Source organism: Trifolium pratense, linkage group LG1 (assembly GCF_020283565.1).
Source record: "Trifolium pratense cultivar HEN17-A07 linkage group LG1, ARS_RC_1.1, whole genome shotgun sequence".
Taxonomy (NCBI): domain Eukaryota; kingdom Viridiplantae; phylum Streptophyta; class Magnoliopsida; order Fabales; family Fabaceae; genus Trifolium; species Trifolium pratense.
Window position 1 is genome coordinate 38915599 of NC_060059.1, and position 285257 is coordinate 39200855.

The 285257-nt window shown below is 33.0% G+C and overlaps 35 protein-coding genes, 1 long non-coding RNA gene, 2 other non-coding genes and 1 pseudogene across 55 annotated transcripts in view; 20 read left to right on the forward strand and 19 right to left on the reverse strand.

Moving 5' to 3' along the window:
* Positions 1–1714: 1714 nt before the first annotated feature.
* On the reverse strand, positions 1715–3806 carry LOC123916020 (CBL-interacting serine/threonine-protein kinase 25-like). The gene has a single exon (XM_045967344.1). The coding sequence runs from the start codon at positions 3408–3410 to the stop codon at positions 2139–2141; it is 1272 nt and encodes a 423-aa protein (XP_045823300.1). The 5' UTR covers positions 3411–3806; the 3' UTR covers positions 1715–2138.
* A 1439-nt stretch (positions 3807–5245) lies between these two features.
* On the forward strand, positions 5246–5794 carry LOC123916030. The gene is made up of 2 exons (XR_006812034.1): positions 5246–5387; positions 5525–5794. It is a non-coding gene; the product is annotated as an uncharacterized LOC123916030 (long non-coding RNA).
* A 16626-nt stretch (positions 5795–22420) lies between these two features.
* Positions 22421–26011, reverse strand: LOC123916056 (ER membrane protein complex subunit 4). Its single transcript, XM_045967389.1, has 5 exons — positions 25682–26011; positions 25413–25566; positions 24646–24743; positions 24201–24266; positions 22421–22676 (listed from the first exon to the last, which is right to left on the reverse strand). Exons 1-5 carry the CDS (start codon positions 25859–25861, stop codon positions 22638–22640), a joined length of 537 nt encoding a protein of 178 aa, XP_045823345.1. The 5' UTR covers positions 25862–26011; the 3' UTR covers positions 22421–22637.
* Positions 26012–26578: 567 nt separating this feature from the next.
* LOC123893927 lies at positions 26579–26914 on the forward strand. The gene has a single exon (XM_045943769.1). The coding sequence runs from the start codon at positions 26579–26581 to the stop codon at positions 26912–26914; it is 336 nt and encodes a 111-aa protein (XP_045799725.1).
* A 418-nt stretch (positions 26915–27332) lies between these two features.
* On the reverse strand, positions 27333–33916 carry LOC123916063 (probable monogalactosyldiacylglycerol synthase, chloroplastic). The gene is made up of 8 exons (XM_045967405.1): positions 33166–33916; positions 31951–32123; positions 30790–30951; positions 30560–30701; positions 29349–29567; positions 28680–28742; positions 28524–28598; positions 27333–27733 (listed from the first exon to the last, which is right to left on the reverse strand). Exons 1-8 carry the CDS (start codon positions 33712–33714, stop codon positions 27497–27499), a joined length of 1620 nt encoding a protein of 539 aa, XP_045823361.1. The 5' UTR covers positions 33715–33916; the 3' UTR covers positions 27333–27496.
* A 3859-nt stretch (positions 33917–37775) lies between these two features.
* On the reverse strand, positions 37776–41969 carry LOC123916070 (spindle and kinetochore-associated protein 2). Its single transcript, XM_045967416.1, has 5 exons — positions 41761–41969; positions 41593–41688; positions 40730–40852; positions 39207–39246; positions 37776–38301 (listed from the first exon to the last, which is right to left on the reverse strand). Exons 1-5 carry the CDS (start codon positions 41881–41883, stop codon positions 38228–38230), a joined length of 456 nt encoding a protein of 151 aa, XP_045823372.1. The 5' UTR covers positions 41884–41969; the 3' UTR covers positions 37776–38227.
* Positions 41970–45379: 3410 nt separating this feature from the next.
* LOC123916079 (protein ENHANCED DISEASE RESISTANCE 2-like) lies at positions 45380–46536 on the reverse strand. The gene has a single exon (XM_045967428.1). The coding sequence runs from the start codon at positions 46390–46392 to the stop codon at positions 45496–45498; it is 897 nt and encodes a 298-aa protein (XP_045823384.1). The 5' UTR covers positions 46393–46536; the 3' UTR covers positions 45380–45495.
* Positions 46537–50263: 3727 nt separating this feature from the next.
* On the reverse strand, positions 50264–51251 carry LOC123893937 (protein MAIN-LIKE 2-like). Its single transcript, XM_045943780.1, has 2 exons — positions 50567–51251; positions 50264–50476 (listed from the first exon to the last, which is right to left on the reverse strand). Exons 1-2 carry the CDS (start codon positions 50987–50989, stop codon positions 50264–50266), a joined length of 636 nt encoding a protein of 211 aa, XP_045799736.1. The 5' UTR covers positions 50990–51251.
* A 35-nt stretch (positions 51252–51286) lies between these two features.
* On the reverse strand, positions 51287–52353 carry LOC123916129. Its single transcript, XM_045967511.1, has 2 exons — positions 52259–52353; positions 51287–51876 (listed from the first exon to the last, which is right to left on the reverse strand). The coding sequence occupies exon 2, from the start codon at positions 51872–51874 to the stop codon at positions 51341–51343; it is 534 nt and encodes a 177-aa protein (XP_045823467.1). The 5' UTR covers positions 51875–51876; positions 52259–52353; the 3' UTR covers positions 51287–51340.
* A 441-nt stretch (positions 52354–52794) lies between these two features.
* Positions 52795–62790, forward strand: LOC123916087 (F-box/FBD/LRR-repeat protein At1g13570-like). 8 transcript variants are annotated; one of them, XM_045967473.1, is made up of 7 exons: positions 52796–53029; positions 53144–53196; positions 53801–54673; positions 54752–54907; positions 55241–57149; positions 57302–57458; positions 58029–58104. In XM_045967473.1, the coding sequence occupies exons 2-5, from the start codon at positions 53194–53196 to the stop codon at positions 55556–55558; spliced, it is 1350 nt and encodes a 449-aa protein (XP_045823429.1). In that variant the 5' UTR covers positions 52796–53029; positions 53144–53193; the 3' UTR covers positions 55559–57149; positions 57302–57458; positions 58029–58104. The 8 variants fall into 8 exon arrangements, with proteins under 8 accessions (XP_045823398.1, XP_045823429.1, XP_045823440.1 ...); XM_045967484.1 differs by having other exon boundaries at positions 53148–53196; XM_045967457.1 differs by having other exon boundaries at positions 53144–54673.
* Positions 62791–64013: 1223 nt separating this feature from the next.
* LOC123893946 (ervatamin-B-like) lies at positions 64014–66982 on the forward strand. The gene is made up of 2 exons (XM_045943790.1): positions 64014–64227; positions 66343–66982. Exons 1-2 carry the CDS (start codon positions 64014–64016, stop codon positions 66930–66932), a joined length of 804 nt encoding a protein of 267 aa, XP_045799746.1. The 3' UTR covers positions 66933–66982.
* A 668-nt stretch (positions 66983–67650) lies between these two features.
* Positions 67651–70837, forward strand: LOC123916165 (F-box/FBD/LRR-repeat protein At1g13570-like). 3 transcript variants are annotated; one of them, XM_045967561.1, is made up of 4 exons: positions 67651–67817; positions 68695–69503; positions 69697–69852; positions 70401–70837. In XM_045967561.1, exons 2-4 carry the CDS (start codon positions 68697–68699, stop codon positions 70692–70694), a joined length of 1257 nt encoding a protein of 418 aa, XP_045823517.1. In that variant the 5' UTR covers positions 67651–67817; positions 68695–68696; the 3' UTR covers positions 70695–70837. The 3 variants fall into 3 exon arrangements, with proteins under 3 accessions (XP_045823517.1, XP_045823510.1, XP_045823518.1); XM_045967554.1 differs by having other exon boundaries at positions 67658–67817; positions 68655–69503; XM_045967562.1 differs by having other exon boundaries at positions 67680–67817; positions 68655–69386.
* Positions 70838–71780: 943 nt separating this feature from the next.
* Positions 71781–74972, forward strand: LOC123916138 (F-box/FBD/LRR-repeat protein At1g13570-like). Its single transcript, XM_045967520.1, has 4 exons — positions 71781–72477; positions 72678–73517; positions 73650–73808; positions 74111–74972. The coding sequence occupies exons 1-4, from the start codon at positions 72382–72384 to the stop codon at positions 74402–74404; spliced, it is 1389 nt and encodes a 462-aa protein (XP_045823476.1). The 5' UTR covers positions 71781–72381; the 3' UTR covers positions 74405–74972.
* Positions 74973–75694: 722 nt separating this feature from the next.
* Positions 75695–78481, forward strand: LOC123916148 (annotated as a pseudogene).
* A 3515-nt stretch (positions 78482–81996) lies between these two features.
* Positions 81997–84682, forward strand: LOC123916156 (F-box/FBD/LRR-repeat protein At1g13570-like). Its single transcript, XM_045967541.1, has 4 exons — positions 81997–82091; positions 82819–83695; positions 83809–83964; positions 84336–84682. The coding sequence occupies exons 2-4, from the start codon at positions 82862–82864 to the stop codon at positions 84627–84629; spliced, it is 1284 nt and encodes a 427-aa protein (XP_045823497.1). The 5' UTR covers positions 81997–82091; positions 82819–82861; the 3' UTR covers positions 84630–84682.
* A 2308-nt stretch (positions 84683–86990) lies between these two features.
* LOC123916184 lies at positions 86991–87823 on the reverse strand. The gene is made up of 2 exons (XM_045967574.1): positions 87549–87823; positions 86991–87438 (listed from the first exon to the last, which is right to left on the reverse strand). Exons 1-2 carry the CDS (start codon positions 87813–87815, stop codon positions 87334–87336), a joined length of 372 nt encoding a protein of 123 aa, XP_045823530.1. The 5' UTR covers positions 87816–87823; the 3' UTR covers positions 86991–87333.
* Positions 87824–89923: 2100 nt separating this feature from the next.
* LOC123903354 lies at positions 89924–90025 on the reverse strand. The gene has a single exon (XR_006807932.1). It is a non-coding gene; the product is annotated as a small nucleolar RNA R30/Z108 (small nucleolar RNA).
* A 51-nt stretch (positions 90026–90076) lies between these two features.
* Positions 90077–90182, reverse strand: LOC123903415. The gene has a single exon (XR_006807990.1). It is a non-coding gene; the product is annotated as a small nucleolar RNA Z107/R87 (small nucleolar RNA).
* A 5441-nt stretch (positions 90183–95623) lies between these two features.
* LOC123893955 (putative F-box/LRR-repeat protein 23) lies at positions 95624–96458 on the forward strand (the record flags this gene model as incomplete). Its single annotated transcript, XM_045943799.1, has 2 exons — positions 95624–95661; positions 95873–96458. Coding segments are annotated over 2 exons (624 nt in total), but the record flags the coding sequence as incomplete, so codon positions are not given.
* Positions 96459–117485: 21027 nt separating this feature from the next.
* Positions 117486–118439, forward strand: LOC123893962 (putative F-box/LRR-repeat protein 23). Its single transcript, XM_045943812.1, has 2 exons — positions 117486–117662; positions 117993–118439. The coding sequence occupies exons 1-2, from the start codon at positions 117486–117488 to the stop codon at positions 118437–118439; spliced, it is 624 nt and encodes a 207-aa protein (XP_045799768.1).
* A 1308-nt stretch (positions 118440–119747) lies between these two features.
* LOC123893973 (probable WRKY transcription factor protein 1) lies at positions 119748–120734 on the forward strand. Its single transcript, XM_045943824.1, has 2 exons — positions 119748–120059; positions 120333–120734. The coding sequence occupies exons 1-2, from the start codon at positions 119748–119750 to the stop codon at positions 120732–120734; spliced, it is 714 nt and encodes a 237-aa protein (XP_045799780.1).
* Positions 120735–125400: 4666 nt separating this feature from the next.
* On the reverse strand, positions 125401–128424 carry LOC123893978. The gene is made up of 2 exons (XM_045943837.1): positions 127590–128424; positions 125401–127511 (listed from the first exon to the last, which is right to left on the reverse strand). Exons 1-2 carry the CDS (start codon positions 128422–128424, stop codon positions 125401–125403), a joined length of 2946 nt encoding a protein of 981 aa, XP_045799793.1.
* Positions 128425–136570: 8146 nt separating this feature from the next.
* Positions 136571–141193, forward strand: LOC123916192 (probable protein phosphatase 2C 59). 2 transcript variants are annotated; one of them, XM_045967592.1, is made up of 9 exons: positions 136571–136783; positions 137208–137251; positions 138139–138266; positions 139187–139285; positions 139387–139545; positions 139911–139997; positions 140087–140178; positions 140319–140393; positions 140599–141193. In XM_045967592.1, the coding sequence occupies exons 1-9, from the start codon at positions 136766–136768 to the stop codon at positions 140758–140760; spliced, it is 864 nt and encodes a 287-aa protein (XP_045823548.1). In that variant the 5' UTR covers positions 136571–136765; the 3' UTR covers positions 140761–141193. The 2 variants fall into 2 exon arrangements, with proteins under 2 accessions (XP_045823548.1, XP_045823539.1); XM_045967583.1 differs by having other exon boundaries at positions 136611–136783; positions 136978–137251.
* A 4206-nt stretch (positions 141194–145399) lies between these two features.
* On the reverse strand, positions 145400–146769 carry LOC123916205 (zinc finger protein CONSTANS-LIKE 4-like). The gene is made up of 2 exons (XM_045967605.1): positions 146117–146769; positions 145400–146008 (listed from the first exon to the last, which is right to left on the reverse strand). The coding sequence occupies exons 1-2, from the start codon at positions 146750–146752 to the stop codon at positions 145709–145711; spliced, it is 936 nt and encodes a 311-aa protein (XP_045823561.1). The 5' UTR covers positions 146753–146769; the 3' UTR covers positions 145400–145708.
* LOC123916221 lies at positions 145919–149320 on the forward strand. Of its 3 annotated transcripts, none has more exons than XM_045967628.1 (3): positions 145919–146052; positions 147309–147732; positions 149003–149320. In XM_045967628.1, exons 2-3 carry the CDS (start codon positions 147376–147378, stop codon positions 149030–149032), a joined length of 387 nt encoding a protein of 128 aa, XP_045823584.1. In that variant the 5' UTR covers positions 145919–146052; positions 147309–147375; the 3' UTR covers positions 149033–149320. The 3 variants fall into 3 exon arrangements, with proteins under 3 accessions (XP_045823584.1, XP_045823592.1, XP_045823601.1); XM_045967636.1 differs by lacking the exon at positions 145919–146052 and adding an exon at positions 147046–147229; XM_045967645.1 differs by lacking the exon at positions 145919–146052 and adding an exon at positions 147046–147212.
* Positions 149321–149534: 214 nt separating this feature from the next.
* Positions 149535–150671, reverse strand: LOC123916214 (protein GLUTAMINE DUMPER 5-like). Its single transcript, XM_045967616.1, has one exon. The coding sequence runs from the start codon at positions 150540–150542 to the stop codon at positions 150111–150113; it is 432 nt and encodes a 143-aa protein (XP_045823572.1). The 5' UTR covers positions 150543–150671; the 3' UTR covers positions 149535–150110.
* Positions 150672–157818: 7147 nt separating this feature from the next.
* Positions 157819–158592, reverse strand: LOC123916239 (protein GLUTAMINE DUMPER 5-like). The gene has a single exon (XM_045967655.1). The coding sequence runs from the start codon at positions 158472–158474 to the stop codon at positions 158058–158060; it is 417 nt and encodes a 138-aa protein (XP_045823611.1). The 5' UTR covers positions 158475–158592; the 3' UTR covers positions 157819–158057.
* A 9142-nt stretch (positions 158593–167734) lies between these two features.
* Positions 167735–173849, reverse strand: LOC123916249 (histidine kinase 5-like). The gene is made up of 13 exons (XM_045967667.1): positions 173503–173849; positions 172391–173251; positions 172043–172099; positions 171733–171960; positions 171544–171637; positions 171230–171436; positions 170570–170700; positions 170298–170347; positions 169841–170208; positions 169614–169717; positions 168599–169366; positions 168329–168493; positions 167735–168138 (listed from the first exon to the last, which is right to left on the reverse strand). Exons 2-13 carry the CDS (start codon positions 173120–173122, stop codon positions 168016–168018), a joined length of 3027 nt encoding a protein of 1008 aa, XP_045823623.1. The 5' UTR covers positions 173123–173251; positions 173503–173849; the 3' UTR covers positions 167735–168015.
* Positions 173850–182708: 8859 nt separating this feature from the next.
* Positions 182709–187758, reverse strand: LOC123916259 (histidine kinase 5-like). Its single transcript, XM_045967677.1, has 9 exons — positions 186281–187758; positions 185970–186026; positions 185587–185814; positions 185152–185245; positions 184849–185055; positions 183907–184087; positions 183635–183816; positions 183424–183509; positions 182709–183196 (listed from the first exon to the last, which is right to left on the reverse strand). The coding sequence occupies exons 1-9, from the start codon at positions 186896–186898 to the stop codon at positions 182966–182968; spliced, it is 1884 nt and encodes a 627-aa protein (XP_045823633.1). The 5' UTR covers positions 186899–187758; the 3' UTR covers positions 182709–182965.
* Positions 187759–190889: 3131 nt separating this feature from the next.
* Positions 190890–196349, forward strand: LOC123916267 (ubiquitin carboxyl-terminal hydrolase 18-like). Of its 2 annotated transcripts, XM_045967697.1 has the most exons (12): positions 190940–191399; positions 191615–191813; positions 192360–192448; positions 192545–192630; positions 192724–192886; positions 192992–193115; positions 193708–193865; positions 194079–194163; positions 194507–194719; positions 194829–194890; positions 195270–195345; positions 195511–196349. In XM_045967697.1, the coding sequence occupies exons 1-12, from the start codon at positions 191119–191121 to the stop codon at positions 196174–196176; spliced, it is 2202 nt and encodes a 733-aa protein (XP_045823653.1). In that variant the 5' UTR covers positions 190940–191118; the 3' UTR covers positions 196177–196349. The 2 variants fall into 2 exon arrangements, with proteins under 2 accessions (XP_045823646.1, XP_045823653.1); XM_045967690.1 differs by having other exon boundaries at positions 190890–191399; positions 195270–196349.
* A 2240-nt stretch (positions 196350–198589) lies between these two features.
* Positions 198590–202171, forward strand: LOC123916282 (tocopherol O-methyltransferase, chloroplastic). Its single transcript, XM_045967704.1, has 6 exons — positions 198590–199089; positions 200316–200485; positions 200957–201061; positions 201173–201376; positions 201654–201756; positions 201902–202171. The coding sequence occupies exons 1-6, from the start codon at positions 198681–198683 to the stop codon at positions 202021–202023; spliced, it is 1113 nt and encodes a 370-aa protein (XP_045823660.1). The 5' UTR covers positions 198590–198680; the 3' UTR covers positions 202024–202171.
* Positions 202172–205569: 3398 nt separating this feature from the next.
* LOC123916288 (F-box only protein 13) lies at positions 205570–207816 on the forward strand. The gene is made up of 2 exons (XM_045967717.1): positions 205570–205818; positions 206335–207816. The coding sequence occupies exon 2, from the start codon at positions 206358–206360 to the stop codon at positions 207576–207578; it is 1221 nt and encodes a 406-aa protein (XP_045823673.1). The 5' UTR covers positions 205570–205818; positions 206335–206357; the 3' UTR covers positions 207579–207816.
* Positions 207817–209229: 1413 nt separating this feature from the next.
* On the forward strand, positions 209230–212391 carry LOC123916294 (E3 ubiquitin-protein ligase AIP2). The gene is made up of 5 exons (XM_045967728.1): positions 209230–209514; positions 210655–210880; positions 211162–211364; positions 211629–211844; positions 211987–212391. The coding sequence occupies exons 1-5, from the start codon at positions 209368–209370 to the stop codon at positions 212134–212136; spliced, it is 942 nt and encodes a 313-aa protein (XP_045823684.1). The 5' UTR covers positions 209230–209367; the 3' UTR covers positions 212137–212391.
* Positions 212392–216589: 4198 nt separating this feature from the next.
* On the reverse strand, positions 216590–220764 carry LOC123916303 (RNA demethylase ALKBH9B-like). Its single transcript, XM_045967741.1, has 6 exons — positions 220446–220764; positions 219813–220319; positions 218389–218474; positions 217995–218305; positions 217758–217829; positions 216590–217529 (listed from the first exon to the last, which is right to left on the reverse strand). The coding sequence occupies exons 1-6, from the start codon at positions 220618–220620 to the stop codon at positions 217073–217075; spliced, it is 1608 nt and encodes a 535-aa protein (XP_045823697.1). The 5' UTR covers positions 220621–220764; the 3' UTR covers positions 216590–217072.
* Positions 220765–227102: 6338 nt separating this feature from the next.
* LOC123916313 lies at positions 227103–231744 on the forward strand. Its single transcript, XM_045967751.1, has 9 exons — positions 227103–227581; positions 227693–227896; positions 228452–228509; positions 228708–228770; positions 229499–229574; positions 230367–230482; positions 230932–231021; positions 231121–231252; positions 231353–231744. Exons 1-9 carry the CDS (start codon positions 227253–227255, stop codon positions 231485–231487), a joined length of 1203 nt encoding a protein of 400 aa, XP_045823707.1. The 5' UTR covers positions 227103–227252; the 3' UTR covers positions 231488–231744.
* Positions 231745–233467: 1723 nt separating this feature from the next.
* On the reverse strand, positions 233468–237318 carry LOC123916323. Of its 5 annotated transcripts, none has more exons than XR_006812109.1 (5): positions 236719–237231; positions 236117–236347; positions 235452–236000; positions 234667–234790; positions 233468–234551 (listed from the first exon to the last, which is right to left on the reverse strand). XR_006812109.1 is itself a non-coding variant. In XM_045967785.1 (5 exons), exons 2-4 carry the CDS (start codon positions 236320–236322, stop codon positions 234783–234785), a joined length of 714 nt encoding a protein of 237 aa, XP_045823741.1. In that variant the 5' UTR covers positions 236323–236347; positions 236719–237236; the 3' UTR covers positions 233468–234551; positions 234667–234782. The 5 variants fall into 5 exon arrangements, 4 of the variants coding, with proteins under 4 accessions (XP_045823741.1, XP_045823733.1, XP_045823725.1 ...); XM_045967785.1 differs by having other exon boundaries at positions 235452–235561; positions 235727–236347; positions 236719–237236; XM_045967777.1 differs by having other exon boundaries at positions 235452–236347; positions 236719–237318.
* An 11774-nt stretch (positions 237319–249092) lies between these two features.
* On the forward strand, positions 249093–250202 carry LOC123893989. Its single transcript, XM_045943846.1, has one exon. It carries the CDS (start codon positions 249093–249095, stop codon positions 250200–250202), a length of 1110 nt encoding a protein of 369 aa, XP_045799802.1.
* A 27188-nt stretch (positions 250203–277390) lies between these two features.
* Positions 277391–278128, forward strand: LOC123894005 (ethylene-responsive transcription factor ERF018-like). The gene has a single exon (XM_045943864.1). It carries the CDS (start codon positions 277391–277393, stop codon positions 278126–278128), a length of 738 nt encoding a protein of 245 aa, XP_045799820.1.
* A 6943-nt stretch (positions 278129–285071) lies between these two features.
* Positions 285072–285257, reverse strand: part of LOC123916353 (polyadenylate-binding protein-interacting protein 7) — a 5633-nt gene continuing 5447 nt past the window's right edge. The window contains exon 6 of the mRNA XM_045967799.1: positions 285072–285257. This exon is cut by the window's right edge and continues 571 nt beyond it. The gene's annotated coding sequence lies outside the window, so the exon portion shown is untranslated.

The window sequence follows — 285257 nt, forward strand, 5'->3', positions numbered from 1 at the left end:
CTCTTGATCGAGAATTCAATTTTAAACTTAATATAAAATTGAGAATTTTATGTTTAAGTTGGAAATTTAAATGTTACAATTTAAGAAATAATAATGAAAACATGTACAAAAAAAAATACCATAACATTTAGTTTTTAAAAAATATTAGATAAATAATAAACAATTTATTTTCGCTCATTTTCATATGGTAAATATGATTCCTGAAGTCATACATATCAATCAACCAAGAACACCACAATCAATTACGTACATGACACCACCAACCAATTATGAAGTTTAAATTATAAAATTAAAATTTTAATAATAATAAATCATACACAATTCTCTCATTCTCATGTATTAAATATGACTTTTTGATTCATGCACATCAATCACAAAAAACACTCACAACCAATTATTACATGACCATCAATATATTATAATTCACTTTCCTTAATTTTACGTGTATACATGCATAATTATTTCTTTGATCTATTTTTTTTTTCTTCATATTTTCTTTTGTATTATTCTCTTTTCTTTCTCTTTTTTTTTGTATACATTCGTAAAAATAAAAGATAATGTGAAAACTTATGGAGTACATTGCTATTACAAAAAAAAAAATTATATTCTTCCAATATTAGTAGTGGGAATGGATTGAACACGTACTTGAACCCCAGAGTACGTGGTTCGATTCCCACGGAAGGCAAAAACTCCACTAGAGAGGGGGGTGGAGAAGATAATGAGGTGACAGTGTCGGGACCATCTAAGGTGGTGGGGCCTGGGCTGTTACATTTTGCACGGTGGCTCTGTTGTTGTATCGCCTTGATCTCTGATACTTCCAGATCTGTTGAGATCTACAGTTTTCTTATCGTTGGTGCCGTTTCATTGTCATCGTCTCAAGACCTTGTTGTAGTCGCAGTTGTTTGTTCTGTTTGGTTCAGTTCTAGCAGTTTGCAGTGGTTTGATTTTTGGCTCGAAATGGTCGTTTATGCCTGTTGTGTTTTGTCATAGGGGTTCTGGTACGTGAATTTGTCCGCGTTGTCGGTCGGTTCATTCGCTGTTTCATACCTCAACTAATGCTCACACATCATTTTTTTGATATTTGGTTTCGTGCCCGTACGTGGGTTCGCTGGGTAGTGCTCGATGTGTTTGTTTTTGTTGTAGTTTTTACCCTTTAGGATTGGTTCTAAAACCACTTATAGTTGAAATTAATTGTAATATCTTTAATTACTACATTTTTGTGTGGTTAACTGGGTCAGGTTGATGTCCCCCTAATTTGTTCTACTATCTTTTATTTTTGTTTAATCTATTTGGGATAGGGTAGAGGGTTTCCTCTACTCTCCTTTTGCTTAAAAAAAATAATCAATTTTTTAACAACTTATGGAACAACTAAAATATAAAACAATATGAATGTTAATACGAAAAACAAAGCAAATGAATACTTCCTCCGTCCTAAAATATAAGACCTCATTGACTTTTGCACGTACATCAATACATAAGTTTGATTACGAATATCTTTAATTGTGTATTAGTAAAAATTATAAAAATTTATTATTTTGAAAATACTCATCCTAACAAATCAAACAATATCTTATATGATAATATTTACATTTATACACTTTTAGAAAAATATTGTCAAAACAAGATATATAAATCATGCATTTGGTGAAAGTGGATTTTATAAAATGGGACGGAGAGAGTAATTATTAAAAAAAAAAACTAAAAAGACTTAATATAAAGAGTTATCAATAGTTGTCGAAATATTATTTCTCATAAAGAAAATGAAACTAAAACACCAAAATTTAGTAATTCTCAAATCTTGCCAAATACTACCTAATTTTTACAATTGGGGGCTTGTAGGGTGGAGTATTTACAGTCTCACCAAAATCAGACTAGTACTATCTAGTATCTACATCTACCTAACATTCAAACTACTAATAAAACAAAATAAAAACTCCAAAATCAAGATGCAACAAAACAAAATTTGTTAGAACTTATAAAGAAGCACCCAATTCTAGCATATATATTATACACCACATTAATATTATATATACACAAATTTAATATATGATTCATATTCATATATTATACACCCAAAATTCAATTCAGGGAATATTAGGCATGCTATTGATTGGGCCATGTAATCATTACACGTGGCATCATTCCCCTTGCCATGACCAAACAATGTCTTTGAGAGCAGGCCTAACATCTTCTTCAAACACCTTAACATATTCAAAAGTATCACCGGAACTCTTGGAAAACTCAACCACCGCAAGCTCCGGCGCCACCTCGTATATCTCCGCCGACACGGTTAACTTTCCTTTTCTCCCTTCAAAAGACCCTTGTAGCTTCAGTTTAAAATCTTTAACCTTCTTAACCTTAAACTTTAAATTTTTCGCAGCACTTTCGATTTTTGTCACAATCTCCGAAACCGAACACTTTGAAGTAAAAACCGAATCCCTTTTTTTCTTTTCCTCGAACAAACCCGAAAGATCAAACCCCGAAGACATCGAAGAAATAAAATCGAACGCATTGAAAAATTGTGGTGGAGAAGAATCAATTACCTTTGATTCAAATTCTACTTCATCATTTGAAGTAGTAATTGTTGATAGTGACGATAAACCTTTTCGAAACCATGGAACATTCATGATTGAAGGAATTGTGATTCTTCTTTCTGGATCAGCTACTAAAATCTTCGAGATTAATCTCTTTGATTCAGGCGAAAACCAAGGTGGAAATTGATACTCTTCTTTGAAAACTTTATTATACATGGACATTAAATTTTCATGTTGAAAAGGTAAAAATCCAGCAAGTAAAGCATAAAGAATAACACCACATGACCAAGTATCGGCTTTAAAGCCGTTATAACCTCTTTTTCTAACTACCTCGGGTGCCACGTAAGCAGGAGTTCCACATTGAGTATGTAAAAGTCCGTCCTGACGAAGTTGTTCAGGCAAAGCAGAGAGTCCGAAATCAGACACCTTAAGATCACCGTTTTCATCAAGTAACAAATTTTCCGGTTTCAAATCGCGGTGTGAAACGCCTCTACTATGACAATAATCAACCGCGCTTATAAGTTGTTGAAAATACTTCCTAGCAAGTTCTTCTTTAAATTTACCTTTCGCAACTTTATCGAATAATTCACCGCCACGTGCATATTCCATGACGAACAAGATTTTTGTCTTTGTTGCCATGACTTCTTTAAGGTTGACAATGTTTGGATGTTTTACTAACCTCATCACTGAAATTTCCCGTTTGATTTGTTCCATCATGCCTTCTTTTCTCACTTTGTCTTTGTCTATAACTTTAATTGCTACACCTTCACCCGTAGCAATTTCTTTGGCATAGTACACTTTTGCAAATGTTCCTTTACCTAGTATTCTTCCCATCTCGTACTTGCCAAATAACATGATTGCCTTCACCTCCTCCATTGGATTTTTTTTTTTTCAAATAAAATAAAAGTTGTAGTAGCACAAATTAAGCTAGGACTAATAAGGAATAATACATGATTAGTATAGTTGGTTTAAGGACATTTTTTTTGTGATTTATTTTTTGAAGGGTGTTGATGAGTTAGGTTACAAGTAAGGGAAGGTTGGAGGAATTTTGGTTGAGTGGTTTGAGTTTGGTTGAGATTTGATAGTTAAAAGGGAGAGACAAAAGAAAGGGAGATATGGTTTGGCTGGTAACAATTGGAACACCTGTTGTTTATTCAAGAGCACACTGAATTGAAATTTGATTAAGCTATATAGTAGTATTAGGGGGGATGGAGAAAGTGAAGGCCACGTTAAGGTTGGGGGGAGCCTTGTAGGGTCATTTCATTTTGTTTGTTAATCATCATATTTTTAGAATTTCTTTTATTTATATTTTATATACTATACTTTTTTTTAGTCAAAAGAAAAAATAAAATAAATTAAAAGAGAAAAATATAAAGATTGGGAGGACATTAAATCTGACTCAGGTACAACCCAAAGAGAATACATCGATATAAGACATACCTAGAGGAACAACCCCAAACTACCATAACAAAAATCCACTAATCACGGGCGCAACCCAGCAAACCCGCGTATGGGCAGAAACCAAGTTATAAAAAAAGATGAAACGTAATCACCAATAACAGTTAGAGTTTAAGAACGGTGAATGGATCAACCGTCAACACGATAACTAAATCCAAGTGTCAACAGCTCCCTGAACAACTTAGCAAGCAAAAAGCTCTGTCGAGCGACAAATTGTCTAAAATATGTGTTAGTTTTACATATAAACTCTTATAATATTATTAATAGACAAAATTATGTTTTAAGTCTTTTAAGTTTATTTTAGGTAACAATTTAGTCTTTTATTTTTTTATTTAACGTTATTTTTATTCTTTTTAGTCTTTTATTCATGTTTGAGGAAAAAAAATTCATTATGAAAATTAATTATCATCAATAACGATGAAAACTTTATATTATGATAACCAAAACAGAGAGATATTATTTTTTAAGAAGAACGGAGAGATAATTTTATACATATAGAGAAAGAGACAATATTTTTGGCATAATATAGAGGCTCTTTGAGAAGTTAAATGGATATTTTTAAACATCCAAGAGCCTTTAGAGCTCACTAAGAGAGTCTCCAAAATCTAAAAACCCAAATTTTAATATTGCGATTAAAGAATAATAGAAGTACTAGTATAATGATAATGAGATTAAAGAATAATAAAAGTAATAATGATGGTGATAATATTAATATTAATAATAGAGGTGAGAAGGTTTTACCGACTTGGCTTCGTGACTCCTTTTCATTGGAACACTTATTTGGTTTGATTTTCTTGCCCCACAAGCCCATAGAAAAAGATCTAAATCTCAATTATTTGTGGCCTCTTTGTCCTCTTTATCCCACTGTCTTCCCAAATAAATAAAAACTGTGTTCTTATTTTTTTAATTTATTTATCTTTTATCTTTTACTAGTAAAAGGAAGGTTGAGTTGCTCATAAGCAAGCATTGTGATGATGTGGCACTCTAAAAAATAGTTCCTAATCTCTATTAAAATCTTAATATTGTCTCTTTTAATTTATTAAATTAAATTTTTTTAAAAAAAACTAATGCATTATTTAGCATCATCATAATTGTATGCATCCTTTAACATTCCTCCAAATATAACTTACAAAGTAGAAAAGTTTAGTGACTTTCACTCTCTCTCACACTCTTTATAACCACCACCTCACATTCATTTTCTACTCATTCCTAAATCTTAACATTTGACAATTTCACTCAATCTTTGAGTTTATTTCTACATGGTGCTATATATACTAATGTTTAGTTTTTGTTATCCTACAATATTCATATGTACTAATGTTTAGTTTTTGTTCTTCATTTGTAGCTTGGAAGAAATAATTTTTCACTGCAGATAGAATGCTAATGGATGAAAAGGTCGGTATTCTCAATTACTCTTATCAAATTATTGTCATTTAAATCTTTAATTTTTTTTTATCATAACAATGGTTGTAAGTAAACAATCTTATTTTTCTCATTTATTTACTGATATTGGTTGTTCTTTTGTTATCAAGAACATAGAACCAATGATAATTTTTAAGAGGCTTCATTTCATGTAAGATGACAAAATATATTCCTTTCTCAAATTGTATCTAATAAAGAGTCAACTAATATTATGGAGCAAGAAAGTTGTGGAAGATTTAGAGGATTGAGATATATGATGTTTGAAGAATTTTCCAATAGTTAGATAATAAATTTATAGCATCAATATGTTTGGTGCAAGTGATTCATTTTTTTTTATAATTTTCATCTATGTTTTGAAGGAATTCACTTTCAATTCTAAATTTTAGTTCATTTAAAAAAAAGAAAAGAATGTTATAACCACTATTATAACATGGGTCCATAGTCTTTATAACTAAATGTGAGTATATGTTTATACTCACGTTTTTCCTCTACATTCATAGACGGTTAGATAAATTATGCAAGCATTGTGGTGAAGTTCAAATCTTCTAATTTCAGGGATACTTTAAACTTATATATTCAGACTAAATTATGTAAGCATTGTGTGAATTGTGATAATGATAATGACTTTGACATGATATTTAGCTTGCATTACTTATGACAATGTGACACTTCTAAAAAAAAATCCTAATACTCATTTGTAAATTGTAACTTCTCCCCTTTCTTATTCTATTTAATTAATGATGATTAAAAGTAATGAATATTGAAAGGTTTAGTTTTTATTCATGGGACCTTTCATTTTCATATTGAGTTTTAATTGCATGTCATATACAATTAGTTTACGTATTTAATTGTAAATTACAATTCTATCATGCATGCATTTACTTGAAAAAAAATTATACCTACAACAAAATAATAATAATTTAGAATTTTAAAATTTTGCATATAATAAAAATATTATAATTTCACACCACTAATAATATTAACTTAGGACAACTTTCAAGTTACAAAAACTATCATCTATTTTTAATTTTGTTAAAATAGATAGTCATAATTATTTAACAATTGCTTATAATAAACGAAAAATATGATTGAAACATATATGTAGGACTTTGAGAATATGATTTAAGAGTATTTACGGCCCAAAATAAATATAGAGAGATATTTATAAGAATAATATAACATTTTTAAGCAAATACTAAGATGAGATGTTAAATTCTTCTAAAATAAACTTTCTTTTTCGGGTGTCGGGTCTCGAACCAAGTTCTTCTAGGTTGAAGATTAACTCCTCAACCAAGTGACCTCTCGGGAGACATGCAAAATAAACTTTCTTTACCTGAGCCAAATAACTGAACCTAAATTCAAATATATGAAATCATCATCCAAACTTATATATTGGCAACAAAAAGTATTTAAGGTTTATATATAGGCTAAATTGCAGTTTTGGCCCCCCACGTTTCATAATTGTGCGATTTTGGCCTCCCAAGTTTCAAATGAGCGATTTTGGCCCCTCACGTTTGCCCCCTTTTGCATTTCTTGGTCCCCCTTGACTATTTTGACCAAAAACCTGCTGACATGAAATATTTTTGACATGTGTCTTAATTGTATTGGCCAACCAAAATTATAAGAAAATTTAAGGAAAGGTCACGTGACTCTTTTTATGTTGGGATTAATTTTTTTTTTTTTTTTTACAAATTGTAAAAAACAACAATTAAAAGTCTTAATTTAACAATCAGATGTTAGTGCCTCTGTTGGTAGTCTTAAATCGCAATTTTGGTTAGAAAACTCTAACATCAATTGGCTAAAAACATTATGAAAATTTTTGACCAATAAAATATGGGATATAAATATTCTACCAAGTGAATGTTTGAGAAGAAACTTCAATAGAAACAATTTATTATCAGAACAAGAATCGTCTTTTTTATAAATCTGAGAGACCTTAAATTGTGTGAAGGGGTAGAGTAAATAGTTATAATTTTTCAAGATTAAGATGAAAAATCATCAACTATATAAATTGTTGATGCTCATACGTCAAAATAAATTTTAGAAATTATTGAAACTGTAGATATTAAAACATAATTACATGCAAAATAATAAGGTGATTTAGATAATCTTATTCTTTACATATAGTGTGTGCATGTGATCTGAAATTCACTAAAAATTCCAAAATTATTGATTTGATTTAAATAATAATGCAAATATTTAAATAAAATAAGTACATATTCTATAAAGTGTTAAAAAAAATGTTTAAGTTACTGCTCAAAATAAAATAGTGAGATGTTGGTAAGAAAAATATAACATTTTTTTAAGCAAATAATAAGATGACATGTGAAATTCATATATATAAAATCATCATCCAAACTTATATATTGGCAACAAAAGATATTCACATTTATAACAAAAATAAACTAAGATCTTATAAAGAAAATCAACATCCAAACTAAGATCTTAATTATTGAAAAAAAAGTACATCAAAAATAAAAAGCAAAGTGGTACATGTGACTATACAGTTGCAATCATCTAAAGAAAACTAAGATCTTATATAATTACACTATTAAAATAAAATATGATTCTAAAATATTATAAGAGATCTATTACATTAAATTATAAACAAAACTACGATATAAATTAATGAAAAATCTCATATTTCTAAACAACTTGTTTTTTTTTTTAATTTATACTTATATACTAATATTAAATATAATCATATTTTAAATTAATGTCTATCTTTTAACTATATATGATTATACTTATCACAATTATTATTTTTTATTTATAAAAATATTATAATTATATATTTTAATTGAACCCGTGCAACGCACGGGTTTACCCCTAGTTTTTATAATAGCAATAATAATATTGTTCTTCTTTCTCTTTTCATTTTTTATTTATGAAAATTTAATAGTTTTGTCTTTAATCATTATTTTTATTTAATGATAATATCTTTACTTTTTTAGTCGAGAAAGAAATATTATCTTTCAAAGCTTTTTTTTTTTTCTTTTTCAAAGGAGACATAATAAGGTATGCCCAACTCATAGGAAAAATTATAATTTCAAAGTAGACATAACATAAGGTATGCCCAACTCATAGAAAATTATAAAAATGGAAATGGGTGAGTTGATTTCCTATTTTATGGTCTAACAAATACTAAAATTATTCACAATACGAAATCACGTATATTTTTTTTTAGGCTTAATTAATAAAATGGTCCCTTAAAGATATTTTTGATTTCAGATTGGTCCTTAAAGAAAAAAAGGTCCAAATAGGTCCCTTAAAGAAAAAAAGGTCTGAATAGGTCCCTTAAAGACATCTCCATTAATCAGTTTGGTCCCTAAAAAGAGGTCTGAATAGGACCAAACTGATTAACGAATATGTCTTTAAGGGACCTATTCGGATCTTTTTTTTCTTTAAGGGACCTATTCAGACCTTTTTTCTTTAAGGGACCAATGTAAAACCAAAAATATTTTTAAGGGACCATTTTACTAATTAAGCTTTTTTTTTTTTTGCAGTGAAAATTTCTTTCTTCGTAAATATTTTTTTTCGTTTTTTAGCTTCCTTAAAAAAAAAAAACTGAATATTGGTATCTAACCAAACTTATGGTAGCAATAATTTTTCATTATAATGATGATGGTTAGTTAGTACTAGTGCATCACCTCTGGTCTTGTTGCACTGTGTTTTGTTCGGCTGGGACAATCGTTGATTACTTATTGGTCAAGTTGATCACCTAATGATATTTTTATATGTCAATATAGAAATTCTGCACATAATTTTCTTCCTAACTAACATTATTTTAAAAAATAAAATTATTAATTAAATATATGAGAAGTGTGCTTCAATGTTCTCATATGGCGGAAATTGAATTGTTTTTTCAGAACAAAAAGCAGGTGTTTATATAATTTTATTCTATTTTTATGTACCAAAATTAAAAATTATCCTTTTTATTTTGAGAACTCGCATTTTTATTTTATTTTGATCAAATAGTCTAATTAATGACTATAATGTCAGTTTTAAAGAGAATAAATAAAAGTATAATGTTTTTGGACCAAAAAAAAAAAAAAATAAAAGTATAATGTTCAAACTCTAGTCATATAATATATATGTGTCTCATATATATTACATACAATATTTCAATCAACTAATTATGTTAACGGAACAACTCGCATTTTTATTTCAATATCACTATAATAAAATTAGTTTAATTTATTTCTAAATAAGAATAAGACTAAGAATAAGAATAAAAATATAATTATTTAGATGATTAACATTCTTATCTAAATAATTATGCGTGTTGAAAAAATTCAGTTCCTTAAATACTCCATAAATTTTTTAGCGAAGATAAATTATTACCAACGATAGTGAAAATTTCGTCACAATAACATATGATTGTAACATACAAAAAAAAAATCTTATATTATATTGATTACTACTCCTTCTCATCAAGAAGTGCATTGATTATATACATCAATCTTTTAATATATTTAAAAATTGATTATCACATAATACAGACAAGATAATTATACAATGTTTTACAAGCAAGATAATTAAATAAATTACTTGGGCCAATTCTAACATGAAAGAGTTAATGAAGTGGTGCATGGTGCATAAGTTCCAAATAATACTATAACGAATACAAGTTTTATAAAATTCGTCGTTGGATTGAGACTCATCAAAATTAACGGTTAATTTTGATGAGCCTCAATAACATATCAAATGAATTTCTAACATGAAATGATTGACGGTTAATTTTGATAAGTCTCAATAACATATCAAATGATTTTCAATTTTTCTAAAAAAAATTTATGAATGATCTATATGATATAATCTTTCAATCCAACGATATATTTTGTAAAATTCGTATTCATTATAGTTTTATTCGAAACTCACTCTTTCACGTTAAAAAAAAGTCAATTACTTGATGTTCATGCATCAAAATTGGCCATTGTTTAAAGGAACAATAATGCCTACTTCTGACGCTACTTTTCTTGTTGGTGACTACCCAAACTTTGACACGGTATGCCCCAAATGTTATTATGCTACTTGTCACAAACAAACATTGAACATTAAGTCGGTAATGTTGACAAGGAATACTGTTAATCACAGTTATTGCTTATTGCTACTGAAAGTCTCAATGGACCCTTTCAACATTCTACAGCCGCAACATCTCCATCTAGTGAAGTAGAAATAGGTGTTTCTGGATGGACTAATAATTCTACAACACACTACAATCCACTTCATACGTGGTCCACATTGTGTGGAATGTGGATCTAAGTGATAATGAGTTTTGGCATTTACTTTTTTATTTTTATTTTAAAAACTCTACATAATTTTTCAACTTTTTCTTTGTAATTCTTCTTTTTTATGATAACTGTTGGTGTATATAATTTAAATTATACTTCAGACATGTTTAAATTGTTAGAATTAGAGATAGAAAAAGAGAAAAACGGCTAGAGTTTCAATAAAATATTATTGCATTAGCTTAATAAAATAGAGTTACGAGAGATTATATAGCAAAACCTAGAAAATTATAAACCTAATGAGCCCAATAGCTTAAGCCCAACAACTTATTATCTAACATAAATAAATAGCTTATAGCACAAGCGTGTATTATGATAAATAATTATTTATAAACTTATATAAATTATTTTTATAATAAAAAAAAATATAAATAAGTTATTTTTATTTATAGTATGAGTTATTTTCATAAGTTATATTAAAATAAGATGAAAAAAACTTATAAAAATTATCATAAATTTGTTTTCATAAATTCCTTCAAATAGTTTCACAAAATTTATATCGATAGATAAACTCAAATAAATAAATTTAAACATAAATCATGATAACTCAGATTTTTATTTATTATTTTTTCATAAATTTGAGTTGGTTGACTGATTAATAAAACCTAAAGGGTGTAAGTATCACATTCCTTTCTTTTCACCTTTAATTAAGTTGTTTTTCGATGGTAAAAAAGGGCTTCCTCCCAAAAGCCCATGCAACTAACATACCTAAAATATTGTCCTAAAAATGATTTTTGCTGATCACACCTCCGTTCTCTAAAATTGATCCGAATTTCTTTCATACCATCTATATATCAATCGAAAAATATCTTTCGGCAGTATAAATTTTATCCGAAGATATTATCTGATAGTATATGTCTCAGTAGTGTGTTTTCTAGTATCAACAATCTAAGAGGAATGAAGAACAACCATTTCTCTTTAATGTGCAAACTCTAGATTCAATGGCTTGAGTCGCCTAAAAAGACCACCTAAGCCAGATGCTAATAGTCCATCATTTACTCCAAAGAATATAACATAACTCTTATGAACTTGGACTAAAGTTAGTCTAAATTTATGCATTGATTTGCGTAATTTTATTTTCTCCCACTTTCTTTTCATAGAACCAAACGGATCCTTAAAGTAAAAGTTGCAAAGTGCTAACAATTTCAGTGAAGGAAAGCTTGTCAAGCACCAAATTTTGCAACTATACCAATGAAGTAATTATCAAGACTAACTGAACACAAGTTCAGGAAAAGTAACTCTTGGAAGATCAACATCCTGGCTAAAGCTTTATACAAGTTAATTACTTGAAGTTATTCCAATATAACTTATCAAGATGGAAAAATGTTGTAATTAACATATTTCTTGAAGTTAATTACTTCCAAACAACATAAAAACTTTATACAAGTTTAATGGTGGAACCCTCGGATTTGTGTCAATATATATCATCAATCAACATCACCTTAGCAAAACACACAAAACTTGAATTCATTCTTTCATTTCAAAATCTTTAAAAAGAAAACATTCATGAAGGTAAATGAATATTGGAACATATTATTTAAGCCAAAGAACTAGTAGTGTGAATCTGAATAACTCTTGCTGCAATCATCCAAACTATATAAATGATGATAACCAAAAGAAACGTGAAAAATAATTGCTCATACATTATAGAGACAAAAGAAGCAATAAAAAGAAGTGTCGTAGATAATCATTATTATATTATGACAAAAGTCCAAACTCATATACTAGGTTGAAAAATAGGGAAAATACTTAGATGGTCATAAATATTTAGACACATTATTTGGTAACACTCATTTTTTCTTCTTCCGTGGAGCTGAGGATCAAATCCAAAACTTCTAACATACTACAAAAATCTCTCACCACTAGACCAAACCTAATAGTTTGGTAACCCTTATATTTTTAAAATAACTATAGAATATATATTTTTACGTGAGTGTGACCAAATAAAGTGATCATTTGGTTGTAACCATATAAGTATTTTTCATGACCAAATCCTTGTGTCAACACAAAACTTCCTCAAAAAATAGATCAACAATATATACTACTACTAATTAATAAAAATTAATTGAGATACAGAATTACTTTAGATGCTCACACACACACACATATCGTTCAAAATTGTGGTAACGGTTGTTGTAAGCAAGTACCTATATACGCATAGATATGAGAATTAATACCTATATACTACGTACCATAGTTTAAGTAGGATTATGCAATCTGAATCTAAAATAGGTGTTTTACCGAGCAATGATTTTGTTAACCTATCTTTTCAACAACTTGCTTGCAAGTTGATGCTTCCTGCCTGATAGAGACATAAAAAATTAGGGGCTATCTTAATCAAGTGCAGATTTTTGCATTTTATAAGCAATATATGTTTTAATTAAACAAGCTAATTAATATATTTTAAATATGGAAAAAGGGGTCTAAAAAATCAAATAGCTCTTATATATATATATTTGAACACCTCTAACTTACCAGCACTCATTCAACATCTCATTTTTCTCTCTATCTCTCTCTTCATAAGAACCAAAACGGAAAGAAGATAGAGATAGAGTCCAAGACTGAATTGATCATGAGAACCACTCTGCACTCGAGGTCGAGGCTAACAAACCTATTACTCCATGAAGTAAGCCTACTCTGGATAATGTTAATTTCGAGTTCCCAGGTTCGTTGGCCCCATCGGCAACCCAAGGTACTTGAATGGGGGGAGACTCTAATTTGCAGTGTAAACGTTCCGCCACCCCTACACAAAAATTACCGACAATGGCACCCGTCAATCAACTCTTACAGTGTGTTTGGTTGTGAAGAGAAAGTGAGAAATAGATGAGAAAGAGTATGAGAAGAGAGAAATATGCGAGAAATAAAGTAGATTTGTTGTATTGTTTGGTACAAGAGAGAATAAAGAAATGTTGATTATTTTGGAAAGTACAAATATACCCCCAAGTTAAAAAATACTCATCAACTTTTTTTTAAATATAAAATATTTATTTTTAACTAATACAAAATTAACTTTTTCTTAGATAATTAATCATATTAATTTAATATAATTATTTTGATTATTTAATTTAATTATATATTAATTACATCAAATCTTATGCCCACTTTCTCAAACAAAAAGAAAAAACCACTCCCTACACAAAAATCAAACTCCCGGTTATCTTTTCCAATTGATCAGATTCAGATCTATGATACTGCCATTAGATTGTTTTTCGATCTATCATTCAAAATATTAGCAATGACACCCTAAGCAACATGTAAAATTTGATATAAACCAAAGGACATAATTGGAATAACAAAAAAATGACACACTCTCTCACCTTTCTTCGCAATTTGTGCGGGTCCTACACTAATTTAATCACTCTCTTCTATTTCTCTCCTAACTAAACCAAACAACAGAAGTTTGGATCTTCTTCTCAACTTCTCTCTTAGCAAATTCTCTCTCTCTCTCTCTCTCTCTTAGTTGAAAAATATATAGATCAATATTATCACAAGAATACATATTAATAAAAATTATAATTATGTAACCCAAAAAAAATTATAATTTCAGATCCAGAATCACTATAGATGCTGCACACACACATATATATATATATATATATATATATATATATATATATATATATATATATATATATATATATATATATATATATATATATATATATGAGTCAGGATCCGTTGACACCAACTAGTTTGACACCAAATGTTACACCTCTCAATAACGTTTTAACCGATATAAATTTTATAAAATCCACCGTTGGATTGAAAGTTTACATCATATAGATCATTTGTGTAAAATTTCAAATAAATCCAAAATCATTTGATATGTTATTGAGATACATCAAAATTAACGGTTTTTGTATTTTTTTAAATGCCGTTAATCTTTATGTGTCTCAATAGCATATCGTTGAATATTGTGGTAAGGGTTGTCAGTAGGAAGTAAAAATATACATGTACATATGAGAATTACTAGCTATGTGCTAAGACTAGCAATATATATACTGCATATATACTTTAAGTAGTTATAGGATTATGCAAATTGAGTCTAAAATAAGTACACATATGCAATGAACATGGTGCTTAATTGTTTTACTAAGTAATGATTTTGTTAAACTATAGTATACTTACCGTATGGCGCAATCTTTTCACTAACTTGCAAGTTGATTCTTCTTGCTTGATAGAGTACAGGAGCAACTATATCAAGTAAAGATTTTACATTTTATTAGAAATTTGTTGTTGTTTTTTTTAAAAAAAACTAGTATATTTTAGATATGGAAAAAGGGTATAAAAGTCAAATACCTAATATATCACATGAGTGTATTTGCATTTCAGCACAAAGTTTCTATTTATAGAACCACTTAAGTGCATCTTACCTTACCAAGTTTCTCTAATTCACATCGGTGCTTCGGAAGAGCATACCTCCAAATAATAATGAGTCTTACAATAGTGATTTGATTGGATGCATATATTATAAAGTTTTATAATATGATTTTGTATAGAAAATTACAAATTAAAACCTCAACACAAACATATTGTAAATATATGACATTTAAATAATATATATGGAAGAGGACAAATCAAAGTAAATATATATATATACTAGTACAAGATCAAAGTAAAACATAATAAGGGGAGACTAAAAGTAACTTATAAAAGAGATGCTCTTATGTGGTCACGTGACCAAATAATTTGGATTTGATCACACTCACAAAACTATATAAAATCATTTAATAATTTTTTAAAAAAATATTATTTAATTATTTTTTAAATAATTATTTCATTTTTATGAGTGTGACCAAATCCAAATTATTTGGTCACGTGACCATACAAGAACATCTCCTTATAAAAATAAAAATACATATAGACTGAGCAACAAAAAGCATTATTACCACAATTTGTGGGAGGACCATCCTATATTTTATCCTATATACTAGTACACTACATAAGAAATGGAAAAATTAAAGTTGCCCCTTAATTAAGATCAGCACAGTAATCAAGACAACTTGAACTACTTTAATTAAATGTACTATTTATATTGTTTTGACCGTATTTTTTTAAAAGCATATAAATGTAAATATTATATCATATAATATCTTGTTTGATTTGTTTCGATGAATATTTTTAAAATATCAAATTTTTATTAATAAACAATTAAAGATATTCATAATTAAAAATTATATATTGACACACGTGCAATGATTAATAAATTCTTATATTTTGGGACGGAAAGAGTAACTGCTATCAAAAGTCATATATCTGTTGGGTAATGCTATTATAAAATTAATCATTAATATAATTAATGACTAATCTAAGATCAAAACCACAATTCACAAAATTTTGTTTTCACCGTTGGATTAAAACATGCAATATAGGGCAGCCTGCAATATAGTATATTTAGTGATGATATATACTCAATGAGAGATGATAGTTTGGTTTAGTTTGGGACACATAAGCATAGAAATTTCCTTTCCAGCATTCTGGAAAATGATAGAAGAGACCAAGCACACAAAAGAAATAGCATAGATATTATATACCAAATGCTTCTGTGTGCTCGCTCTCTTCTGTCAATTTCTATATACAGTATATGCATGCATATGTCCCGAATAACAAAACTATTTACACCAAAAGAAGTACTCATACAATAAGAACAAAAAAACACTCCAAATATAGAAGCTTCAAATAAAAACAAGAACCTTTCATAAATCTTAAGGGAAAAAAAATCATAAGTGAATCAGATCTGAGGAGAAGAGACATACCTGTTATTAATGGAATAAAAGTAGCCATAAAGAGAGAAGAAAAAATTGTTTGAGGAAAATGAGAAGTGAGTAAAGTTTGAAAAGAAAAATAGAAAGACAAAACAGAAACACACACTCTCTTGAAAGAGTTGTGTGAGTAAATACTGTGTTGTTCACTCAAACTCAACATAGAGAGTGAGAGAGACATGCAACACGACACGTAGGTAGTCAGATCTCGTTAGACACTGATAAGTGATGATGATAAGGTTAAGCTGCTTTTGGAGATTGCAGTGAAAAAAGCCTGAAAGGGTATGGCCGTATGGAGCAAGAAGATACTATTGAGAATTTGACCCAACAAGGGTCAAGTGGGAGAATGGAGCAGCCTTTTGTTTTGTTTTGTGTTGTGTTGTGTGTGTGGCGTGTGTGAGAGGTCAAGAAAGAGACACTACTTAGGTCATGTTCTTTTGCTTTTTACCACTTCTACAACCAAATTTATAAATGACTAGAGGCACCATTATAGTAATTAGAGAAATGTTAAGGTATTTAAATATAAAATAATTATATTTAATAATATAAAATTAATTTTTAAAATGTTAAATACATCAATTTTAATAGAATATATTTTTACATTTTTTACAGTATTTTAGAACACATATTAACATGTATTTTTAGAACATATATTAGTAGGTCAGGTCTAGTTTACCTCTCGAAAACAAGTCACATACTCCTTCCGTCTCAAAATATAAGCAAAATTGAGTCAAAGAAACTTGATGTATTTGGTTAAAGATTGGAACTAAATATATTCATTTTTGTTGACCAACTTTTGCTTATATTTTGGGACGGAGGGAGTAAGTAGATTTGCATGTCGTATCTTCAATTAATTAATTTGTAATCAATTTTTATTTCACATGTATATAGCTTGTTTTTATTGGTTGATGGATAAATGCTCCCAAACTTATCGAGAGTAAATTAAAAAAAAATAAAAAATTTATTTTATTGGTATTGTCCTTATCATTATCATGAATTAACATACCCCACCTTCCATCTTTTTAAGAAGACAAAATAAAGGAGGTTTTAAATGGGCACCTTTTAATTAGGGTTGCAAAGTTGGTTAGATATAGTTATATGTTACTCCTCTGGCTTTATGGTGAATGTGTTTTGGAAAAAACTATAATGAAAGAGAAAAATCAAACCAAACTTGAATTGAATTGAAGAAAATTGAATTGGATTGGTTTTGGAATCTCAATTTTGAAACTTTTATATATGGAGTTTTTTTTTTTCTTTCTTATTGTATGTACTAGTTTTAGTAAAGTTTTATGATCTTCAAACCATGATTCTAAAGGATTTTATTCGGTTAGAAGATTAGTTGAGGAGATTTAAATATTGGCAAAGATTTGGAAGTCTTGGCACCCTTAGAGGTCATTGTCTTCTCTCCTGGCTACTTCTAAGTGATAGAGTTTTCACTCACCTAGACAAAGGGGGATTGTGGATCCTAGTGGTACCTCCTATTTTTTGTGGTCCTTTTCAGTGCGGTGGTTTGTCATTTATTTGTTGCTTGTGACCTAGTTATTCCGGATTGATATAGTATCTTTAGGTGCATGGGGTGGGAGTTAGGGTTTGTTTGGTTTTATGGAAAGAAAGTGGGAGAAAAAAAAATTACGCAAATCAATGCATGAATTTGGACTAAAATTAGTCTAATTTTTTTTTCCTTCCACTTTCTTTCCATAGAACCGAACGAACTAAAGTTAGTGTCGCCTTTGGATTTGTTTGGACTTTTCAATATCTCGTAGGGGCTAGGGGTCGAACAGAAGGTTAGTTATGTTTGACTTTAGTTTCACATATTATTGTATGGTTGATTTAGAAGTTTTGAATTGATCTTATTTTCTTAAGGAAGATAACCTATAGGGAGCAACATGGTACTAGATTCTTATTCTTATTAAAATAAGCTCATGATATTAAATTTGTGTCTTTGAAGATTATGAATCTTCTCCATTTGCTATTGTTTTAATTTTTCCATTATTAATTTTTTTTAAATATTTTAGATGTATAAAAAAAATCACACTTTTGCATTTATATTTTCAAAATATATATAATAGAGAAAATGAAAATAATACAAAATGAAAAAGATCTTAACTCGTCTTTGAAGGTACAAGATTCTTTTTTCTTATTCAGATTTGCAATTATTAAATTGGAGGAATACTTGAATGGTCACAAGAATTTAGTCTCTCTATTTGGTCACACACACATATTATTTTTGGGTTATATCATGTACGAAGTTTCTACCGTCGTTAGTGATCACTAATATTCGTCAGAGAACCTGTGTGGTACATAAGGTGGTTTCTCCTGTCCAACCGAATTTTTTCCGTATGCATGAGTCATAAATCGAACCCCTAACCACATGTTTAAAAGATCAAAACTCTTTTCACTTGGATCAATTCATTGTTGGTTGGTCACACACATACTATTTATAAAAGGTAGAAAGAGAAAATTATTAAATAATATGTATTTTAAAAATAATTAAATGATATATATTTTTATGTTAGTGTGATCAAATTGAATTACTAAATTATTGTGACCATATAAGTTCTATTTTTCAGATTATGATTCGGTAAGTCAAAAATTATTAATTGCAGTACGGTCAATGACATGTAGACCATATGATAAAGATCAGACAAACCCAAATTTTAAGACCTGATTAAGATCAAATTTTATGATTAAACAGCCCAAAACCGTATTAAAATCTGATCTTAAAATCTAAATTATTTGAACGGTCTAAATTTACTAATGCATGGAGTGACAAAATCTAAATCCCTATTTTTCATCAAGTTGTATCATGTATGTAGCAAGCAAGCCCGGAAGTATAAATTGGAGTAGAAAATGTGACAAAGACACGACATCTGCAGTTTCATTAAATGCTTATAATTGTGTGAAGATTTTGAGGGAAATAATTGCATGCATTTTTCAAAACGTACTGATTTGTCTTGCAGAAATGGTACAACCAAATTTAATTTTGAAGAGTTGAGATCTCTACCGTATCTGTAACGAAGTGACACTGTTTGATGATGCTAAATTATTTTTGCAATAGTGTGTCTTACATGTGCAAAATTCAAGACGTACAACAATTGACATCTTTTATATTATAAGCTTGTATACACAAGCAAATTCTAAACCCTAATTTATTTTCTCTGTTTTCCCTCCATTTTATCTTGTAATTTTTATTAAAAAATAATACAATTTTGTCTTGAATAGGATTCGAACCCGCAACCCTTTAGTGTAAGGCAATATTTCCAACCACTATGGCAAATATATCAATTGTGATTAAAATTATGTGCAATAATTGATAAGCACCATCAATTTTAAAAGTATATCATATCAAAATTATTGTTGACTATATTATTCATCACGAAATATTTTTATGTCTTTCCTGATCAATGATTTTTTTCTACCAGATCATAAATTTAGAGAATAATTATCATGTGAGATTTAGAAAGTTATTATCACGTGTAATTTGGAAAGTTATTATCAAACTCAATTTTGCAAAATCAATTTTTTTTGCAATACAACCAAACACAACCATAGTCATGTCACTAATCACATTCATTATTTTGATTTTAACATTGCAGATTTAATATTAACTGATGATCAATTGATACAATATGCACTAGCAGACCAATTGTGATTTAAACTATGTCCACAAAGTGTTAAGCTCCATCAACTTTCATAGGAAAGATTTCATATGACAATTAAGCACCATCAATTTTCATTGCACAATTTAAACAATTAAAAACCGATAATCTCATATATTATAAGCTTGCTAACATAAGCTAACCCTAAACCAAATTTTTTCCCCTCTCATTTTCTCTTTTTTTTTTATTGCAGCTTTATATTAACAAAATACAGATTTGTCATTGAACCTGCATCCCTTACTTACAATAAAATTTCAACCGCTAAAACATGTGCTTCAATTATGAAAGAATTTAGGAATCCTAATATGTTAACCCTGTTTTCAATAAATTTGAACGGCGGAATTAATCACAATTTTTATTTATTTATGGATGTCTACTTAAGTTTATGTTCTTGATTATGTCTTTAATTTTTTTTTAACCTTTAATTATCATCAATTTTTTAACCTTTTTATATCAGTAATTTTTTTTTTAATAAGTAAACAAAACGATGGGGTTCCAAAATTATTTAAAAAATATATAAAATATAAAATAAGCACATAAACAAATATAGAATAATTAGTCCATGAAATTTTCTATACTACTCTTATTGAAAATGCTCTTAGAATTTTTGTATTTTATTTTTTATTGTTACATATTACACCCAATTAGACCCATGCACCGCGGTCAAAGTTCTAGTTGTTGTACAATTGACAATTAAATTAATAGCTAAATGACTTATTTATTATTTCAGTTTTTTATTTTCTAGTAGATAAAATAATAAATACTAAAGAAATTCACATAAGTAAATATAAGATTCCGTATTTAAATTTTAAATACTATAAACATCCGGTCTAATAATTTTAATATTTTTTTATTTATAATATAACTTGATTATTCTTAATTCTATTAACTTACTTACTTTTAATATGTTCTCTCATAATAAATAAGAACACGGCTAAAATCAAACATCTAATACATTTAAAAATTGGTCAAAATTTCTTATAAAAAATACTAAAAATATTATCACTTTTATTTCCTATAAAAAAAGACTGGAATACTAAATATTGTTCTATCCTAGTCAAGGCTATGTTTGTGTAATAGCAATGTTATCTTTTGTTAGTTATTTTTTTCCTGCACTATACTTAGTCAAGGCTATGTTTGTTTAATGTTGTTTGTTCAGACAATTATTTCGTCTATTCACACCACTTATTTAATTCAAATGATTTTTTCTATAGGCGATAATTCAAATGATTGAATTCGATTTTATTTTTTTTAAAAGGCAAAAAAGTAACCAATAGCTCATTGTGAAAGGAGTACAAACAAGCCAACAAGCATGCACTAGAACAAAACAGTTTGAGGTATACAAGGACTCCTCACAGGAAGGAGAAGAATCTGAATTAAAGGTTAAAATGAACCATTTTTATTAGATTTTATTTCCCTCGGACAAACTTCGTATTACTAGAACTCTTCCCATAAGTCTCATAAGTGTAGCTCAAATGGTAGCTACCAGGAACATTATTGGAGTGGTCGGAGTTCGAACCCCGGATTCCACACTTCTCCATGTTTAAATATATGAAACTCTAGTCACTAGGCTACTTAACAAAAAAAAAAACTTTTCCCATAAAATTAGAAGGTTAACATTGGAAAAAAAAAACTACTTATGTTAACAATATGGTATCTTATTTAATTCCAATTTAAAAACTTTCTTTTCTTAAAACTAGTCCTATATATAAGAGAAAGCTTACTTTTTAGATTCATTAAAAATTTAATGTATTTAGCCCATAATATGCTCCAGATACATTAGATGCTTAATGAATCTAAAAAGTAAACTCTCTTTTATATATAGAATCGGAGGGAGTATTCATTTAATTACATTTTTGACCCCTATCTTTATCTATCTATTTACGGAATTGGTTCACTCATCTTAAAAGCGCATAGTTTTGGTTCTTTTCTTAAATTCTTGGACTCAACAATGGTGATGCAACATTTTAAATATCATAACATATGTAAAGTCATCCTAATAAATCAATTAATTACATGTCATATCATTTAAAACATGTCAAGTCATCACTTTTTTTAGTCTAGAAATCTCTAGAAGAGACCAAAACCGTAATTAAATCAACATAAGCATTTGAAATAAGGATGCAGAAAGAGTATAGTCTATGATTTGGTCCTTGGTGCTATCAAACTCTTCCTCCCCCTCTATAAAGAAATGCATTTAAAAGAAATCAATAGTTTAGTAGATTCTAGTATGCCATTTTCCTTTACATCAGATTTGCGGTAAAGAGATATATAATGTGCAAATACTATAATCCTAAATACAAATAGAAATGTTGTTCTTAATTATAGCACTTTTAGTCTTACTACAAACCCTGTCTAATATTGGTGACTACACGAATTGGTAACATTTATCATAAAATAAGAAACAAGTCATGTCTCGTGAGGTCCTTTGAGACCATTACAACATTGCTAACCATCCCAAATTCTTAATTTTCACCAAGTGAAGCCACCAAAAATGAAAAAACTAGAGCATCAACTAAAATTTAGACCCCCGCCTGAGTACTCCACCTCCTGAAGATACGAAAAAAAGTAAAGATCATGAGAACATAAAGCAAAGAAACCAAAGGCATTGAAGCTCATGAAAATCACAAAAGTGGCCATGTGTTTATAGAGTAAACACAAAGCAAATGTTTGTGTTTTGACTTATAATTATAATCTAAGAGCATGTGCTTTTATACACCGAATGGCACTGGTTCGTCTATAATTACTCTGATTTCAACACCACAGAAATTACTTGTAACCATTACTTCGCGATTAATGTTACGAATTTATATCAATAAGGAAAAACCGATTAAATATATCAATAGGCATGCAATTACTGCCTCTGGTTTTTTCTGGGTCTACCAGTATTGTTGCCCAAACTTTTTAATAACATTCAATGCCTTGGGTGTAGACTCTGCAAATATGGTCACTACTACTCACTATGTTCCCCCAAACACCTGTAATCAGCTCATTCCATTGCAGAAGCTTTTACTTGGCGATGTTTTGCTAACATGACATCAACATTTCTATTGGACGTCATAGGGACCCCACCTTCTTGAGACATTTTTGGCAGAATCTTTATAGGCTGAAAGACACTATGTTGCTTACTGCAGATGAGCATGACCTGTCATCCTCAGAGGGATGGCCAGACAAAATTTCTAAGCTGTACCCTGGAGGAAACTTGCCTATGTTACTTCATTGAAGAACAACCAACGACCTGATATGAGGTTCTACAATTGGGGGAAAATACCAGTTACAAGAGTGCAGCAAACTGCTCCCTTGTTGAGGTGGCAATGGATGCCCCCTGCCATCACTATTCATACCAGGGGTAATATTAGTAAATGCAATGACCCAGGATTTGATGGATAGAGATGAAGCCCCAAGGCAGCCAAGTTACCTCTTGATAGAGCTCAATCTCATAAGACCCACTAGGCTAATGCTCACGTGAAACCCTCTGTTTCACAACAAGATTGGGCCTACATTAAAATAAGGCCCCGTAGACAAGAACCTACACCTACTCGTTTGTGATCAAAATTAGCTGCCTGTTATTATCATATCCCTATTTTATGTTAAGCTTCAGAAACAAAATAAGGTTAGGGAGGTGTATACATAGTGAACACTAAAACATGTGGGATTATAGTTAACACAACGTCTTGCAGCGGTGGTTAGTTAGGAGCAGGAGTCACCAAAAATAGAGATTGTTGGGATAGTAGTCAGTTAACTAAAATCATATCCTTATATATCATCGAAAGAGAGCTAATGAACCCCTTCTCCTTATTAATCTTCCACTATTAATTTTACAAAATGAGATAGTGATAAGATGACAAATATTTCTCAAATTGAATTCAGACTATGTAGCCGCAACTCAATAGAGTAAAGCAACAAAGTGTTGAATTAATTCATTTAATCAATAAGAGGAAGTTCTAGAAAATGCTTCATGGTTTTGTCATAGGGACTTTGAAGCCAGCAAGATAATATGTCAATTTATTTTTAAAAAAAATAAAAAATTATCATTCACTTAATACATTTATAAAAATAAAAATAAATTCCAACCTGAGCAGGTGCTAAGGATGACACCCAATCTGATGTGTGAGTTGGAAGCAGTCCCAATGAATTGAGCTGCAGAAGAGAACAGTCACATGAATAAGGAGGAAAAATAACAAGTACATAGCCCCAAAAATTGTCAAACTTGAGAATAGATAAACTCATGACAACATTAAATTAAGTTCCTAAACCAAAAATATATTGTAGAACATAAGCAATTTAACCCAACTATCCAACAAAATGAACCAAAACTGTGTAAATTGAGGTAAACAAAACCGTGTATATACATAGGCTGGTAAATTCGCTACTAGAATCAAGAGTTTACCAATTATTTAAGAGTTAACTTGAACTTATACAAGCAATTTAACTCACAAAGACTTAAAAAAGAACAGAGAGTTTACAAAGCAATTTAACTCAATTTTCTGTCAAGGCACGACATGACTATATATATTACCTTCCAAACACCTAGTGCCATGCCTCCCAAATTAAGGGCAATGAATAACAACTTAGGCCCAAGAAGCTCCACTTTAGCGTCCTTGTAAGGTTCAAACACTGCAAAATAAAAAATAATAATAAGCATGCATGAATGAATGAATAATGATCACAGAACAAATTGAAACAAGTAGAATGAAGAATAGCATGTTATGTTTGGCAAAGCTATTTTATAGATGGATAACTGTTTAATTTTTCTCTTCAAAAGCACTTAGGGTCTCGGAAGCTTTTGATCAAGGTTAGAGTCCCAGTCCCCATCCGCGATTCCAGTTGTGAAGGCTCACAAAATAAGTTCATCGAAGCACACAACTACATATATCATCAAATCAACTCCTTAATGAGTTGCAACAAACCAAAAGAGAACTGAGATTATCTAAGATCAATGATTTTATTCAACAAATACATACTAAGGCCCTATTTGAATTGACTTATTTGAGTTTATCTACTATCAGAATCAATTGCGAGACTGTCTAGTCTACCGAGTGCTTGTGGAAAAACCTTATGACATGTCCATAAATTGTTATCCATGATAGCTTATGAAGACAACTTATAACTTTAATGAAAACAGTTTAACTTTATTTTACCTTTTGTCACAAAACTAATTTATACATAAGCAGCGCTTAATTAAGTTGTTTATCCAAAAATAACTTAATTTTGATCCATAACATAACCAATTATCTATAATCATTAATCAATGAAAGGAACTGGTTAGAGAAAGAGAAAGCATACTTTTTCCAACACTTTGCAAGGCACTGATGGGTTGCCAAAGAGCTGAGAAAGTAATACCAATGCTAAACAAGTGAACAGTATTACCAGCCATCCACATCATAAACCCCATCATTAACAAATTCTTAAATGGAGCTTGTGCAACTTCCCAAGCTTTCTGTTTCCAATAATAATAATAATAGTAATCATACAATTAATCAATAATTAATCCTAAATTACAGAATATGAAGAATAATAAACCCTAAATTGAAGAAGAAAAAGTGAGTGTGAACCTGAGATTTCCAATTGGATTCAGCATCCTTCTTTTGGCGACTAAGAGTTGAATCGTCTTGATCGAGGGAAGCGCGTGAGAAACCGGGAGGATCGAGAATATCGCGAGAAGTTGAATTGTCGGAGAAATCAACGGCCCATCTTCGTCCGGTTGATCCAATCGCACCTTTTCCTTTCTCCATTGGATTGAATCGAATGAATGAATCTCTGATTTGATTATCTCACTCTGCAGTGAAGGAAAGGGTTTATTGTTCAGATCGTGAAATTCACATTCACATGAATAATTTGGACGATAACTATAATATAACGTAATTCAGAAAGGGCAAAGTATTTTTCTTTTATTTTTATTTTTTTTTTATATAATAAAGTGTTTAGCTTCTTCTTTTTACTATCTTTTGAAGGGACAAAATTATTTTTTTTTTTTTTTAAAAGTTTAATAGATATATTATTTCGGTGTAAATTAATTTTATACGCTGATATTTAATTGAAATTAAATATTAAATTATCTTTTATTTGTGTAACAGAAAAAATTACATTTTTGACATATTTTATATTCTCTTTTTACGTAAAAATGCTTGCTTTCGTAAAACAAACGAAGAAATGAAGAATTATCTGTCTTTAATATAAAAACTAGATGGATGAGTATAAAAGAAATTAGAAATTTAAGTTGTGTTTTTCTTCTTGAGGATACTCAATCATTTCTCTTTTTACTTTAATTCTCAAATCTCATGCAAGAAACAGCTTTTGATGAAATAATTCAATTTTTGATGAAGACTTTCGTAAACCTGAAAACCCTATTCATGTGATCCTCAAGATGGCGAAAGATATTGACAAGTATGAGCACGACCACCTTACTAGACGTCAAAAAACATGCCGAAATGTGGGGTATGTACGTAGGAATGGAGTCAGTGGAAAGACAAGGAGTCACTCAACTCATTGTAGAAAGTGATTCCAAGGTACTCATTGATATGGTTACAAAGAAATGCAATCTCAATGGGGTGACATCCATTTTGATTCGTCGTATTCAGGATCTCATTAGCAGGAATTGGCAAATTCAATTCAAGCACACACGACGGAAAGGAAACAAAAGCGCAGATTGGTTACGTAATCATAGTTTTACTCATAATTCTTTTGATCTAATGATGTTGGAGACTCCTCCTAGAGAGCTCCAAAGCATCATCTTTGATGACATTTATGGGACTTACATGCCTAGAATTGTGCGCATAGCGCCGTAGGGTTTCGTTTTCTTTTTTTAGATTTTGCCCTCTTTATGTACAAAAAAAAAAATAAAGTTTTTTTTTACAACCAGTCAACCAGTTAAAGATGTGTCAATACAACTAAAATTACATAACGTTGAAAGAAAATATTTTCAATATGGATAGTTGTCAGCCAAAAGAATATTTTTGCAAATGTTCTTGATACGTCCAAAGAGTTTTTGAGAGAAATTTGATGAGCTATATCAAGCAAAGGGAATCTTAAATCGGTTGATTGATCATCCAAGTACTTTGAAGAAGTTGTTTGCAAAATCGTTTCTAAAGAAAGAAGATAAAAAGTGAGGACAAACTTATCAAACTGAGTGTAGGTAGCTATAGAGGTGGAGCTTATGTCAATAATAACAATGGAATAATTCTAGGATGTTGGAAATGTAGACAATAGCCAAAAATTATTATTTTTATTAATTTCAAATGAGTAGTAACTAAACATTAATATCAAATTGGTGGGAAAACATATACTCATTTTTACTAGTGATACACCACCTATGCTGCCTTTTACAATTTTCACAAAATAATCGTTTGAAAAAATAGCCTCAACATGGATTACGCTGTACAAGAATACTCTGATAATAAGCTTCTTTGTTTTACTAGCTCGTGCATGTCATGGACAATCTTGAACACAGAGTCCGGTCTTGCTAGCTTTAATGCATTTTGCGACATTGTTTTTAGTTCGTCGGCTTTGGGACCAAACCAGTCTGCAACAATTTTTGCTATCGCCTTAGGAGATTTAGAATACTTTCCACATCCATTTTCAACAACATAGGGAACATTGCCAGCTTCCTGAAATCAAAGGAAATGCTGTTAAGTTCACAACCATATTCAATCACTTGGGTGTACATACAGACTGAGACTGAACTATAAGGACTATTTATGGGGACAGAAAAATTCCAAATCAAGCTTCTGTTTATGGCAAATAAGGACTATTTTGTGTGTCAAAGCTCAGCCTAAAATTTAATTAGTGTTGTTCAATAGAGGCTATAGGACTATGGCATAGCGGAATAACGGAATTTGAACAAACTGCTATTGTTATGTGATACACTATTTAGTAAAAATAATTGTGAAATAGCGTATATAACAGCACTATAGCACTGTTGTGCAACGGAATTTGAACAGACAGCTATTTTCCTCAATCCGCAATTGAGTAATTGACAACTCTGAAATTAGTTTCATCAATTAACCTCAATTGAGAAAGCCAAGTCCCCATTTACTTTTTGTGTCAAAAAAAAAAAATCCCCATTTACTTTGTGAAAACATTTTCTATTTTCATTTCCTAAAATGTGTTCATACTTCATAAACTTGCTATTAAGTAGTTAAGTCTCTTGAAGTGAACAATTACGATGGAGAGAAGATGAAATGCTAGCCAAGGATGATGCATTATGGAGATATTAAAAACAATTTTTTGGCATTTTCGTTGTTTCCAAAAAATCCACAGTTGTTAACTTGAAGAGTCTTGCATCTTCTTAATTGCAAGTTAAACTGAACACATATTTAGAAAATGAATATAGAAAACACTTTCGTAAAGTAAACGGGACCTAACTTTTTCCGAAATAAAAAATGAGAACCACATTACCTGCCCAGCAATGTAATCATTTAAAATAATAGGTAGGCCTCGAATCATGGCCTCTGCAATTGTCCCTGGGCCAGCCTACAAAAGCCAAGAAACGTTTTCCATCAACAGCTGTCATAACGAGTTAAGAAATAAGTAGTCGCAACAGCGAGATCGAACCTTTGTTATAACGCAATCACAAGCTCCCATGCATTCCTCCATTTTGGTAACAAATCCCTTGACCTAAAACATGAGTATAAGCAAAATAATTTAGGGGTCCCAATATCTACATATTATGTCCCCCACCCCAGAGCAAGAAATTTAGTATGGAAATTTAACGCTAGTGACTAGACATCTTCTACCTTGACTCGTAAGAAAGAAAACTATCAGTTCACATAAATTAGATCAAAGTGGTGAACTTAAGTGAGTCTAAAATATTATAATTTAGTTATTCACCGCAGAAGTTTGCTAGCAGCAATTAATCACTTTAGAACAAATCTCGTCGCTAATCAATTATAATTTTATAACTACAACTCTCATTATCACATCTTTAATTTTGTTGGGATCCCACTTGTCTATTCCATTTTCTTACTTAAATCCTCTCTCTTAATTGGGACAGTGTGGGATACATGCACATAATTCACAAAGTCTTATTTTTTTTCCTTATATTCGATAGTACCATGAGTAACACTTTTTTGCTCACAAATATGCTTTGTTAGTTCAAATATTTGATATCATATGAGAAATTTAATCTAAGACTAGATTAAAGTTCATAGTGTAATAAAAGTATAGAACATGCATATACTAGTACTAGTTTAAGTAAAATCACAACAGCCCAAACAATTTTACCTTCACAGGAATCTTCCAATTGATAGCACTGAGTTTGTTAGCAAGCTTCTTATTGCGTCCACAGATCACAAGGATCTGACCCGTGGGAACCCCCTCATCGTTTAATAAATCTCCAAGTGCCCGAGCCGTAGCCTCTATCGGACCCATACCTTCACCCCCTCCGATCAATAATACAGCAGGAAGATCCTCATCCATCCCCAACTCTCTCCTCAGTTCATCCTATTAGAGAAGCTCAACAATGTCAACATTACAATAGCTCGTTGCAGCCCTTAGTTCAAGAATCTAAACCCATAATAAATATCAAAGCAATTGATTGTAGTAGTATTGAACCATTCAAAAATTGATCATAGAAAATTTGATCATTTGCTATCATTCACTTTTCCATATGCTAACAAGAGAGAAATTAAGTGTAAAATAAGGTAAATTCTACATTAGTCCACCATGAACCATCATGTTAACACTAACAACAATTATTAAATCATGTCTCACTAGGTGGAGTGAGCTGAGATTAACATTAGATGTAGAATTAGTTTGTTGAACGGGTCAGATTAAAAAAATAAAATCCAAGCAGACCCTGCCCCCAATATCTCCCGCAGCCCCCTACCTTCTACTCCCCCCTCCTTCCATCAATGCCATCAGTCCCTGATCATTTGCCAGAAACAATGTACACAAGAATAAAAGCATTCCACCTAAAGGAACACAATAGAATAAGCTTTCTAGAATACCAGCCCCAACTATCTCATAAATATTCACCCAAAATGTAAGAAAGGAATATATTAGGAGTTGATCTCAACAAGGGACCAGGAAAAAGGTGATGCACGAAAGAGTGACAATTTGTAATTTCTGAAAAATAAATCCCCCCCCGAAAGGTCCGATTAATAATTAAATCACAAATTGAGATTGGATCATGGTGGAGATGGTCTATGCTAGAATTTTTGGTAAAATCATGGCCAAGATTGCAGTCAACAAAACATGCCTACCCTTAGCCTATTGTGTGATGGTGACATAAATGGCTATCATTTACGAGAACTAATTCAAAAACAATTTGAACTATTAAACAACTAACAGATACTTGATAATTCCTCTTATCCTATCTCACAATATAAAACAATCCAGCAAAGGTCACTCGGGAATGATAAATATACAACCACTGCATATTGTATTCCAACTCCAGAATTGTAGGATAACTACTAGTTAAGAACATGACATACCTTCGGCCGAACAGGCTTAATAAAGGAAGGTCTAACAGGTAGGCCATAAATCTTTATTTGTGTTTGCTTTAGTCCAGCTTTCATTGCCCTTTTTGCAACATCTGTTGTGGGACAATAACATCTAGTTACAAGCTTGTGAAACCTAAAAAATACGAGAAATAAAATGTCAATATCAGATTATTGGTAATATTTTGGAAAAGAAAATACTAAAAAATCAAAACTAAACTAACCATGTTGGATGGCACGTGCTCATATCTGTAACAACTGTGGTAAAAACAATCTTATCTAAAAGACCCCTTGACCTCAAAATGCGAAGTGGAACGTGTTGCATCAATGGATGCACACTGATTATTATATCCGGCTGATACTTCATTAACCCTTTAGCAACCTCACTGTAAAAACATATAGAATATACTTAACCTCAGACATGCGATATTATACTTTATACGAGAAGAGCTAGTGTATATAAATTTAGTTTCTAGAACAAACAGTATCTGCATCACCGCCAGCAAATTTCAATAACCTCTGCCGATTATTAATTACTGTGAACATAATGTACTATAAACACGGTCTTAGAATTTGGTTTCGGCCTAATTCAACCCTACAAAACCGCCTTATATGATTCCTACTTGTAAAGTTATTTTCAGGACATTTCTCATCAAATACGGAACTCTTGATGCACTTCACACTCAGGATTGGAGTGTGGCCCGGTAGCGGGAGATCCGATATCTGGTGGCCCAATAGATCTTGGATAGGATCTGATACTATCTTAGAATTTGGGTTTGGCCTAACTAAACTCTACAAAACTAGCTTCTAAGGTAATGGGATGTCATCCACTTACAAAGTCATTTGCAGGCCTAATCTCATCTAATATGGGAGCACATTGCAACTGGAGACAATTAGAGGGCGACTGTTTGAGAATGTCATGGACTTTATATTGGTAGTAGTCGAATATCAAATCAGAACCGTGCTGAAACATTACACAATTACCATGTATCATTTTTATTGTAATCATGAACCATGTACTGTATTATGATGGTTGAAACCCAAAATCTATGTATATTGCACATGAACAAAAATGCATGTATGATCTATCAGATAAAAGAAAATATTTGATCTCCACCCCTATAAATCCAGTTCATAACAACAATGAAACTATTCTGATAGAACATTTTATATTGTTTGAATGATTTTAAGGTAACTAACAAATTAAATAACAGGGTGAATACTAGACAAGTTAATGCCCTGAATTACATGTATATCTGTCAGTCATAAACATACCAGTTATCTGCCACGGAAGATATGAAGTAATTTATTTTTATTTCCTCATTTAAGTTATCAAACAGTACCAACTGGCAACTGGTATGTGAAAAGGAGAAACAAAATCTCACCGAGCTATGAATGTTGAAGTTGCGGCGAAATTGGACTGATGAACTAGACGTGGGGCAGTTCCATAGTAGGCCATCTTCCATAATGGGCCATGTTTAACCAAAAAACTATAGCTCTTGGGAATTTGATTGAACGGCCAAGGCGTGTGCTCAGACCACAAATCAGTAATAAACACCTGCAGAGAATGAACTCCAAACTATAAACAAAACCCAACAAAAAAATGCACACAAGTTCATTCTCACACAGTTTTTTCCTTCACATAACTAAGTCCAAAAATTACCATTCACTTGCAAATTATTCCAGAATTTATTACCATGCATGAACTAATCATCAAATTTACAAAACTAAAAACTTAGTACTAAGTTAGTCCCTTTTGTATACTGGTTTTACAAATAATAGAATTAACTAAAATATCAAATAGTAACCAAAACTAATTTGCCTACACATGGTATATGTATAATATATCAATATATTGTTTTCAGATTCTTTTGATAATCTATTTTAGATTCCTTATTTTCATATTCTATTACCTTAGGCCGAGTTTACCACCTTAGCTTGTAGAAGCATCTAATATAGCATAAAGTACTTTTGTAAGTGTGCATTTAGAAGCAGCTTATTGAACAAGATTGTTTGGAAGAGCATATGAAAATATCTTCTTTTTTTGGGTTCCTAAAGGAGAAAGTGTGTAACCCACATGGCTTGGCCTGGTGGTAAAGGTCTGAGACTTTCGAGTGTGCTCCTCTCAAGGTGTTTAAAACCTCTCAGTGCCATTTTCTGTGTTGAGCCAATCTATAGTCTATACAGAACAAAACTCTGGCTTTAAATGGGGCACCCGCTAGTGGACAGTGGGATTGGTGTCCCTCGGATTAGTCGGTTCTTGGACCAGATACCGAGTCTTCAAACAAAAAACAAAAAAAAAAAAACAAAGGAGAGAGTGCATTTACTATACTCACTTTTAACAAGTCAAAAAGCTATTTTTAGCTTATTCTAATAAACTCTCCAAAATAACTTACCAAAACAGCTTAGAACACAGATAGAAACAGTTTAAGCACATTACTCAATACATAAACACTTATATCATAAACAGTTCATTTAAGCACACACCCTAAGATGTTTACCTAAAAATCTCCTTCCTCTTAAACAAAAAGTACTATCATATTTAATTCTTAATTAAACGGAAATCAATCAATTAATTAAGTATAATTAAATAAAAGAACCTGATAATTATCGCCATATTCTTCATAAAAAGCAGCTTTAATAGCTTCAGCAGAAGCTCGATGACCACCACCAGTATCACTCATCAAAATCAAAACTTTCTTAGGTTTAACACAATCAGAACCGTTCAATTTCAATCCATCATCTTCCACAACAGTACCATTCCCATTCCCATTTCCACCAACACCTTCACCGTTACCATTACCATTATTACCGTCACCGTTACCGTCACCCAATCTTAACGAAGCAAACCCAAGCGGAATCCTATCACAATGAAACCTAATAGCTCTATTAAAATCATGAAGAAAATTCCGAAACCTATAACCACCACCACCACCACCGAGCTTTAAACTCAACGAAACGGTGCGTTTTGGTGCAGAACGCGCTGCAACGTTGTTGAAGTAGAGAGAATTAGAGAGAAACGATGGAGAACAAGCTTCGGAACTCAAGTTTAGAAACGACGACGTATCGATTGTGAAACGCCCAATTTGTGAACCTAAATCGAGAACCGCACTGGGTTCATTGATAACACGCGTGGTTGGGTTAAACATAATAATAATAATGATCTAATTTTATTAATTAATGTAAATCAAATATATAAATAATGATTAGTTTGTTAATTAGTGTAATGATAATGAAGTTGATGAGGTTAAGGTTTTAGGTTGTGAAAGTTAAGGTTGAGATGAGAGTGAAGTGAGTTCATCGGAGAAAAAGATGATGTTGTGTTTGTTTTTTTTTTTTTGTTTCAGAGATTTATAATGTTTGAAGAAATTTGCAGAGAGGATTTTGTGAGTTTTTTTTTTTTTCAAAAATAGTAAAAATAAAAGGAAAATACTAAACGGTGCTCCTGGGCATTGGTTAAGCATTTAAAAATAGAAATTCTATCTCGAAATACTTGCATTCAATACCTCAAAATTATAAAAAAATTATTTTTTTAATATTTATTTTATTTTTAATTTCATTTTTTTGTATGTTTAACGAGTGCCCGGGGCCCTGTTTGGCATGACCCAAAATAAAATAATGATGACTAACTTGACTTTATTCGTGTGATACCGGCCAAGGGGTTGGGTCCCGCTAGTGTTGTGGGTTCATATTGGGTTAACCAATGAATTGTAGCCATGTCATGTGTGTGAAAATGGTTAAAATTTAGTTGATTATCAACTTTGAAGATTGAATTCTTTCTTCAACAAGGTGTACGAGGTTTGTAGTTGGTGAAGCATATTTTTTATTTTTTTTGGCAAACATTTTTCGGACGACAGCATGGAACAAATTAGATCTACATGAAATCAGACTATTTAAATTTTAGGTCTAGTTATTCGTTATAAACTATCGATTTGACATTGACTTTATGTTCACGGAGACATATGTTTGTGACTTCATCGTTGTTTAATTTTTTTTTCACAACCAGTGTCTATCCTATTTGACCGTTTAATATAGTTTGAGAGTCAGTTCTGTATCATCAATAGATTACAGCCTCCCTTGATCACAAGACAAGTACAATACACAAAACCAACACATTCAGACACATCACAAAGAAAGAAAAATAAACTAAAACGTAAACACATTCCACCAACATCAATTACCCCTTGAAAACCCCCTAAAATCACCAATATGAGAGCAACAAAAAACCATCCTAGAACAAAGACAATACACACTTGTAAACCCCTCAAGCTATACTACATTGTGAGGTATATTGTCTACTTTGGATACAAGTTGTTTACAGTTTTGTCGCTTATAAAAGGTGTATCGTGGGATTGAGGAGTGTGGGTGTTGTATATAAATTAATGCAATTGATCTCGATTTTCAAACAATGTGAAATTTTAAAGTGTGACAGAACACAATTTACCTCCAAATTAAGGCTAAGGGAGAGCTTGTGGGTACTCTCCTCAATGAAGTCATCGATGTTTCATTCCACCCTCAAGTACTAGTAATCCACATCATATTTTGAGTAATTGTTCGCTTTGAGTTTGTCCTTTATAAAACATGTCTTCTTCTTTTTTACAATATTAAAAAAAATTGTTAAATTAAGGAGGACTTATACTATATATAAACTATAGTTGACTTTATCTCCAAGTAAAGTAGAACCCTAATATGTATCGAAACAATTACCAAATATTTTTTCTGTTATATTATATATAACTATATAAGTTATCCAGTACAAGAGTATCCACAATGGACCATCGGAGATGGTCTAAAGCAGTAGTTTAAACTTCATTTTTTTATTTTACAAAAGTAATTGTTTGAAATTGACAAATAGCTATATACTATATACTCATGACTTTATCATGTAAGTCTATATTTGTTTTAAAATTTTAAAACTATTGAGAAAGGGAAATCTCCAATCTCCAATATGATATAAAGTTAATTAGCTAGTATTTGTCTTATTAGATTTACGAAGTCCACGGTACCTAAATATGAATGTTTATAAATTAAGTTCCCAAAAGCAATATGCTTGTTATAGAACAATATAATCATATTTTGTCAAAAATATAAATACTCTATAATTATACAAAAGAAAAAATTTGTATTTATTTATTCACTATAAGGATTTGACTATCTTATATTCTTGGAGGATTGGTTATCTTTTTCCATGTTCCGTCCAACTAAACGCATTCAAAATACACTTTCTATTTATTCTATATAGAAACAAGAAGCTTTTTGTACCCAAAAAAAGAAATAAACAAAGAAGCTTAATTTGCGAGTCACCTCCATGTGATTTGCATGTTCTATATTTTGACTGGGTAATTGCATGTTCTAGCACCGGGGAATATAATCATAGTACATAATTCATAATTACATTTATAATTGCATACAGTATATAACTAAGACATTGAACTCAAATGATTAATGAGCTCTTTTTAGAATGAATCGTTCAAAAAACCCGAGTTCAATTCTTAGTGGGAACAATTCTTGTTTAGGAGTTACTTATCTTTCAATCAAACTCCGAATTACCAGGAACCTTCCCATGAAAACCAAAAAACTAACGCAAAAATAAAAGTATTCATTTTATCTTATATATAGGCAAGTTTTCAAAATGCGTTTCTGAATATAAAATTATTATTTTACTTTCAATTGTTTATTCTAATTAAAATGAAGGAAAATGTTAAACTGTACTTTTGGGGTACTAGTTAAGTTTATTAGTAAGAAAATTATGTTTTCAAATTTGTATATTTAATACATTAAAAATATAAAAAATTATTTTACAAATATCAGTATTATCTATTTTTTTTTTTATATGCTTAACAAGAGTCCGAAATCACAAAGTGAATAGAGTAGAATACTCATGCCTTGTGATCAAATAGCCGGCCAAAAAAGAACCTCATTTTCTTGACCCAAAGAAAAAGAAAAAAGAACCTCATTTCATGTTGGAATTTTAAGTTGAAATGGTCCACCCAATTATGCAAGTCCACACGTTGTCATTGTCACTCACCACAACCTAAAAATGTGAATTTCATGCATTTAATTTTTTTTTTTTTTTTTTTTTTTTTGGTCAGGTTTTCATGCATTTAATTTACCTTTAGGATAAATAATATAGAGCATATAAGGATATTCTCAAACCTCTGCAAAAAAATAAAGAGGATATTCTCAAGTTGTGTTGTGGCTTCTTGATTTGTAGCACTTGCAACACTGTCCACTATGCAAAACATTTTTCAAAATTGTAGCTTCAGTTACCGTCCAATTTAATAATGGTCATTCTTAAAATATTATTAAAAAATTCTGCCAAAAAAAATATTATTAAAAAATATTCATTATAAATATAACATTAATTTATTAAATTTAAAAGCAAATAATAATGATAGTCCATGATGACATATGAGAATTTTAACCAATGATGCACTAGTACTTCATTTGAGGGATAGTACCATTACCGGGTACATATCCGTATCTTAATTTATGTCCGCCTCATACATATACATTAATTTTCTAAAAATGTCGTATCTCGTATTGGTACCGGTACCCCGTACCCACACCTAGGCAACTTAGATCCAAACTATGAGTACACGAACAAACACTACCATACCCAAACCCAATAATCTATGTTTACATCATCATATCAATTTGAGATTTTTGTGCTTCAATTTTTTTTCATTATCCAGGAATTGTTGGGTTTTCTGATTGTAAAAGAACGTGTTTTCATACAAAGTAATTGGAAGAAGAACCTTCAATATCAAAGTAGAATGTCTATAGCATGGATCCGGATAAGTTTTGAAAATCCACACATTTTCTAAGAAACCACAAATAATTTTGGAAGTGTACTTTCGAAGGACATAATTAATCGAAAAGTATACTTTTAGTCTTAAGACAACATAAAATTTACAAAAAATATCATCAAATATGTACATCCAAAATTGTCCCGGAAGTACAACTGAGTAGCTGTAAGAACGTTGATATACAAAAAGCTATGTTCGAATCCGAGATTCATCATTTTTTCACACTAGAGTTGTGTAAGCCTACCACTAGGCTACTTGGTATTTAAAGTTTTCATTCAGGATATTATTTTCTTTCAACATTCAAATGTGTAGCCAGGATAAACCAATTAGCACATATAGTTCTGAAATTAAGTATGAATGTCATGTTTATATCATAATTCATAACATTCAACTTTCCTGAATTAACTTTCCAACCAGTTCTTTTGTTTGAAAAATAAAATCCCAACTTAACAGATTGTGGATGTTCTGTCTCGCTCACTACGATGGTTGACAATATTTTCGCTCCTACCATATAGTTTTTGTACACACAATTCCATGTCTTTACATTAGAGTAAAATCAAATTTGTTTTCTGCTATCCCTTCTATAGTAGAAGCAAAAAGTGTTTGGAATGACATCCAGATGTTTTTCACCGTGAAAGCTACAACATGTAGCTTCATACAAGATTCTGCTTCACTAGTATTGTGCGTTTGTTTATTTTTCCAACGCAGATCCAAACACTCGCTACATCTTATAAGAAGAATAACAAATAGGAGGTAAACTGCATTACAAGTCTACATTATATATTTATGAAAACCCTGGAAACTAGACTTACACTGCAACATACATGAATCTTGGGGTGTCTGGGAAAACAGTTCAATTACTTTGAACTATAGCTGAGAAGAGCAGTTTGTTGAGATCTCCAGAATCAGAATCGTGGGTTTCATTTCCTGCATCAAAACAGATATACAGTTACTTGCTGCATTTCTGAACTATAGCAATGCTATACATGGTAATTATCTAAGATCGGATTCTGATAAGTCAGATTGGTAGCTAGTCGCTCCTCAATCGTCGTTCTACGAAAACCCTACCCTTCGATACAAATGCAGCAGCCATAGAAGGGAAAAAGATGAGAGACACCATGCTGGGACATGACTAAGACAGCATGGTTAATATCATTACCTAGCTTTAATCTAGTAGTGGTGTTGTTAACTGTGGGTAGCAGAACATAATGGTTTATTAAAATTCTGTTACACTAGGGCACTATAGGTGCTATTTGACAACATTTTGTACTAAATAGCTTATCGTGGAAAAATAGTGATTCGTTCAGCTTTTGTTGTGCTATAGCACACCGCCACTAAATAAACATGACATGCATACTTAATTTTGCCTCGTATTCTGTCATTGCATTCTTCACAACAAATGTCTATCTACAGAAATCAACCCCTTCCTAAGCACTTTTAAAGACCTACCAACTAACATAATGTGCCTCATAATGGTTAACTAGTATATGTGCCTCATAATGTTAACCTCCTGCTGCTACTATGAAATTAAAATTCATGAAAGTGAAGCAAAGAAGTAAAAAAAGATGAGAAAAGATCTAAAAAGACCACCAACTAGAGTAATAAATAACAAAAATATTCCCACTTCTAAGATAGTTAAGAAAATTGATCCAAACTAAATCTCTTAGTATCTCTTATTAGCACAAACTACACATTCCAAACCTTTGAATAGCCAGTAAATTTTGCTAATCCAAGAATGATGATTTACAGCTAGTATCAATTAAATAAGGTTGTCAAATGTACTGCATGTGAACGGAAAATTGGCAAAACAAAAAGTCCTTGAAACTGCTCACCTGTTTTTGATCTTATTTGATCTGTCCATTCATCAATCACCTGCACATCAGTTAAAATTGTGTCAAATCCATTGCAATTACTTGGTTGACTATGTGAAAAGTTGATAGATACAAAAATTGTGATGAAAATCACTTAGCTGCTTGGTATAACAGAATCATTAGAATATGAAAAACAAAATATATTCTTTTCGACTTTGAGCCATTACTTCAGTTGATAATGTTTTAATGCATCAATTGTATTCTACCTTCTCCCTTCCCACTTTCTGGCAACTAAAAACCAACCAGACCTCTTAAAATTTGGGTAAGACTTAATTCAACCCTACAAAACCGACAATTTGTAAGGCTACCTCCCAATTATAAACATGCTTTTAGGCCATATGTCATCCAATGAGGAACTCTCAACACACCTGATAGCAAGTTGCCCAACGGATCTTGGATAGACTCTAATACTATCTTAAAACTTGAGTTGGGTTTAACTCAACCCTACAAACCGGCTTGTAGGGTGAGGGATGTCTCCCATTTATAAACATATTTTCAGGTTATATCTCATATAAAGTAGGATTCTGAGATTCTCAACAAGTCCCACTTCCCTATGTAGGCAAAGCAATGTGATAGGTACCCAAGGACATTCTTACTTGGCTAAATACTTGTACACAACGCCCCATATTTTGATTTATATTGGTTGTTTGCTGGCAAAAGGTGTAAAGACTTGAAACACCACATGGAAAATGACAACCTTTGAGAATAGCAAAAGATTCATGCAAAAATTACCATTAGTCTTCACTTTGTTATTCTCCATAATGGAAGAGAATGCATTTTGATTTTGAATGTTAAATTTTTTCTTCTCTTATGAAACCAAAATATAGCACATTACTTAGGAGGCATTTGGAAGAGCTTATTAAAATTTAACTTATGACATAAATAATTGCAGAACTGTTTATAATAACTAACAAGATGCAAATAAGTCAGTTTCAACTTTCTTTTTTATAAGCAAAACTTTATAATAGAGTACAAAGGGTACTCCAACCTTTTACACCAAAGCTCACCAAATACAATAGTTATCGCAATTACAAAGAAAGCAAACATCTATTGGATGGGACCACTGATCAGAAAATAAACAACCTTGTGTCCTTCCTTCTCTACCGATAAACCACAAAGACCGAACAATAGCTGACCATATGACATGTTTCACCTTTTTGCAATGTTTGCATTTTCAACTTATTCTCATAAGCTCCCCAAATAACTTAGAAATTACACAACTTATAAAGATCTTATATAGTCCACTCAGATTATTCGTTCTATCATAGAAATAACTTATATATAGATTCTCGAGAGGAGTTTTATTTGTTTAAAGTATTAAAAGAATATTTTTGTACAATGAACACAAATCATAATGCAGACATGAATGAACAAAGGCACAAAAAATGCCACGCAAATCAAACATCATGAAAGAGCACACATTCAGCTATAGGGAATTATCATTCAATTTCTTTAAAGAAAGCCAAACAAACACACACAATAACCTGATTGAAGTTAGTGAATGCATCATCATCTTCACCAGTAAACGGGATGCCAACAGATGATTGCATACGCTGCACTAAATTTCTATTCTCAACAAGAACTGTCTGAGCTTTATCAATCAAATCCTGCACAAATCAACAACCAAACACTATTTCATAACCTACCTCTTATCCCCATCTCTCACACACACACATCCATAGTATTACCAAAAAAATAAATTGTAGCTATGAACCACAACAATAAAATTAGTCTCAGACTTTGTAGAACGTTCTCAAATAGGTCCCTGAGATTATAAATATTTCAAAAATTCCTCGACTCTATTAAATTGTCAAGTTGGTCTCTATATCTAGCTAATTATCAATTAGGTCCTAATATTTTAACCACTTATTATCAATTTGGTCCCTATATTTAACCACTTACTATCAATTTAGCCTCTAAAGTTACTATCTGAATTTGTCTCTGACTTTCACAAGGACTAATATAGTCAAGAACATTTTGTGAAATATTTTCATAATCTCAAAGACCTATTTCAAAGTGTCATACAAAGTCAGGGCGAATTTGGTGGTTTACTCAAAAGTGATATGTCGGACACCCGATGAAGCACGGACACTCATCGAATTAGACGTGTCCCGGTATCAGAAACTCGTTGGTGTCCGACACCTACACTTATGATTATATTGAATTATATCATTTTCTCAAATTATTATCGGTGTCAGCTTGTCAGTATCCCTGTTTGTGTCCGTGCTTCATAGCAGACACCAAACGCGTCTTCAATCTAAAGTGTTGAGTGTTATATTAGCAATTAAAATCCAATTCTACATAAAAACCCACTAAAATGCATTGAATTAGAATAACAAATAATCACCTGCTTAGCAGCAAGAAGCTCATGACACTGTCCTTTCAAAATTGAAATTTCTTCTTGTACCTTTTTTATCCTAGAAACAAGCTTCATAGGGTTTGCCTGAAGAAAAGCAATTTGATTTTTAAGCATAAAAAAGTGTATGAAAAATGTGATAGGGTTTTTTCTACTTACGTTGTCTGGGTAAAGTTGTTGAAACTCGGTTTGAAGACGGTGATGAACAATATCAAGATCGTGATCTGCTTTTCTGAATAGTTTCACAAGTCCATCGGTTGCTTCATGGTACTCATTCCCCATTTTCTTCTCTCGCTTCAAACTTCAAATTGCAAGATCAAATTACTGGTTTACTACTACCACTTTAATTATATAGGAGCCAAGAAAGATTCAAATTTCCCCAAAATGAACGTATTTTTGGAGGTATATTTATTTATTTTAAATTAAAAAATAATAATCATTAAAGAATCATATTTTTCTCATTAAAAAATACTCCTATTTGTCCACAATGTTGAGAAAATTAAATATTTATGTATTCTTTGTTAATATTTAGTAACAAATAGAATGATATAATTTTACTAATCTAGTTATAATATTACTAACAAGTGTTTTACTGATGAGGAGAATGAAAAATGTATTTAGATAAGATTTCTTATTGCTTGTTCAAGTATTCGCTTACATGAATTAAAAAGGTGGTATTTATACTACAAAAGTTAGGCAAAAATAATTTACACTTCCTATTGCAATGTTGACATTAACATAGATAATATTTACATGTTACTACTATTTTGAGTTGAAATTTAGATAGATATTTCAACACTAATAATGACACATCTCTTTCAAAATGCTAATTGATAGGATAATTTTGTGGTTTTCCCATATTATTATAACAGTCCCCCTTTGAAATATCTATCATGGTGCTTGAAGTTTAGTCGAGGAGAATGTGATGGGAACATATGTTGCTTCGTTAAAAACCTTATCAGGAAAAACCCATTGGGATAAAAACCTTAATAAGGGAAAAAGAGTACAACATTATGCTCTCCCTCAATCAAGCATAGGTAGTTCTTCTTCAAAGATCTCGAAAGTGACACATTTTAATACTTCATACGTGTTTCTTGAAAACTGATGTAGGAAGTGCCTTTGTAAAGAGATTCGCCACATTTTCACTCGAACGAATATATTGAATATCGACCTCTTTGTTTCTTTCTAGCTCTTGCGTGAATGAGAAGAATTTTGGAGGGATGTGTTTGGTTCTATCACTTTTGATGTAACCTTCTTTCATCTCGGTAACACATGCAACATTGCCTTCATATAAAATTGTTGGATTATTATATCAGTTGGTAAACCAGACGTTTCTTGGATATGTCGAGTTATAGATCTTAGCCATCTACACTCTTTGCTTGCTTCATGGAGGGCAATTACTTCATCATGATTTGAAGAAGTTGCTACAAGTGTTTGCTTTTGAGATCTCCATGATATTGCGGTGTCACCATATGTAAAGACATAGTCTATGATTTAGCATTATGTGGATCTGACAAATATCATGCATCTGCATGACCAAGTAAAACTAGTTTTGTATTGTTAGAATAAAACAAACCAAGATCGACAGTACCTCAGAGATATCGAAATATATGTTTTATTCCTTTCCAATGTCTCTTTGTAGTACATGAACTGAATCTTGCTAGTAAATTCACCGCAAAGGCTATATCAAGTATATTGTACAGTTGGCAATACATGAGTGCCCCAATGACACTGAGGTATGGTACTTTAGAGCCAAGATCCGCTTCATTTTCTTCCTTAGGTCTAAATGGATCTTTTCAACATTTAGTGTTCTACCCATCATCGGGGTACTCAAAGGATTGACTTTGTTCATGTTGAATCTTTTCAATATCATTTATGTATAGTTTGATTGATGTACCAATATACCATTTTTAGTATATTCAATTTACAAACCAAGACAGAATTTGGTTTTCATTATCAGGAAAAAATCCGAACCCAATAGATTTGTAGCAAGTGGTCTTACTATAAATTCAATTTTGTTGGGTTTTTCGTATATTTCTGCACCGAAAATCATTTTTTTCGGGGCTTAGACATCTTTCGGTCAGAATTCAAACATTAATTTGTTACATTCGTGGAAGTATAATTCTTTCCGCTAGATTCATTCTATTGTTTATTTTATTTTAGTGCAATGCTTATTTTAGTGCAATGCTATAATCCTGAAAGTGTTTGAAAATTGAATTATTTGTCCCACATAATACACATTATTATTTATGTTTATGTTGATTATGAAAATGTTCCATCAACTTTATCTATTTTGTGACGAAAAACAACCAGAACTTGGTTGTAATTCATTCAGCCAATGATAATTAAGATCGAGAAGAGAAGTTTACAAAATAAAAAATAGCAACTGATCATCGTTTAGCTTTATTAATAATCTTCATTTAGCAGTAGCAATCTTAGCTTTTCTTTGACACTTGACAGGGTAGTCTTAGCAATACACCAAAAGAAGTGTTATCAATATATCTGGCAACATTATTTATTTCTTCTTAACTAATAATCCAGCTTAGCCAGTTTGGAATCAAGCACACACTGATTTTTTTTTAAAACCAAAAAAGGAAAATATATGATTAATAAGACAGTGACTTGTATTGTCCTCATAATTGTTGGGTCACGAGGGATAGTCATCGATCATCCACATTGAGCTCAGAACAACTATACAAATGAGTTGAACCCCATATTTTTATCCAAAAACTTTAGATTTATGAGTCCTCTTACATATAAAATGTTCAAGCTCAAACTCCACTTTTCTAGCGTGAGATTTAACTCGTCTCATACTCGTCACAACAATAACGATATCAACTTTGCATCGACCCCTCAAAAATAACGTCCAACTAGACAAGTACAAACCCAAATTCTTTATTCACTAACTGCACGCACACAGTTAAGAGATTCGTGATCATCTCTTAATTATATGAATGTGTGCTAACAATGACGACATGAAATCCAAGTTCTATAACTACAAACTACAATCGTCGTGATTGAAGAATCTCTCTGACAAAAAAGTATGTTCGGTTTATTGCTTGATCACAGTTAAATACTAATTTAAAAATAATCAAACTTTAGTTATGCATGAATAGTCATGATTATATAATTCACAAAATGCCACTCTGGAAGAATCAAAACACTACATTTGCACTGGCATTGATTCCTAACACTTACAAACCACTACTTGTTGTAACATTCGCGTGCACAAGATTCCTTGTTTAGGATTGTGATTCAAATTTCCCAGGCAAGGCATAAGATACCCAAACTTCACTTTACAGTTATCCTTCTCTTCCCTTACCAGTAACATAAAAAATGCTCTAAATTAACTCTAACGTCAAGTAAATCACTTAGCTTATATAATACAGACCAAAACAAATAATCACTTAGCTTAATCACACTGAATTGCTATTTTAATGGTAAATGTGGAAACTAAGATCTTATTACACTATGTTTGGTTTAGCGTTTGCGTTGATTTTCTCGAGGCCGGATGCAAAATCAACTGTGATATTTAGAAGCTACTATTTGGAGCTTCATGGCTAACATGCGGTCACATTGTGGAATTCGCATTTTCCAACCTCATGCTTAGACTAATTGAGCTACTATGTTTCGTTTAATCACAAAAATAAACCACTAAATTGATCCATGTCTCTGTAAGCTCTCAATGTACAACGGACATACTGTCGTTTACTCCTCAATGACACTAATACATTGAGTAACACGTTCTTTTAAATAAATTATACTACTATTAACAATGTGAAAAACAGTAAGTAAATCATTCTTGAAGGAGATTTTTCAGCTCAATAATAACCATATCCAATCATATTTAAGAAATGTGAAACAAAAATTTAAATAAAATACTAATATTAACAACTAATTGAATTCGACGTCCTCCTCTGACTTGTGGTGATTAACCTTAGCCAAGCCAATTCCACAAGGCATCGACACCGGCGCATGCAGCGAATCTACGACCGTTGCCGACGACATCTCCATTTGACAAACCCTAACAGCACCGATCAAACGCTCCGGCAACTCCTCCTCCATCGCCGCTTCAACAACAAACCCCATATCAATCGTAACAGAATTCACAAAACTCAAAGCAAGGTGAAGAATCGCGTTTGCGATTGCACTGCTTCCAATATCAACATCAATTTCAAAATAATTCGATCCTCTATAATAATTGCACGTTAAAGCTTTCCCTAACAAACACGCACTGTGATTTCCAACCGCTTTTTTCACGATCCACGGTCCTTTCACGATCCGGTTCACTAATTTAAACCGTTGATTTCTGAACGAATCATCGCCGTTTATGAATCGGTAAAGAAGTGAACCGGTTTGAATCGGTTCGTTTGTTGCGAAGTAGAATACTGCGCTATGATGTGATGCTCCTTTTCCGCCGGGAATCTGAAGGTTTACAGCGAAGATGAAACTCTTACGCGATTTGTTTTGAGCTTGTGATTTTCTTAACACGTGTGATATACGGTTATCGGCACGTGCGAGTACGTTGTCGAGTTTTGTGGTGGATTTAAGCCAGTCCATTCCGGCCGGTAAGAGGAGATACTCGCCGGCGGGAGTTTTTTGTCGTTTTGTGAAGTAGTTGTTAGAGCGAAGAGAGAAGAGGTTTCCTGGCGGTGAGGACCAGCCGTTAGTTCCGGTGTTAAGGTCGACGTGGCGTAGAGAACCGCCATTTACTGCCTCGGTGATCCAATCGGGTTTGATGACGTTGGCATTTTTGCCGGAGCTGCGGCGAGTGGTCGGTGGCGGGTGCATTCTTTGTTTATGAGAACTGTTCAGAACTGAACTCCGTTTAACGTGGAGCTTGGAGGGGTGTGTTAGTAAAAAAGGGAGGTGCAGAAAATGAAAAAGAATGGTTTTAAGATGTATACACTGTGTTTTGAGAAACTATAGCTAGTAGAGTCTTTTATACCGGTGAAGCCAGCTAATGCTCGACTATACATAAAGCAATAGGATAATGTTAGTAAACACATTTATTTAACAAAAATACAATAAATATACATTTGTTTTTTAAATATTTTTTGCATTCCTCGCTTTACGTGCTTTGTAAGTGAAAAGAGAGATGTGTCAATTTTGTGTCTCAAATTTGTGTTTGAATAACACACCTCAAAGCAATATTTCTCTTCAGTATCGTTTTTAAAAGGCAAAATTATAATTTATCGGTGTAAAATTATTGTATACATAGTCTAATAATATACCAACACATCATGTATAATATTTAAAAATTTATGATATGTCATGTTCATTAAATGTTATGGCAATACATTATTGAATGTATGTGTAAAAAATCTTCACACTTGCATACAAATTAAACTTTTATTATTAGTTAGTCATTTATCTTTATGTATCTATTACTAATATATTAAAATCGATTACCACTAAAATTACTAACTTATCCTTATTACTTTTAACCACGTTGCAAATTTTAATTTTTTTTAGAAAAATAGAAAGAATATAAAATAAATACAAAAAAATAAAATGAATCTTCGCATAAAAATAGGAACAAAAATAATTATAAGAATGAAATAAAAATAAATAAAAAAGAAAAGCCAAAAAAGGTGTAACCTGTATTTGCAGGTCAAAACTAAAGACCACCGGTGGACCTTTTATTTTGGGGACCATATTAGGGGCACCCATATATATATATATATGGGGTTTAGATCGGTTTTGAAAAATCAATCCAAAATTTGATCCAATCTAGCAGTTTTTACAAAACAACATCCAAATACATCCAAAATTATTCGGTTTTTTGCGATTTGCAGTTTTTTTGATCGGTTTGCAGTTTTTATTTGGATTGGTTTGGATATTAGCAGCCCTAATCTCAAGACACAATCTCAAAACTTGTTGCAGTTGATTTCCTATTTGTTTCCTTGGAAAGTGAAAACAGAAGATCTTCCTCTCCTCTATTTTGTTCTTCATCGTCATCATCTTCTTTTCTTTCTAATATCTCAATTTATTTTCTTTGTGTTTTTGTTGTTTTATTGTTTAAGTTTTGTTTTGTATTATTGGTAGATGTCTTGACTCTTGATAATATAGATCTAAACCTTATTTTTCTTCCGTTAATGTAAACAAAATTTGTTTATGTTAGATAATGAGTTTTATGTTAGAAGTCTAGTCATTAGGTATTATTACATATCTTGTCTTGTAATCCTTTTGAGTGGTTAGACTATCGTAGTGTTATGAAACACTAGCCTCCCTTTGCCTTCTTATTTTGTATCTTTGTTGTTTACATGGTATCAGGGTCGGATTAAGTACTGCAATGTGAGCATTTGACTTAGGCTCACGCTAGGCATGAGGGTGAACATTGAGATCAAAGAGCTGCCTTTTGGGGTTGAAATCCAAATATATTTAACAATTTGGTTCAAAACCGAATTAACCGACCCGTCAAATTGCCAATCCAAACAAACTGAATCTGTAAAAGTGGATCGGATTGAGCCTCATTATTACAACCACATATTGGATCAAATGACACCAACCAGTTTGACACCAAATGTTACACCTCTTAATAATGTTTTAACCAATATAAATTTTATAAAATCCATGTAATCAAAAAAAAAATATTATGCTATTACGACACATAAAGATTAACAGCATATAAAAAAAACGTAAACCGTTAATTATTATTAACCGGTCTATGCACAAGATGAACTTAGGCCGGGAAAAATAGAACTATATTAGTTGTTTACCTGGTCACGTAATAGACCAGATTCTGTCACACTTGCCAATTAAGGAAGCAGTGAGAACAAGTATTTTATCGAGCAAATGGAGTAACAAATGGTACACCTTACCGAATCTTGTGTTTGATACAGATTGTGTCTCACCTGCAACTTCAACTTCCCAAGACCCTTCAGTTATCAATAACATGTTTTTGAGAATTGTTGATCATGTATTTTTACTACATTATGGATCAATCGACAAGTTCGAGATTTGGGACTACAATCGTAAGCTCGTTGGCTTGAATCCTGCTATTGATATTCATCGGTGGATTCTTCATCTAATTAGAAGGTCCGTTAAGGAACTTGCCCTCAGTATTTTTATAAGGCAATGCTATCAGATACCTTGGTGTTTATTCTCTTGTCAAAGCTTACATCATTTAGAATTAAATTTTTGTCTGCTTAAACCTCCAACAACCTTTGAAGGTTTCAGGAACTTGAAAAGTCTTCGTCTAAATAACGTTACAATGACTCAAGATGCTTTTGAAAACTTGATATCCAACAGTCCTTTGCTTGGAAAATTGTTAGTGTATAACCTTGATGGTTTCAAACCTATCTAGCATGTGTACTCCTAAAATGGTGAAGTACCCGTACCGGGTACGTATCAGTACAAGATACTCCATGGTACTCGTATGGTACGCACCGATTCCGTACCCATTTTTATTTGGTTGATTTAAGATGATGAATACGGAAAAAACATATTGGATGTTGAAAAATATCTTAAAATATTATAATTTTTTATTATATTTCAATTATCTCTCATTTTTTATGAAAATAGTTGAGACGATAGACAAAAAAAATTAAATATCCAAAACATGATGATAATAATTCACTTAAAAATAATTTTTCTAATATTTTATACTAACGTACCCGTACCTTAAATTTTCTAAAAATTTCGTGATTACACATTTATAATATTTTCTAATAATTCACGAGAATAATTTACATGATTTTTATCAATTTTTTATAATATTTTTACACTTTTTAATTATTTAAACAAACCAACTATAAATTTTAAATAAATATCCATATTATCCATCAATTTTAAAATGAGTTCCACTAATTTTACGATATACTCCAAGTTTATAAAAAAAGCAGTCATAAGTTTATGAAATGCAATTGTCATGACTCACTTTGTAATCAAGTCTTTAACTTTATGAATATTTTAAAAAGATACATTCTGTCAAATTTTATTCATATTTCTAAAAATAAAGATATGTTATTGACTCTACCAAAAAAAAATGTTATTGACTAAATTAATAAATGGATAAAGTTAAGACAAATATTAACCAAGTCACCAATTTTAAGTGGTTAACGAGCTTCACCAAAAAATGAGATAAATTGAATTTGATTTTTGAGTGGAGTAATTTTTTGACCAAATTTTACTTACATCGCGGTCAAACTTCAAATTACTAAGGTCTTTATGCTAGGACCCGGATGGTTAATAAAAAAAAAGTTAAGACCAATATTATAACTACATCCATATAATTAGTGGTATTATAATTATGGGAGCGCGGTCGCCCGAAATGACATTATAACAATATTGTCTCTCTTATATCTATGATGAAGTTTTCTCTCCCGACCCCCCCCATTTCTTTTATACCCCCCGAAAATCCCATTTTGCCCTTTGCGGTATAAAAAAATTTTGTCAAGAGACTTCGGTTTTTACGAACCGCAGGCCATGGACTTCGGTTTTTACGAACCGCAGGTCATGGACTTCGGTTTATATAAACCACTCGCTGAATTACTTCGGTTAACGTTAACCGAAGTGTTTCTATATATAAATACTCTGCTGTCAGTTCTTATTATTCACAAAACGAGAATTTGAAAAGCTTACGGAAAGAAGATCAACTTTTGACGCATTTGAGGCTTGAAATCGAGATTGAAGCATCATCTAATGGATTCAACACGCATCATGAATTTATCAAAGGGCGGACGTGTCGGTGATCATCATATGGACTGAATACGCAGTCGTACGTCTGAATATTATCCAAACTGTTTCTATAGCTACTTGGTTCCCTATGTCCAGCTCCGGGAACAAACTTTGCATTTCGAGGCATGCCCTCAGAATAGATAGGATCCTGCGCCCACACGCTAAGTCCCGGAAAATGAGAAATTATCCAGCCCTGAAAGCATGACAAACAAGTTTCATTATATTGACGGACATTACATATCATACATGTTGAATAATTTTCGTAAGCGCACGTTTATGTTACCTGAAGCAAAGACATGTACCCAGCCATCTGATTCACTGTCACCAAACACGCATCATCCAGATAATGTTGCAAATGAACCAGAGCAGCAGCACCCCAATTCCATTCACGGACAGCCGACAAATCCTGAAAATACTGCAGGTATACTACGTCCACGTAGTAACTGCTTTTGTTGCTAAATATGGTACAACAGACCAAAAATAGCAAGAAAGCCCGTATGGACCTGTCCCTATACAGCTTAATCTCATGCGCCGACTTACCTTCAGCAACAGCTTTATCAGCTAATCCGTGGTTAACACTATAGATATCCTCCACGTCAGAATGCTTCAGATGGAGCCCGTTCATTTTGGCAAAATGACCCATAACAACATTCCGATCAACTCCTAGAAATGAATTAACCATGTCAGCCGCTTCATCCCTTGACATTTTGCCATGGTTCAGAAACTTTCCCTCGATCGGAATATGCAACAGACACTGGACATCGTCCAATGTGATGGCCAGCTCACCCAATGGAATGTGGAATGAACTCGTCTCCGTATGCCATCTTTCAACAAATGCCCAGAGGAGCCCGTAGTCAAGCACGCTAAAATTAGTCCGGGTAAGCGGCTCCAAACCCGATGCTTCAACCACATCCCAAAACCATCTGTCCGTGCGGCGGGACGGTTTTTGTATATTAATAACTTTTTTTCCGCTGGCGATGCAACGTAAATTTACAGCTAAAATCTGAAAAATTCAAATAACACAAAAAATTATCGAGCTAACGTAATCACAACATTTTTAATAAAATAATCGTCGTATTTTAAATTGGTTTACCTCTTTGTCATTTGGGTCTGCATACCATATCGGAATAGCCATATGCTTATCGTACTCCGTTAACAAGGACAAATCCGTCGGTCCTCCTCCAAAACCTACTTCATCATCATTACGTGAACACTTTGGTGGTTTTCGGCGTACTGGTTTGCGCCGTTGTTGTCGAGGTGGTTGTTGCGGTGGGTCTTGCGGTTCATCTTGCGGTGAGTGTTGCGGTGAGACTTGTGGTGAGACTTGTGGTGATCCAAGATCATCATAATCAAAACACGCATTTAAAAATTGGTCGGCATCAAATTCATCTTGCACCACCAATGATTGTCCTAGACGTGTCCGTCCACGTGTATGCGACCCACCCGCCTCGGCATCATGTGTACCTTGCCCCGGAGTTGGTCCTTTGCGACGACCTCGTTTGGACGGATGATTTGCAGCAAGCTCTCTACGAGCGGAAGCATGTGCATTGATTGCCTTTCCATGCCTACCCCTAGGTAGATTTTCTTCCATATCTATACATAGATAAATAAATTCACAGTCAATACAATACTTATAATTCAATCGAACACATGATTCTTGCAACAATAGAAACATAATTCAAATGGAAACATGCATTCATATTCACTCGTACATTTTGACAAACACTTAGAGTACACTATAACTCAATTAGCTTCATATTCACATTTAACTCAATTAGCAACATTCATTCATGCTAGTATGTAACCAATCTAACAACTAACCAATAATCAACGATTCAAACAACATAATCAACAATTTAACTCAATAATCAGATATTGAAATTTTGGAATTTTTATACGGAAGAACAAAAAATGAATTTGAAATGTCATGGTGATGAGGAATGCATAGAATGACAAATAAAGGAAAGAAACTTACTTGATGAAATGTGATTTGAAGTTGGATGTTGAAGTTGGCCGCAAATGTGTAGAAGAAAGGAAGAGAGGAGTTTTGTGGTTTGTTTTTCAAAATAAAACGAACTCACTGAAATTGTTCATATGTATGACAACTTCGGTTAATATCAACCGAATCAACCCTTCGGTTAATATCCACCGAAGCAACCCTACATTCGGTTCGTGGATACCGAACGATGTCAACACCACGTTCGGTTCGCAGTTACCGAAATGTTTCAAGATGTCAAAAGACTTCGGTTTTTATAAACCGCAGTACCCCCCAAGGGTAAAAACGGAAATTCAGGGGGTATAAAAGAAATGAGGGGGGTCGGGAGAGAAAACTTCATCTATGATATGAATGTAGCTTTCAAAAGAATTGATTTTGTCAAAAAGGATTAGTGGTGCATCTTGTTCCTTTTTGCCTTTCACTCTCATGTAATTAATTTTGATATAAAATAATAATAAAGAAATAAAGAAATCTAGCAAATATTTAATGATAAGAATTAATCCCAACCCTTAAAATAATTAATCCCAACTCTTATGTCTATGAACGATGAATTAAGTGATTTTACTCTTGAAATTTGAAAGTGTCGTACAAAGTTTGAGCCAACTTGGTAACCGAATTGAATCCTATCATCGTCACCACTCTCACCATGAATTGAAATATTGAATCCTTCGTGTGAAGGATGAACCCTAACCCCTTTTCATCTCAATTATTTTGAATCTCAAATTGGGACCAACACCCTTTGTTTTTTGGGTAAGAAGATCTTTGGTTATTCATTTCTTCATCACATTGCAATGCTATTTTTCTTATCTTGTTTATTATTATTTTTTTTCTCAAATCAATTATTGATGTTTTTGTTTGTTGTAGATAGAAATCACATTCCAAAGATTATTGGGTACTTTTCCTCGAACGCAACAATGGTAATTTCTCAAACTCTTCTATCCTGAAAATACAATATGCCTTACATCATTGAATTCAATATATTTATACTTAAAACTATATTTTTTTTAATGGGAAATGTTAATCGGTGACCCGAGGCAATGGTTAAAGAAATAAAAGTAGTAATATATAATCTTGAAAACAGTGCTTTCAATGCCTTAAAATTTTAATAAAGAATTTTTTCTACTTAAAACTTTTGTTTTTGTTTCCATTCTTGTTTCCTTAACCATTCCCCGGGCACCGTTTAGCATGACCTTCTAATTTAACGAAGTTACATTAGTTTGAGTTTCAAGATTCTCTATGTTAAGAAATCTCATGTCGGTTGTGAGTGTCTGTGTCTGGTTATGTGAGTGTCTGGATAAAGTAGAGGCAATTCTCACCTTACAAGTCGGTTTTGTAAGGATGAGTAACTCATATCCAGGCACTCTCACAATCGATGTGAGACTTCTTAACACTCTCAATGGACCTACCTAGCTATGATTCTTGTAAACATACATAGATACATATATACACTAACTAACATAGTTTGTTTTGATAATTCGTGTATGTACTCTCTATTTGAATATGAATATATCTTATCTAAAGGGAAGAAAACAAACAAAGTCTACTCGCCGAAAACTGACTGGCGCGTGCACGGAGCCAGATAGAATTAGTTGCTTACCAGGTCACATAATAGACAGGATTCTGTCACATTTGCCAATTAAGGAAGCAGTGAGAACAAGTGTATTATCCAGCAAATGGATGAACAAATGGTACACAATACCAAATCTCGTGTTTGATAGAAAATGTATCTCTGCCATAGCTTCTGAAGACCCTTTAGTTTTTGAGAGCAAGTATTTGAAAATTGTTGATCATGTACTTTTACTTCATACTGGGCCAATCAACATGTTCAAGTTCTCTGATTGCGGTCGTGATTTCATTAGTGAGAGTGTTGTGACTGATATTGCTCGGTGGATTCGTCATCTAATCGGAAGGTCTATTAAAGAGCTTGTGTTGGAAGTTGTTATAGAGGAACGCTATAAGTTTAAGTTACCTCGGTGCTTATTCTCTTGTCAAAGTTTACAACGTATAAAATTATATTCTGGTTGGCTTAAACCTCCAACAACGTTTAAAGGCTTTAGGAACCTAAAAATTCTTGAGCTATATCACATTACAATAACTCAAAATGCTTTGGAAAACTTGATATCAAGCTGCCCTATACTTGAACATTTGACATTGATAGGTCTTGACGATCTAACTGAAATTAAAATTCATGCACCAAATCTGAAGATTCTTGGCATCCTCGGTGAATTTGTGGATTTTAGCTTTGAGAACACTTTTCAATTAACCGAGTTAAGTTTGTTGTTTCACTCTCAAAGAAATCAAAGTAGATTGAGTGGATGCTCAAGCAATTTGCTCAAATTTTCTGCTCATCTACCTCACATACAACACCTTGACATTAGTAGCGGTTTTTTGAAGGTAAAATGTTCAAGCATTTCAACGTTGAATTTCAATGAACTGCAATCTGATTTGGAGTCATTCTTTTGTTTTGTTCAGTATTTGGCTGCAGGTGTTGTGCCAGTAATGCTTCCTACACCATGTATCAATTTAAGATTTCTTTTCATGTGCATAAGGTTCAATGACATGAATGAAGTTTTGGCTGCTCTTTGTTTGCTTAGAAGCTCGCCTAATCTTCAAAAATTAGAAATAATTGTAAGTACTCATATTGTTTGGTCTGATTTTTCTTTTCTTTCTAATTTGTGGTTGGACTTGCACATCTTGTTTTTGTTTTTATGGTCTCTAGAATTTGCAAACCATTTGCTTGTCATGTCTTGAAACTTGGAAGTTTGTCTCTAAGACTCATAGATGTGAGTTATGATGATTGCTAAGAGAAGTTATGAATCACGATTCAAAAAGAAGTTACGAATCATTTACAGTTTAGATAGAGTTAGTTTCATTTACAGTTTGTCTCTTCTTTTGTCTTTATTAATCTATACGATATCTTTAGAGTTTTAAAATGCTCTATGTAACTCTTATTGCATGTAGGCAGAGCATGGGAAGCAAACTATCCTGCCAACACCCGACTCCTATTGTTGGGAAGAAATCTTTTCGGGGCCAGCCGTTCCCATCTCCGTTCGACATGTGAATATAGAGGGTATCTCTGGCATCAAATTCGAATTAGATTTTATCAGATTTCTACTTATGTATTCTTCTGTGCTAGAAAAAATGATTGTGAAGCCTGGTTTAAACGTCAGACCTGAGTTGATGACAGAACTAATCCGGTTCAAGAGAGCATCGGGACAAGCTGAAGTTATTTACAATGGGGAAGACTCTGTTAATTACGGTGGGGAAGACTTTCCGTAATGTTTTATATCCTCCTCAAATATTTCTTTTTGTTTATCTAGTACAAGTGTTAGATTTTAATTATATTCCTCTTATACATTGTGATAGGCATTATCTAGGTCATGATCCTTAAGGATTCTACAGTCAACCAAAACTTTTCATCAGATATACTTCATTATATATATCTGTAATGCTTAAAGGGGATTAGCATAGATTAGCATTCTAACATGCCTCTTTAACATTCTGCTGTCAACGTGATCATCTTTAACATGCTTCTCATCATTGGTAACCTTAGTGACAGTACTATGGTTTCATCATGCATGATTGGAGATTGCCAGATGACCTATTTTAAAAACTTTTTTAATTTTAAAATAACACATCATCAAACTTAATGTTTGGATATTTTAAAATAAACTGAGCGAAGCAAAATGGAATGGAGTGGATTTCATTCCGTTGTTTGGATACTCTATGTTTAAATAGAATATTATTTCTATTCTATTTTTTGAAAACTGGGCGGAGCAGAATAGGTTATAAATTTTATCTTTTCGAAAAAATACTATTATTATGTAAAATATATTAATCGCGTTCTATTCTATTTTCTCTTTGGGTGTTATGAATAAAAATTGCATGGTTGGGCCTCTTGAGTTCTAAAAGGATGACCTTCTAGTGGTAATCACTTCATTTTGCTTTCCTTATAACAATCATCTTGTTATTGCTATTGTTGATTAGCAAATTTAATCCAATATATTAAAGCACACATGTTTATTAATACATGGAATAACATATAGTTATAATTTCATAAAATTTGAAAAAATGAGAAAACAAAAATAAATTGAAACATAAGGAATATAGTTAAAGAGACGGTGAAAATTAGGAGGAGGAAGTGATTGAGAGGATGCTTCTGATGAAAACCGTCAAGCAGACAAAATGCTGAAATAAAAGTTAAACAAATTAGTAGGAACAATAAAATAACATTAAAGTAATCAATAAAAAATATCTATAGTTTAGAGTTTTAAAATTTGAATTTTTTTTTATAAGATATAAGAACATAACACGTACCAAAGATTATGATTATGCAAAAGCAAAAAAAACCCTTTGGTATGGAGTTGTTGAAGAAATCAGCAACGGGACGGACGAAAACAACAACGGAAACAACAACAATGGTGACAAGTAAGTGAAAGATGATGGTAGAGTAAACTTTCCGAATGAAGGATAATCTCTCCACGTCCACGTCTCCTTCTACAGCCATTTTCACTATGCAACTGCAACTTCAATGCTGCTGCAGAGGACGAAGGTTTGTAAGAGAATATCTTGTTGAATTCAAAGATATTGGTTATGGTTATATAAATGCCTCAATATATTTTTTTCTTAACAAAATCCACTAAGGATTCAAATTTCTAATCAAATCTTTTAAGGGTTATTATGTATCAAGTTTGTTAAAATCATTGGTAAATTTGAGGGTATTAGCTTTGACAACACTCCTCAATTGGCTAAGCTAGTTGTTGATCAAACTAGTCAAAGTAAATCGCATGGATGCTCTAGCAATTTGGTCAAGTTTTTCGATCAGCTACCCAACATTGAGATGCTACTGATTATTTCCTATTTTATAAAGGTATAATGCTCAAGCATATGAATGTTGAAAGTAACTCAAACATTGGTGTTTAAGCTTTCCCCACGCCCACCCCCCTACAATTTTATGATGAACCAAAATCATGTGCATGCAACGCCTGATATGTTTAAAGTGACTCTTCTGTTTTGCTTCAGTATTTGTTTGCAGATGCTGTGCCAGTAAAGCTTCCTACACCCTGTATCAATCTAACAACTCTTTTGCATAAGCATAAACTTTAACGACTTGAAGGAAATTTTGGCCATTCTTTGCTTGCTCAATAGCTCGCCTAATCTTCAAAGATTCGGAATCTATGTGAGTACCCCTTTAGCTTGTGTTGACTTTGCTTTCCTTTCTTTTTTCTGGTTGCACTCGCACATCCTGTTTTAGTTTTATGTAAAGTTATTAAGCTCTACAATTTGCGTATCTTTTTTGCTTTAAGCATTTGTCTAGTCTCTAGTCTTACTAGTCTTATAAGACTATAGACTAGTGTGTGAGTTACAATTGCTAAACCATTCAAAATTGTGTATGTGATCCATTGGAGAATAGATTATAGGAAGGTGGTGGCTGCAGATTTTATGATAGTTACTATGCATTTCTTATGCTTAATCTCTGCAAAGGTATTTAAGTTTACTCTATCAATGTATTTTTTGAGTTTTCACTTAGCATTTCTTATGCTTGGTTTATTATTATTAATGTCACATTTTGCTTCATTAAAAATTTAAAATCAATTGCAACTTAGATATTTAGTTGCAGAATTATTAGATTAGTGTCTATAAATTAGAGACTTGTGTACCTCGTTTTAGAGTTTTAATATGCTCTAAGCTATCTTATGTGTATAACATTTTCCATTTTGATCCATGAATTTGTAAAAATTGCGTGTAGGCACGACTCGAAGAGCTCGCTGACCATTTATCGCCTGTCTCAAATTGCAACTTGTAAAGATACAAGACATATCAGGTACCAAATCTGAATTAGATTTTATCATATTTATACTTCTTTATTCACCCTTGCTCAAAAAAATGATTGTGAAGCCTGTTATAAACGTCACGTCGGAGTTGATGACAGAAGTAATCCGATTCAGGAGAGTGTCGGACAAGCGGAAGTTATTTACCTTATGAAAGACTCTTCATAATGTTTTTTATTCTCCTCAAATCATCTTGTGTATTATGATGACTTATGACAATATATTAAGGCCAAATACATGGGTCTTTTTTTGCGTTCGTTGGAATTGCCTTGAAAATGAATGCAGGAAAACAGAGTATGGGGACTGCCCTGCGCTAGTCGCAGACCCCCTTGCGCCAGGCGCAATACGAAATGGAAATTTTTTTGGTGTTTTCTGCTGTGAGCTGCGATACTAGGGTGGGGCTGAGGGTGGCCACGGCCCTCCCCCACCCCAAAAAAATAATTTTTTATAGGTATATTATTAATTCAAATATATTATTGATGATTTTAAGAAATTCTATACACGTATTTGTACAAATATTAATGTAAATATTTGTTTAGAGTTTATTTTTAATGACTATAAGAAACTCAACATATATATTAGTTCAAAGTATTAGTGCAAATATTAGTTTATATTCTATTATTGATGATTTTCACTCTGTATATATAGGTAGAGTATTATTTTTAAGTTATATAGTTTAATTTTATAATAATGAAGTTTGATTTTGTTCGTCCAAAAATAACGCATATCTAATTGAATTTATAATATTGAGTAAAATTAACTGAACCAACCTATATAAATAAGTTCTGGGTTCGATCCCCAGCTCATTTTAAACCAAAAAAAAAGAGTATATAAATATGAACATAACATCTTATTTGCTTAAAAAAAGTCTTATTTGAACACAAATTTGACCAACATATATTTTTATATATAATATTATTTTGGTATTTAATTTGTATATTAAAAAAAATTGTGGCCCCCCCCAAATTATTTTTTTCCGGTTCCGCCACTGGGCGCAGCCTTGCTGCTATAAATGCTATTTTGTTTTTCTGCTGCATTTTTTGAGAGAGAAGGAGGCGAAAATTAGGGTTTTTGATCCAATATCAAGTCTAGAAGCAAGAGGGTTTATCTTGGGTTATTTCTAGTGTTTGAATCTCTTGTCACGGGAGGAGATTCGGGAAAAGGGTAGAATTTAGGAAAACTCTAAATTCTTGCAACTCTTGCATTCAATCTTTGTAATCAAGCTTTCATTGATAGTGAAACGGAGTCTCTCTTCCCCAGACTAGGTTGTTATAACCGAACTGGGTAAACAATTTATTCATGGCTTTTATCGCTTTTGGTAGTGTTAGCTTTTGTTGATTTATTCCTTATTCTCATTCATTGTTGATTTGTTTGTTTCAATTCATTTGTCCCACACACTAAGTATTATTGGTGTGATTTTTTGGTTCGAATTCACTACAGCGTTTGTAACCGTCATGCCTTTTAAGTTTTTTTTGTAAGAGTTGGATTTTTAAGTAACAAATAACTGTTTTATGTTTGTAACTTGTTGCACGATTACCCTTCTGATTAACTTCCGTTAGCTTGTTGCACTATTATGGTTAACGTTAACTTCCACCATGGTAGGTATTTTGATGAAAAAGTCACATATGTTGGAGGAGATTAACTGAAAAGGTAACCGTGCAACAAGTTTTTTTAACGGAAGATAACTGAAAGGGTAACGGTGCAACAAGTTTGAAACTTAAAGACCAGTTATTACCTAAAACACTTAAAAGACCATTAAACCATTCTTTTATAGTAATCACAGTATTTATAACAAAGTTTGAATTTGGAAGAGTAGATAGTTGTGCTATTTTTTACTAACTGAAGTTACATTTGTTTGAGTTTCAATGTTCTATCTACGTGGACTTAACTATGATTCTTGTATACATACATAATGTACACTAACCTAGTTTGCTTTCTTTTTTTTCTTGTATGTACCCTTTGTTTCAATACGAATATATCTATCTAAAGGAAGAAAACCATCAAAGCTTAGCCGCCTAAAAATGACAGACATGGAGTCAGATAGAATTAGTTGCTTACCGGATGATGTGATAGATCAGATCCTCTCACTTTTGCCAATTAAGGACGCAGGGAGAACAAGTGTTTTATCTAGCGAATGGAGGAAGAAGTGGTTAACACTATCAAATCTTGTGTTTGATAGTCAATGTGTATCTTCTGCATCTTCGGAAGACCCTTCGGTTAGCAAGATTAAATTTTTGAAAATTATTGACAATGTACTTTTACTTCATTCTGGGCCAATCAACAAGGTCAAAATCTCCGCCGGTTATGATCTCATTGATATGAACTCCGTGGCTGATATTGATCGGTGGATTCTTCATCTAACCAAAAGGTCTATCAAAAAGCTTGTCCTGGACTTTTGGTTAGATGAACCCTATAAGATACCTTGGTGTTTATTCTCTTGTCAAAGTTTACATTGTTTAAAACTATATTGGTGTTCACTTAAACCTCCAATGAAGTTTGAAGGCTTTAGGAACTTGAAAAGTCTTTATCTAGAACAGGTAACAATGACTCAAGATACTTTTGAAAAATTGATATCTGGCTCCCCTCTGCTTGAAAAATTGATATTGTGGGATCATAATGGCTTCACCCAAATTAATATTCACGCACCAAATATCAAGTTTGTTCAAATCATGGGGAAATTTGAGGATACTAGCTTTGACAACACTCTTCGATTGGCTAAGCCAGTTGTTGATCAAACTAGTCAAAGTAAATCGCATGGATGCTCTAGCAATTTGGTCAAGTTTTTCGATCATCTACCCAACATCGAGATGCTAGTGATTATTTCCTATTTTATAAAGGTATAATGATCAAACATATTGAATGTTGAATTTGACTGTAGGAGTAACACAAACATTGCTGATTTAAAGTGACTCTTCTGTTTTGCTTCAGTATTTGTTTGCAGATATTGTGCCAGTAAAGCTTCCTACACCTTGTATCAATCTAACATTTTTTTCCATATGCATAAACTTCAATGACTTGAAGGAAATTTCGGCTGTTCGTTGCTTGCTCAATAGCTCACCTAATCTTCAAGCATTCACAATCTCTGTGAGTACTCCTTTAGCTTGTCTTGACTTTGCTTTCCTTTCTGATTTCTTGTTGCACTTGCACATCCTGTTTTAGTTTTATGTAAAGTTATAAAGCTCTAGAATTTGTATATCTTTTTTGCTTTAAGCATTTGTCTAGTCTCTAGTCTTACTAGTCTTATAAGACTAGAGGCTAGTATGTGTGAGTTACAATTGGTAATAGAATTTATGAATATTCAAAAATTGTGTGGCTTAGACTTGGTTACATTCGAAATTGAGTTACTTCAAATTATCAATAGCACAGTTGATGATAAATCCACTATCATGACTTTTCATCTGCTGTCATCTACTAGCATGGATGTATCGTGTAGGCTTTGTTAGAATATTATGATAGTATGTTAATCTCTGTGAAGGTATTTAAGTTTACTCTATCAAAGTATGTTTTGAGTTTTGATTCTTTGTTTTGCCTTAGCATTTCTTATGCTTCGGTTTATTATTAATGTTCCATTTTGCCCCATTAAAAAGTTAGAATCAATTGCAATTTAGATAGTTAATTACAGAATTATTGCATTAGTGCTCTATAAATTAGAGACTCGTGCACCTCATTTTAGGTTTTAATATGCTCTATAGCTATCTGATGCATATAACATTTCCCATTTTGATCCATGAATTTGTAAAAATTGCGTGTAGGCACGACTTGAAGAGCACGCTGACCATTTAACGCCTGTCTCCTATTGTTGGGAAGATATCTTTTTGGAGCCAATCATCCCCCTCAAATTGCAAAGAGTAAAGATACTAGACATATCCGGTACCAAATCTGAATTAGATTTTATCAGATTTATACTTCTCTATTCACCCGTGCTCGAAAAAATGACTGTGAAGCCTGTTTTAAACGTTACATCAGAGTTGATGACAAAACTAATCCAATTCAGGAGAGTGTCGGGAAAAGCTGAAGTTATTTACCTTGCGAAAGACTCTTCATAATGTTTTTTATTCTCCTCAAAATGCAAATTGACTTTGTCTTGCATTGATGTTCTTCACATATCATGATAGTTTTATATATTTTGGCTTCAACGTTAATTGGATTTAACTATGAATTCGATAGTTTAGTTTGTTTTAATTTCTCTTCTTCTTTTATATGTATTCGGCAGTTAACAAACACTTAACTTCTTTTCAAATCAAGGGAAGGCTATTAGTTGTACAGAAACATTCAAAACACTCAAGTTAACTACTTCAATGCAGCAGTTATATCATGTCTCTTTCAAAAGGGTAAAAAAATGAGAGATAGATATAGTGGAAATGTAGAACTGATTGGATCCATCTTCATTTTGGATGCGCTACCATGTTTCTCTCTCTCGCCCCACGAATCCACTTAATGCTAGAACTGACTCCGAAATAGATTAAGTGGCCTAGTGTGCCGGATACTTGTGGTGAGAAAAAGAAAAAAAAAAAATCTCTTTCGTGTAGCATATATGAAGAAAGAAAGAATATATAATTTCAAAGGCTTGATTTGCCAATTACCGAAGGCTTGATTTTACTATACATAAGGATTTAGCGGTGTAGCTTATTACATGTTATATTGGATTAATATAAAAAAATAATAATCTTATTCCACTTATTTTGATGAATTAATTATCAATAGCATTCTAAATTTCTATTGTCTTTTTTCTTTTCTTTTGATATAAAGCATTGAAATAGGTTATATTTTTTTTTTCCGGGGAATTGAAATGGCTTTTAGGTTTAAGTACAACGCGGCACATGACTGGCCAACCATTTAAATCAAATTTAATTAATAAGTCTTTAGGGTATGGTGGAACCACACATGTCACATGGGAAATAAGTCCAAATTCAACCAGCCACATGATTGCTATTTCCTTACAAAATTTGACCTATATTATTACGAAAATGCTAAACAATGCCCCCGGAACACTGATTAAGGATATCAAAATGGAAATTTTATCTTGAAAATTGTGAATTCAATACCTTAAAGATGTAAAAAGTTATTATCTCTCATCATTAATTTTGTTCTTTCTTTCTTTTTTTAGTATGCTTAACTAGTGCCCCGGTGACACCGTTTAGCATGACCCATATTATTATAAGGGAAATGTAATTTTGGTCTTTCAAGTTTTTCAAGTTTTACAGTTGTGCGGTGTTAATTCTCTAAATTTTAAATGTTCGATTTTAATTTTTAAGTTATAAATTTGTTCGATTTCAGTCTCCTAAATTTAAATTGCTCGATTTTTCCCTCCAAATTCATCCCATTTGGAATTTGTTAGTCCTCGTTAACTTTTTATAATTGTTCGATTTTCCCCTCCAAATTTATCCCATTTTGTATTTGTTAGTCCTCATTGACTTTTTATCATCGCTCGATTTTTCCCTCCAAATTCATCCCATTTTGTATTTGTTAGTCCTCATTGACTTTTTATCTAAAAATCATATATATATATAGTGATAATAGAATTAAAATTAACTAAAAGGAGAGAAATAAATCATTTTTCACTTTCTATCCCTATATACTTCCTCAATATAAGTTGCGTCAATTGTTCCTTTAATTCACATCTCCTTTTCCAAAATCAATTAACATCGTGATCATCCTCTTATGTACATTTTTCTACTAAAAAGAATATGAATTTTTGCATCATCATAATAATCTCGTTGGCATGTGCTGCATGCCCTGCAGCCGTGTCTCTTACGTTCTTCTCTGAATCATCAATTGATAAAATTCATCATCAATGGATGATTAAATATGGTCGCATATATGCAAATACTTCTGAGATGGAAAAAAGAAGGATAATATTTAAGGAGAATTTAAAATTTATTAAAAAGAGGAATAAGATGAACATGGCTGCAGGCAAGAATTATACATTAGGCCTTAACGATTTTTCCGATTTAACCACTGAAGAATTAATTTCATGTTCCGGCATAAAGAATATTCCAAGCGAACTTGCTTCCTCTAAAACAGTATTTTTCAACATGAGTGTCGATAATATTCCAATGACCGTTGATTGGAGAAAACGAGGAGCTGTCACCTCCGTTAAGAATCAAGGCACTTGTGGTAACTATATTATGGTACTTCTACTCAATTTTTTTTATTAAAAATGTTTTTTTTTATCAACGCCTAACTATGGAGTTGGGATCCTCTCTACATTTCATATTCTTTTCATTTCTTCCCTTATCAAAGTTTTTAAATATTTTGAGGTGTATGAAAAATATTTGAACCTACTTGTGTTTGTTTGGGTAGATTTACAAAAGAGAGAAATAAGATAGCAAAGAAATTAGCTATTTCTATGGTTTGGATGATGAGAGAAATAAGGAAAGAGAGAAATATAATGGTTAATAACTGCCAAAAATAAATCTCTCCATATTAGGAGAGATTTGTGTGACAAGAAATGAAATAAACAATTTTACAACAATACCCTCATTCAACTAATTTATTTTTTTGTAGAAAAGGGTAAATTTATTATTTTCTCATTTTTATTAATTTCTCTCTTCTCATTTTTCTATTCATCCAAACCATATAAAATTTCTATCCAATTTCTCTTCTATCTCTCTTCTCTCTTATTTCTCTCTTCACTATTTCTCTCTTCCCTATCTCTTTGACATCCAAACATAGTATAATGTTACACTTTTGCATTTATTCCAGAACTATATAATAACGAAGGAAATAGAAATAATAGAAAATGAAGAGGATTCTAACTCCTAACCATAGTGGCTTTTTTTTTAATATGTTTGTTTCTACGTTGTTTTATATTCTTTTTGTCCTAAATTATAAGGCAAAAAATCACATTTGTTAAGAAAAAAAGTTTGTCTAACACAATATTTCACATATTACACATGTTAAAACAACGTAGTAAAAATAATAACTTTTTATCGAAAAATAACAATTATTTATTAAAAAGTTATGCATATAATATAAAATGCACAAATTACGATATAAACTTACTAATTCGAATTTTTTAATATGTGCAAATTTGCACATGATAATAGAAAAACCCTAAAAAAATTGTTTTTTTCCTTATAAATATAAATTGGAAAGTATGCATTTATATACTGTTTGGCATCACAAGTGCTTTTTTTTTTAATATATTTGTTCTTTTCAGCATAGCTGGTTTCCAAATTTATTAAAGTCTTGTTTTGGCATTTTAATGACCAATTTTTTTAACATAAACAGTTTAATAATCAAGTTAGTGTTTGTTCTTTACTGCTACAGTGCTACTCAACACCAAAGCATCATTCATTCAATGTCATATTTTGATTTTCACCGTTTTTTCGATTTTATTTATGTGTTTTTTTGGCTATTTTTTCGATTTTCATTTTCATCGTGTTCCTGGATTTATCAAGGAAGCTATTTTTTCTATTTTGTTAACGAAACAACTTTCTACAGTAATTTTGATTTTTTTTTCTCACTCAATACATGTTAGATTTTGATGGACACCGATGTTTTGATGTTTTAACTTTTAACACACCTTCATAAACAAGTCTTAATGGTGACAACCACAGGCATCTTTTCCGCAAGTGCGACATGTGTGACGGCATAAAACCTTATAAAAATAGGGGCCTTTAAAAAAATATAGGGTAGTACGTTGTATTGGTAAATGAGAGGTATAAAACTAGAGATTACAAGTTTCCAAATGAGAGATTGTAAAGTTCAAATACCTGAGATTCTTGCTGATAAAAAAAATTACCCGAGATTCTCTTTATTCTAAAATGATGAATTTATTAGTTACAAAATGTTCCTAAAAGAGAATTTTTATACTGTGAATAAATTTATAGCTAATTGTTATACTATAGTTTTATCAAATAGAGAGATGTGTAATAGAGATTGTCTTGTTTATCAATTTTTTTTTATATTTGTGAAAAAATGATTGTTTTTTTAGGGTAGATATTATTTGTAATTTAAATCGTTGACATTTTTTTTTTGATTTTTTTGTATTTTTTTCTTTTATTAAAGCCAATTTATAGTTATTTTTAATAATTGCACAAGGTCTCCAAAAAGTTAGAGACGCCCCTGATGACAACTGACAAGTAGTTGAATGCACATACAGATATTTAAAATACATAGAAAGATAATAATTAAATAGTATATTTTTAGTCAAAAAAAATATGTTATATATTTCTATTATTATTATTATTAATAATAATATTATTTGGGTGAATCAATGTGTTGCAGGAGGTTGTTGGGCTTTTGCAACTGTAGGAGCTATAGAAAGTTCTTGGAAAATAAAAACAGGTAATTTGATCTCATTGTCAGCCCAACATCTGATTGATTGTGATTCGCAGAGTAAAGGGTGTCGTGGTGGTTATCTTGATACTGCCTTTGAGTTTGAAGCAACATTTGCTGATGGTATTCCTAGCGAAGATGATTATCCATTCAAAGGAATTCAACAAGCCTGCCGTGATGATTTTAAGCCCTCAGCGGGAATCAATGATTTTCACTTTGTACCTGGTGGAAGTGAACAACAACTACTACAAGCTGTGGCACAACGACCAGTAGCAGCTCGAATCGCCTCTGGTCCTGAAATTCATGCTTACAAGGGTGGAATTTATTCAGGATCATGCGGACCATTTTTGAACCATGCGATTGTTATAGTTGGTTATGGGATAAGTGTTTATGGGCAAAATTATTGGATAATCAAGAATTCATGGGGCAACGTTTGGGGTGAATCAGGCTACATGAAATTAACAAGAGGAACCGGATCTCCAGAAGGTCATTGTAGCATTGCTGCTGGATATTCTATTTATCCCACTCTCATGTCTTGAGATTTCCTCTACTATCTCACCATAAAGTACTTTTATATTAATGGTTTAAAGCAAATAAAATTAAGTTTTCTATTATGTACTAAGGCTTATTAATTGTATTTATATTAAAATTCACCCTATTCAATTAAAGGAAATTAAGGATTATTATATGTTATATTACTCCCTCCGTCCCACAATGAGTGAATCAGTTGATTGTGTCACGCATGACATTGCATAACTTTGACAATTAATATTTTTAATTGTATAATAGTAAAAATTATAAAAATATGATATTTTGAAAATACTCATCGAAATGAATTCAACAACATCGTATATGCTAATATTTATTTTTATTTTTTAGTAGAAAAATAAGATCAAAGTAAGATATGTGAACAGTGTATATAGTCAAAATGACTCACTCATTTTGGGACGGAGGGAGTATATGTTATATGTTATACAAATGATTAATTTCTTTGTAGTGGTAATAGTGTATAGATTTATTTTTAATTTTGTTTTTTGTAATAATTCAAAATAAATACATACTCATTTCATTTTGATTTAAATTATTACTTTACATAAAAACAAATATTTACAAAATTATGTTTTTTTAATCAAACTTTGAAGCTAACATAAAACTTGAAGTGCTAAAAGTACATTTGAACCAAACTTTTTTCTTGTGTTTTTGTTTTTCTATCAAGGGCAATTTTGGTCAAAAACAAAAACCAACAAGGGCACTTATGACATTTGATTATTTGGTCATTTCTTCACTCGAGTTGAAAAGTGAAAACCCTTCTCTCTTCAACTTGACAATTTTAACACTCTTCTTCGGCAGTGCCGAATTCAACCCTTGCTCTCAACTTATTCATGCATTCAAGTTCTGAATTCAACTGATTCAGTTTTACTTTGGTTAGTTCTTCTTTTTCCACTTCAATTTTTGGATTACACTGTTGCAATCATTTCATAGATTATGTACTTTCATGGAATTATTTTGTGCTATAATATGCATTTCATTTTTATCAATAAATTGTTTATATCCATCGCTTGAAACTCAGCTTAAAAGTTTTAGATTATAGTGTTGTAAAATATTTCAATCACAAAACATTATACTGTATTCATGCAAACTTATATTAAGGCAAAATACATCCAGAGGTTTTAAGTTTTGCGTTTATAACAGTTATGTCTTTTTTTATGTAGAGATATGTCTTTTAAGTTTTTTATGTAACAAATAGGTCATTTGTGTTTCTAACTCGTTGCAAGGTTACCTGACAACTTCTGTTACCTTATTGCACTGTGACCGTTAACGTCAACTTCCACCATGGTATTTTGACGAAAAAGGCACATATGTTGGAGAAGATCAATCGAACGGGTAACAGTGCAACAACTTTTTGTAACAGGGGATACCTGAAAGGGTAACGGTGCAACAAGATAGAAACTTAAAAGAACCTATTTGTTACCTAAAAACACTTAAAGACTTAGCGGTTACAAATTTGAAACTTAAAGGATCTTCTGATGAATTTAGCCATATATTAAACCATTCTTTTATAGTAATCACAGTATTTATAACTAACTTCGAATTCGGAAGAGTAAATAGTTGTTCTATTTTTTACTTACTGAAGTTACATTTGTTTGAGTTTCAAGGTTCTTGTGTACTTACTACATACATAGATACATAAATGTACACTAACCTAGTTTGCTTTCTTTCTGATTCTTTGTTTCAATATGAATATATATATATTTCTAAAGGGAAGAAAACCATCAAAGCTTAGCCGCCTAAAAATGACAGACATGGAGTCAGATAGAATTAGTTGCTTACCGGATCATATAATAGATCAGATCCTCTCACACTTGCCAATTAAAGAAGCAGGGAGAACAAGTGTTTTATCCCACATATGGAGAAACAAATGGTCCACACAACCAGATCTTGTGTTTGATAGACAATGTGTACCTGCTGCAACTTCCAAAGACCCTTCGGTTAGCAAGATTAAATTTTTGAGAATTATTGACGATGTACTTTTACTTCATTCTGGGCCAATCAACAAGGTCAAAATCTCCGCCGGTTATGATCTCATTGATATGAACTCTGTGGCTGATATTGATCGGTGGATTCTTCATCTAACCAAAAGGTCTTTCAAAAAGCTTGTCCTGGACTTTTGGTTAGATGAACCCTATAAGATACCTTGCTATTTGTTCTCTTGTCAAAGTTTACATCGTTTAGAACTATATTGGTGTTCGCTTAAACCTCCAACGACGTTTGAAGGCTTTAGGAACTTGAAAAGTCTTCATCTAGAACAGGTAACAATGACTCAAGATGCTTTTGAAAAATTGATATCTGGCTCCCCTCTGCTTGAAAAATTGAAGGTGGCATATCTTTATGGCTTCACCCAAATTAATATCCATGCACCAAATATCAAGTGTGTTCAAATCATTGGAAAATTTGAGGGTATTAGCTTTGACAACACTCCTCAATTGGCTAAGGTACTTGTTGAACAAACTAGTCAAAGTAGATTGCATGGATGCTCTAGCAATTTGGTCAATTTTTTTGATCATCTACCCAACATTCAGGTCCTACTAATACATTCATATTTTATAAAGGTATAATACTCAAGCATATGAATGTTGAATTTGACTGTAGGGGTAACTCAAACATTGCTGTTTAAGCTTCCCCTGCGCCCAACCCCCTACAATTTTATGATGGACCAAAATCATGTGTATACAACACCTGATCTGTAAGTATTAGAAACATTATTATATTCTGATTTAAAGTGACTCTTGTGTTTTGCTTCAGTATTTGTTTGCAGATGTTGTGCCAGTAAAGCTTCCTACACCCTGTATCAATCTAACAACTCTTCAAATAAGCATAAACTTCAACAACTTGAAGGAAATTTCGGCCGTTCTTTGCTTGCTCAATAGCTCGCCTAATCTTCAAAGATTCGGAATCTATGTGAGTACCCCTTTAGCTTGTCTTGACTTTGCTTTCTTTCTTTTTTCTGGTTGCACTCGCACATCCTGTTTTAGTTTTATGTAAAGTTATTAAGCATTTGTCTAGTCTCTAGTCTTACTAGTCTTACAAAACTAGAGACTAGTATTTGTGAGTTACAATTGGTAATAGAATTTATGAATATTCAAAAATTGTGTGGCTTAGACTTGGTTACATTCAAAATTGTGGATGTAATCCATTGGAGAATAGATTATAGGAAGGTGGTGGCTGCAGAATAAATTGTTATGATAGTATGTTAATCTTTGCAAAGGTATTTAAGTTTACTCTATCAAAGTATGTTTTGAGTTTACTCTATTAATGTCACATTTTGCTTCATTAAAAAATACTAAAATCAATTGCAATTTAGATATTTAGTTACAGAATTATTGCATTAGTGTCCTATAAATTAGAGACTTGTGTACCTCATTTTAGAGTTTTAATATGCTCTATAGCTATCTTATGCGTATAAAATTTCCCATTTTGATCCATGAATTTGTAAAAATTGCGTGTAGGCACGACTCGAAGAGCACGCTGACCATTTATCGCCTGTCTCCTATTGTTGGGAAGATATCTTTTCGGAGCCGGTCATGCCCTTTAAATTGCAACGTGTAAAGATAGAAGACATATCCGGTACCAAATGTGAATTAGATTTTATCAGATTTATCCTTCTCTATTCACCCGTGCTCGAAAAAATGACTGTGAAACCTGTTTTAAACGTTACATCGAAGTTGATGACAGAACTTATCCGATTCCGGAGAGTGTCGGGACAAGTTGAAGTTATTTACCATGTGAAAGACTCTTCATAATTTTTTTATGATGATTTTTATGGTGGTTATGGCTAAAGTTAAACTTAATGATGTGGCAAATTATGAAAGGGTGTCTTGTATTTGGACCTTTGAATTGAAGTATATGAATGTATGAAAGGGTGTTATTGATTCGTCTTCTTATCTCCATTTTGAAGTTTGGTCTACTCATGTGAACAAATTTGGATTTGATAATAAGCAAATTCAGTATAGATTAGCATTTTGCAGTCAACATGATCATCTCTAACATGCCTCTCATCATTGAAGATTCCCAGATGACCTCTTTAATATTGATTTAGTCCATTTTTTCTTTAAAAAAAAAACTTTGTTTTTAAAACTTTTTAAATTTTTTTAAAAATAACATATCAGCAAACTTAAGAGTTAAAATCAAGCAGGGGCTTCAACCCCCACCCCCACCACCACACACACACATGCATATAGTTGCTAATGACAACTCTTAATTTACCCACTCTTGTTTTAGGTGTTTATAAATAAATTATTGTGATTTTATTTAATAATTTTGAGTTAAATATATTTTTAGTCTTTATAAAATTATGAGTTTTTAAGTTTTGTCCTTCAAAAAATTTATTTTTAGTCCATATTTATATTTTATAGGAACTATTTTGAGGATTAAAAGTATCAATTGTTTGTAAGAATATTTTAAAATGGAGATTATTCTTACCGAACTGCAATATTTTAAAGGATATTTTCAGTTAAAATTTAATAGGACTAAACATAAAAACTCGTTATTTTATAAGGATAAAAAATATATTTAACTCTGTTATTTATTATTGTTAAGAAAGAAATTCGACTCACCGTATGATTGATTTCTAGATCCGCCCCTGAGACTTTCCACTGTTTGAAAACTGGTAGGAGTGGAACAAGTAATAAATTTTTTATTCCATTTTATCCCTTATTTTAAAAATACTATTATTATGTAAATTATCGTTTGATTAAAAGGTAAAAGCGTTGGCTGAGTGACTAAAAAATGCGAAAAAAATACTTTAAGAACTAAAAATGAAATTTTGTAAAACTATAGAAATCAAAAATATTTTTGATTCTTTATTATATAAGGTATTTAATAATTTGATTTCAACTAAAAGAAATAAAAATATTGCTTCAACAAATTCTTGTAACCGTTTGCCAAAAAACCTCAGTGTACTCTGCTTTTGCTGCCACTAAATCAAACTCCAAGATTCAACAAACACTATCAATCACAGCAAACAAAGAACGAAAGAGTAAGAATCAAATTAAAGGCTTAGATGATGCCACATCATTTGGGAAAAATTCGTGATCCGTTTTTACGCTTCAAAGTAGCATTTACCAAATCTAAAAGTTCCTAAATCTGGACATAATCTTCAACTAATTCAGTTTTAAATAGGGATCAAAAGTGTATTAGCACTCTTCGGAAGTGCCAAATTCAACTACTTCACTCATTCAAGTTCTGAATTCAACTAATTCAGTTTTACTTTGGTTAGTTCTTCTTTTCCACTTCACTTTTTGGATTACTTTGGTTAGTTCTTTAAGTTTCGTGTTTGTAACAATTATGTTTTAAGTGTTTTATATGTAGAGATGCCCTTTTAAGTTTTTTAGTTAACAAATAGGTCATTTGTGTTTCTAACTTGTTGCAAAGTCAGGTGGTAACTTCTGTTACTTTATTATACCGTGACCGTTAACGTCGACTTCCACCATGGTGGGTATTTTGACGAAAATGGCACATATGTTGGAAAAGATTAACCGAACGGGTAACAATGCAACAAGTTTTTGTAACGGGGATAACTTAAAGGTAACGGTGCAACAAGTTAGAATTTTTATAGAACTTACTTTGCTGGCTAAAAAAAACTTAAAACCTAACAGTTACATATGTGAAAATTAAAGGATCTACTTGTATACTATACATAAATGTACACTAATCTAGTTTTCTTTCTTTCTGATTCTTGTATGTACGCTGTGTTTCAATATGAATATGAATATATCTATCTAAAGGGAAGAAAACCATCAAAGCTAGACATGGAGTCAGATAGAATTAGTTGCTTACCGGATCATATAATAGATCAGATCCTCTCACACTTGCCAATTAAGGACGCAGGGAGAACAAGTGTTTTATCCAGCATATGGAGAAACAAATGGTCCACACAACCAGATCTTGTGTTTGATAAACAATGTGCACCTGTTGCAACTTCCGGACTCCCTTCGGTTATCAAGATTAAATTTTTGAGAATGATTGATCATGTACTTTTACTTCATTCTGGGCCGATCAACAAGGTCAAGATCTCCGACTCTGGTCGTCATATCATTGATATGAACTCTGTGGCTGATATTGATCGGTGGATTCTTCATCTAACCAAAAGGTCTATCAAAAAGCTTGTCCTGCACTTTTGTTTTCAGTTTCAGCAACGCTATAAGATACCTTGGTGTTTATTTTCTTGTCAAAGTTTACAAGGTTTAAAATTATACTACTGTTGGCTTAAACCTCCAACAACGTTTGAAGGCTTTAGGAACTTGAAAAGTCTTAAATTAAAACAGGTTACAATGGCTCAAGATGCTTTTGAAAATTTGATATCTGGCTCCCCTCTGCTTGAAAAACTGATATTGTCGGATTGTATTGGCTTCACCCAAATTAATATCCACGCACCAAATATGTGGTTTGTTGAAATCGTGGGGAAATTTGAGGGTATTAGCTTTGACAACACTCCTCAATTGGCTAACGTCTTTGTTAATCAAACTACTCAAAGTAGATTGCATCGATGCTCTAGCAATTTGGTCAATTTTTTCGATCATCTACCCAACATTGCGGTCCTAGTAATACATTCATATTTTATAAAGGTATAATACTCAAGCATATGAATGTTGAATTTTGACTGCAAGAGTAACTCAATCATTTGTATGCAACGTATGATCTATAAGTATTAGAAACATTATATTCTGACTTGAAGTGTGTCTTCTGTTTTGCTTCAGATTTTGCTTGCAGATGTTGTGGTGCCAGTAAAACTTCCTACACCTTGTATCAATCTAACATCTCTTTCCGTATGCATAAACTTCAATGACTTGAAGGAAATTTCGGCTGGTCTTTGCTTGCTCAAAAGTTCACCTAATCTGCAAGTATTAGGAATCTTTGTGAGTACTCCTTTAAGCTTGTCTTGCCTTTGATTTCCTTTATGATTGATTTCTGGTTGCACTTTCACATCCTGTTTTAGTTTTATGTAAAGTATAAAGCTCTAGAATTTGTATATCTTTTTTGCTTTAAGCATTTGTATAGTGTCTAGTCTTAATTGCAATTTACATATTTAGTTACAGAATTATTGCGTAAGTGTCCTATAAATTAGAGACTTGTGCACCTCATTTTAGAGCTTTAATAGCTCTGTTATGCCTACAACATTTCCCCTTTTGATCCATGAATTTGTAACAATTGCATGTAGGCACGACATGAAAAGCATGCTGACCTTTTAACACCTGTCTCCTATTGTTGGGAAGATATATTTTCAGAGCCAATTATGTCCTTCAAATTGGAACGTGTAATGGTAGGAGACATATCCGGTACCAAATCTGAATTAGATTTTATCAGATTTATCCTTCTCTATTCACCCGTGCTCGAAAAGATGACCGTGGAGCCTGTTGTAAACTTCACATCGGAGTTGATGACAGAATTAATCCGATTCAGGAGAGTATCGGGACAAGCTGAAATTGTTTACCTTGCGAAAGACTCTTCGTAATGTTTTTTATTCTCCTCAAATCATCTTGTGTATTATGATGACTTTTATGGTGGTTATGACTAAAGTTAAACTTTTTAATGACATGGCAAATTATAAACTCCTTTATATTGCATACGCTCCAAATTAGGAGAATGAAAAATTGAATGATGTTAGATGGAATGAGTAACATTGTGTTCTATTTCACTCCATTCATTTTTTACAAATCCAAACAATTAAATCTAATGATTTACCATGATGTGGTTTAGAATGTGGACCAAAGTTTGGGTGTTCATCATGTTATATTTGAGAGTGACTCAAAAACTCTTGTTGATGCTATCCTTGCAAATAAGGGAGGTGTAGGTGAATTTGGTTCTATTGTTTCTAATATTAGAGGCATGATTGTTAGTAATTCCAATTTTGTAGTTAAGTTTGTTCGTGGTAAAGAGAATATGGTTGCTTATATCCTTTTTAGGGCGGCCATTTCTTATGTTGGTCACCGTACTTTTGATTCTTTATCATCTTGTATTAAGCATCTTTTGATTAATTAAATGAATTGAGTTTTCTTTTGTCAAAAAGATATAAAAAAAAATCTAATGATTCACCACTTCATTTCATTCCACTTAATTACTAGGGTTGAGCACGAACTCGTGACCCAACTCGAAACTGATATAACTGACAACACATTGAAGCATCCAGTCGAGTGTGGGTCGGGTCTTGGGTCAACTGTTGCAAAAAATCGGGCATGAACGGTTGTATACAGGCGGGTGCGACCTCTAAAATTTTATCTCTTCGTAACTAAAATTGACCGAACAACCATGAAGATCTAAATTTTTTTTCCCCTTCTCTACCCCCTCTCTCTCAATCTAGTATACTCTTTGTGATTTTCGGCCCGAATCCAATTTTGTTTCTACGTGGATCCAAATTAAGTGGTTGCGGTTTTTATCGAATTTGTGGTTTTTATAAAAATGATAAATTTGAGAAAGGAAAAAAAAAACCTATCGTAAAAAATGTAAGATTTCACACCGTCTGCTATTTAAATAGCAAACCGGGTTCGCTATCTCGCTACTTAAGAATCGAAAGGGGTATTTTTATAATTTTAGAAGACACGGAAGAAAACTCAAGAAGATTTCTAAAAGAAGGTCTAAAAGGTGCATTTGGGAAAAAAAAATTATTTTTTTGTTTTTTTGTTTTTTCCAACAAGGGCATTTAAAAAACAAAATGGGCACTTATGCCATTTGACTAATCGGTGATTTTTACACTCTTTTGAATAAAACTAAAGTTGGAAATATGTCAGACCGGTCTACGGGGCCTACTAGGCAAGGAAAGAGGCTAACAAGCTATATGGAACTTTTAAAAGGCTAAACTCAGGACTTAAATCAGGCTCAGACCTTCAATTTTTTACCGGACAGACTTAGGTTTGTTAAAGGTTGACTCTGCCTATCCTATTCCAAACCCTAAATAAAACCTTCTCTCATCAACTTGACAATTTTGACACTCTTCTTCGGCAGTGCCGAATTCAACCCTTGCTCTCAACTTGTTCACGCATTCAATTTCTGAATTCAACTAATTCAGTTTAACGTTGGTTAGTTGTTCTCTTTTCCACTTCAATTTTTGGATTACATTGTTGCAATCATTTCATAGATTATGTACGTTTCATGGAACTATATATTTTGCACAATATTTATTTCCATTTTTATGAATAAATTGCTTATTTTCATCGTTTGAAACTCAGCTAACTTTAAAAGGAAGTTTCTTTTGACTTTGCACAATGTTTCTATCTAGTATTGTTAGTTATCACAAAAGTTTGTACTGTGCTCATGCAAAATTATGACAATATATTAAAATTAACCATTCTTGTATTGTAATCACAACATTCATGATTTTGAAGTCGTAGGAGTAAATAGTTGTGCTATTGAAGTTAAACTTGGTTGAGTTCTAAGGTTCTCTCTAATGGGAAGAAAACCATGGAAGCTTAGCCGCCTAAAAATGACAGACACGGAGTCAGATAGAATTAGTTGCTTACCGGATCATATAATAGATCAGATCCTCTCACGTTTGCCAATTAATGAAGCTGGGTGAACAAGTGTTTTATCTAGCGAATGGAGGACGAAGTGGTCAACACAATCAAATCTTGTGTTTGATAGACAATGTGTATCTGCTGCATCTTCAGAAGACCCTTCAGTTATCCAGATCAAATTTTTAAGAATTATTGATCATGTACTTTTATTTCATTTTGGGCCGATCAACAAGGTCAATATCTCCGACTCTGGTTGTAATCTCATTGATATAAACTATGTGGCTGATATTGATCGTTGGATTCTTCATCTAACCAAAAGGTCGATTAAAAAGTTTGTCTTGGACTTTTGGTTAGAGCAACGCTATAAGATACCGTGGTGTTTATTCTCTTGTCAAAGTTTACATTGTTTAAAACTATATTGGTGTTTGCTTAAACCTCCAACGACGTTTGAAGGCTTTAGGAACTTGAAAAGTCTTCATCTACAACGGGTTACAATGACTCAAGATGCTTTTGAAATTTTGATATCCGGCTCCCCTCTGCTCGAAAAATTGAGGTTGGCATTATTTGATGGCTTCAACCAAATTAATATTCAGGCACCAAATATCAAGTTTGTTCTAATCATTGGTGAATTTGAGGGTATTAGCTTTGACAACACTCCTCGATTGGCTAAGCTAGTTGTTGATCAAACTAATCAAAGTAAATCGCATGGATGCTCTAGCAATTTGGTCAAGTTTTTCAATCATCTACCCAACATCAAGATGCTACTGATTAGTTCCTATTTTATAAAGGTATAATGCTCAAGCATATGAATGTTGAATTTGACTGTAGGAGTAACTTAAACATTGCTGTTTAAGCTTCCCCCACGCCCACCCCCTACAATTTTATAATGGACGCAAATCATGTGTATGCAACGCCTGATCTGTAAGAATTAGAAACATTCTATTTTGATTTAAAGTGACTCTTCTGTTTTGCTTCAGTATTTGTTTGCAGATGTTGTGCCAGTAAAGCTTCCTACACCTTGTATCAATCTAAGATGTCTTTCCATATGCATAAACTTCAGCGACTTGAAGGAAATTTTGGCTGTTCTTTGCTTTCTCAATAGCTCACCTAATCTTCAATCATTCACAATCTCTGTGAGTACTCCTTTAGCTTTTATTGACTTTGCTTTCCTTTCTTTTTTCTGGTTGCACTTGCACATCCTGTTTTAGTTTTATGTGAATTTACAAAGCTCTAGAATTTTTATATCTTTTTTGCTTTAAGCATTTGTCTAGGAATTTGTATATCTTTCCTTTGTGGATGTAATCCATTGGAGAATAGATTATAGGAAAGTGGTGGCTACAAATTTTATGATAGTATGTTAATCTCTGCAAAGGTATTTAAGTTTACTCTACAAAGTATGTTTTGAGTTTTCACTCTTTGTTTTGCCTTAGCATTTCTTATGCTAGGGTTTATTGCATAAGTGTCCTATAAACCAAGAGACTCGTGTACCTCATTTTAGAGTTTTAATGTGCTCTATAGCTCTCTTATGCGTACAACATTACCCCTTTTGATCCATGAATTTGTAACAATTGCATGTAGGCACGACTTGAAGAGCAAGCTGGCCTTTCAACACCTGTCTCCTATTGTTGGGAAGATATATTTTCGGAGCCGGTCATGCCCCTCACATTGCAACGTGTAAAGATAGAAGACATATCCGATACCAAATCTGAATTAGATTTTATCATATTTATACTTCTCTATTCACCCGTGCTCGAAAAGATGATTGTGGAGCCTGTTGTAAACATTGCATCAGAGTTGATGGCAGAATTAATCCGATCCAGCATAGTATCGGAACAAGCTAAAATTATTTACCTTGCGAAAGACTCTTCATAATGTTTTTTATTCTCCTCAAATCATCTTGTGTATTATGATGACTTTTATGGCGGTTACGACTCACGTTAAACTTTTTAATGACGTGACAAATTATGAACGGTTGTCATTGTATTTTTTAATATCGATAGTACATTTTAATTAAAGTGTATGGACTTGATATAGCTACAGATGTTGCTTGTGCATTGAATTACCTGTACAGTGATAGCTAAATTTCTGTCATGCCAAAATTGAAGATTTTAGACCAGATATGTTACTGATTCAAAGATAAACTAATACTTCCATTACTACTTTTAAAGTGCATGTAGATGTTTTATTTAGCAGAAACACATATATGTGTAGCAGGTTTATTCCCTCCGTTTCAAATTGAGTGTCACTTTAGCAAAAAGAAGATTGTTTCGAAATGAATGTCACTCACACTTTGCAAGGTAGAATTATTATTTTACTTCTAATTGTACCCTCTAATTAATTAAGGGTACACTACTTTTAAAGCATTGCACCAATAGTAAATAAGGCTAGTTCGGTAAAATTCTCATTTTTTTAACATCATTGCATTTCTTAATTTGTGTGGAAAAATTTGAAACAGCATTCATTTTAAAACGAAAAGAGTATAAGGCTAAACAAAAGCTATACACGGAGGAGTATTTGGAGCACAATACCTTTGTTATATCTTTGTTACCGTTGGAAATTTGGGACCGGCTAATACTATTCTTGATTAGACAAACCCTTAGTTTGAGGCCTACTACAGCATCCCCTCCTCATTTACGCGAGTTCTAGGTATCTCAATTGTTCGATCCTGTTTTAAACAAATGACACCAATCTATAACGAGGAATTTATTCAATAACAGTGACTGCATATCCCGCTGCACTCTCGGCCTGACATGGTCAACGTTATATGTGGAATAAAACAATTGACAACCACCAGTCTGTAAAATCTGCATATCAGTTGTGCATGGCTTAGGCTGCTGCTAATGATGATCATACATCTGTTTCTCGTAACTGGAAGTCCTTATGGTCTGTTAAGGTTCCCTCCAAAGTAAAAGTCGTTCTATTGAATTGCCTGTTGGCGAGCAATCAGAAATTGTATTCCAATGAGCGAACCTTCAGAATCATGGTGTCCTTTGCTCGAATCTGTGTTATATGTGAACAGAACCTTGAGCATTCTTTACACTTATTTTTCATACGTACTCATTCTATTTGTGGGAAATTAGTGTGTGAGACTCTTGATAATTTGTTGAGACAGAGAGCTACGAACTTTGAGGATCTATAGTGTTCAAGGCTCTTAAATCATTCACAGCTAAGCAAAGTAAAATTTATTTGTTATGCATCTTTGGAGCATCTAGAAATGCCGGAACAATCGCAAACTCAACAATCCTTGGACCACAAAATTCTGCAGCAGACCTGCAAGAACGCTGAGGTAAATATGGATTTTGCTTTCTTCTCGACAACCTGAGGTAAATATGTGGTCTTGGCGTCTGTTTCCGCAACTCATCTGGTAATGCACACTATAAGCTAGCTTTTGTTCTTAGGCAAACCAAATATATATGGTAGCTCATAACTAATGTAGTAACGTGACATGAACTCAATTGCAAGTTGCAGAATCAAACAACACCCACTTCCACTAGATCCTAGTTAAAACACTCGTAACAAGGATTGAGATACTAGTTAAAACACTAAAAAAAACCGATTTGATACTTAAAAACTAGGCTTAATTAGTAAAATGATCTCTTAAAAATATTTTTTGTTTCAGATTGGTTCCTTAAAGAAAAAAAAGTCTGAATAGGTCCCTTAAAAAAAAAAGGTCTGAATAGGTCCCTTAAATATATCTTTTCCTCATCAAAATAGACGGAGTAAACGAAGCAGAGTGCAATTTGATTGACGTTCTACAATTTCGAAGAGGTAATTGCCTATTTCCAAATTTTATGGGAGCATTTGACGAATTTTGAAATTTCATGGGAGTATTTGACATTTCACTCCATTTTGTTTCTTCAAATTTCAGCCCTCGATCTTAACTTTCAAGCATTTCACCCTATATACATAACAAATCAATTTTGACCATGTCAACGCTATGTGAAAAGTCACGTGAGTGACTCAGCTGCCAATTCAGCTTTTTTTTTTGTTATCTTATAATTAAAAAAATAAATAGAGGAAGATGTCACTTAAAAAAAAAAAAAAACCCAAATTGCAAAACCTTCTCTCTTCTCAATCGCACAAAAACTTTTCTTCACAATTGCAAAACTCAAACAAATTCTATTGTTCGATTTCGACTGTGCTGCAAGGTTTTTCTTTTAAAATCGACTCCCCCAGGTAAACTTCCGTAGAAACTGCTAGCAAGGAAATGAAAAGTACTTTGATATGCATCTATCATCCGTGAAGCAATTTGTTCTCTGTACAATATTTTATAACCGGTCCTATGTTTTTGTTTAGCAGTTAATTGTGTATTGGCTATCTAAACAGACTAATGCCTGCATTTTCTTTTTGTTTTGTTTTTCACTGTGAGTTGTATTTGATGCAATAATACTGTTATAATTTTGAGTAGTAGTGTTGTTAGCTGCTTGCATATGTTTTTATGGTTCCACTTAGTGGCTGATTGTTTGTTTTTCAAGTCCGTAGAGTTTGAGGTGTGTTTATAGGTGTTTGTTTTTCCGTGTGGTTTTAGATGATTGTTTTTGTTGTGGAGCTATTGGCCTTTGGCTTTAGTGTGTTTAGATGCTAACTGCCCCTGTTAAGAGTCTCACATCGGTTAAGAGATTGTCTGACTAAGTGTTTATATATTAGAGGTAATTCTCACATTACAAGTCAGTTTTGTAAGGTTGAGTTAGGCCCAATATTCAATTTCAAAGATGGTGTCAGAGCCTCTCCACGATCCGTTGGGCCACATGTTATCAGGTTTTCGCTATCGAGCCACCTACCATTTATATCCACGCATCAAGCCCAATAATGCTGGGCGTGAGGGGGTGTGTTAAGAGTCTCACTAAGTGTTTATATACTGGAGGCAATCATCACCTTATAAGCCGGTTTTGTAAGGTTGAGTTAGGCCCAATACTCGATTTCTAAGAGTCTCTCTCTACTATATCATGTGCTCTGTTTCTTATGTTATATTATGAACAATTTAATTTTTGCTTCGATTTATTAGATGGTAAAATAGTCTTAGATGTCAGTTAGCTTCATTAAAGCAGTGTCACTGCATTCGGTTCCTTGTCCTCTTCTCGTTTTCAACCTTGTTAGTTGTTAGTTTATAAGCGTAACGCAATTTGCGATTGAGAAGAGAGAAGGTTTTGGAATTTGGGTGTTCTATTTTTTTTTCACTTGCAATTTTTCTCTCTGTTTTTTTTAATTATAAGATGATAAAAAAAGCTGATGTGGCAACTGAGTCACTCTAGTAACTTGTCACATCAGCGTTGACTTGATCAAAATTGACATTTGCAAAAGGGAGTAAACATAGGGGGTCAAAACTGCTATTTTGAAATATAGGGGCCAAAATCGTAACTTTTTGAAAACTTAGAGGGCCAAAAAACTAAAATTACTATAAAAAAAAAAGGTTTTAGTAATTTTAAAAGAACATACATAGCCAAAATCAAACAATTGTATTTGGACCAAACTTTATCTTTATTTATTCTTTTGTTTTTCTAACAAGGGCAGTTTTGTGAAAAATAAAAACAAAAACCAAGAAGGGTAGTTATGACATTTGATAATTTCTTCCCTCGAGTTGAAAACCCTTTCGAATATAAAACCCTTCTCTCTTCAACTTCACAAGTTTGATACTCTTCTTCGTCAGTGCCGCATTCAAGTTCTGAATTCAACTAATTCAGTTTAACGTTGGTTAGTTCTTCTTTTTCCACTTCAATTTTTGGATTACATTGTTGCAATAATATCATACAATAGATTATGTACGTTTCACGGAATTATTTTGTACTATAACATGCATTCCATTTTTATGAATAATACATTCAGGGTCCTTTTTCGCTTTTGTTTAAGTTTTTTTTTTTTGGTAAGAGTTAAGTTTTTCAAGTTACAAATAAGTGCTTTATACTTTTAACTTGTTGCACAGTTATCCTTCCGGTTAACTTCCGTTACCTTGTTACACTGTGATCGTTAATGTTGACTTCAACTGTTTACTAAAACTGTTCCCCAAGACCTGACAAACTGAGGGCCAAAGGACCGAACAAAAACTAAAACTTTTGTCCCTCACTAAACTACAACACAATTTTTTGTTCGCAACATAAGTTGTCTAAGATACTAAAATAATTTTGTCCACCAAACATATAATTTGTTCGGGGTCAGCTATCATGTTATAGGGCACATGTTATGTTATGTTAGCTTTTCTCTTTTTTCAATACCTTACATTTGCAAATCAAACAGACCATTTATAACTTTGAATTCATAAGAGTAAAACTAACCGTACTGTTTTTTATTTATTTAATAAAGTTGACACACAGTAGTTTGAAATTCAAGGTTCTCTCTCTTTGGACCTAGCTATGATTCTTGTATACTCACATAGTTTGTTTTCTGATTCTTTTATGTACCATTTGTTTCAATATGAATATAGCTATCTAATCAGAAGAAAACCATCGAGGTCTAACCGCCTAACAATGACAGACGCGGATTCGGATAGAATTAGTTGCTTACCAGATCTTATAATAAACCAAATTCTCTCACACTTGTCAATTAAGGAAGCAGTGAGAACAAGTGTTTTATCCAGCATGTGGAGAAACAAATGGTCCACACAACTAGATCTTGTGTTTGATAGGCGATGTGTATCTGGTGCAACTTCTCAAGACCCTTCAGTTATCGAAAATAAGTTTTTGAGAATTGTTGATCATGTACTATTACTCCATTCTGGGCCGATCAACAAGTTTGAGGTCTCCGACTCCGGTTGTGATCTCATTGGTGTGAACTCTATGGCTGATATTGACCGGTGGATTCGTCATCTTATTGGAAGGTCAATTAAAGAGCTTGTGTTGGACATTTGGTTTGAGCAACGCTATAAGATACCTTGGTGCTTATTCTCTTGTCAAAGTTTATGCCGTTTAAACTTATATTGCTGTTGGCTTAAACCTCCAACCACATTTGAAGGTTTCAGAAACTTGAAAAGTCTTGAGCTGGAACGGGTCACAGTGGCTCAAGATGCTTTTGAACACTTGATATCTAGCAGCCCTCTACTTGAAAAATTGATATTGACAGACTTTCATGGTTTCACACATATTAATATTCATGCACCAAATCTCAAGTACATTCAAATCACTGGTAAATTTGAGGATATTAGCTTTGACAACACTTCTCAATTAGCTACCGTATACTTCGATCTAAAGTTTTATTCTGAAAACAATCAAAGTAGATTGCATGGATGTTCTAGCAATTTGCTCAAATTTTTAGATCATCTACCTCACATAAAGAGATTACTAATTATTACCTATTTTTTGAAGGTATAATCTTCAAGCATATTGATATTGAATTCCTGTAAGGAGTGACTGGCCTAACGTTATTAGTACTATAACATTATGGGTCTGATTATAGCCATTTTTCTGTTTTGTTTTAGTATTTGGCTGCAGGAGATGTGCCAGTAGAGCTTCCTAGACCTTGCATCGATTTAAGATCTCTTTGCTTGTTCATAAACTTCAATGATCTGAAGCAAATTTCAGTTGCTCTTTGTTTGCTCAAAAGCTCACCTAAACTCCGAAAATTTGGAATGTTTGTGAGTATTCATTTAGTTTTGTTTGGATTTGCTTTCATTTCTAATCGTGGTTTCACTTGCACATCTTGTTTTAGTTTTTATGTGAAGTTATTCAACTCTAGAATTTGCAAACATTTTTTACTTTAAGCATTATGTTTAGTCTTTCAAGTTTGTTTCTAAGACTTGTACATGTGAGTTATGATCTTGTACATATGAGTTATGATGGCTGATAAAAGTGTTATGAATTAATTGCAGTTTAGATAGAGTTAGTTACATAGTGCAGCAGACTTTATAAATTAGAGACTCGTGTACCTCATTTTCCTTCTTTTCTCAATCAATACATTGTTGCGTTTTCCCCATTTGATCGAGGATTTTGTAACAATTGCATGTAGGTACCACTTGAGGAGCAGACTTCCCTTTTAACACCTGCCTCCTATTGTTGGGAAGAACTCTTTTCGGAGCCAGACACACCCCTCTTAGTGCGACATCTGGCGATAGAAGACATCTCTGGTACCAAATCTGAATTAGATTTTATAAGATTTCTACTTTTATATTCTCCCGTATTAGAAAAGCTGATTGTGAAGCCTATTGTAAATGTCAAACCGAAGTTGATGATAGAACTAATCCGGTTCAGGAGAGCTTCGGCACAAGCTGAAGTTATTTACCGTGTAAATGACTCTTCATAGTGGTTTTTATTGTCCTCAAAACATCTTATGTATTATGACTTTTAAGAAGGTTACGAGCGTAAAGTTAAATTTTTCAATGATGTAGCAAATTGTGAGTGACTGACGTTATAATTGTTTTATATTGATAGTACATATAAACTAAATATTGTTAAATTTTCACCAAAGTAAAATCAACAAGATGCATCAGCTCAAATAAAAGGTACTACAATTACAAATGTAGAGCATGGCCTGAGCCCAAATGAAGAAATGAATGAGAGAGGATCAGGTGAAGGTGCAAGAAAACTCGAGTAAAGGGAGTTTGAATTGTGTTTTGTCAATCTTGACAAATTTCAAAGCTTTTTCAAACCTTTCGTCCTTTGACTTCTGATTTGGTGATATGCCTCTATTTTGTGTTGTATGTGAGTTTGGATCAGTGCTGCAGTTTCACATTTGTTGTGTTCAAGTGTTGCAATTGGAACGGCTAGAAATAGGTAGAATGTGGCTTCTTGATGGTTAAGTACTTGATTGTTGTCTCTTCTAAGTGGTTAAGTCTTGAATGTGACTTTTGTTTGATGGTAAGCTTTTAAACTTTTGTCTTATGACTTCGTTTTAATGACAAAATTATAACTTTCTCCACATTTTGTTTCTTCAAATTTCAGCACTCAATGAATTTTTGAAAAATAAAAGAACTATCTTAACTTACAAGCATTTCACCCTTGTATACCAAATCAACGGACCGATAGATTTGTTACCAACAAGTTACATTATGTAATTTACATCCATTATATATCAGCAATCCATAAACTTATTCGACTCCTCATAAATCATGATACAATAAGTCAAACAAATAGTCAATATATTGAAAATTATCTTGGTACATCTTAAAGACTCACATTACTTGAAAGTCAAGAACAAGAATAGTTTATATACAATACTCAAACTCCTCAGCTCAACGAAGCACCTTTTACAAAAGAAAAATTAATGAGGGCTCACATAACGCCCAAAGAGGACAATATCCTAGAAAACGCAGTGTTGCATGATAGTTTATTTGTGTGGATATCGTTACAATATTAGTAACTGGTAAACGCACTTCAAGGTTCAATAACATAGATTGAAGACTACCTGATGTCCATGCCTGAAAAATGCACCACCAACCACAATAACATAGATTGAAAACTTAAGTAAGAACACTATATTGTGAGATTTTTTACGAAGCAAAATCCCAAGATAACAGGCCTGGATCTAAGTTTTGTAGGATGCTTTATTACAAAAATCCAATAATTTAACTTAATGCCTGAATTTTAAGGCAAATTAAATTACACAATAACAACTAACTGTTTAGACCAAGTTGAATAACAGAACAGAACCATTTTATAGCTCAATTTCACAGCTCTAAGTCTCTAACACAATCTTGTTACTTATTACTTAAGCAAAAATGAGGAAGCTACCTGCGATACCCCAGAGATGTATGCCAATGCCAACATGTAAATTTATAAACTTCAAACATTTTTTCCTATAAAACAAAAAACTTCTGGGCAAATTTAGTAAATTTTTTATCTCAATGATACATCTGGTATTGGACTGTTTCTACAAATGTGTTTCTGAACTTAGTTACATACTTAAAGCATAACCAATGTAGTGATATGAACTCAATTGCAGGTTAGAGCTTAACTACATTCCACGTAGATTATTTGATTTTGTCACAATACAAAACATAATCTTGAAGAAATTGTGCAGAATCAAACAACACTAGTCCACTACCTCTTGAACCCAATTAAAAAAATTCAAAAACCAATTCTAAAAATCAGGCAGCACAAATATACAAGTGTTAGCATATCACCATATCTATTTCAACTTTAAATAAACGAAATGATAAGAGAATAGAAAACCAATAAGGAGAATTTCAAAAGGAATAAAAGAATCCTTCAAAAACAGACAGAATTCTTACCATTTTAATCTCTCTTCAATACAATTCCAATAGTTCTTCAATACTTGTTTTGATAAAAGAAGGAAAGCTCTATGAAAATTGAAAACCACAATTTCTAAATACGACCTTTCCAAAGACTCGGTTTATGACAAACTCAACAAAATCATTTGTTTCCTATTCTAATCGCACCTAAAAAGAAAAATCTTTGATTGTTATTGTTGCTATGACAAAACCAAATATTCTATTGCAAAATCATAATCAACAAATACTATATGATCTAAATTTCCACCCTCCCTACAATCCAATAGCTCCTTACAGGTCTCAGCAATATCATTAAATCACACATTCCAAACTTGTCTTTTATATGATCTAAATTTACACCCTCCCTACAATCCAAGCATATAGCATTTAACATAATTGCAGGCAATTTCACTTGTGACTAATTTAACAGCTTCTTAATATAACCTCAATTTAACAACTTGAAATTCTCGCACAACATTACATTCTCAGTCAAAATCCAATACTACAACAAGGCATATTCGGTGTTGTCAATCGCAGATAGCAGAAAATAGCATTTTGTTCAAATTCTGCTACACAACACCGTTATAGGCTTATATAGCGCCACTATAGCTACTATTTAACAACATTAGCAATTTGTTCAAATTCTACGAAGCTATTGCGCTATAGATATACTATTTGACAACATCAAATTAAGCAAATTTCACACATTTTTTCCTTTAAAAACAAGAATTATATGAGAAAATTTTAAAAAGTTTACACAAATTGAAATCATTCTGTTCAGTGAGCTTTTCTCCTCAGTTCCTGTTGTTGTAGCTGCTGCTGTTGCTGTAGTAGCTGCTGTTGTTGCTTACTATCAGTGGACAATCTGTAAATCCAATACACCTGAAATAGATCAAGAACATGACTTTAATTTTGATTTTGATTGCACATTTCAAAATTTAGGTTAACGAATTGGGAAAAAAATGAGGAAAGTGTGAATTAGGGTTTGTTACCAAAGCGAAGACATGAAATGCGATGAGAATAAAGACTAATAACGGCACTGCATAGAGGAACCATGGACGATCTAGCGTTTGAGAGTTCGCCATTGAAAGAGTTCGATTCGAAACGGTGGAGAAGCTCTGCAGTGATACGGTGTCGTTTTGGGTCAAATGTGAATCATGCGATTGCGTTTCGTTGCGTGGTTCGTTTTTCACATAACGAAGATCTCTCTCTGTTGCCGGAACGGTGGAGTTTTCTGTCATCTTATGTCTCCTTTGCATTTAATAAGTAAAGTGGAGAAAAAATATATTTTTGTTTTAGTAGGAAAATTACTTCTAGTTAAAATGAGATTAAGGATTTTTTTACTATTTTTTTTTCCAGTTTTTGACACTATTTTTAGGAGAAGGGAAATGAAATTAGTTAGAATGAAATACTAGTAAACAAAAAAATATATTTTTACTATTTTTATTTGGTCTTTAACACACTTTTTCTAGTTAAAATGAAATTACTTCAAAACATTTTTGTCTCCTTTACATTTCTAGTGGGTTTAGTCCATACTCCATTATATCAAATTCATAACTCATTTTTGTTTATATTCTATGATTGATGGTTTTTTTTACGTAAACCAAATTTCAAGCCTTCAAGGATTCAAATGGCGGTAAATTCTTCGTGCCTAGAACCTTGGCTAAGATATAAGTGACTACTGCAATCTCATTTAAACATTATTAGATAATTCGTCCTCCTATTTTAGAATTAGTTTTGGTAAATTTCTCAATTTTTTGAAATACAAAAAGGGAAGGGATATATCATATCAAAATTGAAGTTTTTAGGATTTCTTATAATTTTCTCACATCATGGAGTTATATGTCACATCATTTAAAATAGGCTTAATTGTATTTTTGACACCCTTCAAATCCCTAATATCGAGTAATCAGTCAATTTAGTCCCTAAATTATTACTCTCTCACCAACTTAGTCCCTAAACTATTAAAAATAACTAAAAGGTCCATAATCTATTTTCCATCCGTCAATTTAGTCCCTAAACTATCAATCTCTCACCAACTTAGTCCCTAAACTATTAAAAACAACTAAAAGATCCATAATCTATTTTTCATCCGTCAATTTAGTCCCTAAACTATCTCTCTCTCACCAACTTAATCCCTAAACTATTAAAAACAACTAAAAGGTCCCTAATCTATTTTCCATCCGTCAATTTAGTCATCGGTTAACTTGTCTATAAAACCCTAAAATATTATCACCCTTTCTTCTTCCACGTGCTTCGACGAAAACAACCTCTAGTCGCCGAACTCAATTCATTCTTTCAGAATAATCATTTAGAACCAAAGAGATCTTTAGTATGAAAAAAGTGTGGCAATTGTCGGTTTTTTTTTTTTTTAACACAGAATATTTTTTTTATTCAACTTTTTGAATGAAAGATTACAAAAAAAATGATATGATTCAACCGTTTTTGGTTTTATAGCTTGTTGTTTTGTCTGGTTTAATAATACTGCTTATCCTAGTGAGTTTTATGGTCCCACTGGACCGGAAGCTTCTCAAGCTCAAGCATTTACTTTTCTTGTTAGAGACTTCCCTAAAATCAGGTCTGTTTTTTTTCTCTCACTTTTGTAAATTTGTAAGGGTTTGTGATTTTGTTTTATCCATTTGAAGTTTATGATGTGATCTCTTGTTTCTTGTGGGTCTGAGAGTTTTTTTATCCTTCTATTCTTTCTCTTCTGTTATTGTAAGGAATGTTTTGGGGTGTGTTAGTGTGTATAATGATGACATAAAGAGTACAAAAGTGCCATTATATGTAGTATGCTAACAAAATCTTATTAAATTCCAAGCATTTGTATGGTGAATTATCTTTGCAGGCTGATTGTGTTATTGGTAATACTAGTAGGAGCTAGCTTTTTTCATCCATGCCAGTGTGTTAAGAAATGACTTGGAAATATTATAATAGGTTTGTTAGGAATCATAAAATGATGTTTATGAGAGACTAAATTGAAGGATGTGAATATAGTTTAGGGGCTTTTTAGTTGTTTTTAATAAATTAGGGACTAAGTTAGTAAGAGAGTGATAGTTTAAGGACTAAATTCACTTATTACTCCCCTAATATCTATCACTTATTGTCACACTATTTTGGTTGTAAAAAGACAATTTTGATCAAGTTAATATTGACGTGGCAAGTCACTTAAATGATTTAGCCACATCAACTTCTTTTACCACCGAATGATTAACAAAAAAAAATAACAAGAAATCAGAAAATGGAAGAAGTCACTATAGTTAGACCTAACATGGAGCTTTTGCCATTGATGAGAGAAAATGATTACAGATTCTCATCAATGACATGAGATAATCAAGATGATTAAGGTCTTAATTTTAACAATATTTCACTCAGTGATGGCTAGATTTATTTAGGTTCGATTCTGCCAGCAATTTTCCTCAACTTAATATATCAGAAGAGGGAGCTTTGTAACCTCATCGTGAAAACAAATATTTATCATAAAAACAAAACAAGAACAAATAAAAAATTGAAATTGAGAGATCACTCAGTTCAGCGGGTTTATCGACACGCAAAGCAATCTCGAAAGAGAAAGCCCTGACTTACGGTCTGTTGAGCTTGAATTTTATGGAGTCATCACTGTGATCTCATCTCATTCTATCAATACCACAAAAATCATAACTTAAATTCAAAATTAGAATCAACAAATTAAAAACAAAATTAGATGGATAAATAAATTATACAATTGCAACAAAAATAAACAAACTAGGTTGAAAAAGTAGTAATTGAGGTTTTATTTCGTAGTTCGCAGGTTCTTCTGAATTTATAGGAAATGTATTAGGGTTTCTTATTGTTACATGCCGTCGTTTTATCCCTGGGTCGGATCTCGTTGGTTGAAAACTAAGGCCCATTCTATTAGGCCCATTTTATTACCAACCCTTTTTTTTGCAACATTAAGAATTTTTTTTTTCTACCCCTACATTTATCTCTTTACCCCAACATATTTTAAAATATTCCTATTTTACCCTTATCTTACTCTAGTAAATTTTACCGGAACACTTTTTTCCGATACGTTAATTTGACCTGAACACTATTCAAAAAAGTGTTCCAGTTTTTTTTTTCATTGTTCACTTTCCATAAAAACAGTTACCGAAACACTTATACCAAGTATTCTGGTTTATTAACTTTGTTTGCAAGTTGCAACTTTTGTTGCTGTCATAGTTTTCCATTCTTACGTCACTACATTTCATCTTCTCAAATGAAACAACATCTTATACTTCTACTTCCTCCTCCTATGTTTTGTCCTCTGTTTTTTCTTCTTTAGTATCATGTCCAATATTTTAATTTTCATCTATGATACCATCATTAATGTCACCACCATCTTCTTCTTGTTCTTCTTCCGGGTCAAATTTTTTAGTAGTTTGATTTGTCAAAAAACATAGGTGAAGATTGTCATGGCTTTTATGAGCTTGATGTGTTTTGAGAGATATTTGAAAGCATCAAGGAAGTTCCAAGTTTCCAACCACCATTGTTGGGCTTGTTTTGAAAAGTTTTTGTTTTGTTGATGTTTTCTTCATGATGATTGGCTTTAATGTTTGAATGACGGAAATCAGATTCGAAGGCTAAGGAATGTATTTCGCAAACAAGAGATGTTGGAAGATAGTTATGTGGCGAGCTTCGTCGCGAATGCTTTCGTCACCGGACGGCAATGCTTGGAGGAAGATGGTGGTGGTGGAGTGGTGGAGTGGTGGGAGAAGACGGTCTTGTTGTTGTTATGAGTGAAGGATCGAGGCGGATGGAATTGGGGGAAGAGAGAATAAGTGGTGTTGATGGAGAGGTGAAAATTAAAATGGTTGCACATGTTGTGAAACAGAGATGTTGTTGAAGAAACACTCAAGGAAACCAACAAACCGGAACATTTAGCTAAAGTTGTCCGGTAAATATAAACAACCCAGAAAAGTTGCATACCGGAACGGTTGGTTTGGAGTGTTCCGGTATGCAAATTAATTTAAAAACTAAAAAACGTACCGGCACACTTTCATATGAGTGTTCCGGTTTGAAATTGTTACCGGCACACTTTTGTATGAGTTTTCCGGTAACTTTAAACCGGAACACTCATATGAAAATGTGCTGGTATGCATTTTGACACTAACTTTTTTTTTTTTTCCTTTTCTCACACCGGCACACTTTTTCTAAAATGGGTAGATTATTATTTTTTTTTTATAGTTTTATCTTCTATATGAAGACATATTCGTCCTTTCAATTTTAAATATTGGGGTATAAAAATAAATGTTGGAGTAGGAAAAAGAAAATTCCAGAAACTGAAGTGTTTGTTTTCTTGACCCAAACAGATGCAGGGTCCAAATTCTTGCAAGAAGACTGTACCCACGGGGGAGATTTTCTTCTACAATGAGATTGTGTCGTGTCCTCTCTCTCTCTCCCATGGATATGGTTACTATGACCCATGTTTGTACTTCAACAACAAATAAACTTCTATGTGCCCATGAATCCGTTATATCATTATACTAGGCAAATACTTAAATGATACTGTAGGTTGGAGCGAGTTGCTCTATTAGTGGTTGTAATCCGTTGTGAATGAGGGGGTGATACATGTACAATTTTGACGATCAAGTTATTATGCGTTAAAAGGGAAAACACATTTAGGATTAGATAAGACATACATGACCCAACTAATAAGGTATGTTTATAGGCCAATGCTAGGGTGGGAGACCATGACATGTCTCTCACCGGTGCACCATATGATATGTGGATTGGATTGAATGTGTATATGATATTATGGTGTACTGTCAGTATTATATTATTTATTAATTTTTTTGAAAAAAAAAGTTTTCAATTTTTCCGGATAAAATTTTTCTATTTTTTTTTGGAAAAAAAATTTCGGTTTTTTTTTTCGAAAAAAAAGTTCCAAATTTTTAAGGAAAAAAGTTTCGATTTTAGAAAAAAACAATTCCAGAGTCGTTGCTGAACAAAAAAGTTTTCGTTTTTTTTTCAAAAAAAAAAGTTTCGGATATTTTCCGAAAATAAAGTTTCCGATTTTTTTTCTGAAAAAGATCCAATATTTTATTCGGAAAAAAAGTTTCAAATATTTTCTATTTTTTTACTCTTTTTTGTATCGACAATAATTTTTAGGTGAACATTTCGAAACTATTTTTCCCAAAAAATCGGAAACTTTTTTTGGGAAAAATCTGAACTTTTTCCATAAAAAAACAAAAACTTTTTTTTTTTGAAAAATATCCGAAACTTTTTTCCCGAAAAAAGAACGGAAAATTTTTTTCCCAGAAAAACTCTGGAATTGCTTTTATGTGAAATCGAAATTTTTTCCCCCAAAAATCAGGAACTTTTTTTCCAAAAGAAAAAATCGAAAATTTTGTGCCCGAAAAAAAGATAGAAAACTTTTTCCCAGAAAAATTTAAAACTTTTTTTTTTCAAAAAAATATAAATAATATAATACTGACAGTACACCATAATATCATGTACACATTCAATCCAATCCACATATCATATGGTGCACCGGTGAGAGACATGTCATGGTCTCCCACCCTAGCATTGGCCATGTTTATATAGGGGGAGAGTTAAAATTTTATATGCGACATAAGACCTTCTCTTGGCCACATTTTTTGTGGATATGTGTTAACCGGTGGTTAGACGGTAGAATCTGATAATCCACGTGTTCTAACAGGTGGTAATTCCATGTGTTTTAAGGTTGTCCATCGTATGGTTTGCCCAGCTAAATATGGTTTAGTTGACATGATCTAGCTCGCACATTAGCATTGACTCGGTCCATTACACTACTCTCCCTAGAAAATGAAGTCTTTCAAGATTACTGTTTCGGACTGGACAAAAGCTCACAATGCTTAGAGATCCAATACATCTTGAGGTCCAATACGACTCATCTGTATCCAATTAAAGGGGCACAACATTCATTATGCTATATACTCCAAGATAATGACCCCTGCATTGAATGTACTATCTTCAATTCAACTCATGTAACGAGGCCTACAAGATTGTTATGCATATCCTCACGCTCCGCCACGCCTACATATACGAATATGCACTCTCTCTCTCTCTCTCTCTCTCTCTCTCTCAATATACACACATTTCACCCAATTCATACACACTCATCTTGAATAACATTCTAAATTCTCCGCCATACATAAATTTGATTAGTTCGGATAAAATATCTGACTTTAATAGAAGAGCAAGTAGAGATTCTAGTTTCGACATTAATTTCAAACCTTACTTACCAATCACAAGATTAAAACATGTTAGATTTTTAAAATTCTCATATCATTCCCATTCTTATGCATAGATGATTTATCCTAAGATACCTAACGAACACCTCTATCACTAAAAACCATTCACCAAAAAGAATTTAGTATATTTTATATTTAGTCACTAAGTAAAGAAAGGATGAGAAAGATAGTCATAAACTCATAATGTAAGGGTTCCAAAAATTGAGAGTATGAAATATTGATAATTGTAAAAAAAAAAAATTGACTCGTTGATAATTGTAAATTGATTATTGAATTAAAAGTAAAATTATGATAGATGAGAACCCAATTAGAATTGATGTTCTTAGTACAAAAGAAACATTAAGGAAAAGATAGAAGAAAATTAAGTCTAAGACTTAACTATTATTCCACTAGAGAGTATCAAAGGGACAAAGAGGAGAAACTTCATCAATTTTCTTCATACCCACTATTAAACCTCCTTTCACTATTTATGCACAACCTATGGTTTATTGATGTCAGAACCACTAGCCATAATGCCATATGTCTATTTACCTCAACCAATTATATTATGCAAAATGTATTTTCTTACGTACTATTTTGAATCATAACAGTTACTCCCTCCGGCCTCATTTGTAAGCAAATATTCCATTTTGCACAATTATTAAGAAATTGTTTTTTTGTCATAATTTTGTGTGTTATTTCAATTAGAATTCCTAAAATGACCGTTGCAAAACATTAAATTTGCATTGAGACTATGCAATCATGTCAAAAAGTAGAACAATTAATGAGGGTACTTTTGGAAAAATAGCATTAAATAAAGTTACTTTTGGTAACTTTTGCTTATATTTGAGACCAAATTTTTTAGTTGACTTTTACTTACAAATGAGACCGGAGGGAGTAGCATACATGGCATAACTTGCAACATAGATTTCATAAAGATTTCCCTTGCCTGCTTTGAAAAGGCATTTTTGTTCCTACTCCATGAATTGATTCTCCACCATACTTTGTACCCTTGATAGAGTTAAAAGTTAACCACCGCATCACCTAATGCGGCCGCAATCCGCAATATTGCGGATGCGGTAGGCACTGCAACCGCATCGGACCGCAATTGCGGTGTGAACTCAAATCACACGTGATGCCGCAACGCAACAGCATTTCACCGCAACACAACGGAGTTTTGACTGCAACGGCCGCAACGGTTCAATCCAATATTCCTTTTCGTAAAAATTCAGAGAATCTCACCTTTATTTTTTCCTTTATGTCCTTTCATTTTAGAGTTTCTGTCTTCTTATGTCTCGATGACTTAAAAATGAATTAAAATTTATATAGAATTATAAGTAAAAGATATATAAGGAATTACAATAATTATAGTATTTTTTCTGTGTTTGTGCGGATAAAAAATTATTTCACGTCGCAACGGCCGCAATTGCATCGCAGTGTCCGCATTAGCCGCAATCGCAATACCTGCAACCGCAACCGCATCCACGATCGCAACCGCACTTTAAAACCTTGCTCATGCTTATACCAATCATTGGAGAATATATCATATGCAAAAATTAGGTAAGAAATAACATAAACATTTCTCCATATTTCGACTTCATAAATGTCATATATTGTCTTTGCTTGCTTGATCAAAGTTGAAAGACCTTTTGCACAAATAATGAATAAGTCCAGTGAAAGTGGACTTCCTTGTCAAAGATATATCGGAGATTTATAAGGCCACATTTTTGTTTTTGTTTTTGTTTTTGATTTACAATTGGAATAGATAATTGAACCTACAATCTCTAACATACTACATAGTCTATTCACCAGTAGAAACTTAACGGCTTCACATTTTTGTTACTGATGAACTAATCAAACTCTTAGCTGACAGGTAATATAATACTCTTATCTTATTTTTGTTTTTATTTAATTGATTTGTTATATTTTTTCTAGTTTTTTTTTTTGTTGATTGTTGTACATTTTAACATATTTTTCTTCCAATTTTTTTTTAATTGTGTATGCAAAAAAATAATATTCATGTGTTATGTAACTTACAGTAAAATACAATCGCCTCCCCTCAATTTATCTTTCAAATTGTGCAGAACTAGGAATCTGCGGCGCATTCGCATCTCAAAATGCCCAAAAATTACAGATGAAGTATTTAGTGAAGCTGTAAAAAAGTTTTCACTATTAGAGGAGCTCGAACTTTCATTCAACGACGAATTAACCAAGGATTCTCTTGAAGCAATCGGCCAAAACTGTCCTCTTTTAAAGACACTGAAATTCAACCAACCATACAAAGGCATTAATTGTAGGTCATACAAAGGTTACAAAAGCAACAAAGAAGCACTCGCTATTGCAAAAACAATGCCCGGACTACGACAGCTTGAGCTTTGGGGAAATAAGCTTACCAATGATGGCTTAGTTGCTATTCTTGATGGTTGTCCTTACCTTGAATCTCTTGATATTCGTATGTGTTACAATCTAGTTTTGAACGAAAATTTGGCGAAAAGGTGTTATGAGAATATTAAAAATTTTAGGTATCCTAATGAATATATAGACGAACATGATGATGACGACGACGATGATGATTTTACTTATGAGTTTTATTGTGAATGTATTTTCAGAGGAAGCAAAGGAATGAAGGGGAGGAAGATCAAATATGTGGATTTTTATAAGTTTCATTAAATGATATCTTTATGTTTCTCTTAAGTTAAGTGATTTTCTGAAAAGTATGGATCATTTGAGGAGTTGTTTTGTTGATGATGTTTCGAAGCAATTTTGTTAGAGACATGTAAGAGTCTTTTTATTTTGTTTGTTTACAATGTAATAAAAATGAACTTTGGCTTATTGTTTGTTGGTTTTATTACTTAAACATTTTGGTTTGGAGAATTTTTGGTTTGGTTTTATTACTTAAGCGTCTGTCTTGGCATCATATATTTAAAAATACAAATAGAAGATTTACAAATTTGGACTTTAAGCCCTTCAACATGATTATAAGAAAGAAGAAATTGGTCAAACTATGCCATTGGCAAGATAATGAACACTGCAAATGTATATCCATCAAAGAGTAAGAGCTAGCTAGTCTTGAGGAGTTTGTTTGCCATCTGATGAACACTGCATAATTTCAGTAAACATATTGTACATTTGTACCCTCTTAACACATAATACGATTTGGCATATTGTACATTTTTTTTAGGGGAATGTTAACATGTGCCTACATGTTAAGAAGACAAATATAGAAATTTGAAATAAATGCTTTATATCATTAATTGTGTATTTAAGTTTTTGAACATTAAAATAACTTTTTGTGATGTAGGTTTTAAATTGCGGTCCGCATCCGCAATTGCGGCCGCAATATTGCTGATACGGTAGCCACCGCAACCGCATCGCACTGCAATTGCGGTGTGATCTTAATTCACGTGTACGGCCGCATCGTAACCGCATCACAACTGCATCGGAAGCCGCATCAGTTGTTTTCGGCGATGTTCCTTCAAATTTTCTCACCAAAAAGTAAAATTTATGAACTTCAAATCCTAATTTGTGTCAAATTAATGAAAAATCTTACTTTTAACAATCTCTCGACCGTGTATTTTAAATACATTCAAATTATTGTTTATAGAATAAATTAAGACTATCCAATGGTGGATAAATAGTGTAGTTACATAGTAGTTTGATTTTATATAGCTTGTGAAATTTCAAAATGATTTCACGCCGCAACAACCGCATTGCGCGTGCAGCAACCGCAATGACGGCATTCGCAACAACTGCAACCGCAACCGCAATTTAAAACCTTGGATGTACTTTCTTGGTTTGTGTAGTTTTTTTAAAGTGTTCCTTATAAAAAGGATTCGTTGGAGTATCATTTATTTAATTAACCTAAAAATTTGAATGTTTGTTATAAAAAAGCTAGAGGAAGTAGTAACGACATTTCTTTTTCCTTTCAAGAAACAATATATTGAAAACAGAGCAACTTTTATATTATATATTATTGGAAACAGAACAACTTTTGTCTTTCAAAACGTTTAGGTGCCCCTAGTAAGGATTACGCGTGAAAATAAAAGTTACACTAATTCATTTTTAAAATTAAAACGTTTAGTATTCACTGTCAGTGTTTATAAAAGGCTACTATATTTCTTGGAACAATTCATATATAGAAACCTTTTGTTTGCATATTACAATGGCATCTAGTTCAATTTCAGCAAAGGAACCAGAAACTGAGATCACAAATGTGCCAAACTGGCTTGAACTTCCAATAGACATCACAGTGAACATTCTTCAGAGGCTTGATACCATTGACATTGTCACAAACGTATGTCATGTGTGTCCTTTATGGTGGAACATTTTCAAGGATCCTCTCATGTGGCGTGTCATTCGAATGATCGATATTCTCAGCAACGTTCCTAACGAATACCATCTTGTCAAAAGTGCATACCGTGGTATGAATTTGCTAAAGGTTTTCTATTATGCTGTTAAACGAAGTTGCGGTAATTTGGAAGTCATTGATATCGACTATTTTGGCACCGATCGTCTCCTTCGATGCATAGCTAAGAAGTAGTTATTTTACCAAAATATATATTTTCTTGCATTATTCAGTTTTTTTTTACTTCAGATTATTTGTTGCATAATAATGGTTTTATATGTATGGTTTGTTTTGTAGTGCCAGAAACCTACGATGCTTGCGGATTGTACGTTGCTGGAGAATTTCAGATGGAGGATTCAGAGATAATGTGACTAAGCTTCAATTTTTAGAAGAGTTGAACATTTCACTTGTGTTCGCATCGCATGATTCGCTTATTGATCTTGCCTGGTCCTGCCCACTTTTAAAATCATTAACTTTTGATTTTTTGGAGACGATGCATCAAGTAGGTGATTTTGATTATAGAGAGGATGATCTTTCCGAAGATGGGTGGCTTGCAATTCTTGATAGATGCCATCTTCTCGAATCTCTCGACATTCATGATTCTTTGAATCTCCGTTTGAGTGAAAGTTTGATGAAAAGATTTCAAGAGCAGATTAAATATGTACGATTGCCGTACACTTATTGGAAAATGTTCCGGACTGGGCCAAGAGCTGGCCCAATCACTCATGCCCGACATTTGGGGCATGGCCCAATAAGGGGATACTTCCCCGACACGTCAGCCAATGACGTGTCCTGCTCGACATAACAGATTAGCTCCACGCTAATCACGTGCTCGGCTATCCGTGCACAACGACCCATTCAGCCTTAGCTTAACGGCTAAGCAGCACGTTTAGCACGTGCTCCTTTATCCAACCACAGCTGTCATGGAGCCTATCCCTTACCCGCGAATAGCGGAACGGCTCCAACCAAGATAGAGGCAAATAACGGCCTTCCCCTACGATACAGGGACTATCTTGGCAGTTGAGTCTATTGGGCCGGTTATCCCGGCCCAATAGACCAACCTTTGGCCCAGCGCTGGGGGCACTATATAAGCTCTCCTAGACAGGAGAGCCAGGTATTCTGATTCATTCTCACTATACTTTCTCTCTCTTCTTTGTATCTCTCTTGTTCACCTTGCTGACTTAGGCATCGGAGCACCTGCAGGTACAAACCCCCCCTTCGGTGTGGAAGCTTGAACAACGGACCGGCCATCAATCTATTCTGATCACCAGGTACGATCAGTGGCGCCGTCTGTGGGGACTGAGTTCTTCCCCATTCTTTAACCTTTCCTCAAAGAAACAAAGATAAAAAACCAAACCTCTCAAAAACTTCATCATGGCCAGTTCTTCGCAGCCACTCAACACCGATACCGGCGACGATAACGTGCTCAACGTTCCATCCTCTCCGCCGCCGCAGCATAACACCGTGCTATCCCCAGTGCGTGACAATACCACCGCGTCTCACGGTCCGGAAACCGACTCCCGCGACGGACGGGAAACCTCACTCTCTTCCGATGAAGAAGACGTTGAGAACCTAACCGATCGTCGTATGGGCAAACGCCCGCAATTGAAACAAGAAGCTCCGGCAAACAACGCCGAACAGCCCGCCGTCTTGGCCAACTCTGAGATCGCAGCCTTGATCGCTGCCCTCAAACAAACAACGGAGGCCATGCAGGCTCAAAATCGTCGACTGGACGAGCAGAGCGAAAGGATTGCCGCGCTGGAGAAAAGCCGGCCACCTAGAAAGACCCACTCTCCCCCGCGGAGACGCCAAGCTGATCCTTCCCCCCCCCGACCGGCGGCCGTCAAACATCGACGCCCCGACCTAGAGAGGGTAGAAGTTACTCCTCGGAAGAAGGACCGCACTCCACCTCATCGCGAGGGTAGGTCCCCTCCGGGCAAGAAAGGGAAGCACGAAGCCCCTCGCCGCCATTCACCGCAAGGGTTGGCACTGATGTCCAAACAGGGCATGTCGAGCAGCTATCGTCCCCGCGGCTACAAGTCTCGTAGTCCAACACCGATGCCCGGTGATTCTCCCCGGTCTTCCGAGGACCATTCTCCTAACGGGAGCGACGAAGGTGATCCCCGATGCCCCCTTTCCAAAGACATCTTGAGGAAGCATGTCCCAAAGGGCTTCGAGAGACCTCCTACGCTCCCCGCGTACGATGGTTTGACCGACCCCGACGATCACATTGCCAATGTTAACGCGAACCTGGATTTCAGGAACATAAGCGGTGCTATTAGGTGCAGACTGTTCCCAACCACGCTCAGGAAGGGAGCAATGGCATGGTACCAAAGCCTGCCCCCTCAATCCATCCATTCATGGAGGGATCTGACTGAACAGTTTTGCAGACACTTCACTGCTTCCCGCAAGCACCCAAAAACTGTGCATGCCTTGGAGGCCATATACCAAGCTGAAGACGAAACTCTCCGCAACTTCGTCGAGAGATTCAACAAAGAGGCTGTGCAGGTCGAAACGACCGACGACATGAAAAAGTACTTGCTGCAGAGGGGCCTTCGCCCGGGCAGCGATTTTGCTAAAGCTGTGGGCATAGAAAAACCACCCACCTGGGACGACCTCCTCCTAAAAGCTCAAAAGTACATCGACTACGAGGAGGTCCAGGCAGCTGATGTCGCTCGCCTTGCTCGACCTGGAAGCAGCCACCCTGCCCGCGAATCCTCCCACAGGAACGATGACAGGGGAAGCGACCGGGGACATGATAGAGGCGGCGATCGGGGCGGCGAGCGAGGCGGCGAGAGGGGCAGAGACAGAAGGAGGGGCGACAGGCGTGAATCTCGTGGCCCTCCAAGCACATTCGCCACATACACCCCCCTCGTCAAATCACGGGGAGAAATATTTGCTGAAGTTCACATCTCTGAGTTTAACAGAGCGAATGTAAAACAGCCTAAGCCGACTCCCCTGAAGCCCGGCCAAGACAAGAATAGGTATTGCAGATACCACAAGAGTTACGGTCACAGGACCGACGATTGCATCCAGCTGAAGGATGCTATCGAAATACTAATAAGAAACGGACAGTTACGAGAGTTCGTGAAGAGAAACAATGACCCTCGACCAGAGCCCGCGGAGACTCGCGCCGTCGAGGAGGTAGTTCCCCCACCAGCCGGGCAGAGTGGCACCAAGCAGATTGCCATGAGCGTCTCCCGGCCAGAAGACTTTGCTATCCCCAGCGGTTTTGGGGATACCCATACTAGTCCTACGCTTACCACGGGGGACTACTTCACAGACTCACTCGTCATATCCGGCGGTCACATGGACAAGCACACCGTCGGATCAATAAAAAGAAAATTCGAGGATCTCATCAACATGTCCTCGAATATGAACGCAACGCTGGACAAGGCGAAGGGGCGATCAATGCCTTTAGCCTTCTATCGAGAAGAGCTGCCCGGTGGGACAGCCAATTTCCAAATTCCCCTCCTCGTCCGGGCAGACATGGCCAACATGGACGTTCGTCGGGTCCTCATCGATCCGGGGAGCTCTTGCGACATCATGTATGCCAGTTTGTTCAGGACCTTACAGCTGGACGAGACACACCTCACCCCATACATGGGCTCAGACCTCACAGGATTCAATGGAGCAACTACCAGGCCTTGGGGTTATGTCGACCTAATCGTCACCTTTGGCTCCGAAGAGACTGCTAAGTCGATCAGGGTGAAATTCTTGGTCGTGGACTGCCCCTGCCTCTACCAGTGCATCATCGGCAGGACGGCCATAGCAGACCTGATGGCTGTCCCCTCCACCGCCCACCTGAAGATGAAATATTACACTCATAAGGGGCAGGTTGCTACTTTGCACGGGGACATCGAAGCCGCGAGGAGGTGCTTTGACGCAGCATCCAAAGGCAACAACTTCATTGGCAAAGCTCCTGAAGCAAAGAAGCCAAAGCCTTCCTCGGAAAAACCACCAAAGCCATCCCCGGAAGCACCACCAAGTCTGCCCGGTCCAAGTGTGAGCTCTGTTGATCTTGACAGCCGCACCTCCAAGAAAGAGCATAAGGAGGAGAAAAAGCTGAGGAAGGAGGAGAAGGAGGACGACGAGGCGAGCAAAGAGCATTATCGCCCTATTCCAGATGGAGACTTCGAGATAGTCCAGTTTGGCGAGGATCCAGAAAAAGGAGTCAAGATTGGGACAGGGCTCCCCGAATTGGCGAGGAAGCAGCTGAAAGCCTGCCTTAGAGAAAATGCTGATTTATTCGCATGGCACGCTGCCGACATGCCCGGGCTGGATCCAAACATCGCTTGTCATCAACTTACTGTCGACCCACTTGCTAGTGCTGTAGTGCAACGTAGGCGTAGGCAGTCTCCCGAAAAAGCGGAGGCTGCTGAAAAAGCTGTAAAAGACCTCCTAGAGGCAAATTTTATTTCTGAAGCCAGATACACTACCTGGTTGTCAAACGTTGTACTAGTTAAAAAATCTAATGGAAAATGGCGCATGTGTGTTGACTACACCGATCTCAATAGGGCTTGCCCTAAAGATTCCTATCCTTTACCTTGCATTGATAAATTAGTCGATAATTCTTCTGGCTTTAAATTATTGTCTTTTATGGATGCATATTCAGGATACAATCAAATCCCAATGGCTGTGGCCGACAGGGGAAAAACAGCTTTCATGACCGAGTCGGGCAACTATTACTACAACGTAATGCCCTTCGGTCTAAAAAACGCTGGTGCTACATACCAGCGGATGATGAACAAAGTATTCCGGGCAGAAATAGGCGACATGCTCGAAGTCTACATGGACGACATGATCGTAAAATCCCATGAGGAAATCGACCATACCGCCCACTTACGTAAGGTCTTCGAGCAGGCCAGAAAACACAACATGCGATTCAACCCAGAAAAGTGCACCTTCGGGGTACGAGCAGGAAAGTTCCTCGGATTCTACCTAACAGAACGAGGAATCGAAGCCAACCCCGACAAATGTCGTGCCTTTACGGAGCTCCCAACTCCGAGCAACAAAAAATCCATACAAACCCTGAACGGAATGCTGACCTCATTGTCTCGCTTCGTAGCAAAATCTGCTCAACACGCATTACCACTTTTCAAATTACTAAGGAAAGAAGCTGTGTTCGAATGGACGGACGAGTGCGAGCAGGCCCTCCAACATCTTAAGAAGGCCCTGTCCGAACCCCCGGTCCTCTCGCGCCCGGATGTCGAGGAAGTGTTATACATCTACCTCTCCGTCGCATCTGAGGCCGTCAGCGCAGCCCTTGTCCGCGAAACAACGCAAGGACAAAAACCAGTGTACTTTACAAGCAAGGCTCTCCAAGGGCCCGAACTCAGATATACTCAAATCGAGAAGGTGGCCCTTGCCTTGATCAACGCAGCAAGAAGACTACGCCACTACTTCCTAGCACACACAATCATAGTACGAACCGACCAACCCATCAAATCATTGCTTGGTCGACCAGACATGGCGGGCAGGATGCTCAAATGGTCCCTCGAGCTTTCCGAATTCGACATTCGTTACGAAAGCAGGAAAGCGCTAAAATCACAAGTCCTAGCAGACTTTGTGGCCGAAATGACGAGTCCAGCCTCCTCGACAAGCGAGGCAGACAAATGGACAATATTCGTCGACGGAGCGTCAAGCTCCACGGGAGCAGGAGCAGGAATTATCCTGGAAAACGAAAATGGGATCATCATCGAAGTGTCCCTAGCACTATCCTTCCCGACATCAAATAACCAAGCAGAATACGAAGCCTTCCTAGCAGGGCTACGGTTGGCCGAGGACATGGAGGCAAAAGAAGTAAAAATTTTCACAGACTCACAACTTGTCGCCTCACAAGTATTGGGAGAATATCAAGCCAAAAATGATAATCTCTCTGAATATCTAGCATTAGTGAAGGAAAAAATCACTAAGTTCGAATCCGTGGAGGTGCAACACGTTCCACGCGAACACAACAAACGGGCAGATATCCTGTCTAAACTGGCGAGCACAAAAAAGAAAGGCGGAAACAAATCCGTCATTCAGGAAGTACTCCCCCGACCAAGCATCGAGAAGGCGAGCAACGTCCTCGACATAAATGTCATTGGCGACCAAAATTGCTGGATGACCCCCGTGTACAACTTCCTCGCGAATGGAACCCTCCCTGACGATCAGAAAGAGGCAGCAATAATTAGACGTCGAGCATGCGCATATGTCGTCCTCGACGGAAAGTTATATAGAAGAGGATTCTCAATCCCACTCCTTAAATGTGTCGACGAGGAAACGGTCGACTATATCTTGCGCGAGGTACACGAGGGAATCAACGCCCAGCATCTGGGAGGAAGATCGCTGGCCAGGAAAGCTCTTCGAGCAGGATACTACTGGCCCACCATGCAGCAAGACGCAAAGGACCATGTGAAAAAATGCGACAAATGTCAACGACATGGGGACATGCACCTTGCTCCTCCCCACGAGCTCAAATCTATGTCGTCGCCATGGCCCTTCGCTTGGTGGGGCATGGATATACTTGGCCCTTTCACAAAGGGACTCCACCAAAATAAATTCCTAATAGTCGCCGTGGACTACTTCACCAAGTGGGTAGAGGCAGAACCCCTCTCCGACATAACGTCGTTCAGAATACTCCGTTTCTTCAAACGCGACGTACTCTGCCGATTTGGGATACCACAAGCCGTCGTCACGGACAACGGGACTCAATTCACGGACAAAGGATTCCAAGACTTCCTCGCTGCCCTGGGGACCAAGCAACATTTCACTTCCGTGGAACATCCCCAAACAAACGGGCAAGCCGAGGCCGCCAACAGAGTAATCCTGCGCGGCCTACGTCGAAGATTGGACCAGAACAAAAAGAAATGGGTCGAGGAGCTCGAAAGCGTCCTTTGGGCCTATCGCACAACACCACACTCCACAACCGGGGAGACTCCATTTAGAATGGTATATGGAACAGAAGCAGTCATCCCCGTGGAGGTGGGCGAGCCATCTCGCCGAACCGAGCAACCGCTCGAAGAAGAAATGAACGACGAAGCTCTCCGCGAAGAGCTTGATCTCGTCGAAGAGATCCGCACGGGGGCATCCCTTCGGGAAGCCACCCTTAAACAAAAAATAGCTGCCCGACATGACGTCAAAGTCATCAAAAGAGAATTTGAAGTGGGCAGCCTCGTCTTAAGACGAAATGCTAAGGACTCCCAGGATGGTAAATTGGCGGCCAACTGGGAAGGACCGTATCGCGTCATTGACAAAACAGAAAATGGCGCATATTATCTCGAGGATCTTCGAGGAAAGAAACTTCCTCGACCTTGGAACGCCCAAAAATTAAAACAATATTATAGCTAAGTTATTACCGAACTAAAAAACATACCCTCAAAAGAGGCTGCTCGGATCCTCAAGCAACGAGCCCGACAGCAAGACAACGGAGAGCACGCGGGCACACGTGCTCGATCCAATTATTGAAAAGGAGATACTTTGGCTCAGGAAGGGCATAGCATCTCCCCGACAAGGATGACCTTTTAGACAAGCTCCTCGTCTTTCGTGCCAAGGCTTAACGCCCAGCTCGCGATGGGAAGTTCAAGCCGCGGGGACGGGCACAACAACGTGTCGGCCTCCGTATTAGCCTCAGAAAACAACTCTAGGCGCTTAGTTAGTTCCCTAAACTTTCTAAGTTAAATCCGAGGACGACCTCCTCGACGAAACGCGCTCACAACAAAAAACTTGCAAATATAATAAAGGTTTTGTCGAGCAGGCATACAACAATGTCGAGCAAATATACGAATACCAAAACCAAAAATTTGTTAAGTTAAAAACGAGCAAGCATAAAGACATGCACATCACGAACAGGCATAACTTAGCAAAAACAAAGAGCAATAATTTAAACATACAAACGAGGCGCACAAAATGGACGAGCAGGATGAATAAAACGGGCATCATTGTTATAAATTACCGGGCATAAAAACCCATTTGTCAAATGTTACAAAAACCGGGCACGCAGGCCCCCAAAAATAAATTGTCAGAAAAGCAAATAAATTACAAGTCATTGGCGCGCAGGCCCAAATAAAAAACCGGGGAGATCAGGAGCTTTCATCATGACCCTCTGGGTTGCCCTCTGGTGCCCTCTCCTCCCCGACAACCTCCTCTTCGACTTCCTCATCCTCCTCGTCCTCATCATCAACCGCTTCCTCATCCAGCTTCTCTTCCTCGAGCTCCATTTCCCTGTACTCGTCGGGGATGATGATCTGCCCGTTCTCAACCCGTTTGAGCTTATGAATACCTTCAGTGGTCAAGCCACGCTCGGCATTCACAACCCTGAGTTGGGCGATAGCATTTTTCCACCCATGAACCATGCTCGCCAACATCAGGCCACGCTGCCTCTTGATCTCCTTGACTAGGTCGGCCCGACTTACCATCTTGGAAATCTCAGCACCCTCATCGGCAACAGGAGCCAGCTTGGACTGTAGGTCAGCTATCACCTCTTCCATCTGTTTCTTCTCCTCGGCACCCCGGGTCTCCACATCCTCGAGCTTTTTCTTTGTCTCTTTCAGCTCATCCCGGGTCAACCGAACATCCTCCAGCAAATTTCCATAGTTCTCCTGCTTGCCACGGAGATCAATCAACTCCCCTTCCATCTGCACAATCTTCCCTTCCAGCTTGGCATTCCGAGCAGCCAACCTCTCCGCCTCGTGAGTTGGTCCCCCTTCATTTAGCACCAAGGCTGTCTCCGCCAGACGGATGACAGCAGCAACATCCTCGTTGAGCTGCTTCTGTCGGGCAGATGCAGAAACGCCCAGTATATAATTCTTCTCCGAAGCGGGCACCTGGAGGGGATTCTTGTCGAAGTATTTCTGGTCGCTCAAGCATGCGGGGAGAACGAAGCCACCGTCCCCCTCTGACAAGTCGACGATGGGCGTCATCTGCTCCTCCCGATGCCTCTTCGAACGACCACCCGGAGTCCCAGCTGAACTTCCTACCGGGGAAGATTGGGAGACGCTCCCCGAAGCACCCTGATCGCCCATCAAAATGGTTGGCTTAGCCCTCCTCGCCTTTTTCCTAGCCTTCTCTCCTTTCTGTTCAGCAGCTATCCTGACAAGCTCACTAGCAAGATCTGCCATCCTACCTGCAAAGTTAAAAACGTGGTCAGAATCACGGGGAGAAATCAAACATAAAATACTGAAATTTATTACAAGTAAAAGACGGGCATGCAGAAAAACAGATACCCAGCAGAGTGTCCTCGGCCAAAACAGTCTTGCACGACAACAATAGCTTGGTATTAACAAAACGAGGCTCGATCCTCGGTTTACCATGCTTGTCCAAAGCGACCTCCCCTAAGCTGGTCATGACCTTGCAAGGCTTAAAACCATCCACATATGTTTGGAGCTTTTGAAAGCCCGCCATTTCGGCCGGGGTAAGATCCTCGGCAGCAGTTAGATACTCGTCGGTCCGCAAATCAAAATGCTCCGACGACCATGATAATGGAAACCGGAGAACCCACTCCGTTACCTGTCCCCCTTCCTCGTCTAACTGAGGAGTCCCGTCCTCGTTGAATACAGGCTTCTCCATGTGGAGGGAATCTTCGGCAAACTCCGTCAACGGCCTCACCACATAATATCTCTCCTTGAAGCCCCGAGCAGACTCAACGAACATCCTAAATATCTTGCTCGACTGATGCTTCAAGGAAATCCAACCCTGCCGATCCCCGACTTTCTGACGTTGGATTTGAAAGATATAGAAAAATAAGGCAACGGTAGCCTCTACCTCCAGATACCGACATAGGATCTGGTATGCCCGGATGAATGCCAATGAATTCGGGTGAAGCTGGGAAGGAGCCACTCTTAGCCGACCAAAAATTCCGGCTTCGAGATCGTTGAAGGGCAGCCGAAACCCCAACTCCTTGAACGCCATCTCGTACATGGTGAAGCTGCACCCCGTGTACGACGAGCAAACCCGCTCCCCCTCAGCAGGCGTGCGAACCTCCCAGTTCTCCGAACCAGCCTCCTCGACGACAGTAAAAAGCCGCGGATCCTGCGCGGTAATCGTCGAAGCAATCCCCCGGGGCTCGGGCGCAACCCAAGCCAGCTCTGGGTCAGTAATAGTGTCGACCAGCTTGTGTTTCGACGTGGCTTGGCTCCCCGTTACTTCCTCCACGTCGGACATTTTGAGTACCTGAAAAGCAGCGAAAACAAAGTGAATTCGACAGTAATCAAATCCACCCTTTCACCGCAAATCAAGTGAAAGGGCGTAAATTAGGACGAGGACGCTGTCCCCGACCAAAAGCCCTTATCAAAATGGCAAACAAAACAGAGAAACCGGGGAAAACCACTTAACAAAGCCTAAAAACGGGGAGAAGGTCCCCGACACAAGACATGGCTCGACACTTGAAACCAAACTCTAGTTTGGATAAAATCCCAAGTTAAAAACGGGGAGAAGGTCCCCGACACAGAGTTTTTACAAACTCATTTATCCACAAATTTCCCAGCGAAATAACGGGGAGAAGGTCCCCGACAGTTAAAACATTCGCGAAAGCGAAAACGGGGAGAAGGTCCCCGACACAGAGTTTTTACAAACTCATTTTCCAGCTAAATTCTTATGTTAAAAACGGGGAGAAGCTCCCCGACATCCATAATGTTCCAAAGGACACTCAAAATATTCGCGAAGACGAAAAACGGGGAGAAGCTCCCCGACATAAGGGCCAACTAACCTAGCTTTTGCTACAATAAACGGGGAGAGGAAACAACACTCTCCTCCCCGACACAAAACGCATGGAATTCCCAGAAATTCATCAAACTATTCATCGTCTCCATCACACCCAACATATGTTCATAGCTTTTTCCAGAAACCCATCACATTCATCACATATTCATAAATTGTTATACCAAATTCCCAGAAAAGGGAAAAAACACCAAATCTTACTAGAGGCAATGATCAAAATCACCAAACACACAAGCAAATAGGGGTCACGAATAACCCAAAAACATGCTTCAAACAAAACCCAAAATAAACAAAATGGGTATAAAAGTAAAGCATCAGAATCTACTCTAATCCAAACATACTCAAGGGGCTAAAGCGCACAAAAATGCAAACACAAACAGGTTGAAACAAGCCAAAGCAAAGACAGTTGAAGAAATTACCTTAAATCAAGCAAGGATTGAAGCTTTAAGTGAAGGAAAGGAGCGCAAAAAGCTTGAAGTTTCCTGAACTTTCAATCGAGAAATGCAGTAGCAGCAACAGCGAAGGAAAGGAGGAGAGAAAAGTTCCAAATGAATCCTCTCTTCTCTATTTATAGCCCCTTCAGGATCCTGCACCTCTATTGCGAACCAATGCGCCTTGGCGCCTAATCACCATCGATTAAATCCAACGGTTACGGTTAAAGACCATCAAATGGTTAAAATTTAATCTCCCAAAGAAACGAAAGGACGCGATGGATCCAACGATCGAAAAGCCTCCTCGTAAAACGAGGCCATTAGCGCATACTCCCAAGGTAATTATTGCGCCTTTTCATCAACTCGCACACGTGTCAAGATCAGACGAAACGTCTGTCTTTTCACATCCCATCGAACAGACCACGCGTCTCTCGAGGGGCTCATCGTTATCACCAACGTAATTCTCTCCCCGACCTAGCGGACAAGCGCGAATTACGGGCAAGCAAAACAAACGTAAATAAACGTGCCCGCCAAAACAGGCAGCATCAACTTGATACAATATAAGCAATATCTCCTCGACAATCACTCGAGGAACTAAAAAGCCAATGACTTTCAAAGACAAAATCTCTTCCCCGTAAGTTCCTCCTCGAACATCGTGGCATGCGCCACGGGCAAAGGGAAACTTCCCCCTTTGAAAAATCCTCCTCGCCATGCCACTGAGGAATTTACGAGCAACAACAAAAATGCTCCCCTCGCATCATAATTAGTGAATTACGAAATCCTCCTAGGATTGACGGGGACAACAACTCCTCGATATACGGGCCTGGACCTTAAGTCATTACTCCTATGACTAGGAGCAACGACTTGGGGGGCTCCTGTTCCGGACTGGGCCAAGAGCTGGCCCAATCACTCATGCCCGACATTTGGGGCATGGCCCAATAAGGGGATACTTCCCCGACACGTCAGCCAATGACGTGTCCTGCTCGACATAACAGATTAGCTCCACGCTAATCACGTGCTCGGCTATCCGTGCACAACGACCCATTCAGCCTTAGCTTAACGGCTAAGCAGCACGTTTAGCACGTGCTCCTTTATCCAACCACAGCTGTCATGGAGCCTATCCCTTACCCGCGAATAGCGGAACGGCTCCAACCAAGATAGAGGCAAATAACGGCCTTCCCCTACGATACAGGGACTATCTTGGCAGTTGAGTCTATTGGGCCGGTTATCCCGGCCCAATAGACCAACCTTTGGCCCAGCGCTGGGGGCACTATATAAGCTCTCATAGACAGGAGAGCCAGGTATTCTGATTCATTCTCACTATACTTTCTCTCTCTTCTTTGTATCTCTCTTGTTCACCTTGCTGACTTAGGCATCGGAGCACCTGCAGGTACAAACCCCCCCTTCGGTGTGGAAGCTTGAACAACGGACCGGCCATCAATCTATTCTGATCACCAGGTACGATCAGAAAATATGTGATGGTCAACTTATTTATATTGAATGATATATAACTCTATTAGATGATGATTGTTAATTTGTTATGATTGATTCTGAATGTAGTGATGTTAAAAAATGGGGCTATTATTTTTGAAGAGTTTCTGAAGCTAATGATTTTATTTTGAAAAAGAAATGTGGTTGAAGGCATTGCAAGCCAGGATATTTTATTGTAAAGTTTTGGGCTTTTGGCTGTATGTTTGATTATTTCAATATCGTGCATGTTGTATTTTCATTGTGTCGATTTTTCTTCCATTTCGATCTCTCTCCTTTTCTTCCATGCTGTATATATTTTCATTGTGTTCAAACTAAAGTTAAAATTTTGTCGAAAAATAATCAATATTAATTCCTTTTACCCAACATATATCGAATCAAGATACAATTCCACCGAATCTTACACCTTCTCAAAGACAAACTTTTTAATCTTGTAAGTAACTTTGTGGCTTATCATAAGAAAGATGTAACATTACTAAAAAAAAAATATATAAATTAGCAACATTTTGTATTTAAATTCAAACATAAGTCAATTTCTTTGAACAATTTTTTTCTTTCTTTTCGTTTAACTAAATTTCTTGAAAATCAATATCATTACCACTGTAACATTTGAAATAAGTTTTCAATCATTTGAAAATAAATAAATTAATCTCATTTGTGGTGGTCGAACCCTAGTAATGGAATCCCTTATCCAAAAGTCATTTTTCTACTAGTGCCTTTTGTTTGTATGGACATCGATTAATTTCTTGGCTTTTGTGTGTCGATGCTGTTTGTAAACTCTTGATATCCCCACTGGCACACCTTGTGCTGGTAAGGACGATCAACTCGGAGCCATCCTATTTCGATGTTTGACTATTATTTGGACGATCTTGTTCATCAACAAAATTGTGTTAGACAGAGATAATAAGACCAACCTAAAACTATTGGTTGGGTTAAGCACCCCTAGTTATAGTGCATATTTTCTACAATATGTAATTAATACTCTAAATTAGGGCCGGCCTTGAGGGAGTGCAAGGTGCCCTAGCGCGCCGAGCCTCCAAATTTTAAGGGCCTCAAAAAATTATATTATGTGGTAGTAGGTCTTTTAAAAAAATATGATTCAAAAAATATTAAAAAAAAAAACATTTTAATATTTTTTTAATCTATTTTTATTGTCTAAATTTAAATATTTAGGTGTATGTTTTAGAAAAATAAAATAAAATGATAAAAAAAAAAGGTTTGTCTTGTTTTAAATATAAACAAAAATTCGTGTATCTTCTCTTTCTTCCTCCCACTAATTAGAATATAAATATATTATATGTTTATTACAAAAATGACTTTTTTATATTATTGATGTTATTTGTAATTTAAAAGAGTACTATTTTTTTAAAAAAATTGTGTTTTTTTAATTAAATGACTCATTTTTAATTTTCGGTGCAGGGCCTCCAAATTGTTGTGGAAACGGGACTAACTTTTATTCTTCTCCCCCGAGCGTTTCACTTTTCAAAACATCTAGGTAGTGCTTATTAAAATTACTCTTTGTGCTTGGTTGTCGTGAATTCGTGATAACTAGTAGTACTAATTATTTTTCCAACGTTTATTGGAAACTAGTAGTTTTTTTTCTTTCTTTTTCCAACGTTCTATTTGAAATTATTCCGATTGTGGTTTATGTTTCAAGTCAGAAGTCTTTATTTCTATTGTTGTCTATCAAACTTTTATTTAAAGAGAATGTTAACTTGTGCCCTTAAGGGCACATGTTAAGAAGATAAATGTGGAAAAAATTTATTGAACTTGTGGTGTATTTAATTATCTAAACATTAAATTCTTTGTATCATTAAATGCTATATTTCTATTTTTAGGTAGCTTAACATGACCCTTTATTTAATTATATATCTTAATTGTTTTATACTCCCTCCGTTCCAATTCGGATGATGATTCTAATTTAGACTCCGAAGATGACTATGATCTTGATGATTCTGAATGTGGTACTATAAGCGATGATGACAAACGAGGTTATTTTTATCGTATTCTTGGCTTGCTTTCTCAATAGAAAATTCTGATGAAAGTGATCATTCTGACAATGATCCTTGAAAACATTAAGTTATTCGATTATTGATTCTGAATGTTTTATTTTGATGTTGATTAAGTTATTTGATTATATATGTTATTTGTGTTTGCCGTATGATTGCAATTGTGTTTCTTCTTTGATAATGATCAATGCTACTACATGCCAGTTATGCAGCATATGAAAAAGAATTAGACTATTACTTGATTGAAAGTTATATCGACAATCAGAATAACTTAACAAATGAGTATGCGATGACGATCACTGTGTCTGATGCAATGAAACAACCATACCTGCTAATACATTGAGTACAAGAAACAACATCGCACAGAATAGTTACTATAGTTGAAGGAATTTTATACATGATAGTCATCTACTCAACTACGACTGTAAAACACAAGGACCAACCCCTGAGCATAATTATATCACAGCATAGAATAGATAACATCACACATTCACAGCAGGCCCTGCAGAATACCAGCAACTATTCGGATATAATCAAATTAGCGAAATCTTTCCCCTTCCAATTCCATCAAATTTGTGGGAACACATTTTGCTCGATTTGGTCACCGGCCTACCTAATTCCAATGGATACTCTGTTATTCTTTTAGTGGTTAATCGATTTTCAAAGGGTATACATCTTGGCCCGTGCTCTTCCCTCCCACTTTAACCCTTACTGTCCTAGAATTATTTGTCAACATGGATTGAAAGCTACATGGGATACTTAAGAAAGAGTATTGTCTCAGATCGTGACCCTAAGAGTAGTCATTTATTTCATCAACAATGTTGTTAGTTACATATAGGGGAAAATACCAGAATGTTATACAATTCCACTGTGCAATAGTGCTATAACATCACTTTAACCGCTATTTGATAATATTTTGTACTAATTTTTTTATACAAGGATGTTTAGTGTATCACAAAACAATTGCGGTATTACAAATTTTGTTGCGCTATAGCGATTTAGTGCCACTATAGTTGCTATTTAATAACACAGTTCATCAGTTGTGTTGATATTGGCGTAGATGGAACTTGGAAGCTTGGATGACCACACAACACAAGGCATATCAAATTCTCTAACACTTGGCATGAGGGAAAATACATTCTAAGGCATTAAATTTACATTTTTTTTTGGCATTATTACTTTGGTTCAATGATACCAAATGAAAATGTTACAATAAAATGAAAATTAATTAGACTAAAAACCTTAAATATTGATTTCAAGAAATGTTTTTTAAATGAGTAACATAATGTTATATTAGTTTTAACGATATTGGTATCAATGATTTTGTACTCACACAACTCATAACATTTATATTCTCTATGATTAGGTGGATAACCTACGAATACACATGTAACTTATTTCAAGAGGTTGGGGGAATTAGAGAATAGCACATACATACGAAAACTCGAAGATGAGAATAGGAAGGATTTCTTTGGCAGAGTATCTTAGTGGGTGAGTGGAGTGCGAGCTTTTTGTTGGTTGGTAAGGATGTTATGTAAATATATTGCAAGGTATGGTGCCAAAAGGATGGCGTGATAGAGGCATGAGCTAGAAGGGTGCGGATGATGTTATTTATAGTATTAATTTTTCTTTTGGCTGTTCTATTTTGAGGAGGAAGTGGGAACATGGAAATCTGGAAGAAATGTCATTGAGTTCACAATTTTTTTAGAAAGAGCATTGTCATATTTTTACATTATCACATTGAAAACATTTAATTTCTTGATCAAATTAGGTTTTAATGTGAGCATGAAATTGAAGAAACATAGAATTAACTTGAAAACATTTAATTTCTCGTTAAAATTAGGTTTTTAATTCAATGGATACTACAAAAAAGAAAGTGTGAAATTTTTACATAATCAATAACAAATAAAAAAAGGCAAATGCTAAACAGTGTCCCGACACTGTTTAAGGAGGAATAAATTCTGATGGGTCCCTCATGTTTTACATAGATGTAAGGAAAACTAGTTTAAGTAATTAAAAAAAGAAAAAGTAAGAAAGAGAAATTTAAATGCTCAACCGTATACACTACACGCGCTAAGTCTCTACACATTCCTCTTTCTTCACATATTTGTACTGTACCACTTTTATAGAAAGTGTTATGAAGGTGTATTTTGTTTCTTTTCTCATATACTGTACTCTTTTCTTTCTCATGCTTAACTTTTCCCGCAGCAACTCATATCTATAAGTTACTAATATTCAAGCTTAAATTTTCTTCTTTTTTCCCATTAGTGATTTTTTTTTTCTTTCTGATGCATACTTGGTTATTGTTAGATGGAAGTTCTTATTAGATAAGCTTAATTAAACTGTTATTTTTTTTTTTTGATAGAAGCTTAAACTGTTATTTTATTCAAGCTTAATTTTTTTTGTTCCGTGTGAATATATTTTGGAGGTTATTGTTAGATAGAAGTTCTTATTAGATAAGCTTAAACTGTTTTATTTATTCAAGCTTAATTTTTTTTTGTTCTGTGTGAATTTTTTTTTGTTTCGTGTGAATATATTTTGGAGGTTATTGTTAGATGAAAGTTCTTATTAGATAAGCTTAATTTTTTTTTTCCGCCTTGTGTTTGTGAATATTTTTTATGTTTGGAATGCATACTAGGTAGAGCTGTCAAAATGGGCTAGCCCGAATGGGCCAGCCCGCCAAGCCCGATTTTTTTTCCGGGCTCGGGCCTTGAAAATCCTAGCCCGAATTATTTCCGGGCTTTTTAGCCCGGCCCGACAAAGCCGATTAAAATATGGGCTAGCCCGAATGGGCCGCAAGCGGCCCGCAAGCCCGAAAAAATTAAAATTAAAAATAAAATATAAATATAAATATAAATAATTTATTTCGGATGATTTGAAATTAGTTTGTAATATAAATTATAAAATACCGTCCGCTACTTAAGTAGCAGGAGTAAAAATAGGGCACCCAAGAAACTCGTAGGTAGCGAAAGAGTAAAAATAGGACGCGCGAGAAACTCGTACGTAGGGGATGAATAAAAATAGGGCGCGCGAGAAACTCGTACGTAGCGGATGAGTAAAAATAGGGCACGCGAGAAAGTCGTAGGTAGCGGATGAGTAAAAATATGACGCGCGAGAAACTCGTAAGTAGCGGATGCGTAAAAATAGGGCGCGAGAAACTCGTAGGTAGTGGATGAGTAAAAATAGGGCGCGCGAGAAACTCGTACATAGTGGATGAATAAAAATAGGGCGCGCGAGAAATTCGTAGTAGCGGATGAGTAAAAATAGGGTGCGCAAGAAAGTCCTAGGTAGCAGATGAGTAAAAATATGACGCGCGAGAAACTCGTAAGTAGCGGATGCGTAAAAATAGGGCGCAAGAAACTCGTAGGTAGTGGATGAGTAAAAATAGGGCGCGCGAGAAACTCGTAGATAGGAGATGAGTAAAAATACGGCGCGCGCGAATTATATAATATTTATAGTGGATGAGTAAAAAATAGGACGCGCGAGAATTACTAATGCTATTTATATAGTTGAGTTTGAGCACTAAAAGTAAAATAAAAAAAGATAAACCGGGCCGCCCGAAAAGCCCGACTACCCGTACCGGGCCGGGCTTGGACACTAATTTTGGTAGCCCGTTTTTTTATCCGGGCTTTCTAACCCGGCCCGACGAAGCCCGAAGCCCGACCGGCCCGGCCCGAAATTGGCCGGACCGCCCGTTTTGACAGCTCTAATACTAGGTTGTCCTACTAATAATTCAAGATAATTTTTTCCACAAGGAAAATGAATGGCCGCGCGTGTCTACTACTCACATAATTGAAAGTGTAATCTACAGTGTGAAAGTACTACTATCTATGCTATAATAATTGACATACTGAAATTTAAATTTACTGCTACCAAGGTATAATAATGGGACCCACTGAAATTTATTCTTTCTTAAACAGTGCCCTAGCAGCACCCATAAAAAAAATATTTTTTACATCTTCCAATGAAACTTATTTCAAGGAAAACACAAAAAGTCATACTTCAAATTATCACATTTTACTTTTTTTAATAAGTTACATGTCTTTTATTTTTGTTATATTATGGGACGGAGGGAGTACATTAATTATTGAGTGAATTTAAAAAGATGAAATGTCTTTTATAAAAAGAATCGAAATACTAATTAAAAAACTATTTAATGTTGAGAGATATACTCCTTCCGGTCTCAAATGAAATATAAGTAACAAAACAAAAAAAATTAAAAGTCTGAAATATAAGTAAAAGTCTACTTCAATCATTATGTTTTATGTCATTATTCTAATTTTACCCTTAAATTAAATATTAATTCAACCAATAAATGCAATGTTCTACACTTTTCAAGAAAGCTATAATTGAAAATAAAATATTTTTTCTCTATAATCAATGCACTTAACTTACTGTACTTTGTTAAAGGGTGTGTTTTTTTTTTTTTTAACTTTTGTTTATATACTAGTATAAGACTAGAGAGGGAGTAGTCTCTATCTAAAGTTTTTATCGGAAACAGAGCAACTTTTAATCTTCTCCCCCAACATATCACTTTTCAAAACGTTTAGTTAGTGTCTTAAATAAAGGTTGTATTGTTTATCGTGTTAATTAATAATTCTGTTTTTCCAATGTTTAATTTATTGGAAATATGTTTCACTTTCAAAACTCTTAGTCTTCACTTATTGGTATATTATACACTACTCCATGAGTCAAATTACCATAGTGTTTGATTTGCACGATGTCAATGAATTCTTTTCCAGTAAAGGAATTGGAAGGAGAGAGTCCAAATTGGCTCGAACTTCCTACAGATATCACAACAAACATTCTTCAAAGGCTTAACTCCATTGACATTCTCACAAGTGCATGTCAAGTATCTCCTTTATGGTGGAACATTTCTAAAGATCCTCTCATGTGGCGTACCGTTGACATGACACGCTGGTCACGCTTCATTCCGTATAAGAATTTGGTAAAAATTTGTCGCATTGCAGTTGATCGAAGTTGTGGTCAGTTAGAAAATATTTATATTCAGAATTTTGGAACTGATGATCTCCTTGCATACATTGCTGATTGGTATTTACAATTACTTAGCTTTTGAATTTCTTTTTTTTTTTTGCTTTCAAGTGTTACTTTTTTTAAGATGTCTTGTTGCTTAGTGATTGGTAAGTTTCTTATTTCTATTTCGAAGCATTCATTATTAATAGAATTTTTACTTAATTGATGTAGTTCTGGTAGTTACTTACGAAGGTTGCAGCTTAAAAATTGTGAAGAAGTCTCTGATAAAGGATTTATCGAATGTGTAATGAAACTTCCTCTATTAGAGGAGCTTAACATTACATACAATGAACAACTCTCCAAAGATTCAATTGAAGTTGTTGCCCGAAGTTGCCCTCTTTTGAAATCACTTGAATATGGCAGGAGTGTTGATGATGAGTACGTAGAAGACTATAATAATGAGGCATATGCTATTGCTGAAACAATGCCTGGATTACATAATCTTAAAATTTCTGGAATTAATTTTATCGATAATGATGGGGTTCGTGCTATTCTTGATGGATGTCCTCTCCTCGAATCTTTCGACCTTTCATATTGTTTTAATTTGTATTTGACTAGAAGTTTACAGATAAGGTGTCTTGAGCAAATTAAGAATGTTAAGCTTCCATTTATTTGTTCTTCAGATGATTGGGACTCTGATAATTGATATATTATCTTCCGTTCTTAGACGATAATCCAATTGGTCAAAAAAATATTTCTTGATATTGGTTGGTAATCTTGTTGAAGACGTCCGATGTCTAGCGAAATTGGTTAAGTTATAAAGTTTATTATTCTTTTTCTTTTTTTGGTTTTTTACCATCAATTGTTTCAATGAGCCACCCAATTGGTTTGAAGGTCAGTTTTGATAACAAGTGGTTTCAGTTTTCTTCCTATTGTAGAGAGATTGAACCGTGATTATTTTTATCAAATTCAGCGATAATTATAGTGGTCAAGAGACTCAATTCAATAAGCTTTCCCAAGGTAGTGATAATTCAATACCAACACTAGTGTTCGTTGCCAATAGAATTTGCCATAATCCCTAGTTTTATGTTGGCTATAAAACCTTATTTTTCTATGCACAAAACTGTCCATATATATAGAAAAATAAAAACCTTAAAATTAGGAACCAATTTTCTCAAGAAATTTGCACGCCTGCATCCGTGCATACTTACTATGCACCGGTTCAAGTTACTTTTGGATTCGGCCACATCCGTCTTGTATCTTTACAAACCCTCCTTCTAACGGTACAAGAAACTCTAGGGCTTCTTCACCTCATGCCATGCATCGGTGCATCTTGAACTGGTGCATGACTGGTGTCATGCACCAGTTCACCAGTTTCACTCTTTCCTGGGTTGCTTGCACTAGTGCATATCTGATATGCACTGATTCGTCTTGAACTTAAACAAAGTTGACTTTTCCTGATTTTAAATTAATCCTCACAATATCAGTTACTATCTTTGAATCAATAATTTAATATGAATATTCAAAGTTTTTTTTTATATATCAAACTCTCAAGCTTATTTTTATTTTTATTTTTGAGATTCATCTTCAACTCTGATGTAGGAGAGTTTATTTAGATTTGTTATTTTTATTATTCTAGATTTGCTATATTTTTTCTAAAAAAAAACAAAAAAAAAAAGATTTGTTATATTTTTTTATTTCCCTTACTATTTAAACCAAACTATTGTAGCCTTGAGGGGCAGTTTTTTATTCAATAAAATATTCGAGTTTTATCTCAATCTTCGGTGGACTCCGAAACCCTATTTTGACAAGTTTGTGCTTGCGGCTTGTTTTATCAATTAGGTTTAGTGTTTTGCTAACCTAGCGCTTCCGTACTGCGTCAGTCGGCATCAGAGCAGGTTTTCCCTGTTCTTTTATGAATTGAACAGCCATGGGAGATCAACCAATAACCACGGTATAGCTCAAGGGTACCGCTGCTTTTACCACGACCGTAACTGCTTTGAATGTACAAATAATGGCGTTAGCAAAGTTGAACAACAACGCCGACAACAACACCAACATCAACAACAGAAATGATAACAACAATGACAACAGAAACGACGACAACAACCACAACAAAAGGGGAGGGGGACCAATTACAGTTATTAGGGTTCGTAATAACAACAACTCTACTACTGATGACTCAAGTTGCGAGGATGAGGAAGTCATGACCGAAGAAGAATCTGATGAGAGAGTGAATTTTGTGCTTCAGCAGATGTTACTAGCATCCAAAGAGGAAGGCCAGCGCAAAAATTTGTTGAAGACTCATTGTTTTGTCAATAACAAAGTATGTGACGTGATAGTAGATAATGGGAGCACGGAGAACTTGGTGTCAAAAAAAATTGGTAGATTATTTCAAGTTGTCCACAGAGCCTCATGAGAAACCATACTCTCTTGGCTGGGTCAGCAATGAATCTCAGGTACGAGTAACGATGTCCTGCAAAGTTGTCATATCCATCGGCAAACATTATAGAGAATAGGTACTTTGTGATGCAATGTCAATGATATTACTTATCGGGGACGTGATAATGTGATTCTATTTACTCGGGGAACCCATAAGATTGCTATGGCACATGTTTTACAATTTAATAAGAAACCGAAAGAAACTGAAGTAGTTGCCAAACAAGATGCTTCGGTTAAAGTTGACGAATCCAAAGGTGAGAATAAAGAGATCGATGAACAGGATAATTCAGAGAAAGGTGATGCAAATGAAGGTGGAGAAGAAAAGTTGAATATAGAATCAAAGGTTCAAACGGGGGTGAAGTCTAAAACGGTAGAAACTACATTTATTGAGGAAGGAGTGTTCAATCTAGAATTGGAAGGTAGTTTCAACGTGAACAACAATGACATGGACTGCGACATTCAAACAGAGGCGACACCAGAAATTGGTGAAGAAACAAAGGAGATAGAAGTGTGTGTAACAAATTTATTGTCATTAGTAACGCAATATGATATGACTTGAAGGACAACACAAACAGAGGAACATACGAACATAATAGGAGGAAAGCATCGAGGAAAAGAGACTCCAACTAGGATAAAAAAATTAGTCTTGTGCAAGTCTGGCGAACCACATCTAGATGTCGGCCTACATGTGACAACTTTGTCTAAGCCATATGTATTTGTGCGAAATACGTCATCAATCTCACCTCTACCAGAACCTCCAGACAACAAGATGCAGGCAGCGACTTCCATATCAGCAAAACCGTCGCATCACAGTCGTCACATTGAACTCAAGGAATTACATGTAGATTGGGTTTAGTTCAGGTTTTACCATAAATCTTATGATAAAATTCTAATTCTGTGTGCCATCTTTGAGCAATGGGACCTGTTTACACTGATTTTTAGTAAACAACCGCTAGTTTAAATTAGTTACTTGAGAGATCAACTAGTAAATCTCGGGACAATTGTTCATGCATTTCGTTAAGGGAAATTTGGAAGTTTATCTTTACAGGTATCCTTATTTTACAAAAGAACAACATGTTTAATTTCTGAAACATATGTTAAATATAATTAAAGCAAGTTCACTCGAACGAGGGAACTAATGAAAAGCAGAATTTGTAAATGCTTTAAGAAAATAAAGACTTATGAAAAGTAAATTTGCATTTAGAATGTAAAAGTTACAAAGAAATTGAAAAGGTTCACCGATTCATACATCTTTCTCGAGTAACTCGTTTCTCGCCTTAACATGGATACTTTGAGTGTTTGAGATTTTGTGTAAATGAATTGTGACCACTATTTCGACTATACATACTTCTATTTATAGAAAACTAAGTAACGTCTACCTTAACGTTAAACTCCTAAACTTCAGCCACGTGTCCTTTTGCATTTGAAATGAACCAAGGCCTTTAAACCGTTGTAACCGTCGAAGTCGAATCACACTTTGAATGATGAAAAATACTCTAAGTCCATAATCCTTGACTACTTCGATTCATTGGCTTCCATCGAAACACCCTTTAATCTCGAGCTATGAAGTTTCTCATTAGAATTCTCTTGTTCTTACAGACATTACCCTTAACCTTCATTCAAACGATAAGAGAAATAATAATCTCTCTTGTTCTTGAAGACATTAAAGACTAAGGATACTTAAAGCCATTTTAACAAGTTTCTATAGCCATAAATGTCTTTGGAACTGAAGATTATAACATATTTTACCTTGAGCTAAAATATGGGATAACAAATTGCCCCCAAAAATGCCTATTTCGATTTGAATGACTCGAATGAAATAAGAGATTGGCATTTTTCAAAGTGCCTCTTTCCAAACTAAATTCCCCACTTCAAAGGTTTTTGATTTAACCTTCTTATTATAGGCCTTTGCTACTCTTTCTTTTTGTCTACTTAAAGTATCAAGTGCTCTTAGCCTTTCTTCGTCTAAATCAACCAATTCATCAAACATCATACTCCAATAGTGATCAGTTGGTATCTCCATTTGCCTTTGAATTCTGATAGATTGCAAATAAATTTCTACTGGTAACACAGCATCATGACCATATGTTAATCGAAATGGAGTAGAATTTGTTGATTCTTTAGGGGAATTTCTACATGCCCACAAGACCTGATTTAAAGTCTTGTTCCAATTTCTTGGCTTTTGAGCAATATGTTTTCTAATTAATCCAATAATAATTTTATTGGCAGCTTCTACTTGACCATTTGCTTGTGCATAATAAGGTGTCGAAGTCAAAAGTTTAAACCCTGTTTGCCTGGCGAATTCTTGCATCTTTCGACCAGTAAACACTGAACCTTGATCAGTTGTGATGGTTTCAGGGATTCCAAACCTATAAATAATGTGGTTTTGGATAAAACTTATAACTTCTTCTTGATCAACATTGGGCAGGGGTATAGCTTCGATCCATTTGGTAAAATAATCAACACCAACTATTATGTATTTTTGATTTTTTGATGATGCTGGTTTTATTTCACCAATTAAATCCAATGCCCAACCTCTAAATGGCCAAGGTTTTATTATCGAATGTAATTCACTTGCAGGTACATGTTGGATTCCTGCATGTTTTTGACATTCTTGACAACCTTTAGCAAAATCTATGCAATCTTTTAACATAGATGGCCAGTACATGCCTTGTCGAACTAAAAACCATTTCATCTTATGGCCTGATTGGTGAGAACCACAAGCCCCACTATGAACATCAGATATTGCTATGTAGGCCTCATTCTCACTAAGGCATTTCAACAGTACTCCTTCGAGGGTCTTTTTAAACAATTCATTACCAATGATCACATAATTTGATGCCCTATATTTGATCTTTCGAGGAGCACTCCCGATTGGATTTTCCAAATATTCTACAATTGGTTTTCTCCAATCACCATCTATTAAATTGTCAATGACCAAAATTTGGAATTCATCATAATTCATTTCTTTATCAGAATTATTTATGTCATTTGGTGACATCTCTGCCCCCTCAAGTTTTGGCATTGACAATTCCAATTGCATTGGCTCATTAGAAATCAATTTTTCTTTGATTTCTATTAATTGTTCTAGCTTTTCTTTGGACACTTTATATCCTGAAGCAATCTGGGCTAAGTCATTTGCTTCTTGATTTTCTATTCGAGGAACATGTTCTATGTCAATCGAATCAAAACGTTTTAGTAACGCATTTGCTATGACAAAATAACGAATCAAATGCTCTTTGATACATTTGTACTCTTTTGTCAATTGCTTCAACACTAATTCTGAATCACCTTTTATTTTAATGTCTTTTGCCCCCAGGTTCAACAATATTTCTAATCCTGCTATCAAAGCCTCATATTCAGCTTCATTGTTCGAACAAATACCATTAATCCTGTATTTGAACTTAGTAGGAATTTTTTGTGGGGAAATTATCAAAATACCTATTCCAGTACCATGTTGATGTCTAGACCCATCAAAATACAAAGTCCATGGTTCTAGAGCAATGTAATTTTGAGGTGATTCGATTGCTGAATGATCAACAATAAAGTCAGCCACTATTTGGCCTTTAATTGCTTTCAAAGGCTTGTATGAAAGTGAATATTCAGAAAGAGCTAAGGCCCATCTCCCAATTCGACTATGTAAAATTGGTTTTAGCAACATATGTTTAATAACATCATAATGAGAATAAACATAAACATCAATAGGCTTTATATAATGCTTCAATTTCATACAAGAAAAGTACAAACAAAGACAAAGCTTTTCAATACTACTATATCTAGTTTCAACATCATTAAGGACTCTACTTAGATAATAAATGGCCTTTTCTTCGCCATTTTCGTCCTCTTGGGCTAACATACTACCTAATGTGGTATCAGATGCTGAAATATACAACTTCATAAACTTATTTCTAATTGGTGGCATCAGAGTTGGAGGATTAGACAAGTATCTTTTGATTGCATCGAATGCTTCTTGCTGATCCTGCCCCCAAGTAAAAACATCCTCTTTCTTGAGTCGAAGCAATGGTGAAAAAGCTTGAGCTTTACCACTTAGATTCGAAATGAATCTTCTCAGAAAGTTGATTTTTCCCAACAAGGATTGAAGTTGCTTTTTGTTTGTTGGAGGGTTAGTCTCCAAAATCGCTTTTGTCTTGTTTTGGTTTATCTCAATGCCTTTTTTATGCACCACAAACCCAAGGAAATCTCCTGCATGTACACAAAAAGCACATTTTAATGGATTCATTTTCAATCCATATTTTCTCATTCTTTCGAATGACTTTTTCAAGCAAACCAAATGATCATTTTGTGATGATGATTTAACAATAATATCATCAATATATACTTGCATAAAAGTATCTATAAAATCATGGAAAATTGAGTTCATTGCTCTTTGGTATGTGGCTCCAGCATTTTTCAATCCAAACGGCATTACGACCCATTCATAGGTACCCAAAGCCCCTGGGCATCGAAAAGCTGTTTTTGCCACATCTTCCTCGGCGATAAAAATTTGGTTATATCCAGAATACCCATCTAACATGCTAAGATATTCGAAACCTGCTGCTGAATCTATTAACATTTCTGCTACAGGCATCGAATATTCATCTTTAGGGGTAGCATTATTTAAGTCCCTAAAATCTATACATATTCTAAGAGAACCATTTTTCTTAATGACAGGAACTATATTTGCTAACCATTCGACATACCTGGCAGTCCGGATGAACTTGCTTCTCAGCAGCCTTTCAATTTCCTCCTTGATCTTAGATAGGATTTCTGGTGCGAATCTTCTTGGTGATTGTTTAACTGGTTTCTTGTCTGGTCGAATGGGTAATCTATGTTCGACCAAATTTCTGTCTAAACCTGGCATTTCATTGTAATCCCAAGCAAAACAATCTTTGAACTCTTTAAGGAGTTCGACCAGTTTATCACGCAAGTCCTTTGGGATATTGGCACTTATGTACGTTGGCCTTTTGATAGAGCCATCTCCAATATCTATTTCTTCCAAAGGATCTTGGGCCTGCATCTTTTGACTGGAACTGGAAGGATCTTTCTCAAATCCTAATGGTTCTTCATCATAGATGCAGTCCATTTTTTGAGTCATTGGCAATAATTTGCCATTTTCACAGTTGTTGGCTTCGACAGCCATATTTTCCTGCAGCATTGTGGCTTCTAAAGCCATCTTTATCTTGTTTTCGGCCATATAAGCCGAAATCTTGGCCCAAGCATTGGGCTTAGTCATCGTAGTATTCTTCAAGGTCCCACCCAGTTGGGCGGACTTTGCCTTCATCCACATGTGGACCTTCATCTATCTCCTCTCTCTCCCAAATGAATCCATGAGTTGGATCCAATTTGACAGAATGGTAGACATTATCAGCAGGGGCATAGGCATATCCCTGTTCAGTGCATGGCGATATGTTCGCCAATTTCTTATCAAATGAATGCTTGGTTATGTGGTGTGTTTCAGCCCTAAAATAACTTTGATCGGCTTCGATGTTTTCTACCACACCATCATCTCTCCAAATACTCACTCTCTGATGGAGAGTCGAAGGCACTGCTCCAACACCATGTATCCACTCCCTTCCTAGAAGCAGATTATAATTGGCCTTCGATGCTACAACCAAAAACAAAGTTGGCCTAACAGTGCTGCCAACTGCCACATCGACTTGAATTGCCCCCAGCGAGAAACCAGTCTCACCTTCGTAATTCGAAAGAACGATGTTGTGAGGGTGCAAGTCAGTAGAAAATTTACCAATCTTGGTAATCATGAATTCTGGCATCAGGTTTACTGCTGCTCCTCCATCAATCAACACTTTGTTGACCCCCACGTTATTTACTTTGGCCTGAATAAAGAGGGGTTTCAAATGATTCTTCATTCCCTCAGTTGGCCTCTCAAAATTGGCCATCTGTTCCTCTAAACAGCCATTATTCATTACATAATAACACATTGGCTTATGTAAAGCCAATTCAGACTCATCGAATTCATCCTCCCCTTCAGTCACTTCTGACCACACATCGTATTCAGCAGGAAGGATCGAAACCACGTTCACCAGCACATCGAACTCGGGATCTGAATCGAGGAGATCCTCATCTTCCATGTTCTCTCCTCCAAACTCATTCTCAACCTTTTGATCATCCTCTGGTTGAATCAATCTTTCTTTCAGAGGCCTTCTGGTCACTTCGACAACCTGTTTTCCTTTGTTGTCTTCAGTCTTTTGAGCCTCTTGAAGGGAGAGTCTTTGTTGGCGCTGATGCCTACGCCATTGTGTGCGGGTCATGGGATTCTTTCCCTTGTAATTGTTTCTGTAAGCATACTTCTTCGAATCAACAGAATGACTCGAACTTCCTTTGTCAACAGAATTTCTGACAAAGTTTGATGCATGACCATGAACCCATTTGTTCATTGGTGAGTTGTTGGATGGCACAAAAGTATTTGGATTGCCCAACCTTTGATGTATTGGTTTAGCATGCGCCATGTTCTGTCTTTTCATTGGCCTTGACCTTGGCCAATTCTCTTTGTTTCTTCTGAATGGTATGAACTTGTTAAGGCTCTCAGTAGCCTTTTTGTCGAATACGGCACTGCACCTTGGACAAAGCATAACTTCAGACTTGTTAAGCTTACACCTTTGCAGAAAATCAACCAGTTCCTCTTCAGCCCCAGGATACACTACTTTCATCTTCTCGTAGTATTCATTCTCTGGAATAGAAACTAATTGAGTGCCTCCTGATAAGTCCATGGCATCGATCATCAAGCATTCGACCGGTTCCACATAGGAAGCATCCGATATTTGTAGTGGATCTTCGTCAATTTTCATCTTTTGTCCGGATTTCTCTCCAAACTTCAACCTTCCATCTTTCAAAGCCCTTTGAACCAGATCCCTGAAAAGAACACATTGTGAGGTTTTATGACCCAAAAAATTATGAAATTTGCAGAAACCTCTTTTCTTTTGTTGTTCAAGGGGAGGCACTTTCAATCCCTTTGGAACAACAATTTGGCCATCAGTAACCAACAAATCAAATATTTCATCACATTTAGTTATATCAAACGAATAAGTCTTAGCAACAAATTTATCATTCTTGGTTTCGACAGGATTTTTTCCATTCGAAGGTTTTAGTAATTTGCAGACATAGGGAGGGCCAGGTTTTAATTCGGCCACATTAATTTCATTATCCTCTATGTCTCCATAGTTTATTACATATTCCTCATCATCATCATCTATAGTTTCGACATAAGCAATCTTTTCTCTCTTCTGAAACTTCGATGATCTAGCCTTCTCAGCCTTAAGGCGTTCGACCTGTCTTACCCTATCCGCTAATTGTGCCATGTCTCTTAGATGTTGTGTATCTAATTTCTTTCGAATTGAATAATCTAGGCCTCCAGCAGCCATTTCAACTAACTCATGTTCAGGCACTTGAGTAAAACATCTGGCCTTAAGTAGCCTAAATCGATTCAAATAATCATCTATGGACTCTGGTGTCTTTCTCCTCACACTGGCCAATTCCTTCAAACTAATCTTAGATTGGCCCATATAAAACTGTTCATGGAAAGCCCTTTCCAATTGAGTCCAATGCTGAATCGAACGGGGGGGAAGAGTTGTGAACCAAGTGAAAGCATTTTTTGTAAGGGAATTTGGGAAATATTTCAACCTTAAATTTTCATTATCTGCCAAATTTCCTGCTTCGGCAAAAAATCTTGCCACATGTTCCACTGTTGACTCAGTTGTGTCCCCAGCAAACTTCGTGAATTTAGGGATTTTCCATCCCCTTGGCAATTCAGTTTGTAATACATATTCAGATAATGGGGAAATAAAGTTCGGCCTATGTAGGCCAACATTGAAACCGTTTTGAGTTAAGATAGTTTCGACTAAATTTGCCAAGTTATCTTGTTGCGCAAAATTATTTCTTTGCACATTTCGAATCACTTCGTCAGCATTCTGATTTCGATTAACCAAAATTACTTCAGGCTCTGGCACATGGTGCACCACTGGAGCCGGCGGTTCCTCTTGTACCACTTGTGGTACTTGATTGTTTGGAACTTCATTGTTCACATGAAACCCTTGGTTCTGAACCTGTGTTTGGTTTCGAATGGGCTGAAGGTTTTGGTTAGGCATTGCAGGAGTACCAAAGAAATCTGCAATCCGCCCCATCTGATGGGCTAGCAACTGATAATTATTATTTGTATTGTTGATTAAGGGGTTCAAAATAGTCCCCAATTGTGAAGTCAGAGTATTAACCATTTCATGATTACTCTCGTCCATTTGTTGTCGAAAGGACATCATAGTTACATTGGTTAAATTTTGTAAGGCAATATCTCTGGTCCTATTTCCCACAACAGAGGCTGCTGGGGAAGGCATGGTACTCCTGTCAGGATTTGGATTAGAATTATGTAAGCCTGCCATCAAAGAGTCTGGCATTCCTAATCCTGATTGGTTCAACAAAAACGATCGAATGGGGCTCCTTACATCTTCAGCACCAAGCTGACTGCCCCCTATACCATGTGATACTAACGAAGATATCGACCCAGATACAGTCGAACTCGTTGAGGGCATTGTTACCCCTATATTCCCAAAACTGACTGCAGGAACGCTCGAAGCAGATGTTCCAGAGCCTTGGGCCATGACAGTAGCGTTACTAATTGACGCTTGTGTTGGCTGTCCTTCAGGATTTGGGACATTGTTGTTATTGTTTTGATTATTATTTGGTGGTCTAACCATTTTTGATTTAGATTTAACACTAGTTAAATTTGGTAAAGATTTACCACTTCTCAAATGCATACAAAATCAAAACACAAACTATAAACACTAACTGTCTTAGTGTTTGTAAAAGGATTTTTAGAAAATAAACTTCTTTCAAGAATATAAATTGCACAAAACAACCGGTCCCACTGGGCGTGCCAATTTGTTTACACTGATTTTTGGTAAATAACCGCTAGTTTAAATTAGTTACTTGAGAGATCAACTAGTAAATCTCGGGACAATTGTTCATGCATTTCGTTAAGGGAAATTTGGAAATTTATCTTTACAGGTATCCTTATTTTACAAAAGAACAACATGTTTAATTTCTGAAACATATGTTAAATATAATTAAAGCAAGTTCACTCGAACGAGGGAACTAATGAAAAGCAGAATTTGTAAATGCTTTAAGAAAATAAAGACTTATGAAAAGTAAATTTGCATTTAGAATGTAAAAGTTACAAAGAAATTGAAAAGGTTCACCGATTCATACATCTTTCTCGAGTAACTCGTTTCTCGCCTTAACATGGATACTTTGAGTGTTTGAGATTTTGTGTAAATGAATTGTGACCACTATTTCGACTATACATACTTCTATTTATAGAAAACTAAGTAACGTCTACCTTAACGTTAAACTCCTAAACTTCAGCCACGTGTCCTTTTGCATTTGAAATGAACCAAGGCCTTTAAACCGTTGTAACCGTCGAAGTCGAATCACACTTTGAATGATGAAAAATACTCTAAGTCCATAATCCTTGACTACTTCGATTCATTGGCTTCCATCGAAACACCCTTTAATCTCGAGCTATGAAGTTTCTCATTAGAATCCTCTTGTTCTTACAGACATTACCCTTAACCTTCATTCAAACGATAAGAGAAATAATAATCTCTCTTGTTCTTGAAAACATTAAAGACTAAGGATACTTAAAGCCATTTTAACAAGTTTCTATAGCCATAAATGTCTTTGGAACTGAAGATTATAACATATTTTACCTTGAGCTAAAATATGGGATAACAGGACCCCAGTGGTCATTTGGATGTGTTGACATGAAACAGGTCCTCTCACTTCACTCAATGGGATCCAGGAGGGTGTCTCTTATTCATCGGAGGAGTCAACATGCAAAGGAAGCTCTTTTCAAAATGAGAACTCGGAGTCGAGTTCTTTTGAAGTGGTGGAGTCTGATGTAGGAGGGTCTATTTATATTTGTTATTAGATTTGTTATTTTTATTATTCTAGATTTGCTATATTTTTTCTAAAACAAAAAAACAAAAACAAAAAAGATTTGTTATTTTTTTATTTCCCTTACTATTTAAGCCAAACTATCGTAGCCTTGAGAGGCAGTTTTTCATCCAATAAAATATTCGAGTTTTATCTTAATCTTCGGTAGACTTCGAAACCCTATTTTGACAAGTTTGTGCTTGCGGCTTGTTTTATCAATTATGTTTAGCGTTTTGTTGCGTCAAACTCTTTGATCGAGTGATTTCTAACATGGACAATGTGTTGAACATTTGATTTAAGGCTAAAAAACAACTCTAGATGCAAAATTAGTTACTGAAGAAAATTTATACATCTCAAATTAAATTTTACATTTAACATTAATTTTGCCTGCATACAAGTGTTGTAGTTTTTTACGGGTCCTGTATTAAGTTTTATTAGACTGCATTATCTCTTCATTGCAGCATATTTTATCTATAAAAAAGAAAATCAAACGTGTATCACTGTATGTACATTGTGACCTTCCCTTTTCCTCCATTGTTTTTTAACTTGACCTGCCCCTTTCCTGCGTTGCTTTGTTTCACTTGTTATTTTGTTTAATTTTAACTATTGTAAATATTAATTTTATATAAATTATATTATAAATAAAAAATATCTTTTTATATTATTTTACGTTCACAAAATTCAAATTGCTAGAACTTAGAGTCAACTTCAAATATCACAGATTAATAAGTGTACATTTACATTTGGTTTGTTGGTTGAAGACAACGAATATAAATCTAGTTGCAAACTTATATTGTTGGTGGTCTAACCTTTGTTATATCTGGGTATCGACTAATTTTGTATCTTATGATTTTCATCTGATTGACATTTCTGTAAAACTCTTGTAGTCTCTTTCGGTAAATTTTGTGATAAGAAGACTACTCGGTTTCTATTTTACATACGTATGTCATTCATTTTTGTTTGTTAAAAAAATGTACATTAAATTTAAAATAAAATTTCAGCATATAAAAATTAATTTAATAATAATAAAAGATAGTAGTATATTACATTAATAAAAAATTAAAATTAATATCCTAAATATTAATTAAAAAAACATTTAATATTGGGAGAGTTCATGAGATATAGGTAAATTCTCTATTTTTAATTATAAAAAAAATAAAATTCCCGATTTTTAAATCATTTGTCCTACAATATTAATCTTTTTGGAAAATCTCCAACTTCAAACCAATGGATTATCAAGATAAATTGATTTAATCTCCAATTGATTGGTGTTAGAAATAATATAAAAGTAGTTCTATCCTAACAGCTTAAACTTTTGAGATAATCGGTTATTTTATATGGTATCAGAGCCTCTATGACTAAGTGGTCTAAAGTTCGATCCCTGCTCCCCTCACTTTCTAATTAAAAGTGGAATTTAAGCATATGGTATGTGGGCATATGCAATATCCACGCTTCAAGCCCAAGTGAGCTCTTGCGTGTTAAAAATATAAAATCATGATGTAGCTTTATCCTAACAGTTTAAACTTTTGAGATAATCGGTTATTTGACGGTTGATAATGTGAATTGATTAATATTGTAGGACAAATGATTAATATTATATATAAAAAAATCCCAATTTTTAAATCCTACCAAAAAACATTTTTCGGAAATGGAAACAGAGCAACTTTTATTGTTATTGGAAACATAACAACTTTTCGGTTCATGCCCCCTACGTGTTTATTGAGAAGGTACACGCATGATAATAATCTTTTTCCAATGTTTATTGGAAACTGTTTCCCTTTCATAATCGTCGTTTAGTCTTCACTGTTAGATGTCTATAAAAGGTTATAATCCTAATACTTACACAACCATTCGTTTGCAACATTGCATATCTTATCATGGCATCTTCTTCAATTGCTACAAATGAAGCAAAAGCAGAGAACACAAAGGGGCCTAATTGGCTTTAACTTCCAAGAGACATCACAGTTAACATCCTTTTGAGGCTTGATACCATTGAAATTGTCAAAAGTGTGTGCGTAGTTTGTCCTCTGTGGTGGAACATGTTCAAAGATCCTCTCATGTGCCACTCCATTCACATGACCAATCATTTGTCCTACAATATTAATCTTTAAGAAAAGTTGGAGATTTGTCGTTATGCTGTTGAGCGAAGTCGTGGGCATCTGTTAGCCATTGATATTGAAGATTTTGTTACTGATGATCTCCTACAATGCATAGCTCGAAAGTAATTACTGATAACAAAATCATTTTTCTTCCATGCAACTGTTAATATTTTCACTAATTTTGTTTTAATTCAGATTTTACTGCGGAAGTAACCTACGAAGCATGCGGCTTGTATCTTGCCAAAGTATTTCAGAAACAATGTCTAGACTCTGCCGTCTTGATATTCAAGGGAATGCGCTCACTGATGTCGGACTTCTTGCCATTCTTGATAATTGTCCTCTTCTTGAGTATCTTGACATTCGAGAATGCTATGATCTCAGTTTGAGTGAAAGCTTTAGAAAAATATGCATTAAGCAAATTAAGGATTTCCGACTTCCAATTATGTATATTGACACAAGTGATATCATTAATTGGTGTGATTATATATATGATTCTGATTTATATGATTTTGAGTTCTAGTCCGTAATGATGTGTAACGAGGCTAACATCCTTTTTTGTATTGGAATTTTATTGAATTAAATCTTGTCATTTGTCATGTTTTACTATTAATTTTATGGATTGTCTATATGTTTTGTTGGTTTCACCACTAGTTTCGTTGGTCAGTTTTGACATCAAGTGATTAAGTTTTTTTGATTGCAGTTGCAGCGAATTGCACCATGATCTTTCCTACCATATTCAGCGTTAATCATCTTTAAACTAAATAAGAATTGAATGTGGTGCATGTTAGTCGTATGTTAGTCGTAGACCATGTTCAAAACAAGCTTATAATCTATAAACCATAAGTTTATATAGATTATAAGTTATCAGCTATATAGCTATTTATTGTCAAACAGAACTTATGACTCAAAAAAAAATTATTTGTTATAAGTTAACTCATTAAAAAACAAGTTAAACAACCTAAAATAGGAAATGTGCATTTACCTTCTTTATCTTTCATTCTTTACTCCTCTCAAACAAAACGCCATGAATCAGCCTGTTATATGCAGGAACATCAACAACAAAACTCATATCTGGGTCAGTTTTAGTGTTTATAGTGGTTTTTATGGTTTTTGGCCTATTTTTGGGTCGATATTTGGATTTTTGGCCAATTTAGTGTTTGTAGTCATTTTTATGGTTTTTGGCCAATTTTAGTGTTTGTAGTCGTTTTTATGGTTTTTGGCCTATTATTGGGTCGATATTTGGGTTTTTGGCCAATTTAGTGTTTGTAGTCATTTTTATGGTTTTTTGGCAATTTTAGTGTTTGTAGTCGTTTTTATGTTTTTTGGCCTATTTTTAGGTCGATATTTGGGTTTTTTGGCCAATTTAGTGTTTGTAGTCATTTTTATGGTTTTTGGCCTATTTTAGGGTCGATATTTGGGTTTTTGGCCAATTTTAGTGTTTGTAGTTATTTTTATGTTTTTTGGTCAGTTTTAGTGTTTATAGTCGTTTTTATTGTTTTTGGCCTATTTTAAGGTCAATATTTGGGTTTTTGGCCAATTTTGGTGTTTGTAGTCATTTTTATGGTTTTTGGCCAGTTTTAGTGTTTGTAGTTGTTTTTATGATTTTTTGCCAGATTTACTGTTTGTAGTCTTTTTTATGATTTTTGGCCAATTTTAGTGTTTGTAGTCATTTTTATGGTTTTTGGCCTATTTTAGAGTCGATATTTGGATTTTTGGTCAATTTAGTGTTTGTAGTCATTCTTATGGTTTTTGGCCTATTTTTGGGTCGATATTTGGGTTTTTGGCCAATTTAGTGTTTGTAGTCATTTTTATGGTTTTTGGGCAATTTTAGTGTTTGTAGTCGTTTTTATGGTTTTTGGCCTATTGTAGGGTAGATATTTGGGTTTTTGGCCAATTTTAGTGTTTGTAGTCATTTTTATGGTTTTTTTAGTGTTTGTAGTCATTTTTATGGTTTTTGGCATATTTTAGGGTCGATATTTGAGTTTTTGGCCAATTTTAGTGTTTGTTGTCATTTTTATGGTTTTTGGTCAGTTTTAGTGTTTATAGTCGTTTTTATGGTTTTTGGCCTAATTTAAGGTCGATATTTGGGTTTTTGGCCAATTTTTTTGTTTGTTGTCGTTTTTATGATTTTTGGCCAGTTTTAGTGTTTGTAGTCGTTTTTATGATTTTTGGCCAAATTTACTGTTTGTAGTCTTTTTTATGGTTTTTGGCCAGTTTTAGTGTTTGTAGTCATTTTTATGGTTTTTGGCCTATTTTAGGGTCGATATTTGGATTTTTGGCCAATTTTAATGTTTGTAGTCGTTTTATGGTTTTTGACCAATTTAGTGTTTGTAGTCGTTCTTATGGTTTTTGGCCTATTTTTGGGTCGATATTTGGGTTTTTGGCCAATTTTGGCGTTTGTAGTCATTTTTATGGTTTTTGGCAAGTTTTAGTGTTTGTAGTCGTTTTTATGGTTTGTGGCCTATTTTAGGGTCGATATTTGGGTTTTTGGCCAATTTAGTGTATGTAATCGTTTTTATGGTTTTTGGACAATTTTAGTGTTTGTAGTCGTTTTTATGGTTTTTGGCCTATTTTTAGGTCGATATTTGGGTTTTTGGCCAATTTTGTGTTTGTAGTCATTTTTATGGTTTTTGGGCAATTTTAGGGTTTGTAGTCGTTTTTATGGTTTTTGGCCTATTTTAGGGTCGATATTTGAGTTTTTGGCCAATTTTAGTGTTTGTAGTTATTTTTATGGTTTTTGATCAGTTTTAGTGTTTATAGTCGTTTTTATTGTTTTTGGCCAATTTTGGTGTTTGTAGTCATTTTTATGGTTTTTGGCCAGTTTTAGTGTGAATTTTTTTTCTACCCCTACATTTATCTCTTTACCCCAACATATTTTAAAATATTCCTATTTTACCCTTATCTTACTCTAGTAAATTTTACCGGAACACTTTTTTTCCGATATGTTAATTTTACCTGAACACTATTCAAAAAAGTGTTCCGTTTTTTTTTTCGTTGTTCACTTTCCAGAAAAACAGTTACCGAAACACTTATACCAAGTATTTCGGTTTATTAACTTTGTTTGCAAGTTGCAACTTTTGTCGCTGTCATAGTTTTCCATTCTTACGTCACTACATTTCATCTTCTCAAATGAAACAACATCTTATACTTCTACTTCCTCCTCCTCTGTTTTGTCCTCTGTTTTTTCTTCTTTAATATCATGTCCAATATTTTAATTTTCATCTATGATACCATCATTAATGTCACCACCATCTTCTTCTTGTTCTTCTTCCGGGTCAAATTTTTTAGTAGTTTGATTTGTCAAAAAACATAGGTGAAGATTGTCATGGCTTTTATGAGCTTGATGTGTTTTGAGAGATATTTGAAAGCATCAAGGAAGTTCCAAGTTTCCAACCACCATTGTTGGGCTTGTTTTGTAAAGTTTTTGTTTTGTTGATGTTTTCTTCATGATGATTGGCTTTAATGTTTGAATAACGGAAATCAGATTCGAAGGCTAAGGAATGTATTTCGCAAACAAGAGATGTTGGGAGATAGTTATGTGGCGAGCTTCGTCGCGAATGCTTTCGTCACCGGACGGTAATGCTTGGAGGAAGATGGTGGTGGTGGAGTGGTGGGAGAAGACGGTCTTGTTGTTGTTATGAGTGAAGGATTGAGGCGGATGGGATTGGGGGAAGAGAGAATAAGTGGTGTTGAGGGAGAGGTGAAAATTAAAATGGTTGCACATTGTGAAACAGAGGTGTTGTTGAAGAAACACTCAAGGAAACCAACAAACCGGAACATTTAGCTAAAGTTGTCCGGTAAATATAAACAACCCAGAAAAGTTGCATACCGGAACGGTTGGTTTGGAGTGTTCCGATATGCAAATTAATTTAAAAACTAAAAACATACCGGTACACTTTCATATGAGTGTTCCGGTTTGAAATTGTTACCGGCACACTTTTGTATGCGTTTTCCGGTAACAACTTTAAACCAGAACACTCATATGAAAGTGTGCTGGTATGCATTTTGACACTTACTTTCTTTTTTTCCTTTTCTCACACCGGCACACTTTTTCTAAAATGGGTAGTTTTTTTTTTTTTTTATATTGTTTTACCTTCTATATGAGGAAATATTCGTCCTTTCAATTTTAAATATTGGGGTAGGAAAAAAAAATTCCAACATTAATAGCAAAATCTTTTGTTTTTGTTGACCAAAACAAAACTAGGACGCTGCTTAGTGATGAAGAAAATTTATTAAGTTTATCCACTTATATAAATTATCATTTATTTTTTACCAAACTGTTTTTTACAACTTTGGAACTAAAATCATAAATTATCTGAAATTAAAGACCGAATATATACATTTAATCCAAGAAAGACTACTTTTCAAAGTTTGCTTGATTAGTTAGTTCTTTTTTTCTAAAAACAGGATTGAATGTGATGAACTCAATTGCTGTTCTGTTCAATCAAACAGACAAAACACAATGAGCTGACTTCAACAAAACACAAACCACTCTCTTCTGTTTTCTCAACTCTCTCTCCTTTTTTTCCTCTCTCTCTCTCTCTCTCACATGGCATTTCTCCCTCAGGTATTTTCTCTCCTTAATTTTCTTCAAAATTTATTTTTTTATTATTTATGGAAAAAATAACAAGATCCCATGTAACAAAATTTGTATCTTTCTTTATATTTACCTATTGGGTGATCCAAAGTTTCAATCTTTTCTCAAAAAATTTAATTTTTTATGATTAACTGAACTTTTTTCTTTGTGGGGTTTTTATGCAGATTAAAACTTGAAAGTCTGTGATTCCATAAAACGACCCCACTTTTCCACTATTGTTATGATAACTTGGAACCTTTTTCACGCAAGAATAACCTCTACACACGCAATATTGTTATTGTTTCTTCATCATTTTTTAGTTTTTTTGGTTACACAAGTTGTTTCTGAGAACCTTGTTGAATATTCAACCTGTGATATGGGCTATCTCAATTCTGTTTTGTCATCTTCAAGTCAGGTTCATTCTGCTGATGATTCACCTGTTAGTGGTGGGGGACTCAGGTTTGTTAATGTTAATCTTTGTCTAGATCTAGAATTTTGATGAAATTATTTTGTTTTATCCTTTTTGTTTGATGGTTTTTGTTTAAGGTTTTATATTGATGTTGTTGTATGTTCTATGTTGTGTTGTCTTTTGTGGTTGTGGTTGTATGTTGTGATGTCTTTTGTGGTTGTTGTTATGTGGCGAATTTTTATATTGTGGGAAATTGGTTTGACATGGCGGAAGAAATGAGGACAGATGCAGCTGCAATTGTGATTGTGTTGCTGAGGTTTCTGAAAACCTTTATACTGCGATCACAATTGTAGTTGCAGTCGGGAATTTAAAACCGTGGTTTCTCAGGGTTTTAAATTGTTGTCGCGGTTGCCTTTTTGTTGCCTTTTCTGTTGTGGTTATGTTGTGATCTTTGATATTGTGAAAGTTTGTCTTCATATGCCATTACGATTGTGGTTGTGATATGGTTTCTGAGGCATGCAAAACCGTTATATTGCGGCTACAATTTCAGTTGCAAATGGATATTTGATACCATGGTTATAGTTATTGTTGTTGGTTAATTTCATTCATACTTGGAACTTGGAAGGTTTTGTATTGAAATTTTTCGTGTAAAACATGTCTTGGTTTTCTATTGCTACTTTGTTGCTTTGCAGATTCACAAAGATTTTATGTGGTTATTGTTTGTGTACTTTTCGGATTATGGTTCATGGGTCGAGACGAAAGTTTATTGGAATTTTTGCGAAAATTCTTTTACTATGCCTTGGTTCATTCTTTGTTTTGTTGAATGTCTTAGTCCAATTCTTGCTTTTTCTGTAACTAGGCTTTCTTTAATTTTGTTTGTCTTTGGGTTGATTGAATGAAATGATTTTGACATACTTTGTTGTTTTGATTTTGACAGTCAGAATGGAAAATTCAGCTATGGATATGCTAGCTCCCCCGGCAAAAGATCTTCAATGGAAGATTTTTATGAGACAAGAATTGACGGTGTTGATGGTGAAGTTGTTGGCCTTTTTGGAGTTTTTGACGGTATATTTACATAATTCTCTTATCTCCTTCTCCTATCCATGACACTTTTTTTTTGGGGGAGGTGGTAAGCTAAAGGGACTGGTTTTAGTACATTGATCGCCTGATCGGACGCGTAATGAACTGTTGCCCCATAGAACAAATAAAAAGTTTTGCTTATATTATAATTTTTTATAAATTAGTTTATGTCGGTGGATTTTCGTTTTCCTTTTGAAGTTATTGGAAAATGGGAAATTAATTGTTCCATGTGGCCTAGTGTTTCCATATGCAATGCTTTTAGGCTTTTGCTTTTATTTTCTCAAATGCACATGCGCGCACACATAAAGAGGAATGTTTGTATTTGTTTACAAATATGGTCTCATGAAGTATAAATCTGGTTTTGGTTTTTTGATTGTTGTGATCAGTCATAGTACTTTTTTATTAACCATATTTCTCGAAGTTTGCCGTCTAATTTAAGTAATCTGTCTTTTGGCATAATTTCGAGAGGCTTCGCCACTGTCTTATACTTTCTGTTGCTAGTATTCTTTTGTTGTGATGAAGAGCCTTCAATTTATTAATTCCTTGTAGTAGCAATTATTCGGTGCAATGTTTTTCTTTATATGGTTTCAGAAAGTAATTATTTTTTAGCATTTAAGCATGCTAGAACTATTGACTAGTATTGTCGGTGGGAGGCAAAACATCTGCCGTATAAACACGTCAGTGCAGCCAATGGCGCTGCCATGGTGGGCATCCCTTCACAAATTGCCTATGGCGGTTGTGAAAAAATCCGCCATGCCTTTCCCCCATAGCGGTGCTATGCCCGCTATTTAACAACGCTGCTCTTGACTAGTATTTATGACCTATGCTTGATACTGATATAGCGATACTATACTTTATCTATTGGAAATTAAGGTAGCTGCAACTTTCTTGTTTAAATCTTTCAGGTCACGGCGGTGCTCGTGCTGCTGAGTATGTCAAACAAAACCTATTTAGTAATTTGATCAGCCATCCAAAATTCATTTCTGACACCAAATCTGCAATAGGTCTGTAGTTTCTTACCTATACCAGTTCGATTCATTAAACCAATGTTCTTAAATTTTCTAAATATGACGAATAACTATGCTCCTTCCATTTTTTCCCACAGCTGATGCGTATACGCACACCGACTCTGAATTTCTGAAATCAGAAAATAATCAAAACCGAGATGCTGGATCTACTGCTTCCACTGCCATTCTTGTTGGTGACCGTTTGATTGTGGCAAATGTTGGCGACTCCAGAGCTGTTATATGCAGGGGCGGAAACGGTAAGGCTAGTAGCTGCATGCTCTAGTATCGTAAATACGCTCTTACTTGCATCCAATGTATAACTTATACTGTTCCACATGAGTTTAATTTTTTAATACCTGAGGGAATCCTAATCGTTATGCTTGTCAAATGGTTCTTGAAGTTTCTATATAATGTTATTGTTAGCCCTATGGTTTCCGTCTAAATGAACATTGAAAGACTATTTTGATATTGTTCTTGTATAAAATATAAAGGGAGTTGATTTGGTTTTAACTTGTAATTAGATTGTAAGGGAGCATCTATTGAGAATTGAGAAAATCATTTCAACTTTTCAATTTCAGGAATTGCTTACATATTATAATTTGCTATTTTTTGTTTCCTATAGCAATTGCTGTGTCCCGAGATCACAAACCAGATCAAACCGATGAGAGGCAAAGGATAGAGGATGCAGGGGGATTTGTTATGTGGGCTGGTAAGTTCATCTTATTGTTAGCTCTTGTGATTCGATTTATAGATTTGTTTATTTACGGATAGAGGAGTACTTAAAACCATTCTTTATAGGAACTTGGAGAGTTGGTGGTGTTCTTGCTGTTTCTCGCGCATTTGGTGATAGACTACTTAAGCAATACGTTGTTGCTGATCCGGAAATCCAGGTGTGTTTCTAATACGGTGACATACTGACATGACATCCATTCTTTGATATTTCGTGTCTTAGATTCATCTTAAGAGAGAAAATTATGTTTGATACGAGAAGATGAAAATTAACGTTGCATGCATATTTATGGTCTTGCAGGAAGAAAAGGTTGATAGCTCTCTCGAGTTTCTTATATTAGCCAGTGACGGGCTATGGGATGTTGTCTCAAATGAGGTTTGCAATGACTTTCACTTCCACTTTTTGATAAATATAGTGCATTTCCATAATCACAAAGATATAAATGAATTGATTCGTGTCAAGATTCAAATTCTCTCTTTACCCATTTTTAGGTGCTAGGAATAAACAGGCCCTAAAACACCAAACCCCCTGGCCTGAAATCTTATCCTACTCTAACTCAATTTTTTCCGCCTTTCTCCAGGAAGCTGTTGCTATGATTAAACCGATTGAGGACGCAGAGGAGGCAGCTAAGAGGCTGATGAAAGAAGCATATCAAAGAGGTAGTTCTGACAACATTACTTGTGTCGTCGTTCGTTTCATATTGAACAACCAAGGTTCTTCTTCTCGTAATAGCTCTGGCTAAGTGTACCTCAAAACATAGAATTGTGTCAAAATCTGTTTATTATAGGACATTGTTCCTTGTAATTGTGTACTACCATGCGAGCATAGGAATCAACATTTGAACTAATCATGGTCCTCTAGCATAGGTATGTTGTTATCACTGTCGTACTTCCATATTTTGGGATCATGTTTGTATTGTAACTAGGAAAAATCGTTTTGTAAAGAGTGTGGCTAGAGTTTTTAACTGCACACACAAAATGCTGCTTGTAAATGTGGTGGTGTTGTTTTCATTAATTTCTTTCCTTCCAAATAATATTTGCGTGTCGTTGATGTATCCCAATAGGCGTTATCTATGTGTCTTGTAACCATTACCCTCTTGTTCTTGATGAATTGTTATGGTTTGTATCGAATGTAATAATTTAAATCTAATATGAAGCATGTTTTCATGTGACCAATTATCAACTATATATTCTTACTATGGAAGTGAAACAAACAAAGGACTTGGAATTTGTTAGAACAACAAAGCCAGTTCTGAAAAAACATATAAATAGTTAGTCGGATTGCAAGTTTACCGGTAAAAACACACAATCGATCAAACAATTTGGTTGATCGTGTCCATGTATCTGACAACGAAGTATATTGTCGTGTTTAAGTATTACGACTCATTAACAAGTTTACCTCTAATTTTCATTACGGGACTCCAGATTCACTGTTTTTTTTAAAGCACCACGAAGAGATAATGTAGTATCCGTTCGTCACAACGAAGAGATAATGTGGTATCCGTTCGCCACCACGAAGAGATAATGTGGTATCTTTTATTTGGTTAAACAGTGATTTGCAAAAACAAAACAAACATTTCTCATAAAAATTACTAATAATTGTATTTTAGTTTCTTAAAAAATATATATATATATGGGGTTTTCTAACTTAGACCCTAGTTAGGTCTAAGTTAGCAAGGTGCACCTTTTCAATTGGACCAAAATACCCATTAATAGACGCGGATCTAGTGTCGCGCGCGTACCGAAGGACCATGGTTACAGACCGTTGATTTCCATCAGACAGCCAAGATCTGATCTCATCAAGACTGTCTGATCAATCCGACAGCCCAGATCATCCTGATCCATCAGATTCCAGCGCGTGCGCCACACTGGATTACACCCTGGAGAGAGAAAAATTTGCTTTTTAAAAGTAGAACACGTGTCACACAATGGTTGGCTGGACGTGATTTTTGTTCATTTAATACTTTGAACTCAATTATTTTGTTGTAAATTAATATATTTTTTTTTTTTTATACCAAAATTCATAATTTTTTTTTTCTACAAATAGAGACTTGGTTCGTTTGATTTGGACACCGAAAAAAAATGCAATTTTTCACTACCTTAATCTCATTTTTTGTCTACTAAATACGTTATTTGTGTGTTGTAATTTAACACGCACCACTCAACCAACTCACTGAAACCATTATACCAGGAAAATAGTAGATAATATTCTGGAACTTTTGGTATATTTTATGAAATTTTTGGAGACCTGAAACTATTTTTAGTTAATTAAATGAGATAAAACGGTAATTAAAAACTAATGTTTGCTTCTGAAACCATTTTACTGGTAGAATTGTTGCACATAGTTGTATTCTGAAACCATTTTACTGGTAGAATGGTTTCAATGAGTAATTTATTAATTGTGTTTGCTTCTGAAACCATTTATCTGGTACAATGGTTTCAGAGAGTTGTAATCTGAAACCATTTTGCTGGTAGAATGGTTTCAGTAAGTTGATTATTAGTTATTTGCTTCTGAAACCATTTAGCTTGTAGAATGGTTGCACATAGTTGTACTCTGAAACTATTTTACTGGTAGAATGGTTTCAGTGAGTAATTTATTAATTGTGTTTGCTTCTGAAACCATTTTGCTGGTAGAATGGTTTCAGTAAGTTGTACTCTGAAACCATTTTCCTGGTAGAATGGTTTCAGTGAGTTGATGTAAGGTAGTGGAAAATGAGATTAAGGTAGTGAAAAATTGGGTTTTTTTTTCTGTGTCCAAATCAAACGAACCAAGTCTCTATTTGTAGAGAAAAAAAAATTATGAATTTTGGTATAAAAAAAAAAAAAAAATTAATTTACAACGAAATAATTGAGTTCAAAGTATTAAATGGAAAAAAATCACGCCCAGCCAATCAGACAGCGACACGTGTCCTGCTTTTAAAAAGTAGATTCTTCTCTCTCCAGGGTGTAATCTAGTGTGGTGCACGCGCTGGAATCTGATGGATTCGGATGATCTGGGCTGTCTGATTGATCAGACAGTCTTGATGAGATCAGATCTTGGCTGTCTGATGGAAATCAACGGCCTGTAACCATGGTCCTGCGGTACGCGCGCGACACTGGATCCGCGTCCATTGATGGTAATTTGGTTAATTAATTAAAAAGAATGAGTATTTTGGTCCAACTGAAAAGGTTAATTTAGACCCAACTGGGTCTAAGTTAGCAGCCCCCTATATATATATATATATATATATATATATATATATATATATATATATATATATATATATATATATATATATATATATATATATATATATCGTTAGTGTGCAATCCGAAGAATAGAAGGGAAACAACATACATGAAAATATAGAATGAATAAATGGAAAATTTCTCATCCCACCTACCCACTTTCTCACCCACCCCCTGGAAATTCCATTTTTGCCCTTGGTCAAAATATCCGGAACGCGTTTTCCGAATTTTTTTAGTTCAAATTTGGAAAAAATTCGGAAAACACATTTCCGAAGTTGTTTTTAAAGGCAAAAAAAATTCGGAAAACGCGTTCCGAATTTTTTGACCAAGGGCAAAAATGAAATTTCCATGGGGTGGGTGAGAAAGTGGTAGGTGGCATGAGAAATTTTCGAATAAACGAACATATAAGCACAAGTATTATCTTCATTGTCCAACACAACATACACCCACACACAATTTAGATAGATTGAAACATGAACAAAAAGAGGTTTAAAGTTCAATTCTTGCCACTAACAAATTTAAAGAAAAAAAAAATAGGGACCAAGTGATACTTTGAAGGATAGAAGACAAAATGTGTGATTAAAAATAAAGAACTGTAATTATTAAAGAAATGGACTCAGAATTAAATATATCGGCAAAGCAACATTGCTCTTACGCACGACGAGCGAACCAAGTATTATCTTCATTGTCCAATACAACATACACCCACACACAATTTAGATAAATTGAAATATATATTAAGAAAGAAGTTTAAAGTTCAATTTTTGCCGAAAACAAATTTAAAAGACAAAAAAATAGGAACAAAGTGATACTTCGAGAGATAAGAGATAGGTGATGCCTAAAAGATAAAAGGTGTGCTTGAAAATAAAGAACTAATTATTAAAGAAATGGACTCAGAATAAAACATTTCCGCAAAGCATTACTCTTACGTACTACGAACAAACCAAGCATTACTCTAACAAACTAACTTATAGCATTAATCTATTTTTTTAAGAAAAAGACATACAATTAAGAAGGATGAAATAGCAAAGACAAGCTGACGCTTTATATAGTAGTAGAACTACATTTTTTAGTCTGATATTTAATTGTAAGAGAAACAAACTGACATGCTTTATGCATAAAATAATATTATTTGTGTCCAAAAGTCGTATGCCTTGGCTGCCAAGAAATGAAATACCAAAGCAATTGTGGATTTTAATCAAAACAAAGAAAAGAAAGATGCATGCTCCCTACTACATAGTGTTCATTATTTATTTATTTATTTATTTATTTATTTGGTTTTAACTTTTAACCCTTTGGTTATGAGAAAGAGATTCTAGTAATTTAGAGTTCAACCGTGGAATAAATAAAGTTCGATAAAAAAATTGTTTTCATTATGAATCAAACTTACTTGGATTCTCTCGTACAATTCGTCATAAGGAAGTTTAACCATTTGAGCTCATTATTGTTTTTGAAAAATGTTTGACGTATAATTCGTTAGGTACATATACACCTTCAAAGAGAAAAGTGATATCAGAGCAAAAAATACCACAAGTGAAATTAGACACCACCACTTCATCCCAAAATATCAAATCATTGAGTTTATGAGTTTTGTTACTTATATGTTGTTAAACCTCAACTATTTCACATATACAATATATCTCCCTCAATTTGGAGACTATCCATGTCGGTGATCCAACAATAGATGTTTTGAGCTAAGAACAATCATACAATTGAAGTTGAAAATTACATCTTCATCCAAAATATTAAAGTATTAGATTTATGAGTCGAGACACTTATGTGTTGTTAAACCTCAACTCTTCTATATAACTAGTAAAGTACCCGTGCTTCCGCATGAGTCACGTGTTCCGCGCGATTCATTGACTTTAACACACATACAAACACATGGTATAGTAGTAGGAGCTCTAGGGACATTATTTTTTTTAAAAAAAATGAACTGAAAATATAGCATGCAGGTGGACATTATTTTTAAAAAGGTTTTTTATTTTTACTTTTATATAGTTATGTGACCATGTAGTATTGTAGTGCACTGTGCACCAATGGAGTTTCACATTTTGAACATTTTTCTGAAGCATACATTTTGATACTATAACCCAAATTATTTGCATAATCTAAACTCTAAACCAAAAGAATTAACTGAATGTAGCTGCAAAGTTTGCAATAAAATTCATTGATTACTAACATTCACTACAATTACAACATCAAACTTCATGAAATTAACATACATTACATACTCCATATCCTTCCCATCCACCCGACCAAAAAATATATACATAAAACATACACTCCTGACCAAAATAAACAACATATACATAAAATCAGATTACATTACATACTATAGTATCATATTTTTTATAATCATTAATTCACGTGTTAATGAAATTCAAGAGCCTATACTATACTATATACTCCAGAATATTATTATTAATTATTAATTGAAATTTAAAAACTTAAAGAAAGCATTCAACAAGACGGAACGACGCCGTATTCATCTTCTGCAATTAGATTGACATTCAAATCAGAACGTTTCGCGAACCTTCCTTTAATTCTAGGTCTAGTTTCTGCATATGCTTTTCTCGAAGCGTAACGAATCGTTTTCTCGAACCTTCGATTCTTTCTCTTCTCTCTGTATCTCATAACTCTAGCTTCTCTATCCGCCGCCGTCATCACCACCGCCTCCGTCGCCGTACTCCGGTAACCGCAGTAAGATATCTCCGTATTCCCGTCCGGTACAACTCCAACCTCCATCGACGGTGACGATACCTAAACAACACAAAAACAACAAAATTCAGATTTCAAATCAAAGAGTATGTTTCAGTTTTCACAATTTCATGATTATTTTTTTTTTTGGATTTGAATTTTTGTTCTTACGTTGTGATTGTAACTGTAAGTGAAAGGTTTGGAGTTTGAGAAATCGATGTTGATATCGGAGTAGTGTTCGGTGGCGGTTTTGTTCTGAGACTGCACCGGTACGACACCGTCTGCGGTGCCGGGACTTTGTTGCTCCGGTATGTCTGTTTTAGTGTCGACGGATACGAAATCGAGGTCGGTAGCATCGATAGCATCGATTTCGTTTAATGAGTAGTGCGAGGCGTTGAGATCGGGGAATTTAGGGTTGGAAGGAGTTTGGAGGAGCCAAGAAGCAGCTTCGGCTTCTTCGGTGCTGACATCAGCATCGGGATCGGATTCGGGGAAGAATTGTTGTTCGCTGTTGTTGTGGTGATGGAAGGTGGTTAGAGGGATGCGTTCGTGACGGCGAGCCAGGGGGTTAGCGGAGTGGATGTCGTGATCACAGGAGACGCAGAGAGCGGCGGCATCAGCTTTGCAGGTGACATGAGCTGGAGCTTGCTCGCAAACTTCGCAAAGTGAGACGCGGTGGTGGCGGGAGGCGAGTTTGTTAGCTGCGTGGATGTTGGAGTCACAGGTGATACAGAGGAAAGCTGAGTCAGAACGGCAGAATAGTGTTGCCTTTGCTGACTTGCAGGAATCGCATAGCTTAATAGCCATTTGTTCTTTTTTGATTGATTTGAGATTTACTTAGAAGGTTGAGAGTGTTGTGAATGTGAGTGTGTTGTTAAGGTTTGGGACTGTGGGATAGAACTAGAAGGGTATGTGTGGTTGTGGTGATTGGGGTAAGGTATCACTATCTGGGGTAGGGTAGGGGTGATCTACAGAGTAGCTAATTGAGGAATGACGCGTGGGTAAGCCTTAGCCAAAGACATTCACTATGAAATTTGGGGATGGGGATGCAAGGACAGAAAGAGGGAATCTAGGATAGGGATAGTGGGATGGGTAGAAGAATAGAATGCTATGCACAAACAAAGTGATAATTACATTACAGTGCAAGAATATTACTTTTCTTAAGTTACTTGTTTTTTCCTGTAAAAAAAAGTTACCTGTTTTTATTCTTAATTTCTAGAAAAATGCTAAAACTTACTTACAATTACAAATGTTGCACCAAATGCAAGTATGCAACCCAAAATGGAAAGTCTCTTTGGATTTCAGCCACTCTTATTATATCCTAAACCAACATGAAATTTATCTGTTGTTTTTCTTGGTGCAGGTTGTGTTTTCTTGTAAAATAGCAGGACTCTAAACACCTTAATTGTGACTATTACGTGAAAGAGGAGATGCTGAAGTTCCTATCAAGAGTGAAGGTCGAGTTCAATGCGCTAGATCCGCGAACTGCATCTTGTATGGAGTTTCTAGCGCAATGCAACTCACGAAAGGCAAAAGAATCAAACCCGGCCTGCGAAGTGTTGGTGAAGCGTGGAAACGTGGAGCACCCGCCACAGATCACAGTGACGTTTGTTAATGGTGTGGAAGAAGCGTTTGATGCAACATCAACGCCGGTTCACAGTATAACAAAGATGATTCTGGAAAAGGGTCAGTTTCTTGAGACTGAACAGATGTTCCGTGAAGCAGGGGAACAATGGCCTGTTATCATCCCTGATGAAGAACTCTCTCAACATGCACCCGGCACCAAAGTGCGTTTTCTTGATTTTAAGCTCCTTGATTCATGTGTTCTTGTCATTCATTTCTTTGATCAAGTTCATTATTCACTTTTTTCCCTCCTTTTCATCTTTTGTTTTGGTTCTGTTTCAGATTCTAACATGGTAGATAACAACTGACTATAAGATAGGAATTGGGATAAAGGGTGCAATGTACCTGAAAATGAGTTGGCAGTAGAATTGCAATTGACTATGTTACCGTGATAATCCTTTAGGTAATTAGGAACTATGAAGCTCAGACACTAACACATCGGTAATAATTAAAAAAAAAATGGAATCATTGAAAACAACCAAATGTGTAGGTGGCGGACTGCAGATACCAGTCACGCCTTTAATGTCAAGTGTTGGTGCTACGTAGATTAGAAGTTCTTTTTGGTCTGTATGTTATTCTATTTGAGGGAGGAAAATCACTGGTTGCGGATGTTTTACAGGACTGACTTGTTTGTGGTTGATTGAATGGATTTGTTCGTGGTAGAATGAGGTAGTTCAAAAGATTGGTGCAAATTTGTGTTGGTTGGTAGGGAGGGAGTTGAAATGTTTCCATTACTGTGGTGTGGCAGAACTAATAAGTTTTTAGAAAGGGAAATTTTGTCTCATGAAATATGACATGTATTGAGAGAAATGACATCTATTAAGAAAAAAACCTTCCTGGTTTTCAAACAAACAACAATTAATCTTGGTTTCTGCCTTGGTTTTCATTAAATGAGCCCAAGTATATCTGGATATGTCATCCACAATAGTTAGAAAATATTTGCAACCTTCACAGGAAAGTGTGGAGTAGAGATCCCATATATCAACATCGGCTAAATTGAAAACAGATTTTGAAATTAATTCATCATCTAACAATTGTAGAGGGAGGAATGAGTGAATTACTTGTGACAATAAGCCATTTCAAGGAGCTTGTTAAATTAAGCTGGCACAATTTATGGACATATCCAAAGTTATTTTCAGATGCTATTGCAAACACTTAAGAAATGCTTATGTTATAAGATAAGTCCAAATAAGTTCTTTCAATTGTCTGCATATACTTAATTCATTCATTACTTAGTTAGTAATAACATCATATCTGCATTCCTAGGAGCACCAAGATCTTATCTTATTATGGTTGTTCTTACAATACGATTGCATGTTATATTCTCAATTTCTTGACGGAGATTTTCAATATGTTGTTTACAACTGCATTGTATGTGTATGGTTATATAATTCCCGTGTAATTAATTTTTGTTTTATGTGTCCCTTCTTCTAGCCGAGGAAAGCAGAGGAGAAGAAGCAATAGCCAAAGATTGTTGAGTGTATTAACTGCTAGTAATTGATATGGGTTTTGTCCCATTTTATCCTGTTTCCTTTTGGCAAGAGTGTGGCATATGATCACTTCAGCTTTGCGGCTTACTGTACTTTAGGACTGAATTATTGAGTACACAACTACATGTAAATTGCATAATAATAGATCTCTCTTAGTCGCAGAGTTTTGAAATTGTAATCCTAATTTTGGAATGATTAATGGCAGATGTGGTTCCCAAATTGTGGTTCTAAGAGTTAATCATCCTAAACTCGATGTTTCAAATTTGGTGATTGTCTCCAAACTCTTTCATCTTTTCCCAACTTTATTGTAAGTTGTGTTAGCGTCAAACGAATGGTGTGACTCATTCCCTTACCAAGGAAGGATGATCCTTAATTTTGTATTGAATCATTGTTTTTTAATGAAATGCATTGAATTCATTTTGTTAAAAAATGTATATTTAAAAGATAACCCACAAATATATTCTGGAAATCTGAAACAACCCAAAGTTTTGTATCAAATTGAAATTACTTAAAAAAGCAACCATTTGAAATAGAGGGGGCATATATAATGCTACTACGTCTATGTCAAAAGGTGCTATACAACTCGGATCATTCTTATCCTTCTTTCTAGAAGACACGATGCTTCATAATTCTCTTCCTTCAGGCATGTGCTGCTTACTTTCATTTTTGGATTCTGGCTCTATTACCTCCATATTTGCTTTCATCTTGAGGGATGATGACATGAATTCAGACTACAGAACTTGAGTCTGTGATATGCCATCTGATTTATTATCAGAATTTGTTGTTGGCTCTCAAGTAGGTTGAGTTTGTGGTGTTAGAATTATGTTGACATGTCCTTAAATGGTTTCTAGCTGATATAAATTCTTCAAAGCATTGACTTCTGCTAGTTCTCTGGACACTAATGTTTGAAACAAATTCTCAGTATTTTTCTATCATGTTGTGGTTGATACAACAACTATCTACTGCGAGTATTTACCACAAGTTTTTTCCTATCTAATTAATTGTAATTAGAATCTCTAACTTTTAAAAGGTGTCCCAATGTTTACTCACAGCTAAACCATTTGAGTATGCTGTGAAGAGCAAGAGCCTTGATTTTCTTGTGGAGTAGAAGTAGCTGGAACAAGTACAAGGTTATCAATTTCTCTGTCAATAATGGACAAAACTACAGGGGTAGCCAAGAATGTTGGTTTTTCATTCCCAGCCATAATAACAAGGACCTTCTCTTCGTAGGCCTTGATGGATTCCTTAGTTTGAGGGTCACTCTCTTTGTTGTCCAAGTCATTGTGGTCCTCATCTTGGTTGTTCCTTGAGAGTTTACAGTGAGAGCAAGATAGTGCCAACAATGCCAAGGCTATTAGACCCATAATGGCAGCTAGTCCTCCAAAGAGATATGGGATTGGAGTTTGCCATAATGAGTGATTAATAGTACTTGTGTGGGTATTGTTGGGGTGTGTGTTTAGCATTGTGGTGGGTGTACTCCTCATTTTGTCTTCCTTCTTTGTTTTGTACTATTATTTTTTAGGAAAAATAAACTCTCTTGTTAGGAAGAGGAAGAAAGGGAAAGGAAAGAGGGGGAAGGATATGAGCTTGGGAAATAAGACATGGAGAGGTTGGGTATTTATAATGGCCAACATCCATGAAGAGGAAGATTAATTGAGGAGACATGACATATTATATGTGAAAAAGTGGATTCACCTATTTTCCAACTGCAGCCAACTTTTCTAAACTAAAATTTTTCTTCTCGTGTTAAATGTTTATATCTTTTAAATAATTATTTATTGCCTAAAAAATTTATTTACATATTTTTTCTTCACGAATCGTACCATTTAGGTAATACTATACAAGCAAAATGTTAGAATTGTAAGGTTTGAGATTTCAAGTGCCTTTGACGGGTTCTGACATTCCTATAACATGTGAGAACTTTAATGAAATTGAGAAAAGTTCGCATATTTTGTATTTGATTGCAAGGGATTTAGTTAAATTTTAATTCGGTTGTTTGTAGTTCTACACCAACAACTTAGTTATTTTTAGATGTAAACAATATCGTTAGTTTTATGTTTTTAAATTTTCACACCCAAAGCTACTCATATATCCCTTGATTATTTACTTAGAGTTACACAATATTTTTCATTACTCAAGTTTTAGTAGTACGAATTTATGAGCTGGAAATATTCTATCATTTCTTCATATATAATTTAAGAATCTCATATTGTAGTGTAAATGTGCCCGTAGTATATAGTTAGAAATGGTAGTTAGAGTGCAAAGGTTTGAAATGTCTCTACCTCAATGAGACAAGATGATGTCACGAGACATTGTCAAGAGTGGGGATGACAAATAAAAAAAAATTAAAGTTGATTTATAATTATGATTCTTTGAGAATATAGTGCACTATCATGAATGAGGTAATGTCAATATTCTTTAACCCCTTCCACCATTACTAGCATTGCACCTTCAAGTGGAATGTTTTTTATGGAATTAACATTAATTTATTCTCTAAATTATCACTCTCATTTTAATTTACTCCATAAATTTTATTTATATATTAAATAGTCTCTAAAACATGTGATACCCATCAATTTAATATTTAAAATATATTGACACCGAAACTATTTAAAATTTTTAAAAATATGTGAATTTAGTCCTGGCATCTTAATAACAAGAATTAAATTAACGGAATGTATATATATTTTATACCTCACATCTTGTGGGCAAAGTAATATTTTTGCACATTTTGAAAGGGAAAAAAAGCAAATAAAAAGTTGACTCTTATCTATATTCTTGGGCCCCATCCAAGCGTAGTGAATGAGAATTGTGTGTCTCATGATTGGATGTTTACTGATGAAAGTAACTATAAATCATCATCAAATATATTAGGATAAAAGAGAGCTATCATGTATGATAAATGGGATCAATGTAACATAATCATTTTTTTAATAGTTAAAGGGTGGAAGTGCATATGCATCGTTATGAAAATCTCCCCCTTGCATTGTTTAAAGATGTTAGAATGAAAATGTTAATATTTGAAGGGTAAGTAAGAGTCAAACATTAAATTAAAAATTGAACGTTGAATACTATACAAGTGAGGGTGAGATGATATATGTAAACTTAATACTTTAAAATTTTAGGTTAAAATGTAGTTTCCAATTCACTTGTATAATTGCTCAAAATTCAATGTGATCATGATAATTTGTGAGAGATTTGTGAGGGATTTGTTTCCCTCCCTAAATTCCCTCACTAATTCGCGAATTTTTAGTATCATGATAATCTCTCGAACTCCCTGATGATCCAACAATAATATCAAAGTTAGGTTGTTGAACGACTCCTTGTATTGTAAATCTTCATAAAAATAATAGTTAGACAAATTTCCCGTTAATGAATTTCCCGATAAAAACACTTCTGTTTAAGGGGGGAACATATCTCTCTTAATTGTATCTCAGCCTATAACTCAATTTGTTAAGAAATACCATAAGTTCACGTACTATTTTTAATTTTTTTAATTTTAAGAAAGCTCACTAATTTTTTTTTTAATGGAAATATTACATATATACGTATCTTTTTGGTGGAATACATAAATGAGTATTTTTCCTAAATTTCAATCCAAATATATATACTCTCATTCTCCCCACTAAATTTTTTTTCATATAATCTTTATTTCCCCATGTTGAAATGTTCTTCTCAAAGATTACAACACACCAACATGGCGCATTTAATTTTTCTTAATATCCTATATATTCACTTTATTTCCATTTTGCTTGGAGGTTCCCTCGACTTTTTCTCCCATGATTAATAAATGTCAATGTTTGCTGTACACTAAGGCTACACAAGAGAGATACTCTCACCAAATTTCTTCTCCTTATTCATAAAGAATATAATCTTTGTTTAATTCGTAATAGATTTGAATTTCGAAGTCATTTCAGCATATTAGCTAGCACATGGCCTTGTAATGCATTGATTAAAAAAATTCTAATCCTTACTCTCTAAACTTTTCACTTCATGTAGATGCTGACTTGAGCGTCAGAGTGTCTGTAGGTACACCTTTCCCCTTCACATCCATCTGCAAAAAGGCGTCCACCGGTCATAATCCTTCCTATTAGGTAAAACTAGTTCTATTTTAATATTTTTTTAATTTCTTTTAAAAAATAATTGTTTAGGGTTGTGGCCAAACAAATGTTGTTCGGTCTTATATGATAACATCAATTATAAAAATCTTTGATCGAGTTACTCCAGGTTTACGAATTTGGAATCATAAATCCATTATTCAAACCAAAACACTCTATGTTTGAATAAATTGTTGTCAATTGGTCTCAAACTTAAATGAATTCGGATAAAATGCGGGTTGAGTTGGTTTGAATAATTACTAGATGAAACGGGTCACTTGAACACATCAAACCCCCTGCCACTATGTTTGCAAACATTTATATGCTTGATGTTGATGATATTCTACTTTCTTTACATATAGAATATATGTAACTTACCTCATTATACATGTTGATATATTTTATTTATAGTAAGCTAGTGTAAATAAATATTCTTTATCTATTTTTGATGTGATGTAGCTTGATTATCTACCTATATTTGATGAGTTTCCTTCATAAAGATTTTCGGATCAAAATAGGAACTACCTTTTGCCATAGGCAGCAGCACATTTAATCTCTTTAATATTTGCTTCATTGTATTTGCTTCGTAACGTCAAAATATATTCTCTACCCATTTGTTAAAAGAGTTGAAATGCTCTCTAACTTTAATCCTTCATATTTCTTGGGGTCATCCCTTTTAGTTATTCCTACTGGTTTGAGTGTCTTCTTTGCTCATAAAAACTATCAGATTCTTAATTTGCTTTTACACCACTTCTGTCAAAATAAAAAATTGTACATTCCGTCCATGAATCATAGTTCAACGGATAAAAATATCAAAATTACTAAGTTGAACATTATGATCGAGATTCAAACTCTGATCTCTCTATTTTGTATGTATGAGTTTACAATGACTTACCATTTCATTTATCTTAAAAAAAAAATTTGTACATTCGAATGATTTTTTTTAGTCTTATTAATGCTTAGGAGAAGCAGAAGATTTTTAATAAAATAATTATTGTTATGAACTATTCCTAGAGAATAACAAGAATATGGAAGAATAGAGAAGAAGAAGAAGAGAGAAGATAAAGGAATAGACTTTGTATTATTCTATTCACAAGTGTGTATTACATTGTAACAAAAAGGTTCTATTTATAGGACATATTTAGGAGACAAGAAAACCTACACAATAATGGACATTCATTACTATTATTATTCATAACACTCCCCCTTGAATGTCCATCAAGGATATGCCTCGTTAAAACCTTACTAGAGAAAAAATCATTAGGAAAAAAAAATCCTAGTGAAGGAAAAAGAGTACATATCATTCTTTATATGTAAACTGCCTCGTTAAAAACCTTACCAGGAAAACCCAGTGGGACAAAATCATGGTGAAGGGAAAAAGAGTGCATAACATATATATTTATGTCTCCCCCTCATAAAAACAGTTATATATGAGATGAAAAAACCAAATAATCTTCGGTGTTAGTTCCTCAAAAGATTTGCTTGAAGTTGATTTTGTTGAAAGATTTGACATATTTTCTTTATTATGTTCTTCTCCAAATTAGCAGTGTGTCCGATATTATCTTCATATTGAATTGTTGCATGAACCATCCTTTTGTAATAAAAACATCAAGTTTCTTGTATGTGTTGAATTACAGACCTCGACAAAAATGTCTTCTTAACTTTGCTTGATGTAGTGCTGAAATCTTCACATGATTGGATGATATTGTTGTTTCTCTAAAGTATAAATAATTGTATGTTTTGCTTTACTTCAATATTTGGGTTGGATGAATAGGCAAAAATAAAATGCTACGAAATTATAGCAAATATATTAGTGTGCTTAATTGAATTAAGATATGGTACTTCAGGACCAATTCAAATTGTTCATCATTTTCTTGAGACATGACATATCAAATGACATTGCAACCATTTTTAGTATACAACAAATTAGATTTGTCAATGTCAAACTGTTTTAACACTTTTGCTATATAATTTTATTTAAATTATAAATTTAAATGAGAATATCTCATAAGCTCTTCAGGAGTCTAGATGATATTTTATCATTAATATAAGCCTCAGATATAAAAAATTCATTATCAAATATAACTAAATCCTTCAAGGATCATCATTATCAAGTGAGCCAGTCAAATACGTTAAAACACATATTTCACATGAATTGAGTGTTATTTTCATAAGTTTGCTACTTCAGGAACATATTCAAGAGACATACATAATCGTTCTTTTAATTTTGGTCCAATTTATACTAAGATCAAATAGATCATGTGGACTTTAATCATGTTGTAAAAAAAAATTAGTTCTTCAGGAACTCAACAACAAATCTCTATTCATAATGGCTAGAGAAATTCACAATTTTACAATCTTTCATGAATGGTTAAATTATTTGTTCTTCAAAAATTATACCAATAATATTCATAATATTGCTTAAGAAAATGCACATTCTTTGAGCAATCCATCAAAGATGCGCTAATATTAAAGCTTTAGCTTTTCAAGAACTATATCACAAGTGATCTTCATATAATGATCACAATAATCTTCATAATTTCTTCAAGAAAATTTTATTCTTTGAGCAATCATTCAAAGATGCTTCAATATTAAGGTTTTCCCTTTTTCTTTTCTTGTTCTTCGGGAACTAGCTAATGTCACATATATTTTCAATAGTTTTGCTAATTTTCCCACTTTTTTCCGGGGCCATGACTATTACCACGACCATAACCACAATTTTGTCCATGATAATCGTGTGTTGCTACATTCACTTATGTGAATGGAATAACATCAGTGGGTCGGACTTCATTCACTTCTGGGAATGATTTTTCATTCATTTCTCATTGATACTATCATCAAATAAAATTAAGCAAATAATTAGATAAACATAATAAACACAGTCAAATAAAAAATTCCAATTATCTTTATTAATATTAATATAATGTAACATAAAATTTTATAATGCAAATTAAATAGTAACATAATGAAATTAATAATAATTATAATGTAACCTATAATAATAATTATAATGTAACGTATATTAATTAGTAAGTTATTGAAAAAAAATTGGCATATGCATAGAATAGGTAAAGTATGAAAAATAATTTGTTTATACTTTTCAATATGATACATGCAAAATTTGCGTATGATATGCATTTTTTTTTTTTATTTTTTTTTATGTTTTGTACAATATAACAATAAATAAATAAATCTAATGAAATTTGTAGATTGCAAAATTTTTATAAAAATCGATAAAGCTATCCCATGGATATGTATATTGAATTCTTCTCGAATTCTTAGGAAATAATTTGATTTTTCTTTTAAGTTCTTCAGGAACTATATAATATTGTTATAATGTAAGAATAATCCTTTATGCAATCCTCATAAGAATAATCCATATTCTTCGTTATATTATAATATATCTAATTATACAATCCTTCAAAGATGTATCCGTAATGAATTCTTCAGGAATTCGTGGGTAATACAAATTGATTTTAAAATTGTTTAAAAACTGTATAACGGATCAAATATATATTCAATCAGTTATTTATTCAATCCTTCAGGGATTGATGTTCATTTTACTTATATCTATGAATCTTCAGGATTCATATTTTAAAATTTCATCATACTATGAATCTTCAGGATTCATATTTTAAAATTTATCACACCATGAATCTTCAGGATTCATATTTTAAAATTTCATCATAATTTGAATCTTCATGATTCATATTTTAAAATTTTATCACACTATGAATCTTCAGGATTCATATTTCAAAAATTTCACCACGATACTTCTGGATCGAAGGTTTGTGAATCAATAAAAAAAAACAAGAAGACAAAAAATTATCTGAAAGAATAGAATAAAAAAAATCATACATAAAATAAAATTGTCACTTCCCTTTGTTGCTATACCTTTCTTGAAAGGAGAGAGACTATCGTGCTGATAACGTGTTATGAACTATTCCTAGAGAATAACAAGAATATGGAAGAATAGAGAAGAAGAAGAAGAGAGAAGAGAAAGGAATAGACTTTGTATTATTCTATTCACAAGTGTGTATTACATTGTAACAAAAGGGTTCTATTTATAGGACATATTTAGGAGACAAGAAAACCTACACAATAATGGACATTCATTACTATTATTATTCATAACAATTATAAATTAATTAGTATATTAATTGGATTGATTTTTTTAAAATCTTTTTACTAATGCCACCCACATTAAATGATCGAGTCACATAACACTATGTTACTTTTTCTCATTTTTTAATGTTTGATTAATGTCAGCTGGGAGCTAAAACTTTTTTTTTTTTTCAAATTGCAAACCTAACAAAAAAAGGTTGTAGGGACCAAATCAAAAAACGTCACAATTGCAGATAATATATTTAAGCTTTTTAATAAGATCATGGGAGATCCATTTGTTATAGACTAAAAAAATGATTTTAATTTTATATTTCTATGAGAACTTACCCAAACATAGTAAAAGTTATTTGAAACTCATTAGTTTGTTATAAATTAAAAGAGTAAACATCCGGCCAGTAACTTTTATATATCTTTTGAAAGGATTTTTATGACAAATTACTCAAAAAAACTTATCATTTCAAACATTTTATTTTTGAAATTTTATCATCCAAACAATTATGTAGAGAAATGATGAAATATATAATTCAATTTATCACTCCTCAACAATTAAATTCTAATTTCAATTGATCTCTTAGATTGTACCAAAAAAAAAAACATTGATCTCTTAGAAATTAGATTAATTCAACAACTGAGATTTTGCTAACATTTGTAGAGTAACTAATTATATACTATTCGACTTGGATATCCTCTACGGCTGCCGTCCAATGCAGCCGTAGAAGATACTAACATCTACCACTACTATACATGACTTTACCAACTAACTAGTGAAAAAAAAAATCACTGCCTATGTTGTGAAGAGCAATAACCTTCATTTTCTTGTGGAGTGGAAGTAGTTGGAACAAGTACAAGGTTGTCAATTTCTTTGTCAATGATAGACAAAACCACAGGTGTAGCCAAGAATGTTGGTTTTTCATTCCCAGCCATAATGACAAGGATTTTCTCTTCGTAGGCCTTGATGGGTTCCTTAGTTTGAGGGTCACTCTCTTTGTTGTCATTGTGGTCCCCATCTTGGTTGTTCCTTGAGAGTTTACAATAAGAGCAAGCTAGTGCCAACAAGGCCAAAACTATGAGACCCATAACGGTAGCTAGTCCTCCAAAGAGATATGGGATTGGAGTTTGCCATAATGAGTGATTAATAGTTGTGTTGGTGTTGTTGGGGTGTGTGTTTAGCATTGTGGTGGGTATACTCCTCATTTTGTCTTCTTTCTTAGCTTTTTGTACTATTTTTTGTTAGGAATTATTGGGGAGATTTAGGTGTAGTACTAGAAGGGAAAGGATAGAGGGTGAATGGTGTGAGCTTGGGAAAGAAGACATGGGGAAATAGGGTATTTATAATGGCCAACATCCATGAAGAGGAAGATTAATTGAGGAGACAAGACACATAATAAGAGATAAAGTTGATTCACTTCTTTAATTTGTTACTGTAGATGCATAAGTTTATTTTTGTCTACGGACAAAATATCAAGTACTGTCTGAAACTCACACACACAATTGTGAGACATCGAATTCGAACTCAAGTGAATATGTCCAACCTAATAATATTAATATTATTGGTTAAATTAGATTCTACAGACATGTAGCCAACTTTTTTAGTATATGAATGATTTTTAAGTAATATAATCGCTTAAACAAATTTTATCTCAAAATAAATATTTTTTATTCAGATTTTATTTATCATTTTGACTGAAGTATAGATTAACTTGATGTTTAATTTTCTTTGAGAATTGAGAGTTAAGATAAAGAGATCACAATGAATATTATATTGATGATACTTTCATTTTTTTTTTGGATTTCTCATAGAAGACATATTATTGGTGTTATATATTATCATGACTAATTTGATCTATTTATTGGATTGCACATGTTAAGAAGTCTCACATTGGTTGAGAGATGGTCTGACGAAGTGTTTATAAACTAGAGGCAATTCTCATCTTACAAGCCGATTTTGTAAGGATGAGTTAGACTCAATACTCATTTCTAAGAACACAATTTTTTCATTACTCAAGTTTTAGTAGTACGAACTTATGAGCTGGAAATATTCTATCATTTCTTCATATATAATTTAAGAATCTCATGTTGTAGTATAAATGTACCCATAGTATATTTTAGATCAATTTTGAGCCATGGTAGTTAGAGTGCAATTGTTTGAAATGTCTCTACCTCAACGAGACAAGATGATGTCATGAGACAATTGCACTGTCAAGAGTGGGGATCACAAAATAAACAAACATTAAAGTTGATTTATAATTGTAATAATAACTCTTTGAGAATAAAATGCACAAGCATAAATGAGGACATGAAGGTAATGTCAAATATTCTTTAATCTCTTCGTCCACCATCACTAGCATTGCGCCTTGAATAGGAATGTTTCTTTTGGGGGCCATAGTGAATGTGAATTATGTTTCATTATTGGATGTTTACATATATTTTTGGTACTAGGAGAAGAAAAACAACAAAACAAACAGAAAACAAAACTATCAAGAAAAGAAATTTCCGTTAGCATCAGCTAACAGAAGAATAGTCATTCCAATTGGAGGATAAGCTATAGGGGAATAAGCTTCAGGATCCAAACTTAGCAAGGAAGTCAGCGCAAGCATTTCCCTCCTAAAGAGTATGATTAATGTGAATCCTCCAATATCTAACGAGAAACTCCTTGATGTTATAAAGGATAGCTACATTGTGATGTCAAGCGTTGACAGGTTCTGAGATCAATTTGATTGCAACGCTTAGAATCTAAATTGCCAAAAGCTATGCATGAAGGATGTTCTGGGCCGAGCTTAGAAGCTCGGTACACAAGCCAACGGACTTGTGTAGTCGAGCTGACCCTTACCCACCGGGCACACCATAAGTGCTCGGGATACCAACGGCTACTTCTCCATAGCTTCTGTAACGTCTAGACACCGGAATGATGAGCATTAACTGCACATCATGGCTCCTTAGCCGTTTTCCGGCAGCCACTTGATGGCCATTAATGCCATCAAGGGTCTTAGCCCAGCGCTGGGGGCTATATATATGCATCTCCACTTCATTTGCAAGGTACGCATTATCTAGCTAAGAAAACCTTACACACATACTGACTTGAGCGTCGGAGTGCCTGCAGGTACACAACCCCCCTCCGCTCCAACAGGGGTCTCAAACGCTCTCAACCACCGCAAACGCCGGCGAAGTCGCATCATTCTGGTCAACACGATCAAAGGATGTTAGAGAAACCTTTGTTTCCAGCGAATATCTTCGAATCCACGGGCCATCAATGTTTCGAATTAAGCCCCCAAATCCTGAGATACCAGGATTTTCGAGACTACTGCCATCAACATCGATCCAAGATCATGTCATCACCCTATGAGCATTCCATCGAACCCACCTAGTTTCTAGTACCGTAGCTTAATTAAAGAAGCACTTGAACAATAATTGCGCATAGTTTTTTGAATAGTCACCACAAAAGGTTGAAGTATGTGTTGATAATAATAACCTAAGTCTATTGGTGCCAATTTTATGTTATGAAACTATAAATATTGTGGGGCTTAGTACATCAGCTTGATTTCATATTATCTCTTAAATAGATTCAATCCTATGTATAACTTCCACCGTCACTCATGAGATGCTAAGTCCACTATAAAAAAAATAGCAATTTGCATACATATCTATTTAGTGGACTATTAAAATGAATTTTTGTCCTAAATTCCAATCCAAATATATGTTTGTTTTCGTATATATATCCTCTCACATTCTCCCCACTAAATTTTCATATTATCTTTTAACTTTTTAAGAGAATCAGAGAGCCATGTTGAATCAGATTAAATTCCTCATCAAATGTTCTTCTCAAAGATCACACACCAACATGCTACATTTAATGTTCTTAAGATCCTATTCACTTTACATTTCACTTGGAGAAACTTCATACTCCTATCTCACAATCTAATTGATAATGTCAATGTTTTTCCAGTACAATTAACTAAGGTTACAATATATTTTCTTAATTTCCGCAATTTTTTCAATGGAATCTTAAGGACAAATGTAATATAAAAAGGATCGGTGTGAGTAGTTATTATTAGATTAATGGAATATATTATGTAGTATATTACTACTGTATATTATGTTAGCTATCCCTATGTTTACAAACATTTATTATATGCTTGATGCGAGGTAGAATATATGTAACTAATTAACCTCAACTACATGTTGATATATTTTATATATAGTAAGCTAGCTAGTGTAAATATTCTTCATCTCTATGTGATGTGATGTAGCTTGATGAAATATATATTCTATCTACCTACATTGATCCGTTTCCTTCATGAAGATTTTCCTATCAAAATATAGGAAACTACCTTTTGCCATAGGCACAATTAATTTCTTGGATGCTTCATTGTATTTGTTTCATAACACGTCAAATTGTTAGATTCAGACGAACAAAGTAGGGGAGAGAATGAACATAGGGAGGGAGGCTACTATGGTTTTATAAGAATAGAATAATATTACTTAATAAAATAGAGTTATAATAGATTATTATATAGTAAAATCTAGTGGACTATAAACCTAATGAGCCCAATAGCATAAGCCCAATATTTTATTATCTAACACTCACCCTCAAACTCATAATGCATCAACAAGAAGCATTGTGAGTTTGTCAAACAAAATACTAAAAACATCTAACAAATAAACTAAACTTATAACACTACCCATCAAGCTAAAGCTTACTAAGCTTTAAGCTTGTTACAAATTAACCCAGAAAATAAACCAACCCAACTAATAACAAACCAATTGAGAAGCAACCAAAGTGGATAATCATCCGAGGGAGAAGTAGCATCCAAAGAGAGAAACCATCAGATAAATAGATCATCAGAGAGAGACAAACCAAATCAAACCAATTCATCATCCAATACAATCCAAGCTAACCAAATCTAACCAATCCAACAAATCCAAACTTTACCAAACCAAATTGTTCTAATCCAAACTGAACCAAATCATACAAAGTACAAACTAATCCAAACCAACATAAAGAAGAACTAAACCACCAAACAAAAGAATCAGTAAATAGAAAGAGAAGCAACCAAAATAGAATAACAGATAGAGGGAGCAATCCAACAGAAGAGAAATCATTAAAGAGAGAAACAATCAGACATAAGAAAACATCAGAGAGAACCAATCAAACAACATAAATATATGAACTAGTCTAAATTATAACAAAGACCGTAAAGTAAAGAGCCTTTAAACTGAAAATTGCTGCACAGGTGAATGAATTATAAGTCAAGGAACAATAGCGACTTTAGTGACACTATAGCGTATCTACCTACTATCTATGCATTAAAGTTCAAGAAAATACCTCGCATTGTGTTAAAAGAAACTCACTCATACCTTGAACCTTACAAGCTTTCCGGTCTCCAAGATGAACAACTCCACCTTCAACTAGCTCTAGGGATTCAAAAGTATTTCTTCTTCAAACACATGTGATAGGAGCTTCCAAAGAATTGACAGAGAGAAGTGCAATGCAATCAATTGGAAGAAACAATAGAGAGACTATCAAAGATAAGAACCAATTAAAGAGAGAACCAAATAAACATAAGAAGTCAATGAGAGAAACCAATGAGAGAGAATACCAATCAAACTAACAAGAATCAAGGGGGAGAAGCAATCAATCAGAAAGAGACCAATAGAAAGACAATCAATCAGAAGAAACCAAATTGTGATCACTCACTAAGCAAACAATCAAATTGTAAGCACTCGACTCACCAAACCAAACAAACAAAACCAAGTCAATCAAACTGAAACCAAATCAAATGGGACTGAACCAAACAAAACTAAATGAAACCAAACCAACAATTTTTTTTTTTACTAACTCAAAACATCCACACGGTGTCATTTTACTTTTAACAAACAAACAAACCCAACACAAATCACACATGAAGACCAACCAACAGTACCTTCAAAGGATACTAGACATTATGGATGACGATGACTCTCAATTTTTTTTTTCTCAACATCAAAACAAAAAAAAAAATCAACTAGACGATGGCATACCCTTCAAAGGGTCACAATGAATGAATTCCACAAAGTAATATAAAGTAACCAATTAAAAAAAGACGACAACAATATAACTCCAATATAAACTTGCCAAATGAGATTAACAAGACAAACCCACCAAGTTTTCAAATGCAATTCAAGCAATAGAACAAACAATAGGCTAATCAAAGGGAAGTCTTCCTAGAACAAAACCAACGAAACACACATAGCAAATTCCATGAGCAAATTTCAATTTCCTTCTTCCAATAGATCCATCGAACAATCAGAATCAATATACACAAAACACATCCCAAATTCTTGGGAACTCAATAGCGGAATAACAACATACCTTCAAGGAGGATCGAACCATGCTTTCGATACCATGTTAGATTCAGACAAATAAAGTAGAGAATGAACGAAGGGAGGCTACTAGCGTTTCATAAGAATAGAATAACATTACCTAACAAAATAGAGTTACAAGAGATTATTATATAGCAAAATCTTGTGGACTATAAACCTAAGCTCAATATTTTATTATCTAACAAAAATATATAGATTTTTTCTCTTTAGGCCCTTCATGGTACTTTTCCCCCTGAAATTTACTTTTTTGCTCTTCAATAAAAATTTCGGTTACGAACAGAATTTTTTTTGCCTTGGAAAAAAATTCGATTTCTGTTAACCAAATTTTTCTTGAATTTGAGGTATAAAAGATACATAAGAGGCCTAGAGAAAAAACATCAAATATATATTCTCTACCCATTTGCTAAAAGAGTTGAAATGCTCTCTAACTTTAATCCTTCATATTTCTTTGGGTCATTGCTTTAATTTAGTTATTCCTTTTGGCTTCTCGGTGATGAAAACTATCATATTCTTTGCTTTTAATTTGTACATTCAGTTTTAGTAAAAAAATAATAGTACATTCAAATCCTAATCCGTGGATAAATCTCAAATCTATTTTTTTATTTATTTTAAGGGTCATGCTAACTTAAGTTAAGGATACAAAAAAAGCAATTTTTGCATTGGAAATGACACTTTTTTATATTTTACAAACATTGACTACACAAATTTCAATATAATTTTACTATAATTAGTATCCTTAACTAGTGTACCGGAGACACTAGTTAGCATTTTCCTTATTTTAATTATACTCTTAAATAGTTAATTATGCGCTAATTAAGTTAAAATCTTCTCTATAAACATCATACTCACCGTAAAAATGATATTGTTGATTATCCATAAAGAACATCACATACACGGTAAATTCAATTGGGGTACTAGATTTTGTTAAGATGTTTTCCCACATCTTAACGGCCAAAGTCTTTCTTGTATTAGATTTTGTTAAGATGATTTTCGCTTTTGCTTGCTTTATCTCCATTAAATATTCTTAAATAATTTTTTTAACGAAGGAAGCCATGTTTGATTCAAAAAAAAAAAATCACGAAGGAAGCCATGAAAATGGAAGAATTTCACATTATTATATGTTAAGAATTCTCGGATCGATTGTGAAATGATTGCATCTTCTTAATAAACATATATTCGGTTCATCTCGCAATCGACGTAAAACTTCTTAATTATTATATTTTTCTGTTTTAGCGGCTACAAGCCTACAACGTCAGCCTTTTTTTTTCCTCTTGTATTTGTCTAATCTTATATCCTCAATCATTAACACAGATCATGGTTTATGGTTAGTAGCTGTTTTTGGTAATAGTGGAGCATATACAATTGTCCGTGACCTCATCAATTTAACCACTAGTATTAATTATAATAATATTTTTTACAACAATTATAATGATCTATTTATAAATCTCATTGTCAACAACCAGCATCAAAAGGAAAACAGCACTATAATTTCTAGGTGATAATTTTATTTTATATTTATAGTTTTGAATTTGAATCTTTTGATGGAAAGTTAGCATATAAACTAATATAATACTAATTTTTCAGACATTTAGTGTTGGAATCTTTTGTTGCAACTAACAAAAATTACAAAGATATCTATAATAGGATTAGGGATCACCAACTTGGATATGATGTGTGACATATATAGTTTCACTAATTATTTAAAAATCATATTATTTTTGCACTAAAAACCTATTCCTATATATTCCTTGGTGTATATGCTTATTATTCTTGTCTCCCATATATATTCATAGATAAGAAACTAGCTAGCACAAGTTGGATCATGCATTTTAAAAGATAAAATAGAATAAACATTATAGTTTTAAAATATGTCAATACAATGAATAATTGTTGAATGACGATGTAAAATACACTAATTCATTAAACTAATTTTAAAATAATTTAATGACTTGATAGTTTTTGTCAAAAAAAAAAAGAGACTTGATAGTCTGTGGGAAGTTAAGTGGGCTTTGCCGGTTTTTGTTTTAATAATGCTTTGAAGATTGCTTTTTAGGCCCCCTGCGTTTCTCTTAAACTCCCCAAAAATTCCAAAATAACATTGAATTTAGGTTCAGGATGATATGGATTCTAGAATCCGAAATACATTAGGACAAGCAAATTACAGGTTTGGATTGTACAGTCCGAAATGTACAAACAAATTACAGGTTTGGATCCTGCGAACCGAAATGGACAAGCAAACTAACAGGTTTGGATTGTACAGAAGTCATGTTTTATGTAGAAAATTACAAAATGAACAATTTACAAAAATTTTTAAAAAAAACTGCCCAATTTGGCATGTAGGATCCGAAATGGTTTTGGATTGTGTGATCCAAAGGCGCGATCATAAAACCATGAAAACTGAAAAAAAATTAACGGTTTAAAGCGCATATTACCTCTTGTATGACTCCGATTGAGTATTGTGACCCTCTTTGAGTGAATAAGCGTTGCTTTCAAGTCTCTGATACACCAAAAAAATCGCCCTAGTTCCAAAGCTCCCGATTGAGTGTCAAAGTGGTTATGAAAGTACAATTTCTGTCACATAGGCTATATAGACTGTATTCGGATCCTATGAACCGAATGTCAGTGTTTCCGGTTGGCACAATCCGAAACGATGCAAAAATTAAAAAAGCAAGGCATTTCGGATTGTACAGTCCAAACCCATGTTTTCCTGGGCAAAACATCACGTACAAGCCAGCCATAGCCAACCAATTGCTTGTTTAAACTGGTTTCGGATTGTATGGTCCATAACAAACATGTTTCGGATTCTAGAATCCGAACGCATTAAAAACAAGGCATTTCGGATTGTACAGTCCAAACTCATGTTTTCGTGGGCAAAACATCACGTACAAGCCAGCCATAGCTAGCCAATTGCTTGTTTAAACTGGTTTCAGATTGTATGGTCAATAATAAACAAGTATCGGATTCTAGAATCTGAACGCATTTAAAGGGTCAAAATGGTCATGTTGGGGGCCTTAGAGGAAACTATAGGGAACAAAAAAACAATCTTCTAATGCTTTGAATTTGTAATTAAACAATCCTTTATGATATAAATGATATGTTCAAAAGGATCTTTTTTTTACAATTTCAAAAGGATCTTGTTAAAAAAGAAGATATGTTCAAAAGGATAAGCATTTTATCAGAAAAAAAAAAGGATAAGCATTTTATGATATGATATATTTCAGATTGATGATATGTTTACAAGGTTAAGCATTTTAATAATCAGATTACCAAAAAAAAAATATACTCTTTCTCTTCTTTTTTATAAGAGACAATTCACCTTTCTAAATTCATTAAATAATTAATGTATCTGGTGAAAGGTGAATTGTCTTTTATAAAAAAGACCAGAGGAAGCATGTTCAAAAGATAACCATGTTAGGATTGTGTTGATGTTCATGACATATTATTGATAATAATAAATGATCAAAATAAAATTTAGATTACCAAATTTGTTCTTGATCAGAAATTTGGATTAAAAATTTGGGATCTCCCAAGTTTTTCCTAAGTGTTTAAATCTTAAAAGAAAATCACTCAATCACAAATGAAATATGCTCTTGACTATATATAGTTTTCCCCTCATCCTTAGACCTCAAGTTATCTGCTTTTAGTGACTCTGACTTGGGATAATACTCGGATTCTCGCAGATTTGTAACAAGGCATTCGGTCTTTGTTTGTCCAGCTTTGATTTCATGGAAATCAAATAAGTCACCATCTTGCATTCATCTTATGAAGCTTAGTATTGCGATCTTGCTTCAACCGCACATGAAGTTCAATGCCTTTTTTTTCTTTTCTTCTCATGTCGCGTGATCTTCAATACTCTTGTCCTGATTATGTTCGAATTTGTTGTGATGACAGTTCATTCATACAAATAGCTCAGAATCCAACCTTTCGCGAATGCATAATTTTTCTTATCCAAGCTTGGCATGATTAACATATATACACCATAGCTCGAAAGGGCCATAGTATTACCTGATATAACTCTGTTAGTTAGTTAGTTAGTTAAGTTAGTTGCATTTCTGTTATAATTTGTTAGGCTTTTCAGTTAAGAGCTCTTAATCTGCTCCTTTTATAAATATTATCATTGATCAATGGTCAAAGCTTCCAATACATAAGCTATTAAGGAAAGGGTTTTGTACCTCTAAATTCACACTCCAATTAGTCCTATACTAGTTATTTTGCAGCACTCCCTTCAGAACTACTAGAAAAAATTTGGAGTGAAAAAGAATATTTTTAGATCTATACAATGACACCGATGAAGAGAAGAACATGATGCGCATTCTTTTGCAAAACTTTCCTAGGCTCTTTATTCCTTTATACACAAGTAAAATTTACATGGATATCACCTTAGATACTTTTCAAGACACTCTTTCATTTTTTGGAATGTGACTGGTTTTGACACAAATGAGTCCATACCGATGGCGAAACATTCTTCTGCACTCTCTGACATTGTGTTTGCTGTCATCTGCATTGATGCAAGATAATATAAAAAGTTATAATATACTATAAAATATTGCGTTTATATAAAAGCTAACTCGTTCCAATATTAAAAGCTACTTCCTAAAGTATCTCTGTACACAACTGTCGAGACTAATCCCTTTAGAACTCCTAAGTTGTTTATATATTTTTATGACGATTAATATGTAATTTCTTACCGCGACAATGTGGATGCGCTTTTTAGGTGGTACGGAACATTCATCTGAAGCAGATGAACTTTGTTCAACTCCAGCTTCTCTTGCAGCATCCCAGTTGCCTGTTTCCTCGTAAGACCTAATCAGTTTTGTTGTTTGAAGACCATTCATAACTGGCATGTAAACATCCTGTAAAGTGCACGTATCAAACTGTATTAGAAAAAATTCTACAGTGTGTGAATTTTATGAAAACAAGACAAAGTGAAAGATACACTTCAAGATTGAAGAAATTACCATTAAGATAATGTCGTAAGAATGACTCTGAACTGCGTGTATGGCTTCCACTCCATTATTCACAACATCCATGGTATATCCTAGCTGCTTCATCATTGACTTTGTCACCATGATATTAATCTTGTTATCTTCAACAAGAAGAATACTCGGCTTTAATGTCGATTTGGTTACTTCTGATGATATGCTAGTACTAGTAGTACTATCTTCCTTCGCTTGACCTTGACATATTTGCTTCGGTTCGCTTGATTTTGTTTCTAAATTCATTTCTCTACTTGCATCCTTACATTGACTGGAGATTGCAAAACCATTTTGTAACTTATCATGCACCTTATTATCATGGTTCTGTTTGTTTCCATTAACTAAACTTTCATGCTTTGTTTCTGTGCTATGAGTTGACGAACTTGTTGATTCCGACATATCTGAAGCATCAACAGTAACAGAAGATGCATCTTCAAGTGAATTTGTTCCATTTGAAATGATGTTACTAGAGAGATTTGAGTGACAATTGTTGTCTGGAAAACCGTTGAACTTGTGTGAGATTCTGTGTAGCCTGGTTGATCCATTAGAAGTGAAAAGTGAGCCTAAAGTTCGCGGTTGGAATTGGAAGAATCCCTCGGTTGTGTCATCGTCATTTTCGACATCTGAAAGCTCATCTGGATCATCAGAATTATCACAAGTTGTTGATACTTTGTATGGTAGTATGAATGTGAAGGTAGAACCACAATGTTCTTTGCTAGTCACCGTTAGTCGACCCCCCATCAATTCAACCTGTTCCGAATCCAACGAAATCTATTAGATATATAGCCATTTATATAACTAAGTGAATAATCTTGATGCAGTTTCATCGTTAAAATTTTTACACTGTCAACCAATCACAAACCATCGTTTGTATGACTTTTAAGTTAGATATGATGAAAGTCAAACTTCTTTAATGATAGGACGGTTATGATTGACTGACAGTGTAAAATCTCTTTACACGATCAGTGCATATGAGCTTTCGAGCATAAGAGTTTACCAGTTGTTTACATATTGCGAGTCCTAGACCTGTGCCACCATATTTTCGAGCATGATCTGCACTAACTTGCATGTACCTTCTAAATAAAGTAGGTATAGCCTTTTCTGTGACACATTATAACATGAAAAAAAGTTAATTACATTTCCTAAACAAAAACAAAACTTAACTATATGAATACAAAATATGATTAATTTTCTATAACAACAGGAAGGAACACTAACACATACCTGGTATGCCGATTCCTGTGTCGTACACATCACAACGTATCCACACCGTTGTTTCAGTTGAATGATGTTGTTCCTCAGCATCGTCATTCATTGAGCATTCACTGTTAACTGAAGATCTACAGTCATTGCTAAATGCATGATTTTGGATTGTTTGGTCAGTGTGCTTTTTGTCATCAATAAGATTTTGATCACATCTAGTACTTCTCGGTGACGATGTATACTTCTCTTCCTTCAGTCCATTTGCTGAAATAGTTGACTGGTTTTCTGTCACCTTTTGGGGAGATTCTTCTGTTTTGGCAAATGGTGGCTCTGGAATGACATAAAGGTTTATACCAACTTTGCCTTGTGCTGTAAACTTGACCGCATTGCTGAAAATAGCAGAAAATATGAAGTGGTTAAGCGCAGGAATGATTACAAACTCAAGAGATTACCAATCACATAAATCATATTTAATTACCTGACTAAATTTGTCAGAATTTGCCTAATCCTTAAAACATCTCCAGTGACCTGCAATTTTATGTATGGAGAATTTTAAGTGTAAGTTACATGGCATTTATCTGGTAACAGCCTATGTTTGGTATCACAGTGAGTACGTTAGAATCACGGTAATCCATCATGATTTTCTAAAAGCTACACTTTGTAGCTTCTGCAAAATTACGGTGAATCATCGTGATTCTGGCATACTCACCGTGATACCAAACATACACCAAGAGTGGAAGTGGTACGTACCTCGATAGGTATATCATCAGCTATATTTCCTTCCAATGTTAACATTTTCTGCAATGATGCTGCAGCTGTTTGGAGTACATGTCTTACCACCTCTCTAGGCCTGAATTTCGTAGCTTCTAATTTCATAGCTCCTATAGATAATTTGTGAAGTGGGATGAAATTTAATCATTTGTTTGTTACAGTTTTTTTTAAATATGAGACTCTAAAAAAAGTCTAAAAACTGCTTAAAATAAGCTGTTTTGAGCAGCATAGGTTGAAAATCATTTTCGGCTGGTGATTCTTTCTATGGTAATCAAACACAAAATAGTTGATGCTTTTCTTAAAAATATCTAAAAAATAATCTACAAATTATTGAATGCCAAAATCACCTTTTTTTAGTCTGAAATGATCGGGCGTAAGCCTAAAATGATCAGCACTTGTGTTCAAAAACTAAAAATACTTTTTAGGACATGTTTGGATCGACTTATTTTCACTTAAGCTTACCTACCGACATACAGTATGTCATAATCTGTTTTAAGCTTCTTATTTTCTTAAGCTCTCTATTATAGCTTATATATGAAAATAGTTTGACTGTACTTTATCTTGTGCATGTACATAAGCAGTTATATGATAAGCATTTAAATAAGTTGTTAAAAGGCAATGGTAAAGGAGATTTCTAACCTGATTCAACCTTAGAAAGATCAAGTATGTCATTTATAAGTTGAAGAACCAAATCTCCTGAAGATATCATGACATCCAAGAGCTGTCTTTGCTCCTTATCAAGTTTTGTAGTAGTAAGAATTTCAGCCATGCTAACAACACCAGAAAGCGGCGATCTTATCTCATGAGACATTGTCGCCAGCATTTGTTTTGCTCTCATTGTTTCCTCTATTACAAGAAAATTCATAAATCATAAGATTCTTGCTATCAAAGAAAATTAAATTGTAAGACTAAAATTAATAAAATCAAGATTTGGTTTGATTGATTAATCAAACCTGTAATGTGAATGGTTTTATTAAGTTCTGTTTCCTTAGCTTTCTGAACCGCAATTTCTTCCCTTAGTTTTGCCATTCTTTCTCTTTTTCTCACCTGTGGTTTATTCGAAATTATAAATAAATATTCTCGTCACACGAAGAACAAGATTGCAGTTAAGTACTTCCAAAAACAACAATATCAATTTTTACCTGATCTGTTATTTCCATTCCCATATAGTTTACTCCAATTGTTTCCCCGGCTTTGCTAAACACAGGTTCTACATATATCAAAAATGTCTTAAATCCAAATAGTTCCGTCTCAAAAGTTATTTCCTTTTTTGCAGCTACTCCTTTCTCCATTACTTCTCTTTTAAAATCTTGAGACTCTTTCACACCTGCTCCTGTGAAAATTTCGACATCTGTTTTTCCTATGATGTCCTGGAAAATATGAGCAAGTAAAATAACAAAGTAACTCAATCGTATATAACCTAGCAACGAGAGCTTCGAAATAGACCATTACCTCCTCTTGTAAACTTGGAAAATGATTATAGATAAAGCGATAGCGCAACTCTTTGTCCTGCAACATATAATCATAGTGTTAGAAATCAACCTTGGTTCAAAAGAGACGAAAAACACAAATAAAGAAAACACGAGATTTAATCAGAGTTCGGACAATTGTGCCTACGTCTCTGACTACAGAGTGACTATTCAGGATTACAGATTACAAGACTACCCGGAACCGTACTAAAACTACAATAAACACAAATTTAACATTCAAAATGATGAATCAACTAAAACTACAATATACCAAGATTGTTTGCAAGTAATGCAAGATAAAGAAATAAATTCAATACTCACTGTAATATACCTGATGGCCAATAACAACAGGTGCATTTTGAAGTATAAAATGTAAGAAATTATCTGCTCTCTTAAGAATCTGTGTCAATTCTTCAACAGGTGAGGATTGTCTTTCAATAGTCTCAATACTTTCTTGCAACTTTTCCTTCAATATCTCTTCTCTCCGAATACTCGCCTCCAACTGTTTTTCCAAATCTTGCGACCGATGTTTCCAATAAACAACCGTATCATACTCGGCTTCAATTTCAACTCTCTTGTTTTCAACAACAACATCACTTTTCCTTATTGCAACAGGTAGATCTTGCCATGTATAATAAGCATCATCTAATATCGAAACCGGACGTTTATCTCCCGCGTAACTCTCTTCCTCGAATCGGTTATTATCTTTAATTATCTCCAATTTTCTAAGCTCAACTTCCTTCCTTTGTTTACTAAGATTGTCAAGCTCTTCTCGAAGAAGTCGAACCGCGTTTGCTTGCTTATACTCCCAATGTTGCATTAAATAAGCCAATTGAGATGACCCTTTATCTGTATAATTTGTTAGCTCCATTAATCTTTGAAAATCAGCTATAGCTGGTTCTTCTAAGATTGTTACTTCTTCCAACATATCTTGATCTCTTCCTGGTTTTTCGATGTTGAACTGTTTTCCAACATCAGTTCCAACATCTTCTGGCCACATTGATGATAGAACTTCAATGTCCATCATGTCTTCAATACAATCACTTTCCATCTCACAAACCATTTCAACCAAACCTCACTTATTATTTATTAAATCCAATTTTCCTTTCTACAATATAGAAACTTTGATCTCAACTTCAATGGCAATAGAACTTGCATCTCAAGAAATTTTAGTCCAAAACTTGTAAATCACCTATAAAAACACAAAAATCGTCAGAGTCACCTGTGTGGTTGTTCAATGTACAATATGTCGATCCAACCCAGTGAGACTCTCCCCTCATATCCCAACAGTGGTATGAGAGTCTGGTTGGATCATACACATTTTTACAATTTCAAAGATGGTTAATTAGTTAAATGATTGATCAAATTCCATCCTCACAAAAAGTCAAAAAATTTAAAACATTGACACATTCAAAAACACACAAAAAAGAAAACCAAACTTACATGTTATGTTGTGAAACATCATGAGAGTGAATTGTTGAAAAGCTTCAACCTTGAAGAATTAATAGAAATAAAACCAAGTGACAAAACAAAAGACACAAAAGATGAATAGTTGATGATGACAACAATGTACAAAAGTTTCTCCTTGTGGATCTGACTGAGGAATCTCTTCAACTTTGGAGTCAAAAGCATTAAGCTGAAACAAAAACAAGTACTAATGAGGAGAGAGAAAGTAGAGAGAGAAGAAAGCATATATGCATATGCATATGATTGTAAAGTAAAGTTGTGATGTAAAGGAAAAAACTTTATAAAAATACAAAAATTAATACAACAGAAACCCAAGCAACCATGTGCATTAAGAGGTCAAATATCATAGAAAAATGTTACTTGGTTAATTTTATTAATTTTTGTTCTTTTTTTTTTCTCTTATTTTAGTAGTTGTCTTTTATGTGTCATATTATGAGGCAACAATGTCACTTTCATTGTTTATAATTTTTTTTTTTCTTACAACCTGCAGAAATATCATGAAGCCAAAAATTATAGGTTTTAGCAATTACAACCATGCAATTATATTAATTTATTCAATACAATTAATTAATCATGTGTCTTATAATGTCTTGTAATGTATTCTGTACCAAATATTTAACAATATCTTTTATTAAAAGATAAGTTTTTATATAGCTTATTTTGTATATAATCAATATATTTTGTCTTGTAAATAGAGTTCTATTATAGGTACAAGAAACAACATATTGCATATTCGAACTAATGCTCCACCTCTCTATTGTTAGTATACGAGTTTCATCACTAGACTATTTGAAGGGGAGAAAGATATAATCGACACTTATACATTAATTTTTAGTGTAAATCGAATATATTTTATTCTTAACTATAAAGATCAATCCTCGAGTTGAATGGGTGCCAAACTCTCTTCATAATTTGGAATTAAAGCTACTTTGGTAAAATAACTTTTTATAATATGTTATATATTAAGTTCGAATCTATAATTTTTACTTCTTCATCTTAATGACTGAAATTTTGAGCAATAAATTACTTAAAAAAAAAAGGTATATTTGATATTTATTTTATTGCAAAAAAAAAAACTATATGTTATTATTACTATTTCTCTTTATTTTTTTTACAAATAAAAACACTTCACCACTTCACTGATTAAACCCAATCATCAAATTTTAGGAAAATATAATAGATTTATTTTTATTGGGGTTGGAGTTTTTAAAATCCAAAGGAAACTATATGTTCCCCGCCATTTCCAATGATGACATGTGTAATAGTGGCGGGGCGCGTGGAATGACGCGCCATGAAAGTGCTGTGGGGTTTAATTGTAACAAGTAACAACCCACATGATAGATCTCTAATTAGTGTTTAATAATTTACTATTTTACTTTGTGATGCATTGCATTTGCATTTGAGAAGCAACAATTGATTAATTCATTATTAAATTAAGTAATTAAATATAATATTAGATTAATTTATGTTCAGTAGTTAACATGCTACGTTTGTTTGGTAATGTTATTATTTATTTAACTAAATCATGTGAAACCTTGCATACGTGTTCGATTATTATACGAAGTTTTGATTAGCTAAAATGAACAAATAATGTAGCATGTCAATGGTTACTTCAAGGTTTTATTTAACTAACCCGGGAAGCAATACTAAGCACACCAAAAATTAGTTGTTACGACCTTAACCATGTTTCAAGTAATTTAGTTATTTTATGTTTAATTAATTGCTGTGTTTTTGTTGACATAATATGATTAACGACTATTTATGAATACCATGAAATAGTTTTGCATAATAATCTAATTTACTATTACAATGGAATCATCATGGTCGATTGACTTGTAAAAATTTGTCATGTGTTGATTTATGATTAAAATATTGAACAATTTATATTTTGTACAGGTAGAATTAAAATGTTATTTTGATATTTTACGCAACTTATATTTAGAATAAAAAATTATTTTATAATTTAGTGGAGGATAAAGAATTTAAATTTTGTCCAGACTCGTCTTCATTATTTGTCCACTCCCTTATTTTTTTAATAAATCAAATGTACCCTAATCAAAGAGATAATGAGTAGATATCAGACAATCATAATAAAATGAAAAACCAACTAAGAAAAGAGCAACCAAAAGAGAAAACAATCACATAGAAGAATTAAAAGAGGAACAAGCAACCAAAATAATGAGCAACATCAACGAGATGAAGTGGTAAGTGAATTCTAACTCTTGATGTTAGACCTAACTTCCGTTTAAATAATTATTTCAATTATGTAGACCAAACACAATTTCTGTTGCTCCTATGGCAGAATTTGTGATTCTTAAAACTTTTCATGTGAAGATTTATCCCCCTAAAACTCCTAAAATTAAAGAAATTTTGTGACATTCTTCCTTTAATATATTGGATGAAATACAACTCAAATGGAGCTGCTCGTGGTAGTCCTGGCAATACAGCATGTGGTGGTGTGTTCTTGAGAGGCTATCAAGCTAATTTGTTCTCCATGCTGAATTGATGGGAGCTATTTTTTCCATTGAAATTGCTTTTGATAAGGGTTGACATCACCTTTGGCTCGAAACTGATTCTCAACTTGTTACATTGGCTTTCAAGCAACCTCACATTATTACTTGAACTCTTCATAACAGAAGGAGGAATTGCATGTATTTTTTTTCTCAAATTCATTTTAAAGTCATTCACATTTTCAGAAGAGGAAAATGTTGTGATAATAAATTGGCTAATTAACATTGGTTTATCTACAAACAACTTCACTTGGTGGAATAGTTTGTCTAACTCTATTTAGAGCGAATTCAATCAAAATAGGCTATGTTTATCTGTATACAGATTTTGTTGATTTTGCTGTATAGGCTTGAATCTTTGTTTAATCTCTGCACTTGTTTTCTCTTCATCAAAATTTTATCTCATTGGATTTTCTTTGGTAAGGTATTTAATGAGGTAGAGTTTTTTTTACACTTTGAGTTTTGGTCTAGTTCCGTGAGCTGCACTCATTTAGTAGGAACATCACATATATTATGCAGAGTCGGGGTTCAAACCTCGGACACTCTACTTAGCTTTAAAGAAATTAAAATGTCTAAAACGTAAAAAAATCCAGAATAATAAAATCACAACTTGTTTAAAAAATGATACATATTATACTAGTAATAAATAAATAAATAGTTGGAGAGACATGGGTGTGTTATCAATTTGTCTATGTTATAAAAAAGCACTAAATGCATATTGTGCCCTTTTTTTATGCAATTGAACAACTAAGCCATATTCTGCTCTGTTGTGTCTGTTTTGTTGAACTCTGTCAAATTAGCCAATTTCCCATGTGACAGTCTGTTTATTATTTAGTAGCCTTTCGTACAACAACATCAATATTAAACTGCCACGTGGCACGCTGACTTTTGTGACATTTGGCATTTTATATACATTATTATATTTTTGGAATTTAACTACGTGACATTTATGTATGGTTTATAAGTTATGTGCTTTTTCTTTCTTTTCCATCTTTGGATATTAAAATTGAAATGCCAGTTAACATTTGATCATCCCATCTGGATAGAATGATTAATCATAAGCCAAGTTGCAAAGTTTTTCTTTTTTGGAAAAAGAAACTAGGTGTCATGATATAATTACTACCAATTTTTTTTAAAGCGAACACTAGTATTTCAGAATTTAGTTGAATATATATAGTATTTTTTAATAGCACAGTAGTATATATATTAAGGATTTTGCTAAAGGTGCATGTTGAGAAAATTAAATATAGAAGTTTTGTATCAAGAAAAATAAGATTTTGATTTTGAAAAATTGAATACACAATTTTTAAGACTAATTTTTATATTAATGTGCGTATGTTAACTTCATCCTTTCTTCATATATTAATGTGGAAAAAATTGTATAAGGTGTACTAAATTTATACAAGGAGTATTCATTCAATCAACACAAAAAAACAAAAACTAATACTAGAAGTGTCGGGAAAAACCGGCATAAAGAAAATAAAAAAATGCAATCAACAACACAAGAGTATAACGTGGAAACCCTAAAACCGAAGAAAAAATCACGTCCGTTGTCAAAACCGACAACCAGAGAATAAACACTATGTGTGAAAATTGTTACAACATATAGACTTCACTCTCAACCGCTCCATACCCCAGTACACCCACACAGCCACACTCTTCAAAGTAAATATTTGAACTACTTCTCAAATACTCTAAAACAATAGCATAAGAGAAAAAAAAACACAAATATAAACTTAAAGTGTTTACAAGTACTACTACTTGTACTTGGTATATTGAAACAAGGAACTTTAGGTCTCTTTATATAACATTGAGCTCCTCCACTCTTCACTTTTCTAAGCAATGTGGAACTTCTCAAATATAATTTCCTTGACCTTTTTTCCTTCATTAGCAATGTGGGACTTACATTACAATCAACCCCAACAAGAAGGAGCCTTGATCCAAAAGAAAAAAATTATCTATGAATAAAATCTAAAGGGCTTGAAAACCACTCATAATATAAACATGGAGCTTGCTAAGAGTCATTGCCATGAGTGAGACTTTAATCAAATCAACCACTTCTTCAACTCTTTTTAATAAAAAAAAATAAAAATTTTTGTCAAGATTATCCCCTCACCTCCCCCTTCATCTACTTCAAGCCAAATAGACCTTAATCAAATCAACAACTTCTTCAACTCTTGGAACCTTTGAAGAAAAAATGTATTCACTCCTAAAGGTAATAATTTTTGCTTTAGATCTCAAATTAGAAAAATAATAATAAATCCTATGGATTTAAATTGTCTGTATATAATAATTTTTAAGAATTGTAGTGAGTTGTTATTTCCCTGCCTACTTTTATAATGTTTGGTCACTTATCATTTATCAATGCTTGGATAATGGAATTGGATGGTGCTTTTCATTGCAATGATATTAATTAGTAGTTTTTAGTATTCTCTTTGTTCATTATTATAATTTGAGATCTAAAATTTATGAATATTCAAAAATTTATCAGAATAATAAATTTGTCTAAAATATTTATTAATTTTATGTATTTACTCTTATAATTATTAATATTATAAGAGATTTAAAATATATTTACATTTTCACTGATGAATTAATTAGGAACATTTTTAAAACAAAATTATAATATGTCTTAAATTTATAAATGATATATTATATTAAATTACAAAGAAAAATAAAAAGTCTTTCAAATTAAATAAGGAATGATAATCGTTAGAAAGTCAGTTGTGGAGATTAACTTACTTACAATTAGACATATTTGGTTGACTACATTTTGTCAATGTACGATTGTGGAAGACTCACATTATTTATTTTCATGTTAACAAATTATATTTTCATGTAAATATCATCAAAGCCAATTGTTGCTTATAGAAAAGTATTATATTATTTGCAATAAGCTTTGAGCAAACAGGTCCAGAAGCAAAAAGATTGCTTTGGACAAAACATCCTTAATAAGCGGAATACCTTGTTTTTTGGGTTAATGTGATGCATTCCCTTTTACTTATGAGTGTGTATAAATTAACTTCATAATTGAGATAGTGCAAATCCACATTAGTTTTCCTTTACCCTATCCAAGTGAAGCTTCTATTTTCATAGATCCGATATGATATATGCTTAGTTACGTGAAAGGATTCTTCAAAGTTGAAAGTTATATCAATTTTTTTTTATTACTAAATAACACCTAGGTTTAAGTATGAGTGATTAGTCTCATATTGACGATGAATGCACCAAATGTTCAATATATAAGAAATATAACTCATATTTTCAATGTCTTTTTGTGGGGTTGTGTAAAGATTTATTGTAAAAAAGTGTCTTCTGAAATCAAGGTTAATATTTGTTGTTGTTCTTCAAAAGCCATTCTGGATGCCCCCTAAGGAATGTGATGTATTTAAAGTTGAAATAAAAGTGGAAAAATATTTGACTGGTTTGGAAAGAAAGTGTACATTTTGAGGTATATTTGAAAAAAAAAAAAAATTGTTTCTTTTTTTTGCCTAAATTTGATTGGTTGGAATTGTGTTCCTTAATTATTTTTTTTTATGTTTTTATTCAAACAAATAATATCATAGATTGGTTCGATTTAGTGGGAGAGCAGAACCTTAGATATCCAAAATTATTTTGGCAATTTAGTTATAATTAAATGTTAAATATAATAGAAATGGCGTATATTAATGTACCAAAAAAGAAATGGCGCATATTATTAAAATTTTAAGATTTTAAGTAAAAATATCGTATTAATATATCTCTTATGGTCAATAAGTTGTTTCTTTGAACTGGTCAAGACTAAGTATATAATAAGACTCTCATAATTAATTTTTATATTAGATTTTATTTATTCTTACAAAACTAACTTTTATGATAATGAATGCTACTATTTATAAACTATTTTCAAACTTTATTTTATTTTTTTAATATGGGATCCGAATTTTTTTCAATAAAAACAAGTCTTAAAAAATGGAAAGCATCTAGGATCAAAGTTGTAGTATATGCAAATAATGTCATGTCATTCTCATTTAAAAACCAAAAAATATATAATGTCATTTCAAATTATTTTTATTTTTTAATTCATAGCTCTCCACTAAAAGCTAGGCACGGTACAATACAGTACGTGTACCAACCTACATCATGTACTGTAGTCTGTAGGTCCTTCTTTTTTTTCCAGAAACATCCTATAGATACCTAATTATAATTGTAAATTTAATCTAAATAGTTTTTTTTTTTTGGGACAAAATTTAATCATTTTTATTGCAACTTGCTTTTTGAGTAAAAATTAGTTTGAGCCTCTTACAATGTGTGTAGACTAAAAACCACATATATTAAATAGTACATATCCTTGCATGTCTTGTTTTTTGTTTGTTCTAGAATCATACAAAATGCAAAGATAGAGACCCCTATAATTTAATTGAATAACTAATTATAAGAAGAAACAACAAGGAAGGTTCATGATTTGCAAAAAAAAAATATTTCATTATTTCAGCATTATTATTTCCATATGCATCAATATATGTATAGTTTTTGTTTATTAACAATAATTAAATTAAATCAGTGGAGCACAATACGTGCCTTTCTCATAATATATAGTTCCTCTCTCATATTCATATGACACATTGCAAATAAAATTGGATGTATATATATATATATATATTATTAAGTAATCAAATGAGGAGTGCTTGATCTTATTTATATTTAAATATAACCTAATTATTAATTAAGAATGGTTCAGTTGAACTTGAACCTGTATGTATGGATTACTTTAGTTGGACACAAAGGTTCCTTCCCACATGCTGGTTCTACTTATTTAGACCACAAAACAAATTGGATCCACTTAATAGTCCCATAATCCTATTGTTTACAAGCTTTGTCTTATTATAATAATAGAAGTAGTGGAAGCTAGTTTGACTATAAACTAAAATAGAAACTAATTAATGTGTTTTGTTTATTTATTACCCAAATAATGCTGCCTTGGTGGGGAGTCCATTAAAATTAAAATTGTATTATTCTTTCTTTTTCTTTGGCCAAAGCATTTATTCTTTAATATCTTGAGGCACCAATTTCCTACAAATAAATCCGAACAAAAAGCCCAATATATCTCAACCTTGAGAAATGGGTTAGGGTGCTCCTTGGATCTAGATTGACTAAAGGCCCAAGCCCATGATATATACACTCTCACAATTTCTTTTCATAAATACTTTCTCTTTTCATACTCTTTTTTCAATTTTTGAATAAATAAAATCTACCGTAAACTACATGTATGCAGTACATTTTTTTATTAACATGATATTGTTACGAAGTTTTCACTTTCATTTAACAGTGACTAATGTTCTGATGGATTATGGGGGTAGTATGAGGGATCATTTACATCGAACTTAAGAGTAATCATCCTTTGTCGAAGCATCGAATATGACATTAAACTTAAGAGCAAGCATTCTTCGTTAAAAAAGAAAACAATGACCTAAACAAGAAATTATCTTCTCAATTTTTACCCTCTTAAATTTTCTCAAGTGTTTAATATTAAACCTTAAGCAGCTTTTCTCCATTTTTTAAATTATAAAATTCTCTCCTTTTATATTTCAAAAGTTACCCATAATTTCTTCGAGTGTTTTTTTACTTGAGAGGATCCTTATCTGAGTCATATGATATATCGATCTAACTCCAGTCAAGTAACTAATGGCAAAGGTTAGAAAAAAGTGATTGCTATTAAAGTCAACAATTCATTTTAATTTATAATTAACACTTTTTTTTTGAAGAATTTATAATTAACAATTTTTTTGGGTACAAATCAACACTTGATATTTTAAATTCATCTATAACATGCCTAAAAAAAACACATATTTAACATCAACGGTTAATTTATTTATAAATGGTCGATATTAGTTATTTTAATTTTTTTTTATAAATTGCTTATTTTACTTTTGATTACATTAGATAACAATATGCCTTAAGGTGAATGGGAGCTTGCCGGGTTCTTTAAACTCGGCGGGCTATGGCGGTCTCTCTAAAATTATGATGGTAGAGATTTATTTTTTTTTAATCAATGATGGTAGTGAATTTATATTAGGATTTTATGGTACAATGTCAATTAGAAGCATTTTTTTCACTTAAATAATGGTCGCGCTGCATGTTTTAACAATATGTTGGGAGAATGGTCACAAGAGGATTAACTGATTATCAGATTCGCTTCAGGCAGTTAATCTAATCCGCAGTAGGGACTTTCCTCATCACCGGTTTGCTAATGAGATTTTGAGTATTCAACAGCTTTATTACACGTAACTGGGAGGTGGTTCTTTCTCGTACTCTTTGTGTTAGCTAAAATGGAAGTTATTGTGAATACTCCATTGATTATGACTTCCACACTCCAAAAACTTTGGTTAGGCCACTATTTAAAGATGCGTAATTTTCATCAGAGTAAGTCTCTTTTCTCTGCATGTAACCAAAAATAAAATAAAATTAGATAAGACATTCTAAAAATTTCTATACTACTATAGTTGTACTGTACAAATTGCAAAAATTAACAAGTTTCAAGGCCTTTTATCTTTAGTTTTGAAATTTTGATTGAGCAATTATTTCAACTCGTAAATAAAATGCAAATAAATATGAAAATTATATTTTACTATTTTTCGACTAAAAAAAAAAAAAAATTCATTCATTTAAATTAATGAAATATATCATATTATTGTATACAAACAAAAATTCAACATTGCTAAGATAAACTAAAATTTTTCATATCAAAATATAATGTCAAAACCATTCATCCAATTCCATATACTTCTAACAATTGAAAAATTAAGCTACATAGTTTGCTTTTTTTTTTTACTAAAAATTAAAAACCAATAAAGAAACATGTTGAATAATCCTATACCATGAACATCATCATTTAGACACATTTTTTCTTTTTTAGATATACAGTCTTTTTTCTTCTTGTCAAGGATACAATCTTAGGATCTCATCACACTGGATCCATTAGAAGTGTAAGGAGATCCCAAAGTTTCTGGAGGGAATTGGAAGAATCCCTCGGTTGTGTCATCGTCATTGTTATCAACATCCGAAAGCTCATCCTTATCAGAATTATCACAGGTTGTTGATACTTTGTATGGTAGTATGAATGTGAAGGTAGAACCACAATGTTCTTTGCTAGTTACTGTTAAATGACCCCCCATTAACTCAACCTGTTCCAAAGTCCAAGGAAATCATTTTCAATGAGTAATATATGAATTTTAAGTTACATATAATGAAAGTCAAACGTCTTTAATGATCAGACAGTTATGATTGACTGATAGTGTCGAAAAATCTTGACACTGTTAGTAGCGTGAATTAAGTCCTATAACTAATAAGGAAAATAAATATTAAGACAAAATAATTTATCAAATAAAAATGCTTTGCCTTAAGAACTTACCAGTTGATTACACATTGCTAGTCCTAGACCTGTGCCTCCATACTTTTGAGTATGGTCTTTTCTAAATAAAGTAGGTATAGCCTTTTCTGTGTCACATAACAACATTGATCAGAAGAAAAAATTCAGGTACATTTACTAAACAAAAATCAAACTTAACTTTATGAATACAAAGAATGATTAATTCTAAAACCAAAGGAACACTAACACATACCTGGTATGCCAATTCCTGTGTCGTATACATCACATCGTATCCACACTGTTGTTTCGGTTGAACGAGTTTGATCTTCAGTATCATCATTCATTGAGCATTCACTGTTAACTGAAAATGGTGGCTCTGGAATAACATAAAGGTTTATACCAACTTTGCCTTGAGTTGTAAACTTGACAGCATTGCTGCAAAATAACAGAAAATATGAAGTGGTTACGCGAGTGTAGGGATGATTCCAAACTCAAGAGATTACCAATCACATAAATCATATTTACCTGACTAAATTTGTCAGAATTTGCCTAATCCTTAAAACATCTCCAGTGACCTCAATAGGTATATCATCTGCTATATTTCCTTCCAATGTTAACATTTTCTGCAATGATGCTGCAGCTGTTTGGAGCACATGCCTTACTACCTCTCTTGGCCTGAATTTCGTAGCTTCCAATTTCATAGCTCCTATAGATAATTTGTGTAGCGGGAAGAAATTTAATCATTTGTTTGTCACAGTTTTTTAAATATATGAGACTATAAAACAAGTCTAAAAACTACTTAAAATAATCTGTTTTGAGCAGCTTAGTTTGAAAATCATTGATCAGTGCATTTTAATATACTTTCTTTTATCTTTTGCTACGGCTATTATGTGATTTCTTCCTCTTTTTAGTGTTTTAAATGTGTTTCTTAAGTTAGTTTAGTTTTGCATTTATTTTATTTTCGCTACTTTTTTTCTGAATAAATTATAATTTGACACCTTCTCATTCCGCAGGTCATAAATGGAGCTTCAAATATCGGATTGAGGCGCGGGAATATGCGTTGGAAATCTGAGACAAAGAGCTACAAATTTAATGTTGATGCCAGAACCCAGTTCGGAGTGAAAAGGAGTCATATATTTACGTTTATGTTCCAGACTTAGCAAACTTAATTTATTTTCGGGACAACTTAGTACGTAACAGTTGGGGCCACTTGTGATACTGTTTGAAAGAGCTTATAAAAACAGCTTATGACCTGTTCATAAGATTTTTTAAGCTTACTTTCATAAAAACAGCTTATATTCATATAGAAACATGTTATACATAAGCACTTGTATGATAAGTGTTTAATGTTTATGCTGCAAGCACTAAATTAAATTGTTTATCCAAACGGATCCTTAGTCTTCACAAAATATAAAAGTCATATTTGAATAAGTTGATAACAAGCAACAGTCAAGAGAGATTTCTAACCCGACTCAACCTTGGAAAGATCAAGTATATCATTTATAAGTTGAAGAACCAAATCTCCTGAAGATATCATGACATCCAAGAGCTGTATGTGCTCCCTATCAAGTTTTGTGGTAGTAAGAATTTTAGCCATGCTAACAACACTAGAAAGTGGAGATCTTATCTCATGAGACATTGTTGCTACCATTTGTTTTGCTCTCATTGTCTCCTCTATTACAAGGGATCAAGAAAAGTATAAGCAAATTAAAGTGCATTAGACATTCATAATTCAAGATTTGGCTTAAATGATTAAACAAACCTACAAACCTGTAATGTGAATAGTTTTATTAAGTTCCATTTCCTTGAATTTTTGAACTGCAATTTCTTCCCTTAGCTTTGCCATTCTTTCTCTTTTTCTCACCTGCAATATTTTTTCTTCGAAATTATAAACAATATTTTCATAAAAATAAGATTTTGATTTATTAGAATTTTGATTGGACTTAACTCAACCCTTACAAAATCGACTTGTAAGGTGAACACTGCCCCCCACTTATAAACACGTATTCATGTCATATCTCATTCAATGTGAGACTCTTAACATCTCCTCTTACGAGCGTGGCCTTTTATTGAATCGCTCAGGTCACGCTCCAGAGGCCACATTGGATGAAATATGGTATGTAAATGTGATTATAAGTTAAGACAATTCTCAACTTACAAGTCAGTCTTGCAAGTAGCTTCAAAAACCAATGCAGCAATTTTTACCTGATCTGTTATTTCCATTCCCAAATAGTTTACTCCAATTGTTTGCCCTGCCTTACTAAACACAGGTTCTACATACATCAAAAATGTCTTTGATCCAAATAGTTCTGTCTCATAAGTTATTTCTTTTTTTGCAGGTATTCCTTTCTCCATTACTTCTCTCTTAAAATCCTGAAATTCCTTCACGCCTGTTCCGGTGAAAATTTCATCCTCCGTTTTCCCTATGATGTCCTAGAAATTTATCAGCAAGTAAAATAAATCATGAAGACTAAATAAAACTGTATTCTAAAGAAGCTTCAGTACAAACTTTATGCAGCTTTTGATGTAACTTAAAATCACAATGCAACTCAAACTCAATCATATAACCTTGAAACAAGAATCATTACCTCCTCTTGTAAACTTGGAAAATAATTATAGATAAAACGGTAGCGCAACTCTTTGTCCTGGAATTCATTACAATGGAAAACACAAATTTAGTATGCAAAATGATGAATCAACTAAAACTAAAATGAGATATGATGTAACTATTGCTTATAACATAAATTTGATAGAGATTCAAAAGATAACAAGTCATTTAGCACTTGGACTAGTCAGAAAAAAATCCAATAAACAAATTCTAATGCCATACACAGGAAATTGTTTTATACTAGTAATTTAAGATACAAAACATATAAACTCAATACTCAATGGAATATACCTGATGGCCAATAACAAAAGGTGCATTTTGAAGTATAAAATGAAAGAAATTATCTTTTCTCTTAAGAATCTGTGACAGTTCCTCCACAGGTGAGGATTGTCTTTCAATAGTCTCTATACTTTCTTGCAACTTTTCCTTTAATATCACCTCTCTCTGAATACTTCCCTCCATCTGTCTTTCCAATTCGAACGCCCGATTTTTCCAGTAAACATTGGTATCATACTCGGCCTCACTTTCAACTCTCTTGTTTTGAACAACATCGTCCAATATCGAAACCGGACATTTGTCTCCACCGTAACTTTCTTCCTCGAATCGATTATTGTCTTTAAGAAGCTCCAAGTTTTTAAGCTCAACTTCCTCCCTTTGTTTGCTAAGTTTGTCGAGCTCTTCTTGAAGAAGGCGAACTGCATTCGCCTGCTTATACTCCCAATGTTTCGTGAGATTAGCTAACTGAAAAGACCCTTGATTTGTACAATTTGTAAGCTCCACAATTCTTTGAAAATCAGCTACAATTGGTTCATCTAAGATTGTTACTTCTTCCAAAATATCTTGATCCATTCCTGGTTTTTCTATGCTGAACTGTTTTCCAACATCAGTTTCAACATCTTCTGGCCACATTGAAACAAACCTAACTTATTACTAAATCCAATTTTCTGTCTGCAATATACAACTTTTGATCTCAACTTCAATGCCTTAGCACTTGCATCTCAAGAAGATCTGAGGAATCTCTTCAACTTAGGAGTCAAAAGAATTAAGTGAACACACACAGATGAAACAAAACAAGTCCTAAGAGGAGAGAGAAGATAGCATATATGATTGTAAATTAAACTTGTAAGCATATATACATGTGCATTAAGAGGTCAAATATGACACAAACCCATGCAACCATGTGCATTAAGATTATATTATGTATAGGATTATATGATTATATTAATGGAGCACACACAATGTTTGCCTTTCTCATAATATATAGGTCTTGTTTGGATAAACAGTTTAATTTGCAGCTTATAGCACAAGCGCTTATGTATAAGCTATTTCTATAAAAAAAACTGTTTTTGTATAAGCTATCTTGGAGAATTTATGAAAGCATTTTATGAACATGTCATAAGATGTTTTCATAAGTTCTATTCTATCAAACAGTCTCACAAAAATTTATGTCAGTAAATAAGTTTAAATAAATTGATTCAAACTGACCTATACTTCCTTCTCTTGTCTTCATATGAAACATTGGAAATAAAAATGGATGTATATTAAGTAAGTAAACAAAAGAGGAAAGTTTTTACTCTTATATTTAAATATAATTAACTAAGGATGGTTCGCATGAAGTTACCTGAAATTTTTTGACTTAGCAGAAATTACATAACAGCCGAGCAGAGTGAAGTTACAAGGAAATTGAAACTAGTATTCAACACACCTTCAGCTGCTAATGGTGCTGTGGAGCATGCATGCATGAATTGTGAAATGAGGTTGTTTGTAACTCAGATCAAGTGAACCACCAATTTGGTTTGGGGTGACTTTTGTCATCAAGTGGTTTCAGTCCCTTCCGATTGTAGTTGCGGAGGATCGAACTGTGGTATTCCCTACCAAATCCAGCGTCAATCATCACTGAACCAACTAACGATTAATAATTTTTTTTTATATCATAGAGGGCCTATACCCAACCAAGAAAAAAGATTACAACCGAATCAAACGAGGGGTGTGAGCCCCAAAACATCGGCATAAAAAAATCTCTAATGTTACTCTGACAAGTCTCAAAAATAACAATATTGCAATGTTGCATGCAACCCATATTTGTCAATACATCTGCATATTTGTTGGCTTCCCGATAAGAATGAGAAATCTTCGCTTCCCACTCTCTATTTAACAATCTTTTGATACTTTTCACAATGAAAATGTCATAGCACTGCTAGGCACACCATTCATAATTATATTCACAACTGATATGCACATTAATTTCAACTTTTCTAATCAACATTTAACGATTGATAAATTTTAGTCTTTACATATTAATTTTCTTTCTGACAACGCTATATGTTTGCCAAGTTGTCATGATTTGTGAACATGATCTTATTGCATTAGTCATATCATATTTATTACCATATTAATTTGATATTCTATCCTCCCTCTTATGCACAAAAGACAAAAGAAAATGTCAAATTGGGTTTAGGCAAGAAAAGGATCTCGTCAAAAATATTTAAAAAAAAAAGAAAGGATAAAGGTAGATATTTCATTAAAATTGCATTATTCATCGGAAATTGCTCATTTCATCCTATATATGCATAAATTTGTCGATATACACTAAATATGTTTTCGGTAATCATAAACAATATTCATTTACAAAAACAATGATGATCCAATGTCATGATGATAAGCCAAGTTTAAATACGTTGAAGTACTGAACAGTCACTCAGACTAACATTTACATAATGTACAGTTTGCCCTAACTTTTTTTCCTCTTCTTTTGGGTTTATGCAAACAGCTTATGCAATATAAATTAGGTTTTATGCTATTTTATAAGTTCACACTAGTCAAAACTGTATTTTTATAAGTTATTTTATCATAAACTACCTTGAAAAATTTATAATAATACATAAAAATTACATAAGCTGTTTGCATAAGCTAAAAAAAATGGAAAAAAAACTAGGCTAACAGTAACTTAGTGATTCAAGAAAACATTCATATAAGAGATGTGGTGTATTGCCATTTAAAAATTTTAAAAAAAAATAAAAAATGGTGTGTTCAGTATTCATATGAGTTTTTAGTGCTTTTATATTTGTTTGTACGTGGAGTTAAATGCATTTGAAAATCAACAAGGGATTCTTATAGAATATACCATAGATGCTACTTGGACTTTATTTTTGGTGAACTAGAAAAACATGTTCACTCTATTTTTTCTATTTTCATGGTGGGAGAGTGGGTAATCTTTATTGCCTATATGAACTATAGCTAGGTTTGCTATTGAACAAGAAAGCTGAACAAATTTCTAATGTTATTAGATTAGATTAGATTTTTGGTTTTGACTTTGAGGAACATCTTTACATGTTTACAACAAAGTGATTGAAAAGTTACACTTGTGTGATATTTTAAATTTTAAATGAGATTTTCTTTTTACTAATAAATAAGAATTCTATATCTAGACTTTTGTTAAAGAAATAATTGAAATTAATTTTAAAATGATTAAATATAAAAAACTATCTGGTTCGAAGATCAGCTCCTGAATATTATATGTGATGTTCATACCAACTAAATGAACTCATGGGGACAATTTTTTATTTTTTTTACTTACTTAACTTGTGTCAACAAATACCAACAATGAATAATTGGTTCAATTAAGTATGTGATCAAGGGTTCAATTTCTAGCTCATGCCTATGGAGAAACCATCTTGTGTGGGGAGCAATATGGTGCCTAAGCGAATTCCTTATGCACCATGCATAAATAACACAAAACCATTCCACAGCAAAATGGTTTTGGATTACAACTCTCTGAAATCATTCCACAATAAAAATAGTTTTTGCATGATTAAGTACATCTAATGTGAAACTATTCCACAACAAAAATTGTTTTGGTATGATTTTAGTTTAAAACTAACTACGAAGCAATCTGATGACGTTCAGTGGTTGCTGTTGTTGATTTTGGGATGAGAAATAATGCGTTTGGAGATTTGTTTGATTCAATTTGATGGTGGATATTTGTTTATGCATCATGCATAAGTTTATTCCTTATGCATAATAACTCGTGTCATCTTGTGTGTCTCACAGGTTCCCCGACAAATATTAGTTATCGCTAAGTAATGTTCCGATGAAGTGCTAATTAAGGACAAAATAAAAAGCTTTACATTAAGAATAACATATTTTATATTTTAAAAATATTAATACATATAAGCTTCAAAAAAAATATTAATTACATATATTACAAGATTGTATTTTTTTATTTTTTTTTTACAAAATTATATTTGATTTTCTTAACTTGTATTGTAGGAGTACTGGTTAGCATTTCTATTTTTTTTTTAACAAAATAAAAATATAATAACACCACGTTGTTAACAATATAACAGAAAGTGTGTAACCCTCAAGCAAGTACAAAATTATCAAACACACACGGTACAAAATCTTGCTGGTTGCAACAACCCAAAAAACGAAAGAAAGAAAGGAAAGTACACTTCAAGACAAGACTTTCAATGATTCCCGTGTTTAGAGACTTTTGTAGAAACAAACACACCAAGAATCTAATGAAAAATATAAAGAATTTATTTATTATATTCAAAATCAATAATTTAATATTTTTATAAGTTATTTTTTTATAAATTATTTTCGACAAACTTATAAATAATACATAAATATAAGTTCAAAAATAAGTTAATTCTTTCGTAAAAAAAAATAAGTTAATTCAAATAGAATCTTAAAAAATTAATTTAGTACTTAAAAAATTTAAAGAATCAATTTACCATAAACAATAAATTTAAAGGATCTTTGCCCAAAAATTAAAGATACCTGACCAAAATATATAAACTAAAATATTAAGTAACTAAAAAAAATATGTTTTGTCAAAAAATAAAGTAAAATCTAAAACTTTTTAATGATTAAAAGAAAATAAAATCTTTTCTTACATGTTTGATTATTACATGATTCTATGTTAATACACTTGTAATAATAAAAACAGTGTTCCCTTATTCATTCATAGAACAGAAAGTAAGAACAAACAAACACATAAGAAAGAGTGATTCTTTTTCTTCTTCTGATTGTGATTTTGATTTGATTTGATTTGGGGAAATTGAAAACCCTAATTTGAGTATGTGATCTCAATGAAAAACCCTAGAATCCAACGCACATCAACGTAGATGCTTGTTATAGGCGGTGTATCGTGGGATCTGAATTGGTTCCTTCAATTTATATTCTCCGCTTTGTTTGTTGCTATTGGATTACACACTTTGGTCAAAAACACCGCTTCTAGATACTTCGAAGTCGACGCTAATTTCGAAGGAGATCAACATCATCATCTTCCTCCTTCTTCTCCTTCCAATTCAATGCCCGGCGTTCCTAACTCCGAAGGCCATGTTTGCGCTGTCTGCGCTTCTCGTGGCTCCAAACAGTGTTCTCGTTGTAAATCTGTTCGATACTGGTAACTTTCTCAATTCATCATTATGATGATTATTAGTTCTTTTGATTTGTTTGGTTTTGGTTAAGTGATTGTGAATTGTGATAATTACGGATTAGTGATGATTAGGAATTATGATTTTTGTAATAATGATTGTTTAAATTTAAGAAATTTAATTGAGGAAGCAAAAAAGGAACTGAATTTAGTTTGGATGTGTGTGTGGTGTTTTGATTTTCCAGCTCAACTGAATGTCAACAGTCACATTGGAATTCCGGGCATAAGGAGAAATGCAAAAATGTCGGTGTTTTGAACTCGGGGCAAAATGGTACTACTAATGGTGGGTTTAAAGCTTCTGCTGCTGTGGGTAAAAGCTCAAATTTGATTGCGTTGGTACCTAGTGGTTGTGGTACTTCCAGGCCAATCAAGAAGCCTAAAGATGTAATTTTTCTTTTATTGAAGTTTTTAATAATTGTTGCTATGTTTTTTGATTATCTCGTTTGTTGAAGGCGGAGGGGGTCCTTCTTATCCCTCGTCAGCTGAAAGCAAGAACCGTCACAAACTACCTTGTCCTGAAATCCCACCTAGGTGCTAGGAGGTTTTAATAGATGCCAAAAAGCACACACTTAAGTGAAGAATAGTACACTTTAATACTTTACATTAATTTCTGTATTAGGTAGTTAGTACTTAGTACTCAAGAACCAAGATAGTAAAGATGAACATATTATGACATTAAATTCGTAAAAATATAAATTGCTGGCCATTAAGCAGCCTGAAGACTAAACAAATAGCAAGTTAGATAACTGGGCTTTAGAAGATTTTCTTTTTGTTATCACTAAAACACCAAATACATGCCTCCCTTGAACCAGCAGGAGGTTCTGACCCCTTCTGGCTCCTTACCTCAGTAACTTTGTCTATATTTTGTTTCAGGGTTAAATCTTGTATGGTCTCTCTTTTTTACAAGATTACAAATTTTGTCCTTTTCAGGTTCTTTTTCCTTATGATGAATTTGTTAAACTATTTAACTGGGACAAATCAGGATTTCCTCCCTGTGGACTATTGAATTGTGGAAACAGGTTTGCCCTTCTCACAACCGAGCATTAGCTTTATTATATGCTATCATTGTTAATTGTAATATGAGGAAACATGAAAATATTTACTTTTCTTTGTAGTTGCTTTGCGAATGTGGTTCTTCAGTGTCTTTCATTCACAAGGCCACTTGTTGCCTACTTGTTGGAGAACGGCCATCGGAAAGAATGTAATGTCATTATTTAGAGTTTTTTTGTTCATGCTGGATGTTAACTATAGTTATTATTCCCCGTGCTTATGTTTGTTGATGGTGGTTTTTCAGGCACTTGTAATGATTGGTGCTTTCTATGTGAATTTGAAAGTCATGTTCAACGAGCAAGGATAAGTCCACAGGCGTTTTCTCCAATGAATATTCTCTCTCGTTTGCCTAATATCGGCGGGACTTTAGGTTATGGAAGACAAGAGGATGCTCACGAATTCATGAGGTTTGTTTTGTTGCAACATTATCATTTCATTTTGTTGTGAATTGTATATTGACTGTCTCAAAAGGATGTGTACTTTTGGAAGATATAAAAGGTTTTTTTTTTTAGGTTTTCAATTGATACTATGCAATCTGTTTGCCTTGATGAATTTGGTGGTGAAAAAGCCATCCCTTCTAACCTTCAGGAAACAACCATTATCCAACACATTTTTGGTGGCCGCCTTCAATCTGAGGTTAGACATCTAATCTGACTGAAATAATCCGTTAGTTGTTGGAAAGCATACTTTGCTGTTATTACATTACATCTATATCTATAATAAAATAAAGAGGCTAAATATTATGTTCTCATGGGGTTATCAAAGGAAATTGGCTTTGTTTCTCTTTCCTTCCTACTTTTAACTTAAGAAGTTAGTCTGGCCCAATTGCTAAGATTTGATAATGGTGTATAATTCCATTTAAGGTTGGACTTTGGAAATTTACATAATAACCTATTCAATAGAAGAAGCCTTTTGAGTTTAGTAGGGAACATTTTATGACATATTTTATGGACTATGGAATACTCAGTTTTGCTGTAGTGATGACTGCATAAAGCTGCACCGTGATTGAAAGAGAATGATATTCTGCTGTTTGTCTGGGATAAACCTGAAGTTGTCATATGATTTGCCTTATTGAGCACCCCTAGTTATAATTTCATGATTTATTAGTCTTTTATGTACAAGATATAAATTCTAGATTTTTTTAGTCTGATTATAAATTTCTACCTTTTGTCTCTGTCTTAATCTTCTGTTAATCTTCTACTGTTTTTATTTTTGTGAAACTAAACAGGTTATTTGCACAAAGTGTGATAAGACTTCAAATCAGTATGAAAGTATGATGGACTTGACTGTCGAAATTCACGGAGATGCTGCCTCGTTGGAGGAATGTCTAGATCAGTTTACTGTCAAAGAGTGGCTTGATGGGGACAATATGTATAAATGTGAGGGGTAAGGTTACCTATCCTATTTAGTTATAATAGATGGTCTTTTTATTAATTGAATGTAGAGGACTTCATGAAGATTTTATCTTTTTATAATAACTATTTTTGTTTGGAACTTTCACTGGGGAAGTTTATTTTTGTCAATGAAAATAGAAGCCAAAAACTTGTTTTTGATGATGTATTTTGCTGTCTTTAAACATGTTTTGCTGCTACTTGGCAGGTGTCAGGACTATGTAAAGGCATGGAAACGTCTTACTGTGAAATGTGCTCCAAATATTCTTACAATTGCCTTGAAAAGATTTCAGGTCCGAGTAATTTGATCTATAGACTGTCTGGCTTAGTTGTTGTCAGATGCTTTAAGTTGTTTAAACTTTTGAATTCAGTTGTATCACATCACTATCATTTATTGTACTTTCCCCTGTGTCTGTCGTGATATGACTTGTACTACATGTTTGTTTTCACATGATTGTTTGACTGTCTGGCTCAGCATGATGTTTTTTGGTTAACACATGATTATAATTATATACTCTTTAATTGCACTTCAATTTGTTTTCTACTGATACAAAATCTTGAAACTTATAGGCTTGCATGAACTGTTCTTTGTCAAATTTTCTCATGTTTTGTTTTTACGGTGTTGTGGACATGCAGAGTGGGAGGTTTGGAAAACTTAACAAGAGAGTAGCCTTTCCAGAGACTTTAAATCTTAGCCCTTACATGAGTGAAGCTGGAGATGGATCTGACATCTATAAGTTATATGCTGTTGTAGTCCATATTGATATGTTAAATGCTTCATTTTTTGGTCATTACATCTGTTACATCAAGGATTTCCGGGGACACTGGTATAGGATTGATGACTCAAAGGTAGATTTCTGTCTCCCAATGAAACTTTGAGTATTTTTCTTTTTGGTCGCTGCATACATTTTAGCTTGAACTTCCAGTATCCTCATTTGTGTTGCATTACATTTCTAAGGTTGCTTGTGTGGAATTGGAGGAGGTACTTTCTCAGGGAGCATACATGCTGTTGTATAGAAGGTATCCTTTATTCCTTCCGTTAAATTTTGTTTGGTTTATATGTTGAACCCTTTGCCTAGGTGATATATTCAGTTTTTTTTTTCTTAACTTTAAACATTTAACTAATTTGCTTAGATAATTTTAGATTGAGTGTTTAGTTTTACATTCCAATATGTTACTGCATTTGCCCTGATCTTCAAATCTTGGAACTTAGAAGTTGGTTTTCACCTAGTGAGACATCTGGTTATTTGAATAGCCTAGCATTATTTGGTATTTAATTAAAGCATGGTACCGATAATTGAAGTTGGGACAGATACATAATGCATGTAACTTTTTCAACGGTAATTTGTGCCAATAACTCTGTAAATTGTCAAGTAATGCTTGTTTTGATTCTGGACAGGTGTAGTGCCCGGCCATCAAGCCTTCAAATTCAAACTACCGAATCTTCTGGGATAGTAGAACAGCGAACTGTGGAAGTGGAACCTAGCCAAACTGAACAAGCTGAACGCCTCTCAAATATGAAGGCTTTGACTTGCAGTGGAGATTTTGAGGTTTCACCATCTGATATTAGCCCAGAATTGAAGGTTTCTTCCAGCTACGAATATGAGTCTTCTGGGATAGTAGAACAGCGAACTGTGGAAGTGGAACCTAGCCAAACTGAACAAGCTGAACACCTCTCAAATATGAAGGCTTTGACTTGCAGTAGAGATTGTGAGGTTTCACCATCTGATATTAGCCCAGAATTGAAGGTTTCTTCCAGCTACGAATACGAGTCTTCTGTTGAATTGAACTCAGAAGCTCAAAGAGAGCAGTCTGAGGACACAAACATGATTGATGTTGAGTCAACTGATATTGCTAACGATATTTCTTATAGTGCTGTTGAATCATCTTATTTGCCCATTTCTCATGCTGTCGAAGATTTGATGGATGTAGATATGGGAATACCTATAGAAGAGACTTCAGGCTGTGCTCAAGATCAAGATGATACTGGTGTGGCTACATCTTGTCCTTCTCCAGGTTTACCAAATGATTTTTCTTTCTTGGATAAGCATTCTTCTGTTTCAGTGGACTATCGAAATGTGGAGCAAGATTCAGAACATATAGATGCGGTTGAACGCAATTTGTTAACAGCTAACAAAGATGCATATTATGGCAATGGATATGTTACTGTTAGTGCAAATAAATCTGCTATTCCACATGAAGAGGCTGATACCCTATTTTCTGGTGTTGCTTCATTTCCCCCAGAAAAGGACATAGGAAATGGAATAAAGAAAGTGGAAATATCGGCGGATAAGTTAATAATGTAGGTCTAGATTTTTATAATTTGATTCTTCATATCATTTATATCCCATCATCGAAAAGAGGTGGTGAGTTGGGAAATTTTTTTTCTGGGGTTTCATTATTTGTGGGAACCTTGGATCTTATTTTAACCTTTCTAGATGGATTTTCTAATTTAATTAATTATACTGATAGAGCATTACTCTTTGGTCCTTATTTTCCTTTATTCTGTATATAGAAAAAAGCAATTTTTTTTTTGTTTAATTTGCTGCATACCTCTATTGTTGGTGGTTTTACTATTGCCTTCTAATCTAAGGTTCATTAGAATTTATCTTTTTGATACAAAATAGTTTGGCCTGATACTCATCACTGCAAATCCATGCCCAGGTTCATAATTTGTAAAGCCGATAATTTGAAGAATTGTGGACAATTGTACGATTTGGACAACGGATATATATACACAATAGTAAATAAAACAAATTAAAATAGACACTTTTATGACCAAAATTAAAAATTGAAACTAAAAATTAAAATTCACCATGCCATGATTTTTTTTGAAGGAATTCACCATGCCATGATGTTATTTACTTTTCATGGTAATGTTATTTACTTTATTATTTGGTTCACCTCAAACGCTAAATAAAATAATGATAGTTCTTTCTATGTCCCATCTTCATCCAACTCTTTTATCTTAATTTTATTATTATAGTTTAATTATTAAAAATGCTCTTGGATTTTTTTTTTCAAGTAGCCTAATGACTAGAATTTCACCTTTAAAGGTGAATAAGTGAGAGTACTGGGGTTGAGTGAGCTAATTTAGTTTCTTCAAAAAAAAAAAAGTGGGAGTACTGGGGTTCAAACCTCGATCCCTATAATAATTTGCAATGTCCCTGCCAATCGAGCTAAATTTATGGGGACAAAATGCTCTTAGATTTTGAGTTCAACTATTTTGTAGACAATTAACACCAAATTTATTACTTATTTATTGATGGGTCTTGCTCAATTTTCATTTGAAGGTTCTTCTACAAAACCTATACAACTAATGTGATAAAAGTGGTATTTTAGATTTTTTTTTCCTTAAAAAATACAAAATAAACACAGCCTTAAATTTTCACTTTCACTTCAGGGATCGAGAGATTTAACTTAGTTGCACTTTGATGAAAGGAAATAATTTAGCAAAACTTGAATCTTTTTATGATGTTAGACTACTCTATATCTTCCATGCTCTCCAGCCTAGCGTCATGAATCTCCTTCGCGCGAATTAGGCATTGTTCTAAACTATGAATTTGAAGAAAAAGATATATTTAACATGTGAATTAAGTAATTAGCATATAACATTCTATAAAAAAATTATATAATTGTTTTCCTTTTTATCGCATGATAATTGCAATTATTCGAAATTTAAATTTATCTTCGCATCATTCCCAAAACATTATTTGCAATTTTCTGACATTGCCCAAGTTAAATTTATAACAAATCATTATTTGTTATCTTAATATATACTCCCTCTAGTCCTAATTATAAGAAAATATTTATTTTTTAGATACATTCAAAATATGATGTATCTAGACAAATAATATTGACTAGATACATCAAACTTTTAATGTATATAAGAAATAATAAAGAAAAAAAATTATCATATTATAACCCACAGTTTATTAAATGATTTATTAATATATTTTAACTGTCAAAGTTGAAATAGAAATTAAGAATATGTGTTTATAATAAATAAAATGAGTGCGCGTAAATATATATACTTTTATTATACTTATATAAAATTGTTTAAAATAAATAATTTAGTGATAACAAAAAATAACACGCACGACAGTTATGGACTTATGGTTGTGGATAAAATTCATCCTAGGGACGGGACAAATAGTTTACCGGATATATGAAGATAAAATCAACTTATATATACACATCAAATATTTTTTAGTAATACATATAATAATATGTATACATATTGGATGGAGATAAATTTATTTTATTAGTATTGTAAATAATTTATGAATATATATTTTTGATTCGTAGTAGCAAAGTACTCCATAAATTTGCACAATTGTCAGAAATATGAAAAGAAATAATAGATCAAAGCAATGATTATGCATGTAGTATTTCATGAAAAATCAAAGAGAATGAATTATAATATATTGATTGTGTTATACATGTAGTAATTGGTTGTGGGTATATTTTGTGATTGATATGCATGACTCCAAGAGTCATATTTCATCCATGAGAATGAAGTAATTGTGTATGATTTATTAATGTGAATATTAAAATTTTATTTTTTAATTTAAACTTCATAATTGATTGGTGGTGTCATGCATATATATATATATATATATATATATATATATATATATATATATATATATATATATATATATATATATATATTTATCAAATATTCAAAAAAAATTAAACATTATGGTATACTATTCTATTAAGAATTGGCCTTGTTTTTGTTTTGTAGCTGCGTGTCTATCTTTAGTACTTTACTCTTTGCAAGTGTTATTTGTGACATAACATAACGATGGTGGTGACGACATCAACCCCAACAAGATTCTCGTCTTCATTATTATGTTACTGTTACAGCCGCACATTTCCTCACTTCCAAAAAAACATCTGCAACAACGCTGACGTCACAGCTACTACTTCTACTGTACCATTCAGTAGTAGAAGAAGAAGAAGTAGAAGATTATTATTATCAATGGCGGTGAAAACTAGGGAGCAAGATATGGTGTTGGAAGAAGAGAAGAAGAAATTGCAGATAGGTATTGCTGAATTCTACGATGAATCTTCTGGTATATGGGAGAATATTTGGGGTGATCATATGCATCATGGGTTTTATGATCCTGATTCTACTGTTTCTGTTTCTGATCATCGTGCTGCTCAGATCCGTATGATTGAACAATCTTTGAATTTTGCTTCTCTTTCTCAAGGTATTGGATTCATTCAACATTTCTCTGCTTAGTTTTCACTATTGTAATTTTATGTTATCATGACGACTTTCTAATGCATTCAATGCAAATACTACGTTTTGTTTTGTTTGATTTTGAAATCAATTTCAATACTTCTACTATTGTTTTATTTGAGAAGATAACATGTATAGACCAGAAAATAAGGGTTTTTCAAAAGCTATGGATTAATTTGTCATTTTGGTAGGTGAATGTGTGAATCGCTATCGCCTTTGTAGTAGTTTCTGAATGTATCAAAATTGCAAAAACATATTCTTTCCGGCCTTAATTATAAGCAAATTGCAAATTTCCATTTTTCAGTTCATTGGACAACTGATGAATCTAAAAACTGAAAATTTGCTTATAATTAAGTCCGGAAGGAGTTTATAAATATTTATTTTGTTAGTTAATTTTGTCATCACAGGTGTATTTCACTGGTTAGTTTGGTTCTCTCTGTATTCTTACTTGGACACAACCATAATGGTGTGTTTGGTGCGAGGAAAAGAAAGATGATTAAATGTTTTACATGATGTCACACACAACCTACATGTTTTACATTTAGGCACACACACAAATAATACAAAAGATGATTAAATGATGTCAAGTGATGTAACTAAAATATTTTACATTTAATTTTTTCCAATTGTGTGTGCGCGCCCAAATATTTTTTAGTTGAGTTTGTGCCTATGTAAGAATTGGCCCTTTTGTTAGTCAATTGGTCAATTGAATTGCTAACGGAAGATACACTCGAAGACACGCTTACCTTTTGTAGATGAAACCGGCCCTTAGAGATGTTTTTATAATTTGGATACATTTAGGAATTATAGTGACATCGCATCACATATTTAAGGATTGAAATGATTGTTTACTCAAATCTATGAGTCAAAGACATAAACATTAGACACGACATTGACAAGTATGCACCGATTATACTTTAACAAAATGAAAGTGATTGAATGTAACCACGTTGTGTTAGTGTTGGACACCAAATACACCTTCAATATGAAATTTTAGTGCTACAAAGAAAAAAGATGTAGGTTATTATAAATAAACCAAAAACCATTTTCTCAATTGGAGAATACTAGGATCCTCTCTGTGATTGAGTAATTTCAGATGTTACAAACATTAGTAAATTTTTCAGTTTTTGCTGGTAAGTTTGACACTGACTAGACTTGCTTGTACTGACTAGTTGTTATTGAATGAATCCTCAGAGGACCCAACAAAATGGCCCAAGAGTGTAGTTGATGTTGGGTGTGGCATAGGGGGAAGTTCAAGGTACCTGGCCAAGAAATTTGGGGCAAGTTGTGTTGGCATCACTCTGAGTCCTGTTCAAGCTGAAAGAGCTAATGCTCTTGCTGCTTCTCAAGGATTAGCTGACAAGGTTTTTCTTTCTAGAAATTTTCTCCTTTATTATCTACTTGTTTACACATTTTAGTACTTTCTGCTTAATTTTTTTTTTATTTTTTTTGACAAAAGCTTAATATTTGTTAAACTATGCTATTCTGGTAATGAAACCCTCACCAAGGGTCTTAAAGAACCTGTATAGAATAGTATCCTCGTGTGTGGCTTATGTAGCACCGACACTTAAGATTGAAGGCATGTCTCTTATTTGACACGTGTATGAATATGATACCAACACGATACTGATACATGTGGTTATATTCAATCACTTACATTTTCTTAAATTGACACGTGGTTATATTCAACCACTTACATTTTCTTAAATTATTACCCTTGTCTTTGTCTCAGTGTTAGTATCGTATTTGGTGTCTATGTCTATGTCAATGTCAGTACTTCGTTTTATGTGGATGATATAATATTTACCTTTTATGTATATGCAATGTAATGGTAGGTTTCCTTTCAAGTTGCCGACGCTCTAGAGCAACCATTCTCTGATGGTCAGTTTGATCTGGTATGGTCAATGGAGAGTGGAGAGCATATGCCTAACAAAGCAAAGGTTCCAATTTCTCTTGCTGTCTCACTTTAACTTCAATCTCTTTGATATTTTATCTTCTTTATGCTTGTAAAATTGTAATCATTTTTGTGTTTCATTCAAAAAATGTTTCAGTTTGTTGGAGAGTTAGCTCGAGTAGCAGCACCAGGCGGCACCATAATAATAGTAACATGGTGCCATAGGGATCTTGGTCCGGATGAAAAATCCCTACAACCATGGGAGGAGAATCTCTTGAAGAAGATATGTGATTCATTTTATCTTCCCGAATGGTGCTCAACTGCTGAATATGTCAAATTGCTCGAGACCATGTCCCTTCAGGTAGTCGATTAATATACCTAAACAACTGTAAACTTATTGAAATGAAAATAGCTTTTGTGTCTCAATTTTGTTCAGAAGTTATTTTAAGCTTATAAGACGGCATTACAAGTAAACAACTATAAACTTATTGAAATGGAAAAACTTCAGGAAATTAGAAGCTAATTCAAACCAGATAGTTGCATATAATAGTTTATTGAATAAGCACTTAAACAATCACTATGTGCTATCAATTTAGGTTATGTAGTTGTATTGACGTGTTTCGTTGCTATCTATCTAGGACATCAAATCAGCAGATTGGTCTCCCTTCGTTGCTCCATTTTGGCCGGCAGTCATACGTTCGGCATTAACATGGAAGGGTTTCACTTCAATCTTAAGGAGTGGTAAGCTCAACATTTATATTGCATTTACAAACAAATCCTTGTCTTAAATCACTTCAATGTCGCATTAGTAAAAGAAAATGTCTCAAAATAAGTGTCGATTTATGAGCCTGAGATAATTCTTTGATTTTTTTTTTGTTGTGTGCAGGGCTAAAAACTATAAAAGGAGCATTGGCTATGCCATTGATGATAGAAGGATTCAGGAAGGGTGTAATCAAGTTTGCCATTATCACATGTCGAAAGCCGGAAAACGATGAGAAGGGTGAATGATTTTATTTATATAGTGAAACAGATTTCCTACATTTCATTTATTTTGATAGATCAAAAATAAAAGAAAATAAGAAATAAAGACACATCTTATTGGAATTAAATAAGTGATATTGAAGGAAAGATGTAAGCTAGTTCTTGTTAGCCCCCATTCCAAATTCCAGTTCAATTTTCCTTTGTTTAGTATTGCTTTTTTTTTTTTAACACGTTATTGATGATGACTAATTTTCACCGGAGAACCTAACTGACCAAGTTTAGTGAGGTCTTTCCTCCCAATCATATTTTACATCTATATAGCAAACATGATTGTAGTCAAACTTTATCATGTTAGCTTGTTTAAAAGGCAATTATGTGATTGTACTTGGAATATCATAATTACTCCCACAAAAGACAATAAATACAAGTTCAGTGGGTATTGAAAGAGTCTATTCAAGAAACTAACTAAAATAAGTTCCTGATACTGAAAATGCTGCTAAATTTTCTTAATGGTATATGATCTTTGTGGTAAAATAAGTTTTGCTGAAATTCTTATATTGTTGATTGCATAAACATCTAAAAAAAGTAAACGGTCCCTTTACTAATACTTTTTTTTTGACAGACAGTAGATTAATACTCGAAAATTGTTTGAAACTGTAACGACATAGACATTAACTTCTGAAAGTAGAAGATCCCAATTGTCCTCTTCCTCATGATTGAGGGCTGAGGCGGTGACTTAGCCTATGTTTCGTATTACAGTGATTATATCAAAATCACAGTGACTCGCTGTGATTTTTCCAAAGTTACACTTTGTACCTTCTACAAAATCACAGCGGATCACCATGATCCTAACATTTTCACCGTAATATCAAATATACATTTAATTAGTGCAAGTTCAACAAAAACAAGAGAAAATAAATGTGTCTCACAACTCAATTTATATTTGTTTTTTCTTGATTTATCGAATCGACTCAGGACACTATTGTCGTAAAGACGAGAAGCACAGTAAACTTCTTATTTTGAGATATGTGAAAGTTCGCAATTATAGTTTTGACTAATTTTCAAGCATGACATTGGTACTAAATAAAAAATTTTGTTGAGATTCTTAAATGAAAATTTAAAGAGCATTGTTGATTGCATAAGTACCAAATTCCATTGGAAAGCAAAAAGTTTTACAGAGTAACACATCTCAACCATCTATTTGAGATAGATCGATTTATTTTACACTTTCTTAAAATTAATACTAAACAATCTCTGTCATTGATTCAAGATCAGGCGACTGAAATTAATCATGCAATCTTATTCCATTGCATAAACATCTAAAAAAGTAAATAGTCACTTAACCAAAGATATATTATCAAGTGAGGGTTAAAGGCTTATCAACTTGTTTTATGTCCTTAATTCTCCAGATTCCACATAGGAAGTTCATTAGACTCTACTTCTCTTTTGGATTAAACATAAAAAGTGAAAAAAGCAAGACCCAATTAAACAAATGAAGCTGCATGCATTATCCTAATGACTTTTTAGTGTGTGTGAGAATCTACATGAAGTGAAAACACAAAAACACACACATGAGGAACAAACAAGAAAAGAAGAACAAAATAAACAGCCTTTACTTTTTTCCATATTTTCCTCCACAAATCTAGTTTTATTCTGAATAAATAAATCAATACTTGTCTTGTGAATGGGGTTTGAGCATTGACTTTGTAAAAACAAAACATGAACAAAAGAAGACAAAGATTCCATAACGAGGAGCCAAAAGTGGTTTTGGTTGCTTCTTACTTTTGTTTGGGAAGGGTCAGCTTCTACAAAACCATACACACACTAGTCACTAGTCACTAGTCACATTGTGAAACCCAACCCTTTACCTTTGACAATTAACATAGAGATTCCACTTTCTCTTTCTTTTATGCAACATCAAATTATTATTAAATTATTTTTTGGTTGTGTGCTTAGTATACTTTTTCATTTTTCAACCCGAATCCAAAGCTCCTCTAAATTGTCTTCTAACAAGAGTCAACTACTTATGTCTTTTACATATTGGCATATAGTCTATAGGTTTTATCCAATTTTCTTATGGTACTTTTAATATAAGAAATCACATTCATTTAATATTTTTCAAGGAAAAACAATGTAAATATGTTTTTTTAAAATATATTTTCTATTTTAAGTAATTTTAGTTATCAATTTATTATTATTTTTCTTTTAAACATTATATGTGAAAAGAGTGAATTTAAATTTTCAACTCTTACCATGATGTGCTCTTGTAAAGAAAAAAAAACTCTTACCATGCTGTTAATATGAAATTTAGTTAGTGGGGAATACACCTCATACAAGTTCAAGAGACCAATTATTTCATTGATTGATGTATAATCTACCCATGGCACAATTTTAGACTTCGCCTTTGTTTTTTTTCCGCGTCCAAGATCCGAAACCGATTGCTTGTTGTAACTTTTCACACAATTTTCACACGGTTTTATATTAAGATTTGAAATCTTTAGTTGAAATTATTTTAAATGATTTTATAATATCCATTTCGTCCATTACTGATGTCGATATAGGAGAAGCTTTTGGCTTACTCAGTGCTCTCAATTGGGTCCATGACTTGCAGTTGGAAATGTTTTCCATAGTAAGCATCCTAACGCGTCTGAGCTCGGAGATATTATTAAGGATTGCGTACGTGTCTATAACACTTATTTTAGAAACTCTCGTATCGAGTTTATTAGGAGGCAAGTCAACGAGGTTGCTCATACCTTAGTAAGGGTGGCCACATCTCTAGCTAGTTTCCACCTCTTTATTGATGTATCAATATGTATTGGTAACATAGTTAATAATGAAATACTATAAAAAAATTTCCTTAAAAAAAATAAATACTCGGATTTAAAAGTGTGAATATGATGATCAAACACACAACCAAACACACTATTAAATTCAAGTAACATTAAATCAGAGCGTAATGTTCAATCACATGCGTTTGCAGTTGGTTACCATACTAATTTTAAAAAAAACATAAGTAAAATGAAAATAATATGGAAAATTTGTAATAAAAATAATAATTTAAAAGTAAAATAATAATTTTTGTTTTTATTTTGACATTTAAATACCTTACTTTCAGTTTATTTTTTTGTCAAGTAAATCAGTGACTAGAAATTTCACCCTTAAGGTGGATAAATGTGATAACCGGAGTTCGAACTCCAACTCCTACATATATATATATATATATATAATATAATACAATGTCCTGCCAACTGAGTTAACCTCACAAAACTACCTCACTTTCACTCTATTTACGGTCTTTAAGTTTTAAAGATATCAATCAAAATGCACAAATTAGCATTTAATAATTTCTATTTTTGCTTCCTTAACATGTGCCTTAAGGGCACAAGTTAACATTCTCCTTAAAAATAAAACAGAAAATATTTTGTGAAATTAAATTGACCCATTTGTACGAACGTACCAACAAAACAATAATCTAAAGAAAATGAAAAATTGACATCAGAAAAACCGTTGACATAACATAGATAACATCGGAATCTAATGTAACATTAAGCCACTCGTGTGAGATCATGTGTGCGTGTGTGTGTCTTGTTTGTGATATTGTCAAAGTGTCAACCATCCATTGTTGCTAATAAAGAGATCCCTACGAAGCTTCCTCCTTCTTCACCACTTTCCCTTTTTCACTTTTTTCATCCTTCAACACTAACCCCCCATTTTTATACACCTAATCCACACCCCCCATTTTTCATTAATTCTTGTTTCTTGTGTTCACTAAACACACTCTCACTTTGCAGCAGAAGAAGCTCCTTCACTTGTTTCTCTCAGGTACCTTTTTCTTCTTACTTTGATTCTTGTATTGTATCATCATTATTGAAGACCCTTTTGAATATATCTTCTTGTTTTAGTTACTGTTTTTACTACTATTTAGAGTTCTGAGTTTTTTTTATGTATGTTTAGTCCTTTTGTGAGGGTTTCTAGTAAAAGGGTTGATTTTTGCATTTGAAGTTTCAAGCTTAATGTTTGTTTATGAAGAATAGCTTCTTAAGTTTGGAGGGTTCTTTTAACAGTTCTATAAAGTCTTGAACTTTAATTTTGTGTTATCAAAATCAATCAAGCTTTGCAATTTTTATTGCAAAATTGAAAAGGGTTTTGGAATGTAAGGGAAAGTTTTGACCTTTTTCATGGTTACCCTTTTTCCTGATAAATTTATGTGTTCATTTCAAAGTCATTATTATTATTCTCATAAATTTGGTTTTTATGCTGGTATTTGTTCTGGAAAAATGGAAAAAAAAATTGATTTTTTAGGTAACATTATGGTTAATAGTTCATTTATTTATGCAGTGTTTGCTTCAAATTGGTGGTCAATGGAACATAGTTTGAAAAGAAAGGCTCCAGAAAATGGAGACAATCTACTCTTTGACAGCTTTTCGCTCGATGACCTGAATGAAGATCTCTTTGAAAGGGTACTTTCGTGGTTACCGACTTCTAGTTTCTTTCGCCTTACTTCTGTGTGCAAAAGATGGAAATCAGCTGCTGCTTCTGTGAGTTTCAAGCTTGCCTGCTCACACATCCCTTCTAGGGATCCTTGGTTTTTCATGGTTGCTCCGAGTCTCAACCAATCTGTCATCTTTGACTCTGCTGAAAACGGTTGGAAAAGAATCAATCATCCAAATCTTCTGCTCGAAGATTCCAACCAAAGTTCCATTCCTGTTGCAGCCTCTGGTGGTCTTGTTTGCTACCGCACATTGTCCGGAAACTTCATTGTGTCTAATCCCGTGACCGGATCTTGTTGCAAACTCCCTCCATTGAATTTCACCTCGGAAAATCAGTCTCTCAATGCCGTTGTTATGAGTTCGGCTTTCAGTGATCCAATATCCTACAAGATTGTATTAGTCTTTGGTGAACTCCCAAATCTTTCGTTTAAAGTCTACAACTCGAGCTCTGCCTGTTGGGAAGACGAACATGCTCTTGGGAGGAAGATCGATGATAGTTCAATGGATTGTGATTCAACTGGCGACAATGTTGTGTACTTCCTTAGCAAGGCTGGCAATGTAGTTGCAAGTAGCATGCAGAGAAGTCCAACCAAGCAATATTCTTCGGTCATTACTAACAAAGATGGTCAGGAGATAGTCTATTTTCTTAGCTCCTTCGGGACTGTTGTAGCTTGCAATTTGACTTGCAAGTGTTTCTTCGAGTATCCTAGGTTGCTGCCGGTTTTCTGCGAGTACTCTATTGATATCGTGGAATGTAACGGTGAGATGTTAGTTGTTTTGTTATCAGAATTCTTGGAAAGCACAAGTCTTAGAGTGTGGAAATTTGACGAGGCTAACCGATGCTGGCAACAGATTGCAGCAATGCCTGTTGCAATGTCTCATGAGTGGTATGGAAAGAAGCCGGATATCAACTGTGTTGGTGCTGGCTCTCAGATTTTTATTTGCTTGAACTCTCCCGAGCTGTGTACTTATGTTCTGTGTGATTTGGTGACCAACAAATGGGTTGAATTGCCAAAATGTTGCGTAAATGGAGAAGTCATAGATTTTATGTCTGCATTTTCGTTCGAGCCGAGGATAGAAGCATCTGTGTGACCGCAAAATGCCCTGGCCGGATATCTTGGTTTTGGTTATGAAACATTTTTTATGTTTTGTTAGCTTGAATTTTAATTTGATTTTTGTTTATGCAACATGGCTAGAGATGGAAGCTAACCATAATGATTGATTGATTGATTAATGACAGATTATATTGTAATTTTCTTAACTGATTGTCAGATGTAACACTGTTCTGATTTAGTTGTACTATTATCAATGAATGATCTTGTTGATGATTCTTTTTCATTGTTTTTTACCTATGTTGTTGCAACTTTACCAACATTTGTCTCATGTCAATGCTTTTTATTTTATACTAAGGTAAAATCTTTGTCTCAAGTGCAATTTATTTGCTATTAGCTTTGGCATAAGGATATCTTGAAAAGCTATCTATGATAGACAGACTGCTTCATATCACAATTTCATTGAAAGAAAATTGACATTTCTTTATTTGCTTTTTTTCATAATGAAAGGATATATGAAAATTACCTTTTGTTATGGGTTGTGAGAATATATGAATGATGCCCCCTAAGGTCCTAACAAAAAGGAAACGGTTCCTTACATTCATGAATGATGCCCCCTAACTCTAGCAAAATCTCAGACCATCTAAAGAGGCCGGAGGGTTGGGTAGACATTATCTTCGGCATTACGGTGTGGCTACTATGGCAAAAGAGAAACCAAGTTGTGTTTGCTGGAAAATAGGTCTCGACTCGAGCAATTTTAACACAAGTTAAGACTCTAGTGGCTGATTGCAGCAGAGTCAATGCGACATACCCACATATGCAGAGACATTACTCCCCTCAATTGAAGTAGCTTGGAAGAAGCCTCAAAGTGGATGGGTGAAATGCAATTTTGATCATGCATAGTGCTTATGGCTTGGCTGAACTATGGGACATCCATACTTCTCTTCAAATGGTGTGGGACAAGGGGGCCCAATTCGTTCATATGGAATCAGAATTAGCAGTGTCTTTGATCAGTAAAGGGTGTTTTTTGTCGCACCCTTGTGCTACTATTGTCTCTCTCATTAATCGCCTTATGATGAGACGTCATCAGGTTAAAATATCTCACATAATATAGGTAGGCAAACCAAATTGTTGACTGGATTGCAACTCACGCTCTCTTCATGCCCACCAGTTCTATTCTTCTTACTCACCCTCCATTGGGATGTGTTAATCTCTCATGTAGGATGTTGTCGATATTTATTTTACTCGTCGAGTCAGTTTGTAGTTCGGCCTAACGCCATCCTTTTAGCAATTAAAAAAAAAAACAATACACTCACAAATTAAAGTTGGAATTTTTTTGGTTACAAATAAAGTTGAAATTTGATCTTATAAAACAATTGAAATTTGAAGCATTTTTTTTTGTTTTTCACCACCGGTTGAATCTGATTCGGGGGTCAGTTCTGGCATCAAGTGGTTCAGCCCCTCCCGATCGCAGTTGCGGGGAATCGAACCGCGGTCCTCCCTACCAAGTTCAGCGCCAATCACCACTGAACCAACTAACGATTGGTAAAATTGAAGCTTTTAATCAAACATTAAAAAAATGGTGAAATAAACTACATCATTAATGACGTGGCAAATAATGATTCGTTGGCCTACTGAAAGAACTGTAGATGCGTTTGTAGACAATTATTTCCTTCTGTTTCCCCTTGCCGAAGAAAATCGACGCTATAAAAAATTAGCAAAACAACGACGAAGAAGAAAAAAGGGATTTTCAATTTCAACAATAATCTGAAGGAAAATTCATTGCAATTCAAATTCGAATTTCATAATCACAACTAATAGAAGAAAAAATGGAATCAGAGAATTTGATTAAACAAGAATTGGAAGAATTGCAGAAACAATTAGGGAAGAAACAAAAATTTGAAGACGCTGTTTCATCTCTCAAATCTCTTCTCCAACAATCATATCCATCAGCTTCTACCTCTCTCCGTAAATCTGTATGCTCCTTTCATTTCAAATTTTCATTCACATTCAAATTAATTGTGTAATTAGTTGCTAGTTTGAATTCCAAGATTTAATTTTGTAGACTAGTGTTTGTGGGTTTTGTTCATTTTTCTATGTTTCTTTATGTTTGGCCAAAAAGAACTGATTTTGAATTTTCTAGGATTGATCTTGAATAGTGTTTACAGTTTAATTGTATATATACGGTTTAGGATCCGAACTTGAATTTTCACCTCTTATATTTGAGAGTTTGAATTTACCTGAACCAGCCAAGTTCCCCTCAGGTGATCCTTGGCTCTGTTTGGCAAAAATAGTAGCATGTAGTTGATAAGCTAGCTTATTTCGGATGAATTTATAGTGAATAACTTATAAACTAGCTTAATTTGTAGTTTTTGGTAAATTAGCTGTTCAACTAGTTTATAAATATGAAGTGGCAGAAAAAAATGATAGGGGTATAATAGAGAGAGAAAAATAATAAGCTATTATGCTTTAAGCTAGTAAACATAAGCTATAAGCTCAGAAAAAAATGTTACTAGACAAGCTTTTTTTGCCGTATGAGCTTATAAGCTATAAGCTAATGTTTGGCAATTGCCAAACAGTCCTTCTGGAGACTCCTGGGGTTTTGAGCATGTGCAATACATTCTATGAAGTGCTGACGTTGACATGGATACTGGATACTTCGACACCGGTAATAGTTTAAGAGAACTAAATGTAACAATATGTGATGGGTGTTTTCTCGAGCATGCCTTCAATCTAAAGTGCCGGTGCTACTTAGACAGTAATTTGCTGGTTAGGCCTTTGCTTGCAGACTCAGCGTGATATTGGCATCCTGTCGAGAAGTCTTGGGGTTGGGGTTTCCTCCCTTTGCTGCCAATTTTCAAAATAAAAAATATATTCAACAACATGCTGTTGATATATGTATGTATGTTGTTAATGCAAATGATGGGTTCAACTCATAAGTTAGAATGGCTCTGTCAGGAATGTCTATTTAGTTTTGTTCCTGCTAATGATCTTTCATTGGTAGGTCATTTGTAAGTGCTCTTGTTGGGGTACATTTGAATAGGTTAATCTTCCCTAAATGTTATTATTGTTTGATTTGATCAATAAATTGACTGTGATGTTGCTTGTGGTGGCAGTTTTATACTGTTATATGCCGAGTTGCTACAGTGTTAAAGACGAGATATACAGCACCAGGTTTCTGGAGTGCTGGCTTGGGCCTTTTTGAGCAGGCTATATCGTTTGTTTCTGAACCTTCTGAGAAGGAGCACTTGAAGGCTTGCATTGCTCAGGCTAGGGAAAATTTGCATCTAGAAGACAACCCTTCGCAAACTTTGCAAACTGCAGTGAATCGTGAAAATAGAGGTGATTTCTTTTTGAAGATTTTTTTTCCTTTTGATAATTTGATGTGTCATTTATAGTTTTTTCATGCTGATGAGCTGTGTGCTTCGTGTATTTTTAAATAGTTTACTTTAACCTTCCTAATGTTTATCACGTTTTGTGTTGATTCAGGATATCTTTTTTTCCTTTTGATAATTTGATGTGTCATTTATAGTTTTTTCATGCTGATGAGCTGTGTGCTTCGTGTATTTTTAAATAGTTTACTTTAACCTTCCTAATGTTTATCACGTTTTGTGTTGATTCAGGATATCTTTTTGAGGGGCACCTTACAGTAGATCAAGAGCCACCACAACCTGATTGGATGGTGCAGGCAAACCTCTTGGCAGCAGCTGCTAGACTATTTGAAGCCGAATCCTCTCAAGGTTTAGCAACAAATGGAAGCACAGAAGATGACGCTGCTAGTGTCCTTGAAATGCTTAGAAATAGATTGGAAGAAGTTGTGCCCCTGGTATTTATCCAATATCTTTTCATGTATTTCTGATAATCCCTTATTCGGTTTCATTTTTTTCTCTTAATTATTAACATGACGTTGAATTTCTAGTTCAGTTTCTATAACTTCAAGAAAGATGTATATGCGGCTTCAACTTTCTTTTTGATTGATAATAACTAAGCTGGAATCATTTTTTGTCTTTTTTTATTATTACACTACACCGTTTAATCAAGGGTGACTCATTTTGGTTATTTTATTTATTTTAAAAACAAAATTGGTTAGATGGAGACTGGTGGTCCTGTAGCTCCAAGAGTTCCTCCTGCAAGTAAAGAAGTTGTGGCGAAACTTCCTGTCATTAGTCTCACAGAAGAAATCCTAGCTAATATGGGGAAAGATGCAGAATGTGCCATTTGCAGGGAAAATCTGGTGTTAAATGACAACATGCAAGAGTTGCCGTGCAAGCACACATTCCACCCACCATGTCTAAAGCCATGGCTGGTATTGTTTCCAAGTCCACTTATTTACTGAAAGTTCTGTTTTACCCTTATAAAACCAACTTTTTCATTTGGTACTATGGAGAGATATGGAAAAAAGTGACATTAACTTTGAAGTTTGCTCAACTTTATCTCTTATGTGGCAGGAGGAGCACAATTCTTGTCCAATCTGTCGTTACGAACTGCAAACTGATGATCATGCCTATGAGAGCTGGAAGGAACGTGAAAAAGAAGCTGAAGAGGAGAGGAAAGGTGCTGCAAATGCTCTTCGAGGTGGTGAATTCATGTATGTTTAGATGATCATTCAATACAATTACAATGTATAACATGGTTTACCCTGAAATAAGGGATTCAAAATATTCAGTTGGTGAATAGTTGTGTATTCTTCATTATTTGAAACTAGAGGTATCTCTATAGTTTTACTGAACACTGATTGTCTACAAATACAATCCTCCAAACAATGTTGAAGGGGTTGTGCTATATATAAACAACAGCTCATAAAATGCACCCAATTAGCCTGAATGGTAAACGCGGCAATGATTAATGGTAAACGCGGCAATAAAATTGGATTTTTTTTATCTCATTTCACCATAGATTGTGAAGTGTGAAGAACTTGAGGTTGGTTTTGAAAATTGCAAAACCGTTTCTTGTATTTTAAGGTACATGTCAACCCAAATTCGGTCCTGTATTTGAACAAAATCTGTTAAAAAATTGGATTAATTCAATGGCGGTTCTTTTTTTTTCAGTGCATAATGTTAAAAACAAGAATTATTTACAAGGAAAAGTCCTCAAAATAAGGAAAATAATTGTTTTAGCATTACAAATTATCAATAACTGTTGGGACCAAATGCCTAGAAAAACATTTCTCTATAAATTAGTTAGAGCTGACATACACAGTTTGTTCTATAAATTTATCCATGTTTACAAAGATATAAAATCCATTTAACATAATTAAATGGATAACCCTTTCAACACCAAACGTGGTCGAAGAAGAAGAAGCTGCCAAAATGCCTTCACACAAAAATCCATTTAACATAATTAAAAATTGCAAGCAATACATTATTTTCAACATACTATTTTGGATTGAGTGAATCTCCTTTAGGGTATGTTTGGTTCGGGGTTTTTGGAGGGGAGGGGAGGGGAGGTGAGGGAATATTTTAAATGTTTTGTGTTTGGTTCAAATTTTATGAGGGGAGAGGAGGGGATGGGAGGTGAGCAAAATCCCTTCAATGACCAATTTTTGCTTCCCCCCAAATTGGGGGGATTTGGAGGGAGGGGAGGTGAGGAGAGATGAGTTATTATAATTTTAATTACATTGACATAATTATCCTCATATTTATTTGAAAATACCAAAACTTTCCTTTTAAAATTTATATTAAATCATACTAAGTTATTTGCTTGTTGCCATTTTTTTTACGTTGCCAACATCCTGTGTTTATTTTTTACCTGTACTATTTTTATTTTTTTGTTTTAATGTACTTTTTTTTACAAGATACTTGTTTTTATTTTTTACCTATCCTACAACATTTTTGGAATGAATACTTTTTTTTTATATATAATAAAATGAACACTTTTTAATTCGTTGCACTGTACATATATATATATATATATATATATATATATATATATATATATATATATATATATATATATATATATATATATATAAACTATCAACAAGTTTTTTTAGGAAAATTAACTATCAATAAATTGTTTTATACATATTTTCATATTCTACACATTATATTTTAGAAGTGCTCTAATATTTTTGAACATAAAAAATTTTGTTAGAATTTTGCATTTGATTATTTCTGGAGTTTTCGGTTATTGAGTTTTCATATTTAATTGTTTATGTAGTGAATACTGAATAATTTTAAAATGTTGAGATTTTGTAAATATGACAAGGATAAAAAAGTAAATTAATTTTAGAATCCCTCCCCTCCCCATGTGAACCAAACACATATTTAGTAAAAATCTCTCCCCTCCCCTCCCCTCCCTCTCTTTTGAACCAAACATAAATATTATCCTCCCCTCCCCTCACTTCCCCTCCCCTCCCCTCCATTAAAATTCCTCCCCTTCCCTCCCCTCCCCTCCTTCTATTTCGAACCAAACAGACCCTTAGGTACAAACTTCCGTACTCTATAGTTTTGATGGTGCAATTAAGAATGTTCAAAAACTGAACCAATCAAATAGAAAACTAGAAACCGAACCAACTCAAATAAAAAAATCGCAAAAAAAACGCATTTTGTTGATTGTATTTGGGTCAAATTTTCACTCAAACGTACAGTTTAGTTCGGTTTGGAATTTTTGTTTTGCCACCTGAACCAAACCACAAACTTAGAAAAACGCTTATGAAGTTAGGTATTAAAATTGGTGTTTCAATAATTAAAACAAGTATAAAGCTAAAAAATATGTGTTTCAATAATTAAATTTGTTTAAACAAAAATAAATAAATAGAAGAGACCACTTATTTAAAGACTCGTCTTGAAAATAAAAAATAAACAAAATGAATGTATGCGCAAGACGAATTCAGATGGAAATTCTCATTATTCGTATGGCTCCCATATTTTAGTATTGGAAAAAAAAAACCCAAATTTGAACCCGAACCCAAGTCACTTAATATTTCCCCCACAAAAGTTGGTGTGAGTTCAAGCGAATTCTCGAAGATACAAATTTTGTTACTATGCCTAATAACTCACTATTTTAAAATGGAATTTCGATTCCTTCACCATTGGTGGCTGCAGCTCCACTGCCACCTGTTGCAGCAACGACAATCGTAATGTCCACCTCGATGGACGAAATTAGGTACATAGGATTAAGAGCGCTCGCCACCCCAAGGACAAAAAAATATGAGTATATCCTACTAAAACTTATATTCGCCTCCCAAAGAGAGCTTGACTATTCCGTGTTATCAAAATTCACCATGTAAAAGTTCATAGTATCACTCATTTTACTGCCAGGTGCATCACTACTCTAAAGCATTTTAGTTGCATTGCACATACCAAATTTCATGCGGTTATTATATTACATGATTCTTCCATGCAGTTATTACTCTATTTTTAATTAGTTAGATTCATTAATTTACATATCTTTCTTTCATGCTAGAAGTTAAAAAAAAAAAAAAAAAAAAAACTTAAATTTACCCTCTTTTTTTTTCATAGGACAATAATAAGATATTCCTCTTTATCTCATTATAAGTGTTTCATTTATGATATTATTATATTTTAAATTAATTGTCACTTTAAAATATTAATGATCCCCGGATTAGTGATGTTTTCTACTAATATATATTTGTTTATTGTATTAATTGTCACTTTATGTTAAATTTTCGCCACCCTTAACCATTTTTTCTGGTTCCGTCTGTGTCCACCCTACTTTGAAGATATCAATATCCTTTGCAAACCCTAAAGTGAATGTGTTTACTTTTTTTTTATTGTGTCTGTTGTGCATTTCAGCACAACAGTTTGAGTGATATATTGTTCATGAGCACATCCAATGTTATCTTTTCTCCTAACAAGTAAGTTGAATATTTGAATGTAAATGAAGATTTTTAATTAAAGTATAATTATGATGATAATTAATTATAAACCGTGTGAACTAACTCATCTATGCTTACTTACTTAAACAACAGAGTATTAGATTATTGAGATTTGTAGGATAATTCAGCAAAGCTGTTCAATTCATACTTCCTTAGCCCGAAGTGTACTCCTCCTAATAACTTGATTTTAAGGAAAATGTTAAACAGTGTCCCTGAACACTCTTTATAAATTTTTATAATTAACATCTACGTCAACTTATCTCAAATCCACTTGAGGAACTACTGGCGTAGTAAACACTCGTGTTGGACCAAAAACTTAAAAACAGTTCGTAAACACTGTTTAGATCTTTGTTTATGAATACTGAACAATATAGACTATGTCTATTGAAATACTTCATCCGTCCCAAAATATAAGACCTATATCACTGCACGTACGCTAATGCATAATTTTAATCACTAATATTTTTAATTATATATTTGTAAACATTATAAAAACTTTATATTTTGAAAATACTCATCAAAACAAATCACACAAGATCTCATTCATTGTCACCGTTCATCGTTATCACTCGAGTCGTTCTTCAAATTGTTCACCATTGTAGCTTGTATTATGTTGTCATTGCTGTGTTATTCGTCTTGCAACAAAAGTAGTATTTTGATACTAAGTATATTTTTTAACATAGAATAAGAAAAACAAACATTTTACAAGAGAGTGGAAGCTAGTTTCTTGACTTGAAAGAAACTTCCACTTTCATTCACCATTTTTCAGAAACTATTTATATATTTACTTTTGAAATACCAAACCAATGGATCAAAATATAAAAGTAAACATACACACACATACTGCAATTCAAGACTCAAAAAAGGAAGTAGATGAATAGTCAAAATCTGGAGATTTAACTCGAAACTGAATGAGGAGGGATGGAGGCGGCATGCGAATTGATGAAGGGAGCGAGAAGAACAATCATGAAAGAGATTTAGGGATTTCGTTTTTCTAACATTTATTTTAATAACACTTATTGAAATTAAAATAAATAATAATGTTACATGTAATTGTTTTTATTCATGTGACATCTGCCATGTCATATGTCTACGCAACATAATCGAATTTGAACCTAAAATGAGATGGCGGGCCAAAAGCAAAAAAATTGAAATAGATGGACTAAAAAATAGTGGGACCAAAATTAATGTGCAGAATCTATAACAAGTACTTGCAAAAAATATATCAGACATGTAATGATCAACAATATGTATAATTGTTTGTTGTACTAAACAACATTCCTAAAATCATCCTTTCACAGGCAAGCAATTTAAAAATGATTATATCCCACTACAAATCTCAAACCAAGCAACTCTAGCAATGCTAAAAATGCAGACCTCACACAGCAACCAATATTATTACCTCAAAAATGAATTGTAACCATTATTGTTTTGTAAGTTCACTCAAATTAATATATACCAGCACCTCTGGCTAACGAATTCAAGATGTCGAAGCAGCCCCCAATCCCCCAATCGTCATATGATAAAATTGCCAGAGTATATCATTCTCGAAAACCAAAGTTAAGAAACCTTTCATGACAAATCTATTTGATATGTAGACGAATCGCATAAACATTACCAATTGATGGGATAAAAGACCAGAGAATTAACTGTGAACCTGTACGAACCTCAGATTCTAATAATATACCACCTTGTTAACTGCTCGGCTTTACCCTACTCCACCTATTTGCAGATCTTTGTGAACTTTGTGGCGACTCACGAGGCTCAGAAAATCTATCATTTCTAGCTGCATATCTTTGTGGATTTTGAGTCCACTCACGAGGCTCTGAATATCTACTGTTGTTTCGGGTTGGAGCAGATCTTGGTGAATTTTGATTCCACTCACGAGGCTCTGAGAATCTATCGCTTCTAGGTGCAGATCCCATTCCATCAATCCTGCCACCTCTTCTGTTATTGTTATTTCTCCTCTCATCATGATTGTTAGGTCTGTTTTGCACAACAGTTGGCTTGATAATTTCTTCTTGCATGATATTTTCTTCTTGCTGAGGCTGAGCTTCATAGGACAATGGTTGGATCCCCTCAAGATCAGGTTCTGGGACGTATCCGGAAGGTCGCTTGGATTCATCCATCCTTCTAAATGTGATTGATATCCTAGCAAAATTTTCAACAAAAATGAACACAAATCAATAACCATTTTTTAAAAACAAATATTATTAATCAAAGTGACATTGATAACCATTTTACAACCCCCAATGAGATTTGAACTTCATTCCTTGAGGTTACGAGATCAAATTATTACCACTGAACAGACCAGAGACCTCGTGGACAAATCAATAACTTGTCATACAGGGAATATCATACTATCCTATCGGTATATACCTTTTTGTAGGGACTGCAGGTACACAATGCTTAGCTACATCAGCTCCATTTCCATTTAAGACAAGTACAGATCTGTAGAGAAAAAAGAGTGATAATAAGATTTTCAATCCTCCATAACAATGTCAAATTGGTAAATAATTTAATCTATATCTATATAGATCCGACGTCATGTAGCAACAATTTACAAACTAATAGTAATTAGACAAAGTAGTAGACAAATCAAGACTGAATACTTACCCTACCGGTAGAGGAATAGCAAATGAACCATCAAATTTACCAGGACCTGCAATCCTCAGGTTTGATCCAAAAAGTATGTCGCACTCACTTAGAAAAGAGACAGTGCAAAATGGTCGAACAAAATCATGGTTATCTATGTGTGGAGGTATGCAGTCCCCTTCTTCATAAACATTCACGATGCAACTATCTGGCACACAGGTAGTTGGGAGTACATGCCACTTGACCAGACGTCGAATGATGACCTTGAAAAGATCAGGTAAAGGATCTATAGATGCCTCGTGGAGAATACCAGGTGGGTTTCCATCCCTATCCTGTAATCCAAATTTATAACGATAGCTAAGTTAAATTCTTTCTAAACAAAGAAATGTGAAGACATTATGTGAGAGAGACTAACCACAGCATAGTTATAACAGCACCCAAATTGGATAGTTTGGCGTCCCTTGCCCGGCATCCACTTTCTAGGAGCTGAGTATGTCCTATCTGAAAAATTTAAGAATCAACGCCATATAGTCAGTTCCTCATAAATAATAATATTTACCACATTACCAAATTGTCAATGTAGTATATATAGCAACCTGCTAACTGTTAGAAACCCAAAAAAGTATAGCTACCTAATTTGTTAAGTATGTTGCTGAAGGTGTAGAGTAGTTAAGAGTGTAAAAATAGATAACTAGTTGTCAATCATTGTAACTCTTGATAGCAAGCAGCTTAACATTAAGTAAATTGAAGGTTCTAATTTGCATGGCAAATAAAAGTAGAAAGTGAAAACTTAGATGTTTTCTAATTCTCCTAATGTTAACCTTCCTTTAATGAGACGTGTGTTTTTGGTGGATCATGCCTCAAGAAGCTAATTTGCATGGCAAATACATAAAAAAAGTAAGATAGTTTAATGCTTTCTATTTTTTGGGTGCATCTTGCCTCAAGGTGCTAGAAACTGCTAAACATTAAAAAGAAACATTTTATTTTGACTACTTTTCCCATTGCAATCATTAAAATACATATCGAGTTACATGCATACATTCGGCAGCGATCTTTAACAGTTTGAATTACTTATCATCTCACAATCAAATTATCAATACGATCTTTACAGAATAAGAAATCTAGTCAATGATTCAAAACATGAATTGGCAGTGTAAAGTGAACCAAAGATAGACATCTGATAAGTCAAATTCAATTGTATAGCTAAAAGAAATCTTAATAGAGTAAATTGCACAATAGAATAAACTAGGTCTTGATAATTTATAGGACCAGATACAATGGGATCGGGTTAATTAGTCATCTAAACTCTATAGATCGTCAAATTCATGAAACTACTTTATCTATATGAGTACTAATATGCATATGAGTACTACAAACAGATAATCTGATTAAACTAATCATAGCTTTATAACACAAAATGGAAAAAGTTATAACACAAAATGGAAAAAGTTATAACACAAAATGGAAAAAGTCATTCAAAATGACAACAATTTTAGACACAATTTAAGCATCTTTCATTAGGTGCAGCTTGTTGTATTCTTCCACAAACAAATGTCAATTCAAACAAATAATAACATCAGAACAAACAAGAACTTTGCCCAGGTTTCAAATAACAGTCCTAAACCCTAATCGTGGTTGCTCGCTACGTCGAAGTCTTTTTATGTTTAATATCTCTAGTCTCTACAGCTAAAATTGTGGCCACAATCTAAAATACGCAACACATCTCGGAATCAACCACAATTTAAAATCAGTCCTGGAGGCATCATCATTGAACAACTACAAGTACATACAACATACATTAACAACAAAAGAAGAGGTTTTGAGATAAAAATCACAAACCTTTGAGCTCTCCCTTTCTCCCCTTCTCTTGTAAAGAAGCAACATAACCAACAATCCTCTTCTGTTCAGCAGCACTAAAAATCCCAGTATGCAACTCAAGTCCTTCAAGAATGTTAACCAATTTTCCATTAACCCTTTCAAAACAAATAAAATCTTTCTTACGCCTCACATTCATAAACCTAATATACTCTCTTTGTTCCCTAGGCAAAGTAGCCTTATCAGAAACAACAACCCTATTTTCACCTAAGTTGTTGTTGTTGTTGTTGTTGTTGTTGTTGTTCCCTAAAACAACACCAACGTTGTTATTGTTGTTGTCATTTTGATCAATCTCATCTTCACCAAATTCATCATCTTCTTGTACCATATCAGCCCAAGACATGCGTGGACTCTGAGCTTCCAAGGTTGAATTCCCTTGAACCTCATCTTTCCAACTCCCAAGAGAATGACATTCACAGTTGTCTTCCAACTCATCCTTAACCTCAGAATTTCCGTTCTGATTTTGAGACTCTGCAACAAAATTCAACAAAAGTAAAAACAGTGTGAATTTTCAATTTTTATAAGTGAAACATGAAAAGGAGAATGACCCAGTTGAAAAAAAATGGTTTCTTTGATGGAAATTAGGGTTTATGATACCTGGGTCGAGGGAAAGGATTCGATCGGAGAGAGATTGAGAACAGCGGCGGCAAAGATCTCTGGAAAGAAAGGGAAGCCATAGGTTGAGGAACTCAGAGGCGGTTCGGAGATCGGAAGGTGAATAATCAAGGAGGAAAGGGTCGTTGTTTGAAGGTTGTTGAGTTCGCTCGTCCATGGCGGTGAGTCGACTCAGAGAGGAATCGGAGAGAATAGAGAGTTGATTGGAAACTGAAACAGTAACGCTAACAAGAGACTAAGATAGTTGGATTTCTTATGATTTTATTATTTCTAGTTATATAGTAGTAGTAATATTCAGACCAAAAAAATATGGAAGGAAAAAATTAAAATAAATATCTTAATCTTTTTTTATGATGATGGAAAAGAAAGAAAGATTTTTAAGATTTTGATTCAATTGTATTTTTCACGCAATGTTTCCGTTTGATTTTGAATTTTTTTGTGCTGCATAAATTAAAAATAAAAAAAATTCTTTACAAAATCAGGTTTATAATATTTCATTCATAATTAAGGATCCGAATTTGACTTATTTTTTAGCTTATGAAAATAACTTAAGCAAATAAATAATTTTTTACGAACAAAAGTCGTATCTTTATAACTATTTTATCAGTTGAAAAGCTTATAATAATATATAAAAACTTATTTATTTGTATAAATTGTTTCTCATAAACTCAAAAATAAGTCAATCCAAACGGGTTCTAAATGCAACCACTAATATTTTTTACACTTAAACCACTAGATTTGGTCACTGATGAAAAGTTTGGGTAGTAGGTTAGAGGTACTAAGTTCGATCCTCAGCTCCATTATAAATAAAAAAATTTATATTTTTCAAGCTTAATTACACTATTGATCCTTATCTTTTATCACACTCACGAAAATAATCTCTTTATTTTAAAATCAAATTTTTAATCCATATTTCCATATTTGTTGAAATTTTGGTCCAAACTCGTATTTTCCTCTAAAAATTGTGATTTTTTGCATCTTGATTTGTTGTCTCAAAATCTAATGATAAAATATCACATTTGACATCGAAAGTCGCCGCACCTAAGAGAAAAAACATGAGTTGGCCTAAAATTACAACAAATGTGACGATAGAGGATCGAAAAAAATATGCATAATATAATCAACTTTTACTTATAGTTCATTTTGAAAGAAAAAAAATATACTTCACAAAGTAAAAAGAACACACTCATCGTAATCTCCAAATCATATCTTACACCAATATTTCATGTATTGAAGTTGTTTGTGATTTGTTGAAAGTACCATTTTTGTTTGTTAGATAGATGAAATAACAATTCACGCACATATAAATTGGAGAGATTGGAGTTCGAACTCCAATCATAGTGTCAAATTAAACAATTTTGACATTTTATTAGTTGAACTGAAATTTATGGATGTTGAAACTTGAAAGTAAGATATTCGATAACAATTTTTTTTTTAAAAAAAAAAAAAAAAAACTCACAAATTGAATACAATATCTCAATCCAGTATGCTCATATTTAGTACTACTATCTTTTATATTGTATTAAAGTATCTGAGAGTATTTCTCAGATGAAATTTTATATTATTTTAACTTTTATTTTTACATCATGATGATATCTCACACATATAGCATTAGCATATAGCATGTATGTATTTTTGTTTTGCTCATTGAACTAGTAGTTGGTTAACAACATGTGTAGTTTTAGTATAATAAACATCATTTTTACATAACTTTTCTTTGACAACATCATTTTTCTATAGTTTTGTGTTCATTCTAACTTGTTACTATAATAAAAAGATATGATTATACCAAAAAAAATATGAAACATTTAAAGTGAACCATTATATTAAAGAGAAGATGAAATGTAGAGATAATACATTTTTTGAAAAACAAATATGAAATATTTAAAGTGAATCATTGTATCTTTTACTAGTAAAAGAAATATTGAGTTGTTCATAGGCAAGCATTTTGATGATGTGCCACTTTAAGAAAATGTTTATAATCTCTATTAAAATCTTTTACTTATTTCTTTTAATTTATTAAATTAAATCTAAAAAAACCTAAATTAGCATCATCGTAATTGTATGAGTAACAAAAAAAATCATCATAATTGTATGCATCTTTTTACATTCCTCCAAATATAACTTATAAAATGAGAAAGTTTAGTGACTAATAAATTTACTCTCACTCTTTATAACCACCACCCCACATTCTTTTTCTACTCATTTCTAAATCTTAATAATTGACATTTTCACTCAATCTTTGAGCGTATTTCTACCATGGTGTTATGTATTGATATCCAACAATATTCATTTGTGCTAATGTTTAGTTTTTGTTCTTCATTTGTAGGTTGAAAGAAATATTTTTTCACTACAAATAGAATGTTAATGGATGAAAAGGTCGGTATTCTCAATTACTCTTATCAAATTATATTGTTCATTTAAAAGTTATCTTTAAAATATATTTTTTTCATAACAATGATTGTAAGTAAACAATCTTATTTTTCTCATTTATTTATTAATATTGGTTGTTCATTTGTTATCGATAACATAAAACCGTTATATTATTTTAGTCTACTTACTCCAGATCTATGTGATAGAACCAGAGGAAGAAAAAAATATTTACTAATTTATAGATTTTTTGTTTGAGTCATCATTTACTTTCTCCAAAATAAATCTTGGGTACGTATTCTTCAACTTTTAATAATGTCTTATGTTTTTTTCTTACTTTTCATGTATGCCTTCACTAATTTATTGATTTCTATGGCAGAATATTGACTAAAGTATCTATTGATTTTCATGCATCCTTACGAGAAATTTGTAAAACAAATGGTCACTCATATAAGAATATCTTATCATCTATTGTATATTCAGTTTCACCATTTTATTATTTATCCATTTTGTATTTCATATTCTTCATATATGTTAATCCATAATTTTTATGGTTGGATATCTATTATATTGATCGGCCAAATTATATCTTAAAAATTGATATAACATCTTTTACTATTAAAAGGAAGCTTGAATTGCTCTTATGCCTTCTTTGTGATGATGTGGCACCTCTAAGAGAATTTCATACCAAAGAATATATCAATAATGAAAAATGAAAAATTTAATTAAAAGTGACCAACTAATATTATAAGACCTACAAATTTATATCTCGGTTATGGTTTAGAGAGAGACATAAATGATACTATGGCCATCAAATTCTCATGATTGTTGGAATTCTAAAATGAAATTCTCACAAGAAGATATATCAACAAACAATTATGTATTCTTATATTATTTGTCTCAGTTTTCTTCTAAATTTGGACTTATAATGATAAATGATAGTATATAATGTAATTGAGAAAAAACTGAATTGCGCCATATTGACATTTTTGCGTCCAACTTTATTAAAAAATTCTCTGATAAAAAAAAAAAAATCTTCCTTAGAAAAAAATTAATAATATGTAATTTTACTAAAGTTATTGTATAACTATGAATATAATTTTATATTTGATACCAGACTTTTTAGAAAAGAGAATTGATAAATACGAGAACAATAACATGTCTCTTATTAGTCCATAGAAGAAAAAATAATTGAAATCGGTTATGAGATTTATTTTATGCTTAATTGCAAATAATTGGAAACACCAATTAATAGTGTGACTTTTGATTATCTGTAAAAGAAACGGCACACTAAAATGAAAAGAATTAAACTCCATGTGTTATTGTGGTTTTTGCATAAAGAGTTTTAATTTCTTATGCTATAAATTAACCTTTGCATAGTTAATTTATAAAAATATAATGAAATGATAACTAAACACTCATTACAATTTAATCTTATGATTGTTGGAATGATTCTCAATGTAACCATGGTCTTTATATAACTAATATCTATTCACATGTATCACATGGAGCACGTCAATTTGATCGGAAGTTTTCCTTCTATTTAAACCATGGATTTGATATGTTTTGTAAAAAAAAATGTATGTCTCAACTACATTAGAAATAATTTGAATGTATATGACCTATGCAAAAGCTTAAAAGTTAAAGGCTATAATTTATTTTACGACATCTCTATAAGCGAACTTTAAATTGCTCTTATGTCTCATATTTTCTTATTCTTTTTTGACCAATAATACATTAAAGAGGAGTTAAATAAGCTATTTTAATATCTATCATTTAATTATATGATATTATTATATTTATAACAATTATTATTTTTCATTTATAAAAATATTTTAATATATATTTAATCGAACCCGTGCAACGCACGGATTTATCCCTAGTATTTCATAACACAAGGAAATCACCTAAACTATAACATTCTCCGTTGCATCAATAATATTTTTTTTCTAGCACACCATATTTTTTATTTTATTATTTTTTATAAAAATAGCCGCTTAGAAAAGAACTTAATAGATAAAAAAACACTATTGGGAGAATTATTTTGAAAGCGATACTGGACATATGGATTTGTGATAATTTTCTGATTAAAAATACAACTTTAATTTTCAAATTGAATTCAATTTCTTTTGTCCCTATGACTCTCATGGTTATCAGGTAAATTTTCTTGTAAATTTGCTTATACGTACTTTTATAGTGTAATTTCCATTGAAGTTATTCTTCCAAATGCAACAATCCTCAATAGTATTAACGAAGCAAGGGGTGAATTCGACATTAAAAACACCCACAATTTAGAATGTGACTCCAAACAAGCTTACCCAATAGGGCAACATTAAATTCTAAAAATGCATAGACCTCGTACCCATACCATCAAAATGCAAAGGTTGAAGGATTTTCTTCCAGCTCACCATATGCATGGCCATATTCTTCATACCATTCCAAATGAAGTTTCTCACGTTTATGTAGAATAATGAAAATATTATTCAATTTTAACTTGGTCTCACACTATCATATACTGGTAACTAACTTTCCTATTGTTTCTAAAATCATATATTAATAACTAAGTTTCCTATTGTTTCTCTCAAATTAAATTTGTTTAACGTGCATCATAATTTTAACACACCTTACCTTAATCTTCTCATTTATTGTTATTACTCATGAGTAGAGCATATAAAGGAAAACCTACTGATATACTTTTTGTAGAGCAATAACTTTTGTTCAAACACAATAACTTAGTTTATAAAATAATTCTTTCATAGAAAGGCCCGAGTCATATCGGTGTCTATTTCTCGCGTATTGAGATAGCCTCGACATGTTTATCATCGAGAAGAATCGGTTATATTCTAAGAAAAGTGCCTCTGATGATTTACTTTACCTAAGGTTAGTCTGTTTGTTATTTATTTGGCCCAACCATGTTTAATATTACCACCATATACCATCAAACAAAATGTTGACTCAACAAATATCTTCTCATCCAATAAGGGCAAGTCGCGTATCAATTTCGTGCCCAAATGAATGATCAATTTTTATGCAATGCAGCATGGTGAGTTTGAGTCCATAATTAATATGCAATTGACTATACCCATTTTATATATTATGTTCAAGCACTTGACTGTGAGATTACAGACAATTTGATATAACAAGCCCAATTTTTAAGAAATAAAACTAAAACATATTTGAAGTTGGCAATTTAAGAGGCAGAATGTCATTGACTATGTAGACTTAGATATATTCTATAGTATTTATTAAGAGACAGTTTAAGAGATAAGGATTGAGATAAGATGAAGTTGGCAATTGAAGAGGTGGAGACTGTCACTGGGTATCTAGACTGAGATATGTTTTATAGTATTTTTTAAGAGATAGTTTAAGAGATAAGGACTGAGATAAGATGAAGTTGGCAATTGAAGATGTGGAGACTGAGATATGTTTTACAGTATTTATTAAGAGATAGGAACTGAGATAAGAAAGGACTGTGTATGCAGAGTGCAGATTGATAAATGTAAAGTGAAAATGAAAATACTGTTTCTGACCCTCTAACTAATACATTCTCATTCATTGCACCACTTCATCAAAATTTTCAACCTCTCACTTGGTTTCTTCATCTGGTGTATGAACATTGAACCATATAAATCTCAGCTATATGTTTTTTCATTTTTGCCAAGGTGGCTATGTTATTAAAAAATATTGAATGGCCACATGCACACTTTTCTTTAACATTGTTTGCTTTATAGGAAAGATAAGAGGAGAGAAAGAAAGTAGGTGAATAGATCCATTATTTGGTAACACTGTAAAAAGGGACGGAAAGAAAGTTTTAAGAGGCATACAATGTTAACCAGAGATAATACATTTTTAAAAATAATGAAATAAATTATTTTCACATTTTCATAGTTACCAACAAAACTTTAACAAAAAATAGTTACTAAAAATTGTACACAATAATTCATTTTAAAAATCTATTGTTTATAAGTAAAATTTAAAAATATAAAATATTTGCATGACTTTATCATTGTAAACAAAAAAATGCTAATAAGTGCCCCTCTAGTGTCCGTCCTAGGGGCACTAGTTAACGAGTATGGTATAAAAGTATTGGAACTTGTGTAATCTATTTTTTTAAAGTAAAATAATTGTTTTTTTCAATGCAAAAATTATTTCTTTTAGTATCCTTAACTAATATCCGGAGTACTCGTTAGCACGACCCAACAAAAAAAGTTGATAATTCAAAATTCGCCTTAGCATAAACTAATTTAATTATCTCAACTTATTCGTCTTAGAAAAAACTCATTAAGGCAAGGTTAATATGTTGATTGTTCATTATTTTAAACAACATAGAGAGGCCACAAAATCGTGGCGAATTCTTCAACACACAGACGGACAGACCATTGTTTTTTAACAAACAACACTTTCCAATTGCATAAGCCAATGGCGACCTCTTCCTTCTTAGCCTCAAATTTCAAATTCACACTCCCTTCGAAGAATCCTAGGTATCTCTTTGTGTTTCATGGATTCAGACACCAACACCCAAATGGTTGTTCATTCAACAAATGTTCCAAATTTCAATCTATGTCTACTAAGATAGTGTCAGCTACTACAAGAACAGCTTCTGATACGTATGTTGGAAGAGACAATAGCAAGATTTACAACTTGGACTCTTGTCTTGTGATTCCACCACCTACTTCAACCAAACCTAGAGCTATAATCAAATTCATTGGTGGTGCTTTCATTGGTGCTATTCCTCAACTTACTTATGGGTATTATTATTATTATTCACTCTTACCCTTTTGATTTTTTAATGTAAAGTTTGATTTTTTGATTGTTGGTAATATAAAATATTCAATTTTTATTTACTTTGCAAATTGTAGATATCTAATAGAGTTATTGGCAAAAGAAGGTTTTGTTGTTGTGGTGGTGCCTTATAATGTGACATTTGATCATTCTCTTGCTGCCAAACAAGTATATGAGAAGTTTCATACTTGTTTGGATACAATCCTTACTTCTGGATTGCCTCAAGCCAATTTGTCACCTGCACAGCTTGGAGACCTTCCTATTTTCTCTGTTGGCCATAGGTAAGCCCTTAGCTGGGTTGTTTTGTTTTGTTTAGTATGTAGTAGTACATTAAGGGCGCGTTTGATTCGCTAAAAAATAAGGGACTAGACAAAACAACTTCCGATGTACCGTGTTTGATTTTATAACTGTTCCTGAGACTGGATAAACTGGGGGGCCAAAGAACCGGACAAAAACTGAAATTTTTGTCACACACTGAACCACGGGACAACTTTTTGTCCACCAAACATCGTATAAGATAAAATTTGTTCAATTCCTTAAATTTTGTCCTGTGTTATGGTCTGTTTGTTCTGTCCAATCCTTACCTTTTGTAGGTCAAAGACCCTAACACTTTAGATTGAAAGTGTGTCTGGTGGCTGATACGTGTTAACATGTGTCGGCACCGACACATGTTTACATTGAGTTATTCTATTTTCATAAATTATTATTTGTGTCGACGTGTCGGTTCATCTTTGTGTTGATGCTTCATAGTTTAGTTAGTACCAAACTTTTTAGTTAGTACCAAACTTATATGAATTAAGGTCAAGTAACATTTTTTTTTTCTTTTCAATTTTTAGCAATGGTGCACTTCTTCAAGTACTCATAGGAAGCTTATTTTCTGAGAAATTACCCAAGGTTTGGCTATTGTTATGGCTGCTGGAGTACAAAAAGGGTTTTGATATAGTATTATATTGAATTAAAATTTTATAAGCATCTTATTTTATGGAAGTATAATGCAGATTTTAAAATTTTATTTTCTTTAATAAAACTTATAGACTTATAGTTATATCAATTCAAGGAATGTGATGAAAAGATATGTATCTCTTGTGGAAGGCTAATGCTGTAATCGCTTACAACAACAGACCAGCGACAGAGGCGGTCCCTTACTTTGAGCAGGTATTAACAATACTCATACTTGTTGAATGCTAATAATGCAGTTTATCTAAGAATCATTATTATAGGTTACCTTTTTAGAGTGATTGATTTATGTGGTTGTGATTAAGGATATTTCCGATAGGCTATATACACCTTGCCAGTCGATGCAGAAAGTTTTGTTGTGAAAGTTAAAATTTAGTTTGTAGAATGAATTTACTATGTTACATAGAAGTACTAAATATTGCTTTCGTAACATATGGCTTTAATAAGAATGTTCTTTGAAGAAATATTCATTGTTTGGACACAATTTATTGACATACCTAGATAATTTACTGATTTACGCAAAGTAATTAAGGTGGTGATGGAAAAAATCTAAGCATACTAAATCCAGAAATGTACTAGAAATATAACATTTATACATGCAATTAGGTTCAACTAGTATATAAGCATTAGTGTCACACCATCAACTTGCTGAAAATTTAAGCTAAATTTATTAAGTCAAGAACATTAAATTCTATTTTTGGTGGAATCGATTATTCCCTTTTATTCTTACCATTCAATACATCATTAGAACCACTGAAATAAAATATGATTCTGGACATAATTTCATTTACGGCCTTAAGGAGTAAATATGTTCTTTGAAAGAGCTTATCTCATTCATCTTCATACTGCATTTCATATGATTCAAAACATGTGTGTAAGTCGCTTATCTCAATTATGATTCAAAACTTTGCATTGTTGTCCTGCAGTTGGGACCTGCAGTCAGCCAGATGATGCCGGTCGTGGAAGCAAATCCTATTTACTCAATAGCTAGAAATGCACCAGGTATCTTCCAACTCACGAGGAAGCAATATCGCCATTGCTAAATTTTTTAGAATACGAAACATATTTACTTTATATTAATCCTACAGTCCTACTCATTCATTATCACCTCACACCAGTTAGAGAATTTAGAAATTGTGGTACAATAATTTTGTTCTAAATAAGTCCTTTTCTGACACCCAAAATTGTTATTTTATTTATGAAAGGTCAAAATTGTTGTTCATCTTCTAAGAACATAACTCTGATGAAAGCTAGTCGGCTGACAATTAGACTTTTTCTTTCTTCGACTGAGCCTAATCATCTCTCCTACTTTCTTGGCTGTCTTCTGTTTTTGGCTTATGCTTAGAATTATTTTTGTGTCAATAACATAACGGTTATTTGAGTGATGGACATGCTTCCTCAATCCACGGCCCTATTTCTTAGGAGAAGCTCTCCCCTTTCCCTAGTTCAAATTCGTGGCCACATCATTCTGTTACTTGCAGCAGGCTTTATTCCTATCCTTGCCCCCAATCCGCTTTTCTCCTAGATTTGTGGCACTGGGATGAAGTGTCGTAATTTTCCTTTGTGATCTTCCGGAACCCTAGTAACACCGTTCATAAGTCCGACACATTTACTGAAGCTTTGGCTCATCGGCTGACAATTAGACTTTTTCTTTCTTCGACTGAGCCTAATCATCTCACCTACATTCTTGACTGTCTTCCGTTTTTGGCTTATGCTTAGAGTTATTTTTTGGTCATAATATGACGGTGCCTATAGTTATATAATGATAATGCATGCCATCTGCAACTTGCATAGGAGATGCATGGAAGATGGCGCTGGATACTTTTGGATCAATTCTGCAGGAAAGTGAGCGGGAAGTTCTGAACTCTATAACTAAATTTGTTGATCAGCTGCCTTTAGTAATGAGTGAGGTATGTGTTAAATATTGCTTTTGGTTTTGTGACTCCAGTTATTGATTATTTACCTACCGCATCCATGAGTTTTTTTCCAGTTAATTTTTCTTCCATTTGATGCTTATAATCCCTTAGATTAATCTATAAAAGCTTATGAAAATCTTTGTGACCATGGTTTCTAATGATATACTCCTATGAAGTACTGACACAAACACTAACAAAGGACTCGACATTGACATGTAAACACTGGTAATGATTTGAGAAAGTAGAAGTGATTGAATGTAACACTTGAATGCCTTCACAGATAATGATTGAAAACTACGAAGCCCAACGTGAGCATGGTTAAATATCCATGTCTTGCAAGGAAAATTTCACCGTGATACTTAAAACACACTCTTTTTACAAGTTAATGGGTTGTATATACATGTATGTAATTTCTTATCGATGTGTGTATATATCTCTGTCAGGTTACGCAGGGAGTCTCAGAGTTCAAGCCAACACCATCCGAAAATCGCGATTGCTTTAAAACTTCATACAATGTCAAACACACGTTATTGGTTTGTCCGATGCCCTATATATCAGAACTATAATTTTGAAAGATGGCGAGCATTAGTAACATGTGTCTGATGTTGTCTTTCTTTTTGTCTCTTAATAAGGTGAAATTCAATTCCGACACAATTGACGAAACAAATATTGTTGAAGAAACACTCAAGCCTCGCGTGGAATCCTTTGGTGGGACAGTAGAAAAAGTAGAATTGAGTGGTAACCACATCACACCATGCATCCAGGTAAAACTTCTCCGCACCATCATTCTTATAAAAGCGTTATGTTTCATCATTATTTTTTTGTTGCTTCTTTTTCATTGCTTGGTGGTTACTTCGACTTCAGGAACCAAGATGGCAAGTGGGAAAGTTGTATACTCCAGCAGATGCTGTTGCTCAAAGACTTAAATCTCTTTCTTTGAGTGATATTAGAATCCTTGCCACAACCATTAGTGATTGGTTCAAACGTTTTGAGGATTGAAGTGCTATAACAGAAGATTTGCATTGCATATATAATGCAATATAGTTTTGGTTATTACAAACTTTGAATCTGGTTATGATAATTGAAGATCATCCACTTACATGCTGTATATGTGTATTAATGATTCAAGAATCTAGAAGACAATCTTAGTGTAAGATAACTCCCATTATTAAGAATACTTATTGGATTGGATATTGAGAGATATTGATACACAATGATCCAACACAAATATATTCATCTATCTTGTTCTTGGTATACTTTTTTTTTTTTTTTTGCCATTTCTTTTCAGCCGTTATTGCATTTATTTACATTTGTTACATATTGTCTTTGATTTTCATGCATTCACTAAATTTATTTACTACTAGCATTTAATTTGACCTATCGAGAGCAGGGAGCCTCACTTTGAACTTTGAGCAACCTTAAGTATTTAAGTAGTAAGCCTAACCTTAGATGAGTCCTTTCCTAATTCTCCAAAACCTCCTTTATCACATAATCAAGAAATCACGAGTTCGCGGTCATGCGTGGATGGAGCAAAAGAAGTAATTCATCAATCAAGTAGCATGTATTAAATTACACCAATCAATAAGAAATACAATAAGAAGGTGGACAAGATTTTAAATTTGTTCACAACCCATATAAGATCACTGCTACATTTGCAACTCTAAATTTTATCCATAACCAACTTCTAAGTTAACCATTTCCGACCCATGCAATGCATCCTCAACATTTAATTTAATTACAATTTGGATTTTATATAGCCTATTGGAAATGGGACCATATGGAAGAGGTCACTACTTGTGTTGTGATCTAAGAGCAAGGCATGGTAGCTAGAAATCTAGAATGGCTCATGTCTTCTTACAATATTTGAAGACAAGTAAAGGACCAGGAAAGTGGGCGAGTAATATATTAATGTAATTATACATTGGTTTTTGAAATAATGTAACCTTACCTTAGTCAAAACTTATTTATAGAGCTTGCACAATTAATATAAAAATATAGAGTCAAAAGGAAAATATGCATTCCAAATGTAAATAAGTGAAGTGTCTGGTGTATAAACCCCGGCTACTGCACATATAGTATGATGTCCCTACCAACTGAGTTAAGCTTACGTAAACGATTTAACCCACTTTTACATGAATATATTTACACATAAATTATTTTAAATATAATTTACTTTTAATCAGAATCAATCGATTTGAAATAAATTTTTGTCATCGTATAACCGAACATATAGTACTAGAATGGAGTTAATGGAACAAAAATGTGTCTGCAACATGCTTTGATCCTTAACAATTAATTTGTCCTGGAACTAGTACTTGTGAGTGTCCCTTACTTGGACCATCCTACTAGTAGTACTAGATGCTTTTGTCTATGGTCCAATTCTAATAAATCTACATGTCGTGCCTCTTAAATTGGGTGGGGAAAACCAAGCCTCATGCATTAAGTTTGTTGATGAATCTTACGATTGTGTTTGGTAAATTGTAGATTGAATTTGAAGCAACTACTACAACCTGTTTCACCTATGCGGGTTAAAAGGTCATTTTCCATGGTGGGAGACCTAGGTGCCTTTCCCATGCTAGAAGGCGCCTTTATTAATACATTGAAGTATCAACTTAGACGCTAAGAGTATCCACAATGAAGCACTCCAACTTTAAGTATTTAGATGAGTCTCACATTGACACATCACTAATTTATTGTTTTTTAATAATAGTACCTAATATAGGTACTCAACCCCTCCAATGAAACACTTCTTAAAAAATCTTAAAATGGGTCCTATCAATAACTCTACATCATTACAATAACTTATTATTTAATTATCTATTTTATAATATAAATTGATTGAATGATAAAATTATAAAATTAGTATATACTATTTTTTTATAATTCAAAAAAATAATTAAAATACGAAATTTAATTTAAAATAATATTGCCAAATTTTAAGAATGACATAATTAAAAAATAATTTAAAATAACATTACATAATTTTAAAAATGATTAATTTTGTCGTAAACGATCAATGTCGTTTTTGTTGGGTTTTCTTAAGTATTCAGCAATGTCGTTTTTGCCAAGAGCTTCTACAATGGGAAGGAATGTATCCCTCCGCATTCGAAATCTTCTACGAAATTGTTCCTATGTGTATATTGGATTGTTGGAGAAATGTAATTGAATAATCTAGTATGCCAACTGCAACGACGGTTAATGATCAGATTGACTGTCTTCATACTTCAATAGCACAAACTTTTCCCAATAGAAAACGTAAGAGGGTTAATGATCAGAATCTGGGTAACGAACCTCCAGAAGCACAACCAGAAGAACATGCACAAGATGGGAATGAAATAGTTATAACGGTTAATGATCAGATTGAACCGCCTCATACTTCAACCGCAACAGCGGTTAATGAACAGATTGACCCGCCTGTTAATGATCAGATTGACCCGGCGGTTAATGATCAGATTGACCCGAGGGTTAATGATCAGATTCCGCCTCATCATTAACCGCCGGGTCAATCTGATCATTAACAGGCGGGTCAATCTGATCATTAACAGACGGATCAATCTGATCATTAACAGCTGTTGCGGTTGAAGTATGAGGCGGTTCAATCTGATCATTAACCGTTATAACTATTTCATTCCCATCTTGTGCATGTTCTTCTGGTTGTGCTTCTGGAGGTTCGTTACCCAGATTCTGATCATTAACCCTCTTACGTTTTCTATTGGGAAAAGTTTGTGCTGTTGAAGTATGAAGAGGGTCAATCTGATCATTAACTGTCGTTGCAGTTGAAGTATGAGGCGGGTCAATCTGATCATTAACCGCCGTTGAAGTATGAGGCGGAATCTGATCATTAACAGGCGGGTCAATCTGATCATTATGCAGTTGATTCGCAGCATTACTACTGCTACTGCTACTACCCAGTTGATTCGCAGCAGGCACTTTTAATTTATTTTTTTTCTGGTAACTACTCTTCTGTTAAAATACGACGTATATCTGTTTACGGGATATCGATCTCTTGGCTGCGGTCTGTCTACTCTCAAACTGTATATACCATCGTCATTCCTCTGTAATACTGAAAAAAGGAAACAAATATATGTGAATAAAAAACTAGAATCTCTTGTAAATAACAAAATAGGAAACTAAAATATATTTTCCAACACTTTGGATTGCTCTACTTCAATTATTACCAAGGTTTCTCCTTTGGTTGGAAACAAACGACAGCGCCAAAGTAGTTGCCATGATCAATTTCTCTTTGCATGCTGCGTCCATACCATCAAGCAACAAATGGTTGAAATCGTCCATATTATCCATCTGTTCAAACTCAAATCAACAGAAGTTAAGGATTCCGCTTACAAAAAGTTAAAGTCAAGATGGTTCGGTCCTTTCAAAAACAAAAAGGTGTTCCCATATATTATTGTTTGAAATTACTGCTAGTGCTTTGCATTATTTATAAGTAATTTTTCCTTCTAAATTTCCCCTTGTGTTTTCGAAAAGTTGCATACAAATTCAAATGAGCTAAAACTTTATCTCAAATAGCATTCACCAATGTTTTCAAATATCCATCAATCGAAAGCTAAAATTTTAATTATTCAGTATCAACGAGTACAATCAATAATTTCAATTTCAGTAAACCATCAATATCAAATCATCATTTTGCTGTTGTGACTCTTAGGCTATAAGTACAACTTCCCCTCTCACTAATAGTTCGCTATATTAATCTACTAGTTGTTTTCTTAATTTCTTTACGTTTAATTATATTAAGCTATTGTTGGCTATATTAATCTACTAGTTGATTGGGAATTTAGGAGCTATATATCTATAATTAGTTGAATTATTGTGATTAGTAACCAACCAAATATCTCTTGCACATTATGTTTTTGACTTTATCAGTAGTAGGCTCTTTCACCTCCTTTTCAAAAGATAGAAAAGTAGGCTCATACACCTTTAAACTTTATGTTAATTCTACTAATACCTTTAAACAAAACAATGCAAGAAAGACGGTCTCCCATCCATAAAAAAGCCCCAAACGGTGCAACATCCACTCGTGGAGGTGGTAGTGGATACTCTCTTATAATAATTTCCCTGTCAACATCCATCACAGTCACTCCATCCCTTGTTATCCAATAAACATCATTTTCTCCATTATAAACTGGTTCCCAAAAAAAAGCACACTCAAGGATAGCTTCTTTTCTAGCTATCTCTTTCCATGTGTTATCAACTCCAATTGTTAGGACGTAGAAAACATACCAGTTGACCCCCGAAACATTTAGGACATCTGTTACAAACAACTTGAATTTGGCAGTGCGAGGAACGCGTGCAATAGTAGATCGAACACCAATGAGCCGTCTTGAACTAGTGGGTAGACTAGGAATTCTAAAGCAGCACTTAAGGATGGGGTTTACTACAAAAGTTAGTGTAGAAAAAGTACAAAGCAGTAATATCCCATGACAAGTAGCCCTTACATGTCCCATTCTGGAAGGTGTTCCCAAAGCAATCCTTTCAGGTTTTCCATTGACATGATCTTGAATATTCAAGAAATAAGAATTTGTGGTTGACTTGTACTTAAAAATGTAAAAACCAGGTGGTTTAAGAGGTAGGTAGGCTGAAATAGCAGCAGCCCAAAATTTGGAGACATACCTTGCAGAGTTAAGCAGACACTTAAGAGGAAGCAAAGTAAGGATAGCAAGCATCAAATCTTGAGAGAGCTCTGAGAACAGAATAAAACTCTTATTACTACTATTCATATACTTGTTGTTTGTTGCATTATGATCATCATGCGAGTCAGAGTGATAGCAGTTGTTTATAGATTTAAATCTCTTCTGCCTCATAACTACTCTATCCATTATCTTATCTTGCTTCAATCAATCACTGCAGGCATATAGTATAGAGCTGAAATGTCATCATCATCATAATTCATAAGGGTCACTCACTCACACATGAGATTCAAACAAACAAACAATTGCAGTTAGGAACCAAATGGATATTTCAAATTCATTTCAGATCTAACTATCAGTCACACTAAATTAAGAGTAAGAGTAAGGTGCAGAAAACAACATATGAGAGAGAGAGAGACAGAACAGTTTCAAAGAAGGCTAAAGCAGAAGCATCATCAACAGAACAGTTCGATTTGAATTTGGAACAACCCAAAAAGTTAAATAAAATAAAAATAATTTCTTTTTAATAGAAAAGAACCCATAATAAATAAAAGATAAAATTTTGATTGAGAAATCTCTCAATACCTGGTAAATGGAACCTTGGCACAGTACGGTAGATCTAGAAGAAGAAGAAGAAGAAAGGCTTCGAAAATCCAAAGGCAACTGAAGCACAAGCAATCCTACTCACTGCAGATCAATCAATAGAGGAATGCAAAGATTGATAGATTATTGGATCGGAAGTGATTGTGAAGAATTTGGGAACCTAAGTTGGTGATATATATAGATACGATGAAGCGGATAGAAGAAAACGGATCTGGACGTCATTGAAAACAATACATTCTGCACTTGAACAAAGCCGCGACTTTCAGTGGTGACTGGACGATTCCACCGCCGTCGGTTCCGAGATTCGTTGCAGTGAAGTGGTGGTTCTCAACTCAATTCTACTTTACCATATTATGCATCTCTCTGAAACTACATAATGATTTTAAAAATGCAAACCCCCTTTTTTTTTTGCAACCACCCCGTTCAAATCACTTTTTGTGATGTTTGGATCATTTTGAATTTTCCCTTATTTTTCTTAATTTAAGGGTTGAGTTTCTCTCATTTTTATTCTTTTTAATTTATCAATTCTTACATTAAAAAAAAGGCATGAGAGAAAATATCAAGAAAAATTGAAGATGATCCAAATCCAATAATCTTTTTTCTATATTTTGTAGCGTGTTTTTCATGGCATAAATTCTTATTTCTTGAATATTCAAAACTTATGAGAATGCATGTACTTGAACTCTACAGTACATGATTCGATTCCCACGGAAGGCAAAAACTTTACTAGTGGGGTAGAGAAAATCGTGAGGTGATAGTGTCGGGACCACATGAGTTGGTGGGACCTGGGCTGTTACATTTATGGAGCTCCTTGATGCTTGGATCGTGACTTGTAAATACCAATTTGGCCAAAATCAGCGATTTTTTTAAGGGTTTAGAGAAGAAAAAAAAGTTGGTGAATGTGTGTATTGTTTGTGTCTTAAGGTCCATGCATATATATAGGGAAAGCGTTCGCTATCTAGGACGCGAACGCTCCCATGCAAGTTCGCCGTCTAACGTGCGAACATTGTTTTTCAAATTTTTCAAAGGGGGTGCCGACACTCCCAAACGGTCACTTCATTTTCACACTCACTTTCTAGGAGGCGCGCCGTGTAACGACCCAAATTTATTATTCACTATTTAAGTGTTTAATTATTTGGTGACGTGGTTTTTAAGTAAGATAGTAACTTTAAGTTATTTATCGATGATTTTAGTTAACGCGCGAGTTAGTGAGAGTTAACGCGAGTTGAGCCAAGTTAGTGGGCTTGAAGCCCAATGGGCCTTGTGGACTTGTGAGGAAGGCGCCATATGGCCAAGGGGAAGAGAGGGAACATTTCATTTTTTTTCTTGTTCTTGTGAGGGTTTAGAGAGAAGGGAGAGCTCAAGGAGCTAGGGCAAGAGCTTGGAGGGGAGATTCGAGGAGCAATCTTCGTGAGTTCGTCGATCTAAGGTAAGAGAGTAGATTTCATATTCGTGGGTGACTCGAGGAAGGGGAGAATGTCGATTTCTCCTCACCCGAACTTCCTCCACCCCATTTTCGTTTTAGTTTTGGATGAATTTTCTTAATGGAAATCGATTCTAAGGTTCATAACATGCTTAATATGTTTTTATCATGATGTATGAACGAATTTATTGGATAAAAACGAAGTTTATAGATGATTAAACTCAAGAACTTTGTGTTCTTGAGAGTTTTGAGTAAAAGTGTTAAATCTCTACTTTTTCGTAGTAAAAATTGTAGATCGGTGAAATAAACCGTCCTTTTGTGTTTAGATATGTTTGTTGCACTTGAATACAAACTCATTTGGGATTTATAACATGAAAAATGGGATTTTTGGGTGAATTGGTGTGGAAAACGCAGGTTTTGAACTGTCCTGACAGGAGGCGCTCGCTAGGCCCTCGCTCAGCGAATGTGTGGCGAACAGCTTGCCACAGCTCGCTGCAGCTCGCCATGAGCTGGTGACCCACTGGTGTGGTTCGCTGTGTCTCGCTGAGCCTTCGCTCAGCGAAGGCCTCTGTGACAGCAACTTTTTGATAATTGTCTTAAGTGCAATTAGGCACTTGTAACATAGATTTAAGGTATCCTAACATGCAATTAGGTGTTTATAACCATGATTAATTGTATTGTGATGATAGTTGTTTATTGTATTTGTGGAATATGATTGTGTTGATGATGTTTATTTAAATGTCAAAGAAGTATATTAAGGTGTTAATCAACTTAATAAAGAAGGATATTAGGATTATGTTATTCTAATAAAGAAGTATATCGAATTATGTTATTCGATAAAGACAGATATTAAGGTATTGATTATCTTAATAAAGACGGACGTTGGATAGTGTTCCACGTTATTGTTGATGGGCTATATGCCAAAATTGTTGATGGATATATTCATGAGTTTTGAGTGCATGCATCATGAATATTTAGGGATATTGGCTTGTCCAATAAAGAAGGATATCGAACTATATTTGTTTGATAAAGACGGATATCAGAGGTGAGATACTCTGATAAAGACGATGGTACCACATGCATTAGAGGTGTCTAGAGGACATAACATGAATGTGAAGCATTAGATTGCATTAGGGATTATGTGTGCATTTTATGATAAATAATGTTTGACACATACTTGGTAAATGTTGATTGTTAATCCGTATGTGAGGAGCAGAGTCCGTCATGACTATAAAATGAACAACGCAGGGTCCGTCATGACCATAATCTGAACAATGTATTTGTGGTGTTAGATTACATTAGGAACTTTATGTATATCCCTATTTGTAATTGAGTTATGTGATAATTGTTGACGTATAAGTGATGTTTGAATTATAATTTGTCTGGTAGATTATAATGGAATGATAGATGTTGGTGAATATGTATAGATGTATGGTATATGCATGATTGTTATTGAGAAGTGTTTAAGTATCATTTACTTACACTTATATTTTGAGTATGTTATTTAACTCTCTTTTATGTGTTATGTGCTGGACCGTTGGGGGTCCAGATTCACAGGTTTTGTGGTTATCGATGTCAAGTCGTCGGTAAAGCTCTGCTCTGATTGTGACACGAGAAAGAGTTTTATATTGTATATAAAGTCTATTGTCTAGGTTGTTTTGTATAATCAATAAATACATTATTTGATTCAAAGATTTGTATAAACATTGTTTTACTAATTAATTACATTAGTATTATTTTAATTGAAGAGTGTAATGCTCGAACCATGACTTTTATAATAACAAACTTTGATTTTCCGCCGCGTATTTTGAAAAAGATTTTACTAAAGGTAGAAATATATAAATAATGGGTTTGGATGTTACACGCCGTGTTCAATTCTCTATCCACTAGAGCCGTAAAAAAGGCTAAGGGCCGAACCCACTTATTCCTAATTATTAATTTTATTTAATTTTTGACAACTCTAGTTATATGCAGGGGTATATCCATAAAAAAAACACTTTGCAATACAATTAGTTCGATATTATTGGGGCATGAATTTGTTACGTTTGGGCCTACATGGATCCATATATACTTGCACCCCATACACAAGAAAATTACTCTTCCAGTCCCCCTATGTTCCTCTAAGGTCCTTTCTGACCAAATTGTCCCTTGTTAGTTTTGGAACTTACGTTTTGAAATGACTTTTTTTATTTAAAAAAGTTGATATTTCTGAAGTTACAATCCGAAGTTAACTAATTTCGAAATGTATGTTACAAAGCAATTTTTTTTTTCAATTTTTAATATATTTTGGAAGTTACAATCCGAAATTAACTAATTTCAAAACATACGTTCCGAAATGGTCTTTTTGTTTTCAATTTTTTTAATATTTCGGAAGTTTAATTTTTTTCATACATACATTATCTAAATTTATTTACTACTAGCATTTAATTTGACCTAATTATAGTTTAGGAAATTTGCACTTTAGGAGCATGTTGAAGGATTATAGAAAACCAGCTTAAGAAGTATAGTCAATTCCTTAAAGAATCGCCTCAAGACAGAGAACAACCCTTGAGTGCAAAGGCAGAAGGGCGCTTGACTGCAAGATCCATCTATCAATGTCGAGTGCAAGGTCTGTCACTCAATGAATAAAAGTTAGGCTAGGAATAATAGGCAAATCATCCCCGAGATCTCAAATCATTCGGTAGAATTGGTGCCTCGATGTTGGCTCTTTGCTACCTATAGTTGTGTTTGTATGTTGGAAGGGTTGGTTTGTTCACCCATTAAAATAGTATATGAGCTAGGTTGAAAACATTTTGGGTCAGTTCGGTCCATATTTGGCACGGAAATTAGAGCATTGAGAGGACTTTTTCCTAGTATGAGAGAACTGGGAAGGATGCTAAGCAGTCATGTTTGAAAGTATTTAAGTAGTAAGTCTAACATTAGATGAGTCGTTTCATAACTTCCCCAAAACCTCCTCTATCACAATTAAGAAATCACGAGTTCGCGATCATGTGTTGATGGAGCAAAAGAAGTAATTCATCAATCAAGTAGCATGTATTAAATTACATCAATCAATATGAAATACAATAAGAAGGTGGACAAGAGTTTAAATTTGTTCACAACCCATATAAGATCGATGCTACATTTTCAACTCTAAATTTTATCCACAACCAACTTCTAAAGTTAACCATTTCCAACAGATGCATCCTCAACATTTATTTCAGAAGAGTTAAAAGTTAAAACAAACCTGATTTCTATTCAACTATATATTATTGAGTATTGACATAAATAGGATGGATTAAATTGATCATTTTAATTACAATTTGGATTTTATATAGCCTTTTGGAAATGGGACCATATAGAATAGATCACCACTTGTGTTGTGATAAGAGCAAGGCAAGGTAGCTAGCATGGCTCATCTCTGCTTACAATATTTGAAGACAAGTCAAGGACTAGGAAAGTGGGCGAGTAATACATACATTAATGTAATTATACATTGGTTTTTGAAAAAATGTAACCTTACCTTAGTCAAAAGTTATTTATAAAATATAGAGTCAAAAGGAAAATGTGCATTCCACGAAGAAGTGGAGTGTTCAGTGCTCGAACCCCGACTCCTGCACATATAGTTTGATGTCCTTACATGAATATGTTTACACATAAATTGTTTTAAATTTAATTTACTTTTAATCAGAACCAATTTTACAGAATCAATCGATTCGAAATAAATTTTTGTCATCGTATAACCGAACATATAGTACTAGAATGGAGTTAATGGAACAAAAATGTGTCTGCAACATGCTTTGATCCTTAACAATTAATTTGTCCTGGAACTAGTACTCCCTCCGGTCCTTTTTATAAGGAACACTTAGGGCAAAAAATTTGGTCCTTTTTATAAGAAACTTTGACTAATTTTCAAATGTTTTAAATGTTCAATTTCACTTATGCCCTTATTTATTATGAGAGAGAATTTAAAAATAAGTAAATTAGTTGAATAAAGAGTAATTAAATAAGTGTATATATGGAAAAAATTTAAATTTATAAGAGTATTAAATGAAAATAATTATGTTAAATGTGATTCCTTGGTCTGTGTGATTTTTTCAAATTGTTTCTTATAAAAAGGACCGGAGGGAGTACTTGTGAGTGTCCCTTACTTGGACCATCCTACTAGTAGTACTAGATGCTTTTGTCTATGGTCCAATTCTAATAAATCTACATGTCGTGCCTCTTAAATTGGGTGGGGAAAACCAAGGCTCATGCATATAAAGTTTGTTGATGAATCTTACGATTGTGTTTGGTAAATTGTAGATTGAATTTGAAGCAACTACTACAACAAAATGAAGTATTGTACTATCAATATAGGAGTGAGTGAGTTGTAAAGCAAAAAGGGGGTGTGATAAATTAGTTCGGCATATTGCTTTTGCATGAATGTAATAAAACTAAAAATGTACTGTCACAAACATGAAATGGATTTGTTGGGGTCAAATATATCCTTTTATGTTATGTGATCAGAATTGGTGGCAAGACCGTTAAAGTTTAACATTGGGGAGTATGTACAAATTAAATATTTTGATGCTTAAGTCACTCTGAAAACGTGAAATGAGAAATTTTAGGATATGAATTGTATATCTTAATTCTTTGTGAGAAAGTGTTTATATGGGCTCCGATGAGGAGTCGTTGATCATTGATGGGACGGTTATGAACGGCACCCCATCAATGAGGTGTTTATTGGCCGTGGAAGCATTGTGATTTGGAAGAATCCGAAGATAGTTGTTATGCTTTGGGTGGTGAGGAGTCAGCCTATGAATTGAGCCGGAATAACTATTTCTATCATGAAGACTTTGTGATTCCGTATTGACAATTAAACAATGGTCTATGGTTAGTCTGGAACAATTCATAAATTAAATATGTTTAATTAATATTTAATTTTTTTAAGTAAGATAATATGGATAAAATTAAAATTAGAATAAAAATTAATAAACTATAAACTAATTGAATTAACTTATCAAAACAATATATTAGTACTATATTTTTTAGCCCACTAATTATTTATGCGTGCGTCTATGCATGGGTGGACTCTAAGCTTCCATGGTTGAATTCATTTGCACCCCATCTTTCCAACTAACAAATACGGGGTGCAAGGAAATTCAACCTTATTAATTCATCCTTTTAACATTATTTTTATTTTTATTTTTTTTAATGAGTTTAACAAGTATTTTGAAACATAGTTTAAGATAACCCATACTTTTTTTTTTGTTTACAATGAGCCGGTAATTGAATTCATAACCTATAACATACTACTAAAACTCCTTACCAGTAGATCAAACCTAGTAACTTTTTTTAAAAGTAAAATAAAATTGAAATAAAATTTTTTAAAAGTAATTTTTTAAAAGTAAAATAAAATTGAAATATCATAAAAAAATGTGTCACTTCAACAAAAAATGGATTCAGGGACTATTTTTAAAGTAAAATGAAAGTGTAGTGGCAAAATGAAAGGATTTTAAAATGCAGGGACTAAAACTCAAATGACCCGTAAGTACAGGGACCTTTTGCATATTTAAGCCATTTTATTTTTAATAAGTTTAACAAGTATTTTGAAACATAGTTTAAGATAACCCATCTTTTTTTTTGGTTTACAATGAGCTGGTGATCGAACTCGTGACCTATAACATACTACCTAAACCTCTTACCACTAGACCAAATTTAGTGACTTTAAGATAACCCGTACTAAAATGCAAAAAGAGAGAATTGATTCGGTGCGCCTCATCTATGTTATTTATTTATCACACATAAAAGGTGGTCTCGTAAATCATTGTTTTCTTATGAAATGAGATTGTCTTTCATTGGTTGTAATTTTGTATCACGTTGACCGCAAAAATGTTACAAAATCACAATTAATACATGTCCACATTCAATTGTTTTTCAATAACTGCAACAGAAAAAATAAATGTTAATACTAGCTAGTAGAGAGTTTGGTTGCAGATTAAACCATGAGAACAGTGGTCCCTCGTGCGCCATTACCACTTGTACCGAAAATGACCTTACATTTTTGACGAGGCAAGAGGAGTAAATTAATTAATATTGAGTGTCAACAACATTACTATTACTATTCCAATTCATAAATCACAATATTTATAATCTTGTCACCACTACACGTCAATAATTTCAATACTCCCTCCAGTCCTTTTTATAAGGAACACTTAGGGCAAAAAATTTGGTCCTTTTTATAAGAAACTTTGACCAATTTTCAAATGTTTTAAATGTTCAATTTCACTTATGCCCTTATTTATTATGAGAGAGAATTTAAAAATAAGTAAATTAGTTGAATAAAGAGTAATTAAATAAGGTTATATATGGAATAAATTTAAATTTATAAGAGTATTAAATGAAAATAATCATGTTAAATGTGATTCCTTGATCTGTGTGATTTTTTCAAATTGTTTCTTATAAAAAGGACCGGATGGAGTATTTACTACTAGTGTGTTTTGTTTTGCAGTAATAACATTAAGAAGATATGAGCTTGTAAATTGCGATCCCTTACATGGGAGTTGTATTTGAGTTTAGACATGGTATATGGAGAGACCATTTTTCTTATTTTATGGTGAAAAGAGACTCAAAAATTGTGATCGAAATGATTTCTGATAACTATAAGTTTAATGGGAGTATTTTTATTTTAGTCAACCGTATTCGAAAGCTACTAAAGTTGAGATGACATGTACAAATCAATCATATTTGGCGTGAAGGAAATAGAAGTGCTGATTGACTTGCAAATTTTAGCATTTCTATGGATCATTTGAATGTCGCTTTTGTTCTAGAGACTCATCCTAGTGAACTTCAAAAGATCTTTTTTGATGATTTTTCAGGGGTTTCTAAAAATGTTCAGTTAATCTAGTTTTTTTTTTTTTGGGCTATTTTTTCCTCTTTTGTACAAAAAAAAAGAATTATGTTTGAATTAATTAATTTTAATTAAAAATAAGTTAACTTTAATTAATTTATGTTGAGAAGTACTAACAACCTTCTCTTTTCAATATTAATTTCCTTTCACATTCACTTTTCAATTGGTGAAACTTATGTGAGTCTTACCACATTATATATATAAGAACTATTTTTTAAAGTGAATGGTCGACGTTGATTTCAATCAATTAAAGTATGACTTTTAGAGAGACGGTTAACAAAGATTGTTAGCATTTCTTATGTATGTTTGAATACATTCATATAAAAGTGATTCTTTTCATCGCTCCCATAAACATAAATCGGTTGATATGGACATCGCATGTAATATAGAGTTTGAACTCTAGTACTCTCACTTATTCACTTTAATAAGGTGAAATTCTACCCACTAAACTACTTTTCATCAATGCATGTTGTTAAATCTGCACCGTATAAATCAAAACTGTTGGATAAAAAATCCATAGCCGAAATTATCTATTGCGTGAAACTGTGTAAGTAGCTACAACAAACAATCTGGTTCCGTTCCATGTACAAATGTAGTAAATGCACAAACTCCTAGATGAGGTGGTGATTATAAAGATATCATCATGTGGATGCATGCATGTATGGAGAGATTTTTGATTGCACAAAGTGTATCTATGATGAAATGGTTTTCCTTTGGGGTGCTGATAAGCTGAATTTGCGGGATTGTTGCATCGTCCTCAGCTCAGGTGTTTGGTCAAACAGTACTCTCTGTAGTCTGTTCTACAATTAGAATTATATATATATATATAAGCCACAAACAAATTATTGATATGTGACAGTGTACGTATGCCAAATATATATATATATATATTACTCTGTTGTGCTATGTACCGGTCTTTTATCATGATTTTTTGAGTTCAATAAACCATAATGAAAGACCAATTTATAATGTCGGTACTTAGCATAATAGAGTAATTGTTTGGGAGGCTTATGCTTGAAAAAAATATGAGAAGTTTGTTTCTTGAAGAGAAAGAGAGGATGGTAATGGCAATGAATTGTGTTAACCGATTTAAATGTAAGTGAATGTAGAAAATCCAAATTCTTGTGCTAATATCTAATTTTTTGTCAAAATTTGATATCAATTTTTTTATGTAAAAGTAACAACCATTTTTTACTGTCGATGAATTATATGAAATGAAAAATATAAAACCATTTCTCTTTTTATTTTATTGGCATAACAGTAGAGTCAAATGAGGGGACCCCTTTTGTGTGGGTTGAAGGAGGAGTAGTATGGGGTGTTTTTGTTTCTGTCTTTGGAAACAAAAGAAATTTGAAGTGTCTGTCCTTTCCTTGTCTACTTTGTTTCCTTTGATGTTTAATTATTTATTATAATTTAATAGGTAATAGGTAATATATACTTTGGTCTTGTTTTTGTACCTTAAATTTTATTTTCTATATTATACATAGGATGTGCAATTTCTATGTTTTAAACTACTATATTATACATGGGATCTTTTATGTCACTTGGTTTTCCAAAATGTGTTTGGTTCGTAGATAAAAGTGATCAATATAGTTTTTTCAAATAGAATTTAAAGATTGAAAAATGCTCCGTGAATGGAGGTGGATGCGGAAATATGAGATAACGGCAATGGAAGAGGATGTATCTACATCTACATACATCTAACATTCAAATTAATATAAACTTGACGTGAGTGTTATGATCATACCCGTTAGTGTGTGAAGTAAAACTTATAGTATAAGCCAATATATGTAGTATTAGACAGATGAGTGTTAAGGTTATGTCCAAGTAATATTAACCTAGGAAACTAGCACTTTTATTCAATAGACTAATTTTTTTATGAATTTATGAACTATGTTTATGAATTTATGTCTTAACAATCGGTTCTCTCATCAAAGTGGGGTCACAATCATTTACAATTGGATGAAATGCATATGTCTCATCACATTAAAGGCAAATAATATTAGTATTTCAGGTCAACATAGCAACAAGAGCAGTGATTATTTCCTATATAAAAAAAAAAAAAAAAAAAGAGCAGTGCTTATTCATAAACAATTTATTTTTCACAACAAATAAAATTAAGGTGATTCACTTTCCACAAAATATAAGTACTTTTTTTTTTTACTTGATACTCCCTTCGGACACAAATATAAGAAAAAAATACTTTAAATTTTGGACACAAATATAAGCAAAAATCAACTACTTTTAAACTAATTAATACTATTATTCCTGATATACCCTTATTTAATCATTTTACTTTTCAAAAGTTTATGTGATTTCCAAAGCATAAATCATTTTTCAAAGGGTAATATAGTAAACTTAACTCATGTTTTGCATTTAAATCAAAAAAATTAACTATACTTAACTAAATTTCTTAAACACCGAGTAAACGATTATTTTTTCTTATATTTGTGTCCGGAGGGAGTATATGTTTTCTTTACTTGCAAACTTGGTATGATTTTCACCATGCTTTCAAAATCACAGTCTACATTCGCATCTACTCCCTCCGTAACACTTTATAAGCAAAAATTCACTCTTTAGGTTCATTGTATATTTAATGTATTTGGTCCATATTATAGACCAAATACATTAAATATACAATGAACCTATAAAGTGAAATTTTGCTTATAAAATGTTATGGAGGGAGTACGTAATAGTATAGTGTTATCTTTATTCACATGTATGATTGCAATATATAACCGCATTAGGAAATGTATATGATGATTTTGGACATGTTCATTTAAATCTTCTCACCAAAAATCAAAATTTCAAAATGTTTATGATCTAATAAAAAATCTTATTTTTAACGGTCTCTCAAACTCTATATTTCAAACACCTTCGAGTCAATATATACATAACAAACAAACTGAAACTCTACTGTAGTAGATAAATATTATAGAGTGGCATGTTGGTGGTGTCACTTAGCCGCAATGCACTTTGCAATAGCCACAATTGCATGGACCGCAACAGTGACCACAAGTGCAATTTAAAATAATTTTTTTCACTATGACTGTTAGAATTAGTTGGAGTGTTTTTTTTTTTTTTTAGTTTGAGTCCGTTAAAAATAATTTCTTTACTCTGCCATACTTCTCAACAAAGTCAATACAATATTTATATATAATATAATGTGCAAATTTGCAATCCCCTAGTTGCACCAACAAAAAAATTGTTGCAATAATGGAAATACATAAAAATGCAACTTGTTTTCTTCTAATTTATTATAGTAGAAGAGAAGAAATAATCTAATTGGTTGAGTATTGGACAAAGAGAGGCAAGATTTGTATTTTTATAGTTGAAAGTCTTGAAGACATGGCATGGTCTATAACTGAGATAGATAGAGACCACTGATGATCACTCTGAAGGAATCCATTTAAAGCAGAATAATTAAAATTTTAAAAAATGGTAACAAACTTAGTAGTTTGCCAAAATAGAGAAAACTCCAAAAAAAAACATTACAATAAATCAATAATAAAAGCCTTATGTTATGCTGGCCCCAATTATTTATAACAATTATGAAGTTCATCTAATAGGACCAGCACTTCCCTTCAAATCTTCAATTTTTTTTTAAATGTTTATTAAACAAGTCTCACACATCTGTTGCGACATAGCCTGAATATATGTTTATAAAGTAAAGACGATTCTCACATTATAAGCCGGTTTTATAGGGTTGTGCTAGATTCAACTCTCAATTTATTTTTTTGAAGAAGCTAAATTAGCTCACTCAAATTGCCAGAGAGAATCGAAGTCGAACCTAAAACGTTAAGGAGGTGCACACTCTCGGGTCTCAAGCCAATACCACTGGACCAATCCAACTCTCAATTCTAATATGATATAGAGCATTAGTGCTGGTATAACTGTATCTACTTTATAAACATATATTCAAACGATCTAGCAACCGATACGATACTTCTCAAATAAAAAATTTAGTATAAGAGAAGAAAGAAAAACCTCATGATTCTAGCTACACTAAAATTGTTGCATAACCATATAGAAATAAAGCAATAAAACCAAAGAAGGATTGTGATGGAATTAGAACAAGACCCTTCTCTTTCTGGTGCTTATATCCGTAGTTTAGTGAAACAATTAGCAACCACAACAAAACCAAAAGAAACCATGAAAACCAAACACCATGAACATGAAAATTTAAGAAAACATATGAAAGTTCAACCACAACATCACAAAAAACAAGTTAGAAGAAGACTTCATACAAGTAGACCTTATCAAGAAAAGCTTCTAAATATGGCCGAGGCTAGAAGAGAAATTGTCACTGCCTTAAAATTTCATAGAGCATCTATGAAACAAGCTAGTGAAAAGGAGCAACAACAAAAGCATTATCAACAACATCAACAAGAATCATTATTAGTAGTGTCTCATTCTAGCCAACAACTTTCACATGTTTCAAGTTTTGACTTTGAGAAAGATTTAAGGTTCAAGTCTAGGAGAAATCCTAGGATTTATCCATCATGCACAAACAATTTTTCAAATGAATTTTCCTATTCTTCTTTCTCAAATTATCCAATCTCACTTCCAATTCAAAACTCTCACATATGGCCTATTTCTTCCTCATTTTCACCAACCTTTTTGGTTGAAAATTCCAATTATACCCTCCCAAATCAATCCTTAGGATTGAACCTTAGTTTACATGATTTCAACAATTTAGATGCTACCCTTTTACTTACCAACAACAATAACAATAACTCTTCATTGTGTTCTTACTCATCTCCAACATCTTCATCTCCTCAACTTTCTTTAGCAAATGATCATGAAGTTCCATCAAATGGAATATCACAAGGAGAAGGAGTTTCCTTAGAGGTAGATACAATTGAATCAAGTGATACTATAACTAAGGTCAATGAAGGAGGCTCTCAATCTCATGCAGCCATTGATGATGAGAGTATGGAAGAGATGAGATCATTAGGAGAACAATATCAAATGGAATGGAATGATACAATGAATTTGGTTACATCAACTTTATGGTTCAATTTCTTGAAACAAATGGAACATGATGATGATGCATGTAATTATGTCTTTGATGAATTCATGGAATTTCCAGCTATGTTGAATGCACAAGAAGAGAGATGTTTAGAAGAATGGTCAGAGGATTACTACCTAGATCTTAACTTACCTTGGTAAGTTCAACATAAATTTCATAACTTTTGAAAATGAAATTTTGTTTAAGGAAGTTCTTTTTGTTTGTACTTTTGTTTGTACCTGTCAAATAAAAGGTACAAGACATTAAGTGTACTTTGTTTGAATCTTCTTGTAACATAGCCAGAGAAATTTTAGTAGATCTTATCTTTTTATTACACCAAAATTGCTTCCATTTTTCCTCTTGAAAAATTGTGAGTTTTTTTATTTTTTATTTTTGGAATTCCAATCTAACGCAACGTCCTTTAAAAATAAAAACAAGTATTTAGATTATTTTTTATGTTCTTTAGACCAAATACATAGTTCATTCTATAAATTTAAAAAGTAATTTTTTTATATTAAATATTAGAGGGAGTAATTTATTGATGTTGGAAAGAATAATTAAGAGATAGATAAAGCAAAATGGAATTGGGTCATATAAACAATTATACATGCATTTTTCTTGTTATTTTTGCATTTATATGGATTCATTTGGTGTTATTGAGGCTTGGATAGTGATGTAAATGAGTATTCAGGCATTTATATTATTTTTTTGTTTACTCAATTTTTTTGTTTTTTGAGTCTATGTAAGTGTGCCCCTTTCTTGTTTCAAAAAAAAAAAACTGCGCCCCTTTCAATTAGGGAATGCCATAGATGGAAGTTGAACTAATTACATACTAAGGCATATGTGAAAAAAAAAAATGATTGTTAACAAATGGATTATAGCATTATTTGATTTTGGTCGTGCAAAATGCAAAGGATGTTTATTGCACACCTTTTCTTTCCAATGGTGTTAAGATTGAATTAGTTAGTACAACCTTGTGGAGTTTTTATTTATGCATGTCATAGGCAAGCGCAGCACGGAGTTTTTATTTATGCATATTTTAAACATTGTGAATATTTCAATTATATCTCATTAAGATGTGTTTCGTTCTCTCATGTTTAAATAAGAGCGGAGGAAGAAAGTATAAATACATAAATGTGGGAATGCGTGAGATATAAAGATGATTTGATGGTTATAGTGTGAAAGTTAAAGAGTGAGTGATAAGAAAGTAAAAAAATCAATTACAACAAAAAGTGGGTATGTTGGTTACATGTAGAGCTGTCAAATGAGCTGGTTTGGCCCAGCCCGATGGGCCAGACAATATATATGGGCTAGTTTGGCCCGGCTCGGTTATTATTGGGCTACACATTTATGAGTCCGACCCAGTTTGTATGGGCTATGTGGGCTAATAGGCATGACCCGACCCATCTTTTTATATTTTTTTCATTTGTTCGATCTTTTTTTACATGACTTTGATGTATTAATTTTCTCATAATTATCAATTTTATTGAGATATAATTATATGCAAGTATGAATAATTTTTACATCAACACTAAATATCAATTAAACACAAAATTGATTCTTATAAAAGAAATTAAATCAAATTAATAAATTATAAAAACTTAAGTGTTTAAAGAGTTTTAGGTAAATATGACCATTTTATTTACACATTTAACTATATTTTTTATAATAAATTTTCAATTAGATGATAATTTTTTTATGTTTGATTGATAATATTTTTACAAAAATGATATAATTTTTTTGTTAATGGCCCAGCCCGAAGCCCAATGGGCTAGTCCGGCCCAAATTTTCATTTGGGCTACATGGGTTTGGGCAAAAAAGGACCGATTTCATTTGGGCTATGTTTTTTGAGGCCCGATCAACCCAAGCCCATGGGCTAATGGGCCGGCCCGTCAGCCCGACCCATTTATGCAGGGGTTTACCCATAAAAAAAATACTTTGCAATACAATTAGTTCGATATTATTGGGCCATGAATTTGTTACGTTTGGGCCTATATGGATCCATATATACTTGCACCCCATACACAAGAAAGTTACTCTTCTAGTCCCCCTATGTTCCTCTAAGGTCCTTTCTGACCAAATAGTCCCTTGTTAGTTTTGAAACTTACGTTTCGAAATGACTTTTTTTTTTTTAAAAGTTGATATTTCTGAAGTTTTACAATCCGAAGTTAACTAATTTCGGAACGTATGTTACAAAGCGATTTTTTTTCTTTCAATTTTTAATATATTTTGGAAGTTACAATCCGAAATTAACTAATTTCAGAACATACATTCCGAAATGGTCTTTTTGTTTTCAATTTTTTTTAATATTTCGGAAGTTTCAATCCGAAATTAACTAATTTTGGAACGTACGTTCCAAAATTAGGCGTAGGCGTTTTCGAATTGTATCTTCCAAACCATCATAGATCCCATAACTCAGGGGCATTTTTGGATTTTTGGAGGCCTAAAAAGCAATTTTCCATGGAAGTAGATATTGTATTATAACGGTTGTTGACCAATTCAACTTTCATTCCACCCACCATGTTTTCATCCCAATAGAATCCAACGCTCATAATTAATACACTATGTATCTATAACAATATATAAAAATGATAGGTGAATTTCGGCTGAATTTTTATCTTTTCATAATTGTCCTTAACTTCCTCCAACTATCTCTCTTTTTCATTCTTTGTTTTCTCAAAGTAACTACCTTGTCACTAAGTCATTTCTTATAATACCAACAATACCGTTGCTTTTTTTTAGTAGCAACAAAAATCTTTTATTAACAAACTCCCCATAACATAAGACACCTCTTTTTTTTTAGCAGCAAAAATATTTTATTAACAAACTGACTATAACTGATGTAGGAGGGTTTCTTTAGTAATTTATTATTTTAGATAGATTTAGTTTTATTATATTTTAGGTAGATTTCTTATTTTTATATTTCACATAGATTAGTTATTTTTATATTTTAGGTAGATTTGTTATTTTTATTTAGTTAGGTTTGTTATTTTCTTTTACAATCTTTTAGAAGATTTGTTATTTTTATTTTCCACTCATATTTAATAAAAATACAGAGATTTTTCTCAAATTTGGTGGATTCCAAATTACTCCTTCTGGTGGATTCCGGAAGTCTGGTGGATTCTAGATTAGTTAATCTTTCTGGTGGATTCCGGAAATCTGGTGGATTCCAGAGCCTTATCTAACAGGTTTGTCGCTTGCGAACCTGTGTTTTATTATAGGATTAGCGCTTGCTTTTCCTTCACGCTTCCGTTCTGCGTCAGTTATCAACTATTGGGCTTGGTGCGTGGATATAAACGGTGGGTGGCTCGATAGCGGAAACCTGATAACAGGTGGTCCAACAGTTCGTGAAGACGCTCTGATACCATCTTAGAATTTGGTGTTGAGCCTAACTAATCCTTACAAAACCGGCTTGTAAGATGAGGATTGCCTCTTCTTAACAGTTATGTTCAGATTTGTAAGTTTGTTTCAATTCAAATTTAGTGCATATTCAATGACTTTAGCGTCGTCAACGGTGCAGATCCGGACGCATGACTGTTTCAGACATTTGAATTTTGGCATATCAATTGTAGGCTTTGTCATAGATATTAGGTCGTTTTATGCTATTAGCTCGGATGTTGTGAACTTGTTCGCGAATTTATCGTTTTAATTTTTAGCGAAATTGAATATGTAATGATTTCGATTGATGTACTCTATGAGTTTGAATTAACATTGTTTTTTTAGTAAAAAGAAATAAAATTCTAAACCTGTCTCTAAAGTTTTCATGCTTTTATTTATTTTTTATTTTGAGAAAATGTTTGCATGGCTAGAATCTCAAATGAAGGTTGCGTTTTGAATTTATTTCTAAACCTGTCTCTAATGAAATTTTGGTATGTGTTTCTTCAGATTTGAATTTTTTTTTATGTTGGTTATGTTGTAGTAATTCTTAGTTATTCATTTATTTATTTTTTCTCTTTTTTCTTAGAGTTTAATTGTTGTGCACCGTCGGTGTAAAAGTTTTTTACACATACATCCAATGACGCGTTGCCACATCACTTAATGAATGTGACACATCATGTGTTTTTAATTACCATACATGATGTGTCGTTATATTATTGGATGAATGTGCAAAATAATTTTACACTGACGGTGCATGTAAATTAAATTCTTTTTCTTAAGTGTTTTTGTACTCGTTGTAATTTATCGACCATTAAATTAAAATTGAGAGACAAGATGAGAAAAAAAATTGAAGAGGAACAAATCCATTTTTTAATTGTGTTTTGTACCTGTCATGGTGTAATGTAACTATACAAGAAAAGTCGGTTAGGTTTCTTAGTTATTCATTTTTAATTTATCATGCAATGTAAGGTTATTGCACATTTTTCATTTCTTTCAAAAGAAGGCTTAATTAGTTGGTACAACCTTATCTTTGGAGTTTTGATACGCAAAGGCAGCGTTTGAGTCTCTCAGACTTGTGCAAGTTGCGTTTTTTTTTTTAAAGGATTGTGCAAGTTGCGTTATGGTGCATATTTTAAACATTGTGAACATTGAAATAATTTAAGAACAGTAACTGTCTAAATACGATGCATATCATAAAAATTGTAGCACTTTTTTTTTTTTTTTTTTTGATAATGAAATTGTAGCACTTTTTTATCTGATCGAGAGAAAAAAATATACCACCTAATTCTTTTTTGGAAACTAACTTATATTTATAGACTCACTTATAGACACTATAAGTGTGAAAAAGTGTAGAATTCGAAACTCGAATGTCAACTCTTCTGGTAACTACAAACTACAAACTAATTAGTTACATTTACGGAACATCCAAGATATTATAATACATGTTGGAATACAATAAAAAACAAAGGAACTATCATAAAGTAGTCTTTTTGTTAACAATGCTTGCTTATCTCCTAAAAATACTAACCTTATAATTTTGATTTATATTAAAGAAAGCATTATAATAGTGTAAAATTGAGCCAAACTTGGTTGCATTAGAGAATTACAGTTCAGATGAAAATTGTATCACCCAATTAATAGACATACTTACAAAGAAAAATGTCAAAAATATTATTTATCATTAACCAAAAGTTAATATTCATCGTATATTAATAACGAGAGAGGTTGAAGAAAGTAAATAAAAAAAGAAAAGAAAAATAAAAATAAAATTATTCGTTATCAAAACTCTGAATATTGGGCTGAAAGCTTTGAGCCATGATTTTGTTACGTTCGGCCTGAATTGTACATTTATGAGATAGTTACTTTTGTCATCTTACTGGTTATTCGTGTGCCCTATTTTTATACATCCGTGACTTAAGTAGCGGATGTGTAACAATAGGGCGTTTTGGGAAGAAAAAAAGTCGTTCGCTACCTGAGTCGCAGACAGTATTTGAGTAACCAGTAGGACGGCAAAAATGTCTTGCTTGGGTTTGGGCCTACACGAATCTTGATATACTCAACCCCTCCCTTTCTGAAACCATAAGCTCACCCCTTTAAAATAGGAGAATGGATCCTCTCAAAAAAAATTTCTCTCAATTTTTTTCAATTTTCACATCGCAACCATCAATTTGGTCCCTTACGTTTATTTTAGGTTAATCAAACAAGGTAGGCAGAGAACACATGACAACTTGTTAAACATTGAACTTGTTAAGGGTAAGGACGCCTTTTTAAAGGCTGGACTCATTAAAGCTGAGGATACTATAAAAACAAGGGGGAAACCTACCAGCGGATAACGAAACTTTATTCAAATTGCAATAGAGATAAGGAATGGTAGCACTAAACTTATCTTAATAGAAATTAATCACTAGGTTAAATAGTAAGCAGATATAGCGCCAATTACCAAGCAGGAATAGGGGAGGAATTCGAAAAGTACTTAACCATTGTTCTCATCTGAAACTCAACCCTTTACCTTCAATTACTCTTTACTTTAATTGTTATTTACCTTCAATTGTTCAAAACCCTTTCAAACAAATAAAGCGAATGCAAAGTCTTTTACTTAATTTACTCTCACTGCATAAATTCCTAACTGAAACTGGTAGTTTTGGCACAATTCATGTGGAGACGATAACTCATCACTTTATTACTTTGTAGCGATTCTATGCACTTGCAGAAAAGTTCCATCAGCGTCTTGGTACGACGTTGTTGATTTCTCGTCTTGTTGCGGTGTTCGTTTAGTTCATATTGAAATATCAACTTCAATCAATTGCAGATTCCATCAATGATTTGGGCATCAACGTTTAAGATCCGGAAGAATGGACATTCCAGTGACTTTAATTTTATCATATTATTTGTAGACATTTTGCTGTTGTATGCCATTAACTTGGATGTTGTGAGTTTGTTCGCAGATTCATCCTTTTTATTTTTAGCAATGTTAAATTTGTATTTACATTTGATGTACTCTATCGATTATTAGAATGAATGAATATCGTTTTTTTTATAAAAAAAAAATAGCAAAACAACATATTTATTGTCGGTGTGTTGAATGACATTTATTAGTGTAGAGAACTATTTACTTTAATTTATTAAAAATGTATAATGCAAAACTTAGTAAAAATGGTCTAATCTAATCTAAATATTCATTAATTAGTTGTTTCTTTGTAAAGAAAACTATAGCAAGAAGCATTTATAAAAAAAAAAAAGGTAAATAGGGTTTTACCCCCTGCAAAATAGCCAAATTTTGCATTATTCCTCTGCAATATTTATTTTGTGATTACCCCCTGTAATATGAAGATTCCCTCAATTACCCCCCTAAGTTGCCAACTAGATATGAAATCTTTATTTTCGATGATGTGGCACGCATATGTGGATTTTATTTTTATTTTAATTTATTTTTATTGTTATAATGATTCCAAATCATTTTTATTTAAAAAAAAAATTAAAAAAATTTGCAACAACATTGAAATGAGTTCACTGAAAATTCATCTTCTTCCATCTTCTTCTTCATCATCTTCATCACAATTGTCATGAGTTCATCACATAAATCCAGAAAAATCAATTGAAATGCAGTTCCCAGAAAAACTCTCTCACTCACAACAATATCACCTTAAAACTTAAACCCAAAAATTAAAACTTGAACATAGAAAAACTCATTCCTTAAAACACATCCAAACAGATCAAAATAGAGAGAGAGAGAGAGAGAGAGAGAGAGAGAGAGAGAGAGAGAGAGAGAGATAGAGAGCAGTTTTTGCAATTCAATCAAACACGGATGCTTCTAACTCAATTATCGATCTCTAAGAAAGCAGCTTTTCCAATTATCGATCCACCTCCGCCCCTCCACCGTCTGCAAAAATGAAATCAAGAAGCAAACTCATACAACTTTGTTCCGCCGCTATGCACCGGGTAGCCAAAACCGTCGATGAAGTCGCCGCATATGACGAACTAAGCATCACAAAGTTCAACGGAATCGCTATTCTTTAAGAGTAGGCAGAAGAAGAAAGAAGAGGTTTTGGGCATGGTGTGATTTTCCAGATGTATGATTTTGAGAGCAAAAGTTTCATTTGGATTTGAGTTTGAATTTTGAGTAATGGAGCACAAGGCTACTGTTCGTACATAGTTTGGGTTGTTAATTTGTTATTGAAGAAGAAACATAAGAATTAAGAAAAGATGGGGTAAAGGGTGTGAGAGGGATAAGAGTTAAAGATGAAGATGTTGTTATTTGTTCTTCCTAATCTTTCTTTTTTTTTTTGTTGCAGATTTTTTTTATATATAAAAATAATTTTTTTTTTGGTACAATAGCAAAAAGAGGGAAAAAAAGAGAAAATAAAATAAAATCAGGAACGAGGGTGAAGCACCCTTAAAGCATCAGACTGAAGGATGCTCTCCATCTCCACAGGCGGAGATTCCCAAAAGGTCAATTTATCATCATTAGCCGATCCTATCTTCGCCAAAAAATCAGCACCAGCATTACCTTCCCTAAGAGAATGAGAAAGGCGGACTTCCCAATCCAACTGAAGAAGGTCCTTGATGCTTGCTATGACCGCCGCATAACGGTGGAAAGAGTTCAGATCCTTTGAAATCGCATCAACCACAGTTTGAGAATCAGAGTAACAATGAATACGTCTGTAACCACGTTCCCTTGCAATCTTAAGACCGTGGAATACTGCCATAAGCTCAGCAAAAGTATTATTGGAAATACCCAAAAAACCACTAAAGCCAATAATCCAACTACCGTCTCCTTCCCTTATCAAACCGCCAAAACCGGCCCTACCAGAATCCCCAAGGCAACTACCATCCACATTAAGGACAAAACCAACATCTCTAGAGGGGTGCCAAGTAACCCATCTTGGAGGTTTAAGGGCTGAAGGCACAATGAAAAAACAAGACAACATAAGAGAAGCAAGTTTTCGTACCTCAATAAGAATTTGATACATATGGATAGGCTCATTTCTCACACAAACAATATTCCTTGCCCTCCAATTCCACCATAAACCAGCAAGGAAAAGATTGGCAGCAGGGCCATAAGAATGAATTTTTAGCCAACTCTCCAGATTATTGGAACTAAAGAAGCTAATATTTGAATAACCCAAGGCCTCCCAAATTCTCCTAGCAGTAGTACAATCTCTGAGACAGTGAATGACAGTTTCCTCATTATTTGAACACCTGGTACATATGCTAGAAGATGTCATGTTCCTATGATGCAACATATACATGGTAGGGATGGAATGATGACAAGCACACCAGATAAGAAATTTAATTTTTTCAGGCGCCTGAAGTTTCCAAATCCAATTCCAAGACTGAATAGAAGGAACATTATATTTCTGTTGTAACAACCATTTATAACCTGAAGAGGCATTATATATACCATCTATATTCCCCTGCCAAATGAAACAATCTATCGTACCATTATTAAGAATAAACTTAGTGCTGGTAATGCGCTCCTTCATCTCAGAAGATAAAGGAGTATAAAGTAAATTTAGGTGCCAAGAGTCGTTGAAATATATGTCTTTGATTCGAATTTGGCTGTCTTGTATTGCAACGTAGTCCACTTCAGTGCCAAGCAACTTATGAGAGAGCCATGGAGAGTACCAAAATAAGGAACTTCCATCACTAACACGATATTTAAACCCATCAGCCAAGATCATTTTCGCCTTAGAAATAGAATTCCAAATTGGAGAGCCAGGTTGAGTAGGAGCATTGATGAAGGGCTGGTGCTGGAGATATTTCGATCGAAGCATGAGTACCCATGGCTTAGGAGAATTTTGTTGAATGTCCCAAACCAATTTCCCAAGCATGGCTGTGTTAGCTTCCCTTGCAAGGCGGATTCCAAGTCCTCCATCACTCTTAGTTTGAGTAATAGAGCTCCAACCAACAAGATGAATACCTTTGTTCGACGAGCCTTTCCAAATAAAATTTCTAGTCATCTGATCTATCTGGTAGCAAATAGATGAGGGAAGCCAACTAATTTGCATGTAATAAGTAGGAATAGAGTTAAGTACAGACTTTGCCAGTGTCACTCTACCTGGCTTGTTTAACAACTTATTCTTCCAAGAGGCTAGACGACTATTTAATTTGTCTAGGATGAAGTTAAAATCTTCCTTTCTAACTCGGCCAGAGATCATAGGAAAACCCAGATAGTTTCCAAAAGAATTAGTGCTCCGGATAGATGATAAAGACCTTAGTTTCTCCCTTTTCCTTCTAGTCACACCATCAGCAGAAAAAAATGCTCTAGATTTTGTACAATTAATCTTCAAACCAGAGGCCTTACTGAAGTTATTGAACAAATTGGCCATGAGCCTCCCTTGAGAACAAGTAGCCTTTGAGAATAGGAGAACATCATCTGCAAAAAAAAGGTGAGAAAAACAAGGACCATTTTTAGAAACTCTGATAGGTTTCCAACAATTGTCCTGCACAGCCTCAACAATAGCAAGAGAGAGTTCTTCAAACTTGCATATAAAAATAATTTGAAATCATTATAACAATAAAAATATATTAAAATTAAAATAAAATCCACATATGCGTGCCACATCATCGAAAATAAAGATTCCACATTTAGTTGGCAACTTAGGGGGTAATTGAGGGAATCTTCATATTACAGGGGGTAATCACAAAAAAAAAATATTGCAGGGTGTAATGCAAAACTCGGCTATTTTGCAGGGGATAAAACTCTATTTACCCAAAAAAAAAAAAAACTATAGCAAGAAGCAAGTTTGAAGAATTGAGATGTGAACTAATTCGATTAGACATATATCTTTATTTTTTTATTTTATTTTTGTCAAACAGTTTATTGTTTTGAAATTACACCCTTAAGATAGATAAGTGGAGTTTTTAGAATTCGAACTTTGACCCTACATATAAAAGGTGATGTCTCTACAACCTGAGTTAAGCTCATGCAGACATATCTTTATATTTGATATCATGGAATAATATTGATAACCAAAAATATGTGAGGGACGAAAATTTAAAGAAAAATTTTGTAGAGAATAAAAACACAAGATATCACCAAAAAAAAAAAAAAAAAAAACACACAAGATGATATATTTATATGGACAATTTTTATTTTCTTTACCAAGTAATCTATTGACTAAAATTTTACTTTTTAAAGTGAATAAATGAGAGTACCGAGGTTCAAACTTCAACTCTTACATATCTCATCCGATGTCCTACGATAACAAAATAACTTATTTAACCCTTAAATTTATTGTCCATATCAAAATTCATTTTTAACATATACGAGTTAATAATAATAATAATTTTTTTTCTTTTTAAAATGCCTCACATGAAATTCCACTTTTAGTTACAAATATTTTGTGCCAGTCTTAAATTTCAGTGACGAAAATAAAAAAGGAAATTACACTTACCTCCCCTTAAGTCTTCTTAAATAACATTAACACTCATCTGATCTAGTTTTGAACTCAACACTAACCTCCCTTATTTATTATCCAAAGTAACAAATACCTCCCCCTTCAATTAACACCGTTAGTTAATTAGCTATTTCACTTTCATAATTCACTTCCACGCAATCACCGTCTCTACCCTTACAAGCTCTCACATTTTTCCACCATTGTTGCACGTGTACTTGTGGAATTTTTATTATTTTATTTTGATAATTTCCTTATCTATTACTAATATATTAAAATCGATTACCACCAAAGTTCCTAATTTATCCTTATTACTTTTAACCATGTTGCAAGTTTTATATCCTTCATTATAATTTTACTACAAAAAATATAGAAAGATGATATATATATATATATATATATATATATATATATATATATATATATATATATATATATACACTTAAAAGTAGGAAGAAACAAATTATAGATAGTAACAAGACAAAATAATCTTTACATGAAAATAGAAAAAAAAGAATCGCATAAAAATAAGAATAAAAAAAAAAAAAAACACTCTATAAAAAAGACACATACACAATATTTTTCATAAAAAAATAGAAGAAACGTAAACAATTTTTTTTATAAACGAAACATATCCAATATTACTACAAATTTTACTACTAACCATTAATAATAATATAATAAAATTTACCAAATTACCCTAAATATTCTTAATAAAATTTCTAATTTTTTATTAAAAATATACACGGGACCATTATTTGTCACTGAAACATCGAAAATTGAATAAATAAATTTACGAGAAATACTAATTAACACAATAATTCCACTTATATTTTAATAATACTATATAACAAATTTTTAAATATTTAATTTTAAATTAATTTTCTATATTAATATAATGACAAACTTAAATATCGATAAAAGTCTATAGACCCGTGGGAATTCAGGGTCTCTAAACTAGTATTTGTTGAAAGTAGAAAAGGAGGATTTGATTGTAAAGGATACTGCAGTGTTGTTTATGCTGAACAAAAAGTGAAGGTGAAGCAAATTGAAGGGGACATTGAAACTCATCGTGTATTATGTATATCTCTCGATGCGTGAAACGACGACACCAGTACGCATAGTAAAAAGATGAACCCATTGATATTTAATACAAAGAAAATCAAAGGCAATTATACAGATAGATTACTTAATCGAAATTAAAGATTCTACAAAAACACTTGCAACCAGTGAGGTGAATGAAATTAAGGGAAGGTGAGTGTAATTTTCCCAAATAAAAAAGATCTAGAGAACTATTTACAAAAATGAAAAGCTATATGTGCAAAAAAAAATTATATAATTTTTTCTTTCTTAATTTTTTATATAGTGATAATATTTTTATAAGTTTAATTTCAAACTCCGTCCTTTAAAATTTCATGGTTTGTGATATGGAGACAATGGAGGTTGCTTTGCGTCCTAGAATATATATCATCATCATTTGGAAGTGCTTGAGGACGGAGTAGGGGAAAAAAGGGGTCAAGTTTCATTTTGAGGGTGTAGTGGTGCTTTGAGGATTTTCTATATATGATATATATGATGGGACTAATTGGTGGTGCTTGAGGATTTTCTATGATGGAAATTTTGACGAAGAAACGGTACTTGACTAGTACATTGTGTTCACTCTTAAGTCAAAAAGGTGATGGCACGATTCAATTTCAAGGGGAGGGAAGGAGTGTATATTCACTCCCTCACTTCCTTGCTTCCATTCCATATACCTTTACATGTTTAAAATTTTAACTTATATAGAAAATATTTAATTTCATAAATTAGGTTTGTGATACAGAGTGTTTAAAACATAAATATGGTGAGGTGAACCGGGACGGAGCGAGCATTTATGTTTAGGGGTCCGAATTTAAAAGTACAATTAAAAAATGAAAAGTTACATTTTAAAAGCATAACATATATAACAAATTGTAAAATCAATCAAAAGTTAATACTGAGAATCTTAATTCTATGGGCAATTTTTTTTGAAGTCGAATTTTTTGGTCCCTCCACCTTTACATTTATTATAATTTTGTCTCAATTGATGTGTTTTCCCATAAAAATTGCGAGTTTTTGTGTAAAAAAAAAAAGTGAATTTTAGTCTCAAAAGAGATAATTTGTCATTAAATTCAATATTGGGGGCAATGTTTTAAGAACCGGACCGGAGGTCGAACCGTTGTGACAACTGGTTCAAGGGTCAACCGGTCGGATCGGTTCAACCGTTATTGAACCGTTTATATTGAACTGTTCATATAATTTTTCTATAATAATAAAATATAATAGAATTTTTTTTAAGGTATAGAATTAGAATTTTTATGATAGTTTTTTATTATTATGTTACTAAATTTGGTTGAGCCCAAACCCACTTATAATGTTATGTGTTATATAACCCTAATATTAAAAGTTTCTCTCTCATATTACACACACACAGCCGCCACCCTCATCTTCTTGCTTTCTTTCCCTTTTTTTTTTTTTTGATAATTTTTCTCTGTTATGTTCTTCATATTTCTCTCTTCTTCTCAATTTAATGCTAGTTTGATTTTTCATTCAACACAAAACATAACTTCAAAAAAACAAAGAAACTATTCTAGATTGTACAACAATGTTCTTCCTCTTTTATTCAAAAAGTTTCTTTCATCAATTTCCTTCCTTTCTTGGTCCCAAGGATGAATACTAACAACAAATCATCAATACAGTAGCACACATCATGGAAGGTGGAAGGATACTGCTTAAAAAAAAATGAATTCACAAAGAAGAGAGAAATGAGTTTCATTTTGTTTCACAAAAGTGGAAAAAAAAAAAAAACTGAAAAACTAAAGAAACAAAATTGAATTTTCCGTTCTTTTTTCTTTTTTCCCCAACTGGATTCCGAACCGGCCGGTTTTCCAAAATCGTCCCCGGTTCAACGGTTTCAATGGTTCAGGGCGGTTCAATCCAATTCAGAGCGGGTTTTTTCTGGTTTTACTGACTGCCGGTTCTTGGCCTCCATCCGGACTGCTGATGTTCCCGGTTCATGGTTGAACCGATCGAACCGGCCGGTCCGGTCCGGTTCTTAAAACATTGATTGGGGGTAATAAGACAAACTTTTTAGCAAAAAAATATTTAACTTTTAGGGGGAAAATATCCCGCTCAGATCAAATTTACAACAAATTTATAATAGAGTCCAAAATGTTGGATTAATAAAGAGGGACCATTTGCATAAGTTTAATCAAATAAAGGAGATTAAAAGTGAAATTGAACTAATAATATAACAACATGTTAGTATAAAAAAAAATTAGGAAAAGACTGTGACCTCTACTGGTCCCCTACTAGCTAGCTCCGTCCATGGAGGTGAATTTTGAGTTGGTTAGTAGTTTGAAGTGCATGAGATATTCGATATGGTGGAGGAATATTTATGTACATTGTGATGGAGGGGAAGGGGTTCATAGTATATTTTTTTTTAGTAAGAGAAATAGATATGAAGATGTAAAGGGTAAATATATCAAAGACCGCTTTGCTTTTATTGTGATTTTTCTTTCCATTTCTTTGATTTGATCTCTTTTTTGTTTTGGGTACAATCTTTGATTTGATCTCTATATGAAGTTGTACAATAAAAGACCACATTTCATCTCTTCTTCATGTTATCGCCAACTCTCTTTCCGATTTCGGCGAAGAAGAAGGAAGAGATTTTCGGCATGGGATTAAAGGCTTGTTTGTTTCAGCTTTAAAAAAATAGATTTTTTCTTTGTATTTTTGAAAATAGATTTTGTAAAACCGTTTTTCAAAATATTACCAATTTTTTATATATATATTTTTTTTGAAACAACCAATTTTTTATATTTGTTTCTAAATTTAAACATTAATTTTGACATCATATAACATAAACATATATTATTGAAGATCAAAACATAGTTAAAATTGCAATTTTTTCAAAAAATTGTATTTCAAAAATGATTTTTATGAAAATCTATTTGAAATAGCTTCAAAATTAAGTGATTTTTTGAAATTTTGATATCAAAAAAAGTTTCAATAAAATGATGAAATACCTAAAATAACATTTTAAGAATAACTATTCAAACCAAATTAAAATAAAAAAAAGTAGTTATAAAATTAAAATAAATCTAGTAAAACGACCAAATACGATACAAGCAAATACTAAAAAAAAAATTAATATAGCGCATATAATAGATTAACTTTATTACTTGTCAAAAAAAAAATAGATTAACTTTATTAGAAATGAAATTTTGACGTTCTTATAAATTTAGTTCAGTTGATAGAGACATAATATTATATTATTATTCCGTACAAAAATATATATATTATTATAAGATTTTCTATTTTTTTAATTATCTTTCCTCTTTCTTCATCAAATCAACATTTTTATTGAATGTATCTTATGCAGTGTGCATATACTGTGTCAAATTTTAAATTTATGTGAAATATCATGGGTAATGTTACGGTGGACTATCTTTACAAGTGGTCCACCGTGGTCAAGTGACCTACCGAATATGAATTTTACGAAATTTACAGTTGGATTGAAAGTTTATATCGTATAGATCATCCATAAATTTTTTGAAAATTTTTTAAAATCATTTGATATGTTATTGAGACCCATCAAAATTTACGTTATTTAATAAACCGTTAATCTTGATGTGTCTCAATAACATATCAAATGATTTTCAATTTTTCTAAATTTTTGTATGGATGATCTATATGATATAAACTTTCAATCCAACGGTGAATTTTGTAAAATTCATATTCATTATAATGTTATTCATGACTGGTCCACCATGAACCACTTGATGAAGTGTGATTAATAGAATTTACCTAAATGTCATTGTTCTAACTTTAGACTATAGTGCATTAATTGTTCAAACCAAGTACAGTATGAATTTTAACTTTGGGTGTTGTTAACATGTGCATATAGGGCACATGTTAAGGTATCTTAATATAGAAATTTAACATTTAATGATACAAAAATTTAATGCTTAAAAAGTTAAAATTTAATGCTTCAACATTTAATACTTTCTATTTTTGTTTCCTTAACATGTGCCTTTGGTGCACATGTTAACATTCTCCTTTAACTTTTTGCTTCTTATAGTTATAGGTAAAGTACTAAAGTTTCCACATAAACCGCACGCAGTGGGGACTTCACTGCAGCAAAGTACTCTACTCATCATTGGCTTCAATAATCTCTCCGTCCATACATATAATTAATGTAACGCTTCATTTCAACTTCTATATATGTCATGAAAAAGTATAACAACTAAACAAAATTAATACTACTAACGATCAATTAATATGTGGTTTCTTTATCTTTATATTAGTTGGTGCCTCTAATTTTGACTCGTCTGAGTTCACAGAGGCATATAGACCAAAAAGGGCTAAGAGTTAAAATATACTAGTATGTCTGAAATTAAATATTGCCTATTGTAGTATTCTGTCCATTATTAATTGAATGAATTATGATAGCCAAATTAGGATTGAACTTTTAACGTACATGGTTCGTGTTCGTGCGTTAGTTGGGTATTGGACCCATATACTTTTCAGGGTCGTTTACTTATAGATAAAAGACGGTGTCAACTTAGATATGGATATGAAATTGGATTCTATATTAGTACTAGTATAATAATATTATGTCATTGTCAAATATACAAATTAAGTTAGAATTGGATATATGGTCTTGTGCACAGTTAACTGATCAAGAAATGAATCTATGAAAAAAGTAAACGAATTGTTAATTATACTGTAGCGAAAGCGGCTAGAAAGCGTTATTATCGTTAATAGTTATTATATATTGACTAATGAAAGCATGTATGATAGAGAAATAATGGCACCATCTATAGGCTCTGGATCTGGAGGAAGACCGGGTCCAATAGTAGGTGTGACACAATGGTCGAGCTCACCGGACCAGTCCGTTTAACATGCTACTCCTTCCGTCCCAAAATATAAGCAAAAATAAGTCAAAGAAACTTGATGTATTTGGTTAAGAATTTGGACCAAATACATTCACTTTTGTTGACCAACTTTTGCTTATATTTTGGGACGGAGTGAGTATAGTATTATAGATGGATTGGAGTCGATATTTTGAACCCGATCTTTCTAATTGGTTTGTTCCGATTAATAATGAAGTGGGAGTCGGGTGTGTTGTGGCGGCGCTCGGGAGTTAGTCATTACTTATATCTATATATATAAATCTTAGATAGTTGTCCAATTGTCTATCTAAACCCTAATCCACAAACCAATCAAAACCTTTCATTTAGCCACATCACTTACATCCTAATTATAATAATAATAATAATAATAATAATAATAATAATAATAATAATAATAATTATTATTATTATTATCTATATATATAAATCCTAGATAGTTGTGGAATTGCATATCTAAACCCTAATCCACAAACCAATGAAAACCTTTCATTTAGCCACATCATCCACTTACATTCATTTAATGTGGGGTAATAATTGTAATTATTATTATTATTATTATTATTATTATTTTGGGTTATTATTCATTTTAAATTTTTTTGTTCATTTTATTATTTTGTGTATTTTATTGTCTTTTTTTCAAAAAAGTTAATGTTTTTGCTAATAATCTTTTGTCCAATCTTTATAAATATAAGAAGTTGGTCGATTGTCAGGACTACTTTCTAATGTTAGTAAAAAAAATAGATAAAATAAATTTTACTAATTGTTGTTATGCCCTATATGATTTTTATCATATTCGATATTTGAGTATGAGTTAAGTTGGTTTATCTTTGCTCCAATAAGTTTCAAATTAATATAAATGTCAAATTCGATAATACAATAGTTTTTTGGTAAGAGATAATGAAGTAGTTTATCCAACTCAGAATCCTCCAATGAGATTTATAATATAAATAAAAACTTATGTTTCAACATCGATTGTTTTCCATGGTCAATTATATGTTATCATTTCCATAGTTATTTTGAAGAATGAGTTAAAGATATTGCTAATCAATGTTAATGAAGAAGATACCAAAGTAACTTCATATGTGATGTATAAATAAGTTTTTTAAATGTATAAACATATATATATATATATATATATATATATATATATATATATATATATATATATATATATATATTTCCTAGATAGTTGTGCAACCACTAATCTAACTCTAATCCACGTCAGTCACTTATATCCAATTAAACCACTCAATAATGTCACATCACTTCTACTTACATCATTGTCATCTCTATACACTTTTTCATATGCCTACATTTATATACCTATGACTTTTCATTATACACCTACTCAACTAATAATAATAGGTTTTACTAAATTATACGCACTAATTAATCTTTTATACTATATATTGAATTATAGTGTCCAATTAAGAATCAAATGCACAGTGTACGAGTATGACCACAAACCGTTTTCATAGCGACATGACAATTTATGGATTACCAACTTATTTTGGTAGATGCAATAGGATCCATTGTAATCTTTTCAAAATGTATAAACACATCTTTAATATATATCTTATATTTACATCACTTTTTTATTATTATTATTATTATTATTATTTTGTTGTTGTTGATGTTATTATTATAATTTTCATAATACTTATTGTTTCAATTTATACGAATAATTTTTCAACATTACAATATAAAATACCGCATAATACCCGTGCATCGCACGGGTGTGGGACTAGTATATATAAATCTTAGATAGTTGTCCAATTGTCTATCTAAACCCTAATCCACAAACCAATCAAAACCTTTCATTTAGCCACATCACTTACATCCATTTAATGTGTGGTACTAATTATAATAATAATAATAATAATAATTATTATTATTATTATTATTATTATTATTGTTTTGGGTTTTTATCCATTTTAATTTTTTTAAATTTTATTATTTTGTGTATTTTATTGTTTTTTTTTCAAAATAGTTAATGTTCAAAATTTGTCTATTCTTTGTGTATATAAGGAGTTGGTCGATTGTTAGGACTACTTCCTAATGTTAGTAAAAAAAAAAAAAATACTAATGGTTGGTATGCACCGCATGATTTTTATCATATTCGATTTTGAGTATGAGTTAAGTTGGTTTATCGTTGCTCCAATGAGTTTCAAATTAATATAAATGACAAATTCAATAATAAAGTAGTTTATCCAACTCATAATCATGCCTTATTCAACGTCAATTGTTTTTCATGGTCAATTATATGTTGTCATTTCCAAAGTTATTTTAAAGAATGAGTTAAAGATATTGCTAACCAATGTTAACGAAGAAAATATCAAAGTAACTTCAAATGTGATGTATAAATAAATAAGTTTTTTAAATGTATAAACACATATTTAACATCTATATCACATTTAGATAACTTTTATTGTTACTATTATTTTGATAATACCAATTATTTCAATTTGAAATTACTACTTATACAAATAATTTTTTGACATTATAATATAAAATAGAGCATAACATAAGACCCGTGCATCGCACGGGTAAGCGTCTAGTTCCATTGAATTACAACACAAAATTATTAGTCATTACTATTAATTACTCTTTCCAGTCATTTTTATAAAAAAATAACTCATTTTTTAGATTTATTAAATAACTAATGTATAATATAAACTAAATATATTAATTATTCAATAAATTTAAAAAGTCAAATGTTTCTTATAAAAGAAATGAAAGTGGTATATTATTCGAGATTTTTTTGTAATCCAAGAGATTGGGCTCATTGCACTTGAATGGGCTCAAGTGACTAATAGACTCCTCTTAATTCATTTAATTTAACTATTTTTTTTACGCTTAATTTAAAATTTTAGGAATTGATTCTTATATTGTCAAAAAAAAAAAAGGAATTGATTCTTATGCTTATACTTGTTTTTCCCCATAATTCTGACGCTCATATTAGTGCATAAAGTTTTTTTTTATTTATATTTAGTGCATAAAGTTATGTTAATTGAAATTAAGTTAAGTAATTAAGATATCTAAAAACTTAAAAGTTATACTATTTTCATATGATAAATTGTATTGGGCTGGATAAGACCCGACAACCCCCCTAAAATCCAACAAAATAACCCGCCAACACAATTATGGATCAAGTGAGCAGGGACATAGCTAGTAGGGGGACCAACAGAGGCCACGGTCCCCTTTTTTTAATAATTTTTTTTATTACATTATTGATTTATTGGCTTGTTTTTCCTCTATTTTATTAAGGATTTAATTTATATATCGACGGTGTAAAATAATTTTACACCGTCAATCAATCCCAACAATGTTTTCTGTCACATCACCCCACTTTCTTGATATGACATGACAAAATGATGGTTGTTTATTGAACCATCATGTAAAACTATTTTGCACTATCGGTGCATATCAATTAAACTCTTTTATTAAACTCACAAAAATTGGTCCCCTTTTTATTTCAACTTTTTGGGCTCTATTTATAAATTTGTTGTAAATTTGATCTTAGCGGAATTTTTCTAACTAAAAGTGGTGTTTTTTTTACAAAAAAAAATTAATTTATTGTTCCAACTTCCAATATTCAATTTAATAACAAAATATGTCTTTTGAGACTAAAATTCATAATTTTTTACGCAAAAAGTCATAAATTTTATGGCACAATACATAACTTTAGACCAAAATTACAATAAACATGAAAATAGAAGAGTCAAAAAGTTCAACTTAATAAAATGACCTATAAAATACAGATTAACAAATACTAACTTTAGATTTATTTTATAAATTTTTGTATATGTTATATTCGGTCCCCTAAGCTCCATTTCTAGCTCCGTCCCTGCAATTGAGGAGTAGACAGTAGTATCCAGTCACTAGATTAGTTGGATAGAGGCATTGGTGGGGTCACGAATTTAATATTGAGAGATCAAATCCAATTTGTATATTTGATTAAAAAATAATTTATAAAAAATGTATACAAGAAATTTAACACTAAGCTATTTTTTTAGTTTGTAAAAGGCATATAATCAGCAAGTATAGCTGACAAACATTGTAAAAAATAAAATTATACCTTTTTTTAACAGCAAAGAATAAGAAACTCATTTTATTTAAGAGAGAAAAATAAAATACAAGTGATATTAAATTCAACCATAAAGATAAAGTATAAGTAATACTCTATTCATCAGAAAAAACTCACGAACAAAAACATTTTAATTAGAAGATTATCTAAACAAACAATTTGATGGATTTATGATCCATTCATAATACACATAGGGAGCACCCAATTTTCTAGCAAAATGAAAGTTAGCAAAAAGGTGGTTTTTGCATTTTGGTGCTTCCGAACACCCCCACCATTGGTCAAATTCGTTCAAATTGAAAGCCGATTCTGAAACAATGCCCAAGAAAAACATAAATTGATTATTTTTTAAAGGGGGTTGTTAAACATTGCACCTGATGCACCGGTTAAGGAAGATTAAATGTTCATAGGATCCACTATTATTACTTAATAGCTACAAACTAATTTTATCATTTCCTTGATATCAGCAAAACAAAATGCAAATACCTTTTCAATTGCAACCAACACACGCGCGTCCTTAGCCACCTTCATATTACTTTTTTTTTTTTTTTAACAATTGCAACACATATATTTATTTTCAATCATTGTAAAAAAAAAAACAGTGTAAAAAAAATCATTTTTATTTTCAATCTCAGTATAGCCCATGATTTGGGGCTTTTGGGCTAATCACGATGGAAAACATACATTCACAATGGGAATAAACAAAAATTTGAAGAAACAGAACAAACAAAAAATTGAGCTTGAATATATAGAAACATAACAAACAAAAATTTAAAGGAAAGAGAGAAAAAGAGTAACCGTGAAAGAGAGGCAGAGAAAGAGAGAGGACTGATTGTGTGGTGGAGATGATGGTGTACAGTGGTCGTTTTGGCGGAGCGATTTGGGATGGTGAGATGGTGTACGGTGGTTTGGTAATGTGAAAGAAAAGGTAAAACTAAAAGATGCGCGTGTATACAACTCAAAAAGAAAGAAACTAGTCCCTGTACAACACTCTTTTTCTTATTTTTAATTTTTTAATTAATAAATTTATTTTTTCTTTTCTATTTATATAAAGTAAGTGAGTCCCATGAGCATTTAATCTTCCTTATTTAATCTTCCAGTGCACTGTTTAACATTGGTCTTTTTTAAAAATACCTCTATTGCTAACTTGGCTACTCCAAACATCATTTGAAGAAACCAGACTAGGAGGTTGAATCAGAGTGTAACAGGAAATAAATATTAGGATATTAGTTTATTTTAAATCTTAGTTTCATATTATGTCATTTTATCTTTTTAGCCCTTTTGGATGCAATCAATCAAACATTTACAAACACATTTTTTAATTTTTAAAAATCTCTCATTCAATACTATGCATACTCTATGTGTTGGGGGTTAATTGCAATGTAAGTTCCACATTGCTAATGAAGGAAAAAATGTCAAGAAAATTATATTGTAAAAGTCTCACATCGCTTAGAATTGTGAAGCAAAGAGGAAATCAAAACTATATAATGGACATAATTTCTTTGTTTGTAATTACATCAGTCAGTAGCTCTTTAAGCTTATATCTGACTTTTTTTGTTTTTCTCTTGTACTCTTTTGTTAGAGTGTTGTGAGATGTAGTTAGGTATTTGGTTTGGAGAGTGTGGGTGTATTGGGGTCATGAGGTGTTTAAGAGTGAAGTCTATGTGTTGTAACAATTTTCACATAGTGTTTATTCTCTGGTTGTCGGTTTTGACAACGGCCGTGGTTTTTTCTCCGGTTTTGGAGTTTTCACTTTATATTCTTGTGTTGTGTTTGCATTCTTTTATTTTCTTTATGCCTGTTTTTCCCAACACTATGTTTGCATAATCTATCTTTGGTAACAGATTTTATTCTAAATCATTAAAATCCCTACTTTTAAGACTTGAATTTTATCGGTTCGTTGCTAAAATAATATTTTTCTATTACAATTAGTATCACAGTTTCGTTAAGACTTTAGGAACATAAAAACTACCCTTGTAGATCATCTTCCTATGCAAAACAACCACTAGTACCACATGATGAAGGAACATTAGAGATCCTTTAGTTAAGGGGTAGGAAATGACATAAAGAATCGTTGTGTGAAGCTTCCAAACATGATGACTATAAATTAACAACTATGATTTTAAAATGGCTGTGGGTCATGAGGGCCAGGCAGGGGATCATCTATATTAGGTTCAAGAATAACTTTATAAGTAAGTTGGACATTACACTCTTACCAAAAACCTTAAGGTGTTAGGTTTATGAGTTCTCTCACTTATAAAATATTCAACCTCCATTTTTCTAAGCAATGTGGACTTAATCACTCACACTTGCCATAACAATCTCTCCCTCAAGTGCGAGTCCACCCACTCTAGGATATGCTCCCCCTCAAACGGAAGTTTTCTTCATCCATGCACTTGTACCGCCATTAGCCACACTGCTCAACGAAACTCGTCGTCTGACCACCTTTGTCAAGAAGACTTTCGATACAATGAGCCAGTTCAACCATTCGTCGAACCATTGGCTCTGATACCACTGTTGGGTCACGAGGGGGCAGTCAGGTGGATCCTACATTGAGCTCAAGCACAACTCTACAAGTAAGTTGGACACCACATTCTTACCCAAAACCTTAATGTGTTAGGTTTATGGGTCCTCTCACTTATAAAGTGTTCAACCTCCAATTTTCTAAGCAATGTGAGACTTAATCACTCACACTTGCCACAACACTCTATTGTATATTGTATATGTCCTGTGTTTTGAACCGACACTAATACAGAATAAGAACATATTATTATTGTAGTTAATTTACTTTAGAGGCATACATTAACAATTTTTCTAGCTAGTTAATCAAGATCACGGATGCTCTAATTTCTTGACAAATGAGTATATAGTCGTGATATGTTACATACTTAGAAATTACAGTTAGAATTGATTTCAAAATTTTGTAAATAATCACATAGCTTTTAAAATGACCGAGAATGGGCAGTCTATAAGAGAGAAAGCGATTGTAGATAAATGGCGGTGGTCAGCCAATTAATGGAGATCCATCACAATCATTACCAGTCAACATACCTCAATCTTTTTCTACCAGAAACGATTCTTTCCCACATTCTCAATATTTGTGTTTGAAATTTGGGAGCGCCGAAAACAATAACGGATTAATTATCGTTAATTAATTCCTTATTGTTTTCGTATTTCACTTATCCTTCATAAAGATTGAATTTGTATATATTAAGCTACTTGACAAAAAAATCATAAACAAATTCTTCCTTAGAAAATAAACAACATCTTCTACCAATAAATTTTTTACACGACTTTCTTAATTTCCACGATTCCAAATTAATTACTCTTTCTGATGGATTTCAGAAATTTGCTGGATTCCAAAACTTTATCCGACAGGTTTATCACTTGCAAACCTGTGTTCTTGTTACTCTCTCCGTCCCAAATCTTTGGTCCTTTTACCGTTTTGTCCCAAATTTTTAGTCATTTTAAGAAACTAATGCATAATTAGTGATACTTTCAATTTATACTCTTACTAAAGTTAAAACAATAATTAAATATATTTTATCTTTCTTAATAAAATAAGGATAAAAATGACTTAACATATCAATCTTTATCATTTCTTAATCTCCGTGCAAAACTATAAAAAAAATTAAAGGTTTGGGACGGAGAAAGTATAAGATTAACACTTGCTGATTCTTCCGGCTTCCGACTACATTAATATGTGTCAAAATATCATTTCTCTAAATAGATAGATGAAAAAATCTTTAGCAAAAGTGATTTTAGAAACGAAAATCTGGAATTGCCCAACACATTGGAAGCAAGTTGTCCACCAACGTTGAGGAATTTCTACATGTGCTCTTTCGTACACAATTTTTATTCTTATTAAATTAAGTTTGTGGACCTATGTCATCATGCGTCATTGTCGTTTAGCAGAATAATACTAGCACCCTAATCATGCCACGTGCACGTGCTCGCTTTCTAAGCTTTCTCTGACCAGCACTTAATTTGGAGCTTCAAATTATGTGATGAGTGATGACCTAGCTACTTCATCTTTACCTGCATTATGCTATATCTCCGTCCTTACTACTGGAGTAGTTCAAATCTGTTGACTAAATTAGAAGAATTCATTAAAAAAAAAGTTAAGAGTAAATTGTCACTTGTTGTGGTTAGACTTACGATTTAAGCATATGAGTAAAGATTAACTCAAAAAAGTTCAATAGTTTATTTTAAGAAGAAAAAGTTCAATAGTTAGAAGAGCGTTAATACTTAATATCACTTTGAAATACTTGATATGAGACTTCTAATATTGTCACGTTCTTTAAGAGTATGAGTGCTTTTGGATTAATTTTGATCCGGAATTACTTCTTTTGATTGTTTTTAATCTATTTTTCAATTCAATAAGTGATTTACATAAAATTTTAGGTTTCGTTTGAATTTTTTCTTTGTGATTTATTCGTCTGGTGTTGTTTTATTCTCGTCTTAATGCGGAGTTGTTTGTTATCCCGTCTTCGTATGGTGTTTGTCCCGTCTTCGTATGGTGTTTGTCCCATCTTTATACGATGTTTATTTTGTTTAAATTTGCATATCTGTAATTCAATCACAATTCAGTGCAGATTCAATGATTATAGAGTCGTCAGATCCGGAGGCATGACTATTCCGGATACTTAGATTTTATTATATCAATTGTAGGTTTTGCCATGTTTGTAGACATTGAGCCGTTTTATGGTATTAACTCGGATGTTGTGAGCTTGTTCGCAAATTCATTCTTTTAAATTTTTAGCGAATTTGAATATGTAATGATTTCGATTGATATATTCTGGCGATTCGAATGAATGAATACCATCATTTTTTCGTAAAAAAAAAATCCAGATTGAATGATCAAAATATTATTAACAAATGAGATATTTATGAATCTATTTATAATTCTAATACATCCAGAAACTAAAATAAGACAAGGAATATTTTTTAAGCATGCAAGATACTTTAGAGATTAGTCTATATAGTTTACACACATACAAAATAAAACTTAAAATATATTATCATTTTCAATTTTAAATTTAAATGTAGTATCAGTTTTCTTTTCGATAAAAAATGTAGGGTAAATGATCATTTACCCCCCTGCAAAATAAGGAAATTTTCGTTTACCCCCCTGCACAGATTTTTTTTCTGTTTACCCCCTTGCAAAAAATAGATTCTCTCATTTCGCCCCCTGGGTGTACAGCAGGACAAGTGACTGTGCAAATTTGCTGACGTGGCTTGTACACATGGAAAAAAATCATTTATATTTATTTTTAAATTCCACGTCAGATAATATTTTTTTCAAAAAAAAAAATTAAAAAAATTTTTTCCTACAAAATTTAAAAAATGAATTTTGTTTTTTTTTTCTTTCAAAATTTTAAAAAAAAATTCCCAAAAATAACTTTTTTTTCGTACAAAATTATTGAGTATTTTTTTCCTAAAATAAAATAAAAAACGAATTTTCTTATTTTACTCCAAAAATAAAGATTTATTTTCAAATCTTTTTGAATTAAAAAAAACAGAATCTTCGCCGTAATCGTTTGCTTCCACCGTCATGATTGTATTTGTCGTCGTCTTCTTCAATCGCCGAAATCATCTTCTACATCATTATATTGTCTTCTGCTTCTTTATAATTTTCTAGTTTTAGGGCAAATGGTTTTGATAGAAGAGGAAAACACCAATAAAACTTGTTTTTCTATTTTATATTTTTTTTGAAAATCTTTTTCTATTTTTTTTAATTCAAAGAGAATAACAAAAAATAAAGTTTTGTTTTTAAAAAATAAAGATTATGTTTTTTTTAATTCAAAAAGTTTGAAAATAAATCTTTAAAATTTTTATTTCGGAAATAAACTTTATTTCGGAGTAAATCTTTATTTTGGGAGAAAAATAAGAAAATTCATTTTATTTTTAATTTTGGGAGGAAATTTTTTTTTTGGAAAGTTTTTTAAAATCATTTGTATGAAAAAAAAATTAATTTTTTTTGTAGGAATTTTTTAAAAAAATTTTGGGGAAAAAAAACAGATTTTTTTTTTATTTTGTAGGAAAAAAATTATTATTTTTAAAAAAAAAATATTATCTGACGTGGAATTTAAAAAAAAAAATATAAATGATTTTTTCCACATGTACAAGCCACGTCAACAGGTTTGCATAGTCACTTGTCATGCAGTACACCCAGGGGGCGAAATGAGGGAATCTATTTTTTGCAAGGGGGTAAACAGAAAAAAAATCTGTGCAGGGGGTAAATGAAAATTTGCTTATTTTGCAGGGGGGTAAATGATCATTTACCCAAAAATGTAAATAACATTCATTTTAAAACAATTTGTTTTATTAAAGTGAAATTCATCTTAAAACAAAAAGAATATACGATTGATCAAAGATGCAAAAACTCTTTAAATAGAAAGTCTTTATACAAACCGTCCGTCTTACATTACATGAATTAAATCCTTGTTTGAATGTAAGTCTTACATTCTAAGCTGTCTATTTCATGGAAATAATCACAACTTATAAAAGCCAGTTAAACCCATATCCACTCATCATATACCAAATTACCAACCATGAACACACACATGATTGATTCCAACATTCCTACTAGTAGTATCAATGTCACCCCAAATGACCACAACATATCTTGTTCCAACAATAACACTAGTACTAATAAATTATACAAAGGGGTGAGGAAAAGAAAATGGGGAAAATGGGTCTCTGAAATTAGGCTTCCAAATAGCCGTGAAAGAATATGGTTAGGATCATATGATACACAAGAAAAAGCTGCAAGAGCATTTGATGCAGCTCTTTATTGTCTACGTGGTCGCCATGCTAGTTTCAATTTTCCTAATACACCCCTTACCATCAATGTAGCTGTTCATCATGGTGTTGGTCTCAAATCTCTTTCACCACAAGAGATTCAAGAGATTGCTGCCAAGTTTGCCAATGATTACTCGCCACCAATTGAGTTGAGCAATCAAGAAGACGAAGAAGAAGAAGAAGAAGAAGAAGATCAACAAGTACCAATAGAGTCACAAAATGATGCCAATTCTTACTCATCATGTCCTCTTTATGACAATGAGAGTGATATGAGGAGGATGGATTGGACATTTGAGGATATGTTTGATAACATGAATGGTGTTGCTAATAGCATTGATTATAGCCTCTATAATGGGCTAGAAAATATGCAATACTCTAGTGAGCTACAATATTCTACTCAATCTTTTGAGGAACATAATAATGATGACCAAAATGAATGTGAAAATGCTTTTTCAGATCATTCATTTCTTTGGAGTTGGAATTTTTGATTGATCATGTGCATGATTCGTACGTGGTTGTTGCTTTGGCAATAAATTGAACGGTGGAACCTCTTCACCGAGATTAAGATCCTCTCAATTTTTTTTGAAAAAATTGAAGGGTGAGTTCGTTTATACAAAAAAAAATGCATTAAGATGTTTGATGAATTTATTAAATATAGATCGTACAAAATTTGGGATCTATCAAATTTTTATCAATAAATAATGTTTCTATCAGCCGAGCTAAGTTTATTGGAGTTTTTAATATGTTTTTTATTTCTCATAAATTAAATAAAGTGAAAAAATATTTGATCACTTGAGAGATTTCATATTTTTCCGACACGAAATTTATTTCTTAATTAAGTGATACACTCAAGTATATTTTTGTCATTATTATCTTTATTTTATTTGTTGGTGAAGCACAGGGGCAAAGGATGGTGGTAATATATATAGGGCAAGGAAAAGAGCTAACATCACATCGATCATACCATGTCATAAGTAGTATATTATTGAATTTGGCCACATTTTTATTGTGCTCTTCTTCTATTGGTCAGCATGCACTAGCTCGGGCCAAGATAAAAATGATTAGTTTCTATCATCTTCTAGGCTCTAGATTCACCCAAAAAAATGCAAATAGTACTACTAGTAAACCCCTCATACTTTCTTTTTGTGGCAGATATTGGTGCAATAATTCATAGCACTTTTGTCCTTGTTATAGTAATATTTGCTCCGTACATACCTCTTTCAAATTTTCAAGTATTTTTCAAACATAACTCAAAGTTATAATAAATCTTTCTTTACAATCCGTAATAAATACTCAAAAAATACATTAATGAAAATATCTTTTTTTGTCAATTTATCAAATTATTTTATTTCTTTTTTCTCTATTTCTCTTCTCTTTCTATTGTACCAAATAACAACCAAAATCTACTATATTTTTCAAATTTTTCTCTCTTCTCCCACTCTCTCTCACCTACTTCTTTTTTTAATGATCAATCATGCAATCAAATAACAAAGTAAGTTTAATAGAATAACAGGATAAATTCTGTTTGTGCTAGCTATGATTGCACATGGTTGGTGCAATTCACGAATAAATATCTGGTTGTGGATTTTTTCTTTCTTTTAAAAGCAAGATGTGAGGTTAATTTGGGTTATCTGGATTATAAATGTGAGGTTAATTCGGGTTATTTGGGTTATATCTCATAATCCGTTTTTGTTATTTTCTTCTCTTATTATGGCCATCGCCCATCCTTATTCTTGGATAATCTATTAATAAATTCTCATTTTTCTTTCCAAAAAAAATAAAAAATAGGGCAAGAAATTTTGGGAATAAACTTGTCCTGTTTTTTTTTTTAATTTTATTTTGAAAAGACAAAGGAGAATTTATTAGTAGACTATATCTAAGAATGGTCAGTATAAAAAAAATAAAATAACAGACATGAATTATAATATATAACCCAAATTCACCTCGCTTTTAAAAAAAATCTCACAGCTATATTTATAGACAAAACTTAGGTACGGTACTAATAGGTCCTGTTGGTGCTGTTCTCTAATCAAATTTTGACAGTAGGATTATTTAATCCACAGCCTCTTGTCAATTAATCCCCCATTATATCATGTGCCTCCGTTAACTCTCTTTTGGCCTCGCAATGAAAACGCTTAATCATGGCTTGCAACAACAGCCACAGCAACTAGATCTCAAAACTACAATCAAATATTACACATGTTTCTTCCAATTAAGAAAAGCATAACCATCGTTTTACTCCCTCAAAACTTCTCAACGTCTCACTTTTTCACTTCACATCTTGATTTGGTTCATTAATGCTTCTATGCCGATGCACCGTTGCAAGATAAAATAAATAGTAATGTTATTTAGATACATATTTTTAACAAAAATACAACAAAAGTACACTTTTAACCTTTTTTAATATTTTTTGTATATTTCGATAACCGTGCTATGAGTAAAAAGCATACGATGTTGTATTTTTGTCTAGATTTTTGATGTTGATATAACATTGCTCTAAAAAAGGACAAGATTTCTGTCAAATGATTTTTAAGGATTGAAAAATCATTAGTCAAATACACAATTCCATGATAACATTAAAGTCATTACAACCAAACATAACGTAAGTGCGAAAGTTTCTTCCTTCTTTGATCAAACCTCGATTCTCAAGGATTCAATCTGCGCAAACTTCATTCTCCTATACGCATGTGTATCACATTCCTCGATTCTGATTTCAATTCAATTTTTCGATTTAGGGTTCATAAGTTATTTTGAACAGAAACTTGTTTGGCACGACGGTAACGTCTTGGCGTTTACAGAGATAGTGATGAAACAGAAGGTACTTTCGCGTGCGTGATTTTTTCTTAAAAGTTAACAGCGAGTTTGTAATCCGTTTGCTGACGTGTGAAAAAATACATGTGTTCTATTTTGATTGGAAACAGCACCAACATGGGACCTATTAGTACGACACTTAAATTTTATCCTATATTTATTTGTGAATTGCACCAACCATGTGGAACATAGCTAGCAGCACAAACCGAACTTACCGTGTTATTCTATTAAGGGTGTGTTTGGTAAGTCCAATAAGCTAGCTTATAGCTTATTGGACTAGCTTATAAGCTTGTTTGAAAAAAATAAAAGTGTTTGGTAAAAAGCTTTTCTCACGAGCTTATAGCTTTTTTTGAGATGCTATTTCAAGTAGCGTTTGAGCTTATAGCTTATAGCTTTTTATAGTTTTTTCCATTTTTAACCTTTAATTTAATTTTATTATTTTTTATAAAATAAAAAACTACCCACTAAAACAAAAACTACCCACTACATATAAATGCCCTTTTATGTCTTTTTATATTTATCAATCATTTAAAAAGCTAATTTTACCAAACACTTTAATTTCAATCAGCTAGCTTTTCAGCTATCAGCTATAAGCTAGTTTTTCAGCTATCAGCTAGCTTATCAGCTATAAGCTAGCTTATAGCTTTATTTTACCAAACAGAGCCTAAACTTACTCTGTAATTTTATTGCATGATTGATCATTGAAAAATGACTTGTCAAATTTTTATTATTTTTTTATAAGCAAAGATTTGTCAAATTAATTATCATTACCTACAATACAAAAATTAAATTGTGACGAAGTTACAAAATCTCACCCAAATATCTCATAAATCCTAGCTCAACTGGTAAAAATGTCAAAATTGTTAGGTCCTACATCCTAACCCGAGTTCGAACCCGGGATCTCACAATTATTTGAGTTTATTTTCAGTCGACTTATCACTTCTCATCTAAGACAAAAAAAAAAATCTCACCCAAATACAACAGTGAAGAATGACATGAAAACCACTCTCCAAGTCAGCTTGGGCATGTTCTGCCTGTAAATAAATAGATAATCAAAAACAATTTAATCAAATTTTTTTTAAGTATTTATATATGAATGCACGGAGTATTAACAACCTTTAAAAAATAAGAGGTGGTAGCTGCTGCAAAAATGAGACTATAAGCGGTGAGTACACTTACGCTTGGGTGTTCAATAATCATGGATCAGCAAATCGTACTGATTAAGTAGCAACTTATTAAGTAGCAAACAAAAGAAGAATAATAAGTTGTACTGATTATTTAACAAATCGTACTTATACCCTTTATAGTTTATATAGTAGCAAACAAAATATTAAAAAAGGTATCATGCATCTAAACCGCCCGTGAAAATTAGGCCATTCAAATTGTGTGATGTATTTCTGTTACGTACGTGGTTGTTTTTATTATAATAACTAGCGCGTACGCACGGGTCGCGGCGTTGCCGCGATATTTTTTATCGTATGGCGAATATTGTATAGTACGAAATTAATTCCGTTATAAAATTATTCATTATTGTAAAGATCGTTGTCTTGTGTATATGATAGTTATAAAGTAAGGTAAGATTACTTTGTGAAAATATGATCGAAACTATTTTTCTATGATTTTAAAACATATGGATTGAGTAGTAATATGAATTCCTACTAACTTGCAGTTATTTTAGCTATCATTGATAAATATATAACCTGTATTTTTTATTGCGTGTTAGAATTATAAATATTAAAGTTGACAAATTTGATGAAAATATATATTAATTATGCTTATTAATGTATGAGTAGAAATATTAAAAATTGGAAAAAATAGACACTTGTATTAATATAGGAGTCGAAATATAAGTCCCGTTCAAATTATAAAAAATTTGACATGTATATTAATATATGAGCATAAATATATGTCACCATAAAAATTGGAAAAAATAGACACTTGTATTAATATATGAGTAGAAATTAAGTCCCCGTATAAATTATAAAATAATAGACAAGTGTATCAATATATATATGAGTATAAATATAGATTCCGTAAAAATTATAAAAAAGCAGGCATATTTAGTAATAATATATGAGTAAAAATCTAGGTCCACGCAGAAATATATATATATATATATAAGTAGGTTTTTTTTTTTAAATGACCAAAGTTAGTAATTAATTGTAAGTGTTAGTTTCTTCACCTTGCCACGACTTGAATATGAATTTTACTCCTTAACTCCTTTCACCCTTAGCTCAAACCAGTTGAACTACCAGCCCCACCTCAACATGCGTATTAATATGGGTATAAATATAGATCCTAGTAAAAATTATAAGTCCACGTAGAAATATATAATTATAATTTTTAAAGAAGGATCGAAGTGTATGAATTTTGATAATACGAATTTAAAAAGTGTGATATTATATACGATGTTTCTATCAACTAAATTATGCTCAAGTGTACCAATATTAACATTTTTCTTGAAATTAATTGAATTAATTTGTAAATTTTGGTGTGGAAAGACTAAAAAAACCCTTAAAATTTGGAGGTATCAAGTTTCAAAGCAAGGGTAGTATAGTAAATTCATAAGTATTCTCTTTTAATAGATTTATATATGCAATAAAAAAAGTAAATTCTTCCATATACCTAAAATTAATAAACACTACTTCCTTCATTCCGGTTTAAGTGTTGTTTTTTGCACCGCACATATGTTAATATATAATTTTGATTATTAATATTTTAAATTATTTATTATAAAATTCTACTTAAAAAAGTTATCAACTATAAAAAAATTATGATTTTTTTTAGAGAAGTAAATTATGAAAATTTTATATTTTAAAAGTATTAGTCGAGATAAATTGAACAACATTTTATATATTAATATTTATTTTTATATATTATAAAAAAATTACTATCAAAATAGATTACGTGAATAGTGCAGAGTGGTCAAAACAAAAACGACACTTAAAGAAAAATATAAAGACTATTTGTATCCACTCATCGGTGAATTGGTACATATCCAAATAAGATATATATCAAAGTGTTAAAAAAATTATGCCAACGTTTGTGAAATTGGGCAATTGAAATAGTGAGCACTCTGGTGCATATAGGTTGAAAATCTACATCGGTGCAGTCTCGAGCTGGGTATATAGACTAAGGTATGTGGACCAACCTGCTTAACCCGCAATACGGTTGGATTGTTAAAATCATAGGTTACTGCGGATCAAATATGTGATTTTGCAGGTTGGCACGTGTCAAAATTCATACTAAACATTTCTTATTAAGTATCATTTGTGTTTTTTTTTTTTTTTATGGATTTGAGGTGTGTGAAGGACAAATGACAATGAAAATGAGTTGTGTTTGATTCTGGTTATATTATTTGCATAGAGAAAATAGATAAACTAATAAAAATGTCACTATTTTTTTATTTGTTACTTACACTATGTTATAACATAAAATTATTAACAATAATAGCTTTTTTAGCTTTTGAAAAAGAAGAATTTTTATAATATCATTTATTTTTGGTTTTTTAAGTGATTTTTTACCTTATTTTGCATATTTACAAATTTTGGAGGTGTAAATGTCCAACCTCAACAATTTTAAAAGACTGTAAACTTTTATGTATTGTTTTCCATGTTCTTTCAAAGACCTTGGAAAAAAATCTTTGTAAGGCCGACATCATTTTTTTTGTACAAATGCAAGGTCCACATCAATTTATTTTTTAAAATAAATAAAATTGGAGAGCAAGGCCCACACTATATTTGTAGCATGAATCCTACATCTTTTTGTTGTGTGAAAGTGAATGTATGAAGCTGAGTACTTAATTATTTCATGGCTGATGAGTGGACAGGAGAGATTGATAAAAAGCATCTGATGCAAAGATATTGAAGTAGACAAATACTAAATGTATTTGAAGAGGATCTCTCTATCTTTGAATATGGACCAAAAGTAATTTTATATCTTTACTTAGCAAAGATTAAAACATTCTATTGATGTGGTCACATTACTTCCATCTTTGTTCTATTTATTTTTAGTAAGTAGTATTTTCTTACTCAAAAACATCAACATAAGAAACCAAATAAGATCAAGTGATTAATGAACTTCACTAAAGAATAGATCTTTTGGGAAAACTTAGTTCGATTCCTGAGTAGAACAATTTCTTAGACAAATTTTATTTACCTCACGGCCGAACTTCGGATTACTACGACCCCCTTCCCTAGAAATCGGAGGGTTAACACTCGAAAAAAAAAATCAACATAAGAGAGAATTTTACAAAGAGACAAACAAAATGAGGAGAAATTTTGGTACCTGCTCTTTCATTTTTAGGGAAATTTTTCTATGAATATGTTTGTGAAGGCATATACCTTTTTAGTATAAGGATGTACATACTATGTATGGTTCTAACATTGCAAGATACACATGCAAGAATACACATGCAAGACATTTTCAATGGTATTTCTATATATTCTAAACTTGTATGAAAGAAAAATGCAGTCACAAAGACGATCGCAGTAATAAATTAGAGCAAAAAATTACAATCAAATATACTAATTAATGTGGACAATATACAATACGCGGTCATAGACATAGAAAATATTGACGTCGCAGACCTGTTTATAAACGTTGATCAAACAATGAAAATGGTAAGTTGAACTGCTATAACATTTTTTCCGAGCTGGAAGATTGTTTGACATTGAATCTAATTCGCAAGGCGAATAGTTCTATCGAGTAATTGAATTCTATCAGTTACATCTGAATAAAAAAAAGTAAAAAAAATAAAAAACAACAAAAAAGGAATTTAACAAAATGAAAATTAGAGTACAAAAT

What these genes read in the sequence shown, in the direction of transcription:
- LOC123916020 (XM_045967344.1), bottom strand. Translation starts at nt 3,410, where the DNA reads ATGGAGGAGGTGAAGGCAATCATGTTATTTGGCAAGTACGAGATGGGA.
- LOC123916056 (XM_045967389.1), bottom strand. Translation starts at nt 25,861, where the DNA reads ATGGAGAAAGGAAAAGGTGCGATTGGATCAACCGGACGAAGATGGGCC. An exon ending in CTTGCAAAGTGTTGGAAAAA is followed by an intron (nt 24,744 to 25,412) that starts GTATGCTTTCTC and finishes TTTATTTTGCAG; the next exon opens with TGTTTGAACCTTACAAGGAC. An exon ending in TGGCACTAGGTGTTTGGAAG is followed by an intron (nt 24,267 to 24,645) that starts GTAATATATATA and finishes TCTCTTCTGCAG; the next exon opens with CTCAATTCATTGGGACTGCT.
- LOC123893927 (XM_045943769.1), top strand. Translation starts at nt 26,579, where the DNA reads ATGGAGTCAGTGGAAAGACAAGGAGTCACTCAACTCATTGTAGAAAGT.
- LOC123916063 (XM_045967405.1), bottom strand. Translation starts at nt 33,714, where the DNA reads ATGTTTAACCCAACCACGCGTGTTATCAATGAACCCAGTGCGGTTCTC. An exon ending in ACTTCAACATTCATAGCTCG is followed by an intron (nt 30,952 to 31,950) that starts GTGAGATTTTGT and finishes ATGTTTTTACAG; the next exon opens with TGAGGTTGCTAAAGGGTTAA. An exon ending in AGCACGTGCCATCCAACATG is followed by an intron (nt 30,702 to 30,789) that starts GTTAGTTTAGTT and finishes CGTATTTTTTAG; the next exon opens with GTTTCACAAGCTTGTAACTA.
- LOC123916070 (XM_045967416.1), bottom strand. Translation starts at nt 41,883, where the DNA reads ATGGGGAATGAGTACCATGAAGCAACCGATGGACTTGTGAAACTATTC. An exon ending in AACAACTTTACCCAGACAAC is followed by an intron (nt 41,689 to 41,760) that starts GTAAGTAGAAAA and finishes GCTTTTCTTCAG; the next exon opens with GCAAACCCTATGAAGCTTGT. An exon ending in TCAAATAAGATCAAAAACAG is followed by an intron (nt 38,302 to 39,206) that starts GTGAGCAGTTTC and finishes GTTTTGATGCAG; the next exon opens with GAAATGAAACCCACGATTCT.
- LOC123916079 (XM_045967428.1), bottom strand. Translation starts at nt 46,392, where the DNA reads ATGCACCCGCCACCGACCACTCGCCGCAGCTCCGGCAAAAATGCCAAC.
- LOC123893937 (XM_045943780.1), bottom strand. Translation starts at nt 50,989, where the DNA reads ATGTCAAGGGATGAAGCGGCTGACATGGTTAATTCATTTCTAGGAGTT. An exon ending in GGTACATGTCTTTGCTTCAG is followed by an intron (nt 50,477 to 50,566) that starts GTAACATAAACG and finishes TCATGCTTTCAG; the next exon opens with GGCTGGATAATTTCTCATTT.
- LOC123916129 (XM_045967511.1), bottom strand. Translation starts at nt 51,874, where the DNA reads ATGGAAGAAAATCTACCTAGGGGTAGGCATGGAAAGGCAATCAATGCA.
- LOC123916087 (XM_045967442.1), top strand. Translation starts at nt 53,780, where the DNA reads ATGAATATATCTTATCTAAAGGGAAGAAAACAAACAAAGTCTACTCGC. An exon ending in TTCAAAAATTAGAAATAATT is followed by an intron (nt 54,908 to 55,240) that starts GTAAGTACTCAT and finishes TATTGCATGTAG; the next exon opens with GCAGAGCATGGGAAGCAAAC.
- LOC123893946 (XM_045943790.1), top strand. Translation starts at nt 64,014, where the DNA reads ATGGCTGCAGGCAAGAATTATACATTAGGCCTTAACGATTTTTCCGAT. An exon ending in TAAGAATCAAGGCACTTGTG is followed by an intron (nt 64,228 to 66,342) that starts GTAACTATATTA and finishes AATGTGTTGCAG; the next exon opens with GAGGTTGTTGGGCTTTTGCA.
- LOC123916165 (XM_045967554.1), top strand. Translation starts at nt 68,688, where the DNA reads ATGACAGACATGGAGTCAGATAGAATTAGTTGCTTACCGGATCATATA. An exon ending in TACATTCATATTTTATAAAG is followed by an intron (nt 69,504 to 69,696) that starts GTATAATACTCA and finishes GTTTTGCTTCAG; the next exon opens with TATTTGTTTGCAGATGTTGT. An exon ending in TTCAAAGATTCGGAATCTAT is followed by an intron (nt 69,853 to 70,400) that starts GTGAGTACCCCT and finishes AATTGCGTGTAG; the next exon opens with GCACGACTCGAAGAGCACGC.
- LOC123916138 (XM_045967520.1), top strand. Translation starts at nt 72,382, where the DNA reads ATGGTGGGTATTTTGACGAAAATGGCACATATGTTGGAAAAGATTAAC. An exon ending in GTAACGGGGATAACTTAAAG is followed by an intron (nt 72,478 to 72,677) that starts GTAACGGTGCAA and finishes ATCTATCTAAAG; the next exon opens with GGAAGAAAACCATCAAAGCT. An exon ending in TACATTCATATTTTATAAAG is followed by an intron (nt 73,518 to 73,649) that starts GTATAATACTCA and finishes GTTTTGCTTCAG; the next exon opens with ATTTTGCTTGCAGATGTTGT.
- LOC123916156 (XM_045967541.1), top strand. Translation starts at nt 82,862, where the DNA reads ATGACAGACGCGGATTCGGATAGAATTAGTTGCTTACCAGATCTTATA. An exon ending in TTATTACCTATTTTTTGAAG is followed by an intron (nt 83,696 to 83,808) that starts GTATAATCTTCA and finishes GTTTTGTTTTAG; the next exon opens with TATTTGGCTGCAGGAGATGT. An exon ending in TCCGAAAATTTGGAATGTTT is followed by an intron (nt 83,965 to 84,335) that starts GTGAGTATTCAT and finishes AATTGCATGTAG; the next exon opens with GTACCACTTGAGGAGCAGAC.
- LOC123916184 (XM_045967574.1), bottom strand. Translation starts at nt 87,815, where the DNA reads ATGCAAAGGAGACATAAGATGACAGAAAACTCCACCGTTCCGGCAACA. An exon ending in CATTTCATGTCTTCGCTTTG is followed by an intron (nt 87,439 to 87,548) that starts GTAACAAACCCT and finishes GATCTATTTCAG; the next exon opens with GTGTATTGGATTTACAGATT.
- LOC123893962 (XM_045943812.1), top strand. Translation starts at nt 117,486, where the DNA reads ATGAATTCTTTTCCAGTAAAGGAATTGGAAGGAGAGAGTCCAAATTGG. An exon ending in ATCCTCTCATGTGGCGTACC is followed by an intron (nt 117,663 to 117,992) that starts GTTGACATGACA and finishes CGAAGGTTGCAG; the next exon opens with CTTAAAAATTGTGAAGAAGT.
- LOC123893973 (XM_045943824.1), top strand. Translation starts at nt 119,748, where the DNA reads ATGGCGTTAGCAAAGTTGAACAACAACGCCGACAACAACACCAACATC. An exon ending in ATTGTTTTGTCAATAACAAA is followed by an intron (nt 120,060 to 120,332) that starts GTATGTGACGTG and finishes GGAACCCATAAG; the next exon opens with ATTGCTATGGCACATGTTTT.
- LOC123893978 (XM_045943837.1), bottom strand. Translation starts at nt 128,424, where the DNA reads ATGGACGAGAGTAATCATGAAATGGTTAATACTCTGACTTCACAATTG. An exon ending in TAGGCTACTTAAGGCCAGAT is followed by an intron (nt 127,512 to 127,589) that starts GTTTTACTCAAG and finishes GAAAGAAATTAG; the next exon opens with ATACACAACATCTAAGAGAC.
- LOC123916192 (XM_045967583.1), top strand. Translation starts at nt 137,034, where the DNA reads ATGATAACTTGGAACCTTTTTCACGCAAGAATAACCTCTACACACGCA. An exon ending in CCTTTTTGGAGTTTTTGACG is followed by an intron (nt 138,267 to 139,186) that starts GTATATTTACAT and finishes TAAATCTTTCAG; the next exon opens with GTCACGGCGGTGCTCGTGCT. An exon ending in TATATGCAGGGGCGGAAACG is followed by an intron (nt 139,546 to 139,910) that starts GTAAGGCTAGTA and finishes TGTTTCCTATAG; the next exon opens with CAATTGCTGTGTCCCGAGAT.
- LOC123916205 (XM_045967605.1), bottom strand. Translation starts at nt 146,752, where the DNA reads ATGGCTATTAAGCTATGCGATTCCTGCAAGTCAGCAAAGGCAACACTA. An exon ending in CTTACAGTTACAATCACAAC is followed by an intron (nt 146,009 to 146,116) that starts GTAAGAACAAAA and finishes TGTGTTGTTTAG; the next exon opens with GTATCGTCACCGTCGATGGA.
- LOC123916221 (XM_045967628.1), top strand. Translation starts at nt 147,376, where the DNA reads ATGCTGAAGTTCCTATCAAGAGTGAAGGTCGAGTTCAATGCGCTAGAT. An exon ending in AACATGCACCCGGCACCAAA is followed by an intron (nt 147,733 to 149,002) that starts GTGCGTTTTCTT and finishes CCCTTCTTCTAG; the next exon opens with CCGAGGAAAGCAGAGGAGAA.
- LOC123916214 (XM_045967616.1), bottom strand. Translation starts at nt 150,542, where the DNA reads ATGAGGAGTACACCCACCACAATGCTAAACACACACCCCAACAATACC.
- LOC123916239 (XM_045967655.1), bottom strand. Translation starts at nt 158,474, where the DNA reads ATGAGGAGTATACCCACCACAATGCTAAACACACACCCCAACAACACC.
- LOC123916249 (XM_045967667.1), bottom strand. Translation starts at nt 173,122, where the DNA reads ATGGTTTGTGAGATGGAAAGTGATTGTATTGAAGACATGATGGACATT. An exon ending in CTTACGACATTATCTTAATG is followed by an intron (nt 168,494 to 168,598) that starts GTAATTTCTTCA and finishes TGCACTTTACAG; the next exon opens with GATGTTTACATGCCAGTTAT. An exon ending in AGCGCATCCACATTGTCGCG is followed by an intron (nt 168,139 to 168,328) that starts GTAAGAAATTAC and finishes GCATCAATGCAG; the next exon opens with ATGACAGCAAACACAATGTC.
- LOC123916259 (XM_045967677.1), bottom strand. Translation starts at nt 186,898, where the DNA reads ATGTGGCCAGAAGATGTTGAAACTGATGTTGGAAAACAGTTCAGCATA. An exon ending in CTTTTGTTATTGGCCATCAG is followed by an intron (nt 186,027 to 186,280) that starts GTATATTCCATT and finishes AATGAATTCCAG; the next exon opens with GACAAAGAGTTGCGCTACCG. An exon ending in ATTCTGACAAATTTAGTCAG is followed by an intron (nt 183,817 to 183,906) that starts GTAAATATGATT and finishes GTTATTTTGCAG; the next exon opens with CAATGCTGTCAAGTTTACAA.
- LOC123916267 (XM_045967690.1), top strand. Translation starts at nt 191,119, where the DNA reads ATGCTTGTTATAGGCGGTGTATCGTGGGATCTGAATTGGTTCCTTCAA. An exon ending in GATGCTCACGAATTCATGAG is followed by an intron (nt 192,887 to 192,991) that starts GTTTGTTTTGTT and finishes TTTTTTTTTTAG; the next exon opens with GTTTTCAATTGATACTATGC. An exon ending in AATATGTATAAATGTGAGGG is followed by an intron (nt 193,866 to 194,078) that starts GTAAGGTTACCT and finishes GCTACTTGGCAG; the next exon opens with GTGTCAGGACTATGTAAAGG.
- LOC123916282 (XM_045967704.1), top strand. Translation starts at nt 198,681, where the DNA reads ATGGTGGTGACGACATCAACCCCAACAAGATTCTCGTCTTCATTATTA. An exon ending in CTCAAGGATTAGCTGACAAG is followed by an intron (nt 200,486 to 200,956) that starts GTTTTTCTTTCT and finishes ATGTAATGGTAG; the next exon opens with GTTTCCTTTCAAGTTGCCGA. An exon ending in TCGAGACCATGTCCCTTCAG is followed by an intron (nt 201,377 to 201,653) that starts GTAGTCGATTAA and finishes CTATCTATCTAG; the next exon opens with GACATCAAATCAGCAGATTG.
- LOC123916288 (XM_045967717.1), top strand. Translation starts at nt 206,358, where the DNA reads ATGGAACATAGTTTGAAAAGAAAGGCTCCAGAAAATGGAGACAATCTA.
- LOC123916294 (XM_045967728.1), top strand. Translation starts at nt 209,368, where the DNA reads ATGGAATCAGAGAATTTGATTAAACAAGAATTGGAAGAATTGCAGAAA. An exon ending in CTACCTCTCTCCGTAAATCT is followed by an intron (nt 209,515 to 210,654) that starts GTATGCTCCTTT and finishes TTGTGGTGGCAG; the next exon opens with TTTTATACTGTTATATGCCG. An exon ending in CATGTCTAAAGCCATGGCTG is followed by an intron (nt 211,845 to 211,986) that starts GTATTGTTTCCA and finishes CTTATGTGGCAG; the next exon opens with GAGGAGCACAATTCTTGTCC.
- LOC123916303 (XM_045967741.1), bottom strand. Translation starts at nt 220,620, where the DNA reads ATGGACGAGCGAACTCAACAACCTTCAAACAACGACCCTTTCCTCCTT. An exon ending in AATCCTTTCCCTCGACCCAG is followed by an intron (nt 220,320 to 220,445) that starts GTATCATAAACC and finishes ATTTTGTTGCAG; the next exon opens with AGTCTCAAAATCAGAACGGA. An exon ending in GCTATTCCTCTACCGGTAGG is followed by an intron (nt 217,830 to 217,994) that starts GTAAGTATTCAG and finishes TTTTCTCTACAG; the next exon opens with ATCTGTACTTGTCTTAAATG.
- LOC123916313 (XM_045967751.1), top strand. Translation starts at nt 227,253, where the DNA reads ATGGCGACCTCTTCCTTCTTAGCCTCAAATTTCAAATTCACACTCCCT. An exon ending in TTTCTGAGAAATTACCCAAG is followed by an intron (nt 228,510 to 228,707) that starts GTTTGGCTATTG and finishes CTCTTGTGGAAG; the next exon opens with GCTAATGCTGTAATCGCTTA. An exon ending in ATGTCAAACACACGTTATTG is followed by an intron (nt 231,022 to 231,120) that starts GTTTGTCCGATG and finishes TCTCTTAATAAG; the next exon opens with GTGAAATTCAATTCCGACAC.
- LOC123916323 (XM_045967769.1), bottom strand. Translation starts at nt 236,322, where the DNA reads ATGGATAGAGTAGTTATGAGGCAGAAGAGATTTAAATCTATAAACAAC.
- LOC123893989 (XM_045943846.1), top strand. Translation starts at nt 249,093, where the DNA reads ATGGAATTAGAACAAGACCCTTCTCTTTCTGGTGCTTATATCCGTAGT.
- LOC123894005 (XM_045943864.1), top strand. Translation starts at nt 277,391, where the DNA reads ATGAACACACACATGATTGATTCCAACATTCCTACTAGTAGTATCAAT.